The 241,394-nt window shown below is 33.1% G+C and overlaps 1 pseudogene across 3 annotated transcripts; it reads left to right on the forward strand.

Annotated features, from left to right (window-relative positions):
* The first annotated feature begins 1,229 nt into the window (after positions 1–1,229).
* LOC118197438 (toll-like receptor Tollo pseudogene) lies at positions 1,230–157,650 on the forward strand (annotated as a pseudogene). Of its 3 annotated transcripts, XR_015038406.1 has the most exons (4): positions 1,230–1,549; positions 46,935–47,032; positions 112,134–112,260; positions 142,378–157,650. The product of XR_015038406.1 is annotated as a toll-like receptor Tollo pseudogene, transcript variant X1 (transcript). The 3 variants fall into 3 exon arrangements; XR_015038407.1 differs by lacking the exon at positions 46,935–47,032; XR_015038408.1 differs by lacking the exons at positions 112,134–112,260; positions 142,378–157,650 and adding an exon at positions 60,850–61,130.
* The last annotated feature ends 83,744 nt before the right edge of the window (positions 157,651–241,394 follow it).

Consider the following 241,394-nt stretch of genomic DNA (forward strand, 5'->3'; position numbering starts at 1 on the left):
TTGATCACATTCGTGCCTTTTCTACGTCTTCATACCAATGAATTTCAGACGCCTAAAATAAGTGCAGCAGTGGAGAGCAAGCAGCTGAGTTCAGAGCGATTCAGTTTTGATTAAGCTCTATTTTAACTGGCAATTTTTAAGTTTCTAAAATTATTATTGGTTGAGGTCTTTTGCACGTATCTGCGTCATGAATGTTACGCAAGAATCGCATAACATCCATTAATTTTGAAATGGCACAGTTTAAGAGCGCATTACGGTCGCTTCCTTTCGGAAGCAGTAATTTATATTCATTGCTTATTTAATTATAAGTTATTGATTACTGTTGCTTTAGAGCAGCGTTTCTTAAAGTGTGGGTTGCGACCCCCAAGAGGGTCGCGGGACCTGCAGCAGGGGGTCGCCAAAAATGTAGCAGTTTTGATATTTCTTTAACTTATTATAATAATTTTACACTTACCAAATATTTTTACACAATGTATTTGAAAATAGATAAAGATAAGACAATACAAACTAAAAAACGAAAACGTTTCGACGCACTCTTTTTATAATATAAACGTTTATTTTCTTTGCTTTGCACGCGACGTCTGTTACTTATTTAAAATTTTTACATCGTTCTATGTCTTAAATTTAGAAATTAAAGTTAATGACCTAAAACTGCAATGGTATATATATTACAGTACAAGTTAAAAAACTGACAGTTTCACACACGCGTGTGTCGGACTTGCGCAATGCTTATGGGGTCCCACAACATTTTCGTAAATATTATGGGGTCCTGGGGGTCGCGAAAAAATCTCAGGGGAGTCGCGAATGAAAGAAGTTTAAGAAACCCTGCTTTAAAGCATAATTAATCTATTTGGAGTTTCTGAAAGAAATTTTTAAAGCTTTAAACTGAAATTTTAGTTTTAATTTACATCCATTATACTACATATATATTTAAATTTAAAAAATATATATTTTGATAATCTCGCCTCTAAGTCAGAAGAATGCGCAAAACAGCTTGCACGTATAGCAATTGCACATAGGCGTTGTTTGTCTGATTCATAGCCTTTCTCTATATAGTAATAGTTTCCGGTTACGTGTATTGCCAGTGCTTATTAGCGCTTAATGTCTCAATCACGCGCAGCATGGGCGCATGCGCGGTATGGCTGTTTTCGCGAGTTGGGTTTTAAATCAACTCTCTCACCATAACGATTTACGGCGATGCCGCTAGATGGCGAACAGCTGCCATTCACAACCGCGCTTTTTCTGTCCTCCTTTTCAGACAACCGTTGATATGCGAGAGTGACCTCGTAGAACAGTCTTCGTCGGAGGTCCAAAGGTGATTGAGTCGGCCGTGAGGCTGTTTTGTTTTCTTACTCAGTTGACGTAAGTGTGTTATTCGCGGATCTCGAGCGCGCAATTTAAGAAAAAGTTTGGTTGAATCTTGGCAATTTATGCATAATATTGGCATCGAATGTTCATGAAGTTTGTTAAGCACATGACTGAATTCATATTTAAATTATGTGGTTCTAATATCGAATTTCGCTGAATTTGCAGGCACCGATTTTAGAGGGTAAGTTCGTTTTTAGTAGTTTTAATTTTTTAATTTTTTTAGTTAATGCTGCAAAAAATAGTGAACTCGGGGGGGGGGAGTGGCTGTGTTTTTCTTGGAAAACTTTCGAAGGAAAGTTACTCCAAACTTCCTAAAAGATTTTATTTTCTTTCTACTCTGCCTTATTACTCCCGTCTCAATTTATGCCAAGTTATCGGTTTTTCTTGAACTCCATAATTTCCTTATTTATTTGTTTTTAACTATTACTTCATTTATGGGTTTCTACACTCATTGTTAACCGAAGTCCTACTCACTTCTTTTCAGACATAAATCGGTATTTCAACAGCCCTTATTCCAATGGGCTTCTCTTCTTCAATGACTTTCTGCAAATATGAATAATTTAATAGGTAAAATAGTGTACTGCATTGAAGTTTGGTAATCATGAAATAATGAAAATTGTAACAGAAAAAGTAGTGGCTTTGATGATGTTTTATAAAAATGCCCCTTTAAAAAAAAAAAAAAAAAGGGAAAGAAAGAAAGAAACAACAAAACAAAATAAAAAGTAAAGCAACATTAGAAAATTTCATACTTAACAAGAATTCGGTAATTCGGTTCAAATACGATGGTCAATGCTGTGAATAAAATGAAGTGCAATGTTTATTCCATAAACATACCCTTTAAATTCAGCAGTTTTGGGTGCTGTTCAGAAGCTCACAGTATAAATATAAAAGAAATATATTTTCCTGAAAAAATCCGATAAAAACTTATCTTAAAAAAATGAGTGATGATTATTGTGAAAAACTGAATGATTAAAAAATATTTTATATCATCTTTTGTTGTTAATTTACTTTCTGTTTCTTTTATAAAATTTAATTTTAAAAATGTATAATTATTGTTTTCTCTAGTTAATTAAGTCCATTATTGATATTTATATTTTTCATTTCATTAGTATTTTTTAAATTATTATTCCAGATCGCCTTGCTACAAGGCTCAGGCAGTTTCCAAAGTTTCTACAAACCTAAAAACTTCTATTTAATTACTTATTTATATGGATCATTGCTAAGGAATATCTATATATATCTATATCAATGATTTTGTTTTGTGCGTGGTCCAGTTTGTCTTACTTGTGCTGAAATACACACACAGTGCTTTAATTTCAGCAAAAGCGCATCCTCGTGCCATCTTCTGTATTTCGGTTTTCAACAGTTCTGCCGAGCGGCACATGCCAGCGTATTTCTTCGTTTTACATTTCACTCTTGTAATGTCAGACGGTATATAAACTTTTGAAAAACGTGTTCTGTGTGTAATGGAGAGTTCTTTTAATAGCGAAAGCAATCATTTTATTAATGAAAACTATGACTAAACATGTATAGATGAACAATAAAATATCACTATGAAAATTTAAGCATTAAAAAAGTTGGTAGGCCAAGCATACAGTTCGTGGATAAGAAGTTATATTAAATTTTGTTCCCAAACTGAGATCAATTCCAATCTTTACCAGGGGAGAAAAAAAAACTTTTAAAGATAAAAAGAAATTTTATTTAAAAATATTTAAATGGAAAATAAATATTTCACTGTAAACCACATTTTTTTAAAATAAATAAAATTATACTTAAAAAAAATTTTTTTTTAAGAAATAAAAGGCTGCATAAACTCAATTTCTAAGAGAAATAAAGGGATACGAAGTATATATACTTTTCGTTATATCGTATTATGTTATACTTCTCGCTATATACTTCTTATATCGTATATATGTTCTACTCCGTTATGTCGTATTTTGTTATTAGTTTTTTTTTTTTTCCTTTCTTTTGCTTTTCATTGCTTTTAGTTTAAAATTGCATTTTGAAAATTATTATATTTGCTTTAATTTATCACACATTTTATTATTATTGTTTTTAAATCGATGTTTTGGAGTATCTTTATTAGGGCTTGTGATGTTTGGTTTAAAAATTAAGGTTTTCAAACGTAGCATATGTAATTTGGTTTCTCTTAGTTTCATTGCGTACTAGTGCAAAACAGAAAAATCTGTAGTTAAAAGAGCGAGTATAAAATGCTTAAATATGAAAAAAGCAGCTGAATCAGTAAAATGGTAAAGCATTTTGTGGCAGATAATTTTGCAAAGGCAAGTTGTGATATATTTGTAGTTATACCACTTATACTGTCGTGTATTTTTAAGAGTTACCTTCTCATTTACAACGGGGAGTGCGAAAATAAGTTGCTTATTTATAGTTTGGCTCCTGATAATTTTGGAAGTATAATGATAATATATTAATTTAATATAGAAATCAAATAAACAAAATATGATTGAAAGATTTTTGCTGTTAATTTTTTAGGAGCCACATTAATCTTTTAACGTTGGCTCCAATTAAAAGACACTGTTTTCTCTCCTTCCCTTTTAAAAGGTATGGTGTTTACGTGCTGCTCATAGCTGGTATAATTTAATTTTAGCATTAATAGAAATGTGAGTTTATTTGCTGATGAGTAAACGAGTCCACGAATTTTATCAAAATAAACTCACATTATGAGTCGGTGCATGTGCATTTATTGAGTATTTTTGTCAGGAAGTATTCAGCAGATTGATTCATTTGAGAAATTAAGAGAATTTATTGGTATTCGGTGTAAAAACTTATTAAGCTGAAGAGTATGACCTAAAGCAAGGTCAAGGTTAATTTATCATTGGACAACGCGGGGTTTAGAGGCGAGGATGTGCTGCGTTGCCGAAAATTCACATTAACATCACACATCGAAGAATTTAGGTATTATTAGCTTGTTTTTGACAGGATCCCTTATCAATGCTATAGGGCTGGAAGACTGAGCGACTAGGAAGGACGCCAAATAAGTTGCAAAAAATTAAAAATCAATTAAAACCATATTTCAAAAAAAAAGAACTTTACTAATACTATTAAAAATAGCTTAAAATGTTAATTCTTGGTACTGCATTTAATTCTGACCGAGTTATGGCCGATTATCTGGTTTCTATTTAGTCATCTTTCTAATCATCTTCTCAATCAATCTGACGAATATAAATTGACATGCGACTCAACGTGGTATCAGTTTAAAGAACAACAACATTATTTAAATTTGAAGTAATTGATTTTTGTGGTTACCTTCCTTATTGTTGTTACTAATCTCATTTGTCTGACCTAATCAGAATAACCCACGAATTTTATCATGGCAAGGGGTACAAGACTGCGTATGTAGTTGACAAGAGCCTTGGGCACCATATAGGTGACAGCAGGATTTGAGGAAGAGCACCCTGAAGGGGGGGACGTTCGAGGGTATCCGACCTCTCTTCCCCTGCCAGCAAACCACATGGGAGTACTTTCGGCTCGCCCTATATTTCGCGTGCCCCGGTGCCGCAAAGCTACTATACATTTAAAACATCCATGCCTTCCCTGGGCCCTTTAGTACGTAAACAGAGTCACTAACCACTATCCCACTGGGCGGTACCTTTCTTTTTTTATATGATGTATGTCTGCAATGAAATAAATTTTAACTTGTAAATTTTATTATACAATTTCATTAAATCTAAGGGGTAAGTTAAGCAATTTTGTGTTACAAATAATCCAGTTTAATTAACGGCAGCAAAATTAATGAGATCAATTTACTCTGAAACAATGCAATAGCTAAGTTTGAGAGTACTATATACACGCTTTCCAAACATGATAATTTACATTTGGAACTTACGTAGAAATTGGTTCATACTTATAGTTACGTATTTTTCAGTGATTCTCCTCCTTGACCGAAACTTTAACTCTTTACTAACATAATATTATGATTTAAAATACTGTAAAGGCCCTTATTTTCGCGATTTTCGCGAACCCGTTGTAATCGCGAAAATGTGAGCCTCGCGAAATACATTTTTTTTCCGCCTCAAATAATAATAAAAAATCAGAAATTTTTCACTTACTAAAAATTTAATCATTTATTGCACAGTTACAAGCTTTTTCTTGACAACTTTCTTTCGTATAACTATTTTTGAATACTATACAACTATATTTCTCGAATAGAAAACAATAAAATTAATAGAAGGCAGCTCATTCACTTAGAATACTATTTATACCAGCTTCTTTGAAGGCATTCAAAATTATCTCGTGTTTGGCTTCAATACCGTTAAATACGCGCACAAGCCTAGAAGAGTGAATCGGTTTTAGTCGTGATGCTTGTGTCGAATGGAAAGATAGTGACAGCGTGCTTTTACTCTGCATCAGATAAAAGAATGTCTGGAACAACAAAAGGAAAATATGAAGAATCAAGATGGTAGAATGGGATAAATTCGCAAGTCCACAGATTCTTTTTCCTCTAGCAATTGAAGCTCATTAGAATACCACTCAATAAACTCATTCTTGAGCAAACGCTTGAACTCGCCATTTAGACGAGAACCGGGGGGGGGGGTACGAACTTTTCGGACAAAGGGAAGTTTCTTAAAATGCTTTATGCAAAAGATGTACTTTTGGAAATTTTCAACTTTCTCAACTTTACTTAGGTACTTTTGAAATTTTTCTACTTTCGGTTCTGTTCATATAAAATTAGCGAAATTTTCAGCTCGCGAAATCACCGATATATTCATTTTTGCGAAAATAACGGCCTTTACAGTAGTTAAATTCGGTGACTGTAAAAATGTATAGATATACTAGATTATTTGCATTATTGATATGGGCTTGCATTTACCTTTTTCCTTCAGATGTAGAAATGTCTAGGCACAGCTGTGGTGTTATGTACTATATTCTTAGTACATAACACCACAGCTGCAAGAAAGAAATTATAATTCAAATTTCACGAAGAAAACGAAATAATTGTTAGTACATAACAAGTAAGCTTCAAGAAAGAAATTATAATTCAAATTTCACGAAGAAAACGAAATAATTGCTCACATTTACAATATTGTAAAGTGTTTATCAATACTAAAGTTAATTACTTGGTATGAAGGTTGTCCCTTTCAGTACGGAAATCATTGTTGTCTTAGATCGTAGATAATACATCAGTGGTTTTCAAACTTTGCAGAGGTTGTACGCCTTTACCATAACTAAAAATTTAATGTACTTCTAGGATAAAATTTTCTGAAAGATTGTACCTCCTACAAAATACAAGTACCTGCCATTTAACTGAGACAGTTGTTTTTAATATATTAAAAATGCATATCTATGATTAAAGTATTTAAAATAGAACAAATGCATAACTTTTTTTTTAATCTTCTAAGTGTCCAGGATCATTTTCATCTGATTAGTATTCAAGATTGTATTTGCTCACTGCTCGAAGATTTCTTCTGATATGAGTTCATCTTTGTGATCAATATTCATCATCTTTGCCTTTAGCACCAATTCACAACCATCATCTCTAAAAGTTGCCTTTTAGCTTCTGGTTCAAGGTCTGCGTTTTCCAAAGGCCATGTTTGCTTACACCATTTTCACCATTTTCACTGATTGCACGACTTCAGCAATAGTCTGAAAAGAAAGGCAAGCTTTAGCATTACTGTTGAATAAGCTTGTATGGTAACAAAAGAAGGAACTTTCTTGCTTGTATGGTAACAAAAGAAGGAACTTCTAAAATTCCTCGGTATATTTGCTCATGCTGTCATTTTTCTAGTTTACTTTTTGGCAGCCGCTCGAGTACTTACTGAAAGCTAAGGGGTTATATCTGCGGTATGTGTACCACAGTTTGAAACCTGAATGTTATGTAAATTTCAAGCGAAAAATTGTTAAGACTATACTTCAAAACGAATAACTTTTGCAAGAAATCTGGGTGCATTTTAAAGTGACAAATGAATAAAATAGATTTAATATATTGCGATGAACTGCATCAAACATACCAATCTGCCCACCTCAAAAATCAGATTTTTTTAAGAAAACAGGAGAATTATTTCAGTGACAAAGTAATTTTTAAGCAGTAAAATGTACATTATAGAATTTAACAAAAAAAAAAAAAAAAAAACTGTGGAAGCTTTCTGTTTAATATCTCCAAGCTTTAAATGCAATTAGGGCAAAAGTACTGATACATTAAAAATATTTATTATTTGATGCTCTTTATATAAAAATAATAGTTTAATCCGTTTTCATACAATTGTTAACTGCAGTAACATATTTTACTTTTTTGTAGAGGAAGAACACTTTCATTTTTCTTATAGCAGATGTTACGTAGGCATATTTTTGCTAATGAAAGTTTTTGCAGTGTGTTGTCCTTTACATTGGATCTGAAATTAGTCCTTACTTTAATAACTATTCTGAAAATTCTCTTACACTGTGCATTGCTCTGAGGAATTGGCAAGATGGATAACGTTATTTTAAAGAGTTCCCTATAGAATTTCATTAGCACCTTTCAGTTTTTCGATTAGACCCTTTTGAGTATCAATTAGTGTTGCTTCTGTAACTTAATAATCGTAAACTGTAAAATTATGATTGCATTTTTTCTGTTGCAACATCAATATCTTCGTCTGTGAAAGCTAAGCGAAGTAAAACTGAAAATCTATTGAGCAGTTTCTTGAGTAGAAACATCTGCAACTTTAGCTCGTAAAATAAGTTCCTTGCTAAACTGAAATTTCTACAATATATAATCACACTCTATAACTTCTAACAGGTAAATCAAATTTATTTGTATCTTCATCCGAAAGCTGTTTCACTACATTGTTCGCTGCAGCCACCGTTCACAATGAATATTTAAATATTTTAATTAACAATGAGCACATTAAAATTAATCTTTAAATCTCCTCTAATTGCCTCTTATTGCTTTTACATAACTGCCAAATTTTTTCTTTTTTATGGGTCAACATCTACGCAACCAGTTTATTACATTTAGGTATAATAAACTAGAAATGTTGATTCATGATATGGATAGATGCTGAAGCATACGTAAAGATCCATAATGAAGAACAAACTTGGTAGCCGAGGCAGGTTTAAATATTCACTTTTTTAATTGGCATTTGAAGCAATAAATTACCTGGCCCACTAATCGTGCCTGTTCCAGAACGTAATGTTTACATTTTTTATATCTTTTTGGTAAGAAGTGCAGCGTATATATATATTTTGTATATATATTTTGTAAGTAATTGCTCCTTTTTAAATCGAAATTCTACAACAGGTAAAAATTTTCGGTGTAAAAAATATAAAATAGCACGAGAAATATTTCTTTCCTTGATTATTCATTCTTTGAAAATTCGTTCACCCATTGTCTGCTTCTGTGGAAAAAAAAAAAAAAAAAGTCTAACAAGCTAGCACGTGTTTTTGACTGCGCATGCTAGTTCTTTTCACAGTGTGTGTGTGATCCGGTGGCAACAGCAGGAAAAGAAGTGTCTGTGTATACGTATGAAGTTGAAGTGTCTAGCTGTCAAGATCTGTAGTCATTTGATGCTTCATGTTTTGACGCAATTCGATTTACTATACCGAGTTTTAAGTTATGAAAGACGTTTGGTAAGAGGATAAACAGATATGAAAATTTCTTTTGAAGACTTGTTTCATTACTTTGGCTAGAAATTCGATGTATTTCCTGCAATGAAATAATTTGTATTTTGCAAAGCAGTCAGTATAGTTTGCTTGGTCTGTATAGAACAGTTTTGATAATGCCCAAGTTTTTTTGTTGAAGCGTTTCGTCCGGAAATGTTACTGAAAACTTTGCGTAGTATGTAAATTTCAAGCGAAAAATTAAAAACGAAATACATCCCGATTTTTATTTAGCACAAAATCAATTCTGTACACATAAAAAATTATGAATTATTATGTAATGATCTTTCCAGATTAAAAAATTAGCTACAGATAAAAAGTGTGTTTTATGAACATAGGAGCAGAAATATAAATAAAGCATTTTATTTAAGAAATAATAACAACAAGACTGAAAAATAATAATAAAAAAATCTAATCTATTGGTGATTAGTCGAATAACTTAATATAACTATGCTTAGCAACATATAGTAGTTTAACAATAATTGCGGAAAAGTTCGTCTCTCAAATGTTTTGCGGATATGAGCAGTTTTGTTTAAGCTCGAAAGCTTTCTAAATTAAATTGCAGAATGGGCAAAGGGCGAACTTAGCTTTAACTTTGATTTAGTTCACCTGGCAGTGGGCTGGTAACACTGTGCCTCGTGTAAGTGGCGTTTTGGCCTGGAAGCATCGTAACTGAAAAATTCCTTGACCCTTGAACCGTTTAGCAGGTGCTGGGTTCGAGTACCGGTTAGGGGCGGATGTTTATGGCAATTCGAATTACTCTTGAAGCAGTAAGGTCCCGTCTTTATTAACCCCCAAGGGGAAGGAATTGCAGATTAGCCTCAAACCCAAAGAAAACTTATCTCAGTTTAAATGTGTAAATCGACAGTCGACTGTTCAAAAATAATTTAACATTTTACGTGTTGGAAACGCTAAAATTTAAGGGAAGAAAAATCCCTAATCTGATATTATGCTATGTTGCTAAATATTTCTGAAACTTTATTAGTTGTTATTTTTGGTAGGGAACTATGATATAGGTATTCTTTCCGCCTTTCCTTAGAATTAAGAACAGTTGAAAAACACAGTTCTGTTTTATAGCTATACATGTATGTAATTATTCCTATTAGCTTCTCTTACAAATAATTTATTTTTGAATATATATTTTTGAATTTATTTAGGATTAATTATTTTTTAATTTTAATTAGGATTTTAATTAGGATTACTTTTTTAAAAGGCCAATATTCATTACCTTTTGAGTAGAAAATGTACTCGAGTATTCATATATATTTGTCAAGAATTATAAGAGAAATTATTTCTATGATGTTGATCCGTAATAGTATGTAATACAAATGATACAATATAATTATGTAAAAAAAAAATCATGAAATAAAAATGTGTTATGATATTTTCAATGAAAATTGTGTGCTGATCATTTCATTCCATTATAAACCGTATTAGATTATTATATGTAACTTAATGGATGTTTGCAATTTTAAATTATTTGAAATAGAAAATGTGCTTTTGACGATAATTTCAGTTTTTCGGTGCTAAAATGAATTTCGTTTTAATTAAATGTTTACTTAGCTCTTTAGTTTCTAGACTTCGTTTCTATTCCTAAACATCGATGAAAATTTAAGATAGATTTTTTAACTCATTTCGTGCGAAAAAAAATTTCAAATTATTCTTCCAAATTCAAGAGGAGATGAGGTATTATTCTTTTTTCCCGCACTTCATTTAAGTTGCAAAGATCATCAAACGGGCAATTAATTCAATAAATATAAAAACATAGTAATTTCTGAAGGGAGAAATAAAGAAACGTGACGGATCGGTGTCAAGGTAGTCACTTTCTGTGACGTTCAAAACCTGGCTAGTTTCTTCAATATTCCCCTAAAAGAAGGAAAGCTGTGGTTAGTACTGAGCCCACCCACATCGCCTTCCAAACCCTCGTGTGGAAGAGGACCGTATGGGGAAGGGAGATTTGGCGTTTGGATAGAAATCTTGGAGCGAAGCCAGGGGGGGTGAAAGGTCAGGAAAAAAAAAAAAAAAAAGCGATCAGATGCCTGAAAATGGGCCTCGGGCTTCAATGTTACGAAGCTGAGAATTTCGTGTTTAGTATTTTGCATCATTGTTCTTTTGCTCTGTTCTTGGATGTGTAGTTTTAATTTATTAAAATATAGGTAGCAAAGATAAAGATTATGTAACGAAGGGAAGATTATTATTTAGATTATGTATGTAAGCAGCGAAGAATAAAGATTATGTATTTAATGAATCCAATCATTCACTGCCTAAATGAATCCAAATTATTCAACGAGATTCATAAAGTTATGCTCGAGGTTCCAAGTATAAAGTTACATTTAAATATTAAAGGAAAAAAAGACTCATTTATGGCCCAAAAATTGACCAACATTAAGAGTACAGTGATCTGTGATCAGCATTATAATTAATAACGTACCTGGGCGAAAAAGAGAGACAGTGTCCAGCCTGCAGAAAAGTATCAGGTTCTGTAAGATTTTGAATCACAAATGCTATAGTTCAACGAAATGTTTTTCAAAATGTCAATTTTTATGCTCAAAGAGACTTGTTAGGAATTAATATTATTGGAATCGTTTATAATGTTATTGTTATAGCCCTTCTTGTTTTAACACACGCATCACATTAGTCTCTTGAGAAAGTGTCTGACTTAGATAGTAGAAATGGTAGGACATCGGGCTGTTTTCCCGGGTATGATATTCACTGTGTGATTGATAAAGATAAAAGATAAAAGTTTCCGACTTATTTTAACTCTGATTGATAAAGATAAAAGTTTCCGACGTATTTTAACTCTGTCCTATTCTACCCAAATGAAGATATATTGGTAGGAAAACATTAGTGGACTCATATTTTTTAATTTTAAATAGAGGCTACTAATTTATTATTTTTATTTCCCCCTTTACTTTCCTACTACTTTTTGTTACTTAGCTCTTTACTCTCTAATTGCTTTATTTTCTGTTTTCTGATTTCTTCATCTTTTGTCTCATTTCTAGCGTCTGCAATTTCATCCCTAGTATATACCAGAGATCGTCAAACTTAATGCCAGTAAGAGCAGCTAACAGCTTTTCCAAGAGCCGCAACTAGCTATTTATATGGCTGTAAAATTAGTGAAACAGTTTTTGAATATATATATATATATATATATATATATATAAAATTTTTTTAGTACATATGGTTATGAATGAACATAGTAAAGAATTCTCGTTACATTTGCCTTTCATTCTTGAAGGTAATTTTTTACGATAAACATATTTTAAACTGCTCAATGATATAGTGAATTCTTTTTAATGTAATTTCTTACAGTTTCCGTTTTAGTTAGTAATTTTAATCGTTTCCATTTAAATGTGAATAAGCTGAAAAAAGGGGAGAAAACGTGCAGGGTATATAATCAAAGAATGGGTATGGAAGGAAGCATTCCAGCAAAGAATAACGCAATTAACTTGAAAAAAAAAAAAAAAAAAAAAAAAAGAGGGGGGAGGAAGAATTAGCATTTTGGGCTCAAAGGGCGTTAGCCCAAAAGGGCTATTAATTACGTTTTGGAATTTTGCTTTGATTTACGATAAATGTTGGTTCACATTTCAAACTGTTGCCACCAAATATTACAACCCTGCATTATATTGAAAGAAATTAAATAATGAGGAATCTGCATAAATATATGCATGTTTCTCGCATTGTGATAAAACAACAGTACCTAGAGCCATCACATTTTGAAAAACGTACGTTTCCACCTGAATATGGGCATCTGGAAGTCCAAATTTGTATTTTGTTTTATTATCGATTTCATATTTTGTAAAACTTTAACGAATTTTCGGTGAACAAACTCAACGATTTCAAAGCGAGCAATGGCAACACTGTAAGAGGGGGGGGTGAATTATGTCCAACGCGCGAGACTGTGTTTCCGAAATTCTAAAGATATGCTCATTTTAAAATTATTTTGCGATAATTTTTTAAATTATTTTCGCTGCTGAACTTAATTTTATAGTTTAAGTGCGAAGAACATGATATTTAATAAAAAAAAGGTAACGCACAAAACGTTAAAAAAACGCCCGTTTGGGCTTAATGTAAAATCTGAAAGCTTTCTGAGTTATTTATATATATTTTTTTTTTCTCTTAACCCATATGTCACAGGGAAAAAATAAAGCAAATCATATGTCTAGCACCAGCTGGCGAAGAAACTGCAATTCGACATGCGAAAATTATTGCATAAAAACTAGTTGCTTAATTTTACACACACAACTAACGCTAGGACCAGTATGCGGAAGTCAAATTTAGATTTAAATGATTTAATTAATTTATTGGATGCGAGCTGGATCATGACTTATGAGATGCGTTTCGTTTTTAAAAAAGCAAATTACAGGTACATTCGTATTGCCGTTTTGTAAGATATGAGTAATTATCAGCGCAACAGATTGCTAGTGTATCTGTCATCTATCCGGCCGATAGATGTTTCTAACATCGTCGCTGTAAAAAGTCACGGTAACGGATTTGCCTATATATAATATATAAATGCCTATATATATATATATATATGCCTATATATATATATATGCCTATATATAATATATAAAATATATAATACAACTTCAGAATAGCAAGAAAATTGCTATTCTGAAGTTGTATTATATATTTTTTCTTTGATATTTTTCATCATTGAGATTAAATGCATGATAGTATTAAATGAGAGCAACGTGGCTTGAATGCGGTTTAGTCAAGTAACGTGTTTAAGATTAATCGTGTGTAATGGCATACTCACTGGTACCGCAGTTACATTTTACATGAGGAGTATCTAAAACCTAATATTTCACGTACAAGCATACTTAAATTTATTCCAAGTTAATTATTAAATATATTCCCAGCTAATAATTAAATTTATTGTGAGTTAATCGCCATGCTCCCTTCATTGCAATTAATTCAATAGTTCAATAGTTTTTAAATTCAGTATTTTTTTGGAGAATACTTAAGACTAATTAGTTTACTTTTCCCCGTTATTTGTTTACGTGTTTTGAAACATAATTTGCTCTTGTGGGAAATAGATAGAATTATAGTAATCTTTAAACAGGCAATTGCGAAAAGCAAATTGTTGCCAAAAAAAGGGGGGATTTTCTCCCCCCCCAAAAAAAAACAACTTCCTTTTTTACCAAACGTCCAAAGTCTATCATTGTTCCAAATTCTGAAAAAAGTACATCAAAGTTCCGTGATATTTATGCAGAAAAGTTCGAAAAGAACTTCAATTTGCATACCAGCCAATTCTTATCAAGTGGTGCATTTATATGAAACTTAAAATTTTTTTATATAAATCTCTCTAACTTTGAAATATGCAGTTTTTTTTATTAAAAATATTGCGCGGCACAAAATTTGTGCGCACCGCTATGTCAGTGCTTTCATTTCTGTGGTGTTCAGAATGGCAACGAGAGGGGGGGGTGAAGTAAGCTTTGAAATGCAAGCGAAGTGATGACAATCCGCTTCATAACCGAAATATAGCAGAATGTTGTCTTCCCATGGATCTGCACGCTTGTGCCAAGCGCATGTACGGGGAATGGAAAATCATTGCAGAACATTACGTACGTTCTCAGGTTCTAAAGCTTTACAAACTCCGAGTTGACATCTCGTTTTCGTGAACATAAATATGTTGATAGAGAATTCTGACTATCAGTTTTAGTGAGTGAGTATCTGATTTATCATTGCTTCTGTACCCATAGTTCTTTTTTTCCCCCAAATGTTTTTACCAATGTATGCAACCTCCCTGATTTAGAGATGAGTGAAACGAAATAGCTTCCTAATATTTTAAGAGAATCGGAAAGATTGTGTATGTCACACAAACACGCAGTTTATGTTTTGCGTATGCGATTCAGAGTTTAATCAAATGAAATCTGAATGTTGCACGAAATGTTGCTCGGAATCTACAACCAATTTTGCGCTTTAATGCAATACTGAACCTGAGACTAATGTTGGTCTTGCTGCTTTGTAGAGTATGAAGACATGAACCATTGCCGAAATTTTTTCCGTTACATCTGCCGCATTTTTTAAAAAAATCTTTTTACCTAGCAGAAACGATCGTTTAGCAATCTGCCAAGTGATAAAAGGCATATCGCAATAAACCTGTTATCGTCTGCCAGGTCGTTAAACGATCGTTTTTTGTTTCATTGTTTTTGAAACTGTCCTGACTGCATTTTCTGTGATTTCGTAATTCAATTTCTACAGTACTTCCGCATCATCCGCTGCAGCATTTTTTATAATTTGTTTTCATCATTTGATTTGATGTGATTTTTGTGAGTCTGTGTTGTTCTAGTTGCCGACTTTGCATGATTTTCCGTTATGAAACTACAATATTATTAGCATGGGCTAATTTACCATTTTCCGCTTACTTTTTAACTTTTTCTGTTATTTAATTTTATTGTATTTATGTTTTACATGTCTAATGATTTGCTTTTCATGTGTATTAATTTTTGAAAACGTCTTTAACCTTTTGGAGCAGCAGCTCTTGGTAACTTTTAGGCGAGCTTTCTACAATTTTTATTTTTTAGTTACATACATATATATTTAGTTTCTGAGTCGCTGTAGTTTGTATTAATTTTGACAAATGTACAAATTGTAAGGTCTAGTATTTTCGGATTAAAGTGTGTTTTTAATTTTTTAGCTCGAAGGGCGTTAGTCCAGAAGGGCTATTAATTTCGTTTTGGCATCTTGTGTCGAAAACTTTAAAAGTCTGAATAACTTTCAGATAGTTGCCACCAAATATTATCGCTTAGTATTATATTTGTAGGATTCTCCACTGTGTAATTCTAATTTACAGTTAAAAGTGAAGAATCTTAAGAACTAGTAAGCGAATAATCGCTTGAGTTCGTGAAAAAATAAATAAACTTGGAAAGGGTAAAAGACTCTTTATTATTCAACTAAGATTTAACAGAACTCCGTCTTGGAGTTGTACAATAAAGCCGACCAAGTGTGACAGAGACTAAAAATCAAACTTAACTAACCTTAACTAAAGAGATATAGCCGAAGCTATCAAAATTCTAACAGAATTGCCCCCTTAACGCTAATTGACTGCGGAGCTATCAAAGGCCTAAAGTCAGCACCACCTGGACTCAGTGAGTTACCTCTGTGAGTTAGTTCTAGGGGGTGTTGCTAAAGTACGGCCGAGCGTAATAATAGCTTACGAGAGAGTAGCCTAAAAAGGCGGACGCGTGCTGCCAGAATATCTGGTATCTCTCTCCCTAAGACAGTAAAACTTCGCGGTTAAATACCGCTGTTCTTCATTAGCATTCAGACGTGATTCTAAACTACGTTCTGGCCGGAAGTGGTAAGTTGAAATTAAGAATTGATAGGAAAGAAAGTTTAACTCAAAATTTAACTGTTAATAAAATTAACATAATCTTTACATATTTAAAAAATTAAATAATGAAGAATATTCATAAATGTATGTATGTTTCTCGCATTGTGATAAAACAACGGTACCTAGAACCATCAAATTTTGAATAACATACGTTTCCACCCGAAAATGGGCATCTGGAAATCCAAATTTGTAATTTGTTTTATTATTTATTTTATATTTTGTAAAGCATTTATGAATTTTTGATAAAGAAACTCAACGATTTCAAAGCGAGCAATGACAACACTGTACAAAAGAAAAAAAACATTTTTATCTCAAGAGCGGCGCGCGAGTCTGTGTATCGGAAAAGATGTACTCTTTTAAAATTATCTTGCGATATTGCTGTTGAATTGAAATTTATGCTTTAAGTTCGAAGAACATAATATTTAATAAGTAAAGGTAACAAACACACAAAACGTTAAAAAAAAACCGCCGTTTTGAACGTAATATAAAATCTGAAAGCTTAATTTTTTTTTTTTTTTTTTTTTTTTTTTTTTGGTGGTACTACGTGTATTAGGTACTTTTCATATCGTTAGTTGTACACGTGTCATATTTTTCTAAAAGAGTCAGTTTCTAAGAGATTCAGTTTATATTTTTCTAAACAATTCATTCATTTTCAGTTTCCAGCATGTTATTCGAGACATATGAGGTAAGTATTATGGTTCCCCCCTTTTTTTTCATTCGATTGCTTTATATTTTTGGCGAGCCAAGTTATCAAAAGTGTATATATATAAAAGTCTAGAATGATAAAATGTTTTAACTTTAAATTAAAACTAACATAAATGTTAAAGAGCAATAAATTACCATCTTTGCAGCCGATTTCAAAATATATTGATTCAAGAGTAATAATACGGAAACGATAAATATTGATATTTTCCAGTGCACTTACACAGTCATACATTATAGTTGGATCTCACTATAACTGAGATGGCGGGCCCTTAGGAAGACTGCAAAAAATACTGACTGAAGAATACATGCCTACACACTAAAATCTGAGTGCAGAGTTAATGTTAACTCTGCAGATGAGCAGATTATGAGCAGATGTGTATGAGATAGATCAGCTGATTCACAAAACTTTTTCTGTTCAGTGGAATTTCTTGGAGATGTTTTAACGCTATAACATTTTATTTGATTTTGTTGTCTTTCTTGAACTTTCTCGAAAGCTATTTTTTCAATGTTATTCATATCTCTTTGTCGGCTTTTTTATATTTTATATTTTTGTTTTTGTTGTTTACATTGTTTTTCTAGGTTGAATGATTTAGCAAAAAGATATAACTGTTAGATGTCATATGCTAATAATTAATATATTTCAACTCCCTTATCTATTTGGTAGCTTACTGTTTGTATAATCTCGAACCGACCGCTATCGCTTTCATCATCGTACCTCATAGATGATAAAGCACAGAAAAATGCTAAGTGTGAATAATATTAACAGGGCTATTACAAATCCAGTGGTAATTAAAAATCTGAGAAATGCTTTCCCCCTGTTTTTCGAGAGATTAAGGAATAGAGATATCTCTTTCATACTCACTTTACTTGTTTCTGGCCGAAGATGAAAATTTTAATCTTGATGTCATGTTTTTTTAAATAACTTATTCTGGAAAATCTTGCTGATCATCTGTAATCATTTATTCAATGCGAAATGTAGATCAACAATTAAACATACATCAACCTGCACGTGGAAAACTTTTAGAAACTGTGATAGAGCAGGTGAAGGATGTAAATGACTATACGGCATATTCAGCATAGCATAAACTAGGTTGCATTGAATTGGTAATTTGCAGAGAATATTTAGGTTTCAAGTGTAAAATTGGCTTGCATTTATTAGAACAACTCATTCTAAAGACGAAAATGATGGGGAAAAGCTGTAAAAAATTTTGCTTATCAGCTATCTAAAATTTTACGTAAACAAATTTGCTAGTTTTCCTTTGGAGTTAGATGCCTGATAATTTTTAATGCATGTTATCAGATATGGATTTAGATGCATGTTATCAGATATGGATTTACATGAATGTTATCTGATATAGCGCAAGATATGTATGAGCAGGAAATCCAGAAATCCATTTTCGAAGTATATGCTGCACTCAGCACATTGACCTTGAACTCAAACAAAGGCAAATACATATCGCTCTTAAATAACTACGTGACAAATACTGAGTCTTTTACGACAGAGTTCATTGTAAACATAATAGAAAGACCGAAATATTCGTTTTGATGGCGCATTTTAATATTTAGGATTTTCAGACCAATCATTTTCGCTTCATTCGGTGGAAATTGTCCATTGTCTTTGTTGTGTTCCTTTCCTTTATGAAAAATGCCGTTGCGACGCATGAATATGTATTTTAGGAATCTGATAATGTATAACCTGTACATTTAAGGCCTTTCATTCTCTGTCATTGAAAATCTAATATAAAAAAGTATGCATGTGTCTTAGGGTTGAAAGGGAAAATTCCATCCCAGAAAAAGGAAAAGATAGTAAAAAATTATTATTTGGGATGCTAGAAAACAAGACTGCTGATTGTTGATGCTTTAGCGTCTCCAATAATTGTTATTCAGTGTATTTTTTACTTTAAGACTAAACAACTGATATGGTATTTTACTTCATGAAATTTGATTTATACAGTATGCAGTATTCCTGTAAATAGTGTAAACGTTAACATTTTTGTTGCTCTTACGTCCCTTTTCTGTTTATTTTAAAATTGTCTTCGATTTCAGCGCAAAATACAAACCAGTCAGCTTCAAATCGGTTGATTGTTCTTGTATGTATAAATATGTTTATTTGCATCCGCTTATCAACATAGTGTAGAGATTAACATTCGTTGTAGAAGATAAAAAAATGTTACTACTATTATCTTTTTAAATGACTTTTCTTTGATGCCTAAATTAATAATTATTTTGTGGAAGATCTAACAAGTTGGAAGAAAGGCGGTAATATTGTTGTTGAATTTTGCGATTTATAAATAATCATCAAGAGGGTCCCATTCAAGGTGTCTGCTTTCAATGAATGCTAATATAAATGGAAAAAATATTGATTTATAAGTCTACATCCAAGCCTATACACTTTTAATAATCAGAAACTTACTGTTTAAAAAACATTACAAAGCGTCTGTAGAGGCGATTAGGCATTTTATTTCGGAGCGGGAGACGAAAAAATAACGCAGTGCAATCAGAATCCCGCAGGATCCAAACCTGGGACCTTTCGCTCACCAGCCGGATGCATTTTCCTATTAAACTACGAAGCAACACAGCGAAGAAGGAGAAAATACCTTACTAATCTATCCCTGAAGCTGTGATACCTATTTTGAAAATATCTAGGTAGCTTCATGGAATATTACACAAAACTCCTTTTAGGGGCGAATAGAAAACGTGAAATAGGGAATCTTTTGTTGCCGTGTAAAAATTTACAAGAAGCAAAAGTGCATGAAATACTGATATGTAAAAATAGTAATGAGTAAGTAGTAATATGCACAGGGAGAGTAATTAAGAAACGTCTTAATTTTGTAATATAATTTAAATGTAAACTTCGAATCTATACTTTTCTGTATTTAGATTCGCAGGCGAAAGCTCAGTAGAGTATTAGAGAGGAGAGGAAAAGGTAGTTTTTGCTCTCACCTGTTAATATATGCTACCTAGGAGCAATCCAGAAACATATATAAAGGATGGTTTATCTGCGTAAGGGAAGTGATGCCTTCATGGACGACTTTCTGAGGGGAACTGGCTCATACACGTTACACATGGGGAAAACCACGGAAACGCCCATGCAAGCCTCCCGTTTACCTGGAACTCTCAGAGTTCAGCGACTTAACCTCTCGGCCGCTCTTGGGGCATGTATAATGGCATCAAACTTTGCAGAACTGTTTGCCAAAAAAATTGCAGTTGTAGAAATCTTCATTGAAAAAAATTAAAAATAAAAAAGCTAAAACCCGTGTATTTATATTACGTAATATTTATTAATTTGTGTGTGCACAGCATTTTATTTACAGTTTTTTAACAATAACTAGGCATTATAGAGAGTAATATATTTTCTTATCAGGGATGATATATTTAAGAATTTAATGTACCAAATGTGTTGTCAATTGACTTATCGTGTACCCTTTACATTATCTATTTTTCATCCAACACAGACTTTTCTGTTCTTAATTTTGCATTTATCAGTGACCATTTGTGGCAGACTATCTTATGCATTTGGGAAAAACTAATGATACATGTGTGTTACATATATTATGTAATTCTTCCTTCCTTCTCCAGATGTAAGTTTTTAGTGCGCTAGTCATCGATAGCTTTTATTTAAGAATTTAGAATTCACTGAAATGATTTAATAAGTATTTCTAAAATGCGAAGAGAGAAAATTACATGTTTATTGTTCTCCCAGCACAGAAAAGCAATGTCCTTTTATGCGCATGTACATAACAAAATTGTTCTCCCAGCACAGAAAAGCAATGTCCTTTTATGCGCATGTACATAACAAAATTGTTCTCCCAGCACAGAAAAGCAATGTCCTTTTATGCGCATGTACATAACAAAATTGTTCTCCCAGCACAGAAAAGCAATGTCCTTTTATGCGCATGTACATAACAAAATTGTTCTCCCAGCACAGAAAAGCAATGTCCTTTTATGCGCATGTACATAACAAAATTGTAGAGTCATTAAGTTTACCGAAGCAAGGAACAGGGAAAATCAGCAGTGCCTTCGCCGGGATTTCAACTCCATACCTCCCGATGATAGCCGAACATACTTCCAATTACAACACGAAGACGAAGAAACATCCCTTACAAAGTTTACTTCCTTTTCCAACATTTTAAAACGAGAAGTAAGCACGAGTTCTACTTATTAAGATTCAATAATAGTAACGCTGTAACTGATAAATTAAGCGTAATAAAGTATTACTTGTATTATCATAGATTTACTGTATTTTTTCTTTGAATAATGCGTATGAAAATAAGGATTCTGATGTTTTAATTTAATCCGCAAAGAACAATAGGGGAATAACAAGTACTATATCTATATTATAAATTATCATAAAGAGTTCCATTGTATGACAGAACAATAAAAATCATTAACACTGAATAAGAAATGGGACATCGGTTTGAATGGCGCATGCGCATTTGGCCCCCTTTTTTGCACCATAATGTAATTTCTTCTCGATTGGCACAGATGAACAGTTATTTTAATTACAAATTTAGCCGACAGTGTAGTTCAACATAGGATGTTATTTATGCTTTTTCGTTTCAGTAGTTTAGTTCGAGAGGGCATTTCAGTAGTTTAGTTAGAACTCACATTCTGACCGAACTGGTCAAAATGTGAATTCATATATGCAAACAGTGCGAATATCCTCTTTGGCATTGGTGACGACGGAAATTCAGTCACGTCACCGCAATGCAAAATGCAGCTGAACAAAGATATTTCCGTGACTCTGGTTTTTAAACACAGCGACAATACTATAATATAGAGAGAAGAAAGAGATTTTGTTCCGATTAAAAAATTCTGTGGGCCTGCTTAATGCAAATGGGATATTTTATGGCAGTCAGCTTTGCTATGTCATGGATGCTTAAATAGTAATGCATTGTGGACGGAAATAACTCCTTTCTGTTAATAATGTTTTGTAAGGCTTATTCAGATTCAGACTCTCGCGTTTTAATCTCGTTAGTGTAGTTTTTGTCCAGTAAGTGACATTGTGTATAAATGATTATTTTTCGCAGCTTTACCAAATGCACTTAGACTAATGTTGAAAAAAGGTGCGAAAATTGTCAACGTAAAGGTTTGTGTTTTGTATCTCGAAAAAATACTTGATGTAAGAGACACATTTTAAAACCTATCCAACTGAGACTTGCGTGGATGATCTTGGTGATTTAAATGCCTAGAGGTGTGATAAGCTATCTGTTAAGTTGGGCAAGCAATGATGTGGGCTGGCTATTGTAAAACAGAAATTATACTTTTTTATGACTGTATTCTACCACTTAATAATATTCACTATTGCTTCCAGTATAAAATGGTTTCATTGCTCAACAAATTCGGCTAAATTCTTACAATATAGAAACTGAACTTGGAGGAACCATGAAAGTTAAAATAAAAATTTTCTCTTATTGTCATTCAGAAAGTGTTACTTCTTAATCTTTTAATATAATTGATGTACATAATAGAGTTGTAGAAAGTTAAAAAATAACGCTAAAATATAAATTTGCTTAGTGACGCGTAATTCCAATTTTAATGGCTACAAATTTGATATCGAATTTACTGTAAAACGAGACAAAGTCTTAGGGTACGAGCAAAAGATGTTAGAGAAAACATATAGCATTGAGCTGGAAATAGTAAAACAGTGCCATTTCCTGATCATTTAAATATCTATTGAGAACTAAGCACGTAGTCTATTGAAGTTAATTCTCCAAAGGCAGCAAGTGGCCTTGGAATTATTTTTCAGCTTTTGAGCATCGTCGCCATCCAAAGTGCAGAAATAAATTACCTCATATTTTAAAAAAGAAACCTGCAAATAAGCAGAAATGGGCTCAACTGGGGCCTATGCATCGTTGAATAATTAATCATGCCCTATCTTGCGTTGAATTTGCTGTTTACTGTGTAACGGTACATAGGACGAATGCCTCTTAATTCTCAACAGCCTACCATTTCATCTTTTCCCATTTCGTACTCTTTCAATCGTACCTATTCTTTTGCCTCCGTATCAGTGATTTGTACTGACGATGTTCACTTTCTCCATCCTGTTTCATTCTGTCATTGCTTGAGACAGGAAATTTTCCAAGGAAATTTTTAAAGAATTTATTTACTTGAAAGGTAGGTGAAAACAATGAAAATTACTTTGCATAATTCAGCTATTTTTAATCCTTAAGTTGAAGTACTACTATAATAGAAATACTTTTATTATCTAAATAAACACAGTTTTTGATACATGGTTAACAAGAAATGTAAATTGAACTAGATGGGCTTTGTTGCATTAAACTAACTTAATTAACAATTTCGAAGTATAATTATATGTCACCGTTTCCTAATCTTTATTTTCACAACGGCTGGTCGTAGACATGTACTCCCAGTTGCAAAAATGTTTTAAATGACGCCGATTCATGTTTTGGCGTTCTTAAATTTAAAGAAATCAGTTTCGTGAAGATTACGAATTTAGCAAATAGATTAATGCTATTTGCTATGCGAAAAATATTTTTTGGTTTTCTCTGAAGACTAAATTTTAATTCGTTTTGCGATTCAATTGCAATGGAAAGTTCAATTACCCCTACCATATCTTAGGCATTCAATGACATCCGTTATATGAACAGACATTTCCAAAGAAATCATAATTTTCTTGAAGCTTAAAGATTAACAGAAACGAAGGTAGGTAACTCTGACCCAACCTTTTAGAAAATATTTGCATATGGCTCTCGAAACAACATGTAATTTCTGTTTTTATTACAGAAACTTTCAAAGAAAGATCTTTTTACTCTCTTTTCAAATCCTGTTATCAAATTTTCTTATATGCAATCTTTTTCTTTTTAATATATAATTTGAACCCCGACGAATAGGCTGCATAAGCGTTTCCGTGTTTTTCCCCATGTATAACGCGAATGTGAATCACTTTTTTCTTAGAAAAAGTCCTTCACGATAGTATCCCTCCCTTTTTTCATATAATCGTGATATGTTTTACCATTTTCAGTTTAATAAACAAAGAAGCTTTCTTTACTTTTTTGCAGGATTTCATTTCAGATGGTACAAAGCCTTTTGAAAAGTAATTTAAATGGCGGAATTATATTTAAAATAAAACTATAAGCTTTTTAGTTAGTCATTTCAGTGCTAATTGCTACTGCTAAATTAGAATTAGATTGCATTATTTTTTTACATTAGCTTTTCCCAAACCTTTTAGTTTCGCGACCAAATGTAAATAGCTATTCTTAAGCGGGGGAGGGAATTCCAAAAGAAAATAATAAAACAAACAAATTTTAATAAACAAATTATTTGATGAATAACAACTAACTAACAATTCTAAATGAATTTGTAATTACAGACAGATATATATCATTAATTATACAATAAGAAACAGAGAACTTAAATTTTTCGCGATCCACAACAGTTTTCATTCAACCCGTACTTTGAGAACTACTCATTTATAGTTAGAGCAGTTTGTCTAGAGCGGTCTCCTTAGCTTCATTTCACTTTCGATTAAAAACGCTTCTGGTAATATTGTTAAACTAATTACTGTTGAACTAATTATTCTCCCAAAGTGCATAGTACGCTTAGTTGAACTAATTATTCTCCCAAAGTGCATAGTACGCTTAGTTGAACTAATTATTCTCCCAAAGTGCATAGTACGCTTAGTTAAATATGGCAAAACACCAAGTGTTTTATTCTTTCGCGGTAGATATATTATTGAAAGAAGAATTTAAAATCTTACTTACTATACGCATATTTTTAATAAACTTTACGCGAAGGGTCAAGCTTTTAGTCGAAATTCAAATATAATACGAAATTACGAAAGTTTAATATCTTTATTCCAAGGATAAGTGGCAGATTTCTGTAAGTTCTGACGGCTGATGTAAAAAGAATAACGTAATGTATACGTAATAGAGCTGTTAATAATAATACTCAGTTCCTGCAATAATTAATTGAGAAACTACATTTAGCCGCTCATCTACTTGGCTTGTCAGTGGCTGAGTGGCTGAGACCATGATACACTGGTATTTTTATCCTGAGTTTGAGATCTCGCACCAGGAAGAATTGACTTCACGTTTCCCAAATAACAAGAATGCAAAGCAATTCCTTTCAGGACGTTCGTCAAGTCCGCGTCACTCCTTAGCTCTCTGCGATATTAAGAATCTGTCGTTAGTTTCTTAATACACAACTATTATTACCTATTTTTATCATGCATCAAGTCATGTCTAACAACGCTTAAGTAGATTTCATTCAATAGATTGCCGAAATAGTTAACATTGTAGAGTACCTCACTTTGGCATTCTAAGTTAATATTGAAAGTGAGGCATCTAAGAACTGATAAGCGAATAATCGCTTGCGTTCGGTGACAAGAAACAACAAGATAGAAGGGTAACTAACCCTTTATTATTTCAATAAGATTTAACAAAACTCCGCCTGGGAGTGTACAAGCAAAGCCCGCACTTGGACTTGAACTTAAAAGACTAAGAATTAAACTAAAACTAAGATTAACTAAACAAGTATAGCCGAAGCTATCAAGGTTCAATTTGAGTTGGCCCCTTAACTTATTTTACTACGAAGCTTAGCAAGGGCCTGAGTACAGCCGAGCGTAATAACAGCTTTGAGAGAGAGAGAGTGGCCAAAAAGGCAGACACGCGTAAATCAGAAACTCTGATTCTCTCTAACTCAGTAAGTAAGTTCGTGGTTTAAATACCGCTCCTTCTCATTAAATATGCAGCAAATTCCAAAACTACGTTCTGGCCGGAAGTAGTAAGTTAAAGTTAATTTGACAGGAAAGGAACTTAAAATTTAACTGTTAATAAAATTAACATAATCCTTACAACATGATTCTGTTTTAATACATAAAATCCTATTTAATTGTTGTGCTCAAGAAAAGGATTTTACCATATTTTATTTTGAAAAGATATTACACGCGAAGAAAATCGTAGACATGTTGATTCATACTTTTATAGTACATAATTTTCGTAATTTTATTTCTAGCTCTAAGTTTCGTTTGTGCTTTTGAATAGTATTAACAAACGGTTTAACGCAGTATTTAGGCTGTGTGTCAACTAAGAAGTTATATGCCTAAATTGAAATTGATTTGAAAAAATTTACGCCTAGAAATTAACACATTAATTTTTTTTTCTTTAGTTGAATTAGTCAAAATTTTACTTAGACATGTATCATAAACTTTTAAAATAGCATAAATCTGCATATAAATTTCTGTCTTTGCGATGCGAATTATTTCTTTCCAAAAAGTGCCTTTCGTATAAACGCTAATAAAATGACAGAGTTTCGTGTCTCTCTCCTGTTTCGTAACACCTCGTAGAACCCCTATAGTTTTCCATATCGTTATGCCTTATTTTGTCAGCTTTTGCTAAATTAATTAAGTTTTAGAAACTAATAAAATCTTCTGTTGGTGAATTTAAAAAATTTTTCTTTTTCCAGAAGGTATCATTTTTCAAAAAAGCTTGTTATTGGTTTTTTACTTTTATTCTTATCCATTGCACTGCTGGAAATGTTTCTCCAGTTGCTGCTGATGAGTTGGAAAGGATTGGGTTATCTGAATAGGGCAAAGCACACGAGGGCTATTCACCCAAAGAGAGGGATGCCTTCGTGGAGAACTTTCTGAAAAAAACTACATCATATGACGTTAGACACCGGAAAAAACCACGAAAATCAGCTATGAAACCAGCCCGTTCGCTTGCGTTCAAATCCAAGACGAACTACTGGCATTCGGCAGATTTTAACCGCTGGGCCATTGGTGGGAAAATGGAGACAGAGGCGCAACGCAACTTTAACTAATGCTTGTAAATTATGAAAGATTTGCTTTCCTACAGCATTTTTATATCAAAAATATTAATTCTAAAAAACATGAAATTTTCCTTTTTGTTAGCTCGTCTACACTTCTCAACAGATGCCTGTCTCTTCAAAGTATTCACAGCTATTTTCTTCATAGGAAAATTCAAAGCAAGTAACATTGTAAATAAAAACAGACTGATTTGCACATTTCAAAGATTCAGAATCGTTAGTAACATCAAGGAACCTTGAAATTTATTTATTTGAAAACTTGATTAAGATCTCAAGATAAATACGTATAAGTATTTCAACTTAAAGTATCTCATGCTTCTTTCTACAACTTTGCTCTTATCATTTCAGGAGGCTACCCCTCTCGTCTCGAAATATACATTTTCTGTGTCTAACTAAACATTATCGGCTGTACTTATCTTTTTAGTTGGTATTATTTGTAACATATTAAGATTTCATAAACATATTCCATAAACATTTTCATTTTATTTCCTATGGATGAAAAAAATATAAGATGAAGTCTCTATTCACTGCCTTAGTAACCTAAACTTAGATTTGCTAGTAGGATGAAAATCAATTACAGAAAGTGTGTTTTAATTCAGAAATTTTGTAGAGAAAACGTATTTGGCTTCTTAAATACCATCTTCTCCTTCTCTGAAGGTGAGGTGTAAATTCCTGCGCTCGAATCTCATGTTATTTTTATTGCTGTTACTAGGAATGGAAAAAATACTAGATTCGATGGTAAAGAACAACAATATATATATATATATATAAAATGTACTAAATGTACTAAATCTAGTTGGAAAGTACAATCAGTGGACACACATTAATATGTAAAATGGCCTTATTTTCTTCAGTGATATTGTAAATATTTTGGCCTATCTCTGAGAAATTGAGAATAGTGTAATATAAAATTCCGAATGAACGGGAGATGTTACTGACAGTTCAAAATAGTAACAAACAAGTCTATCCCTTTAGCAGTACTTCTATTTCATAGGATATACGTATACATTATGTTTGTATTGTTTGCTGGAGTATATTTAAGTTTAGCAAAGAACGTAATAAACCTCAGTATATAATTCAGCTGAAATATGGCACCGTTATATGTTTGTAAACTGTCGTATTAGTTTTTTATAATTCACAATAATGAGTTGCATAGTTTAGAGAGCCCACCAGCGGCCGAGCGGTAAAGTCGCTGAACATTGATAGTTCGGCTTTGAGGTTCGAATCCCGTGATCCGCATACTGGGCGTTTTCATGGTTTTTCCTCATGTGTAACATGAATACGAACCAGTTTCCCCTAGAAAGTCATCCACGAAGGCATCTCTTCCTTTAGGCAGATAGCCCTAGAGTGCTTTGCCATAATCAAATATACCAACACCATAGTTTCGAGAGTATTTACCTTTTCTTTTGCTGAAATGAGATAGTAGCTCTTAACAACTAAACGATTTTGGCCTTCGTAAATGCATAACATATAATTTTCTGTTAGAAGTCCAGTTACAATTCCAGCTCATATTATGTTCAAAGAAGATGTTACACACGCACTGTTGCAGTGAAATTAACGGCCTCAACTAATCTGGTTGCTATTATAAGCTTTCGCGATTAAGGTCTGCTTTTTTCTTTTGCTTAAACAAATGTACGCATCTTTCTGTAGTGGAACAATCATAAAATTTGGACTAATTTGTTATTAATCTGTTTTATATAAAGGTTACCTAGAAGCTTAATATGAATGTGCATTTCATTTGGAGAAAGTAAGTCATTGTGAAAGATTGCTGTGAGAACTATTTATTTATTTATATATTGTATACATCCATATATTTACAAGATACGCTGAAAGTTCATAAACCAAGACGCAGACTTCTGCAGTAACGACAAATTTATAGCTGGCAAAGATACCGCTTCTGATAAGATTAGGTGACTGCGAAGACGAACGAGGAATGATTTTATAATGGCATGACCTCTGTAATGAATGAATTTACTGCATCTTGTTATCCGCGGTGATTTAATGCAAGTATGGAATGAGCAGTCTTTGGTAGTAATTCATTCTGAAGAGGGGAATTTGAGATGTTTGCTAATTTTCTTGATAATATGGTGTGACTGTATAAGAAGTATAAGACCGGAAGAGAACATTTATAAAAAGGTTTCTTTTTCTTACGCTAAACTGTCACAGTCACAAACCTGAAAAGACACAAACCTGAAACAAGTAGCATATTGTAATCTCTTTTTTCATCAAGAAAATCTGTTGTTTATAGTTTTTGCCTCATACAAAAAATAATGTATTTACTATTAAAAGGGCACAGTATTCATGGATTTTGTATTATTGAGACAGTGAAAAATTTCTAGTGTGAAGCAATACCAGAAATTCAATGCGAGATCAGGAGTAAGTCCGCCTTCAAAAAAAAGCATTAGAATCCGTTGAATAATGGATACTCTACTGATACTTTAGCGTAACTCGATCTGATCTTTCCGATTCATTTCCTGATTAAAGGAAAAATCAGGCAATATATGTGTAAAGTGTTTAAGCGATATTTTGCGTTTTATAATGAAATGATTTGCTGATAAAATGTTTTTGAATAACAGTGCTATATTAGCTGATATTCTTGTTTACGGATCTTTAGAAAACGGATTTAAATGCTTGGACAATTTATTTCCTTTCATATTTATTTCTATAGATATTTCCTTTTTTCCTCAGGAAGATGCAAACTACTCTAGAAATGACAGATTTTAATTTGCGATATTAAAATCATACGTTGAATTCTTCATGCTATAAATATTATATGGAAAAGGAATAATAATAGCAATTTAACTAATTTTAAAGCTCTGGAATAAGATTTTTTTTCCGACAGTACCATTTTTAATTTAACCACTGAACCTCTACAATCTTAAAATGCATCATTTAAAGTGTTCTTGTATTTTGAATAATAGGATCGTGATACAAATTTTTATCATAATATTATTATATTGTTCAGTTTCCCAACGCTGGAGTAAATCGAAACTTTTAATTAATGCATCACGTTCAGTTTAATAATATGTAGTAACAGCAGTAACTTTAAAATAAGTGGCAGACAACTCATGCGTTAGTCTTCATTCAATTCTAATTATCAGTTAATACTTAGTTATAAGTAAACAAATAAATAAATAATAAAAGAATTTAACAGACGCTTCACACGTTGTTCATAATATCACTCCTTCATGTTTGATTTCAGCGCATTCTAAAATTTTGATAGAGAGGACATTTTTCAAACATTAAGCAGAGGATTAAATTACGCCTGCAATTTTTTTATGAAGTTCAACATCCACGTGCTAGGCGCTCATGATAAGAGAGTCTAACACTAACTGAATTCACTATCAGACCACATGGAAGAATAAATAAGCTACAGATGATTTCCAAACGTCTAACAGTGGAGCTGCAAAATAAATGCTTTACTTCGAGAAATTTTTAATTTTCGATATAAAAAAATAGCATGAAAAAAGAAGCAGTGCTTGTAGATTGAGGGGAAAAGAAATAATTTTATCAATTTGAATGAAAGGAGATCCTTTCACATTTTGGGATGTTAAGTCTTCTTACGAACTTCTCAGTAATGATAAGCTTCTTAACGGTAGTTGTAAGGATATTAATTTCAATCTAGAACAGGCTTTCCACATTTAGAGTAACAGACATTCTATTATTTCTGTAAAGGTTATGAATGTCAAATTAAGAGGCTAACCATTTCTGAAGTAGTGATAGCTGATTTGCTTGTCGTAAGAAAGCTTTAAATGTAAATAGCTGATAATGGTAGATAGCTGATTTGCTTAAAAATGAAAAACGCGCGACAACGTGAAATATTTTCGGCATGTGGTGTAAAAACGCGCATTTTTTCTTGTCAAATGCTCGAAATGTTTTTTTTTTTTTTTTTTGGTATAACTTTCTTCCTTTGAAATTTAGACGAATTACAATTTTAATTCCCTTTGCTGTTATAAATATGATTTTAACAATAAGACAGTTCTTCCCCTTCAGAAAATGGTAACTTAGCATTATATTCTAGTTAAATTTACATTTGCTGACTAGATCGTTACTTGAACTGTGAAGCGACTATTCGCTAAATTCAATGAAAAGGCAGGCAAAGGTTAAAAAAGCCCTTTGATTCAACTCAAGAAAGGATTTATAGTTGGTACTTCTGGTGCTTACAAGACTCAGCCAACACTTCTGGCTATAAATAGAAATATGAAATTAAAACTAAGCCTAAGTTAAATAATCAGCGAAAGCTGCACAGAGATAATTAACGCGAGCTGGCTTACCAGCGACGTAGGCAAATCGGCAATTAATATGCACGGCCGTAAAATAGCAAGCTCAAATATCAGCGAAACAACGTGGCGGTAAGGTAGAACACGCCACGCTCTGTATGAAGCAACTCAGACACCAACTTAAATAATATCTTTCTACCCTACTTTGCATAAAATGCGCAACTGAGATGTCATTCTGGTAGGAAATGGAAATGAGAGAAAATCGAAGAGGTAAAATAACTGAACAAATCTGGTTAGTTTAAAACTAAACAAGTCCTCACAGCGTGAGATATTTTATAATTTTTTTAAAACTTTTATGTTCATCTCCACGTTATTATTATTTTTAATATGCGTAAATTTGCATGTGAAATGGGGGGAGTTTAAAATCAGTGAAGATTACAAAATGTTCACCTTTTCACTGACGATAATACATAAGGATAGCTCTTAATTAGCTATGGGATAATTATTTAGTAAAACCGTTACGACTATACACGCAGGTGCTTTTCTGCTTCTCGCTTTTAGTATTATTATTGCTGTTCTAAAGCGTAAAATTTGCTACCATTCTGAGGCGTAATGTTTGAATACTGGAAGGAGAAAAAAATTCCTAAAGATCGCATTCTATCAGGTTTGCATTATCCATTCATCAACTTCAAACCCGAACAATGGTTAATCTCGCTAGCGTCGATCACGCAGTTGATCCTAAATGACAGATTTGCTTTTGTCTTTCCCAACTCTGATAAGTATACTACAAGAAGTGTTGCCTCAGGAAGCTGAAGCGTAAGGTTTCTGGAAATGTAACTGTAATAAATACACATTTTAAATCATTTTATAAGAATGTTGTAATTTTTAGTTTCAATCATTTGTATCGTCCATCATGTTTGATCTTATATATCTTATATACATATCGCATATCTCCCTAAAAATGAAAAGTTCGCTTAAAATTAGGGTTTTCATTTTTGCTCTTCCTTCTGAAATCTTTGTGGCCTAAATGATCTTCTTTTTATAAAGAAAGGCACAGAAAAATAAGAGAGTTATGTTTGCACTGAAAAATAAACTTCCTGTTTCATAGTTTGCAAAGTAAAAAATATCCACATTTTCATCAGCCACCCACCTTTAAAATACTTGCCTTGTCGAAGTGATCATAATCTTTTCCTACTATAGTTCAGGCTTGTGAGGTGGGGGGAATATCTCGATTGCTGTGGGAACAGACTGCGATTTCTTCGGAAGATTTAGTGTTTTAGAATAGGGGTTTGTGTTAGAATCCCTTGTGCCGTTTTTTACTCTGCAAGTGGTATTTTTCCTTTTTCTTTTTCCCCTTGTATTGTAACTTCGCGTTTTTGCACTTACTGACAAGATTGGACTTTTTTTATTGTTCAGCGCAGTTTGCAGGGCGCTGAAAAGATAAGTCAGTTTATCTATGTCTTTCTTTTTTTCCCTTGTGCCTTTGCGAAAAGAACAGATCTGCTTTGTTTGATGAGGGCAGGCTACGTCCTATTTTTGTTTTCTCTTTCTAACAAGTTCAGCAGCGTGGTTTTTTGCTTTAAAAAATATCGAGCTAGTGATTTAGAATTACTTGATTTTATCTGTTTATTTAAAACAATCCCCATCGTATACTGCAGGTATACTAAAATAAGTGTGAATTTAGAATTTTTGCTTTCATTTCGCGTAGTGCATTGTATGATCCTTCTTAACATGAATACTGTTTAACTCTAATTCATCACTTACTTAATAGCCAAAGTAATTAAATAATAAATAATTTATTAATTTTGAATTATTCTGAATTTATAATTCCGAATAAAGGCATTTATACTCTGCCATGAAGCCGAGTGAAAATGTTCCAGTTTTCTTCGGATGAGGCTTTTATGAACTGAAAATATGCAAAATAATGGAAATATAAGTGAAAATTGAATGTTATTTTCTTTTGTTTAATGTAGTGGTCTTCAAACTTTGTCGACTCACCGGAACCCTCAGTAAAGTATATCTTAAAAAAATATTAAAAATAGATCAGCATGTTATAGGTACTTTATGTAAAGATAATTAAAGAAAAGTATTGTATTTTTGATTGAAAATTTTAACATAAAATTAGTGCAGTTTGCTCATTAATGGCATTAGCTCGTTTTCCAGGTGCCACTAACTTTTGTATTATACTATTTAGAGACTGGGGTGCGCTTGTATTTTTTTACGTAAACTATTCAAGTCTAGCTGTATGTTATCTGCAGTCGCATTTCATATTCTCCATTTAATTCGTTTCTATATACGTATATTTTTTTTACCACATACGTTGAGAAAGATTTTTCACTTAAATACGTTATTTCGAAGGGCATTAAAATGTTTATATCTGTGTGGGGAAATATTCTTTTATAGCTGTCTTCAATTGAAAGAGGTAAGGTACTCCTTTGTATAATTTTAAACACTGTCGTCTAAATTCAATTCATTTTTCATTAGAAAAGTGTTTAGTTTTGCATCGTGATGAACATATGATGTTATGATAACCACATATTAGGTTTTAAAACTAATTTATAATTGAATGTATGAATGTATCTTTATATTTTTTTTAGCTAGCAAACATTAATCAACTAGTGTGGAGCGCTTTATAACCTTCTTTTCTAATTTTTAATTTTTATTCGCGATGCGGCTACCAAAAAATAAATAAATAAATAAATAAATAAAATAAAATAAATAAATAAATAAATAAATAAAATCGTAGTTATATGAACCGACGTCGTCTGAAAACTGGCCCATTACGCTACGTTCATGGAGAGATTACAATTACGTTCCCAGTTTGTGTATAGTATGCTCCTAAAGCCGAGACTGTCAGAATACAAATCTCAGCCAGTGCAGTAAAAATCCTTTCCCCCCCCCCAGAGATAAATTCTTCTGAAGTAAGATTTCTAGGGTCCCATCGAGCTGGCACTTTATTCATGGACAGTTACTGATAGATGATGTGTCGCACACTTTCAGCTAAGATCTGCTATCGTTCATACACTGCTTGCTTTCACAGTCAATCGACGACCGTTCATGATAATATCGAGAGCAGAGTTGACGATTTCGTGTGTTGTCTTTGGACGTCATTCTCATGGCTCATAATACTTTTTCTTCCACACTCAAATTCCACTCATGGCCAAAATACTTTTTATTCTACATTCGGGAAATCTGTAACTCACCGTTTAATACTTGCAAATGATGAGGCTTCTTTTTCTAAAGTCTGCAGCATATCCTGGGGAATTTCTGTTACAGTGACACCTTTCCGAGAGGTACCGAATCAAAGTTCTGGCAATCAATCTCTTCCTACATTTCATTCATTTTCAACCCGATGAGGGGATAGGGAAGACAATAAAACATGCCAACTTCCTAAAATTTCACACATTGTGTCACAAAATTCCACTCTAACGTCCTACAAATTTAAACAATTTTGCGCTGCTTTTTCCTTGTGTAGCTCAAAACTTTTCGCTCTTCCTCCTTCCTACGTACATATATATGTGTATATATATATGATATGATATATTATATGATACGCATATATATGATATGAAATATGTGTATCTATCTATCTACCTATCTATATATATATATATTATAATTTAAAGTTAAGTTGTAAGAACAAACGAAAAAAGACCAATTTTGGTCAAAATTTTGCTCATTGTGCTGCAAAATTAAGGAAATTAGAAGATAAATTTTAGTACGCACGCCAAAAAGTTATCAAAAACTGTGGCTCCGTGAAAACTTCAACATAAGCATATTTAGTTGCTATGAAATGTGTGAAAGAGGAGAAAAATACAATATTTGAATATTTACAAGTAAAATTAATAAAAAGTAAGCTATATGCTAAACGAAACGTTGGTCGTATACATAAATTTCCAATTGCAAAAATGCTTTAAATGACAAAAATAGGCTGTCATATTTTGGCATTTTTAAATTTAAAAATATCAGATTTGTAAAAACTGCGGAATCTATCTTTCTATACGTTCCTGCGGTCCCTATACTTCTATTTAGGAAAGGTGATTTTACTCGTTATAAAAAATAACACTATAATATAGTTTCTCATTCTTTCCAACATGCCTTCATGGTGTATTCGGTAGGTATTCGAGAGGTTCAGGATCGCGTTCCGGCGAGGGCATTGCAAATTTTTCTCTTCTGCTTTGCGGGAAAAAAAAAAAAAAAAAAAAAACTAATGACTCTACAACGAGGCTTACTTTTAACGTCCCTTGGCAACAAATGATCATTGTTTAGTTTTCTAACTTCTCAAGATTTACTTTATTCGAACAGCATTTCGATTTGAGTACCATCATCACCCCTAACGCAGATAGCCCTCTCGTGCTTTGCTGCTAACTGATTAATCAACTATCATAGCAGTTAGAGAAGAAAACAACCAACATAGTGTGTTGAATCTCTGGAACTAAATAATTTCAAAACTTCATATTAAGATTTTCTGCTGTAAGCCAACGTTCCATATAAAATATTAACATTATCATTTTGGTTTTATATTTTTGCTAATTCATGTGATATAGTTCTTTCTTATAAGCAAAATTTTCATTCATGGAGGCAAAAATTTCTGATTTTTCAAAGAGAATACACTCCATTTATTATCTGCGTTATTTCATATCCTGAGTTACTTTGTTGAATCTGTAAGGCTTTTACGAAGGCATACGATGGGGGGGGGGATTTTTGCTTACTAATATGTTCAGTGATATCTGCTTGTACATCATTAATTAGCCTTCTCATTTGATTAGCTTAATAAACAGTGGATCCATTTTGTCAGGTAAATGATTAATATGCTTAACCGCTAAGTATTGATTGCAAAACTGAAAATGCTGAAAAAGAAGTTTGAAAACTTAGTTAATATAAAAGAAGTCAAAATCGCTGACTGTCATTCCAAAAGGTTAAGAGAACAGTTACTCTTGCGCCAAGCGATGAAATCCTCAATGAATTATGCTACGCTGAATGAGTAAATTTCTCTAGACAAACGGACAATGCTCTTGCGGCACGATGCCAACTTGGATAGACGGCGGAAAGAGACACCTGTTTTGGAAAGAAAATGACAGCGAACGTTACGAAGTGTAATCAGCGCTTTAGTAAAAATGTACGTTTTCTAGAATACTGTGACTCTCCCGCCGCTGGTTAACCGTTATTGTTTTAACCTGGTTACTGTTTTAAGAATAAAACAATAGCAGTGAAACTGGATTAAAAAGTGCTTAATTCCGTCCTTGAGAAAATGTGTACTAGATCGTAATTTAATAGTCTCCAGCAGAATATATGTGAGCTATCATTTCACAGGAAAAGAGATTAATAACAAGGTTGTGCGGCTAATTAATGAAACTGGACGACTTTTTAAAGGGCAAGTTTTCTAATTTAGGGCAGGGTACGAATCTTATTATCTCAGTTTCTGATATCTGTTGTTCGTTAAGAAGGAGCTCAGTTTAGAAGACATTTTGCTTCCGGGCTTCTTTTATTGTAACATAGTAAATAGTTAATCCGACGGGGATAAATATGGACAATGGGCTTACAGTTTCAGTTGCTTTCATTTTCCCACGAAACTAGTTTCTTGAAAAAGATCGTTTCAGGCTTAATTCTCGGTGTCCTTTCAGCAACGGGTTTTTCTTTCAGATAACAATTGATAGGTTGTAAAAACGCGGGTTTTTTTTATTTTCCCTAGGTAAACGTATACAACCTAGAATTGTTCGAGCTGTCCACTTCCTTTGTCACTTGACGAGAACTTTTTCTTTTTACTTTTCTTTACTTTCCTTTTCTTTGCCTTTCTTCTTTCTTTTCGCTCTCTTAAATCTGGATTCCTGCTATTTTCTTTATAAAGAGGAGAGAAGGACTAGTTCAAGAGGTAACTTTTTGCTAAACATAGATAATTACGAGATATATTTTTAACTGTTAGTTAGAATTTGTTATTTGTATATTAATTATCACACTAGCATTTTATAATTTAAAAAAAAAAAAATTCTCTTGTCCCTGTAGAATACGCACATAATTCTGCGAAATAACCAAATATAGAAACTTCAGATTATCAGAAATATTATTAGTACATAACAAAATTTAAAGAAATTTAAAAAAAACTTTTGAAATTAAAAATGGAATTTAAAGTAGCTGTCTTTGAACTGTCTACCATATTACATATGGCTTGCATTAGGGATGAATTTATTCAAATTGTATCGCAGTTTATCCGAGCTGAAAAGTAATCTCGACTAGGAACAGATTACTACCAAAATTCGGAAAGAACAGAAGCCCGGCACAGAAAGTTTGAGATTTTAGACCCTCTCTTTAAAAATAATCGCGTGTATCTCTCATAAAAGCAAGATTACAGGCTGTGAGATTTCGAAATGCATTAGCATTAACACCCCTTAACGTAAGATAAAATAACCGGTTTTTCTCTGTTAAATCTATTTGTATATAAACTGTGTATTATTATAACATAGTATAGAATAGTGTATAAACTAGAGAGAACAGTGTTATACATTATTTTCTTACACTATGCTAACATTATTATCTCTATTCTAACACTATTCACTCTCTCTTTAATAATAACACTAAAAAAAGTACTTGAGATAATTACTACTACTATTTAATGATATAAATATTTAAAAATAATAATTATGCAATTTGAATAAAACCTTGTATATGTTAAATATAATATTTCAGTTAAAACTAATTTCATGATATATACCGAATTCGCGCTGTGCTCTGTCGCTTATATAGCCACTTCTGAACATAGACTGATTTTTCAAAAGAAAGTAAACCAACAGCTGTTTAGAAGAGTCGGAACGGAAGTAGATATGTTTTTCGCTGTGTCTCAGCTTCTCATCATGACGTCTTTGCTGGAATAAAAGCTGCTGAAATCTTGCTAGACATTGGCTGTTTGAAAGTGTTTTTGATTTGCTTTTGAGAGGATTATCTGACGAAATAATGGGAATTTCTTTTCCTTCCCCCCAAGCTTTTATAAAATCAGTGTCTATTTTTTTTCAGTCATATTGTTTTTCCTTGCTGGAATTAGACAAGCTGACAGGGAAGAAAGCAATTTTTTTCTTCTTGTTTTTCTTCTTGTCAGTTTCAAGCGAGGAACATGAGGAACACAGAGCATAATATGGCTGATTTAAACAATTAATGTATGCCGTTTTTATGTTTACAGAGACACCTCATGTAGTATTTCTTTTTACAAAAGAAATTTATGAAAATAAATTCAAAACAAAAGAAATTTTTACAAAAGAAATTTATGAAAATAACCTGTCCTAAAATTTGTATGTAGTCTGCCAGTGTGGTTTCTTCTTTTACGTCTGTGATTTCTTCGTTAAATGTGTACACTCCTCTTGAAAGTTTTGGATAAGTATTTGAATTAGTTATTAGTACCCTACGTTAGGAATGATTTTTGTGTGTCATCTGAAATTTTGGAAAGAAAATCCTGCACTTTAAAATGAACGTGAAAATATTCATTTCTGTATTTTTATCCTCCTTACCTAATCGTTTCTGTTTTATGAAAAACCCATGAAAATGCAAATGACGTGAACTGAAGTTGCAGCTTGGGAAAAAGGATTCGTCTGTAAATAAAATTTATCTTAAATAACAATTTAAAAAATTTAAAAAGCAATGTTTGAGCAAAGCATGTTATCGGTTTTATATAAATTAAATACGTAGATCAGTGTTTCTCACTGCATTTATATCTTTTCCAAATCTCTGCTTACTAAACTGATTTAGAAAAGTGTAAATTACAAACAGTTAGAATTACAAAACGCTATTAATTTATGTTTATTGATCTAAAATATGAGTAGTCTATAAAATGTAAGATTTATGCATTAATTACTATGTTGTTTTGTGTAAAACCTCTTGTTCTTGAAGTACAAGAAAGAGAACTAAAGGTAACATTTCATTAATCTGTTTATTACACAGATTTATTATCTGTCTATAACAATTTATTGCATTTATTTTATTAATCTGTTTATGCTTAACACTGGAATTGTACCAGTTATCTAGAGCCAGATTTTCTTTTTTTATAGAAACAGGTGTTTGTTAGTCGTTGACTGTCTAGTGTTAAATGTTTTGTAATTTAGGAGCAAATAATTAACAAATATTTGTATAAACAAAAAGTAGTATACTAATCTGATAACTTACAGGATGATCTTGCACAAAATGTATATGATATCTGATAGTTATGATGAGTTCAAACTCAATTTTGAAATATTTGCTGCAGATTTTAATAAAGCATAGAGACAAAAAAGAGCTATGCTTTGAAGGAAGCAAACAACTAAATTGAGCGGAAATAGACCCAGCTTTTCTTCTGAGCATAGAGAAAGGCTGAGGGGTATCTGAATACTAAAAACACTACAGAGCTACTACCAAAGGTAAGAGAAGCCTTCATGGGGAACTTTCTGAAGAAAACGGTCTCGTATTTACGTTATAGATGAGATAAATCACGAAAACGAACCACGTAACCAGTCTGGGATTGAACGTGAGTCTAACTCCTTAAATTCAGCGTTCTTAACCACTCGGCTACCAATGGGGCTATAAGAAACGGCAAGATTTTCTGAAAAATGTTTAGAAAAAGAAGAAACCTCCGAGTGATGTGACCACATAGTATTTTTTGATAATCGGAAGCATCTCGTTTAAGAAATATTTTATCAGTTTTGTTTTTCGGCGTATGAACAAATGTTAAATGAAAATTGATTTTCAGTTTTGTTACGCTTTTGCAAAGAATATTCTGCATACAACTTGTATGTTTAAACTTTTGTGCTGGTAACGCGGAATTCTAAAATGAATTATATTGCTATCAAGATCAAATTTTGCACAGAAATTGACATAGTAATCGGGAACAAATATTTATATAGGTTGATATCGTACAAAAAATGTACCATACAGCTGTCTTGGTACAGATTTACGATAGAGCGTAATATAGGTTGATAGGTTTCTATTGCTTATAACCGTCAGTTAATTTTTGTGGACGAGAACTAGTATCCATATAGAGCAAATCCGATGTTTGGTTTTTATGGAAAGTGAGGATATTAACCGGATGGATTGGCCAGCCATATCTCCAAATCTAAACCCTAAAGGACACATTTGGGACGCTCTGCAATATTCCTTTTCCCTCCCAGAATCCTTCAGGACCAGAAAACAGCCTCGCAACAAAAGTGGGTTCGACTTCTATAGGCATTCATAAGCTACATTTTTTCCAGCATAAAGTCGAGAGTTTGACAACTGTTGTGTCTTCTTTTTCTTGTTCGATCTTGCAACTTCTGTTTGAGGAGCTTTACGCACGATCATGCGTGTGTACTATCATTCATGTATAACATATATTTTTGGATTATAGCAACCTATACCGGTATTCCTACTAAATTTCACTAAATTCCGTCCTTCTAGAATTAAGCAACCAAATTTGATAATTCTAATGATTTACACTAGTGTAGTATCGTTTTATTATTACTCTAGGTGCTGTTTATATTATCAAGTAAATCATTTTACTTTTACTTTTGCTATTATGCAATTATATGGTGTTTCATATGGAATGGGACAAAAAGAATAGCATAGTACAAATTATGTAATTGATTTATTAAGCCGAAGCAGATTAACTCCGAAACTACAATTATTCAAGTCTTATCTGGCAACAGCGAAAAATCTTCTGGTTATGAAATTGTTGCTAGAGGCACTGTTACTCAAAATGGACTCATCCATGCAGAAGAGAGCGTACTGTGTTTTGAAACACCATCATCGTTTTTAGTCGTTCAAAGACATCTTTCGCTCGAAATTTGGTTAATGAACCACCGACAGGCATCGAACGGTGGATGAAGTAGCTTCAGGACATGGGCTGCTTTTATAAGAAAACCAGCCCAGGACGTACAGCAGCCAAACCTGAAGTGTTTGCAAAATTTCATGAATTGTTTTTATGAAGTCCCACAAAATCAACGCATCGTGCGAGTTCTGAACTTAAAGTGCCTAGTGTAACGGTGTAGCGTGTGTTACGGAAACGTCTACAATTCCCGCTATACACCTTTCAGATGTTGCAGGCGTTAAAACTTCCGACAAACCGCTGGGTAAAGTTCTCTGTGTGAGAATTTGCAAGATAAGGAGGTAGATGGTTTCACGAACAGACTTGTGTTTACGAATGAAGCTACGTTACACGTTTCTGGCAAAGTTAATCGCCATAATTTATTATTTGAGGGTATGGGAAATACACATGGTGTAATGGAACATGAGCGTGACTCTCCAAAAGTGAACATTTTCTATGCTTATTTCCAACAGTTATGTTTTTGGTGCTTTTTTCTTCGTGGAAAAATCAATTAACGGATGCATTTACCAAGATTTGTTATTAAAACGGTTATTCCATCAGTTGGAGGAAGCGGTTCCTGAATTTATGTTGCTGCAAGACGGTGTTCCAGCCCATTGGCATCAAACGTACGCCAGTGTCTGGACGATAGTCTATCCCGTCGCTGGATTGACCGTGCTGGATCAAACGATATGCCATTACTTTGTTGATCATCGAGATTCCCCAATCTGACCCCTTCTGTTTTTTTTCCTATGTGATTTTGTTAAAGACAAAATATTCGTGCCTCCATTTCCACAGGACACTTACAGCGACTGAAGCAGCGGGTAATTGTTCGAATCATTAACTAAGAATTTTCTATCACGGGTGTGGCAGGAACTGGAATACCCTATAGATAATTGCTGTGTCACCGTAGGGGCACACATAGAACATCTGTAAAAACTTTGATAACGAAAGTTTCACTGTAAATTTGATTTATCCAAATAAAATAATTACAGCGTTCACAAGTATGTTTTCTTTTTGTTCCATTTAATATGAAACATCCTATAGTATATGTGTTATTTATGTAGTATAATTTTCAGTAACTTAGGAACGATGCACATCAGAAAAATTCACTGTTACAAATTACTACTTTCATAAGACACTAAGGGAAACAACTAAACTAAGCTGGTGGTAGATATATACATCCGATTATAAAAATGTTTTAAATGATGATAATATTCTTCCTTGGGCGTTTTTAAATTTAAAGTAATTAATTTTGTAAATTTACGAAATCTAACTTTTTATACGTTCATCTAGTTATACTTAGATTTAGGATAATATTTTGTACTCATAATAAAAAATAAAACACAAAACGTTTCATCCTCGAACGAGAAATATTGATTGAAATATTCAATTATTAAAGTTCGTCTTTAATTCAAATATTAAAGACGAACATCATATTGAGGGATCGTAAACAAATTGTTGAGCGAAATCTTTTCATTTGAACGCAATTAAAATTAAACATCGTTTACAAAAAATGTTTCTGATGTTAAGAAATTATGCGACGAGAGTTTTTACGCAGATTATTTTGAAAAATATTGATTAATATAATCTTTTTTTCTAAAACAAATGTTCGTACCCTACGTTTAAGATACAAAACGACGAACATTTTCACAGGTCTTTTCACAGAATATTATAGAATTTGTATTCTAGAAAACACTGGTAAGGTTCAGTGTTGGCACGTAGACAACTTGTAATATTGTTTTGCACTAATTAAAAGTTAAACATATTTGCCTTTTAATGAACTTTTTGCACGATTACTAGATTATGATTTTAAAGTTATAAAACTTCCTGAAAGTATTAATAAAATGTTTTCTGTCTTTCAAAATCTATAAATTACTCGTGTAAATATTCCTTCGGCATATCAAATATGGCAAAATTATAAATTAAAGACACTACTGAATCACAAAATGATATCATTGAATGGTATTTAAAGGCATAAAATCAACTTGGAATTTTTCGAATTTATTTATTAACTGACTCATCAGCGCAAACTGGAAACGTCTTCGGAAATGGCAGATTTTGAAATTAAATATCTCTTGTCAGATTTTATCATATGTGATTCAAACTTTTTCTGTTTAATTTTTTATAACGAGTACAAAATTTTAACCGGAGGAACGTACGAAAAATTAGATTTCGCAATACTTACAAAATTGATGTCTTTAAATAAACTCCAAAACAAGAATCTTTGCATCATTTAAAACATTTTTGTAACCGGAAGTATATGTCTACAACCAATAAAATAAATGCTTGATAATAAAATAATGCCGCTTATTATATATATATATAGAGAGAGAGAGAGAGAGAGCTATTTTTTTTTTAAACGGCTTTAATTTTTTCCCCCGTTCTTGAAAGCGTATTACATAGATTTTGAAAGCATGCCAAAAAATCGCTGCGAAAAAACAATGAAATTGCTTTCAATATTGTTTTTTTATAGCTAGACAGCGGATATTGTTTTCTGAATTCTTATTAAAAATTTGAACGAAAGTATGTGAAGAATTTTCTAAAGTTCCGGAATTCTTTCCTTTCATAGTGATAAAATGGAGCGACTTACTAGTTATACATTCAACATGCATGTGTTGGTTTTCACTGCCATAGATTAGAATTTCTGTATGACAGCAGGTGTGGTAGCGAAACAATATGGGACTAATTTGTCACCCTAAATAATCAGTAAAACATGTAATTGAGTAGTATGTACTGAATGAGTAACGAAGCGAAGCATTGTATTCTGCGCTGCTGGAAGACCAGAGAGATCACTCTTATATCTTCTCGCAATTTTCCGGGTGAGCAGGAAAATAAATACCCTTAGAGCAAAGGTTGCAAGGGATTGTGAAACAATCATATGGAATGTCATATTTTTTATTTCTGGCATCTTTTTGCAATATCCAATTTATTTTCACAATATATTTGAAGTATTTCCTTTTGTATCTTAAATGACAGATACGAACATTTTCCCTTTACGGCGATTTCATTTATTAAGCTTTTTTTTTACGCTTTTCTTCAAGTTGTGTTGATATATTCAACAGTTTTTTTATTGCAAGACTTTATTTCACCTTTCCTGTTTCTTGCGATATTAGTTTCGATGTAGATCACATACATAAATTTTTTAAATTGGTTTGCTTCAAAATGCTATTATTTGCAATGATTTATTGTTTGATTCCTTATATAAATTTGACGCAAAACAATATTGAGCTAAGAATTATGTAAAATATGGAATGCTGATAATTTTTAACTCAGATTCTTAAATAAATTTAAATAGTTAGATTTTAGATTTGGTTTTTTTAATAATGCAAAGCTACCCAGGACAATCTGTTTACGGAAAGAGCCTTCCTGGAAATTGGCTCATATTCACATTATTTTTTTAATGGCCGGGCGCTTTATTTAATAGCGACTATAAAGGCCGGGAGTGGTGGCCATTTCATTACGGAAGCAGCTTTGCCTTCTATGAAGGGACGGACAGTTACAACTATGCCTTCCCCGGGATTCGAACCCGGGTCCATCGCTACCGAAGTCAGGGTCATTAACCGCTATACAGGCCGGGCGGCATATTCACATTATACATGGACAAAAATACGAAAGAACCCATACGGCTAGCCCGTTCGCCAGGTTTGAGAGCTGGTTCAAACTTTTCAGTGGAAACTTAGCTGCTGCGGGAAAAAAAAAAAAAAAAAAAAAAAAAAAAAATTGCAGTTATTACTTAAGAACCTTAGTTATTAATCATATTTCAAGTTAATTTCTGTTTTAATAAAAACGTCAATAACAAAATTTATTCAATATAATGTTTAATACGTTGCTTCTTGATGTGTTCCAAAGTTAATACAGTTAACAACCGTAGTTCCTTTTTTAAAATGAATTTTTAACTTTTCATAGCTAATTAGGCGCCCCTTCTAATGCCTCGGCTGAGACAAGTAGTGTCTCATTTGCCTCATTTTTACCTTGCTCTGAGCTCTTCTTTGATTGGTTATCATTGTGTTGGTGGGTCAGAGAAAATTTTTCACTGTTGCAGGCTTTGGATGTTTCGCCGTTTTCTTTTGGAACACACCGAAACACAGAAGAGAATGACTTCCACCGACGTGAAACTAGGGTTACGGATGGCCAAGCCTTCAGTCCATTTTGGACTGCCTTATGTTTTCGGAGGAAAAGGATACCAGATATAACAGCATATTAATTGTTCTGGCACAGGAACCGAAATTCGAGATGGCAGAGGTTTCAAAGAAAATGCTTCGATATAGCTATGGTGAAATTCACAACTGAATTAATGCTGATAATGAAAGAACTATTTTCCCACCGACATACCCAGGAATTCGAGATAAAGAGATTTGACGTAATGAGATTCGACTGTCCCGTAAAATGCTTATTCTGTAATTTACATCGTTTAAATAATACCGGACAAAAATGACAAGTTTTTCGCCGTCATTTCCTTAGCTGTTTTATTTGGAAACCGGCTTCAATAGCAAATAGTCCGAGGATTTTCTTCAGTTAATTTTTAATGTGATGTTCAGGACTATTAGGCATCGAAATAATCATAAAAAACAAATCATAATCTATTTGAATTCTTTTATAAATCACCTCTGACTTAAAAACAAATATTTTAATTTTTAGATGAAGAATATGAATTAAGATACCCTGAAATAATACATACCCGCAATTAATGTTTCTCGATTCAGTATTCAAGTGCAATCTGTTAATGCATTAACAAAATACAATAAAACAAAATCTGCCGATGTAAAAAGATAATTCGCCGATGTAAACAGAAATGTTTAGCCTTATGATGTTCTTAAGGATCACATTCTGAATAATTCGAAAGGTTTATTAAGTAGGTGAATAAACAATAAATTATCTTCATGTAACCAAGAGAACTGCGAAAAGACTGCATTTTTTTTGTATACGATAGTGTTTTCCTGTTTAAAACAACGAAATTATATATATTCTCAGTTACGATTGTAGACTGTCAGTTAAATAGTTTACAGACACGCTTGGCTAGCTATTTTTTTTCTTTTTACATACGTCTTGAAAGCATCGAAAATATTATTTTCCACTAGGTGTTGGGAGGAGGGGAGACTTTGTATTACAAACGAAAGTTATCTCTGCATTGTTTCTAAACTGTTTTCTAAGTCGAATATGATACTTAGTATGAAACATCAAATAGCATTATTTAACGTTTAATAGTTTAAATACATGGTCAATCTGAAAAAAGTGAGGAAAACTTGACGAGGTGATAGAACGCGGCTACACGAGTAATATTCGTCATAAAATATATGGTCGGAACGCAAGCGGTGAGAAGCTAAAAGGGAATTTTTCACTGTAGCATTTAAAGAATTAACACAAGAGTGATAGGAGATACTTCAAAAAAACATTTTATTAACAGGAATCTAATTGATGTACAGGCTCAAAGAAATTGCTCAGAAGACATTCTGCCACTGTAATGTAGGCTTCACACCTGCGGAACAGGGACTGACGCACATTTGCGAAGACACCAGGCATTTCCCGAGTATCGCCGACAACAACGACGATCTTGGTGAATATGAATAGGTCCATATTTATTTCAACTCGGCAATCGTAGATTAGACTTTTTGTATGGCCCCACACGAAAAAGGTCCAAATAGGAGGAATACGGTGGTCTGCCTATGGGACCACCTCGACCAATCTATCGCCCTGGAAATTTCGTAGTTCGTATAACCAGCCATCCTCTCGGCAATCCACGGTAGAAAATGTGAGCACCGATTCTTTTTATTTATACCATTTGCAATTCGACCTAGAAGCTCGTCTTTTGCTTTTCCGTCCAGACTTTCTATGACGAATATTGCTTGTATAGCTAGGTTTTATCATCCCGTAAAGTTTTGCTCACCTGTTTCAGATTCATCCTGTATATTCCAGGTTAATCTCATGGAATCCAAGTAGCTTGGTATTCAAGTAACTCTTATCCTTTAATTGCAAAAGAATTCGAGCGATTAAAAGTGCAGGTAGTCAAGTACTTGCTGTTATATTTTCTCCGCACATGTTTCTGGAATCATATAAATGTATCAGATTATGCAGCACGAATAATGATTTGGCATACTAAACATCATTTTAATTCTTCTTTTAGGCTTCAGATCAAGGAAGTGCCGGATGATTCTTTCCTTTGCGCCATATTGTCGATTTGTGAGTTGCATTCCAAAAAGCCTGTCTAACTCACATGTATCAGTAAGTTACCTTTAACGAAATCTTTTTCTTTGTATTCATCTTGTTTTGATTAAATGCCCTATGCTGTTTTGAGTTACCTTTTGTTTATTATTTTTTGATAAAGCGTTCAGTCATGGGTTCGAAAACTAAACATTATAAAACAGATGTACTCTGTACTCAAAGACTGAATTCCGTAAGTCGATGAAAAATAGAATATTCGCAAAAAGTTGTGCGATCTTTGCTGTACTTGGTCACGTAACCAGTAAAGTAGTACTGAATCAGCATATCACGTGAAAATTAGTTTTTAGGTACATTAGTTTAAGTAATCGGAAGGAAAACATGGTACTACTCTGCTATAAAGACCGGGTCCAGAAATGTACGAGTATGTATGCATGGCTGGATGGATGTGTTCATATATGTAATGTACATATGTACATACATCTGTTTGTGTGTGCAAATACATACGTACACATGTGCATACATATATACACTTCTGAAGCTGGTTCTGATAACAGAAGAGTACCGGAAACATAAGGACAAGTCGTGTTTAGTTGTGAATAAAAAAATTCCTATAGTCATTTTGCTGCAGGAAAATTGAGATACCTAAATAATATAAATTTTTAAACACCATTTAATATTATTTAAGCAAATTTGCTTACTGTAAGCGTCGATAACTCCAGTGTAATATATTCAAGGAAAACATTTTTAAGGGAATAACACGTTCAGGATAAAAGGTGTAATATATTTTTTTTTAACAAAAATAGAAGTTTTTAGCCCAAAGGAGCATTAGCCCAAAAGGGCTATTAGTCTGGAATCAGCATTTTGCATCGGTTCACTGTAAAGGGCGTATGATTTTTTTTTAAATTGTTGCCACTATATATTATCGCCCTGTATTATATTTAAAAAACATAAATAATGAAGAGTCTGCATGAATGTATGTTTCTCGCATTGTGGAAAAACGGTACCTAGAGCGATCAGATTTTGAGTAACGTAATCCTCCACCCGAACACGGGCACCTGGACGACCGAATTTTGAATTTCGAATTTGTTTTATTATCTCTTTCTTATTTTGTAAAACTGTAGACGAATTTTTGATTAACAAATTCAACTATTTCAAAGCGAGCAATAGCAACACTGTATGGGAAAAAAAAATTATCTCCAGCATGCGAGATTGTCTGTCAGGAATTTTAAAGATATTCTGTTAAGTATTTTGTGATATTGCTGGAGAATTGACTTTTATATGGTTTTAGTGCGAAGAACATAATATTTAATAAATAAAAGTAACACACAAAACGTTATAAAACACTCCTTTGGGTCTAATATAAAATTTGAAAGTTTCAGATATTTTTGTTAGCTTTTTATGTTTTATCGCAGGTTTATTTGTTTCTGATTGCGTTATTTATCAGGACAGTGTTCAAAGTATAGCAACACGGCATCACTCATATTGAATACATGATGGTTTATCACAATTTAAAAGTTTTGGGCCAAAATTTTCGTTAAAATTCCGAAGAAAACTTATCATTAAGTTTCAGAAAACTGTCCTGTATATCGTCAAGGAAACTAGATGGGTCTGCATGTTCTTGTATTCGCTTTTGTGTTTCAAAATCATGCAATAAAAATAAAAAATTTAAACGTGCAAAATTATTATTTATACAGTATGGCGGATGGGATGCAAATATAATTGCTTTTATGATGTAAATATAATTTATCAATTACTAATTAATTTGTAATTAATAGATTATATTAACAGCATATTTCTTTCTTCCTAACTTATTACAATAATCTACAAATTAAAAAAAAAATGCTCCTTTTTTTTCAAGATTTTTGCATTTTTTCCGTTATTCCCTAAAAAACTATTTCTCGTTCAGAAGAAAATAACATGAAATGAATTATTTAATAAGATCGTTAAAAAACAACGTTGCTATCAGAAAGCTTCCGAACTGCGTTTGATGCGTCTTGCGTTGTGCTTACTATCGAGGAACTCGAAAATTTTAAATTTAGCCCCGATATTCTTGCTTATTTAGGCAGATTGTAGCTCTCATGTAGTTTCCTTAAATAAAATACTTAAATAACTTGAATAAGGTAACTACAGATTTTCTCTTTTATGATCCGATTTAGTTGTGCAGTGTTTTCGCAAAATTGGAGGGACATGCGCTTTTCTTTTCGGATATATATCGTTTTGAACATTTGTTTCCGATGAAAATTTTCCTGATGCGATTAGATAGTTTTCCGATTTAATTGTGGATAACTGACGATGCAGTGGAATAATTTCAATTTCAATGTGCCCCCCCCCGTTTACGGTTTTATGCACTACGGGACTCGCAAATTATGATTTGAATTTCTTACACAAATGTCTTAATTTAGAAAATGTTCTCTAGCTAAATACCCAAAACAATTTGGCGACCAATCAGTAGCTCTCAATCGACATTTTGACGAAATGTTCTAGTCGTTTCTTTAACTCATTCGAATTCATCGTGTAGGGAGGAGATTTAATTTTATTGTTTATATATGAAGCATTACGAAATAATTATAGAATAATGATTAAAAAAAAGAAAGGGGATTTGATTGGACATTCAGTTTAGAACTCTCACAGCATTTTGTATTTTTCATTTCATTGTGTCCGAATTGGATTTACAACTGAATTTTAATAAAGATATACTTTTAATCCGAGTATTTAGTTACTGCAGAACACAAGGGTATGTCTTATTGTGGAAAGGATTGGATGTGGAAAGGATTGGATGTATTGATAGTAAAGCAGACGAAGGTTATAGGCCTGACCGGATGTCCTTTTTGAAGACTTTCTAAGAGAAATTGATTTATATTTACATTGCATATGGGCTAAGCTCCATTCATGAGAACTGAATCAGGGTCGAACTTCTAGCGTTCAGCGATCATTCACCACTGGTAGGAACTCGATTAATAATGTAACATTACACACTTATCAAATTTCAACTTTTTTCGCAATGAATATCTAATATACCTCATTCGGGAAACACGATTCTATACTTATACTAATTATAGTGTAACTGTTTGATATTATAAAAGTGAAAAGTAACATCTTATTTTCAATATGCCATGGTTAAAATTCCAGTTTTTATTTATACATTATAATTATTTTTGTTATTTTCTGGAGTGAACCGAGGGCCGCATAAAAATGAGTCAAGGGCCACGACATGACTACTTTACATTGACATGTCTGCTTTATACCATATTTGAAGAGGGGCTTCAGAAAGTTTTAAATGTAAGATAAGTGTACAAGATAAGTGTCTAAAGTTACTTTCTGAGTTTTTTGCATAGTTCCAAAGCGGTCCGTTAAGTGTTGGATTCCAATCAAAAGAAGAAGAAAAAATCTGCTTTGGCATAAACTTCAAACCATTCCTGAACAACATCTTTCAAATCAGAATAGCAACCATGTGTGCTGAAGCGTTGTCGAGCAAATTGACTGAGTTAGCCTCGATATTTTGTCTTTATCACTTGTCTGAACCAAGACAACAGGTTACACCATAAACACCTGTTATCATGGTATTATATGGCGTATGATTATTAAGCGGCGGTTTATCTTCATTCCCCAAAATGTTGCCCGGAATCTTCCCGACATATAGCTACTCAGATTCTGAATTATGAAGAAAGGCAGAGAGATCCACAGAGTTTACATAGCATGCTTTCGTTTCGTTTCTGAATTACAGTAGTAAAGTCGTGTTTATCTCTTGCCACTACCCATAAATAAAAATTCATCCTAATTGAGAACACGAAAGCCCGTGTTTCATCATTTCTCGCGTCAATATTTATTTGGCGCAGACCTTCGTCATTTCCCAGCTTTTCAAGAAACATTTGTTTCATTGATTAGAGACTTATGTCGGATGTCTTATTTTCATAGCAAGCTGAGAAATTAATCCATTCCGTGGGCTCGTTTAGGAACATTTTCGGGTGATGCATTTCCTTCTCTAAACATGGCAATCTATGTTTTGACAGAGGCGTCGGGGAATTATATCTCACTAAAGAATTTAGAAAAAGAAAACGTTTTGTAATTAAAATTTCTGACAACAGTTATTATCATCGCCTGCAACTTTTAAATCTATTCTGTTGCAAAATATCGCATATAAACAAGCTGTTACTTGAAGACTATGTTTTTGTGTTGAGAAATACTCCTGTTCCATAATTCAAAAACGTTGTGAAATGCGTGGTATCAAATTTTCTAAGTGCAAAATAAGCAGCATTATTAATCGGAAGGGGAAAAACCGTCAATCATTACTTCTACATGGGTAGAAGACACCCATCGAATATCCGAAAAGGGTACGTACTGTTTCTGAGGTTAAATCGCTGTTAACAATGGAAAATCCACCGAGGCGGGAATCAGGTGCAAAGACTTTAAATACATCTGCATCGACAATAAATAAAATAATAAACAAATATTTACAACTTATAATGTTAACCAGCGTTTTGTCGAACCATATGGCTCAGCGGAAAACAATTTGCAGAGCCCATTAGGAAAATTATTTAGCATGAAATAAATGGAAATACGTTGTGCTTTTGATGAAGCATAGGTTTATCTAAGAAAAAAATTTACAAACCTGCTTTCGTTAATGCAAAGAAAGTTTCGGTAAGGGTTTATGATTGTTGCAGCGTTTTCGTACAATGGAAAATTAAAAATAAGAGAAATATAAAAACAAAATGTTAAAATCAACTCAACATACTACGAAGAGAAAGTTTTAAGCTCGATATTAACAGGTAAAATTTCATTTCTGTACCCCACTTTCTTTCAGAGTGAAACTTCATCAAGGCAAAGCAACAAGTCATACTTACAGAAGTACCACTGCATTCCCTGATAAAAAGGAAGGGTGATACAGGTATTGCTCAATGCACATTTTCAAAATATTCCTGCGAAGTCCCCTGATACCCCTATTTTGCCTTTGGTCCAGGAACAAAGGCTATCAAATCGTAGATTTAAAAAAAAATACTCTTTACACTTTAAACATTAATCAAACAGCCCCGAAGTCGTCCTAAAAATGTTTAAACACTGGAATTGTATAGAAGTAATCAATAAGCAATAACTAATGTATGTAAAGTGTAAAAACTTAAAAAGAAAATAATACAAATTTGGAGGGAAAGAAATTTTGTTTCTATAAAAAAAAACACCAACACAAATTCCTGTTCATAAATGGACAAATCTATGGATGCCAAATTGATATTTCAAAGAAGTACGAAATCGCTTTCATAAACTGAGATTGTGGTGATTGCTGAAGAATTTGAAATAATTTATGAACACTTTTATAAGAGCCAGTTTAGTGAATTTTCAGATTTGTCTGTTAAATCTAAAATGAATTGCTGGCACATAAGTAATTTTTCATTTAATTGGCTAACTTCCTTGAAATGTAGAATTTCCAAGCACCTGCTTTATGAATTGAAAAATTAGTATTATATTCTAAATCAGGCAGACCGTATTGTACTTCAAAAAGCATAATACATTTCCAGCTGTAATCATATTTTACGGTCGTGTTATTAAAATCTGTTTGGTAGAATTATGTATATGTCTGCGGTTTATCCTTTTATATAAAATAAATGAAAAGTTCAGAATGCATCTGTGTATTCTTCCGGAGAGTCAACTATCAGCTTCTCTATGTCTAAAAAAAAAAAAAAAAAAAAAAAAAAAAAAAAGTTCTCCTGGCTAACCCGATTGTTAGGGGGGAGGAACTTTACAGCAATCTGATTCAGTGGCGTAGCTAGGGTGGGGCAAGAGGGGGACATCTGTCCCCGGGCGCAGCATCCAAGGGGCGCCAAATTGATGATACGAATTTTTAAAATTTTTTAATGAAATATTTTCCATTTTTTGGCGCACAGAAAGGGGCGCAAATTCTTCAGTTGTCCCCGGGCGCTGAAAACTAGCTACGCCCCTGATCTGATTTTATTGCATTTCAAAAATAATTTCCTCTTATTTCGCACATGCAGTTCTTTTCATAAAAGGAAACTGAACTGTAGCATGAATGATAATAATAGAGGAAAGTTTTGTAAAGATGGTGTAAAATTCGCATTTCCCCATGCGGTGCTTTTGCAATTTACGTAGTTAGCACACCCAGCTAGCAAATTGGAAGATCCGGGATTCGAATCTCGGTGACTTCTCAAGTTTTTCTCCACGCCCGAACTAAAAATTTTCGCGTTTCCTGCATCTGAGAAAGCTAATCATTACTACATTCGCCCTACATTGGCCGGAACTAAACTGTGGTGAATGATAACTCGGTATCACCTGATTTTGGTCTCATGTCTACCAGAGCCGTAGCTAAGGTTTTCAGCGCCCGGGAAAAAGTGAAGATTTTCGCCTCTTTCTTTGTGCCAGGAATGGAAAACATTTCATTAAAAAAATTTGTAACATCAGTTTGGCGCCCCCTAGATGCTGCCCCCGGGGATAGATGTACCCCTTTGCCCCATCCTAGCTACGCCACTGATGTCTACCAACCAATACCAATACTGAGTTATTACAGGTTTATCGCGCGAAGCGCAATGTTACCAGTTCTGTTGAACTACAGCCGTAAATTGGCGCGTGATTATATAGCATATCTTGACAGTTGAATTCCGAAAAGATGGAAGCGTTGTTGAAGTGTGTTCTCAAGTCTTTCCCCAATCTCTTTCTAAGTAGGGAAATGATCGCGTTTTCCCTTGCGTGCTAAGGTGGAGTAAGTGGTTTTCTAGTACAGTTAGCAAAGTGGAATATCCTTTTATTCGAATCTGGGTAAAGGTATAATTGATTTTTCACACTTCCTAAGTTAGAAAAGCCACTCGAATTAAATTTCCATTTGAACTAAAATGTATTCGACGATAGCTCGTCATCGCCTGGATTTGGTCGACTTTGTCTCAAGGATTGACTGGATTTGGTCGACTTTGTAACTTTAAGAGCTCCAACCGCTCTTAAAGTTAAGATGATATAAGCAATTAATGCATTCCTTCATATGTGATCTCTTGATGTAAGTGTGTGTTCTCTTAGTAATATACTGTTCGTATATGTTCCCTTGGAGGGGAAAAAAAAAAAAAAAAAAAAAAAAAAAAACTGCTAGCACGTCAAGCTAGAAAGTGGAAGATTCGGGGTTTGAACCCTGACGATGGCGTAGTTGATCACGTTTTCTGCTGCAAAAGCCTTAATTGTCTTAACAAGATGATTAGTTTTGTTTCAAAACACTTCTCCCTCTTTCTCTTAATTCGCGGGTCATTCATTTGGTAGGCTTTCCTTCTCTTCTCGCTGTTGAAGTTTAAAATATGTTAAGCGAGAAATAATATGCAAATAACATAATAATCGCTATTTATTTAAATTGGGTAATTGATATTTTCTTCGACTGGAAAATTTTATATCAAACATAAGAAGTAAATAATTGAATAATTATAATTCCTTATCCCGATACAAAGCAGTTATCGCTTTGTTTGACATTCACTGTTAGTTTTAGCTAACCTTATAACTGAAGCTACAGATCTGCATTTATGCAAATCAAAATAAACGCAGTCATTTACTATGTCGAGAAGATTTTTTATTCTAGGAAACTCACAAGTTCAGATATTTTCAAAAACTTATTCGGGGAGGGGGGGATCTGCTACCTCATTTTTACAAAAGCTTAAAAAAATCACTTCCTCATTTTGTTGTGAAATTCTTTAAATAACGAGAACTGATATTACGATGCTTTTAGAGCTTAAACTGTAGGTTACTTGGTCGGTAGTCTTTCCCTACCGTCCACGACTTCGTTTAATTACATAAATACTTAAAGCGTGTTTATTTGCATTAGCTGACTTTTCATCGCTGTTTAGTAAATAAATAGTTAATTCTAAATATGCTATGTTTTCGCTTAAACTGACTTTAGACTAGTGCTACTTAAATTTAAAGAGAAAAAAAATCCTGTATATATTTACTGTTTTTTATTAATTTCGACAACTGCATAGAACTTTGTTTTTCCATCGTAGATGTACACTTTATAAATGAAGTTTAAAATAAAAATTAAATTAAATTATGTACACTGTATTTTCCTTGTTTTCCTCATCACCAACGACAGAATTCATAAGACCCCTGAACACCGGTTGTTTGACCTGGGTTTGAATCCCAGCGTACGCGTTACCTGCACGGATGTTTTCGTGATTTTCTCCAATTGTAACATGAATGTGAGTTAGTTTTCTTTAAAAAGTTCTCCACGTTTTGGCTATTAGTATTTTAGAAGTTTCATTAAACTTGATCAAATTCGTCATGGACTGAATGGTCTGTTTCTAGGAATTTTATTACTAGGAATGTTTTACGCATATTATACGTTTTAAAATGTAGTAGAAATTATTATAATACATAGTTTTATAACATTGTGTGCAATATGTATAGTTATATAATATCGTAAGCATTTTTGTAATCCGTATACCGACATAAAGGAAGTACCGTAATTACTCGAGTATCCCCTTTTCACCCCTCCCGAAAAATGTTTTTTTAGGCTATGATTTAAAAATTAGTGGCCCAAATTTTTATCCTTCTTGACACCTGCATAGGGTCAACTGTCCCCTCAGTTTCCACACTGTGCCACCCTCTTTTGTGAGGCGAACAGAACCGGCTTCTGTATCATCAGACCAGATTTAAATCATAGGCAAAGGATATATATTTGCAGTTGTCTGTTCACCTATACAGCGGGTGTAATATTTGTCGCCTTCTGTGGTAAACCTCAGGCAACGCTGAAGAGACGGCCTAAATGACCGATGGCGGCCTAAATGGCGATAAATTGCCATTTCCGATGAATACTTAACGAGCTTGTGTCCGTCCATTGGATTAAGATAAACCATAGTTAACGCAACCGTTTCGCGAAAAGAGAAACTGCCCCATGAAGTTTGCTAGCTAGAAAATCGCTGGTTGTTATATTCTATTTTGTGATGGGTCAATTCATATTTTGCTGTGCCTCATGCTCGGACTTCAGAATTTTCAACTGCGTAAGCTTGCCGTCACTTTATAAAGAATCGACTTGTGGAGTCATTAGTTCATAGCGATGCTGAAACGTGGAAAATGTGCATTGCCCTCGTTGGGATTCGAACTCCGGACCTTCCGAATACGCATCGAGTGTGCTTCCAGTTACACCACGAATGCATGCGGAAAGGAGGGAGAAAATACCGTATACACTTCCTTTCTCAAGATTATGAGCTTATTGTTCTTAAATGAATCATTTGCCAAACAATACATGAACTTTGTCTATTAAATACGTATCATTTTCTGAATTTTTTCTTAGTAGTTTTGTATTGCTGAAAGTAATAAACGTAATAAAATTATCAATTTATTAGCTTGTAGAGACATTAGGTATTTTTTGGAAGCAGGAGAGATGAAAAATGAGAAATGCCTTTGCTGGGACTCGAACCACGGACCTCTCGAATACGCGTCAAGCGTGCTGACCACTACATCACGAAGGCATGCTAAAAAGGCTGGAGAAATACCTTATAAGCTGAACGTAATAAACTTATCATGGCTTGTATGTGTAATACTGAAGCATATATATTCCTAAATGTATTCATTTGTCTTTTCATATTTTTACGTATCCATCGAAGTTTTAGTCTGTAAGTCACATACAAACAGCTTTTTTGTAACTTTTATTTTAAAATGGCGTTTGTGAAGCTTCATCTACATCATTTAAGGAAACCGCATCAAAGCTAAGTTTCCTTTTGTAGAATCTTCATTTAAAAGTTTTTAATTGTTGATTTGCTTTGACAGCGATTAATCTTATGACTATAAATAGAAAAATGCCACTCTCACTGTTTCTTTCCGAAGGACGAAGAGAGCGCAATATCTTCAAAGTGGTGCAATACACTTTTATCACTTTTAATATCAGACGATTGATTTCTACCATGATGGTTTAAAACAACTATCTAGTCTATGTTTATATTAACATAAATAAATTCATTAAAAATTATTGCCGTAAAGAAAGATAAGTCAAGTGTTTCAGGGTGACTCATTTTCAGTTCAAATTGTGTGATAAATATAAGCAAACACAAAACAAGAAATCGCATATGTATCTTTTGATTTACATTGCTTCAAAAATAATTCCTTGCTTTTTGGGTAACGGAATCATATTACTAGAATATTCTGTTATTTATCGTTGATAATATCCAAAATATTACAGTGCCTTTATTTTCGCAACTGTTGACCGTAAACATATATTTCCAGTTACAAAAATATTATAAATGGCGCAAAGATTAATGTTTCGTGTTTTTTAATTTAAAAAGATTAATTTTATATCAAATAAGAAATCTAACTCTTTATACGTTTCCGCAGTCCTTATGTTCATATTTAGGAAAAATGCTATGCTTATTGTAAAAACACAATATTACCATACAATATGTCCCGTACGACAAAAACCTGACTAAAGTACTTAGTTTTAAAGAATGGCCATCATATTCCGGAGCCGTACTAAAATTGAAAAGCGAAATGATTGCATCTTAACTAAAAATAAAATGTCAGTGCATAAAAAAGATTTCTGGTGTTAACTGAGGAAATGTTGAGCATTTCTGTACATATTATCGTGAAAAGTATTGATCAATATAATTTCTCTTAAACAAGAGATCTTATTTCTTTTAAACAAGAGAATTTTACAGGCTTCGGTCTTGTTACATTACCAACTCGTAACCTTATTTGCATATATTAAATATAAAAATTAAAAGTACTTCTAACTTAAGTGAATTTTTTGTACGATATTTAGATTAGAATAAACTTAATAAGTCAAAACTTATAAGTTATTTGTGTAAAAATTCCTTTTTCATACCAATTGTAATAAGATAAATTAAAGATAATTACACGCTAGTAAATCACAAAAGGATATCATTGAACTACATTTAAGGGAGGGATAAACCTCGAATTATTCTAATTTATTTAACTGACCCCTTAGGGCAAGGTGACGCCAAAATTTACAGATTTTGAAATTAAATATGTGGTTTAATTTTTGTCGTTCGAGAGTCAAACTTTTTGCGTTACATTTTTCGCAATAACATTTTTCTAACCATAAGTAGAGGGACCGACGGAACGTATAAAAAGTTAGATTCCGTATTTTCTACAAATTAGTTTTTTAACTTAAAAGTACGAAAACCTGAATCTATGTCTTATTAAAAATATTTCCGTAAATGAAAGTGTATGTCTACGAGCAATGGTTCAGAAAATAAAAACCAGGTAAGGGCTCTTATGATCACGGATGTACAGTAATAAAATTGGTACTTGTATTATTTTAGAGGTGTATATTGTATATATATGTATGTGTGTAAGATAAAAATATGTTAATCGAAATTATAATTTAAACTAACGGTAAAACTTCAATTCTTCCTCCCTCTCTGTTCTAAAAATCGTAATAACTTCTCTATGGATTGCGTCATTTCTAGAGTATTCGATTTTGCATTGCCTGCGTAGCGTTGATGACGTAATAATTGGGAACTGAAACTTTTTAATTCAAACCAAAACTTTTCTCTTCGTGTGCTTCCATAAAGGGTACCTATGCACTTCAGCTTCGCACTCTACACTGCTAGGATGTAATTGTGCTGTCTTGCTTGCTATCGCAATAATATCAAATATGTAAATGCTCTGTGAATAGGCACGACTAGAGTGCCAAATGGTTGTGACCACAAATGTCAATTGCAAATAAAAATGGAATTAAAACTGCCTCGACTGTCAAGTTTTTTAGATATTACGAAGTCAACGTATTAGCATACTACGCAATCAGAATTCCTCTTCTTGAATATGGATCTACGATCTACATAGCTATTACGCATCAACAGTGTTCCGTCTTTTCCTTTTTTTTATTACATATATACATACCAGTAAAATTATATATTATGTTAGTTCTAAGGCTTCAAAAATGTATAATATTAGCGGAAAAGAATTGCTAGAAATAAAATCATGACCAAAGGGGAAGAAAAAATGAGATAAGGAGTTACAATTAATAGGATAAGGAGTATAAATTAATGAGATAAGGAATTAATAGGGAAAGCGAGACAAGGAATTCACCTGATTCGTCTCCGTTTCGCTCACGTGACCTAGATGAAAACACAGTACCAGAAGTAGGGAACGGACATCCTCAGCTGGTACCAAAGCAGCAGGAAAATTGGCCAAAAGCTATTTCTTTCATATTAACACCCAAATCATAAAATGAATCAGTGGGAACTATAAGCCTTTGTTTTTGATCCGTTGATTGGCTTGGTTCATTAAGACTGCGGCAAAACACAACTAGGACTACCTGCCTAAGGGTTGGGATACCTTCGCGGAGAACTTTCTAAGGGGAACTGGTTCGTATACACGTTACACATGGGGGGGTTATACACGCTCGTATACAAGTTACCCATGGAATCGCCCACGCAGGCAGCCCGTTCGCCTGGAATCGAGCCTAGGTCGGAAGTACCAGTGTTCAGCAACTTTACCGCTTGGCAGCTGGTGGGCCTTTAATCCGTTGATCAATATTTTTTGAAGAAACATTTCGGAACGTAAAATATTTTCTTTTTATTGTTACTTACGTATAGTTTTGATGTTATTAAAAAAGCTACTAATGTTCACTATTCGTTAACGCAAATTCAAATCAAAGCTCCATTTTATAAGATGTATTTATATCCTTGACTAAATTTTTGGTAGTCTTTTACTAAATAAAATTCTTTGCGCGTGAAATATTAGAGTTTTTGTGCTTATAGCGCATAAAGGTCTTTCTGTATGTTTTATCTAAGAACTTTTAACCTTTTTAGCGAGGCATGTCTGATTAACTGAAACCTTTCTCCTTAAAAGGTAACTAACAGAATTGTGCAGACTACGCTATACTGACTTTTAAATAGTTACGGTATTAATGTTAAATTAATTAAAAAATAATTACGGTATTGTGACAAATAGCATATGTGGAATAAATCGAATAGAAAATGTCAAATTAGATAACAGTTAGAATCACTATTACTTAATTGCACCATGATGCATTTATAAAAAATCCTTCCGAAAACTTAGGGTAGCAGGAAGAAATGTACTCGTGGTTCATTATATTCTGTTTTTATTATTTGCGGGTTAACAGTTCGTTCTGACTTAGGGAAGGAATAACTGCATCAGATTTTTCAGATAGACGAGTTTTGGAATGTGCGGCTAAATGCATCTAAAGGAAAAATAAGTACCGACCTTTCGCATTCTGTTTTGTCTGCCTTCGGCTATAAATCAGTCTTTCATCGCATCGACTAACAACATTTTCCTCTATCTTAGCTTGATGAAAGCGTGCCAAACTCTCCAAATAGAAGCGCGTAGGCCTAGCTATTTCAAAGCAAAAATTTTTCTCACTAAACTAAATTTCATCTTTACAAGCTACTACCGCATTTCGTATAAACAAGAATATAAAAGTTGTAAATTGGCTTTGCAAGTGATAAAAATCAGAATAGCATATGACCCTGTAAAGGAAATTAATAATTTGAGGCTACGTTGACATTGTTCATTTCATCACATACTGGACCTGTTATATTAATTCTTTGTTTAAAAATAGTAATTTAATTTATTCTCGAATGCTAGAATGAAGCTTTAATTTTATTATAAACAGTTATTATAAACTTTTGTTATATTATAAACAGGAAGGCATCGTCATGCATATCATCATGCATAAGGTCTGTACTTGAATAATAATAAAAAAAAATTCTTTTTTTTTTTTTTTAAACATTAATTGAAAGTGAAGAAAAAGGACAGCATAACTCGTTAAAAGGACCTGGGATACAATCTCACATTCCAAATGAACCGAATAATAAATATGGTATTGCTTAAAAAAAGCAGTGCTTTTACAAACATTGCTTAGATAATAAAAAGAAATATCTTGCACGATTTTGATTATAAAGTCTTCTATTTCTTTTTGACAGGCTCTTCACTCCCTTAAAACAGTGCTAATCATGGAACCTATATTTCTCGTACTTACCCTGGAGTAGTAATATACATGTAGTGAGTCAGAGAATGTACAAGAAAGCAGTGGAATGGAAACTAATTTTTAAAAGGCTGTATCATAAATGTAAAATCATTACCGTGTTTACGCAATGCTGTTTTATCCCCGTAAAATAAGTTATATTCTATATGAATATCAAACAAGATTATAAGCCTCGAACAAAAGTTTTAAAGCCAAGTGAAAACTGAGCTTTACATTTTGAAGCAGTGATTTATTGATGAATAAATTTCTTGAAAATTAACTTTCCTTTAATCATTGTTATAGTGTACAAATTCTTTTTGCGTGTATTAATTATTATCTTTTTTAGTGAACAGAAAATATTTTCTTCGATTTTATTATTATATAAGGATATCAGATATTTATATTGTTGTACAGTGTGATGATGTAAGATTTAATTTTGACGTCTTATTGTTTATAATAAAGTATTCAGAAATTCCTTTGTTATACCCCTTAAAAAAATTTTAGCTCGTCAGATACACGTATGTAATATGTTAATGATACAACTGTTAATCTTTCTAACGTTCAGTTGCAGCCAGAGCACACGACAGCTGGCTTTGAATTTTACTTCTTTTTTTCTGACAGAAAATGTAATTTTTCTGTAAGTCGTTTCAAATGTAAGTGAAAAACTCCTGATTTCTGCAATATCAAGAAACCGTATTCTGCAGTTTTTATTTTAAAAGTTGATAAATTTGAATTTAATTTATGAATTTTAAAATATATTTTATCCTAAAATATTCAGTCAAAAATTTATACTCTAGTCATATTAAATAAAATGATATTCAGATATACAGGGTGGGCAAATAAAAGTGTTCCAGAGAATAGAGTTATTCTGTTTTCTGGGCTACTTTTATTTGCCCCACTCTATATTTTAATTTCCTCCGTGCTATGTTACAGGATTTACTATTACTGTATTTTCTTTTTTTACTTCATTGATCTTAATTATTTTAATATTTATTTTAACTTTCATAATTTTTAAAATAAATTTAGATGTGAACTACACTAGTCCTTTCGTATTTTTTTATTTACAAAAATTAAGCTTTGAATCTTCCGAAATGTTAATGAAATCATTTAAGTACAAAATTTGTATTTTCCTGTAAGAATAATGATTTCTAAAAATAAAATTTTATTAAAAAATTACTATTTGTTGAAAAAAGCTCTGTAATATAGTACGGATGCGAAAAGTATGTAAAGTACCACCTATAAGTCTCGTCACTTAACGTTCACCTGATATGAAATGAAAATTATCAGGCATAATGTTTTTTCAGTTTCAAGATACGACTGTGTTATGACATTACTATGCACTTATCAACATCAAGGAAAAAAGTGTGACTAAAAAACGGAAAACATGATAATCCTCATTAGTGTTAGAGGATCCATACCTAGTAAGTTGCTGGGACTTGAGTTTCACTATGTAAAACTTCTCTAATTGAATCGGTTGTTGCAGGTGCATACTTTAAGCTCCTGTTTCAAAACATAATTTTTGGGTGTTAAAAAGCTTTTTCTTGTAAACACCGATTCTTATAATACTACTCTAAAACAAGTGATCAGAAAACGTCAAGAGAAGTAATTAAATCATCTTCCAGATTTTTTGATTAAATTCAGACCTCATCATCAATTTGAATAATTTTTTACAATTTGGTAATGACTTTAAATGCGAGAAGTCAGTAAAGAAATGGCAGTTTCCGAGTGCTGAAATTTTATGATTTTTTAGCAAAGTTAATAATGGGAAATTGCTGAAAATGCCAAAACTAATAACATCTTGGCTATTATAAAGCTAATAATATTTCATAAACCTTTCTTTAATGAGTCTGTTCTCTTGTTCATTTCTTTCCAACTATTACATCAAAAGTTCTGTTCGTTTTTGTGTTTGAGAATGGGTCATATGCGAAACGATGACTGTGATATATCTTTATATTACAAAATTATGGTATATGTATTGTGATATATCACTATATTACAAGCATACAAAAATATTATTATTACTGTATTACAAAACTATACAGGTAACATGAAATGTTTGGTAGTTAAGCTTGGCTGTTCACTAAAATAAATCGATTTGAAATTGAGCACTAAAAACGAGCAGAGAAAGGCTTGAAATTTGTCTTAAAGAAAATAGGGGAATGTCAGAGTTATTCTTGATGGCGGAATTTAAATGCAAAAGAACAGACTTAAAGGAAAAAATTTCACGTCAAAGATTTAAATGCAAAATATTTCTTTAAATTGCAAGATTTAAATACAAAATAATGCAATTTTTTACTTTGAGGGGTAATTTTAAAACGCGTAGTTTACCTTTTTAAAATTCAGCGATTGATTGTAAGATTTTCAGTACGTTACCTAATGTTCTTGAAAACTATATTTGCGCTGAGTTATAAATATGAAATTTGATACAGAAATGAGATTATTTATGGAATTAAATGAAATGGGAGATGAGGTACCTTATTATAAGAAAACCTTTCAAAAATCAGTTATAACGTTCAGTAATATTTGTAAAAGGAGAACATAAGCCCCTAAATAGCTTAAACGAAAATTAAATTAATGTTATTGCTTAGATGGTAGAGTCTGATTACCTTTGACGCAATAAAGCAAAGCGCCCAAGAAATCCTTGAGCTATTTGTGAGGCAGTTACTACTCATATTATATATCTCCTGTAAAGAACTACGTAAGTTCTAAGCAATTCATAACACAAAGAGACTTCTGGGATGGAAGTAGACAGTACTTAACGCTTCTTGGTCTCACATACATACTATGTCGTTTTTATTTGTATAGAAAGAGCTTCATTCGGAACATAATCCATCTTTAAACCAAGAGTTTTCTTTGTAGCAGTATTTTATGTGCTATCAGACGAATGACGGCATATCTCCTATTCTCCCAGAATGCGAACTCGTCGTTAGACAGTATAAGGACTTATTGTAGAATTCATTCATATCATAGATCATTCACAGTTTGGAAGATATCAGCACGTGGTTCTTATTGAAAGAGAATACAGCTATTTTTTTAACTGAGGCACGTTTTTGAAATGGGGAGAATTATTAATTGAACCTTTCTCGAAAATACCTGAACCTTTATGAAAATAATTAAATTTCTTTGAAATGATGACGTAAAGTGATAGTTTAGTAATGAAAGACCAACTGGAGGTCCCCCTTTTTTCCGTCTGATTATTTTCCCCATAAAATAGTGCGTAGATAAAAACCTTGCGGGCTGGTAGTTTCATCAGGACTTCGAAATGAAACGAAATAGCAAGTGTGTGTTTCGTGAACACGACGACAACTAAACTGGTTTTTAGTCTCTGTAGATAGATAGAAATAATTTATTAATGCTGAAAGCGCTCTACGAAGGCACTTATTTTTATGTATTTTACTGGTAATAGCTTCTCCCCTTTAATTATTATATCTTTTTGTGATGCTGAGCATATATAACAACTCTTGAACTATTTTTTTAAACATTCACCTTGATTCCTAATAAATCTTGTATATAAGTGAGATTCGATTAAAAGTTTTAATTAGTAAACATTTCCTAATAAAAATTTATATTAAAAATACATCTATAGAAATAAGACAAATAAAGGCATTGAAAAATTTTCTAGATTTTTGATGTTTTGTGTTGTTTTCTAAAAAAGCTATCGTAAACATTAAGGAAATTTTAAAACGAAAATGAAAATTGATTCGAGCCGAGCATTGCATATATAACTTAATAATACAAACTCGTTTGCAAAATGCATCTCTATTTGTTTTACAAAATACAAATGCATCTGTATTTGTTTTACAAATTTTTCTACTATTCATTTTTATTTAACTACGATTTCAAACTCACGAGTTTATTCAATTTAGGCACTGACCCAACTCCGTTACTCTGCTGTTAGCTGAACTGAGAAATTACATATATTATAGTGGGCTTTTTTAAATATGCATTTTTTTTCTTCTTTCGAGGATTTCCAGCAAATTTCCCTGAAAAAATGTTTTTATTCCTGGCAGAAGAAGTTTAGAAACGTATAAATTTAGAATTTTTCAGTGTTTATGTTTGCATAATTAAAAATGGGACATTTTATAACCAACGAAAAGAATAGAAAATTATATTTCAATATTTGCTGTTAAGCGAAACTATTGAAGAAATAATGCAAAATTAAGCGATTTTTTTAAAAGAGAAAATTTCATAAAAATCAATTTCATAAAATTTCAAAATTTACGTTCAAAATAAATTATTATGCATTTTCTATGATAATTCTTTATACGAATCAAAATGTCAATACTTTTATTATTAGCAGTAGTTCTCAGTTTTGTTATGAATACTATGATCACAGAAAATTCTCTTTTTGCTTGAACGGATACATCAGAAAGGGTTTTCCGGAACAGAAGCTTTTTATTCGTCTCTGTCTCAAATAACTAAAAGCTATTTTCCTAAATGTATACTTGTGCAATCTATTACGCGCATAATGTTGGGAGTTCTTTCTTCTTTTATGTCTCAGATAACTAAAAGTTATTATTTCAAAACTTATCTAAGTAATAGCTCTGGGAGAAAAGATTGTCAACATGTTATCTTTGATTAAATCGCCATTTCTAATTTGTCTTTTAACTTCGTCGGACTCATTGGCTACACGACTGTTCATTACTATCATTTACTGTTTGCAATGAGCAGGCAGAGAGTATTGTTTCTGCATCATCGAAAGTCAGATCAATATTTTCGCAGAAAATTCAATCAGCTCTTCATTATTTTAGTAATAGTAGGGGTCTAGAAGTCAAATCAGAATGAACATAATTGTCACCTTTATATTAAAGTAAATCTGCCAAATTCGGGTTTTATCTCAACTTCACGCAAACTCATATCTGTGGGGCGTCATATCAGTAGGGCTAGCAAATGGTTTCTTATTACCAAGTTAAAAAAAAATCCAGGAATTGTTCGGGAATTGAAACAAATATTGTGCATTAAAAACAATAAAAAAATTTCTTTTCCCGGGTAAACGGGGTCGCGGAAATACCTGTATAGCACGAATGTGCAGGTATGTACAATGCTTTTCTTGGGAGGGGTGCCAGGCAGTTTAAGCGTCTGATGAGCTGGCATCGATTCCACCATAATAAACGCAAATTATCTTCAATTTCCAACCTCAGTTTCCTTTTCAACTACACAGATATAACAACGAAGGCATTTGGAAAGCTTGAAGTTTCATTAACTTCGAAAAGTCTTTTTTTTTTTTTTTTTTTCTTCCATTCGTATACTTTGTTTTTGCAAAACCTTTTTGAAGCTTTTCGTTTAACTGAGTTTCTAATCGAGACCGGATTTCATCTCGTTTCTGTGTAAAGCATTGCAGGATTTGAATTCTGAATGCTGTAATTTCCTTGTTTATTTAATGAAACGGAGAAGACTGGAAGTATTCATTTAAACACCGTTAGAGGCAAGGTTGTAGAATCATTAAGTATTTTTGATACGGGAGACCTTAAAAATTTATCAATGTCCTCACCGGGACTCGAACCTGGACCTCTCGAATACGAGCCAAATGTGCTACCGTTTCACCACGAAGGCGTGCAGAAAGGAGGTAGAAAATATTTTATATGCTTCCCCTTTTAAAGGTCGTCTGGAGACTAGGGAACCCAGTCGCCAAACCCTGGTGGTGAAGACTCATCATCAACCACCTTTTTTAGTTTGGGCGCCACTGTAGAGTCAGTCAGTAAGATACGGGAGACGTTAAAAATGAGTAATGCCCTCATCCAAACTCGAACCTGGACCTCTCGAGTACGCGCTGAGTATGCTACCGTTACATTACAGAGGCATGCAGAAAGAAGGAAAGTACCTTATAAGGCTTTACACGACACTCATCTTCTCAAATTTTCAGTCCGTGTATTTTATATTAGATTGGAAAAAAATTGTTTCTTGAGAAGTTGCAAAAGAAGTATTTTCGTCAAACTGATGAAAAATCTCATTATTTGATGAAGAAATTTAACGATCAGTAAAATTTTAGTTGATTATTTATTCGATTATCCTGTTATTACGTCCGCCCCTTCTTGTACCCCATGCAAAAGATATATCTTCTTTATTGCTGGTATTGTCGTCATGATTTCAAGTGAATTTTGTCATTTGATGTAGTGTGTTACAAATCTTCTTACCTTAATAAGGCTATAGATAATAAAGTTTTGCAGAATTGAGAAATTTTGACATATTTATTACAACTCTAATTTTTATTTCAGTCTTGCTGAAAATTTAGAATAAGCCTTGTGGTATGCAGAAGGTATGGTATAGGTTGTATGAAGAAGGTGGTAAGGTAGCCTTGTGGTATGTTTAAGAAAGGAATAAACAGAAAGTGAAAATTTTGATATTTTAAATCTCTTACAAGAACTGTTCTAAGTTTTTAATTAATTAGAATTTCACTAATAATGCGAATTATGTTTTAGCAGATATGTAACAGATCTGTAAATGATTAATGATTAAGCAGAACACGCAAGTATTGCGAATTTCGAACTATATGAAAGAAAATAATGTCTAAATTGGGACGAGAAGCTTTGTCCTGACACTCAGCTTTAAAAACTTTCCAATTTATTCCCCAAGAGTTACAAATTATTTTCGCGGTAGAATATTGGGAGAATTGTTATAAAATTATTCCAACAATAGTTACACTACAAAAAAAAGCTAATAATAATAAAGAAAACAAAGGAAATTGAAAAATAAATAAATTTATAAATTTTTTCTAGAGCCTGTTTTTATTATTTAAACAGATTCATTGTTTTAAACTCTGTAGCTTTTAATACTTCGACTACTTTTAATTCAATATGAAATACTTTAAATGCTCTGTAACTTAATTTATTTGTGAATTTATTTGTAATTAAATAATTTTTATTACTTTTAAGTCATAGAAATTAAAGTTATTAAAGTAATATGAAAAAGGTTTATTTTTAATTTTATCAATGCGATTTGCCATGTGAAAATATGCAAAAACTTATGTTTATTGGATGATCATGCGGGAAGTAACTGTAATGTTTTCGCAACGTATTTAACAACGTTCCATTCTTGATGAACGTGCAGTGAGCCTATGCTTCTGGCACTCTGTATCTATCAAATATAGCGAAAACTTAAAATAATGATGACTCTCTGCCAATTGTCACATGTGTCGCCTATACTTAATCCTTTCAACTCTTCTTATATGAAAATTTAAGGACACGTTTCAGAAAGTTTTACTTCGACATTGATTATGTTTCTGAAAAAGTAATTCTGATTTTCCCCTTCTTAACAGTTGGTGTAGCGGCCTGTTAAGTTATTTGAATATAATTTCAGCTTTAAAACTAGTTTGAAGCATCTTAAATATCAGTACTTTATGAGTGGTATCATCTGAGAACTTAACATGTGTTCTGCAAAAATCTACTCATAATCTCCTAAACAGTCTTTATAACGTGTCATTTACTTTCCTTAAACGAAAAGTGAAACTTAGAGATCTTTAACTTTACCGTGCTTATGTGTTTGTGTACTGTTTGTAACTTTTTATTTCAGAATAAGTTCAGAGAAATAAACAACTTGTTCCACAAAGATTGCATGATTAAATACATTTTAAATAGTTGGCCATAGATGATAAGAAACTAATAAATTGAAGTAGGCTTTCAGATTATAATAATTCTGGTTGCCTTTTAGTAAAAATATTCGGCAATTAAGTTTTATATATGCCCTCTTAAAAAATCAATGAACCCCTTAAAAAATCAATGGAAAAATGTTTTCCATTGATTTTTTTTTTTTTTTTTTTACACTTTTTTCGGGACCAATTTTGCATTCTACTCACGAGATTGTTTTCAAAAAGAATCTTTAGACAACTTACTAATGGAACTGTCTTCGTAAAATCCATACATAAAAATTACTTTTCTTCTGTTTTTACTGAAAGTTATCATGTAATCAAAATTATCACAGTAATAATTCCTGTGATTTTATGTGAATGATTTATTTCGTAAATCGGTAGCATTTGTCTACGATCAAACTTTCAATAAATATTTAGCCGTGCATTTCTTAAACTGTTTGTATAACTGTTAGATTTAAATTTTAAGTTTCAGGTAGCATTAAATCTTTAGATTAGAAAGAGTTGTATTATGTTTTGTCAGCCATATGCAGCTTAAGTCCTGTATTAACTGAAAAAATTAAAAACTCATTATTTGGATTTTGCGGCAAATTCGACTTAACATTTTGCAACAACTATTTTGGCGGCAGAAGTGTCAGCTCTTTTTGTAAGTGCTACATTAAGTTGTATAACTCCTTACTAGAATGAATTATAAAGTCTTTCCGCCAAAAGTTCAAGATGACGCATTTTTTAATTAGGTTTGACGAGCACATGCTTTTTTTGTGAAATGCTTAAGATGACATCTGCTTCCTTAATCAAATTATGTAGGTTTCTTAAAATTTTATGAGCATACAAGAATTACTTTAGTACAAAATTGCGTAATCACTAAAGCGTATATGCAACTGCATAGAATTTTTGACGATACAAGTTTTTAAAATGTTTTGTTGATTAATCTTATATTAAAAGAAATGTGTACGGTATAGAGTTCCTCATATTTATACTGTTAAATTAAGTGTCGAGGTACTTAGTGAACTGCTAAGCGAATAATCGCTTAAGTCCAAGAACAGAAACGTAAACTCAGGAGGGGTTAATTACCCTTTATCTCACTCAAAATAAGATTAATAGTCAGCCCCTTTCTCAGAACGTGCAGCAGAGCCTCCACTCGGGCTTAAACTCAAAATGTAAGAAATACGAACTAACTAATGACTCACTAAAGATATTTAGCCGAAGTTAACACAATTCTAAATTAGTTGGCCGGTAATATTAAATTAGCCAGTGAACTATCAAAATGCATGCAATAGGCCGAGCGTAGTAACAGCTTAAGGAGCACAAAGGCAAACGTGCGCTACTCAGGAATCCCAATTCTCCCTGTCGAAGTCAGTTGAATTTTACTTAAATGCTATTCTCCTTCTCATTTGCAATTTAACGCTACACTAAAAACTCATTCTGGTAGGGAGTTGTAAGCTGAAGCTATGAAAGGACAGAAAGGTTGTATGTATCTTAAGTTTCACTAACGTTTATTTTATATTAAAACTTTACCATCTTTTCTTATTTTCCACTTCCGGCCAGAATTAAATGCTTTAAGTTGTTTATGCATATTGTACTTGCTAATGCCCAAGTATTTAAGTTGTGGTTTTTTGCCAAGTGTTAGAGAGAGAGGGGAAGGGAGCCACCTTGCTTGCTTCCAAAAAAAAAAAAAAAAAAATCCTAATGTCTCTACAGTGGCGCCCGAACTAAAAGGGTTGTGGATGATGACTCTCCACACCCAGGATTTGGCGATTGGGTCCCCTAAAAACCCCAGTCGCCCTTTAAAAGGGGGAGTATGTAAGGTATTTCTCCCGCCTTCCTAACGTGCCTTCGTGGTGTAAGTGGTCAGCACACTGAGCCGGTATTTCAGAGGTCCGTGGTTCGATTCCCGGCGCAGGCGTTGCTAATTTTTTATCTTTCCTGCTTTCAAAAGTATACCTAATTTCTCTACAAGGTGAACTGAATTAAAATAACTGTTATAAAATTAAAATATGCCTTACACGGTGTTTAGTTATCAAGCTAAGTTGTGTAAAAGCTTTTATTTAGTTTAGCCGAATGTTTACCATTGCAACTGTAGCTTCTCTCGCTACTGTAGTCCTGTAGCTTCTCTCGGGGAATGTTCTGCATTTTAATTACTTTTCAGGCTTAAGAATATGCTTACTAATTCGAATGACTGCAATTGCTTTTTCCTAGTTTCGCTGTTTAAAAATGACTGCAGGGTAGCAAATTAACTTACAATTATTTTTTAATTTTCTCTATTGTAAAGCAAATCTCCTTTATTTTTTAACACCTATTTTGATAGATTATTTTCCATTGTAGTAACTGATCCATCAAATATTCTTGTGTGAGTATAGACTTCTGCGTAACTTGTTTAGGAAAGCACTTTTTGTTAGCCTAAGTTTCCGACGTTTAAGATGATTTTCTAGAAACCAATCTGCCTTTTCATCTTATACTGACGTTTCAACGCCTCAAGCAAGGCCTTCGAATTCATTTCTTCCGTTTAGAAAGATGGGGATATCTTCACTTCCACATATTGTCTGCGCAGTGTTGCGAGATTTTCACTAATTGTAATATCAATCGAAACAAACATACCTCGTTCAAATCGTGTTTCATCATTAACGAAAGCATGCATTGCTTTATACGTAAGTTGTTCCCACATTTGAACAAAAAGTGTTCGTACAAAGCGTACGTAAGTGAGCTTGAGCAAATGTAATTTTTTCTTGCAGTTGCACAAAGATTAATTCTTCAAGGAGTAAGCAGGCATTGCATAATTTATTTTCACAAAGAAATATGCTAGTTAGTTATTCTTGCACTTCGTAAATTAAACTGAATGAAAAGTATGTAAATAATGTATTATTTATTCTTGGATTTTTACTAAGGGGTGGGAGCTTATTTATGTGTTGGAAGAACCAGTTTTATTTTCTTAAAACCGAAGACAATTTATAATTATTGTTTAAAATGTCTGCATATCTGCATGTCATAGGTTTTGCGATGAGAAGTATTATAATTATTCCCCAAACATTAACTAAGTCAAGTTCAATGCACAGTGACCAGATTCAAGACTCGCTTAAATATTTTAGCCCATGTGCTGAACAAAACCTGACTGATAGTTTTAAAATATGTCTTTAGAATTTTTGGTCAGAGTCAGAGAACTCTTCCTAAGAATCCTTTAGTAAACTTTAAAAAATCTATAAATAACTGCTTGCTGTATCTCCGAAAGTTGATAATAAACTCCTAAAATTTTTGGAAGTGTTCCAGACACTGAACATTCAACACTATCCCACATTTTAGCGGCATATGTATTAGCAGCTACTTGAAGTAACGCAAATAACAGTGCTATGATTGTGCTGTCATTTGTTGGAATTCAGTTAAAGCGCTCTGTGTCTTTCATTTTTATCTGTACCCTCTCATCTAACAAATAACATCCTCCTTTAACTGCTGCTTAATGCTTACCGAAAATCACGAACTGCTTCTTGTAAATTAATCATTTTAAGTAACTGAGAGCCAATAATTAAACTAATCTACCATCCGTTTATAAAGCTATTAACTTCTAAATAGGTTTGTTCAGTTTACGGCCCACGAGAAAGCAATCTGGCCCGCCAAATAGCATTCTCGAAATTTAATTTAAAAAGTGATTTGTAAACAAGTAGATTATAATGATGATATGCAGTGTGATATTTTTATCCAAGATAATAACGCCTTTAATATTTTTACTGATATACTGTGGTAGTTACAGTCGAGCATGACTCTAAGCTACAATACGTATTATTTTTTCCCTTGCTTTTCTTTATTTTGTAGAGCTTTCCATAGTTACTTAACCCATTATTCAAATTTTTGTTATATTTCTTGAACTCCTCAATTCCCCCTTGCATTTCCTCGCCAGCATGTAAATTTAAAGTTAAGTGAAGTGAGTATTTAAACATTTGAATCTTGGAGTTTATTCAGAGCGTCTTTTCGCTAGCCAGCGCACGTTTCGTTTCTGATATTGCTGTTACGCTAATACGCCCCTTAGCCATTTCGAATAATTGTCACGCTTGTTAGGTTTGTTGAGCCAACCTAAGCTAGCCGTAACTGAACGCAGTAATCCAGCACTATTCTATTTAGACTTGAATTATGGTATAACGTTTAAGTTCCACCGCACGTTGTCGGTGTTATTGTAAAGCACGAAGTACGTGCCTTTTTATTCGTAGTTGGAAATAATAAAGGGTTATTTTCACCCTTCTTCTGTACTGGTATTACTTCACGCCTGCGCGAGAATTCGCCAGGTTCATTTGTAGGATCTAAATTAGTTTATGTGGAAAAGAAGAAATAAAGCTTATAATTTTGCTTAATAAAAGACGTTAAAATGCATTTTATTTTTTATGATTCAATTGACAAAATAAGTAAAATTTTCTAACCACCCCCAAAATTCGAAAAATGATTATAGACACGTTTCTGATGTCAAAAATTGAAATATCAGTCCTTATATTATCACTGTCGCGTCGAGCACACACACACACATATGTATGGTGAAACATTTACATTATTAAATTAACATCTCTTAGCAAATCTATAATGTCCATTTATACAGTTCACTTTTAGAAACAGTGCTTTAAATAATATTTGTTGTCAATTGTCTGTATGTTTAATTTAATACCATAAAGTAGTGGTCGCAAACTGGCGGTTCGCATACATCCCTCGAATCAATTTTGTGCGGCGCGCGAATAAATTTCTAATATGTATTTGTTGCAAATATGATGTTTGAGAGATTTCAAAATTTTATTTATTTGAAGTCCGACTTTATAGTTTTATTATCATTTTAAACAACATGGATAACGCACCATAGAATCTATAAATTGAACTAATTGATTTACGGTGTAATATAAATCATGTTCAAAGACCTGAAGATACAGATTTGATTAGCTTTTATTTGTATTTATCAAAAAATAAATAAGCTCAGTTACGAATTTTTTGCACTAAGAAAATTCGCTTTGTTCGGACATACATTTATATGTGAACGACGTTTTTTCACAGTTGAAAATTAATAAGAAAAGAAACCGATTGACAGATGAGCATCTTCAATCCGTGATGAAGATAATTTCTATTGATTTCTCTCCAGAGCCACAAATTTTATCAGAATCAAAATATCATGAAATGTGAACCGAACTGTGATGTATTTGTATTTATGCATCGAAGAAAAATTCAGTGAATAAGGAGAAAGAGGCTAGGTTTTTCATTATTTAATCTCAAATTTTGTCCCACTTAGAAAATTTTCTCCGAAACTTCAAAAAAATTTTTAATTTGTTTATTTTTAGTTTTCATTAAATTAAGGTATTTCTTAATTAAAACTAAAAGTAAACAAATTATTACCTTAAAATGAAGCTATTTAATTAACTTAAACTAATAATATATGCAGGGGGGATTCTAAATTGCTTTTACAAATTAAGAGGGGCGATGGTACTTATCCAGATGAGCAATAATAAAAGCAAGGAAAAATGAAAAATACAAAGTAAAACCATTAATGAAGATTTTTTGCGAATGCCAGTGTTGATCTATAGTGAGATTTTACGTATTTATCTGTGGAAGAGTCTTTTCGCAGAGGTAGGGCTACTATTGCTGTCCATGAGCATATGATCTTAATTGCGCTTATGAATAAAATAAAAGGCGTTTGTAATATAGTGTTAAATTCATTTCTTGATCAGGAAGTCCTCAACGAAGGTCTCCTTTCTTGTTTCCAGAGAGCCTTTGTGTGCTTACGTTATTCCACTTACCTAATCTAACTTTTCTTGATGCTTTTCAACAGCGTCATTATGTCGTAGATAAATTGTTTTCAATTGAGGATTAATCAGCACCACTGTTTTACAAAATTAAATAGATTTTTTAAATCTCTCTCTTGCAAATCTCTGTTTGTTTTACAGTTTTAATTTATAAATATATTGGGTAAGTCGAACAAAATATACGGAAAACCATCAGGGTAAAAAGCGGTAATTTTCGTATTCAGCTCAAGTATCACCGATAAAAACGTATCATATCCCATCAGGATAAAATTACAAACATTTCCATATTTTATTTTTATTAAACCTTTTGTCCATCAACAAAGAGCATGAAGCGACTTTTCAGTCAAGAGAAATGAAATTAACTTTAGTTTAGATGACTTTCAGGCGATCATTTGGGAATTCATAGAAATTCGTTAGCTATGAACATTTCCATTATTAAAGACTTCAAGCAAATGCAGTTTGTTATTTGAGAAAGATACTCGTAGAAAAATGCATGTCGTATCGTGATGTAGATTAAAAGTTCTCAGCGTATGGGCACCAGTTTGATTAATCAATGTCTGCAAAGTGACATCACTGACATTTTCACGCCAGACGTAGCATTGCAACTTGTCTTTTTATCCATTGATCGTTTATTATACCAACGTTCCATCTGCCACTATTATGAAGTAGAAACTCTTAGAAAAGCGAGTATCAATTACTGAATTTTCAATTCTCCTTAGAAACTCCATAATGCTTTGCATTACCCTCTATCAATTTATTCTTTATACGATGACCTCATGATGGCAGACAAAAGCACCTGGCTTTAATTAAGGCTATGCGCATGACCTTTGCTTAAAAGCATTTATCTTTAACCCTTGCTTAAATAGCGTTTAAGACTTAGTTACCTTTAACATTGCTGAGTGTGATAATAGCTGACCTCAATTTCTCAAAATGCTTCACGAGCTCATGGAGAAATCATTATGAGCAACAGAAGAATACTAACCTCCTTTCTAAAATGCCTTATATTCGAAAGAGCTATTAGAGTAATACATCAGGAGGAAATGTAATTCTTTTCGAAGTTGAGCCTAACAATTTATCTAGGTGAGTTCACTTACTAATATTTGCTTGGAAATACGGCTCTGTTTTGAATTATGCTGTAATAAATACCTATTTCAATATATATTATAATTTTTAATGCCTATTGCGTTGTAAATATAAGTGACTAATTAAAATGCATGTTTAAATTTAGTCGACCATGCGCGCAAAAAGCTAAATTTTGTATATACAAATATCTATACATATCAATAGATGCAGAAAATAGTTTTGATGCTCAAATATTAAAGAATATTCATTAGCTCTAGAATATTAAACATGCTGTGAAATTTATTGATTATAACAGTGTATGAAAACTTGTCCTACGGTTGTACGTTCTTAAATATTCTTTTTAACTATTGCGCCATTCGGCTTCTGAATAGAAATAATAGCATAATGATTTTTAATAACTTAATGAGTTGCAGTAAATGGAAGTGCAACATCTCATTTGGACGATCAGCTTTTCCGACTCTGCTCATTTGCCAACGGACTGCTCATTTGCCAATTGAATCTGCTCATTTACAGAAAACTGAGCAGTGTTTGACCCACGAGCTAAGTGCAAACGTTTTAAATAATCCACTGAAATCACACTGAAAGACTGAAATCACACTGAAAGGTTTAAACAAAGCAATTCTAGAGCAAAAGATGGCAAACATCTTTTGAAAAGAAGTAGATATTTGATACAATTAGGCTTCCTGAGCTAAGAAGTAGAATTATTATAGATGTAGATTATTATTTTCAAGAAAAGATTTTCCGCACAGGCGTTTTATTGACGGAATTCGAAATGTAATTACATTGAGTGCAGTTATTTATAACGCTGATGTACTTATAAGAAGAGTAAAATATTTTACTTGATTCTGAAATTTTTTGTTTATGATCAAACCAGGTTGCGAATGCTTATCTGTTATTGCTGATCTATAGTGAGAATGTATGTATTTCATTTGTGGAAGAACCCTTGTATTTGACGTGCACTCTGGCCTTAAAACCACATCGTATTTTGTAAATTTGTAAATACTTTTTATTCGTTTTATTGTAGTTTTATATGTATGAAATATGACATTAACTTCCGCATACATTCGCAAGTGACGGATAGTGTGTTGTTTACGTTTTATACTGTCCAAATGTGCATTTCACCAGATTAAGTAAAAGCCGCAATTCCACGATCTTTGGCCTTTGATAATCGGATTCCTAACCTATCAAATAAGCAGGAGAGGCTTGTAAGTACTTTTTTTATTAATTTATTTGCTGTTAAAATATACCGCATGATTAGAGCAGTCAAGTCTCATTTTAGCAACATATAGATTTTCTGTGTACATTTTTGTAATGTTATTTAATTCTGTACATTTTTTTTCTATCAGAGACGTATATTCTCTAAATTCTGTGTTACAGATTTATTGCAAGCAATTTAGCAATTCCACGCATTTAAAAATTTCTAGATTTCATGTGTACATTGATCGATTTTTAAACAGTTTCACCTGCACACTGATATATATCTATATATTATATTTATAAAGAATTACAAGAACTTTAAAAAATAAGGAACTTCAAAATATTTATCATAAATACATATTTATCATTTATGTATTCTCTATTAAATTACCAATTCCAATTTAATTAATTACAAATTCTTATTTTTGCTTTCCGCAATAGTACACATTTATTATAGCCGGACAGCGCTATACGACTACTCGGTAACAGTAAACCCAAATAGTGTTACGCATCAACAACACCCTTTGCCAACTATTGAGGAAATAATTTCGTGTTTGAGCGGGGGAAAGCATTTTTCAAAATTGATTTTAATCATGCTTATTTACAAATGAAAGTAACTCCTCCTTAGACATTCGGTACAACCTGGCTCCAATCATCTACCAAGAACTTGTGGCATCCATGCCAAGGCGAGTTGCAGGTGTTTTGCAGGCCAAATGTTGCGCAACGCGTTGTTGAGTAGGTGGTCATAATGTTTTGGCTCTTCAGTGCATGCATATTTTTAATTTATAGATTTATATTCCCCCAAACTAATTTTCCTGAAGTTAATTCCCTTCACAATGACTAGAACCTTCGAATAAACGCAGGTTCGTTCGAGCGCGGCAGGGACTCTTAACAGTATTGTGAAGTTCGACTCGAGCAGTGCGTATCGCTGTATACCGTCGTTTAGATACCAGCCAGCGATCAGATACTCCAAATCTTGTTTCGTTACTTTGGTCAGGAGTCTGCCCTCTGAAGCACTGCCAAAAAAAAAAAAAAAAAAAGTAATACAAAATTGGAAGAAAAAGCAGAATATTAACACAGCGAAACACGTGAAAAGGCATTCCTCGTTTAAATCCATGTGCTTATACTGTCACAGCAACTACAAGTGTTGGAATGTCGTGAAAAGTTTGATTCTTTTAAGAAATTTCAGCTTTAGATACAAAGTAAATATTTAAGTTAACTCACATAACTGCGTGGCCTGAAATCTTTACTTAGTGGTTGGTTTTCTAAGTAATGACAGAAATTTATGGGTAATTATTAATGGTATTAATACCCTTTTCATAATTTACAAGCGAAATATTTGTTTGAGAGAAGATATTAACCAATATTTCCCAGATTAAGTGCTAAATTCCCTTTTTTGAAAATATTTTTTTTTAATTTTGCGTTTGGAATTTGATATTTCCAATATAATTGCTTTTCAAATGAAGAAAATGAGACAGAAAGCAAAACGAGACATTTGAAATGAGTAGGTTGGTGTATTCCTTGCTTTGAATATATTCCGAAAGGCGGGAAAAAGGCGCTGCAAGAAATAAGGAAAATTCATAATATGCGTTGCAGTTGGAATTTGAAACGAAGATCTCTTGCTTTGCTCTTCTTTTATCCGCTGCGATTACTTTACATGAGGATGGTAATTAGACATATCGACCTTGATGAGATAACCTGAGTGATGTTAGTATGTGTACTTACGTAATCTGACCGGGTATGCACTCACAAACTATGACTCACTTAATATGAGTTTTGTAATAAAAAAGTTGTTGTTTCAACGGGTGGAAGATAAATGAATTGCCTCCAGGAAAAAGTTTTCAAGCATATGTTGCATAAGTATGTGTCTAAGCGAAAGCAGGCAAGGGTAAATTTAAGTATCTATTGAGCCAAATTATGATCCTCTCACCAAGTTAATGGTCCAAACTACAGATAATACATTTAAAATAACACTGATTAAAAATCGGTAATATAATCAATGAGTTCTCAATAAAGTAATAATTCATAAAATTTCGAAATTAATAAAAATGAAAAACAATAACAATATAGAAAGTATTATTAGTAAAACAATAATTGATTGTAAATATTATTATTCAAAATATTTTCGTCACACAGCTTTCTTGTAATCAAATTTCACTGAGAAAACTGGTTTTGTAAATTTGCATAGATAAACGCGATTCAATACTGGGAGTAGTGATGTTGTAACGTAATTCAAACATTTTAAGCTTTTCTTCAGCTATATGCCTTTGTGACGTTTTTGCTTCATTCTTGAAAACAGCGGTTTTAATGCGTATATACTCGTGAAAAAGTATAACGGGGGTTCTTGGCAGTGGTGCGTTAATTTGGATTTTTCTTCAACCAAATAAATTTTGTAAAAATTTACCAAGGCTATATCATTCAATTTCCAACCGAGTATCAAATTCTTCCTGAATAAATTCCATCTGTAGCTTTTCCGGAGCTTACCCATTATTATCCACGACATCGTGTGAACAAATATAACGAATTGGTTTTGATATAATTTATGATTTTATTCCTGGGAATCGATTGTGGGCCACATCCGACCCACAGGATAACGGTTGACTACGCGTGGCTTAAAGTAAAATAATGGCTGTGTTTTGTTCGGTGGCATGTCCTGATTCTCAACCCGGATCGACTTTCAACCCTTAGGAACTTTTCGTGAATCCTAAGAGTGATGGCATCCAAAAAGTGACGTTGATGATAACCGCAAATTCCAATCCATCAGTTACCGCAGAATTCTTCGATTAGGTAAGGTTTTAACCCAGAGTACGGGTAGATTGCGTGCACGATTGGAAAGTGACATGAAGCAAAGAGCATGCTTATATGTGTGCGAGGGTTTGGGGTGGGAAGATCGTTCTTGGAAGGGCGTGGTCCCAGGAACGAACACTTCTCTCTACCCCCCACCCAAACACGCAACCATTCACACAGTCGAAAACTGGCAAACTTGCACGCATACTTTTTCAAATCTACTTTAAGATGCTTTCTTAAAGTACGTTCTATTAGAGGGAGTCGGACGAAAGAGTAAATTTCCTTTCTAGCGAAATTTGCACACAATCCTTATTTTGTTAAATGAATAATACATATATTTCTTTTATGTTTTAGCTAAATTTGATTTCGTATCTGAAAATGCATACCGTGTCAACTATTGAGATAATTGCCATAATTTTACCCAAGTTTGAACTCCATTTCGAGAATTAATTATCTAAATGCATGTTTCTTGTGGTTTTATGCTCCCCCCTATTTTTTCAGAATATGGGTATTTGCCAAATGAATCTTTTGAAAGCACATATTCCGAATAACAAGAGTTGAATGTAAAAGTTTATATATCATTTCACTGCATTTATCTATACACATTTTATTTAAGATAAAAATATGAGAAATTTTTGTCAAGATATTCAGCTGTAGTATTTCATATTTTTAGAACCAAATTTTAGTTTTGAGATACATAAAGTAATTAGGGAGCTAAATTTTTACATATTTTAATTAGTATATAATTATCGATATTTTAATTATTATCAGTTAATTTTCATTATGCTTATTTGGGATTTGTATTTCATTAACGATAAGTGCTTGTAGAGTCATTTAGAATTTTTCGATGTCAGGAAACTGAAGAAATCCTCTTTGCGTTCGCCGGGATTAGAACTCCAGACCTCCCAAATACGCGTCGAGCGTACTTTCAGTTACACCACGAAAGCATGCAGAAAGGAGGGAGAAAATGCCTTATATGCTTTTAAATAAAAATTTATCATTTTTTGGAGTTTTTTTGGTTGCATCTGTTGCATCTTCTATAAAGGCCTTTATAGAAGATATTTTAGCGAAAACTGATTCGTAATCGCATTAAACATGAGAGAAAAACAACAAAAGTGCCGATGCAGTCAGTCTGATCACCGGGATATAAACTGGAGTCGAACTACCAGCGTTCAGCGGTCTTATTCACTCGGCCATAGAAAAAGAATTAAAGGCTGATTTTGTAAGTGTACACGTCTAGTCGACTTCGTGAACGAAGTTAAGTTTTCATGGGCACCTGGGAGACCTTTATCCCAGTCTAACAGGTAATCAGTTTCCGAATATTATCTATCGTGAAGAGAATGGGTACAAAATTCAACAATAAATAAAATATATGATTTAGGAAGTACAATTTTAAGTTTGCTTTTGGCATTAAAACCTGTCAGTATGATACTACCAAACTCTCTCTCTCCTAGAAGTTGGTAGTAGGGAGAGAGGGGTGAGAGACCTTCTGAACCGTCCTTCCGCGGTGCTGTCGATCAAAATTGGAGGCGGGACTGGGCAAAGTCATAATGTCACCTGTATAGTGCTCAAGGTTTATGCAAACGATTGGCGCAGTCTTGCTGTCCTTGCCACGATGAATTTCGTGGGCTTGTTCTGATGGTACTGTTAGACACGTGAGATAAGTCACAACACAACAGTGCAGCACAATGGTTATCAGACTATATAACCACGATTTGTGATTTATGGAAAATTAACAGAAACTGTTCTTGGTAAGTCATACATATGACTTGAAAGTTCTAGTTTAATTAATAAGCGCCTAGAACTGTGCTACAGATTACTAGAAGTGGCTCTTGAGGTCTGCAGTTTTCCTTTTTGGAGTAAAACTCCAAATTATTGATGATTATTATCCAATTTAAGACAAATTACCCAATTTAAATTTTAACCATATATACTTTCTGTTTCCGTATAATTTATGTTACCCACGGGCACTACTGCTGAATCTTAAGAACTAGCCGAAATGTTCTATGAAACTTCTGTCGTCAAATGTGAGGGAAAACTTTATGCGTCAGCTCTGATTTTTTATTCCTTTGGTTGAATGCTATCGTTTGCTCATGTGCGAAGGACATTCATATTTTTAGATTTAAGTTCCTTTTATTATATCCCTCTGTGCATTCGTAGAAACGCCGTCTGCTTTAATAAAAAAAAGAAAAGAAAAAAAAAAAATCGAAGTTTGGTTTTTAATTCTTTTAATGATAAATAGCCGGTGCCAGTTTCAAGATGAGGTTCCTAATTCTTTTCATTCTGCATTTTTCAATTTATCTACTTTCAGTATCGATTTTATAAAAAATATTTTACTTTTTCGTTTTCATATTTAATGCACTTTATCAAAACTGGTCTATCTAATTTAATGCAGTGTATTTTTCAACAAACAACGAAAACGAGTAAGGGAGAAAGCCATCTCGTACATTCTTGATGGAGGATTTTGATAGTAATTTACGAAATATGTATACCAATTGATTATTTTTTTTTTGGTTCCCTCCACTCTCGGGGTTAGGGACATCATCGTTTTCAATGAAGCGGCACCACCCGCGGCTCTTTCTACATCTAAACGAATCACGAAGTTTAGCGAGTAGACGGGGACCCAGGTTCTTTAATATACTAAGGTTAGGCCAGGAACGGAAAAAGCGTGCCATTGGTTGCTGGTAGTGACGTCACCCGGGAGACAAGACGCATCGGCCGACGCGTCTGCTACATGATTTTGGTAATGGAAAAAATGTAAACTAAAGCAAAATAATCATTTTATATGTGGTAGATATACCGGAAATACGGGGTATATACTTTCCGATTAAGTATTTTGTTAAAGAAAATGTTTATTTTATGCACAGAATTCGTACGAATGCTGAAAATAATTGTAAACATTAAATTCTTTTCGTAAAGGAAAGCATTAGAAAATGAAAAACGATATTTAAGTTAATTAAGGGAAATAAATATTGTAAAACAAGGTATTTTTCAATATTTTTTCGTAGTATTGTTTGCACTAAATAAATCTTGTTGAACAGAACACATGATGGCATAACTGCTAAGACCATGGTAAAAACATAATCAAAAAGTATTATTCTATTTATTTTCATTGCTCATGCACTTTCCATGAGAAATATATGATCGTGATTTTCAGTTTAAATTACATATCTCAAGCAAAAATATATATAAAAAGATTTGACTTAACAAATTCATATTTAAATACCATAAAATTCTACAAATTTCTTAATATCCGTCATTATACTTTTAAATAGTATACTTATCACATTCTTTTTAAAGTGAAAAGTCACTTCATACTGATTCACTTCAGATTATTGCAGAAGTGCGTATATTTTCAGTATAATCTAAAAGTACTCTTATAATCCCTTACACTCCCAAGATTTCTATATAACATTTATCCTGACGTGATTATTTGCTATAGTAAATAATCTTCGATATTGGCATCCTATTCTTCCTTTCATACATTAAAAATGGAACAATTAAAATACATTTTCTTACACATATACTCACAATAATAATAATAATAAACTTGCCTTACATCTTAGTTTCGGTCCACCAGCGGCCGAGCGGTAAAGTCGCTGAACACTGGGTAGTTCGGTTCGAATCCCGCGAACGGGCTGGCTGCATGGGTGTTTTCGTGGTTTTCCTCATGCGTAACATGTATACGAGCCAGTTTCCCTGAGAAAGTCCTCCACGAAGGCATCACACCTATTACGCAGATAGCCCTAGTGTGCTTTGCTATAATTAAATACACCACCACATCTTAATTTCAATTCAGTCTGTACACAAATTAAATATTTTTAATCACTAATGTATTTTTATTAGCTTGTTTCTTAAAATACTTTTGTTATACTCGAAATATGTGTTCAATATTGAATTATTTTTCTTTCTCTTATAATTAAAAACAAGTTATATGGAATCAAAATTAAAACATATGCAGCAGTTAAATAACACTGAACAGAATATCTTACTTTCTCTTTCGCTATTTGTATTCTAGCATTATACACAGATTTGTTTTCCTTCAGGTTCAAGCATGTGTAAGTTATATCAATTAAATTACATCACACATACCTGTATGCATCAGTTAAATAACACTGAAGGAAATATGTCACTCACTCATTCGATGTTTGCAGCATAGTGTGGTCGAGAAATTGTCCTTTCCTCACGGTGAGGCATGTATCAGTTTACTTAGTTCGCAAAGCTTAACCCAGACGCTGCTTCAATACATAGAGTTACGTTTGGGATGTAAAGAAAGTAACCAAAACATGTGAATGAAGTTGGATACGCAAATTTATTAACTAATCATTTAGGTACTCAGTATTGGTAAACATGACACTGAGTTTAAATATCTCACTACGATGTAAGTCTCATACACAAAATGAAGATTATGATAAAAAATGATTTAAAATGAGAAATTTTTCAATTTAAATGTAAAATAGCAGTAAAATGAAAAATAAATGTAAAATTACATCACAGTTATGTATGAAAACTACATAAATTCATTAAAAAAATAGTTATTTTATCTGATTGTAAAAAGTGTTTTCCGCCAAAAAACGTATTAACGTGTATAATTCTGACACAACGCTATAGCACAATTTGCCACTTCCGCTTAGGTATAATAGCAAATTAACAACACAAATCAAATCAAACTGTTGATGCAACGAAAGTAAACAAATGCCAAGAACTAACGCTGTCACCCACATGACGTCATGCGTATGTGGCATAACTTTCTCCCTGCACTGCGCATCGCTCTTGGGCCCCCCTCTGGACGGGGACACTCGACGTCGCCGTTGGTGGTTACGAAGTTGACACGTGCTTCTGACGGGGGAACAAAGGAACAAAAATGAGTTATCTGAAAATGTACTCAGACATTCTTCCTCATTTGGTTGCCATAAGTATTAGTGTAAATTACAGACATGACCACAGGAAAATTCCTGAGGGTAACCTTCACGAATTTTTATGAATTTCGACTTAATTTATGCTTCACATTTTTTATTATTATTTTAAATTACTGCAAAATTAATTAGTTTACCAGTTAGTCCATTTCTTCTTGTAAATATAAGCACGCATCAATTTAAATTTTCCGAAGAATAAGCAGATTTTCAACAGAGAAACGTTTCTGAATTATATCCAGATGATTGAGATTTCTTGAAACAGTTCAAAATAAAAATTAAAAGAAAGGGCCAAGTAAAATAATTAAATTGAAATTTAAATAATTAAAGTGCTCTAAAAGTGCAAAAATGTTGGAATAAAAAACAATTTTCGAAAGTATTTTTAATTTAATTAATCATCAAGATATAATCTGCTCCGACGTGACCCTAAAATGAATAACTGAAAAATGAACATTATAAGAAGAATTTTCGAGTAAAAAACTAGAAAAAGCCTTGGATAAATAAAAGCATTAGGCTAAATAAATTTCAAACCAAAGAATAAGCGGAACTCCTAAACAAATGAATTGATCAAACGTAAAATATTTCAAGTCAAATTTGTTTAAAGATATTAATTCAATAAAAAGAAATTTACTAAATATGCAGGAAAGTTTCCAAACTGAGAAAAAACGTAAAAACCATATAAAAATGGAAGGCTTATAGAAAGTTATGACATAGTGTTGTTGCCCTTTTTTCGAAGTCAGGAACAAAAACCCCACAGTGCTCTCTTAAGGGATTCGAATACCGGATCTCCGGAGTGAAATGCTTTATAATGAGAAGAGGGATAAATAAAATATGAATTAAAAGGGTAATATGCCTGAAGTTGGAAAATTTAAATTAAAACCGAATCAGTTATTCAAATAAATTAAATTAATTTGAAAGGAAAATTAAAATTAGATTAAAACCAAATGAAGTGTCATATTCACATGATGATCTTGGTAACTGCTGAGAATGCTGGGAAAAAGTTGTTGTATGTGGTAGCGCGATGAAAAGGAAATAATAAATAATAGCCAGAACTGAGGTATAAAGAGATTAGAAACTTAGTGTAAATTTGAATAGAAATAAATTTCGCTTTATCAAATTAAATCCTAATAAATTAATAAATTAATAAAATTAAGTATTTTAAAATAACTGTTTAAAAATTAGCGGAAAAATCAAAATATTCTTAATTTATAAAATAATTAATTTTAACAAAAGTAAATTTTGAGTGAGAAATTTAAAAAAAAATTACGTTTTTGCATGTAAAAAGGAGTAATATGTGGGCAACAGGGAGTAGAGAAAGTTGTAAAAAGTGAAAAAAGGTGGATTAAAATTTGTTCCCACGTTGCCCATAATACCATTCCAAAAATGTAATTGGAAATACCATTATCAACCAGCTTCTAAGAATTAAAAATATTTGCATTACGTTTGAAGACATTAATCAGGAAATTCAGTATCTAAAAATTACACTTATTAATATCAAATACCACTTAATTTTATTAATTTACCTCTCCAAAAATTACACATTAGGTCCTTTTAATTTTACGTTTTTGTTATTTGTGATAGGTTTCACTTAAGCCAAATTTGAAGGTATTTACTGGATGCATAACAATTGTAAATATCCTTGTACAATTTTGTAGAAGGATATTTACAATTGTTACGCATCCAGTAAATACCAAGTACAAAGTATGCGACTTTTGTTTTAGCTTATAAATCTGTGAATAGTCTGTGTATCTTTGTTCGTAGCAAAGAGCCATTTATTTCCATTTTAGTCTTGTTCCCTTTGCCAAATAAGTAACGGCTTTTTACTGCTAACTCACTTTCCCCCCTTTTTACAACATTTTCTACCCTTATTACCCACATATTTTTTCTTTTTATATGCAAAAAATTATTAAAAAATTTTTAATTTCTCACACTCAATTTATTTCTACTAATTTAAATAATTTAAAAGTTTAAAGAAAATTGATTTTTCCACTAATTTTTACATAGTTAATTAATTTTTTTAGGGTTTAATTTAATAAAAAGAAATTTATTCCTGTTTAATGTTACACTAAGTTTCCAGCCTCTTCAGTTTTTTTATGTTTATTTCCATTTTATGACACTATCACATACAACTCAAGTCGACATTTTTCTATACAGCATTCTTAGCAGTTATCAAGATCACTATGCGGACATTACACTTCATTTAGGTTTTAATTTCATTTTAATTTTCCTTTCAGATTGATTAATTTATTTGAATGAATTGATTCGATTTTAATAAAAATTTTCTTAATTTTACGCATATTGTGTTTTTTAATTTGTATTTATTTATTCCTTTTTCCATTTTAGGCTAAAAGCTTTCCATATTTATATGTTTTTTCCCTCAGTTTGGAAACTTTTCTGCATTTATTTAAAAAAAATTATGTTTTATCATGTTACTTTTGGTTTACAAAGTTATTTAGCAGTTCTGCTGATTCTTTGGTTCGAAATTTATTTAGCACATTGCTTTTATTTACCCAACTACCAATTTTCTGGCTTCTTAGTGGAGAATTCTTTTTAGAATGTTCATTTTTCAATTACTTATTTTAGGGTCACGTCGGAGCAGATTATATCTTGATGATTAAATAAAATAAAAACATTTTTTAAAAATGAAAAGTTTTTAAATATTTACTTTTTGTGCACCTTTAGCTGATTATTTTAATTTAAATTTGATAATCTCAATTGGCACTTTTTTTGAGGAATTTTCAACAGTTTTATATCAGTTTTATTATGCTTTATTAATTTTATTTAATTGCTTTTGTTTCAGTTTTAAATTGTTTTTATTTTAATTTCAGCTATACAAAGCGTAAAAAATACCTTAACAGCCTAATGTTGGCCGAGATAATTTTGAAAAGCAGAAATTTTTGTTAAAAAATGCTGTTATTTGTATAGAAGTAATAAAACGTGTTATGCAATTAATATTTTTTAATTAAATCAATATGATGCAAGCAATAAGTAAGAAGAAAGATTTTATCTTTTACCCTAGTTTAGACGTTCCTTTAATTAAAGGGAGCAAATAGTTACCAAATCGCGAAATATAACTACTTCAGTTGAGTTGTATATTGCAGCTTATTTTTAAAATAAAATGCCATGGGGGATGTGCATTTGCTGTCTGAATACCGATTTAAATTCTGGTGATCAAAAAGCGATTTATATATCGTTCTTATTTAAAATATGGGTTTTTTCTTTTATTTAATGCTTATTTTATACTTCTGCAACTGTATCTAATCGTTGAACTTACTTCCTATTCAAGAGACGTGCTAATATACTTTGTTATAGACATCTTCTATTACGTACATAATTACGTGTAATATTATTACGTACATAATTGCTTTTATTACGTGTAATAATTTTTTTGACTTCTAAAATTACCTTGTGCTCCTGTTACATTCAGGCTTTATCATTCACGAAATGAGATTGCTCTCAATAGGTAGGTCAAATTGTTGTGGCCACAGAAAAAGTAAGAACTTTGTTTTGCTGATCGACATACGCAACTAATATGGCTTCTGTAGCGGCTGCAGAATCCCTTTATTACGAGCACTTAACGGGTGGGTGGGAAAAAGTCAAATTTAAAATACGTTATGTAACTCCTTTTTCTCCCTTTATTTATCAGTGGGAGATCTTTTAGCTCGTCGTAGGGGTGCCATTTCAGTTCGTGTAAAATAAAAAGTATATCCATACATACTTCTTAATCAGTACATTAACCTTTCTTATTTTAAAAACATTTATTGCTATTTTTCGAATTCTGTAAGGCTATTTTTTCTATGAGCAATTTAAAATAATGTACTTAGCTTCAGAGCAATTTAAATGGCTTCGCTTTTATGGTGGTGGTTTGCAATTGATTTCGTTGATCTCTAGACTTTTTTATATATATTTTTTTTTATCATGAGATATTGCTGGTAAATTCTGTATCTCCCCCACTGAAAAAAATATTTTTTGATGTATTTATTGGTTAATTTACTTTTTTCTTTCAATCATTTTTGTATTTTATTTGTCCTCGTTTCGTATAAATAGTTATGCTCCAACATTTTATGTTTACACTCAATATCACTCTTTTATTTCATATTAATAAGTGCTGAAGCGTTGTCACAGTTTAAGTTTTGTGTTCGTTAAAAGTTCAGCAGCTGTTTAAGGTAGCACTTCCTCCTTAGTTTGTTATAATATGCTGGGCATGAGTACTGACTAGACCCACAAAGCCCGGTTTTAGTGGCCCCCAAATCGTTGTATACTTCTTCATTACTCTATTTTTCTCTAATAAATGCCAGGAATGGGCACGTTGAGGTCTGAAAAAGTACTGTTCATGAAGACTCAGAATGGCTTAATCGCAGACTGTTCATATGGGGGGGGGTGTAAATTGCATATAGATAATAAATAAGGATAATTTATGAATAATAATAATAATTTACGATAACAAAATCCTCAGTTAAATTTCACATTGGCAATAATACTTAATTTTTTATTGATTTCTGTAATATTAATTAAGTCCATATAAAGTTTTGGAATACTTTATAGTTATTTTGCTGTAAAATAATTCCATGGAATTATTGCAGCATTGTTACAGAGGAAATTAAATCTTTCATTACGTCATAATTTCCGATTATATTACAATTAAAATCTCCGGTCTCTTCCCCCCGGCCTCCTAGAGATATTAAAAGTCCTGGTTTTTAATTGTAAGAATTTCAATAACGTAACAGAAAACTTATATATATGTGTAAGAAAAATAAATATGTAAAAGATTAAATTAGCAGAGAAAATTAATTCCCTTCTGCATTCTAAAAATAGTAACCTCTATTTGCACTGCGTCATTTCGAGAAAAATCTATGTCATATGACTCTTACATAATTCTGATGATGTAAATGAAACTAAAACTCCAGCAGCCAATAATAATTTTACAGCAATAATTACTATCCAATCAAAATGCAGTGAGAGCCAAAACTAACTCAGTCTGAATTAAGATTTCACTCTGAACACAACACACTTGCTTTCAACACTTTGGCCTAGCTGAACTGCTGTGTATCTGCTGCTTCTTTCTTGCTACAAATTTGTCAAAAATGTAAGCTTTTTGGAACAGGCACATTAATGTGCCGACACGTGTGTAGCCGCAACATGTTGCTGAAAACAAAACTGAAGATTCAATCTGCCTTCGCCTTTAATTTTTCTAGTCATTAGGGATCAACACTTCTACGTCATCAAAATTCCTGTTCCTGAATACATTACATATATATTTCATTATAGCATTAACTAGAAATACGGCAGTAAATAATATTTTCAATATGAGACTTAATATTTTAACAAAGATTACAAACATTCCATGGAAACATTATTAGTTTTCAGTCTTTGTGTAACGATCCGTCTGAAAGATCACTTCGAAGACTTCAAAAATAGGAGTTTTTGATTTCTTTGTAATTTTCGTACAAAACTTTTGCATGGAAGTTGTAAAATAGATTTACAAAAGAAAATTCCTATATTAAAATTCTGGCATCTATATTAAAAAGATATGCTTATTTTTATACAAATTTATGAATATATAGTATTTCACTTTTTCATATCACAGGAAACGCTTCAGAATTTTTCCGTATTCAGAATGAGTCTTTTTATTTCTCCAGTGATGAAAGAGTTGCAGTTTTTTTCAGCCCTAAAAAAGTAAGATGATTTTAGATGAGGAGTTAAAAACGTCTGTTTTATTTTAAAGCTATTCTCGCAATAAAAATGCATGAAATAACAAAATTTAATAAATTTTAAGATGAAGGTGGCGAGAAGTTTTCAGTTCTCTGTTACGTCTGTTAGTTAATAGAAACTCTGTTTATCTAATGATGTGATTGTTCCTTTTAATGCCTAGTTCGTAATTGCATTTTCCGTGTCTTGAAACTGCGTCCAGAGAGAAAAACAATTGGAGAAATCTTATTCATCTTGCCCCATCATCTTGAAAGTAATCCTCTTCAAATCGTTAACTTTTTATATAGTCCAAATAGTTTATATAGTATTTTTGAACAGATAGAGGTTCTGCTCAAGTTTTGCATTAAAATCCGTAATTAACTTTTCTTACATTAAATCTGAAATTAAAGTTTTCATTCTATTTAGGGTATCTTTCTTTGTAATGTGCGATTAATTTATATATATATATATATTTGTGTGGGCCATATATTTTCCGTTAATTTTTATGTTTATTAAATAAAATGACTTGTGAAATATACCATTATTGAGTTTTTTTTTTTTTTTTTTTTTTTTTTTTCTGTACTAATGTAAAGTTAAAAATAGGAAATATAGTATTCATATTAATACCCTTTAAAAGTACTGTATATTTGCGAGGTCCGAATCGTTCTTTGTGATAAATGGTAGAAATATTTCGCCGTAAGCTTACATGGCATTTTTTTGCCTACCTAAAAATGTTTATTTGCTGTTAAGATCTTTGGATACAAACTTCGCTATTATAGATTACGAATTGTTTCTTGAAATTTTCCTGTAATCTATATTCCATAATTAATACATTTATAAATGCATTAATTGCAATTTTCCTGGCATCTTTAGCATTTGTTTTACGGAATTTTGCATTACTTTGGCATGAGATTTGAATATTTTACTTTGTACCAGATAGTGAATAAATCTGAGATTCATTTTCAAAAGCATTTTTTAGAGTTAGTGAATAGGAAAACCAACCATCAGGCATAATTCAACCAATGATTGGTTTTTATTTTAAAGAAGAACCGTGTTTTTTATTTTATTTTTATTTTTATTTTTTTAAGGAAACCTAATTAAGGAGAAAAATGTAAGGTGTATGTCGTATACATTTATAACGGTTGAGAAATTTCAAATTAAGATGATATATGTTATTAAAGTCGCGCAGTATGTTGCTATATTAATTAAATAATCAAGAGCGAAAAGTTAAATCAAAATTAAATAATGAAAGGTGGGATGCTAACCAAAAGAAATACAAAAACAGAAACGTAACCAATTTAAAATACAAAAACAAGTAAAAAATTATACAGTAAAAAAAATATAAAATTGTTGAAAAGGCCTTGGTCTTTCATATATATATATAAAGTACAGAAAAATAATATCCATTGAGAAAAGTCAAGACTAGTGTACTAAAAACATATAAACTAAGAGCAGTGTGATAGACACATGAAAAGCAATGTGCTAAACAAATATTAATTAAATTTTAAACAAATGAAAAAACAGAACTGCTAAGCAACAATATACATCAAAGGCAGCTGTTTTAAAACGAAAGTTGTATGCCTGAAATGTAATATATTCGATTAACAAATCGATTCAAATTTCAAATAAATTAATTTAAAAAATAAAGTTTGAAGGAAGAAAATCCATTTCGTAAGAAACCATGTGGTTTAATACGAGTGAGAAACTATATAGAAATGGCTCAAAGAAAGAGTCGAGTTGAGCTGCAGCTGTGATGCTGGAAAAAAGGAAAAATAAAATGGAGTGTAAGAATTGAGATGATTTGCAATAAAATAAAAGTTTTAAATGTATTGTAAAAATGAAAATCAAATTGATATTAATTTAGTAAATTTAATTAATTAAAAAGTATTGAAAATTGAAAAAAATAGAGAGAAATTTTCTTTTCAAGTTTTTGGGGTCACATCGAAGCAGGTTATACGTTAATAGTTGTTAAATTAAAATTATTTTAATTTAATGATTTGAAGTTTTAAAACATTTGAATTATTTTAATTTTAATTAAATTTTCTTCATTAGCATTTTCTGTAATTTTTTAAATGTATACAGTTTTAAAATGAAATTTCTTCAGTTGCGCCTTGAAAAGGACCAAGGCATTTTCGAGAATTTTTTAGGACTTTATATTTATTATTTCATAATATAAAGTTTAACAGTTTAGTAGTTAATGTTTTGTTTTGTGTACATCTTTTTGGGCAGCAATCCAGCTTTCATTATTTAATTTTGATCTCTTGATTATATATAAATAAGGATTATGTGTAATGTGTTCAAGAACCAAAAATAAATCTGGCAGAATAATTTTTAATGAGTTTCCTGAACTATATCGACTCTTGACTTAGTACGATCATAATTTGTATTCATTGTAAACGTTTAATATAGATTATTTGTATCTAATTTACTTGATAATTTACAATAGTACTGAATCAATAAAAAAAACTATAGTTAGGATTATAATCAGCTGTTAATGTTATTAATAACTGTATTAGTGTACTGAGTTTTAACTAAATAATTTTACATGTAGATGTCTAGCTATAACTATCAAGGAATCTTACAAATTTAGTTTAAATTTTGTACCAAGTTTGCTTGTTTATTTTGTTACCAATTATCTAATTTATTGAAATATATAAATTAAGAAATAGTAGTTTATTCGAATCACTACAGAAAACATGTTTAATGACAGAAAATAAATTCTGCTTTTCCGAGATTATTAGAAATTTCAAACTGTGTCCTTCGACCGTAGTAATAAACTTTATGAGATTTCTGTAGAAAATATTTTCATTTCAATATAGACTATTCATCAAAATTTTGTATTCGAATACGAAAATATGAAAGAAAAGTGAAATTTACACACTGTTGGTGGTTTCTAGGTCTCTTCTGTTGAGGGTTTATTATTATAAAATGTAACTTTGGTTTATGACAGTGCTGAAAACATCCCCATACGTAGCTTAGGCTATAGATATAAATTTACTGAATACTAACAAATTAATGCGTACTTAATGTAACTTCCTTTCTAATTTGTAATAACTATTAAGAATGACAGTTCTTAACTGTTAACAAAAAACGACTGGCATGTTTAAATTTTAAAATAAGAAGTGAGAGGCCAGAAATGGTACTAAAACTTTAAAAAAGTTGATGCCCTGAAAGTAAAATATAATCTCAGAAGTTAAAGCAACTTTTCATAAAATTCTTTCTTATTTTGGATTTCAGAGAAGTATATCTTACATGTCTGTGCAATTAAATTAAAGAAAAGGAACGTAAATCACTGTAAATAAAGAATTAGAAAATAATTTCAGTACCTCTGACCCTTTATAAATTTCTTCGAACACTGGCAGTGATAAATTCGACGGAAATAAAATCTCAGTACACTAAAATTTATTTTACTAAAATAAATATACTGGTAATAGATACTGGCCCAGTGGTAGACATTATGATATTAAACAAATAAAGACAGAGCTGTAGGCTTTGCAAGTCACAACAGTTTTAAAATTTAAATATATTTCCATCGTTGTAACCCGCCTTTTCTGGGCTATCTGGCGAGGAAGGGATAATAATGCATCATTACCTGAGCAGGTAGCTGCTGAATCATTTGCCTTAACTAGTGTAACATAACCTCTTTCAAGAATATGTAATAGGGGGACCGGAAAGTAATGTCGCTTTCTTACATTAAATTCAAACGAATACATTTTTAACAAGTTTTTATTTTTAATCAATAATATAATCACCCTCGTTATCAACAACCTTTTGCCATCTAATGCGCAGATTTTCAATCCCGGACCGATAAAAATCAATTGGTTTTTGAGTAAAATATCTTGAGAGAACATTTTGGACATCATCCAAATTTTCAAGTTTTTTACCACTAAGAAAATGTTGTAGGGATCCCAATAAATGGAAATCCAATGCTGCAATATCGGCCGAGTATGATGGGTGAGTATGGTAGTACCTCCCAATCCAATTCATTAATTTTTTCCAGTGTTCGTCTTGCACAGTGCGGTCTTGCATTGTCGTGTTGCAGAATGACGCCTTTTCTGTTGCCATTTCATATTTTTCGATTAAAGATTGGTTCACTCCATCCAATTGTTCACAATAAAGGTCTGCATTAACAGTTTGTCCAGGTTTCAGCAATTCAAAATGAACAATTCCGCGAATACTCCATCAAACACCCAGAAGCGACTTTTCGGGTTGTAAACCCTTTGTAACCCCTATTAAAACTGCCTTTTGAGTTTTGGATTATCATATAGGACTTATTTTTTTGTCTCCTCTAATCAAACGATCAAAAAACGGTTCTGTAGGGTGCCGTTGAAGCAATACGTTGCATGTGATGGATAAGTTGGCTTTGTTCTTTTCGGACAGATTATGGAGGACTCAAACACCTGCTTTGCTTATTTTTCCATTCTGCTTTAAATGTTCTTGGATGGTCGACCAAGGTTGGTTAAGAGTGTTTGACATGGATTTGCTTCCACTTCTGCCCTTAGCATGTTGTTGTCGACATGCGCAGAAACGACATTACTTTCCGGTCCCCCTATTATTTCCGATTGCTTGTGCAGTTGATGTCGGTATAGTTAACTTATGCTTCTAGGTAAATCTTTGGACTGTGGAGCAAATTTATTTAAATGCTCTAAAATTAAAATTTTTCTGGCTTTTTTTCTATTCACAGCTGTTATCTTATCAACATTTGATTTAATTACATTCGATTACATTTTCATTTCTTACAGTCTAAAGTTTATCACATTTATAACGTAATTTAATAAAGCATTCTTACGTGTTTTCAAAGTGCAAACGAACTTATAGTCACTTGTGTCAAATCTGTAGATCACGAGCTTAGGGCAGATTAATAAGCAATTAATCATAGATAATACAAATTCGTTCCAAACTCAGTAAACTTTAAAAATTTTTATAGTGCAGTTAGTTTTCATTATACTTTGTTATGCTTGGCTTTCTTCTAAATTGAAATAATGAATTCTTCGTAACAGGTCTACATAATGCTGAGCTCTGATGGTAATGTATTAAAGGGAAGCCCATATACTCAAGATTTCTCATACTCAAGATACATTGGATATTTGGGAATCCAGCATCCAAGATGCTTACAGTCCTAAGATGCAAAGTTTTGTTTCCAGCATGCAAAATGAAATAAAAATTATGAATGTTACAAAATATTACAAAAATATAAACTATTCAAAAATTCTCATAGTTAAGAATAATTTCTTCCTCCGCCTTATCGATATCAGTGTTACTTGGAAGTTTAAAAAACTGGTGGAAACTAATTCAGTACCCTTAGTTTTTAAACACTCACTTCAGAAATTCTCCTTATAATTTTTTTATATATTTAGCAGCATAAAATTTGCATTCGTATCTAATGACTAGACTTAATGGGAAATAAAACGTGTTTCACGTGAGATTATATTGTTTTGATGAACGAATTTTAAAGACGGATATAAAGATCTTACCAAAAGTATCCGCTCTTTTTAGCCCAAAGGGCGTTAGCCCAGAAAGGCTATTAATTTCATTTAGGCATTTTGCGTTGATTCACTATTAACATCGGTTCACTTTTGAAATTGTTGCCACCAAATATTATCGTCCTGTGTTATATTTAAAGAAATTAAATAATGAATAATCGTCATAAATGTATGTATACTTCTCGCATTGTCATAAAACAACGGTACCTAGAGCCATCAACTTTTGAATAACGTTATCTTGAACCGAATATGGGCATCTGAAAGCCCTAAATTGGAATTTGAAATTTGTTTTGTTATCGACTTAATATTCTGTAACATTTTGACGAAATTTTATTGATTTATTAATATTTTTATATTATAAAAGTGATGCGGGCAGAAAAGTGAGAGTCGAGACTACTAGCACCTTTAGTGCTAAAAATAATATTTACAGCAGTAAAAAATAATATTCACGGCAGTAAATTAACCCGACACACCCGCAAATAAATAAATATAGAGTAACCTTTGCTATAATCTGTTACTTTAGAATAGGAATTTCAAGGCCTTTTTTATTTTTTTTTCCTTCATTTTAATAACGACGCTGCTTAGAGAGACGAAAACTTTTATTATTTTTTCCTGACAGTGCTCTTTGTTAGATGCTCTTCTTTTGTGTTCACACAGTTGATTCATCTTTAAAGCAGTGTGCGAATCGGGGAAGGGTATAATTTCTCGAAGAGTTCGGGAAGAGCTATTCCTGCACTTGGTTACATTTTTCCGTATGTAGCCATCCAGATAAACATCACCGCAAGAAATGAGCTAAGAACAGACTATCAACCTAAAAACCAATATCCTTCTAACTGGCCCACGAGCGGTAAGTCGCTGAACCCTGGTCCGGAGTTCTAATTCCGGCGAACGGGCTGGCTGCATGGGCGATTCGTGGTTTTCACTACGTGCAACGTGTACACTGGTTATCATAAATTAAGGAAAAATCACAAAAATAGTGATAACTCCCTCAAAACTAAGCCAAACCGTGTAAAATTTGAATATGTTGCCAAGTAAGAGTAGCTGATTAAAACTGCGATATGCAAATTAGTGGCCCTGCTTTCGGAATACGTCATCTGCGAGGTGCATAAAAGTCCATGTTTGAGAGCATGCCCACATATTTCACTGTGACAGTGACATCAGACATCTGAGATAGCCAATTCCTAACAATGACCGCCAGGCATCATTTGCCTGCAGAACTGCGATGGAGAGCCATTGGGAGACTAGAGGCAGGATAAAGTCAAACAGAAAAGGCCAGATGGCTAAATGTGTGTCCTTCTGTGGTTCATAGACTTTGGAGGCAATTTTAAACCACAGATTCGGCATCTAGGACGTTCAGCCAAGGACGGCCAACTGCTACGACGAGCATCGATGACCGATATTTGACATTATATGCATGCAGGAATAGAACCCTTACCTTCTTAGATCCTCCCTTGCTGCAACCACCGGAAGGTTTGTGTCAATGTCTACTGTGCGTAGAAGGCTTCACGAAGGTGGTCTGTATGCGAGGCGACCAGCCATTTGTGTGCCGCTCAAGCCACGCCATAGGAGGGACCGTTTTCAGTGGGCACGACAACATGTCCACTGGATGCCTGATCAACGGAGAGCGGTTCTCTTTACGGACGAGTCCAGGTTTAGCCTAGAAAGCGATAGTAGGCGTTATTTGATATGGAGAGAACCTAGAACCCGTTATCATCCGTCAAACATCTATGAAAGAGATGCATACGGAAGGGGCAGTGTCTGTGTTTGAAGTGGCATCTCTTTGGGTGGACGCACAGACCTGCATGTCTTTCGAAGGGTAACCGTGAATGCTCAGATTTATAGAGATGACATCCTTGATGTTTATGTGCACCCATATGCCGGGGCAATAGGTAATGCTTTCCTGTTACAGGACGACAACGCAAGACCACACAGGGCTCGCATCGTAGATGATTATCTTCAACAAGAAAACAATTATGCGCATGGAGTGGCCAGCTCGATCCCCGAACTTGAATCCTGTTGAGCACGTTTGGGATGCTTTAGGGAGACGTCTAGCTGCTGTCAATCCGCCCCCTCAGACCCTTGTCGCGCTTGCAACAGCTTTGCAAGAGCAATGGCTCTCGCTTCCTATGGGACTGATAGACCGTATAATTGAAAGCATCACACATCGCTGTATGTGCTGTATTGCTTCTAGAGGCGATCATATTCCATATTGAAGGTACTTTTCCTATAGCAAACTGACACCTTCGATTTGTTCATTTTATACGCGTGCTAATTTCTATACTACCATATTTGTCTGGTAATTTCTTTTTATGTTATTTGATACCTTACTATGTGTTGTATATTGTGGGTAAGTTTCATTAAATTCTACGTGTAACTTTTTAAGTAATCGTGATTTTTGTGATTTTTCCTTAATTTATGATAACCAGTGTATTTGAGTCGGTTTTCCTTAGAAAGCCCTCCTCAAGGGCACCCCTACCCTTAGAAAAATAACCCTCGAATGTTTTGCCATAATTAAGTAAACAAAAGTATACCTTTCTTAATTGTTGAAAGGATGCGAAGGAGTAAAAATTTCATTTTAAATAACTGAAATTGTATCGTTATTTTGGGATAAAAATAACATCCTATAAGTAAAGCCACTTCTTTACCCTGCCAAAAGGCAAAAGAATGCAACATTAAGTAGCTAAAAATGTTAATGCGGGAGAAAAGAAAAAGTTCAACTATAAAATTAAAATTGTAGTTGTATGAGAAATTTTTATCAGAAAAAATTGCTTTAATGAAAATGAGGCCTAAGTAAAATGAGGAGGAACAAATACTGGGAGAAGTATATAATTGATAGAGATTAAAGGAAATAAGTTAACTTTAAATTTGAAAAATTTATTAGTCTACTTAAATATTCAAATTCATAGCAACTCTGATACGCTAATCCTGCTGATATTAAAATAATTAAAATTTTTTTTTAAGATGAAATCCTAAGAAATATCTTCAGATTATCTTAGTTCAGTAAACAGAGCAAAATAAATATATTTCCTTACTTCGGAACACACACACACACACAAAAAAAAAAAAAAAACTAGTAAGTTACAAAGAATATTAAAATGACGAGCAAGAGCCTTGCTTTTTAAAGATGGGACTGAATGAAAGGTCGAATTCATTAAGTAATCTATGATTTTGTGTTTCAGATAAATGGAGACGTGCATATATATGTTTTACATGTCAGTTTTTTTATTCGTGAAATTTAATGCACATACCCACCTAAATCTAAAATTTACCTTCAGATGATCAAAATAAAATGGAGAAGAAGTCATCTGTACTCTATGTAATCAGTGTAATTTCGAAACGAAAGGACGCATTTCCTGGCTCGTAAATTAGAATGAAACCTCACGAATCACAAGCACTATGCGTGATTTTGGTTTATTTAATTACGGTAAAGCACGCGAAGGCTATCTGCCTAAGAGAAGAGATGCCTTCGCCTTAGTGAAAACCATGAAAACGCCCATGCAGCCATCCCGTTCGGCGGGATTCGAACCCCGAACCGAACTACCAGTGTTTAGTGGCTTCACCGCTTGGCCAAGCACTATGGAAATTGCTTTTACTACAGGAAATAATTTTGTGAATCATACATTTATTTATGACAATCTTAATATTTATGGCAGTTGAATATTTGCGTAGCAATAGCATTAGTATCATTTAATGATACTACAAGAGCAATGAAAATTTAGGTATGAGTCAAAAAACTTTTCATTCTGAGAAATACCAATTAAAGTTAATTGAAATTAAAGTTAAACTACATCGTTCAAAATTAATGGCAGTTTTGATCCGTAAAAAATCTATAATATAATTTTATAATTATTATAGAAACGGGTTTCCTCAGAGACAATTAGTAGCATTTTATTGTATCATGGCGGGGGGGGGGAGTTATGTGCGCTTGCTTGTTATTGGCGATCTACTGAAGAACTTTTATTCTTTATATATCTAAGTTCAATGCACGTTGTATTCAGAAAAATAATAAAGTTGTACACAAAGATAATACATTCAGGTGTGTGTTTTGAGTTAATCGTTTAAGATAAATGAAAAAGCCTTTATGTTTCCCTACCGATAATGAATGTATTTCAGTGTTTGTAAAAATATTCATCTTACTGTTCGACTCGAAGAAGAAACTGTTTTTGTTATTTGGGGTTTTATAAACTAGCAGATAAAAGCTATCATGTAAATATCAAAGTAAAGTTTAATTTTTTACATACAGTATTTACAAAACTTCATAAACCATGACCTGTAGTGCGAGTCAAGTAGTATGGCTTTCTTGAAGTATAATATGACTGCAAAATGTTGTAATAAAATTTTTCTTGACTTTTCTAAATAAATTTAATTTGAAAACAGGAACTTTCGTCAATGTAAATATTATATAATATATCTTTACTCATTTACTAAAGAGTCGAAGTCAGAGTGATGGCCATTACTTTAACTTTATCATCAATATTGCATTAAATGGGTGGAGATGATTTTTTTAATGGTTGAATTAACACTAAAAGTACCATACTAATCGCAGTAAAACTTTTAGATTTTCAATGTAATGTTAATTACATTTTCACATGCGCCCGAATTGTACTTAGTGATGAATCTAGTAATGAATGGTAATGGAGCAAGCTGGGTGATCTTTTGAGAATTTCCTGTGCCTTCATTCTTTCTTCATGGACGTAATTCATCGTCATGATCGTAATTCATATTTCCTTTTGGCATTTGTTCAGTTCAAAAATTATTGAAAAATGGAGGTAACGGAAATTTCTCTTTCAAAATTAATTAAAATTTAAAATAATTTTTCGATAAAATATTTTAGCTAATTCATAACTGTATAATTCATAACTTTGAGGTCATTAGATATATAACTTAACTGTTAGTTTGTTTTAATTAAAACAAAGCCGCAAGGGCTACCTCGTAAGGGACACAGATTATGTAAACTACTTTTATAAGAAGAAAATAACGAGTATGATGACCTTTTACATACTAATGTGAGATGACTCAGCAGGGGGAAAATACTTGAAAGATTTGTAATCTTTTGCCACAAATAAAATGGCTTCTTTCATCAAGGGATGAATATTACGAGAAATAGACTTAGGATTTTTAACCTATGTGTCGGATAAGTTAAACGAATAAAGTTGCAAGGGGGGAAAAATCAGCGTATTACAGATATGATTAGTGCAGTAAATGCATTTAAAACTAAACTAGCGTTACTGAAATCATATTTAATTATACATTCGTTAACGCATTTTCCGAATGTGAAACGTATTATTGAAAGTTTGGTTAACAAAACATTTAATGTTGTATCATATATAAAAATTATGGAAAATCTTCAAGAAGAATTTTATTGTAATCTGTTCTAATGTTTTTTGTTTATTCGTTTAATATGTCTTATAATGCATCTGCTGCGAGCGGCAAATATTTTGAGCTTGGTAATACGAATCAATAAGAATTAGGTATAATAAAGCTGCAAAAAGATATTGTTTTAAAAGCACATCATAATGGTAACACTAACATGTTTTAGAATTAAGTTCATAAGGATACATACGAGTATTATGTTTTAAGTACATGTGCACTAATAATCTGTTTATATCTTATAACTACGTATAATTGCAGCTGTCTGTTTTAAAATGCGATGTATTTAAAAGCAAAAAGCTCACAGATTCTCTTTTAGATAACAGCTCAAAAGAACATGTAATTCTAATAATACTCTGTCGTATACGACTCGAAGAAAAAATAAACAGATATGCATTTGACACCATAACAGCTTGAACGTTATTTAAGAACGATATATAGCTAGTCCTACAGTCTCGAACGGGAAAGGTGCGTATTAGGCATTATCGTGGTTTGGGGAAGAATATAGTTGAACTTGCACCACGGATCAACATACGTTCAGGGGCGTAGCTAGAGGGGGGAAAGGGGGGCATCTGTCCCCGGGCGCAGAATCCAAGGGGCGCCAAACTGATGTTACGACATTTTAGAATTAAATGTTTTCCATCCTTGGCAAACAGAAGGGGGTGCAAAATCTTCAGTTGTCCCTGGGCGCTGAAAACCCTAGCTACGACTCTGCATACGTTTACTGTCAGAAGTCAGAATATTCTGAAATAGTGGCGCGAAATCTTTGATAATTATGTGAAGGTCATACGCTACCATCGTAGATGATACCTTTCTGTTCTGAAAAGCTGATACTCACCCTGATAAAGCAGCTGTAATCAATCGGATACTTGCGGATCAACGTTATTCGGGGGATGGAGTGTCCAACGTAATCCCTAAGTCTCAGTCCTGTCGAAAGATAGTTCCTGTAACCCTTCTCAGCAGACATTCTCGGCAGTCTTATTGGCAGCCGAGAGAGGAACTGTTATATTTGCATTCAGGATATTTCCCACCTAACGGTGTATAGCTTCAGTTATATTTACAAAAATTCATTTGCCTTGTTTTCCATCAAATGTGTTTTTTCAAAACAATAATCTTCAATTTTATTAAATGTGCAAAATGTACAAGCAAAGCGGGATATTCTTTTGTCTGCTCTAAACCAAATATCATGTCTTTCTTACAAACTGTGTATGTTCCCCCCTCTTAATTTTTGGAGATACATATGTTTTAAATCTGCGTTTGTTATTCTCATGATGGCATGTCTATCCATCACTAAATATGTATCGCTTTTGGTTAAAATACAAAATAGAGGACTAATGTGCAGTTGTTTTAGTTCTTTCTTCATAAAAACTGATCCTATCGATTTAGTAAATCTTCATTTACACACATTTGTGTGCACCAATTAAAAAAGTTACATTTTCCCGAGTCTCTTCCTTGCAGCTCTGATATCAGGCATCACTTGGTCATATTTTATTTTGTCTTGATTTTACCTTTGACGAGGTTTATTTTCGAAACCTGTTCTCTTTTTCGACATTTAGAAATTCCGCTACCACACTGGGATTTGAAATCAAACCTAGAAATTCTGAGCAAGATGATTACAAAATAATCACCTTTGGGAACTTTGAATTATTGTGTGCTTTGCTGTCGCAACTGCTAATTTTTCAACGAATGATATGGTAGCTAATAACAGTAATGAGATTAAAACTGATTAATATCTCTATGTTGTGCTGACGTATTTTGAGGGGACAAATGAGATGAAAATTGAGAACCTAAAAATTATTAGATTGCATGGAAAAACCTGTCGTACAAAATTATTAAATATCAATTAATCACAAGTGTTATTTAAGATCATAATGTAAACTGTCATTCATTATATTATATAGGACTGCAGAATGGGAGAGGAGAAGAGTGGTTCATGGTTCACATGTTTTATGTTACGAGTAGGAATTATTTCGATATAACTACTAATCGTCGAGTGTTACATTAGATGTAATAATACTGGGATTTTTGTTTTTAAAGATAAGAAGGGAATTTTAAAAAGTTTATTGCTTAGGTCAAGACAAGATGGTTATATTATGTTTTCGTTGTTTTCTTCGTATGCGATATTATACAAGATTTGCATCATTAGAAGTTGCTGTATTGGCTTCTAACTCCCATGCTTATAACTTCCATTTAACTGCTTTAGCGAAACTAACTTTGCACTTTCGCAGCTAAATTACATAGAAAATTTTGCTGGAATTTAGAATAATATGAAAGCAGACATAGTCAACTGCTGCAAAGCCGTCATTGAATTTGAAACGAGTTTCTCTAGAGAGCGTCGTTCATTAGCTGTCGAAAACGCACCGCCCGTATTTACTTAAAGCTGTGCCCGGAAGCCTTAAATGCTAATATGCTAGAAAACTGCACGTGAAAATTACTCAGTATTGACGACCGAAAAGGGGAGCAGTTTAAAGGGCCATCTTCCGGACGCATAATGCTAAGAGAAAATGTTTGAATTTGACAGTTTATAACTTCAGCTGCATAAATCAATGCAGAATTAATGGTTTAATAGAAGGTTTTAAAAATTATATATGATTTTTTCGGGGGGGGGGATTTTTCTAAAACAAATTGCATTCATCCTTTTTAGTAGTAAGTGAATAAATGAATGAATTTTGACGTAAAAGTTTTTATGCGAAACAAATAAAGTTATATTTGTATTAGAGATTAAATTTCTCTAACTTTTATTTTGAAAAATGTAAACATAGACAACGTTAACAGGTTTAGAAAATGAAACTTTCTTTAAATATTTTATTCTGATGGGAAATATGATCTAGTTTCAATTTCTCTTCTTTTTATATCTTTTTTGAAGGATTAAATTATTTTAATAATAGAAACTAAAATTAATGGCCTTAACTTCCACAGAAAAATATTTGCTCTTCGTACATTTTCTAACTCTTAAAACTAACGTTTTATAAAATTTCAGTGTTCTTAGGCGAAACAATTCCATAAAATATCTCATAATCTGGTTTTTACTCATCCTTCCAATTTTTTAACATGAATTTACATGGCTTTCCATTTCTTTCTTAATAATGCAGTTGAACTTTTAGTTTTCTTATCAGGTCATATGTACATATAAGCACACATAAAAAATGTACATAAAAAAGTATGTACAAGTTAATGAAATAGAAATAGTTGCGGAATTTCTTGACCTGTTCTTTTTTGTTTTATCTTTTTATTAATGATCTAACTTGTTACCATTTGCTCAGAAAATCATGTGTATTTCTCATTTTATTGATAGAACACCCTCTTCGACAACATTTTATAAATAGGCAATGATAATCAACATGTAAAATCAGTATTTTCCGCTCTTTATGGAATTAAACGCGAATAGTTTGAAAAAAGCATTGTTAAAGATATGAGTATTTTTCGTAGTTATATATTTATAAACATAGTTGTATTCAAATATTTTAATTTTTATTTTCTAAAAATAGTTTTATTCTGTATGATTACTTTTAATAGAATGAATTTAGTGAAGCAGAAAAGGAACTTTCCTAGCATTTCATACGTTACGTTCATTACCTTCTAAAATTTAGTGTACTGTAATTTATTACGTTTTTGTAATTTTATCCAGTTGTAATATCTTTATATTTAACTTTTCATACTGGTATTGAAAAGTCAGTTTTAGACCTTTTAATAATTTAACTAAGATAGCTTAAAAATTTGGGTACAACATTAGTTTAATGATTGCATAGAAAGAAATAACTTTCTTTCGTTACACCGCATCAGTTAATGCAACTTAGAATTTCTTATTATCGCGTCTATCCCAAACAGTTATAGTCGCTGTGAATAATATGGTATAAACTTTTAAGCTTCTGTTTTATGTACCTTTGCTATTGGTTAAAATGTGTTATTTTCCTTGTACTGACGCATATATACATTACTCCCATTTACTTCGACATTATGTTAACCATAACATTTCTCGCTTCACTTTTCAGTTGAGAAAACATTCCACCCATTGAAGTCTTGTCTAAATAAACCTCTTTACCTCAAATTCTGCTTTGTGCCAGCAAATAAGCTTCTTATTGCGGTTCTCCCTTGAAATTTGTTCTTGGAGAAAATCACGTCCATTAAAGTTTCCCTTAACACGCAATTCGCACATTTAAGCAAAATTCAAATTTTTCACGTGTGGACCTTTCCGGTTGAGTCAACCCTCTCCCTCTTTCCCGCTTTACCTTTATAATTCGTAATAAAGGCAGCGCTTACTACTAACTCGAAAGCTGTAAAAAAACAATCTAATAGCTTTGAGAGAGAAGAATTTTCTATCTCAATTGCTTAACGAAAACCGGGTAGTTGTAGTTTTCTTTCTTTTATCCTGCCAGTTTGATTATTTAGTCTCACAGTTTGGCTGAGCATTCGTAATGCTAGATTTTTAAACTTCCAAAAGATCTATTTTAAGTGCTTTGAAGAAACGACGAGTTATTAAATTTCTTATGGTAGTTATGATCAAGATAGTAATTTAATAGCAACGCGAATAATTTGCATGATTGTTATCCATGAATTTGGTCCTCACCCCGCCCCCCTTTTTGTTCATTTATTACAATTTTTCGTTAATGTCCAGTCAAACGAATTTCAAACTTTTTTTCAGTTATTTTTGAATTTTTCAGTATTATTTTTATATTCACATAAGTTTAATACTACGTTTCATTAAAACGTATCAAAAAATATTGCGCAAAATAAACTTATTCCAAAGTCCACACTGAGCTGTGAATACTGAATTACTCCGATATTTTTTTATTAGGTTTAACGCCTAGAAGGAAAAAATTAGGTATTAATCAAACGTTAAAGTGATACAATGTCGCCCTCTGCTGTCTCTTAATACCAGTAAGGTAATGAACGATATCGTTCCTAATTTCAAAAACATGGCACTTAATTATGAAAAATGGAAATCATGATTTTGTGTAATGGCGCTCAATTGCATTGGTATACTTTGACTGGTTTATAAATCGTCGGTAACAAGTCGTGAATTTGCATCTTTTCCTGTTAGCATTTACATGTAATCACTCTGTCTGCCGATTTTTAATGTTTTATATTATGCTAAAAAAATCGTGAATACTGTATTGGCTCGAATATAAGCCGCTTTTACATATAAGCCTCACCCTAAAATTTGAAGAAGCGGGGAAAAACAAATGATCTCCTAATATAAGCCGAAGAACAAAGAAAAGAAAATACTGGTAATCAATTTACCGACAGATTCAAGGAAATATAATTACCGGTAGGTAGATACGTACCAGTATTTAATTTTATCATAAGTACTGAAATATATAATACAGTATAATTATTAAAAAATCTAGGTTACAACTGCGTGCTATACTTTGGTAGCTTTTTGTTAATAGTCTATTCACTAATGTTTCTATTAACTTTTTGTAACTCTTGACAACGTTGTTGTTAGATAGCATTACCAGTACCCTGTTAATATTATATCCACTTCTGTTTCTGTTAACTTTTTGTAATTTTCGACAATGCAATTGTTGGATAGCATCACCGGTACCTTATCTTACGGCACCTAGCTTTCTGTTATGCTTACTGTTTCTGTTAACGTTCTGTAACATTCGGCAATGCTGTTGTTGGATGCTATAACTGAACTTTCGTTTATTTCAGAACGAGAAATCAGCACATTTTTAACTGCATACGATATAACGAAATGTAATCATTTTTTGTAAGGTCGCGAATATAAGCCGCATCCTTATTTTTCACAACTGAAATTCGGATAAAATGTGCTGCTTATATTCGGGCCAATACGGTATATGAAAAATTAATGTACAAAACTCCTTTCTCTCTTATGAAGCTTATTTAGTTACTGCTTCAAATCTAGTAAATCCCTTCTTTTTAAATGCTAGTAGAAATTTAAGCTGCGAATTTATTTGCGACGTTCTTTGTATATATCCCAGCCTCGAAATTTCACTTTTTCACTCTTTGATCACCTTGGAAATTTTACCATCTCGGTTCTACTTCAATATTGCTTCCCTAGCCATTTAATGTTTATAAGAATTGTTTTCCTAACTGACGCCTTTTTTTTATCTGCTAAGCGAACAAAGGTAAATTTAAATATCTGCCAAGTTAAGGGAGCAATTGTATTGTCTTTCTTTATGTATGCAGTATACGTTACGGAATGCACAACTGTTGCGACTGGGATGCATAACTCAAAACTTTGGGGATCCTGCAACCGGTTGTAACTGCGTTGTAGAAAGCGGAGAACATAGGAGGCTTTAAGTGTGTATGGGGATGCAGGAATATTTTCTAAGAGAAACTGGTTCATATTTATATTAGACGCGATAGGTCTACAAAAATTCCCAAGCCTCAAACTCATTCGTCTGTGAATCGAACTGGGCTGAAACCGTTAATTACAGTTTTTATTTTCTTCATTTGCTATCAGTGTTCGGAGTTTTTGCTCCTTCCTGTATCCAGATCATGCTGCCAGCTTTTATAAAACAATAATAATAATAATAATTGACAGGTTTGTTTTCAACTTGAATTTAATGCATTAGCTTTGATCTTCTAACAAATTTAAAAAAGAAAAAAGAAAGGATGAGAGAAGTAAACAAAAAGTAAATACTTAACTAGTAATTAGGGTTTACGTTGCTCGGACATTTATGGATATGCTTTCATGTCCTAGTAAAAGTAATTATTTTAATTTACTCGGATGATCGACATAACGAAGATAAGATTATAAAGATACGCAAAAATAAGATTATTGTAATAATATTTCTCGTGGCAAGAGGAGTTTCACTAAATAAGAATTTGCAAATAATCGGTATACCAAAATTAATTCTTCTCTCTACCCGTCTCATTACCATCTCGGTGCAAACTGCGAAGTTTAAGAGGGCCTTTGGGCGTAATTTGTGTATCGATTATGCTTCAGTGCCCTGTTGAAGAGAAGAAAATAGAGCAACACTTTACTCGGAATAAAACTGAGCTTCCCTGAAGGCAAGAGAAAGCTGGATCTAAAAAAATTGGGAACAATACTGTAGTAACATTGGTTTATTGAATTTGTCTTGGCATACAAAATAAAAGTTCTGAAAATTCAAATCATTTCTCATCTTGGTCGTTATTTTTTCCTTTCAGTGGAATTTGTATCTTTTCAATACATTACATATTCATCTCAGTATAAAAATTTGTGACTGAACTTAGCAAGCGTTTCTTAATTAGAGAAGAGAAACACGCCAAAGTAAAACATAAAAATTAGGGGGAAAAAAAAAAAAAACCTCTCCGCCAATCACAAGGTTGTTGTTTAGTCTAATTTTTATGCATTGCGTACTAATTTTGTAATCAAACAAAACATCGTTATAAACATCGTTATCATGGCTTAGAAATCTTCCAAGTGGTATAACTAAGGAATTTGGAAAAATAAATTCGTTATCTATCTATCCAAAGCAGTGGGTGAACTGATTTAAAGAAAGACTTCTTTCTTTCCCACGCATATTTCAATTTTTACTCAAAACGGGGTATATCGACAAACATGCAATATTTTATTGATGTTTAATAATGGACTTATTAACTAAACTGAATAGATGTTAGTTTAGCTATTTCAGTTTCATTATTATTTATGATTTGCTTCATTCGACAAGGAATTATAGCATTCACCTGTACGTATACTCTTGTGTTGTCAGCGGTTATAGTTCATCCAGCTAGTAAATGAAAGATCGGTGATTCAAATTCTGACTACAGCTCCGTTGATTTTTCATGTTTCCCGGCTCCGACTACCTTAATATCGACAATGAATCTCTACAGTGGCGTCGAATGTAAAAATGTGATTGATGATATTTTGTCATTACTTGGATTTCGTCGAGCGAGTCTCGTATTATTTTCCCAGTCGTCCAAGTGGAAGGAATATAAGTAATTATCGCATCTCCCCTTGCGTGTTGTTGTAGTGTAAGTGGTTAACACAGTGAGCTAGCTATGGAAGAACCGTGGTTCGAAATCCCAGCGAGAGTACAGTTCATTTTTTTAAAACTTTTCTCCTTCCGTAAACCGTACTAGTTTCTGCAGCTTTGCCTGTATTTACAGCAGTTCTTAAGATTCTTAATCTGTTGACACTCACTTTGTCTCGCAGACAGTCATTTTGACTGCACTTATGCTATCATTACACTGGTGAATATTTTTATTAAGTTTATTTGTGGACCGTGCACATTTATTTTAAAAAATCGAGTACTCTTTACAGAAATGTAGTATTGTAGAAATTCCCATATTTCCTACATTTTTAAACACATATTATTAATGATTTTGAAGGTTAAATTTCGTGCTATAGAACTGTAATAACTGGAGATTCACTACACATTCAAAATATACACTTTATGTACTCGTATCACTTCGTAAAACGCTAACCCACCTGGTAGCTCATTAATCATGCTTTTGAAAAACGCAGTATCTGAAATTCATTAATATTTCAGCTATGGAGCTTGCAGAAGTGTTCCATTTACTTCACCACTAGTTATTAACAACAAAATGTTCCCCATTTTTATCTGCATTATCAAATTTCTGTGCAAGCTGGAAAAAGCGCATGTAATAAGCCCCCTTTAAATACTTTTTTTTTTTTTTTTTTTTTTTTTTTTTTGTGAATGTTAAACTTAATAAATATCTCCTGGTAAGTCTCCAAATGGCATTCAATGCACTATTTACTCATTTTACTGATTTTATATTGTACTTGATATCATGTTTTAACATTTTGACGGAAGAATTTCGGTATAAAAGAGATTATGTTATGCCCTCTTTTAAATCTGTTTGTGTACATTTATTCTATAATTATTATCGTTATAGTTTATTTTGTATTAAGATAATGCTATACCTATCAAAAATGACAGTAGTTTTATACCATAATTTTCCAATCTTTTTTTGGCTCACTGCCCTCTTTTTGATGACTTTTTTTAGCATCTCCTCCTACCTTTGAGAAAATGAAATATGTTCTTTGAATTTGATCTGTCGGCGCTGTCTTAATGCGTTGAAATAGTCTTAATTATTTTTTGCATTCTAATGAATTACTAATTAAAATTTTTCATATAATACAGAAACAGAATAATTCACGGTTAAAACTTAATGCGCTTATAGTGATCAGCGAGGGAAAAAAGCATGCTCAGATTCTTGTCAAAGCATGCACAGTGCCATATATTGAAGAAACCATGCTACTCGCGTGTATTAGATTATGATTTGAGAATTTTTGCACGACCGCAAGTCGACCGCTTTAATTCGCATTTTGTATGCTCCCTTGGATTTGAAAAAGCGCGCCTGCGTACAGCTTGGACTAATACTACAAAAGGTGTATTCACATACATGTATGCAACTATGCGTAATTTGCTTTCAAAGAAGATTTCCATACACCACCATTATGTTACGGTTGGTTCCTAAATTATAAATGTTACTAAAAAAGTTTGTGCATAAAATGGTGACTAACAGCTATGATTAATGAATTGAAAGTCTGCCGCCAAAAAACTCTAACCATTCGCATTGTTTATATTTCCTGCCGTGGTTTATTAGTGTCAAATATATGTGTATATAATCTTCATCCCGCACTAAAAAGAGATTATTAACGCCTTTTTTTAAAAAAAATGAGTATCTAAAATCCAAAATTAAAAAAAAAAAAAAAAAAAAAAAAATTAAGAGAGTAAATCCTTTATTCGATTTGATAACTTAAACTTAAATTTTATATTCTTCATAATCCAGCATTTTAGGAAAATTTGTAGAATTTCACTTTCAAAGTTAATGTTATATCTAAGACAAAGATGCGGTGCTGCCCAGTGGTCAATTTGACCGCCGCGACAGTTCTAGTATTAAATGTTTGTTCAAAAAGCATTTAGCAACCAAATTTTTCAAGCGTTCTCACATTGCTTGCTTGTTTTTCAACACGCCACTATCTCCCCCCCCTTCCCTGACTATTTAGGACTATCAGCATGTTATAGAGCTCTTTAGCACCAACGTTGAAAATTTGTATGCTTAATATGATATTACAATATCATTAGCATTTCTCGCTGCCGTCGTAGTTTTCTCATCGTTTGTTAAGTATGCTTAAGTAATGTTAAATGAATTTTTTATTGTATACGTAGTATACGGCACTGAATACATAGATATATAATCTGCCATGATACGTATCAGTGTGAAAATTGCTCAAAGATTGCTGGTATCGACCTTGCTTCTCACAAGTCAACTTTAAACTGGTCAAGTAATTGTTATCAAGCCACGAAGAGTAGGGCTTAAAACTAATTGATGTCCATATGCCAGCATATCCTTTTTGTGCTGTACGTGTACGGTCTGACATTCTTAGAAACAGTCATTTTAGGTATGTTGCCAACAAAATACCAAAAAATAAAGTTATGACAGTTTCTAGCATTTGCCGTTGATTTGTGTGCTGAGACGGTTGCATTATATGTTGAATGAGGTTCAACTCCACCCTCTGATTAAGCCATATGCTTTATATTTTTGGCTAGTTTTATCGTTTCTACAACCAATTACCAATTTAAACTATTCGCTTCATTAAAACATTAATCGTATTAATTTTTTTAACTTGGAAAGCTCTGTAAATAAATTGTAATAATATATGAAAACAATTCTAACAAATTTTTTTAAGTATTTTTATGAACTTGGAAACTAACAGAATACAGCAGCGGTTTTCAACCTTTTGACTAATGCGTATCATCTAAACAAAAACTGAAAACCTTTAGTACTACCACTACAAAGTACTACTATCACCGCCACTCTTGAACAAAGCTTTCAGATCGCATAAATTTACGAGTGTTAGATAAAAACTCAATCAGGATGTTGGGGTTTTAATTTTTGAATTTAATAGTTAAAAATACTTTGTTTCTTTCCATGCCACCTATTTTTCTCTTGCGTACCTCCAACCACTGGTTGAGAACCTCTGGAATACAGCAAGTAGTGCCGATTTTAAGAAAGTTTAATCAACACACACACACAAAATCATGTAAAAGACAGCTATCTGTTGTAATAATTTCGAAAGCGTACTAAGTTTGCTTGTTGTACCATATTGTAAGATTATGAAAAATAAAAATAAATGCATCTTCTCGGCATAATTTTCCGTTTAGTTTCTTATAGCTGGAATTTAGTAAATACAAGAGGCTTAATTGCTTAGGGCTATGTGCACAGATAGTGTAATAGATGCATATGTAATAACATTAAAAGTTTTGCGAAAGGCGCATGTTTCGTAGGCGTAAATCAGTTGAACACCCCCCCTTCCCTGTGTCATTCCGTGCTTCTTTCCTCATCCCGCAACTTATCTGTTTTTTTTTCCAGTATCATAAGACTTAAAACTGAAAGATATTGTTTCATACTTCAGCCTGTAATGATGTAATAACATCATTATTGTATTCTTACAGATTTGGAGCATCCTGGGCAGGGAAAAATAAATGAATAAAACTTCTGGAAAACAGTTGTACTCCTAGTGATCATCCCAGTGAAATAATTGAGAAACAGGAGTATAGTAGGAAACATGTAAATTACATGGTAAGTTAAATTCAACTTTAATGGTTTGTTATTATGCATGTTATAAATAAGAAATTGTACTTAAATTATAATGAAAAAATGTTAAATTTTTTCCTGGAAAACTCTTCACACCAACCAGCACCAGTAATTTTTATAAAATCCAAAACCGATTCTAATGAATTGAATAATAAGAATTTCTCTATATTTCTACCTTCAGCTATTTAGGATCAAAATGTGTTCTTTTAACACTTTCAGCAATTTTATAGTAAAAATTGAAGTTTTAGGTACGTTTTAAGAAGTATTTTTTCTACCTAACGTGGAAAAGATTTGCTTCCTCTTTATGAGTGGGCATAGCATTCCATAAAGGGTAGTCATATAATACTTGACTACTTGTTTCATACGAGAGAAGAAATATAGTGATTGAAAATTTGAAATTTTTCTTTACATAATGTGATTTAATTGTCCCCCCCCCCTCGAGCCAAATAGCCAGGTATTTTCAACTTAATGTATTTGTTGGGAAAAGCGGAACGCATGTGCCATTCAGCTGTCATGTCACCTAGAACGTTGCCTAAAATGCATTAGAGAGGCCGACAGATATTACATCCGTGAGAAGGGGGAGAGAAGAACTCACATAACAACCAAGTCTTACTCAGGATTGGAGGTTCGAATCCCTGGCTGCATGGGTGTTTTCGTGGTTTTCCCCATGTGTAACGTGTATACGAGCCAGTTTCCCTTAGAAAGTCCTCCACGAAGGCATCCCACTATATATATATATATATATATATATATAAATCAAATACTCAAAGACTGGAACGAAAAAGAAAATGTCGTATAAAATTGTTTGAAAGTTAATCCTATTTTCTCCGAGTTACAATATAAACTGGAAAAACGCAAATTAAAGAAAATTACAAAATGGTAATAAAAAATGTACACTTCAAAGTGGAAAATATATAAAAAAACGGGAAATTTGTACATATTAAAACCAAAACAATAAAAAATATTTTTTATTCTAATCTCCTTAGTTTAGCACTTCAAACAGAACTTGTCAAGGAAAAAGTGTTTAAGCCTTAAACGAAGTTGATTAAAGACTGACGAAAAGCATGTTTCGTTCCACTAACTTCCCTGAGACTTTAAACCACTTTAAATTAATCTAACGCTCTTTTCAAAGCGAATTTATTTTAAAAGTCTCATAAAATTTATATATATTTCGACTTTTGGAAAAGGCACGATCGTCTAACAATGGTGAAAGCGGTTCATGGAGCACAATAAAGGTTGAGAGCCATTGCACTAAACCGTTCAGTGCGACTTTATGAGTTTAATGCTTATGATTCAGCTCTGTAAAATATAAATTTTACTCTAGAGGTGCATCCTGTAAACTGGTATAGTGCAAACTAATCACAGTTTCAAAATACTGGTAATATGTAAATTAATTTAAAATATTAGTAATAAGTAATTTAATAATATCTATGATTAAGGTTAGGTTAGTTCGATATGGCAAAGCACTCGAGGACACTCTGCCTAAGGGAAGGAACGCCATCGCGGATGGCTTTCTGAGCAAATCTGTCTCTATTTCACGTTGCAGATGGGGGAAATCACGAAAAACTCGCATTCAAGCTAGCCCGTTCGCCTGGTTTCGAACCCAGATCAAACGAAATACCCTCATTTGCGGTCAGGTCATAAATTTACAATCCCTTTTTTCAGAGGGAGAGCTGACAAGGAGCGGACAACTCGCTAGGGATCTTGAGAAAATGCGAGGGTTGTTTAAACATCTAACTTCTCTACTTTCAGTTTTATACACAGGAAAATACAAATTGAATTCTTCGAATGAATGCAATTTTGTACAATGAAAATGTATTACTTAACGATAAACTGTAAGATAAATAACATCTTTTTTTAAAGCCATAGGTGTAGAAAGACAGATATTTGTTACACGAATGAATTTGTAGTAAATATTGAGTTTTTCATTTCGAATGCTATGTTCCATGTATGCGAAGTAGCTGAGTATGTGAGATAATAGTCATAACCGAATGGCTTTCAACCTTTTCACGGCTAAGGACTGTTTCTCAATTACATTGTGGTCGCTGCTTTTTGGTTAATTTTCTAATGGCATATAAACAATAATTGTTTTTATTTGAGACTTATGAATAAAATAACGCAAACTAGACTGCAGAAAATTCCTAAGAATGAAGTTAAATAATACTGAAAAATACATTATTGATGCACTTTTGGGTTTTATATGTAGTAGTATTAACTACTACTATAATCCTTAAACGGAATCCTTAAATTATATATATCTATGTATAGGTATATATAAATGGAACCAAATATAGAATAAGGTATAAAATATTTTTATTATACAATGTTCATTACCATACGTATATTTACGTAATATCAATATAAATAGTTAGTTAGGTTTCGTACATATATAATTTATTTTTATATTCTGTATTTTTTGTATTAGATTCAGTATTGTATACGTATCTGAAGTTTAATTTGTTCTCTTTTTGGGTTACGACTTTAAGTGAGAAAGAATTGTTAGGGCCTTCATAGGGATTACATTATATACAATCAGTTAGGATCCGACTTTTCCTTTCTTTTAATCATTATATATATTGAAATACTACTTAATGAGTATACATAAAATGTAGCAGTTTTTAAGCTACTTATTTATATATCTATTGTTTGGTCTTGTTTGTTTGATTATAGCAAAGCATTCGACGGTTATTTGCCTAAGGGTAAGGGTGCCTCGTGGAGAACTTTCTAAGCAAAACTGACTCTTATGCACGTTACACGTGGGGAAAACCTCGAAAACGCCAATACAGCCATCCCCGTCGATTCGGATTCGAACCCCGGATCGACCTGCCAGAGTTCAACGACTTTACAGCTCAGCCGCTAGTGAGCCACACACATCCACACATATACATTAAATAGTATTTACATGTCGTTTATAAAGCATAATTGAGTGCAATTTAATCATAAAGAGTTAGAAAATATTCTACGGAATTACTCCACTTCGTAGACTTTTTGTTAAGCTTCACCATATTTCTTAAAGAGAATCTCAAAGCTAGTTCCATTTCCAAGCTGTTTATGTACCTTATTTTTCATGCTTTGAATTATATTTAGAAAATTATTTCGCTTGGTTATAGCTGAAAATGCAGTTTTTTTATTGAAGAATTTAAGGGTAAGAAGAGAATTATGCCTTTTTCTAATTAATTATTCTTGAAGCATTTAAATTTAAAAAAAAAAAAGCGCACATTAATACGAATCACTGAACTAAAGTGGTCGATACAGGACAGATTAATTAGCTACTAAATTTTGATTTTCGTTGAGTAAAAAGGAATTCATCTGCATTCTATAAGAAAGCAGATATTCAAAAAATGTTTTTTGCCTATTCTCCCAGTCATAATATTTTTCTTAAATATTCAGCTAATTCATATTGAAATATTCCAATCCATTACAATAAGTAATAAATCGATACAGTAAATAAATAATTAAAATCAATTAAATGGAATTTTAATTGATTTTAATTGCCATTTTCCCTCTGATAAACCCCTCTTTAGAGTTCAATAGCAGTCGATCAGCTTTTGTTGGGGGTTCATTTTTCTTTATGGTGTGCTTACGTTATATATGTATGTATTATGCATTGCTCATACTTGTCAATTGCAGCTTTTAATATCTTTTGGAAAAAAATTAATATGAGAATCCAGAAAATGATTCTTAGCGACGCTAAAACTATTATTACTAGGCATTCTCATGTCACAGTGTTTAAAAACAAATCCCATTGTTTAAAGGTAGATTCTATGCTCATATTTTAGTCTAAAATTAAAAGCTGCGAGTCAAAATTAAGGGGGTTGCTCTTAGAAAGCCTCAATTAGAAGTAGTTATAGGAAATGTTAATCAATACTTATAATCTTAAAGTATGTAAATATGAGCCCATTTTCCTTAGAAAATTCTCCATGAAATCATGCCTAGCCAACCCTCATATGTTTTGCCATATTCAACACAAAATCATTCTTAAGATGATTAATTAATTAATTTTATGTTAGATGATACGAAGCTTTTCAAAAACTAGGATGCTTTCCGTAAACAATTAGTATTAATAAGCGCTGTTCAACTGGAATAGGGTTGGATTATTTGTTTATAGCAGTGCTTTTCAGCCGACTTACATGTACCTGTTTGTATTGCTCAGAGGGGGTGAAAGGAAATTCCTGAACGAAAACAATGTAATAATGAAATGTTAATAAACAAATAAATATAACTTTTCGTATCTTATGTAATTTGTCTCCATTTTGATACCATGTGCATCATTTATTTCTGATATACTGATACTGAATGAGACCTAAAAACACTTTTTTTTAAATATATCACCCCTTATGATCCTTGACACAGCCGTTTACTTTCCCCTTCCGTAATTAACGTCAGTCTCCTGCTCTCGACCGCATTTGCCAAGCCACCGATCAAACTACCAGTATTCACTGCCATTGGTGAAGCAATACATTTTATGTAAAATGCGCGATTAATGTTGCACTGCTATGGAAACGGGGATTACATATGAAAGATGTATACCATTGGCAAAAACTAAGAAATGGACACCTTTGGTATAATTTAACAAATTTAAAATTTCTCCTGTAATTTAAAAAGTATATCCTGATTTAATGTTACAAAGAAACTATTTCGCCCTTGAAACACTTTACAGATTCTGTATGCAGCACTTTTCTTCTCTTCATTAGCATTGTTTTGTTGTGGAGTGCTGGTTGGTCGTAGCTGCATGCGAATAGAATGAATCTTTAGTGTTAACATTTTTGTGTTTCTTAGGTAATTTAATATCGAAAAGAAAAAGTACATAACATGTGACATTGAAAAGTACCATGTAACTGAATTAGCAAGTACTATCTCGCAATACGATATAAAAATGTGATCGCTATTCCTTCCTCTTTGCCCTTTCCAAGTCATTATTTATGCCGCTAAATCTGACAATTCATAATCTCCCCCCCCCCTCTCCTTGAAAGCATTGCTCTGATTGATCAAGGTTTTTATATATTTCTTTTCGAGCGTTTGCATAAAGTTATCTGTTTTCAAAATGAGGAAAAATGCAGTTAACGCACATCCAAAAATATCTAACGTATTATAAAGGCATAGTTTTAAATTTTCTTCATGGGTTCCGTTTAAATTTTGTTAACAGTATGGCAGAAAAGCACATAATTATAAATTTAACAGCCACTTTTTCCCTGGTTAAGGAATATGTTGCGTATGAGTCTTTATTTAAATGTCTGAAAGGAAATATTTATTCATAGTGATATATCATTTAGCAGTAGTGCTTAGCTGTAACGGAACATTCTTTGAAAAGTTTAAAAAAAATGGTGACTGAATTTATTTTTTAACACGCTTGCGATAAATGGCAACGAATAAATCTTCGTGAATAGCTCGTCGAGTCTCGTCTCTAGGGGGAAAAAAATTGTAAGTAAATCTGTCAATGCGTTTGGCTGGAATAACGTACAAATATACGACAAGTTCTTTTTTAACTTTGAAAATGGCGTCTATTCATGATGAGCAGTTTGCAGCCTTGAAGTTTTGCATTCTTTTTCAGAAATCAGCTGCAACATACATTATGGTGAAGATGTTTTGCCATAATCAACAGCAATTTGTCATCTCAAACAAGCTAACGGAGGCCGTCCGTGTTTTGTTTGCAAAGCAAAGTGATTTGCGTTCTGTTCCCGAGTGAACGACATTTTGATAGGTAGAAAATGATATTAAAGTACAAAGTTATTGTTGAAAAAAAGAAAAAAATCTGAAAGCTTTGCCCAAAGGAGCGTTTTCTTATCGTTTTCTGTGTTATCTTTATTTATTAAATACCATGTTCTAAGCACTTAAACCATAACATTTAATTCAACAACAATATTACAAAATAATTTAAAAAGAGCATATGTTTAGAATATCTGATACACAGTCTCGCACCCTAGAGATATTTTTTTCCCGTACAATGTTACCATTGCTCGCTTTGAAATCATTGAGTTTGTTAATTAAAAATGCGTTAAAGTTTTACAAAATATAAAGCAGATAATGAAACAAATTTCAAATTTCGGCTTCCAGATGCTCATATTCGAGGGGAGAATTACGTTATTCAAAATCTGATGTCTCTACGTACCGTTGTTTTTTCATAGTGCGCGAAACATACATACATTAATGCAGATTCTTCACTATTTAATTTCTTTAAATATAATGCAGGGTTGTAATATTTGGTAGCAACAATTTGGAAAGTGAAACGCCGTTTATAGTGAACCAACGCAAAATGCCAAAACGAAATTAATAGCCCTTCTGGGCTAATGCCGTTTGGGTTAAAAATGCTGATAAAACGCCTTTATTCAGTTCTAAAGCAATAATGTCCACATTCCTTGTTCATTCTTAAATAATTACAGATTATAATAAATAACATAAGTGACCATCTATAGGAAGTAAACAAGCATTTACTAGGTTTTAAAAAAACCTGTTTTACTGAGTGACTTTCACCATTTCTTCGTTTTGGAAAGTAAGGAGCTGACGCTTATAGACTTTGACTTCTTTGGTAGCATAAACTACTATCAAACCCTAGCAGACTTGGAGTGAATTAACTGAAGTTAACCACAAAGACTTGAAAAGCTTAAAATAACCTTTTTATTAAATCCAAACTTGAACATAAAAGGTACGTCTCATGCTCACAATATCAGCACCACTTGTGGCGATGCAATTTAAAGTAACGGTCAAATTTTAAAATTTAAACTAAGCGTAGTAGTCAAAGAATACACAGATGAGTTTAAATTCTAAGCTGGCTCTGAACTTCTTTCCGACTTTTGAATGACGGCAGCTATAACGGAAAGCCGTATAATTTCAATCTTATCAGAACTGGCGAAACCAAGTAACGTGGCCACGAGAGGAAACACGCTGTGCCTAAAATCCGAAAACCTCAAACTGATTTACATTTCTGCTGAGGAAACATAAAAGGACAAGTTATAGTAAAGGTCTGAATTTTAATAACTTGTTAATTAAAACAAGAATAACCTTATAGACTTTAAGCTTAGAAAAAACGTGTATTTGGCGAAATTTCATTCAAATCAATAGACACCAGAGAATATATCTTGCAAGAACTCAGAAAAGGAGTTCAATCGACGTTGCAAAGGCTTTCACATCTGTTTCATTGTTTCTCAGATTTAACTCAAGTTTGTCTTTTTCCTATCCATCGAAGTTGTTCCTTACAGTTTTCTATTGCTCGACTTTCTTTCAAACATTGAATCTCATCAGGCCTGTAATCAAGTCCGATTCCAGCAGTTTTGGTACTCTAGGCGATTATTATATTGATAGTTGGCAGCCCATATAAATTAAAAGTATTAATAATTCAAGGCAAAATATATTTAGACAGATTCAAAAATTTTCGGCCAGTTAATACTTCTGAAAGAAACAGGGAACGTTCGTATAGTTTATTTTTCAATAGAATCTCCTTGTATCTCGATATCTTTTACGCATCGTTTAATGAGCTACTCTATGCCCTGAAAAAGTATCTAAAAGTTTATCTTCAAAATGTGCCATAACTGTTCTTTTCTCGCCATCATTATCTGTAAATCTTTTTCCACGAAGGTGACATTTTAATTTGTAGAATAAATAATAGTGATTTGGATCTAAATCTGGGCTGTAAGGGGCAATTTCTTTAAACCCACACTGTTGCTTCTGAATTGCATTGACATATTGCTGTTTTTAAACTCCCGAAAGAAGTCGGGGATCCATCTTGTTAGAGACTTTGTTCGTGTGAAGATGTTCATTTAAAATGCGCAAAGTAGTTGTGTAAACTAGAATCCAATCTTGCTACTGCCTCATTGATTTTAAATTTCCTCTCACTCAATATTTCGTCCTGCATACAAAGGAAATATTCAATTAATTCGTGTTAGTAGGTTCATTCATAAATTCAAACATTTCTAAAAATGGTCTCTGTACATTATCGCATTTCTCTGTGTGTTCTATCGTGGTGTAAGTGATTGACACGTCTAACTAGGCAGTTGGAAGACCCGTGGCTCAAATCAGCTGATTTCTGACGCTTTCCGGCTCAAGGAGCTTGAAGATTCTCTCTGCTGACACTAAGACTTAAATGTGGCGGTTGGTAACACTTCACCAGCTGGATTTTGTCAGTTGAGTCTCATAGGTCTCTCCAGTCACTTTTTATATGAAGAAGACTATAGAAAATCATCATATTTGCCCATTGTGTGCTCTTATTCTGTAGGTAGTTTGGTCATCTATATCGCAAACTGAAAGATCCTTAGTTTGAATCCCGACGAGATAACACTTGATTTCTCTTATTTCCCCGACTCCGATAAAGTAAAGAATGAAAGAAAAGAAAACATAATGGTCTCTGCAACTTCGAAAAGTATTATATAAAAATGCATTAAGAATCTACATACAGAAGCTGTACAGTTTTGATTAACTTAAAATTTATAATCAGTTAATGCTTTCTCGAATAAATATTCTTATATTTTAAAATATCTATTTCATTTAGTAAAAATCATTATTCTTTATAGAATTTATATTTATAGATGGTATCAGATGCATTTCTGTTGTCAAACTGTATGGTGAAATTTCACGAATGAGAAAACAATTTCTATGTAATAAGCGCAGTGATTCCCACATTTTTTTATTATGTGCGATTTTATATTTCTAACTTTATATTTTCACATTCATGAATAATTGATAGGAAATAAAGGAATTAAGCAAAAAAAGGGAAAAAAAGCAAAATTATTAGCAAAAAAGGAATTAAATCATTTATATCAACCGAATTTAATTGTTATTAACAACTTTTAGTAAGTCCTTGTTCGCTGGCAAATTTCCAGAAGTTTTAGATGGTCGTTGTTTTAGCAAGCTAAAAAGACATAATTCTTTCATTGTTATAGTATTTGCCGCAATTAGTTGTTCCTTGAAAGCAAGTTTTTCTTCGTGTTACCCAGGCATATGGTTTTCCTCCAGTTGAAGAAAACAACTTCACTCGTAGCATTCATTCATCTACTTCCGGAAACTGCATAGACACTACACAAAAACAGTTTAAGCGAATTTCTTAATCTCCGCGCAAGAGAAGAGGTTTGTTATCAGCCTCGGAACAGAGATGTTCTCTATCTGAAAGGACTCTTTAACCGCCCCAGCAATCTCCTCTTCTCTCAAAAGAAGGCTTCTTCGTGTCAGTTTGCGCCTAGGGATAGCTTTAAGATTGGCGGAATAAAACAGTTGCGTTATCCGTGCACGATTACTAGGCAGTTTGTCTTAGAATAGCGTCTTACAATAGCGACTTAAATATTGTATTTTTCCTTGCTACACTGAGAACAGTTGTCTTAGAAAGCTGTTTAATTATTTTAAAAGCAAATTCGTGAAACGGTAGGCAATATTTAAAGCATAAGCATTCGGTGCTACAAAACGAAAAATTTTATATGGAGCATTAAAAAAAATTGCATGTCAATTAAAAAAATTCTCCATTGATATTCTTTAAGAAAACAGCTAGAGGATATGCTAAAGACCTTTGCTTTCAAAGATTCTTATAAAATTCGAGTTACCTTCTTGATATCGATGAAATACCAAAATTCACGATCAGATGTTATATCGAAATATTTTTATAATTTTGAAAATTTGTAAAAACGTGCCTGACAACGTTTACATTTTGTCTATCATATCCATTATATGTATTTCACAATTAGAGATCTATATTCGGATTTCTTATACGTAAATACTAACGGAAGCAGTAATATACAAATTAATAGCATAGCGTATGATTTTCTGTAATATGCTATACAAATTAATAGTATAGCCGTATGAAAAAATCGAATGCGCTTATTCGATTTTCTATCATATTAGATCTTTCTCGAGTAATCGAGTTACAGTGCTTGATATATGAAAATTCAAACTGACTTTATTCACTGGTAATAAAAATATGCTCAGCGTCTATTTTGTTTTAATCTACACATAGAGGCTAACGAAATATTTTAGGTGAGTCTTTTAATGCTTTATAATTTTTTACTTTTTCAAAAAACAAATTAGCAGTATTTCTCAACACGAACACCATTTGCATAATACGAGAAGATTAGACTACGTTACCTTCACCATGATTTTTTATACATGCAGTGTCATTTTCTGAGGGATTTACTTCATTTTTTCAGTAATTATTTTTATGACCTCGCAGAGCAATAACTGTTCGGCATCCACTTCATAAACTGAACTTTTTAATCCATAGGGAAATTTAACTTCTCTTCAACAGCGTGTAAAATGTCACACTTTTAATGGGAAAATCCATCCAGAATGGGATGCATTTTGAGGAGATTCTGCATTAGAAAGCGTTTAACTTTTCTGTATAAGGTGTGCTTAGTTAATGTTAACTTGTGGCTGAATAAAACGATGTTTGGTTATCACACTGGCAGATATACTCATTAAAAACCTTCAGAATATGAGCAACCGCAGTTTATGGAATTAAGTCTTGCCCATTTTGGCTGTGATTAATGCATTGAATTCTTGACCTTTGGATGAGAGACAGACAAGCGTAGTCAGTAGAAGTAAATTTGTAAACACTTTTCCTTTTCGGTAAGATAATTTTATGGAAATCTCACGAATTCAGCCTCTCTACTTAATCTGATTTATCGTTCAGATAATGGCATTTAATTGTTTTTAAAGATTTCTGTTCTTAAGCACATGTTTTATTTGATAGCTGAATGACCCAATTTCGACATGATATTTTTCGGTGCTGCTGTAATCACTGGTTTTGTTAGTTTGTTTCTCTGGTCTTTCTTGCCGGAAATCCCGTCACTTTTGTTTTTAACCTGAGTTTCAAATTCTCAGTTAGACAGATGTGGCTCAAAAGTATTACTTTTTTGCCTTTTTTAAAAAGGATTTTGGCGAAGCTTACTCAGAATTAAAAATGCTTGAACTTGATTAAGATATGTTTCACCAGTTTTTTTTAAAATTTATTTATTTTTAATAGCTTAAGTTCGATTTAAAAGCTTGAATTGATAGATACTATCATTTCAGACTACTAATTTTTCCTCCTGTGTCATAAATTAGAAAAGGTTTCAAAGTTAGAATAAAAGACAAAATCAGAAGTGATCATCCTTAACATGTTTATTGCTCTGTACTTCAAAATACTGCTATATTTATTTCCTTCCTGCTTTAGTGTCAACGTTTTCATGAAACTACAGTCGAACTTGATTATAAAAAGCACCAGGAAGCCTGTAAAATTTTCCTTTTTTAACTGTTACTGATTGTGTCAGTAGTAAGTTTATTAGATATCCGTTTTCAAAAAAGACTTACTGGGGGGGGGGAGAGAATATTACAAAGAACATATTACATTTTGAAGCCTATATGTTATTCTCAATAATATGTCTGTACTTAACTATCACATGGTTATTAGGTTCTCTGAAAGAATTTGGCGGTGGGGAGTTTATTTCCCTTCGTACTTAAAACTAAAACACAAATTAATAATGAGTGCTCGTTTAATTGGCCTTTTCTTAAAGAATCTAAACTAACTGATGTTTATAATAAAAACTTCATTAAAATAGTGCTCAAATTTTTCTGTAAAGCACTCAGTGTATTAAAAATAGCCTTATTTACAGTTCCTCGGAGAAGAAAAAATGATAAAAAGTTACTTTTATCTTTACGTACTGGAGAAAATGAATAATTCTACGGTAAAAATAAGCAGTGTGTATTTTTTATGTGTATTTAATTACCAAGACCTGGGCCATCGTCTTACCAGGCACTAATATGATGATTAAAAAAAGTGGACATTTTCAAGGAAATACATGTAAATTAAATTATTTGGATGTAAATTAAAATCACTATTATTATTTGTTAATTGAAAACATCATTTTTTTGAAGCCGAGTTCGTTTGCACTAATTCGTTGTTACGTCATTCATTTATTTTATGAATATGCTTTGTTTATTTTTAAATAGATAAACAAACAAAAAACTGAACTAAGGCGTAAGAGGAAAATATTCCAGAATATTTTTCTCTTTTCCCGCGGCTCTAATTAGCAACTCCGGGCACAAAGTTCTTTCAGTTGCTCGTTGATTTTATGACAGGAGAAAAAAGATCACGAGGAACTACAGATTCATTTAGGGTCATCTCAAATTTGAGTTTCTAGACCCAGACCTTGTGAATTTTTATAGTAATCAGGCCCTTCCCTTCCTTTCTCCCTTTTGAAAAGAATCCTATGTAAGGGTTGTGATTTATTAATATTTAATGTCATTATATTCATGAAATCAGAGTATAATAGGGTGAAAAGAACTCCCCAATATAAGCAAAACGTCCCCAATGCAATTGCGTCATTACATCTGAATTCGATTTCCCCTCCGTCGGTGCTGATGTGTGAGCAAGGGGAGCCTAAGTAGTAATCGGTGAAGCCCAGGCTCCCAGTTTCTTCTCTCCAGTACACCATTAAACCCTTGTGCTAAGTGCATATGAGTGTTAACTAAAAGCAGGAAAGATTTTATATTATTCTATATAGGGCAGTATTATGAAACTGAATGCGGAGCCTGTTTTCTGCAAAAATAGGTTCGACTGCAAAAATAGGTCGTTTTTCAGGGGCTCTTTCTGCGATAGATTTTGGTAACAGCGTAACCAAAGATTATTGTAATTTTTAATAGTATTACTCTATATTTAATGAATTTCTTTGCGGGGTTACTTTTGATTTGCTAATGCTACTTTAACCCTGACAGACGTGAATCGAGTTATCGTTAGCCTGAGAGAACGACAAAGTCTTTGGAAGGTTATACAAACAACCTTTTTCTTTAAGCAGATCTCTGAACATAATAACACGACTTTGTGCTACAATAATCACAGCTTGTGGAAATGCAAATTAAAATAGAATAGTCAATAAATTTAAATAGTTGCGCTATAGTTTAAGACTACACAATAAAATGTCTACGGTGAGCGACTGCAAATACTTATGACTGCTAGAGCTGACAAAAGCTAAGTATGTAGTGCGCAAGGCCAGACACACACTCTCTCTCAAGATACAAAAATCGTAGCTTAAATATTCAAACAACTAATTTGCATTCTGGTGAGGAATATGGAAAGGAGAAATTATAGTAAAGATCAAAATCATAATAAATCGTTAATTAAAATAAGATACTCTACATGTTTACTATTATATTATGAATCGAAGAATATTAGTTTCCCATTTTTTGTGACCGATATTTTTAAAATATAGTAATGCAATATCTACCAGTAAGTATTTGAACACCCATGCAAATGCCGATATCTGCGGTTCTGATGTACGTTACGCCTACTGTTGTTAAATATCGTGCAGGAAACAACATTGGCATTAGTCGCAGGCAATATTCCACGAAATGCAAAGTTATCGGATTTTGAGAAAGGTGTAATCGTCGAATATCACAGAAATGGCCGATCCAAAAATAATTATAAGTATTTATATATTAATTTCTTAAAATATACTTCTAGCCAAGCTAAATAAATTGAAAAAGTAGAAGCGTTTTTGTTCAACAGAAATACAAATAACAGCTTTTTAAAAGTTTTAATGGCATGCAAACACTGTTTGCGATAGGCACAGAGTGGGACATCTCATCACCAAATGTGAATATCACGCTTTCAAGGGAGGTACTATGTAGGAGGAAATTGCCTTTCTTCCTTATCTGTGGTACTTGAGATAAAACTATCAGTCCCATCCTGACGAGATATGACCATTGCTAGTGGGGACCATTGCTAGTCCAGATGGGAGGAAAGAGTCCTGCCTTTTCGCGTAGGGATCAGAGCTACTAAGACACAATATTCCGGTGTAATATCTGTGTAAAAGTGTGCGTACCAGAGAAAGCATTTTGTTGAAATTTTTAATTAACGGAGTGATGACTGTGCTGGTATTCCCTAAAAATGCAATACATGATTAAACGTCTAATATATGTATAAATTTATACTTAGAGATTTTATACGCTACTAAGTTATGTGAAAGCTGCGAGGCCAATCTAGTTTCATTTGCTCTTCTAGTTAACAGTTGTGGCGAAATTCTCACTGGGCTAACACACTGTACTTTTCTATAGTTAATTCGTTTGCTGTAAATAAATGAATTATGCTAAGTAATTCCAATAAATTTCATCCGTCTTATTTAAATAAGCAAGTTAGATGAAAAATATTAAATTAAAAAATTTCCAGTAGGAAACGTAGTGTTTCCTGTCTTAGGTAGTGACATTTTTTTTTTCAGAGGGTCAGAGAATGCAATGGGAGAAAAAATATCGGAAATTGTCAATAGGAATAGCTGATTAGGAGAAGTGATGAGACAGAGGATAAAACGGCATGGTTCTGAACAGAAGACGAAATGGGAAAAAATGAATTAATACTTAAAGCGAACAATGTCACATTGCCTTATCGTATCTCAAAATTTTTCTTCCAAGACCAGGAGTAACGATATGTTCTGATACTAATAGCCCCTCGCTCAAATTATGCCAAATTAGATCCGCCTTCACACTGCCTTAGTTTGCCTGTGGTTTATTAGTTTATTTTTAATGGTTTTATTTAATCTGTGTTTTCCCTATGGTGTCCAAAAAATTGGACCCTATGTGCCTATGGTGTCCAGTACACATTAAGGAAGGAAAGAATTAATTATAAAGAATTATTAAGGAAGGAAAAGGTGAACAGGGAGAAATCTCTGCCCCAGGTTAAGAATGCAGTGAGGTAAGGAAAGCGTCTCTTTGACTTTCCCAGTTGGCCTTTACCCAGGCTATAGCATCGTTTTAATGTAAATATCTCAAATGAATATTACTCAGTTTCTTAATCGAATTCGCTGACTCATAATTTGCTTTACCTTTGATTCTTTCCTCCCCAAGTCATTGACATCATGATGAAACGAAACTTCAAGATTAGAAAATTAAAGAATTGAAACACAACTAATGGTCTTTCATACTTTCTACGTCTGAATTGTTCCATCTAACTTCTTTGCTTAAAATATTTAATGGCAAATAAAATAATTTTATATCGTAATTTTATGGATTAAATTGGATTTTTTAGATTATGGCAAAGCACCCGAGGATATCTGCCTAAGAAGAGAGATGCCTTCATAGTGAATATTTTAAGGGAAACTGGCTAGTATTCACTTTACACGCGGAGTAAACCATGCAGCCATTTCGATTCCCAGGATTTGAACGCGGGTCGAACTAGCAATGTTTAGTTGTTTTATCTGTCGGTCGCTGGATGGGCTTTGATTACCTGTAAAGAACTGTGCAGTTAAAAAAATGTGGCAGTCTTGACAGTCAAATTTATTACTTTAATTTTTTCGTTCTCAAAATTCAGTCTAATTATTTAATATTGTTCAGTTAAATGATACCATTTTTTAAGCAGCCCATCGTGCGCTTTGCCATACTTAGTTAAACAAATAGGCAAATAAGCATTCTTACATGGTTGGATTATAAATAATATTTATAGCAAGAAAACATACTGTCCATTATAGACGTTGGTTACTACTAAGGGCAAAAGCGATGGTCACAGGATTATGGAGATACCTAATAGGTAGGCCGTCTTTGCCTCCAATGATGGGACGGACTGCTACAACCATGCCTTCTCCGGGATTCGAGCCCGAGCCCTTAGGTATCACAGTCGGCTTCCCTAACCACTATATCTCCTGGGCGGCGCGTACATTAAATGTAAAGAAGGGAAATAAATAAATAAAATTTTAAAATGATCTGTTTGTCAAAAATTCAGTTAGAGACTCATATAATCGGCATTCATCCAGTTGTTTAGAGAGTTAAATATTACGAAACATCTTCGTGATTAAAATGTTCTGCCTTTAAAGTCAAACACATTTTAAGTAAAAACCAATTGTAAAGAATGTAAAGCAGTTGAAGTTGCATTCTTCGTATGTTGTCGGCTTGTGTCGTTAATCTAAAGACTAAAAATGTAATGCTTTCGTAAACATATACGGATTTTAAAAGAGGTCCTTTACTATTTTTAAGGTCCTCTGTTACAGAACACAATATGCTAGGGAAACTTTTATTATTATTATTATTTATTTTCACACCTGCATGCCATTACTAAGGCTCTCTTTTGTAATTACAAATGTAAATCTTAGGGATTTTATATCGAAAAGACATGTTATTTTTTTTACAGAAAAAATACAGAACCGTCACCGTCATTCACCATCATTCACTGTAGATCATCCGTAGAATTATTTTAGATGCTTATTGTACAGTCTGATATCTACAAGTCCTGTGATTAGTAAGACTTGGTATTAGAGAATGCCTAATAATAAATCAGACTAGTAATGACTTGGTACTAGATATTAAAATTACATATTTGTGTATATATACAAAGCTGTCTTTGATTGTATAGTTGTATATATGCAAAGCATCCAAGTAAGAAATTCGCGCTGCTCATTCGCTTTTTTCCCACATACGGAGGGGTCATTGTTATTCACTAGTATCGAATGGCTATCGTGAAGTTCAGCTACCTTTCTTGAAATTTTCTAAAGCGCCTTTTTTTAAACCGCTTTTGACCATTAACTTCTACATGCGTCGTATACCTCTGTAAGAATCGTTAGCTTTGTAGAATTATCCCTCAAGCGCACTTTTTCCCCTCCATTAACAAAACCGCTCCCCAGTATGAGTCTTCTTTTTTTTTTTTTTTTTTTTTTCCTTCGTATAAATGACCAGCCCATATGCTGAAGCGTATTCCAACTACTGAATTGGTCTTACTCCCCTAATAGCTTCCAGCGTATTTTTTTAAGGTCCTTATTCTTCACTGATAAAGTAATTACTTCCAACAGTTTATAACGGAAAGACTCAAGTTCTGAGACGAGAGCGGGGAAGGAAACTTATTATCTTCTTGAGTAAAGTGCTTTTTATTTAGTTATGCTTGAAGTTCGAATTTCCTAAATTTTGTACTCCAAGATTTTTAATAGCTTCTTGCGATATTCTTTCTTCTGATGTACATTTTTTCCGTCTAAGTATTTCGATCCCCCCCCCCTCTGTAAGTCTGTCAGAATTTAGTTCAGATACATCGAAATCGCAGTTTTTCAGTGGATCGAAAAACTTAATGAAGTAGCAGAAATGAAAAGTAAACAGATGGAAACTTGTTTTTTTAATTACTTCTTTTTTGTTTGCTTTCTGAGTATTAAGTTATAGCATACTTTTATTCCACTTAACGATCCGATTCTAACTCTAAATTCATGAGCTTGCAACTATTTTTTACTTGGCTATGAGGAGTATCACAGATTATATGTAAAATGTCTGCCCTGCCCACAGAACCACTGCTAATTAGTAACAAGTTTCAACAATTAAATTAAAATTAACATTTATTCTTTCTTATGGTTTTGTCTTAAGCCAAAAATAATCACTTGACGGGTATTTGCATAATTTTCTCCAATGTGTAACATGAATACGAGCCAATTTCTCGTAGAAAGTCCTCTACGAAGGCCTCAAACCCTGGACCTCTCGAATACGCGTCGAGTATGCTTTCAATTACATCACGAAGGCATACGGAAATGAAGGAGAAAATACCTTACATATCTCTCCTTTTAAAGGGCGACTGGGGATCGGGGAACCCAGTGACATATTATTGTTCACCACCTTTTAGTTCGGGCACAACTCGTAGAGTCATTAGGTTATTTTTGAAGCTGGAGATGTGAAATAACGAGCAATGCCCCCGTCGGGACTCGAACCTTGGACCTCTCGAATACGCGCTGAGTGTGCTACCGTTGCACCACGAAGGCATGCTGGAAGGAGGGAGAAAATACCTTATATCTTTAGAACAGGCAGACTTTGTGGACTTTATTATATTTAGCCAGATAAAATATAATGAATCACTTGAATATAAATCTTTTTATACTAGCGTTTTATCTGTGATGTCAATGCATTAAAGTACGGAGATGGATATGTATGTTAATTTATTATTTCTTGTGAAATTTACTGTATATTCGATTCATGTATATCACAATCAAAGGATAGCCTCTTTGTTGATATTTTAATTTCATACTGAATTTTTCAAAAGTAAGTTTTTTTATTGGAAACTTTACCAACTTTTATTTACTACGGTGGTAGTGTACCAAATTACTAATAGTGGTTTAAAAATCGTTTCATTAAAATATCCATAGACTGGATGAATATCAGATTTTACTTATGTCATAAAGAACTGACAAGTTTTCTGACTCCCAAACGTTTATCACATGGCATTTGTCCAGATGATATTTTGTAAGGTATTTTATGTTAATTAACCGAACTTTATGATTTAGATCTTTACTATAACTTGTCCTTTCCAACAGCTCTCACCAGAGTGCAAATTACTTAATATTCTTATTTTTATTTTTTTGAATGTCGCATTCGGTAGCGACGCTTGCAGCTTTATTTTTCTCTCGCCCAGCTCTGCCAGTTAATATTCCGGCATTAGCTGTTTGTTAACCGAAGTTAAAACAAACCATTAAAGCTTTGAGCCAGCTTAGTTGGACCCAAATTTGTTTAGTCTCTGATTACAATCTTTTCCAGATTGTAAATTCAATTAATTTTATGTTATTTTAAAATTTGCCGGTGGTGTTGTTTCGACTAAGCACAAGTAGTGCCTTCTTTTTATATTCAAGCTTAAATAAATAAATAAATAAATAAGGTTTATTTAAATCCGTCATAAGATTTTTTCGTATGTTGTAAGACCCAGCGATAACTCACTTCATAGTCAAACAGGATTTGAAGAGCTTTTGAGATACATAGTTAGGGATTTTATAAATTGACTTATTACAATAGAACATTATAAATGCAATAGCTGTTTGAACACTGCCGTAAGTACGGAACCGAGCGATTAAATAGAGGAACGAAGGATGCCTTTGTAGGGAAACTTTCTTAGAAAAATTAGCCTGTTTTTACGAAACATGGGGAAAAATATGAAAACGTCCATACAGCCAGCCCGTTCGCTGGGATTAGAGAGCGGGTAGGACTATTCAGCGGTCTTATCCACATATGCCATTGGTGGGCCTTTTTCTTCTGTCATAACTAGTTATTTTTACCCTGTACGCAAAATAATTCTATTCCTTTTGAATTGTCCTGTAGATACATTTACATCTCATAGGCTGAGGAATTTAAAATAGCTTAAATTTTCTAACATTAATAAAAGCTCTATGTCAATATTTTTAAATGGGAGTTAAATTATTCGAATAAGAAAACTGTATGTGATTTTTTAAAGTAAGATTGATTAATTTTTTATTGCAATTTAACAGCGTAACAAATTCCCGAATTCATCATGTTTGACTAGGATGGATTTTTGAAAGTAATGATGAAGGTAACAAAATGCTGCTTTAGTCTTCATATTACGCACTGCTTAAATTATTTAATGATCTCTCTGTGTAAATGAATTCAAATAAAATATCTTGTAAAAGTCAGCATTCTTGTGAATGGACAGAATTTCAAAACAGCGCTGACGAAACTACCTATTCTCCTTTTTAATGAAGCAAAAATGTCGCTGAATAAAAATTAATGAGAACATTTTGAGACTCTTTCATACAAATGTCTGTTTTCTGCGATGAATACAGAACATCTGAAATTTCTGATTAAAATGATGAGGTGGAAGTTGAGAAGGCTCAGTGATTCACTATTGTGAAAGAGATATTTATTATCTAACTTGTCAATAATGCCAAAAGACAAAGGCACGTGGACGGTAAACGATATTTTTCAGAGCCATGCTTAATATGGTGAAGGAAAATTGAGAAATTAATAACTCTAAATTTATCACTTGTTTGACACTAAAGAAAAATGTTATGTTACGTTGATTGAATACAGTTCTGCTTCTTAAACGCATGTTTATTTCATAGCTTTCAATTGAGATATGAATAATACATGGTGAATCTAATAGCGAATAGTGATGCAAATATCAACCAGTATTCTACCCATATGCGATTCTAAATATTCTTTTTCAATTTATCCAAACTGCGGAATTCGAAGGCTTTGCAAATTATTTGTGCGAAACAAATGTCCAGGGTGAAATAAAAAGTATATAAGCAGTAATCGAATTGAAAATAGAATTTAGAATTAGAAATTACTAGTATTTAGCAATCCTGATTAATATTACTATACTGAGCAAGAAAAACTATAAATTTGCTTTGAAATTTTTTCCTTCTCCCCAGTCATTTATATTTTCACGTCTTTCAAATAACTTTCCCCAATAACGGAAAAAAAAAAAAAAAAATACTTAGGTTTAAACTAGCAGACAAACCAGGCATACTAAAAGTGACTCGATATGCTTATTCGTGAAGCATAAATTTTTAAATTTTGGACATCTTCATTAAATTTTAATTTGCCATTTTAATTGCTTCATGTATTTAATAATCATTATTTTACATAAGGAAATTAAAAATATAAAATTTGGACTGTGTTCTACGTGCACCCTGTTAAGTGAATATCTGTTCAACCTAGCCAAACTCTGACTAAATCGTGAATGACTACACCTTGAATTTGCTAACTGATGTCACTTTAAATAAGTCTACTTAACCCTTATAGGGCCTTAACGGTGTAATTTCATACCCTATTAGACCGATAAGCGAGTTATGGCTTCGTCTATTTAAATACTGTCCTATGAAAGTTCGAAATAAACCTTTGCATTAACCCTAGATTAAGCTCGTGGGTGACAGGTGTCCCCCCAGTGATATTTTGTCGCAAGTTTCACCACTGTATGTTGGTTTTCCAAGTTGCACCTTTCGGTAGCTGAGCGCTGATTATTGGGGTTTGTTGTGGACATCTCAAAGATATTTGAGATGCTTGGAATCAATTGTAGTGGTCATGAAAAAAAAAGTCCGTTATATTCAGGATGTACAATCAAAAATATAACCTGTAATTAACATTTTGTCAAATAAATGAAAGAATCTTCATTTAAAAAGGATTTTCCTTATTCTAAATACATTTTAATATGTAGGTGACATTTGTCAGCCACCCGCTTAATTGTGCAGCTTGCGTTGCACAATTAACGCTTAACTGTTTAATTAACGTACGCGCCTAAGATAAAGTAAAACATTTTATGAGAACAGTTTCAGCACTGTGGGTGGAAAGTCCGTGTGTTTATGGTCAGATAATTGTACATGGCGACTGTAGAACGAGCATTTAAAATAATAAACTTTGTATTATATTTTAATCGCATTATACTATTAATTAGTTTGAAGCAAAATAATCTGTACTTCTTGTTATAGCGGGCTCCAAGATTAAATCGCCAGTCAACAGAGACATCTAATACCTGGCTACGTTCTTATACCTTGCAACTTGATCGTATATTAGTACCGGCTGCGTGTTCTTACATTTCGCCACATAATCGTATGTTATCACTGTGTTGCATTTTTTGCTCTCGATGCGTGTTCTTACTTACATTATAAATTTTTGATGAGGTTTCCGAATTCGCATTGTTTGTTTAAAAACATATTTATTGCTTTTTTGGGGGGAATATGACGTTAACCATCTTTAATTTACCCTATAATGAGGTGGAGGCCATATTTTATCTTTTCAAGAGGTCTTTTACATGACAAGCGAGTGTGAAGGGCCTCCGTGTTGGATATTGGTTCAGCGGTTCCAGAATATAGTTCATCTTTGCTATTAGATTTATGTATTCTTGGGCAGAGGAGTTGAGGTTCATGAAATAGTGCAACAAGCAGCTTAATACGTGTGAAAGCGCTGCAGTTGACTGGAACAATTACATGGGATAAAATAATAACAATAATGATAATGATTCTTAAAAATGTTCTTAGGAAATGACATGGGATTTTTATTATTAGTAGTACTTTTTTTTACATTTCCGCTTCCCGAGAGTAGCGAAATTTTAGCTGAGATATTGGCGCAAATTTAAAATTGCCAAATGTGGTAGGGGCCGCTGTAGCAAAGAACTAATAGAAAAAGTCACATTTTTATACGGCAAATTCTCAAAAATGTGCTTGGTAAGAACATTCCTTTGACCAAATGAAGACGATTTCTGTTTTACCCAACATTCAGTTGTTAATCGACAAAAGAACAAGTTTGTTTTACTCTTTCTCTTAAATTTCTTCTCAGATTACTCCAATAACATTAGTTGCAGACATGGGAAAATAAAGTGATTCAAGAAATTCGTTCTTTAAAAGTCTCCATCAATAATGCACGTCAATGGCTGAAACTTTCTTTTTCCAATTAAGTCGAGCTTAATGCATATTTTATCGCCTAAAATTTTCACTTTACGGGATGACATTTTTTTTTCCAAATTCCTACCACCCACGATGTTTAAATCGTTCATACAAAATTCTCTGCCTTATTTTAAGAAACTATATAACTAGTAGTACTTCCCTGCGACAAATATTTAAAGAAATGAAACTTATAACGACGTTTCTCGAACCGTACTGCATGTCTGGAACAGCTTATCGTGAAAAACCTATGGAATTTTTACGTACCGTATTTGAAACCGTATGCGACAAAGCAAATCTGCATATGCCCCCCCCCTCAACCGGGATAGTTGTTAACGACGCTGACAGCTGTACCGAAGGTCCCGGGTTCTAATCCCGGAGAAGGATGCAAATACATAGTGTCCGTGCAGCATTTGGAGACATTCTAAATATGCGCGAGCCGAAAGTCCTCTCGGGAGATTGGAAGAAGGGAATGAGAATTGAGAGACCCTCGGACCCGTCCCCCCCGGTTACTTTTCATCAAAATTTGCGGGCGGAATTGAGCAAAGTATCACCTTTGTGGTGCCCAGGGCTCTTGCCAACAACAGGCGTGATACTGACCCTTTGCCACGGTGAATTTCGTGGGCTTGCTCTGATTTCAGAGACCTGATCTGATGCTACTGTCGATCAGGTGGGATAAGTACAACAAATGCGTGCTATTCAAATATGTTGCAGTTGTATATACTGTTTTATGATATATTTTAGAAGGTACATAAATTAATTGTTTAAATAAATCCGACGTGATTGTTCTTTATTTGGTTTTGACTTGAAATTCGGAAACAAAAACTGTACATTTTTTTACTATAATAATAAGGAACTTAATTCTAAAATTTTTACATACACGCAGCTTTTTTAACAAGCAAATAGTCAAACTCAGATTTTATGCCTGAGAATAACATATCAAATACGTGGTACAAAAATTTGGAAAATTATTATCAAATTTTTAATAAAATAGAAAATTAGACATGAATTAAGCAGGCGCTGTGATTTTCGCAAAAGCCGCTTATCTAGGAGATTTATCAACTGTTTGTTCAACTGCATTTGACACCTTTAATCTCGAAGCATTGACAGAACGTTGAAAGCCGTGAAGCTTATACACCAGCGTATTTTCTAAAAACAAAAAAAAACAAAAAAAAAATAAATAAATAAATAAATAAATAAATAAAAAATAAAAAATAAATAAATAAAAAAAACCACTACGAATTCCTCTCCAAGAATGACAGTTGATGTCTTAACTGAAAGCCTGTTGTGGTTTCCTCTAAGAAGAAAAAAACTGATGGAGAACATCCTGAAATATTTTCTAAGCTGTTCATACGCCACTAAAATCCCGATTTTCAGGCGTGATTACAGAAAAAAAAGTAATTTTACGTTATACACTAAAATCTTCGTACTTGGTGGTAAGGTGGGTTGTTCCAAGGCCAACCAATGGAACGGAAATGATTAAAATCTCGCCAAGCAAAAGATTAAAGTAATGGGTTTAGTAAGGGAATCGTGTGACGTCAGACATAATAACTCAATTAACTCGACCTTCGTTTTTCGCATAGAATACCAAGACGACCAGGTAGGTCGGACGCCTTGAGTGTCCGAGAGGAAAAAAAATTCTTTCTTTTACCCCCATGATTATGCTTTGTGTCGATGCGGTCCTTGGATTTCGGATCTCACTTCAGTCATTCTTTATCCTTATTCTTGCAAATGAATTAAAAAGAACTGACAGTGAAATTGTTGAAAAAGCAGGAACATTGGGTTTAAATTTGCTGTTACTGTTCACACCTTTTTCCGTAGAAAATGACTCATTTAATTGCATGGAAGGTTTCTTGCTGATATTATGCTGAAAAATATTGCATCCAAGCTTCTAGAAGTTTTCATTTTCATATCTCTTCACAGAAATTTAATGACGCAAGAGAGGAATTATTTTACTTATTTCCGTTAAAGTTTAAAACCATAAAATAATCAATACACTTCACCTTCTGATTACCTTGTTATTACCTTTGTCACCTTCTGATTACCTTTGTTAAGACATCAAAACTTTCCATTGTAAAAATAATTTATTTACATACCTGTATGCCGGATTTGAATTTTGTACAACTGTGCTCGGGTTGAAAAATATTTCGTTACGAAATTTTAATTAGTATTTATAAACTCTTAATTTTAATTTAGGTACTCATAATTAGCTGCATATAATTATTAGTATTGTAATTAAAGAATTATAAGTTATAATAACTAGTAACTGCTGTTTTTCGAATGTAACTCTACGTGTAGTGCATTCTCGTTATAACGCAAGTTCTGGCTCAAGATAACCCGCGTTAAAAGGAGTTATAATGTAATAAAGATTTCCTAAAAATTTTGTAATGTAATGTTCACGTCAAATGAAAAAATTATACATTCAGATATTTAATTATAAATTTCAGAAACTATTTCTGTATATCATCTACAAATTATGCAGGTAAAAAACAGTAAACAAAATAAAAAAATACGAATTCGACGTATACTACACAGAAAGTAAATACGTATGTCGTATGAACGGATAGATAAGAAAATCAAAAGCACAACTTATGTTTATGTCTTATGAAGTTATGTTTTGTTTATATTTTCTACCAAATAAGCTTTTGATTGCTAACTGCCTGGAAAAGAATCCACAATCACTATCTCAATTTATTTACGGCTTCTAACATGCGTTAGTTTGAAAGTTAAAAAGGGGGGAAAACTTTGTTATCTCCCTCCCCACCTCAAGCACGTTAAACTAAAATTTCTTTGATGGTAATTTGTTTTGTTGCTAAGCGTGTTGTTCTTGGATCATTATTTGCAGGGTTTTGCACCCTCGTAATATCCGAAACCATTTATATCGAGTCCTGTTATAATCAGCGAATATTGTATTTTTGCTGATATTTTATATAATTGTTTGTATTGTAACTTAACCACAGACGTAACTTTTGATGTATGTAAACACATAAAAAAATATCTTTTTATATTAGTACACCTTAGGGTAATTTCAGGATGAATAGAAGTCAAAATTTTTATTTTAAATGTTTTTTTTTTTTTTTAATACAGTCTGAAAATGAAAAGATGAATTTTCTTTTAATAATTAAGGCAAAATGTGTTTTTTAAAAATTTTTTTATTATTCAGGTTTTTTTTTATATATTTGAAATAAAAACATGTATATCTTTTCCCAAAGAAAAAGTATAATTATACGATCATAACTTATTCTTTTATGTGTGTTGTCTATAAATATGTCTGAACTTTCGTGTGGAGGGAGAGTGTAATTGTCTTAATCTTTTGCCATTACGAAGTATCTTTCTTAAAATTTCTACTTTCATTCTTTAAGCTGTTCAAATGAAGATGTTAAAAGTTTCGGTCGACTTCCATTGAAAATGGAAGCAGAGCAGCAAGGATCTAAAGAGCTGTTTATGCAAAAGATGATTTTTCTTTTAGCATATCATATCCTTATTGTAGTAAAAATGATCGCTGAGGAAGCTAATTAAGCTTTTAATTGTCTTTGAAAGTTGAATTCTGTAATGAGTTTCCAGTGGAAAGTAAAATACAGTGTTTATTAGAAGCAGTAGTTAGTAATTGAAGTACCATCAAAGCAGCTGTTGGGGAAATGTGTTATAGAAAGTAAATGCTCCGGAATCTGAGATTAAAAATTCTAATTTAAATGTAATAAATCGAATATGGTAATGCCATTTATCTTGCAAAGGTCAAAATTCGACAAACAAATTAATTTTGTCTGACAAAATACGAACGCGAAATAAAAATTCTGCATGTTTTCCATCATATTAATTATTTTAGCTTACCCTCAACAACCGGTTATGAATAATTATATGCTTTGGGATCTGTCGATCCTAAGATCAAAAGTCAAGAGCTGATTATTTCTTATGTATTTTAAATATTTCATTTGCTTGCTCATGTACTAAAAAACATTACAAAGATTCAGCTTTTTTTTTTGTTTGTTTGTTTGTTTGTTTATTTTCTTATATTTTGTTTTCTTAATTTTCTGACTTATCTTTGATCTCCTTATTTTATATTTAATTACGTAGTACTCTCATTTACACGTATGCATTTATCCATTCTTTGATAAAAATAATAAAATTGTCCAACTGGCAAATTTTGAGAAAAAGCTACTTTAGTTTTAGGAAGCTTTTGAATCATACTTGCAAAATTCTGTAGCAGTTAATTCTTTTTTTGCTTTTGCAAAGGTACACAGTTAATTCTTATTTTAATGAGTTTTAACGAATAAAAATTTATCATTCATATAACACAGAAATAATGTGATAAAAAATGTTTATAACCACGATTGCATTTTTAGTATTTATATGACTGCTGTATTATAAAAGAACTATTGAAAATTTTCAGACAGATCCCTAAACGGTTTTTTAATGTGAACGTGAAAAAATATTTAATGTGACTCTTTAATTCTGGTAGAATGTCTGTTTATGGTAAAAATGCTTTGCAAATTTTCGAAGTGAATTTAGTAAAGTACTTAATAAAGAAAAAGGAAATAAAAGAAAACTTCTGCAGAAATGGTCCGGGCTTGGTATGTTTTAAGAATTAGAACTTTTATTATTCAAAGTCATTTCAAATTTTCTTAAGATGGCTTGATTTTCAGTTGGTTTTTGTACTCTTTGTCAATTTTTTTGTAGCTAAATAAATAAATTCGAATAAATCATAACTTTTTCCATGCAAGAGGATGGAGATCTGGCTGCAAACCCATTCTCAGTGCCCACCAGAGGCAGAGCGGTAAAAGCCGTTGGACACTGGTAGTTCGGTCCGGGGTTCTAGTCCCGGCGAACGGGCTTGCTGCATGGGCGTTTTCGTGGTTTTTCCCATGTGCAACGTGGATATGAGCCTGTTTTCCTTAAAAAGACCTCCACGGGGCATCCCTCCCTTTCCGTGTAGTGCCTAAGGGCGGAACACGTAATAAGCAAAAAATAAATAAAAAAAAAAAAAAAAAAGAACATCCCCAGAAGGAAATGTAACACATTTTCTTTTAAGAAAAATCATCCATCTTCAATAGAAAAGAATTCTTTGCAACTGACAATATCAAAAAATGCATTGCAAAGAATTACGAAAACTGTTGAACTATTTCCTTAGAAGATAAAAGATACCAATTACTCAAGGAAAGTGGTATCGATAGGTGATTCAATTTTTTAATTCAATAGGTGATGCGAGTTTTTGAAAATTTAATTTGAATGATGAGTTAGGATGATTTCTTTCAAACAGAACAAATACATACAATTCATTCGTCGAATTTCCAGGCTTAATCACCCTTTTCTCTAAAACCCTTGAGGTTATCAAAAAATGGTTTTGAAAAGTTGTCCGCCTTTTAAAGTTGCGCAGGACTAAATATAACAATTTCTTGAAATTGCTGTCTTCGTATTTCCAAATGCTGCCATTTTATATGGAGAGGGGCGACTTAATGTTGAATACTGTACCCTATCATAAATAACTTTTCTAAAGTAAAGGCATAAAAAAAATGTTTTGAATAAAAATTATAGATTTGATAAGTTCCATCGTTTTTTAGCTCATTGAATTAGGCTGCGTAGTTTTCGAGAATTAGCCCCAAATGCATGGTTTGAGTACCCCTTTTAACTCTTTTGTTGCCATCTTTAATAAAATAGCTTTCTTCTTTTTTTTTTAAATTTTATATATATATATATCTATAACTGACGGCGGGGCAGCTGATCCACTAGAGCAGTAAGCATATTGGCCAGATGGTCCCGTTGACGGAACTAAATTTGCTTCAAAAAGCTTCAAAAATTCCTGCATTGCTGGCTCTTCAGGACTATTTTGGGTGAAGGGGCAAGCAAACTGATTGTGTTTTCAAAGGTCTGGAATGGGGTGGGTGAATATGGCGAGTGCTGGATTAGTAAATAGTTCAAAGATAGAAGAAGAATGCAATGTGGGTGAAGTGAACAAATTCAGATTGCCAAAAAACATTCGCCATTTTTGTGCTCATTCCAGTATCTGATGTTTCCCTTCATTGCTTGAAAAATTGTTTGTGTTTTTCCCCATTTTATAAGATTATAAAAATTTACAATTTTTAGAATTGTAAATTCCATTGTGTCAATTTACTTGACAATGAAAGTAATAACACAGTTTAAAGATCAATGGCTTTAATGGGTCAGATTCCTTAATGGACCATCTTCAAGCCATCGTCTACAGTGGAAAATTTTGAATGTGAATATCGTAGCTAATAATTTTTTATTATTTTTAATATTAAACTGAAATTATGATTTACAGTTAAGTTGCCACCGTATGCTCCGCAAGAACTGAAGCTTCAAAAACAAATTGTATATAATTATAATATAATTACGGTTTTTTTTTTTTTTTTTTCCCCATAAGACAGAGATTTGTTTTTTATATAACTGATTTATTTTCTCCCAACAAATCGAATTGGTCTTTGTTTTTTTTACAATACTTAATTCAAATACATAACTAATTTTTTTTTAGAATTGTTAGGTTAATTAATTCATCTTTAATGATTAAGCGAATATTTTCTGTTTAAGATTGTCAGCTGATGACTTCGATGATCCTGGTGTTATTCTTTACATTTTTTCATGGTTGTAAACGTTTTTTTAACCTTTAATAAAAATCAATATGTCTTGACCATCGGACTGTATATTCAGAATATGAAACACGATCAGCAAGAGCGCTATAAAGTTTATTTCATTTACGTAAGTATTACATTGTATACTAAATATTTTTAAATACATTTATTCTCAGTGGGGCCCTCCTGCAATTCAAAAATTGGTATTCTCTGAGACCAGTCAGTTCGCACTCCCCAGCGCACAATCCATTACTGTGATGTCATCCTAGTTATTGAGGCAGACTTGCAAGCGGTCTTCTCAAATAAAAACATTTTAGCTTATAGAGGAGTTTGTAAGTGGCAAGGCTGTCACTTCGTTTCTCATTTCTCTTTTCTAGAGCAAAAGGGGGGAATGAGCGAACTCCTCCTGTGATAATCTTCCTCATCCTGATGTATTGAAGTTTCTAAACGAAGCATAGCGTAGTGGAAGAAATCGATTATTCAACTTCTGAACGATTGTAAATTCCATTGTGATTAATAAAACCTCAAACTGTAGCTTGTTTATTCAGAGTTTACTAACATTCGCTCTTCATAGAGTAATGAATTGGAATTGTACTTAGCATATTTATCCTGTCGAAATCTTTAGAATAAATATTAAGGTTTCGTAAAATAAATAAAGCTGAAATTCCTACAGAAAGACACATTTTCTTAGAAATTCATTGTTTCCGCCATTTTCTTTTAATTTTAAATATCATAGTAATCATTCATCAGTAAAATATATATCCCCTGTCTGGCGAAAAGTTAAAAAAAAAAATTAAATAGGTGGATAGATAGCCTAGATCTAGTCCCTGAGAGGGTACAGTAGTTAATGTGTATTTTTATTTTATATACTTGTGTTACCTGAATACTAAAGTATATATTTACGATAAATAAACATTGACTGGTATTCTAAACATCAATAAAGAATATCTGTAAATATTACCTTAAAATAAGATAATTGTAATAAATTACTAAAACTCTAAAGTATTGTAATTTCTGGGTTGTTGAAATGGCCATTTTGTGCATTTCCGAAATTTTTGAATATATTAGAGATATCTAGAATTTGTAGTTACTTTTTTATTAATGTCTGAGTAAATATGATTTCGCCTTATCGTTTATTGATTTTTGTGGTAGGCATTCCAGAGAAAATTGCTATATTTAAAATTATGTAGTACCGTTTCTTAAAATTTCTGATTATAAAAATGCAAGCTTGTTTGAACAGGAATATTTTTATTGAAATGTTTTCTACTCGGCTGTGCTTTTAAAATTTTCCTAATTCGAATTTATAAGCTTTAAATAAATGGTGTACAGTATTTCTATAAAAAGATGTATAAGAATAAATAATGTGCTGTACTTTTCTTGAAAAGCAAATTTAAAATGTTATGATTTTACTTATTATTTGTTAATTTATTTATTTGTATCTTCCTATATAGGTTATCCAAGTTTTGTAAAATCTCTGAAGGTAAAAAGAAACACTTGTGTTATGAAAACCTGAAGGCAGAGAAAGTGGAAAAAGAGCATATATTAGTGATTCCTGGAGTGTCTATCTTTGAAAAAACGATCTTGAATAGCAACTGATTGCTAAATGTTTTCCTAGAAAATCAGATTATTGAAGTGATTTTTTTAGAATATTATAGCATAACAAAAAGTGGAAGCAAGAAAGAATTGCTAGCACACAGCAAAAAATGCAACTGAACAAGAATTATTTGGCTGAATTAGAGCAGTCAATAACTGATGATGTTGAAATCATTGTTCATCCCGGCTTCGGCATATTGTCTAGCACTACATAAAGTATTGCATTAAGTTTCCTTCGACTAGCGTGTGTCAGCATAATATGGAGATAACTCCTATCTCTGTCCTGCATATTTGTGGACTGTACTTCAGAGCTCAAAGATTAATTGAACTGTATATACTGACGTATATTTTTTTCGTTCACTGCATTGCAACATCTGCTACGGAGTACACAGCACCAGAAGACTGCGAATGGATACCTGCAAGTGGAAGTGACGTATCGTTATCTTGCCACCTACAGACAATTGTGGGTTCTGGTGTTTTGGCCACAAATTTCAGTCTTATACAAACCGAACATACAACATCTCTCACTATAGTATGTGATTCATTATTCTTCGAAAGCACTTTAGCGCCTTTCTCATTATCTCATTTACATGATCTCAGGTCATTGAGTATAAAACAGTGCAAAATGAGAGAATTGCCAAAAGATGCGTTTGCAGGCTTAAGCGAATTAAAGAACTTGTCTGTTCGTACAATGAACAACGACTGGGGAGAATTTTCTCTTTCTGTTAGTCCTGACAGTTTTTTAAATCTACATCAGCTAGAAGTGCTTGATCTTGGATACAATAAAATTGAATCTATTACCGAAGAGACGATCTGTCATTTAAATTCTCTAAAAATTCTCAACCTTACACACAATGATTTAACTTCCATCATACCTGATTCAAACGGTACCAATAAGCTTCAAGAATTCTGTGCTGGTGATCTTTCGGAATTAGAAGCTTCTCACAATAAGATAGAGTTAATTACTAGGCTGGACCTTCAGAAATTCAAGAACCTTCGTATTCTAAGATTAGCTCATAACAATATCATACACGTGGATGGCGATATATTCACAAATTATGAAAAGATTCAAATCATAGATTTTTCTCATAACGAATTACTGAATATTCCATCAATGCTATTTCAGGATTCTCCAGATATTCGAGCACTGTATTTACAGAATAATTCCATAACTAGTTTAGCTCCTGGATTATTCAACGGTTTACAACAGCTTGTAGTTTTGAATCTGACTTCAAACAAAATTTCCAGTGAATCCTTGGAACCTAATACATTTGTTGATCTCATTCGTTTAGTAGTACTTGATATAAGCCACAATAAGCTGCGATACATAAACAGTACTTTATTTCAGTCACAGTATTCTCTACAAATACTTTTTCTTTCTTATAATGAAATTTATATGATTGCAGACAATTCTTTCTCATCATTATTTAACCTGCATACTCTGGATCTGAGTCACAATAGTTTGAAATACTTAGATATGTTTACTTTAAATGGTTTGTATGTGATTAGTAATCTCCGACTGTCATTTAATAGCATTTATAGTATACATCCAGATGCTTTCAAAAACTGTAGTAGTTTGCAGGATCTCACGCTTCAGGGTAATAATTTAAGTTATGTTCCAACAGCTTTACGATCGCTGCAGTTCCTGAAGACTCTTGACATCAGTAATAATAGTATGTACGGCTTGAATAATTCATCTTTTCAAGAACTGAAACAACTTCGGCAGCTCAACCTTGCTCTGAATCAAATTGGTAACTTGACTAGAGGCATTTTCAAACACGTGCCTGTTCTGAAAATTTTAGATATGTCTAAGAATCAAATTCAAAGGCTAGAACACGGAATTTTCGATGATATGGAAGGTCTAAACGAAATTAATTTAAGTGAAAACCGACTTGCGGATATCAATGGATTATTTATGAATTTAAAGAGTCTTATTTCTGTAAATGTTTCTAAAAACAAAATTATTTGGTTCGATTATGCTGTAATACCTGTAGAATTAGAGCACTTAGATCTTCATGAGAATGAAATTAAAACCTTAAGTAATTACTACGAATTAGAAGCAACGCTTCAGCTTCTCTCATTAGACGCCTCTTTTAACTTAATTTCCAGCGTCAAAAGTGAGTCATTCCCTAACAGTATAGAAACATTAAAAATCAATAACAACCGTATAAGCACTATACATCCATTTACCTTCGCAGCTAAAGATAATCTTAGCTTTGTTAATATGGCGAATAACAACATTGAAAGTCTTGACATAAATACTCTACGTTTAAATTCTCGAGCAATGAAAATGCCGTTACCCAAGTTTGTCATTTCGGGTAATCCTTTCTTTTGTGATTGTAACATGGAATGGCTACAACATATGAATAAATTAGATGGAATGACACAGTATCCTCATATACTTGATATGGAAAAAGTTATGTGCAAACTGCCGTTTATTCGCCATGGTACATTTCTACCATTATCTAAAACAAAACCATCGGATTTTCTATGTAAATACCGAAGTCATTGTTTTGCCTTATGCCACTGCTGTGAATTTGATGCCTGTGACTGCGAAATGGTTTGCCCTGAAAATTGCACTTGTTACTCTGATCAGACCTGGAATACAAATATTGTTGACTGCAGCTCACAGAACTTCACTTCAATGCCATCAGTTATTCCCATGGATGTTACCGATCTGTTTCTTGATAGCAATAATATATTTCAGCTGACTAGTCATACATTTATAGGAAGAAAAAATATGAGGGTTATATATTTAAATAATAGTAATATCCACGTTATTAACAATCGAACATTTAACGGATTGTTAGCATTACAAATTCTTCATTTAGAAAACAACGAATTGACCGCATTGTATGGCTATGAATTTGAAACCTTAGTTCATTTAGAAGAACTATATCTTTCAGATAACAAAATAAGACATATAGCAAATACTACTTTTCAGAACTTAAAATCACTATCAAAACTGAAGTTAGATCATAACCTCATATCTGAATTTCAGGTTTGGAATTTAAAATTGAATGTAAAATTGAAAAGTGTTTATTTGGGTCATAATCCTTGGACTTGTAATTGCGATTATTTAGAGATATATCACGACTGGCTTCGCAGAGCTTCATCTGTGGTACAAGATATGGACTCAATTCAGTGCCATCATAATCAGTCTGTTGGACCTTATCTAATTGAATTCAATATGTCCTCCTGTTCTAACTACAGCTCGATAACTTATTTCCAAGCAGTTTTCCAAACTGATTACATGCCTCTCATTATAATCATACCCATTCTTCTGCTGGTGCTACTTCTGTCATTAACACTCGTTTGTGTGTATCGCAAAGAACTGAGATTATGGCTGTATACTAAATATGGCATTCGACTGTTTGAGAGAAACAGATTTCCGCCAGAAGCAGAAAAACTGTTTGATGCTTTTGTATCTTATAGTAAGAAAGATGAGAATTTCGTTGCCCAGTGTTTGGTTCCAGAACTGGAATGTGGTGCTCCATCGTACCGATTGTGTTTGCGATATAGAGACCTCCCTATGTCGGGGAACGTCGCAGAAGCTATTACTGAAGCTATAGAATGCAGCCACAGAACTATAATTGTATTATCAGAGCCGTTTCTAAAAAGTGAATGGTGTCGTTTTGAACTAAAAAGTGCCTATCGTGAGTCCCAATATAACCGCAAGCACAAGTTAGCCGTTGTTGTTATGGACAAAATGTCTTTCAAATTAATAGACTCAGACGCAAAAATATGCTTTCGCAGTGCGCCTATGATACGCTGGGGAGATAAGAGGTTTTGGGAAAAACTCAGGTATGCTATCCCTAGTGCACAAGATCGACATACATTAACTCCAAAAATGAAATTCCTGCGGCACAGTGTTCCCAGTTCAAATAATATTAAATTAGTGTGATGAATGATTTCGAAGATGTTCGTATACAATAAATTGATTTCTTTTTATGCATAAGCTGATCGGCATTGAAAGCGCTGCATTATGCACAAGGAATGGATGTAGTCAGTGAAAAGTCAACGAGAGAGATAATCAGGTAAAGCATAAATAACTGGCTTGAAAATTCCGCGAAAAATCCTTTTAATATGTAGTGAAACAGCTTTTTCGCATTAATGTAGGTTTTATCACCATAATAACTTGTGAAGAGCTGAAAGTTATCTTACTGACTGCAAATGTAATTTGCTTCTGGCGAAAGAGGCAAATTACTACAACCTTCCTTGAAAATGAGTCACTGAAAAATGTTTTGCAAGTTACTTGCTATCAATCCTTATGTATTAGAAGACTGAAAGATGTGAATACCTAGAACTTCAAAGAATAGTCCGAATGGCTTCAGATGTACTATACAAATAACTAAATTGAAATTGAAAATGGTATACCGATGGAAGGTGGTAGTAACAACTTTCACCGTTATTTTAACTGCCTTCTAGAATGTCTTGCCATCTCTCTTGTTATGCGTACTAAATGTGATCATTGTCATAGATTATGGCATTTCAAAGGAGGACTAACTATTAGGCCAACTGACAGTGCTCGAGCACCAAAGCTGCATGTGTTTAATCCGGCATCTTTTCGAAGATGAATATGCTGCCATTATTATATTTTGTAGAATATTTGTAGCTTCAGTAAACAAAATGTAATGCTATTTCTAATCGTTTGGGTTCAGCCATTAGTCTAGTCCTGCCCCTAATGCATGTTGAAGATTCCGTGTGTCAGTTACTAAGTGTCGAGTGATCAGTACTATAGTCGTTATGAAACCAGATGCTAGGAAAGATGTAAGCCGAAAGAGACGTGTTTCTGATAATGTCATCTTTCTTCAGTGGTTGTGAATCATATTGCCTTCTGTGATTTTGAATTTTATTTCCCTTTCATAGTTTTTAGATTGTTGATACGTTTGACGACGTTATCGGTGAGCCATTCTCGGAAACTTTTGTTGGCGATTTCATTATGAAGATTTTAATTTCCCAGTACACATTTTGCCAATTTATTTCATATTGAAATTTTTAGTGCATTTTTGTGGAAACTCAAACATTGAATCCAAAATTTATCCTGCGTCCACATTCTAATTTTGAAGCAAAGCTGTCCCTTCTTTTAAGTGGGGCAATATCAGCGTCAAAGTTTGTATATATATGTAGTTTTCTTTTGTTCCTGTACATTCAGTCTGTCATTCGGCTGTGTCATCTCTCGTCTAAAATTCTTCGATAATAACATTCGGATAAGTAACATGAAATAAAAAATATGCTTCCAGTGTTATCTTATCTAATCAACATGTCAGAAGCCAATGGTAGCGTGGAATTCTGATTTCATTTAAATAGGGGCAGCCTACATATTTTGTTTTACATCATTATACATTACTAGCATCTTTTTTCAGAAAACAAGATACATAAATAACAGCATAATTGTTTTCGACCTTTAATAAATTTTGAATTAACAGTTCTCAATCGATAGCTAAAAAATTGTAACTCTAAATATCGATTACCTCTTTTTTGCTTAATATAGCTTTAATTTTTCAACGAGTCAAGCTAATTCCTTTTAAATGTTTGTTTCATACCTGAAATTCTATGTCAAGCTCTTTTTTTTAAGCAAACTCTTAAAACAAAATACGTCAGGTGTAGCTGTGAAAAAAACATTTTTCTTGTGCTAATGATGTATTCATAAAAAATGCGTGTAAACCAGTATTTTTTTTTTAATTAGAAGAAAATGTTTTCAACAAACTGCTGATTTATATTTTATATGTTTTCATCGATTTAGATGCGTGTTGATTAGTTTGGGATATATTGGAGGTTTATTTTACTTCTCTTTTGTGCACTGAAATGTTAGTTTGAGGAAAAAAGTTGATTTTTAACAATATAATGAACAGTTTTTATTATATTTCATATGCCTGCCATGCATTGTTCTTGATATTTCAAATGTAAAAACATTATGATGGATCTTGTACGTGTATTTAGTCATTGTCGTTTTTCTTCTACGAGACACTTTTTCTATGTGAAAAGAAAGAAATGTTTTGCATCATAAATTATTATGTAAATCTGCCAAAAATACTTCTTAAAAAAGTTTTTAATATTGTATTAATTATTCAGCTACCATCATTACTTTTGACTAACAGCATGTTTTCCTATAGTGTATTTTCTAATGTCTTTTTTGTAATTACTGTACAGAGCATTCCTTCAATGAAATAATTCAGTTTCATTTTTATATGCTGACTCTCTGAGAGACTTGTATTTTAAAAGACTGGAAATACTATTTTATTTCGAATTTCATACCTAAGTATACAGTAAAGTGATCTTTTATCTAGGTGTATTCAGAAATATAGTGTTTAAAATTACATATTTGTTGTCTTTTTATGTATTTAAAAAAACTGTAAATATATTGAAAGGTAATTTTTGCGGATTTAAGATTCAGATCTGGAATATTTATTCTGACAGTCTAGGCTAGATTGTAAAATATTGTGTGGATGCACTTAAGCAGATTGTACATTTTGTATATATGAAGAAAGCAGTTAATTGAAATCCTTATTAAAAATATGCTTTTTAATTAAATTTCTGCGTGTCTATAACGGTGAAATTCCATTTATTCATAGCAAATGTCGGCGGAAATATTCGTGAAAAGGCTAACTTCCCGGAAATATAAATTATTATCCGTGAATGAATATGCAAGGGCAGATGTTAAAAAAGTGTAAAATAATTATGAAATCAGTCACGCTTGCGTGAATCTCATATTACGTTTTTATACTAAGTATTCTTGTAGAAATTTGCCAATCATGAACATATTGGTATACCTTGTCAAATTAATTGTTGTTGTTGTTGTGACGTATGTCACTGTAAGTAACATCAGAACAAGCCCATGACATTCATCGTGGCAAAGAGTGCAAGATTGTTCATGTTGTTGGCAATAGCCTTGAGCAGCATTCAGGAGACAGTACGACTTTGCTCAGTTCCGTCCCCAATTTTGATGGAGAGCACTTCGGGGGGGAACGTGTCTAAGGGTCTTCCACCTCTCTTCCCCTACCCCTAACCTTTCGAGAGGACTTTCGGCTCGCCGCATATTTAGAGTGCCCCCATGCCATACAGACACTATGCCTAGACACACAGACACTATACACACATTTACGGGCATCTATGCCTTCTCCCAAATTCGAACCCGGACCTTTTGTATAGCAATCAGCGTCGTTAACCACTATCCCGACTGGGCAGCAAATTAATTCTTAGGTGATACTAACAAACGATTAAACAAAATCCCTGCCTTTCCGAGATTTCAGTATTCTTACTTCTCTTGTGTACTGACATATTTAGGAGCATTATCATCTCTTACATGAATAAGTCACATATTACATGAATAATCTTTTTTTACTAAAATTTTGATAGTTCTCGTCTTTATCACGTCATTGCCACGAATTAATTTCTGATAAGTCGTACATTCTGTACATCTTCCGTAAGCAACAGTTTCATTTCCATCATTCACTAACATCTGTTTTGCTGTAATTTTACTAGCTTCCTATGGTCGGAAGTGTTAACGTTCAATAGCTGTGAGCGTACCGGTGTAACAACTGCTGTAAACGATTCGGATTCTCATAAATTTTTGTTTCTTTTTATCATATCTTATAGTACGGCCCTTTTTCTTTTCCAAAAAGGTTACTTCAAATTAGTTGATGCCTTTTTCCACTTGAGCAGCAGTCAAAAATTCAAAAAACATTTGTTTGTGATTTGCTGATTCTATGTTGTTAAGTGCAACCAAAATACAATCATTAAGAATTTGGATAAATGGTGCTTCACTGTGTCACATTTCTGTGTATAGTAAAATTAGTTGTTTTAATAACATAAATAGTTTAGTTGGCTATCTCGATCTGCAATCAGTTTTAGTACAGGATGTCTAATATCAGATTAAGCATTTTGGTACCTTTATAATACATAAATCGAGGAATGAAAGTTGTTTTAATGCTAAGTTATATTTCATGGCATGTATTTAAGCAGTAACTGATAATAGTTAAAATTTTCATCATATAATAAATTCACATCTTTGTCACTGATAAAAGTATTTTGAAATGCATGTGAAGTGAACCAGATCCTTCTCAGAATATGAAAGGTTTATGAGTTTTTGTTTTATGCTATATCTTCGCATGATTATTTTATTTTTAATTACAGGATTTTAAATTTCTGTATGCATCAGGCATTCTGAATGCAGTCGATCCCGGTTATTTTGAACACAGTGGGACAATAATATTCACACCCGACTAAATGGTTACCTAAATTACGGAAAGCTTGTTTTCAAATTTGATGAAGAAAAATCTTTGCAGCAATGATCAGTTAAAAAACACTTTCCCGAATCTTTGTGATCACGCAATTTATATAATTTATTTACCTTTATGCATCATAATTTTTAGGCACTAAAATTGTCAAATGCTGGAATGGGGCATTTCTCCTGCTTAATGAGAGCCCAAAGAAGCGAAGGAAATAATGACCATTTTAATGAACTGGGAATTTTTTGAAAGCGATTTCTCCCAAATAAACAACTGCTTGAGGCTTTATTAACTGGATTCGATTCTGTAAATAGTATTAATTCCTTTTCTTCTCTTATACATAAACTGTCTAGTTTATATGTATTATATTTTGATAGCTACGTACCCAATTAATACATAATTTATGCTAATCAGAAACGCTTATTAATCAAAAACCCTATTCATTTATACGTATAGTTAAGTGGAAAATACATTTTATACTGTTTCTTTAATCTTTAGTGCGGATTAATGAACACAATCACACAGGCATTCTGTGTTAAGGAACTTCATCAATTCGAACGCTTATGTATGATTGCCTGTGTTCGTTCTATATGATGGAATAGACGGAGACAGATGAGGATAACTGTAAACAAATTATAGAAGAGATGACTTTCCAAGTCCATTTAAGTAAAATAATTCAGAAATTTAAGCCATGATATTTACAAATGCATAGAAATTAAGAAGCAGCAAATTCCAAACTGACCAAGAAATCCATAATAATAATAATAATAATGCGCGTGATTTATTTCCGTGTGATGGGACTAAAGTGGGGTTCACCATATGATTTCGGATTATTAACTGACAGCAAAAGCATCATTTCGATAGGAGGGTGACAGAAGCGAAGGAAAGAAAAGTGACTATCAATTGTGAAGGTTTTTTAATGGGATAGAAAATTTACATCCATGCCTTCTCCGCCATTCGAACTGCAGGCCCTTCGGTATCACAGTCGGCTCCCTTAACCCGTATAACATCTGAGCGAATGCAATTGTGAAGATTAAAAAGTCTTTTGCAATATTATCTGATGTTTATCGCAAGTACTGGAGAATTATCTTATATATCATACGTAAAACATCACGGCTATATTGAGGATAGGCCTTCAAAACATTCTTACCCATTATCTTAATGAATCATCTTACCTTGCATTGGAAATATCAGCTATACTGAGATCAGATTTTTTAAAAGAGATATTACCTGTTATCTTAATGAACTTCCTTCCCAATTAATTTTAGCATAATTGCGAACTCCGCAGGTTATGCACACAATTTATTGCTTAAATTTATTAATTATGTCTTGCAATTTATTAATTATGCCTAAGCTGCTTCATATGTGGAATAACTCTGTCTCACACACACATATACTTAAAAATATATATTCACACACATGCACATTCAGCGGCCAAAATATTACAGATGCATATTTTTAACATGGACCAGTCTATGAGTGACTTATAGTGATGTAATAGCCAGGTGTTGCTTATGTAAGGCACTATCAGTTTGAGAAGAAATAGTTATCTCTTTGATTAGAGGGAGAATGGAAAAAACGAAAGATGAAGTGATCGTGGGTGCATTACGATTTTTTTCCAACGTCTCCGAAACGCATAATATTCTAGGCTTTTCTTGTGTATTTAAGAGTGGTAGCTGAACAAAAAGAATTCAGGCAGGAAGGACAATTGTGGTCTGAAAATGCTAGTGTTCGAAAGCAGTAAGAGGTGGCTGTCACGAAACAGCGCCCCAACAGTAAGGCGACAACGTGGCGAATTGTACCTCAACGCATTTCAGGTGCATAATAAAGCATATTAGAATGCACAACTCGATACACTTTGTAACGGAAGAGTTTTTACAGCAGGAGACCTTCAGGGATGCCTATGCTGTCACTGATGAACAGAAAATCACAGTTAGTGGGGACCAAGGAACATTAAAATTGAACACCTGATAGCGGGGAAACAGTAGTTTCACCTCATGAATCTCGTTTCTTGCTTCATCATGCAAATGACACGATTAGAATATGGTCCTAACTGATGAATTTACGCACGTCTGTTGCCTAATAACAACTCTTCAGTGATGACCGTCGAATTATGGTTTACAAAATATTTTCTTGGATTTTAGTGACTCCTTTAATGCGTCTAGAAAGAACTCTCAACACTACAACTTATCTCAATATCATTTCCGATAACATACGCTCGTTTATGGCTCCCTGATGCATAAGATCGTATTCAACAAGACAAAGCGACCTGTCACCATGCGCAAGTGATCTCTTAATTGGTCTGATGAACGTAATTCCAAGCTCAGATTGCTTCCACAGCCAGCTTAGTCTTGTGATATCAATCCTTAGCATTTGTGAGACGAATTATGGAAATCACATCAAAGCGTGAAAACGCCAGTATCCAATATGAATGAAATTAGAGCTGCAATTATGTCAGCGTGGACTAATGTTCCTTAGGAACGTATCAACGCCTTGTTCAATTCATACCCAGGAAAATATCAGCTGTGATCAACGTTTTATTAGAGAGTGTCTCTAATGTTTTAGATTCATTCTGTATACCCACGTGAGGTGTTTCAAAAAGAATTGCACGACTAAATATCTTTTTTGAACAATTGACCACAGACACATTATTCTGATTTAAGAAATGAATTAAATAAAATAGGTTTCTGAAGCAATTTTGGGTATGCTGATATATTTTAGTAAAATACGAAATTAAAAGTGATTTCTTACGAAGAAAGTTTCAATTAATGAGTTGTTCTGTATAATAAAAAATTTTCAGAACAAAAAAAAAAAAAAAAAAAAAAAAAAAAAAAAAAAAAACTGTAAATCTGACGATAAAAAAAAGTTATTCAGAATTACACGTTTGGAACTACACGAAATTGTTTATACGCAAAGAATAGAAAGGCGAGGTCGCTGCTTTAGTGGCCACTAAAGCACTAAACTAACTAATTAAGTGAAACTAAATTTCATTAAATGCAAAATTTCGAATCATACTACTCATAAATGGTAACTTGACATCAGTGCTTCTGCATTAACAAAGAACGTTTAATTAATAGTCCGTTTTTTAATTCGCAGCAAAAAAAAAAAAAAAAAAAGACTTTAATGGAATTTTTTTATGTTAAAAAATTGGACTTTTGGAGAAAAGTTAACATTAATTTCTCTTTAATATAGTATATGCTTCCGATAGAAAACATTATTTTCAACCTATCGAAAATTTCGTACTATTGAAATGCGAGGTTTTACTCTATGTGTATCACTAGAAACACTCATTAAAGCTATGCTATCGCAATATTTGGCTTCGTACTGCAAACTTTTTAAAACAAAGGTGATGTGATAACGCTCTTGCTAAATTATACCGTTACATGATCTACGAGGCTCTAGTCTTCCGTGTGCTCACATCATTTTGAATCGCGTCATAATTCGCATCTTGCTCTTTTAGCAAATATAAACCCTTGCGCTACGTCATTGGTATCTCGGTTCTTGACTGTCCTTTTCGTTGTATATATCTCAGAAAGCATGTTTTGGGCGTTTAGTTGCTTTATGAAATCGTTGCATTTACCGTTAGACCGTTAGTAAAGCTTATTTAAAAATTAGACGGTTTTTCTCATCTATTGGATTACTTTGAACTAGTACTTTTTTTCCTAAAATAAAAAGTACCATAGGCCTGATGGTGGAGGTCAGGAACTTTAATCCCCCCCCCCAAAATGAAGTACGTAAAGCAGTGATTTTTAACCATTGTGCCACGAGATTCTTAACGTGTGTCGTCAGATTTCACGAATGCATAAAATAAAAATTACTTTGTATGTACTCAGTGAAAAAATTTTCTATACTTTAACGTCACGTGACACCTCTCCGAATACCCATGCACAAGCGACATCAGACAAGTAGTTCGATCGGTTCAAGCATCCTAGCAAAGACTGGCTGGACTGGCCTTCTCATGTAAATACGATTTTTTTTTGATTGGGTTCGAATCCATTAGTGATAAACGACACGTCGTAACTTTGAAAGAAGAGGAAAAACTCATTTCGGCGTGTAATGACCGAGATTTAATTTCAAAACATTCAGACGGATCAATTAATTCGTTTTGGGTTAATTTTAGATACGATTTTCCGACAATATCACAAAAGACTTTAAGCATGCTATTACAATTTTGTATTTCTTATTTGTGCGAATTCGGATTTTCGGCTTTGAACAACATAAAAACGAATAGGAAATCCGATTTTTTTTAATCTGGCTTACGAAATGAGATTAATATTACCACTTTTACGCCCAAATATTAATCAAGTTATCCAAAAAACACCGATCTCAAATTTCAAATTAAATATAATTTGTAATTTATCATTAAATAAACATTTTGTTTACTTTATAATTCAATTTTATTTTATATTTCATTGAAAATTATTAAAGTATGCTGTTTTCACAAAACATATTGTAGATACATCAATCAGTTAACCAAGTAAAATTATTTTAGTTTTATTTTTTCAAGTGTACCGTCAAATTACATCGTCAATTAACCAAGTAAATTTTTTTAAAAATTTTAATTTAATTCTATGTTTTTAGGTGTACCGCAAAATTTTTAAATTACGAAAAGTTTACTTTGACGGAAAAAGAGGCTGAGAATCATTGATGTAATACATTAATATAAATGAATTAAAATGCATACAGAATTTTTTTAAAAAAATTAGCGAATGCTGAAGGAAAAGTAGGTATTTATTTAAATCATCAAGTTTTTCAATGAAACTACAATGGACCATTTTTAGCCGAATAATTTATTATAAAAATTATTATCATTACAGAGTGTAAATTAGATGATAAAGTTACTGACTTCAATAAATATATTATGGAGTCAAAACCTGAGTGAATGATAGTCTAGAGTTCAAGGAAAATTATCGTTCAATTTAGAATGCTTGCTTCTTAGTTCAGCATTAAGAAGGATAATGTTTAAAAATTCTGAGATTTTTGTTTGTATTTCGCTTATTTTGTTTGTATTTTATACAGCTTCCCAACAAAAATATTACTTTTTGAAAAATGTTTTTAGCGCGGCTTTCGTTATTTTTATATTTCAAAACAGTATTTTCCCTTTGGCTCATCCAGAGCAGCCAGTGAATTTAAAACAGATTAATCCACATCGAACTTCATCCTGTATTTTTTAACATATTATAAAGCCTCATAGCTGACTTCCGTATCTATTTCGCTCTCAGAACTGGATGATTCTGCATCCATTTTCTTTACACCATAAGTTTTTTCAGTGATTTCAGACTCACAGATTTAATTTGGAAATCGCAGTTGCGTAATATATTACTAGAATTTCTTTCCATCTCTATATATACCACACCTGTCAAGCTGCGTATCGTTTTAGAAAATATTAAATTTTATGAAACGTTATTAAGAAATCAGTCGCTTAATCGGAGATAATTTGATAGTGTTTTTTATATGTTTCAGGCTAGACCAATGAAAGTATGCGTTAAATCAAGCATGTCGAGCTTATGCTGTATATAGAATTCCTTCTGCTTGTAGTTTTAACACACTATTTTACCCGACTTTCTTGATTAAGTTTGAACTCAGTCGATGTTACTTTATTCAATGCTCTGTTTGGAGACTATTGTTGTATAAAACATCACCGGAGCCATTATTTTTCCTGTTGTAATAAGCTTTTGTGCTTCACGTTATCGAGTTATTTATCAAGTTATCAACAATTCTAGAACTTTATTTAATGTGACATTAAATTATTCACACACGAGTGTGCGAAGCAGCGGAATTCACCTAGAAAGTGCTTCAGTTCTCTCTGGCATGTACTAAGGCTTTTGTTTGAAACGAAAAAGTACCAAATCTAGATTTTGGTGTCGTTCGTTTGGAATTAAGCCCTGATCTGAAAACCGTAACCACCCCCATAGACCATGTCATATTATGTTTCTTTTGATTCCTAGCTGCCAGATTTAATCGACAATAATTCGAAATATAGAGGTTCATGCATTATATGTAATCGACATCGAGCTTTATATATATATAGTTTGTTAAGTGTAACGTATTATTCTTTATAATCATATTTTGTAATAAATACATGTTTTGTTAAATATTATGTATTGTTTCTTATAATCATAATTTTTAATAAATTCTAGTCCCTTCTCAAGCTTAAGCAGTTTGTTAATCACAGTTTGTCTGTGACTGTGTGTAATTCCATAGCAAAAAGATGATATTACTAGTATGAAGCCATAGTTTGATGTTCTTGAAAAAATATCCTTTAATAATCCTAATATTTTCCTACGCTGGTTTTCGACTTTGTTACTTTTTAATTTCTATTTCACATATTAATTAAAAAATCACATTTAAATCTAGAATCCAGTATTCTGATAAGAAAACTATAAGAGAATTAAAGGAAACAATTCTTCCGTTAACTATTTATTTAAATGTTGGTAACATTAATTCTGTAACATTCCTCCGCAGTGTATCAAAAATGTTATGTAATTTTATAAAATAGTACTTAGTGGAAGTGCCAGAAACTAAATCATGTAAATTCATTTGCATTTTATTATATTGGTTTGTAAATTCATAATATAGTACTTAGTGGAAGCGATTACTGTATTGTCTCATTTTTCTCATAATCCGATTTTCTCTCTGTGTCCGGGACTGCTAACTTCAAATCTGCTGTCTACTTTCAATTTGGAAGGATTATTCTGGTAGTCTGACAAGTTATGTCTGCATTGTAATACACTGCTGTGATTTACCAGAATCCTATCCAAGCGAATGTAACATCGGTGCTAGTTCCGAATATTGTCCTTAAAACACAAGCCATTTTGGAATATTACTGTATCTGTGATAATGTTTGAAATGCATTTTCTTACTCTGTCAGTTGTAATAAAGTAGCATGTGTAAGATAAATATGTGTCTTTATTTCAATATGAATAATTTCCACATAAAATCGCAGCTATTTACACAAACATTATAAAAAGCGCCCCGGATATGAATAAGACAAATCTGATTTTTTTTTTTTTTTTTTTTTTTTAAGTTAACAATATACGTTCTTTTTCGATGTTCATTCTAAATAGACCGATGCGTGAAATATTTTGCTATTAGTGAATGGCTGTCCAATAGCAAAAACGTGTTAGTATTGACCCTAAGTCGTGCTTACTCACTGAAAACTCATTATCCAATTTTTAAACTCCTAACATTACCTCCCATACCTATGTATACAGGTTGGCGAGAGGTAGAATGTTTGAAACATCTTTGTGGCAGCGGCAGGTCGCCAACTGGTGTATTAAATTCTCGTAAACTTTGATTAATAAGAATTATGCATATCATTTCTATGGTGTAATGAATACTTACGTGAATTATAGGAGCTTTTCAGAACAGTGTCCATTTGCAAGCGGTCATTTTTCGCATTTTTTCATGAAATTAGCATTCGCACGCAAAAGTCGTTTTTCCGAAATGTTTTGAATTTTTGTTCGAATGTTGTCTTTGAGTTCAATAATAGTCTGGGGATTGTTTTGATAGACTCTATTATTTAGGGTTCTCCACAGAAAATCCTCACACACACACACAGATCTGGGGAATCTAGGGGCCATAAACGTTTACAAATGATTCTATCGTTAAATATCTCTCTTTTAGCGTGCAAAAAATTATTGGCAATATAGGGTGTGGCAGAATCTTGTTGAAAGTATGTCATCAATAGTCTGAGGATTGCTTTGATAGACTATTATTTAGGGTTCTCCACAGAAAATCGTCACACACACACAGATCTGGGGAATCTAGGGGCCATAAACGTTTACAAATGATTCTATCGTTAAATATCTCTCTTTTAGCGTGCAAAAAATTATTGGCAATATAGGGTGTGGCAGAATCTTGTTGAAAGTATGCATATTGTCTCTCACTATCGGATAATTGTTCAAAAAGTAGTTTGAGTATTTCCGTGCGATATCTCTCTGAATTTACAGTGTCCTGAAAAAATATGGGCCCTATTATTCGCCTTGCAGTTACAGCACACCACACCCCCAACATTTTGGTCATGCTAGGGAATCTCATGAATTAGTCGGTGAATATAAATTAAACCAAGCCTCGTCCGAAAAAATTATATTAAATGAGGATGAACAGTATCATTAGCAATATTCTGCAGAACTCATGTGGAAAAATTCACCCGCCTTACGTCGTCTCGGGTCTTAGTTCTTGGACTACGCACACCCTTTGGAGTTTCAAATGTAATAAGTCAGTAGGCCGAGGCTTTTGAAACACCTGTTTCCTGTGAGACACGGCGTAGAGATTTCGTTGGAGTACGCTGTAATGAGTCTCCAATTCAACAATTTTCTAATCCTTTAAAACTCTTTTTTTTTTTTTTCCTGTAAGGGTTCTGTCATTGAATAACCCGGTTTCTCTTAATTTAACAACAAGATTTCTGACAGTATTCATATGAGGAACCGGAATACCAGGGAATTTTCTATGAATTGTCTACACATTGTTGTCCACAATCTGTTTTTACGTGACGTACGCAAAAATTTTTTGTTCAAGTGTAAACTTTTGGCGTTGCATTGCACACACAATAATAAGCACTTTACGACCACGTCTGACCTCATTTCGAGCTAATGTCAAACTAATCCCCATACGATACTTCAAGTCAAACTAATCCCCATACGACTTGAAGGGAAATCGGAGACAATGACAGACAGCCTCGACTGAGGCTGCTCTGACAGCCTGCGCGTTGGATTGGCACAGAAAAGTTTCCGAAAGCGCTGTATATAAAAAGACACGATGTCTCAGAGAGAGTTTCAAATGATAGGTAAAAGAAATTTAATTTTAAGAAAAATTTGTTGATTTAATTGAATACAACAAAACACCTGATGACTGCTTTGCGTACGAAGATGAAGGACTTTCTAAGGGAAATTGGCTTGTATTTATTTTACGCGCGGGGAAGACCACGAAAACAGCCATTTTAGGGTTGGAACTACCTGTGCTCAGCGATCGTATCCACTTGACCACTAGTGGGTATCTTATGGAGAGAAATGAAATTTGAAGGTCTTTCCGCATTACTGCATAAATATCAGAGCTGTCATAATCATAAATCATTAAGTGTCATAGCAGTGTTCCTGCTAAAACTGAGTTTTATGTAGCCAGTCAGGATAGGATAACCATTCACGTAGTTCGAGTCCAGATTTTGGGAAAATTCATCGCAATTCCGGCAATACTTAAACTAACTATACCGCTTAGGAGACACAGGGAAAATATTTTTCTCGCAGTTGGATGTACTTTCACCACCTTTCTTCTAGAACAGTGGTTCCTAACCCGTGGACGAGATACTTAATTAGGAGTGCGGAAGAAAAAAGATTAGTAGCAATGGCGGAAGAGAACAAAGTGTTGAAATAAAGGGTGATTAAAAAAAAATATTCAGAACGTTTAAGTTGAATATAAGAAAAATTTATTACGAGGAATTTCGGTGTGGCCGTTATTGATGAAAATGTATACAAAAGTAATGCAATTACCTGTAACTAATCTCGTCTACACCGATCATATTGCTCAATTCCTTGCACCAGTAGCTAATCCCTTCCCCCACTTTAACATTGTGTTAAAAACTCGATTTGTAAGGATCGAATATGAATTTTTGTCATAAATTAGTATGGCTTTAATCAATGCAGTCTATTACTTTTAGGACATTAGAATAATATTATGGAAAGATATACTGTGAGAAGTGTGTGGCGGAGGGGTCATACGTTCTGAAAGAAGGATAAGAGATACTCTATATTTAATAAGACTTATTAAAGGTTACTCGAAAGAAAAAGGCTGGGAATCGCTGCTCTAGACAACTTATTGGAGCAGCTTGAGCTTGCCATCCATACTGTTTGTATATATTTTGAATTCATCTTTAAATTAAATTTCAACCTCAAAAGGACTACTATTACTAATGAAATTCGTCAAATGTGTGTTATATTAGATTATAGTATTTCTTACAGCACAGTAGTCTCTGGCTTATAAACTATACTTATAAATAGTCTCTGCATATAAACTATGAAATGCCTTTCAAAGAGGGTGGTTGTAATGGCTAATTCTCTAAATAAGTATCCGAAGACATTTCTCCTAAAACAGATATCTCTCACTTGCTATACATATTTATCACATGCTTAAAAAACAATTTATCTTTCATTTCTACATGCTAAATTTCTCTTTTGGAGAATTCTTTTCTCTGCAAAATAATAATAAAAATTCAGCAGTTTCTTCACCTTGTTAATTTTTAATAACTCAGTACATAATATAAAACGTCTATAGGGAAAATACCTTGTTTTCTAATATTTTATCTTCATTATTATTTATATGTTTATTGAACACTCACAGCATATTTAATAATAAATTATTCTTCATGAGATTTGGCAACCACGTTTATATGTTTCTGTTTTAGGAGATGCAATCAACAATTATTGTAAATTTTAATGCTGTTTAGTTACATAAATACTGTTCTAACTGTTTAATTTAAGCTAGGAAACCAAAAACGTGGGGCATGTTATTCTTTTATGGAATTTGCAATTATCCCTTCCTAAGCAAAAGTCATATATAGCATGTTTCTACAGTAAAAACACTTTTTATCTGTATCATGAACCAGGTAAAATGTTGTATTGCTTTGAAAATTTTACCAGTTTTTATTGGTTATTTTTCATTAATATTAAATCATTAAAATGCATGGTTTATTAAAGTTTGAAACTTAAATATCAGAATAAGCATGAAAAAAAAAAAAACAGGTTTCACTGCGGTAATGCATCCATTAACTAATATCTTCTAAACATTTAAAGTTGCTTTTTACATTAATAGCAGCCATGGATGGTTTTACAGTTTTATTATTTCATGAATCAGTAAAGTGGTTTTGAAAAGAGCTACATGTAAGTTTTTTTCATCTGTTATTATTATGACATTATTACATGGTACTTCTTCCAACCTTGAACTTTAAATTTTTTATCAAGAAATATATATGAATCTACTCGTCAAGAAAGACATAAACATAATTATTAAGAAGATTAAAAATTTTGTTGCAGCTAAATCTAGGAGAATAAAAATGTGATGAATGATATTATACTAGGGGAAATATTCTAAAATGTTTTGCTATTTTCTTGTGATAAGTGAGAAAATTACTTTTTAGATTGTAAGGATTATGTTAAATTTATTAACAGTTAAGTTTTCAGTTAAATTTCTTTCCTATCGATTCTTAACTTCAACTTACCACTTCCGGCCAGATCTTAGTTTTAGAATCACGTCTGGATACATAATGAGGAAAAGCGGTATTTAACCGCGAAGGTCTTCGGTCTTAGGGAGACAGACTCCAGATATTCTGTGCAGCACGCGTCCGTCTTTTTAGGCTACTCTCTCGTAAGCTATTATTACGTCCGGCGTACTTTAGGCCCTTGATAGCTCCGCAGTCTATTAACGTTAAGGGGCCAACTCTGTTAGAATTTTGATTATTTCGGCTATATCTCTTTAGTTAAGATTAGTTTAGTTTAATTCTTAGTTTCTTAAGTTCAAGCCCAAGTGTCGGCTTTATTGTACACTCCAAACGAAGTTTTGTAAAACTTTAGTTTGAATAATAAAGGGGAATTTTACCCTTCTATCTTGCTGTTTTCTGTCACACGAACTCAAGGGATTATTCGCTTATGAGTTCTTAAGATTCTTCACTTCCAACAGTAACTTAGAATTACACCGTGAGGAATCCTTTATTTCTATATACACATAGGTAAATTTTGTATTTAATACGATAGGGAAGTATTATTCTACCATCAAAGAAGACATTCAGCGGTTAAAAACAACGTTAATAACCTTGTACTTCCATTTCATCCTTCTGTCAGTTAAAAAATTGCATGGATTCTCCAGAAGTTCAATTTTTAAGTCATTTTCTCGCCTATCAATAAAACCCATGGTTCGATTCTTAAAGATTTCATTTCTGATTTTAATTCTTGGGGAATTTATAGCATATATTGTCAGTGTTGTTTGAGATTTGTCGGCCAAACTAAAAGAGCATCAAGGAACACGAATGTTATGCCAAATAAGGCGAAATTAACAAGCGACTATAATTAGCTATGGAAAAATTATCTCTTTTCAATTATATAAATACTGCGGGAATAGTCTGAAATTATCGATTTTCATTATGTTTTAATTTTTGCTTTTACATTGGATTTTTTTAATATATTGTCCTTAGATTACTACACAGTATAATAAACATTACTTAATCGTGATCAAGATTGATTAAAATTTTGTTAAAATTAGTAAATGAAACGAAACATGTTCGAAATTTTATAAGTTCCCCTCCTTCTAAAATTTCGAAATGTAAAACTGCAACATAATTTGCTGCTTAAAAACAATGCTCCTTGTACATTGCAATCAGTTAAAACAATCATCGGGAACAGTTGCTAGAAATAAAAATACCTGAATTATACCCAACAAAAAAATCAAATGAGAATATTACTACTTATCAAAATCTTCAGAATTAGCAACTAATTGACAACGGTTCAATAGGTAGGAGAAAGTGGATTAATGGGACGCATCATTGTTTTTCATAATAGGCAGGGAGTTAAAAAAAATTCCAACAGATTTCACAGTAGTTAACTATATCAAGAGATTTGGATATATCTAATCAATTCTCTTTTCACAATAGTTTGCTTAGATGAAAGCAAACTAAAATGAAAAGTAAAATCGGGTAATAAAGTATAATAAAGTGAAAGTAAAATCAGGTAATGATAAGAAGTTCAAAGTCAATGACAAAAGTAAAAGAAATCAGCTCCCGTGTTGCAAAAACACTTGGAGCGTCTGAAAATTTAAAAAAATTGGAAGGAGGAATACGTTATGTTAAAAAGTAAGTCAAAACATGGCGAGGGATAAAAAGAATCAGAATACTACGCGGTTTTTCCACTTAAGCTCCTCATTGCCCCATACGGAAGGAAAATTGTGAACAAATGATCCTTCTCTGTTTCTTCTAATTCTATTGTTATTTTCTGTAATAAAGAAATGCAAAATCATATAAAATTGCCTTGACTTTATTAAAATGTTTATGCTAACTGTATTTATAACTAATGTGGATGAGCTGCTTTTTTGTTGCTTCTCAACAGCATAACAACATTCTCAACAGAATACCTTCCTCTTATTCTTTTCTCTTTTTTCACTGAAACACTGGGCAATTATTTTGAATAATATACTTAGTTTAATAATGAAGCAGTGGTCTGATACCCGATTGGACCCACATAAAAAAAGAAGAGCGACATTTATGTAGACTCAATTAATTAGAAAGTTTACTTTTTTTAATAATTTAGCACGATACTCATAGAAAAATATCTGTCAGCAAGCAGCCTAAAAAAAATTCTGGGCATTTAATTTATAGAATCCATTGCAAGACTAAAAACACTTTTATTAGTACAACAGATCTGAATCAAATTATAAAAATTGGCTTGATGTTGGAAGAAGTGGAGATGTAGACGTAGAATAATATTTTAAATGAAGAACAAAGTGAAGTTGGCGAAATAAAAAAGTGATGATACAGATGGAAAGCGATAATTTTAATTCGAAGAAGATAAAAGATACGACCGTTTCAGTAAGTGTCATAACGAATTATCACAAACCCCCACAGGCACATTTTGAACACTTTTTAGAATTTTTGAATGACGCTTGGACATCGTTAACTGAACGTTTTGAAAAATTAAAATTGCTCAGAATTTTATAAAACATATTTACGAAAATATTGTAATGATATTGGAAGAGATATACGCTAACGTAAAGTTTAAGCCGAAAAGAGAACCTCGGTTTGAAGTACAATGTGGGGGGGGGAAGAAAAACTTTTATCGATTTCGATTACGATTCCGATCATAAATAGGTCCCTCTTCTTCACGAACTAAAAGAATTTTGTAAAATATTAGTAGCACTATTGTAGGTACCTCAGAAATTTAACATTTCCGTTATTGGAATATGAAGAAGTTCTTACTTTTTTAATATAATTTTGGGCATTTAGTTTGCGAATTGATGTGATAGTTATGAAAATTAAGGTTTTAAACAATAATAAAATAAATCTGGATTTAAAAAAATTATCTTTATAATTATATTTTTATTTAATGAATTTAGTGTCATAAATTTGTTGCTCAGTTTGAAGTTTATAAAAAGTTGAACCATTTGTTTTTATGTTTTCTTAATCTTATAACATGTAACCTAACTACATATATGAATGAAATTACTTAGAAGGATTTAATTCCAGCACTTGAAGATGTCGTCCAGTATACCTCTAGAAGTACGTTAGTTATATAGTTTACACAATTATTATACATTATTGAATTATTAAAGGAATGAAAACAATTCTAAATCATCAGAAAGCAGTAACTGAGTAAGAGGAAATTCCAAGTTGCCGTATGATATTAATTCATTCGTTGTACTAGTAATTTGATAGCATTATTAAAAACAACTGATATGATGAATAATATTGAGCAGTTATGCTTCTATTCTTAAACATATGTCCCCGTTATTTTTTATCTTTAATGTGGGGGCAACAATTCATGCACTGAAGACCGTATCATGCAGCAAGATCTGCTTTTGTTCAACAGAGATCAATGAGAAGGGAACGGGGAGAACTCATTTTGTTACCCCTCTTTTTATATTTGATAAATCAATTGTTTGCAGGCTTCGTTGCTCTGCGTGCCGCCAGCGTAGTCAGTGTGATTAGGACACTTATTGTCATGTGAAATTGACCCTGTGGTCATAGGTGACCACCTTCGCAGCCAAGTTGATGAAGTATGATCCTGCAGAAGATATTTCTCGCATACAGAGTTTATTCAATTGGTATCCATATTAAATGGCTGGTAAGCATTCCACAGCATGGGAAGAATATGGATTTTTTTAATCCCCGAAGGCTGAAGCAGATAGGGATATCAAGAATTTTTGAACTCCTTTTGTGGAACTTTATTTTTCATCGACCCGTTAAAACAGTTCTTGTTTGATTTAAGCCATTTCAGACACTGAAGATTACGAAATTATTTCCTCGAGATTCCAAGGTTTCTTCTCTGTGAAAAGTTAGTGTGACACATTTTTTCTTCTTTTATTCATTTTAGAGCACTAATATTCCAGAACATTATCTGTCATGTTTTCCTTCTATCAAAAGAATGATTGATTAAATCGCAGTATTTCCTTTAGGAGAGAAAGAAAACTGAATGATAGCTGAGTATTTTGCCATACTTTACAGTTAATTTACTGCTGAAGCTTGACACATTATTTGTACCTTTGGCTCCAGTATGAAGGAGTTGCTAAAAGACTTATAAGGTATTTTTTCTCTCCTACCAGCATGCCTTCGGGACGTCACGGTAGCACACTCGGCGCGTATTCGAGAGGTCCAGGTTCGAGTCCCGACGAGGGCATTGCTCATTATTTCACATCTCCTGTTTCAAAAATAACCTAATGACTCTCTACAAATGACGCCCGAAATAAAAAGAGGTGGGCGATAATCCCTCACTAGCAGGATTTGGCGACTAGAATCCTCTCATCACCAGTCACCCTTTAAAAGAGGGCGTATATAATGCAATTCTCCCTCCTTCCAGCATGCCTTCGTAGCGTAACGGCAGCACACTCAGGGCGAATTCGAGAGGTCCAGGTTCGAGTTCCAGCGAGGGTACTGCACACTTTTCACTTCTCTTGCTTCAAAATAACCTTATGACTCTACAGACTTAAAGTACTAAAAGGCGGAGAAAACTGGAACTGATTTAATTATTATTCATAAAAGTTTCCTGTATTTGCTGTTGTCTATGTTTCTAAAAAATAGTACATAAATGGAAAGGTTTAATAGTTTATTCTTTATTGAAGAAAGATCTGCAACTAAAGAATTAAAATATATGGATGCTGAGTACACTTACATATGTGTACGAGTCATGAGTACAGAAATTCAGATGGCATGTCCGTTTAATTTTTTGAATGTTAATGCTCTTTCTAATATGTACGTTCATAAAAGACATACATTTATGATTTTTATCGATAGTTCCCCAACATATTTCTCTCGATACTGCGTTCGATAATATTGTTTGCTGATAGGAATGTTTTGTATCGGAAAGAAAAGTATAGAGAGTATGATACCTTGATATTCGCAATCTGCAAGATGAAAAATTTACCTTTCTTTACTATTAAGACAAAATCGCTAAGCAGATTCTGTGCTTTATAAAGTGGTTCCATTTTGTTGAGGACTGAAATGTTTTCATTTGTATTTGCAGTTCACGACAAGTCTAATCACTAATCTAAGGATACTGGATTGTGTGGAGGGTAGTACTAGAGATTCTGTGCCATGATGAGCGCTGAAAGCCATTAAATCTGCATGATGAACGGCGACTCTGAAAGGTTTATAGGAAGAATATAACATTAAAAATTCGGATCGTTAACCAAAAAACCATTAGTGTGAGGAAGAATAAAGTCTGGCTGCATCAATAAAAACCGAAACTAATTGTTTAAATTAGAATATAGTTCATGTAGACCTCTTTCCTTCGAGACGGATAGGAGAACCCCGCTCAACATGAATTCCATGTAAGCAATAATCAAATGCCGCATCTGAGTGAAATGATATTATTTTCCTGCTTTACTCACATGGTTAATCAGTTAACGAGTAATAAGAATGAGTTTCCATTAGAAATCCTCGACGAAGGCATTTCTGTCATTAAACAGATAACCCTCGTGTGCTTTGTCGTATTCAGTTTAATAAACATACAAACGGATTAACAAACTGATTTTGTTTTCTTCAAGTGGAAATGGTCGGAAATTTATATTTCCTATTTGCCGCGGCGCTAAGAAATAAAGTTGAAGCTAAAAATGAAGCTAAGCAAAGTGCTTCATGTCTTCGACATTTTGGTTCTTGGGTAGTTTGAATTCCTGTTCGCTGCTTCGAAGGCTTTGGTTCCTGCGGGATACGTTTCTATCATCAGGTACTACAAAACCGGCTTGACACGGCTGTTTAAACAGACTACTTAATAAGATGATGGGGAGCCGACGTTGTGATTATTGTTGCCTGAGTTTTTGTGAGTGAAAACAAGAATTCCGATAGAGTTCAAGAATTTTGAATTCATGTATTCGACGCCAGCAAGACAGCTCTTATTAACACATAACCAACCAAGATACCAAGAACTCTTGGGTTATGGTTTTGTCTAAAGTTATAAACACCCACTTTTTATTTCTCTTATCTGACGGAATATTCCCCCCCCCCCCGTCAAACTTCAAGGATAAAATTATTTTGAAACTTATTGTTAAAATAGTTAAATACAGTATAACTGTGGTATGCTGAAGAAATTCTGTCCACGCATCGGGGGGGGGGGACAACCATGACTTATACTCATGATTTTTCAATAAAATGTTACATCATAGTTTGAACCATAGTTTAGCTTTAGAGGTTTATATACGTTATTAAGATTTGTAAACCTCGCATTAAACCTTAATAAATGGTAAAACTGCTCTTTTTTACTGTAGATAACTTCAGTGAAAATGACAAACAAGGCGTTAAGAAATGCGCTATCTCTACGCATTAGCACGGAAAAGAATTCTATCCTGAGTTAAGATTCGCTTAAGAGAGACATTAAAGGCAAAAAATTAGACAGTCCTCACATGTGCTGCTGTGCTATATGTGTTAGTACCTTCCGCTAGCATTTGAAAAATACAAGTTCTTGATAACAGCACTACTGATATGTTAAGACCTTCTCCTCCAAAAAGTTTAATCAGTTTACAGTATCTTTTAAAAAATGTGTAATGTAATCATTATATAGTTTATTTGCCTTATCTCTACGTATCTAATATACATTTTTGAAGCAGGAGGTTATTACTGTAAATGCTAGGACGCAAAATTGAACGATTAGGTACGCAACATTTTGCCCTTTTTTGTTCCGACCCCTTTTGCATAATCCGTACCCTTTTGCATATGTCCACATATATCCATTTTAGTCGTTCAAGAAAGTATTTCTCAAACGAATGTTTCCCATTTGGTAAGGAAGAAATACATGCATCCCATATGCCCTTCTGATGATTAATCAGTTGGCAAAGTGGGAGATCCGGATTACGTTCCTCACGATAGAACAGATTCCAGACTTCCTTCTTTGAGAAGCTTAATGAAGTTCATAGTAAAGCCCGAACTATAAACACGTTGGGTGCCAACGCGTAGCTATCTGGATTAGTCTCACTGGGTACACCATCTCCTCCTAGCCGAAACCGCTACACAAACCCCTGGTTGTGATGCAGTGTTGAAATGAACTTCAAACTCAAGTTCTAACAATAACATGAATTTTAATAAGATAAAAACATTAATAGTTGCGATTCTTGACAGTATGGGACTTGGATACATTTAGTCCCATAATTTCACCTTCTATATTTCCCTGTGTTTACTTGTGCTGAACTCCCAGGGGGGAAGATTCTTTCACTTTCCACCTCGTAACCCTGATGAAAAGACTTCTTTTACCTCTTTGTCCACTGGAGTGACCTTTGAGGCTGCAACCGGAATGATTAACAAAGGCAAAGGATTTCACCACTGATATGAAAATTATTGCATTCTGAAATCGCTCATCCTAGACAAAGAACCTTTATGCCACCTTATCATAGAACCGACAAAAACGTATTCATAAATATGCATGTAATTTTATTAAACAACATTGCATGACAATGAAATGTATTAATAAATAATACTGTAGGACAATGAATTTTGTGTAGTTCATATAATCTGATGACGTAAATTAAATTCTCGAAAAAACTTTAGTTTGTGTTTTTCACCTGAAGTTTTAGTGCCATGCTGTAATTATTACAGCAATGATAAAATAAAGTTATTGCTAGTCGGCAGGACATACACTTTGAAGAAGTTAAAAACTTTGCTGAACAATGAATTGAAATAAATTACCGAGTCATAATTTGATTCATAGCAGCTTTTTCAATTTAAATCTAAGAATAGTATAATGAAGATCTATATATAAGGAATCCTTTACAATTTTTCTTAAAACAGCTGTATTTTTTTTCCCATATCTCACTTTGAAGTAAGTAACACGTACCAGTCTAAAGAATCACTGAAAAAGAATTCACCTATAAATTCCACTGATAATTTCTCTTTATATTTTCCTTTTTATATTTTTTGATATATAGTGAGGAGGCGAGGGAGGGAAAACATTTGTTTCATGAGGGGTTGTAAGACGGTAGGTTATGAAACAGAAATTACTACACGCGGTTGTTGCTCATCTGTTGGGAGCTCTTAGCTGTGACGCCGTTTCAGTTCATCATTCACCTCGCAGAGTTTCTGTTATATGAGTACTACGGCATAGAGGGAGGGTATGGAGAGGCATTTTTCCAGTGTATGTGCTTTAACTTTCTTTCATTTGTAGACCAGTTTTTCTGGAGAAGGGGGATGGGAGAAATGGATTTGATATTGTTTCCTCTAAGAAATTTTGTTTTCAGTATCGAATTTTGCGATTACAGTGGAAGTGGGTTGCAATCTCAAAGTGGGAAGTAATCGAAACTAAAAATTTATTATTTTATTTCGATTTTATTTATTTATGTCTGGAAGAACACATTTTTCTCTAAGGTTTATTTGGAGAAGTGGCTTTGTGAAGAGTGAAGGAAAATAGACTTGTTTTATGAAAAAAAAAAAAAAAAGAAAGAAAGAAATAAGGAAAGTAGTGATGATAATAAAGAAATGGTTTGTTAGAATGCCTATCGCGCTTAGAACGAGAGACCTGCAACTCTGTTTAGTTGTATCACAGAAAATTTCAATAAAATAGATAAAAATTTTGTATTGTTAATGATATTGCAAAATTACTCTTCGTATATTTTCGTCGTTTAATATTTTTAAGAAAAATAAATTGTCAGTAAAATTATAATAGTCAAAATATGAAGGCAAAATAACTAAAATAAATGGAGGTTATATACTGCCAACTTGATCAAAGACAAAGCTATATACATGATATACATTCAATAATATTTGTAGAGTGCATTGATCTTGTATTCCTGAGCAATTCATTTCTGAGGTTACACAAAACGGCAGATAATACGGAAAGAAATACTGTATGATTCAGAAGTCAAACAACAAAAATCAGCGTTATATTTTCAAAATTTTCACATGACTAGTTTCGATGGTTTTACCGAACCACCATCCTCAGCTGCAAAACCGTAATAGGTTTTGCGGTTTTGCAGCTGAGGATGGTGGTTCGGTAAAACTAGTCCTGTGAAAATTTTGAAAATATAACGCTGATTTTTGTTGTTTGACTTCTGAATTAGTATTTATTCGGCGTGTTATTGCGTCTTAAATACTGTATGATCGAGACAAGTGATTATAGGTGTAATTTCCTTAAATATTGGTTCGAAACAATTGCATCCAATTGCAATTTAGACTGTCATAAAACAAAGATTGATAAAGAACACTTTATGAACTTTTTTTTTTTTTTTTTTTTTTTTTATGGAGCTAATCACTTGGCTCATGAATAGCTCATACATGAGTGAACCTACGCGTTGAATTAAGACAGAAGAGCAAATACTTTAATATAAGATTTCACCTAATGATTGTAGCTACAATTACTAGCAGTTTTCTCGACCGGAATCAACAAAGATGCTGGTTCAATTAACACAAAGAATTTTAGTTTGCTAACTTTAAATGGTTGCTTTCAGCCCCTTCATACATTATTTAGATTAGAATATTACAACAAATTCAGATTAGAATATTACAAGACTGTTTCTACATGTGATCTGACTGGAAAAAATTGGCTAATTAATTGATTAAGTAATTATGAAAAAGCAATCAAGAGCTATTTTTACGGAAAGACGCCGTTTGAAAGGCTTATTAAGGAATATCGGCTCATATTACGATCTAAAGAAAGATATATGAATTCCGAAATTAGCTTTTTTACCAATGTTGCATTAAGTAATTTATTAATAAAGCAATATATAAGAAAATATAGGCATCGAAATGGACGCACCAGGGAACGCAAAAGATGTTACATTTATCAGTATCCGAATCGGAATCTGACGATATAGTTCTATTTATAATTATCTTTTTGAAAAAAGTGCCAGCTGTTCCTCATAGCTACTCTTCGAATTTTTTTTTTTTTAACTCGTAACAGGGTTCTTCTTCACTGTTATGTGATTCACTTGAATATAACACTTCCAATTTACTTTTTCACATTTCAAAAAACTAGGATTACAATTTTAACACGAAACAAAATGTTTAGCATTCGTCACTACAGATAAAGTGTTTAGAAAAGAAGAAATAGTTTTCGAATCTTCCACGCTTTCATATATACTTCGTTCTTGTGGACAGACTTTTAACTGAATGAATGTCCGGAAATATTTTGTTCTAGACGTTTTTAAACTTTTACAATGAAAAACAGTTGGTGCATGGTATAGCAAGACTCGTGGCCTGATAGAGATTTTCTTACAAACTAGCGTGGCAGTCAATCTGTTAATGGATTCAGTTATTTTTACCTCACACAAATCACTAATCATAAACATACAATAACTAAAGCATCTAATAATCCAGGGTAGAACCAGAACTTGTTCCGCCTGCTGAAGGCCATATTGCTAATCTCTTTCTCTTGAGAGTAGTATTCTGCGGTATTGCCATATTCTTGCCATTAGGCTTATCATGACGACTTTAGGTCAGAGCCAACTTGCGCATTTCTCTATCTGTGTAGCTGTTGGGCTAACTTACGTTTACTTTATTGAATCAAATTCATTGCTTTTGAATCAAGCTATAAATCTTGGCTATTTTGTTAACATGGGTGGTGCCTCCTGTTGTTTGAGTAACTTTGTTTGAGTCCTGTTGTAACTTTTGTTTGAGTTACATGAAAAAGTCCTTTAGACTCTTTCTCAGTCTCTGTGGTGCTTTACAAATACAGTAATAATTCACTAAGGTCTTAGATGTTTCGTACATTTGATGCTACCAACACAGACGAGACTTTATAGGGCTTGAATTCCAACTTTTTCAGAAAGCGCCCAACCGAAAATCGTATATTAAGCGACAGGTTCATTTTTTGAATAATATATATGACCACCTCTTAGACAGAGAAATACTAATCAGTTCCTAAATCAAATCAATTTCATTGGGGGGGGGAGAGAATAATTTGGATCCGATAATGTAGTAGATTTGATATAGCATTAAATTATATCAAATCTATTGACGACTTATTCCGGTAATACCAAAGTCAACCTATGCAAAATTATTTAACGACTTGTTCCTGTAATATCAAAATCAACCTACTCAAAATATATGCGTTAACATCAATTATTTCACTATTTAACCTTGATCCAGCTTTTAAATTAATCGAGCCACGAGTCTTGGTGGCTGGCACCCCACCAGTTCCGCAAAGAATTAAACTGATGGTTTCTTCGTTATAATCCTAATCTTTGAACAATTCGTTCAGATATGAACGACGATTCACTCCCCGAATTCAATAACAATTTATTTTCGATAGTTTCGCCGCGCTAGGAAAATGCAAGTGCGAAAGCCGTTAAGTTGAATCTCTGAATTGTAATTTTGAACTATATTACTCACCACATAAACCTCACTCTCGTGCGATTCATTCAAAATCCTGTGCGAAGCCCTTTGGTTTTCAGTGAGCGCTTTTAAAAGCTACACTTATAAGCTTAAGATCTTCATGCAATAAACTATTATGCGTTTATGAATCACACAAGTTTCACTTTATCTAAGAGTTACAGTTTGTGAAGAGATGCGAATTTGAACATCTGTTATGGTTTAGAGCTGTTACTGTTAATATAAATGACTCTCTGACTCTTTTATTTATAATAATTTCGAGAGAAGAGCACTATATATTTAAAAATTCAAAAAAAGGATTCCAATGTAGGAAAATCTTCTATTGTTTTCAGCGGCCATAATTTTCGAGCTTTCGAATCTACCTTTTGAAGCAGCAGACATATTAACCATGGATCCCTAGAGGTTTCTTTGTCATCACCATGAGCTTTTAAGCCACTAATAAGTGTCAGCTTATCAGATCTGAAGTATCTGCTAATTGCCATAAATTAACATCATCATTGTCATTATAAGGGCACAGTCCCGATCGTCCTATCCGGCACAAGCTGGCCGTATGATCAAAAAATAGGACTGGCCAGAATTAACATTATCTACCTGTGAGATATATTTTTGATCCAAAAATATTTTTTTTAAAGATTTTATGATACATTTTCATCTATAAATAATTTTAGTAACGATTGTACGATTCATTTCATTTTGTCATCCCTAGCGAGCAATTTCGCTCATGCTTTTTAGTAAGAATAATTTGACAACGGAATATGTTTAATTATACAAGACAACCATCAGCAGATGATCCAATCAAATACTGAAATTTCTGAATATTCCATAAAGCTGTGTTATGCACTGTTGCAAAAAAAAAAAAAAAAAAAAAAATCCTTAAAATTTATCCAGTCGCTAAAGTTACCCTCAAAGACAGGAATATTCATCTTCGGTAACTTAAAGTTACTAATATTGGAACTTTCTGGATTGGCACATTAGCCATATTCAATGAATCTAAAAAGTTTCGATATTGAAGTTTCAAACCAAAATAATTCGATTCAAATTTTTCCAATTTCTGTCTGCTCCTCTGATAACTGGGAGTCAAATTTAACAAAATTTGAATAAATCATTTGCAAATTGCTTCATTTTTAGATAAATCGGAAGTAACACTATTTTGAAGCCTTGTAAAAGCCACTTTTGGCAGTTTGATTACAGTATCTCGATGCATAATACGTAAACGAAATATCCAAGTTCAAACTGAAAATAACTATGAAAAATTGGTTTCAAGTTTCTTTATATACATATATATAAATTTCACAAATCAAAGTTACATGAAAAATCGAAATTAAAAATGCACTTATCTGTCTTTTAACTGCTTACGAATTCCGTTGTCTCGCGGGTACCTCCAAATGTTTAATAGCCGTTAATCAAATGTCACCGAAATAAGAGTGCGAAGTTTCGTTCTGCTAATAACTTTGACGGATTCAACTACTTTATACAAACCGTAAACATACAGCAGTTTAAGTATACACAATAAAAGCATCTAATAATATAATTCGATAGCATAGTAGTTCGGTTAAAAATAAGTATTAAAACAGTTATAGGTCAGCTACTTTCTAGGGACCGAGTTCCATGGCGACGACAACGCTAAATCGAGTTCCCAATGCAGGGCAAAGAAAAAATGTAAATTAATTACTAGAGGCCACCTAGCGTGATGGTTAAACAAACACAAGAATTTTTTTAAAGGCATGTGAAGCGACGATATTATTACAGTAGAATGCACTTTTGTATAACATTTGAAAAATATTAACACAAAGAAAAGTACTACCAAATCTGAGAGAAGCTAATTTCAGTCAGTCGAAATGTAATTTATTTCGCTGGGAAATTAGCTGTCTTGGTCATAAGCTGTGTCTCTGTCGAATGTGTATGCACAGATCCTGAAAAATAAAAGCTACTCTTGACTTGTCTCACCTCCCCCGGACGTTCACTGATTAAGAAGTTTTATCTGCATCTTGTTATCAAAGATTTTTTTAAGTTTTTTCTAAGATAGTAAGGTGTTTACATCGCCTAACAGAAGCAAAACAAAAGTTTTCATGGAGTAGTTACTATGAAAGTGTCTTTAAATCTTTGAAAGATACTTTAACTTGCGCTTCTGTGTTAGCTTATACCCCACTTAAATATGACTTCGATACAGATGCCAGCAATGAATAAATTGGAGCTATTCTTTCTTATTGCCAGGGGCACGTCGTTGCCTATTTCAGTAAAAGCCTCCCAAAACCTGAAAGAAAATCCTATGTGAAAACAAAAGAGCTGAAAGGCATTCTAAAGGCAACAGAACATTTCCATCACTATCTGTACTGCAAGAAATTCATGTTGCGCACTACCAATGCCTCATTAAACTGGCTACTAAGTCAAAAAATTCGGAGAGTTAAGGGGCTAGATTTGATTCAAAGGCTGCAGAAAATCGACATGGAAATTCCACATCGCAAAGGAATTTCGCATGGGAATGCTGACTCACTTTTAAGAATATCTTGTGCAGAAAAGTGCAAACACTGCTTGAAAGCCAAGGAAATACTATATGTGTTTGAAATCCTAGTGATCACACAAATTAATGAAAACAATGATGGACACAGCAACGAAAAACCAAGGAAGATCCAAATGGGAAGATCCTGACGTGAGGTCATTTTAATGGAATAGATGGAAAGTAGGAGTGAAAACTTCAGAATGGTCCGTTTTAGTCTGACGCGAAAAGGATTGAGTTTTATGAGATGCCCTTCACCTGCGAGATGGATTTCTTTACCACAAATAGAAAGCTGATGACAAAATGCCTTTTAGACAGATGCTCTTCTTACGAAGATCTCGAATCTCTAGTGTTCTGCGAAGGTTTCAGTGTAGCTCTACTGGAGGTTACTTTGGCTTAGCAGAAACACTCTATAAAGTTCGCGAACGTTTATTCTAGGACAAGTTTAAAGCAGATGTAGAAAAGTGGTATCAAACTTCAGGATCGCTTTAAATGCCGATGACGAGAAAGGTGGAAGAACATATGAAAACCATGATGGAAATGGTCGGTTCTAGCCGAGATGAAGCAGCAGCGAATTCTACTGAAATGAAGAACTCAGTTCCAGTAAATGCAGCTGAAATGAAGAACTCCATCGAATCAAATGCCGTTGAGGAAAGAAGTTACTGAAATGAAGGAGAGTACCATTTCCGCCTTCGAAAGATTTGCTATTAATCAACTGAGTTTAGCGGTTAAGAGAAAGTTAACTGAATTGTGTTTTAGAGTTTACTTTGTGAATGATTTTGAGATCTTATACTATTTTTCATGCTCTAAGGCAGAGTTTCTTAAACTTTTTTCGGTCGCGACCCCTATTTATCATTGAGATTTTTTCGCGATCCCCAGAATCCCATAATATTTTCAAAAATTTTGTGGAACCCCTTAAGTATTGCGCAAATCCGACACACGCGTGAGTGAAACTGTCAGTTTTTTCACTTGTACTGTAATATACTATTGCATTTTTAGGTCATTAACTTTAATTTCTAATTTTAACACAATGTGAAAATTTTTAATAAGCAACAGACGAAATGACAGCGTCACGTGCAAAGCAGGGGAAATTAACGTTTATATTATAAAAAGAATGCGCAGAAACGTTTTCGTTTTTATCTTTCTCTGCATTGTCTTATCTTTATCTATTTTCAGATACATTATTGTGTAAAATTATTTGGTAATTGTAAAATTATTATAATAAGTTAAAGAAATATCAAAACTGCTTAAACTTTTGGCGACCCCCCTGCTGCAGGTCCCGCGACCCCTTTGGGGTTTGCGACCCACAGTTTAAGAAACCCTGCTTTAAGGAATCCTTAATATCCACGTTCTATTTATAGGTATTTTAGTTTTGGTGAGTGACATTATTATTTATAATAAACTGACAATTTCTTCCCATTGATCCGGAGTGATTATTTAAAGAGACAACCACAAACATATAGCCCGCGACAATTTATAGATTAATTGAAAACCAAGTTAATTCATTTAAAGATATTCTTTATTACTTATCCGCCCCTATACGAATAAATGTTATTAGAGTTGACATATATGGAAGAGGAAAAACAAAATCTGGGAGCAAAAGCTAGTGATTGACTGTTGACAAGGCATATACATTAAATCATTTCAGTATTATGTGCGTTGAGTAATCAGATATTTCTGATATATTTCTAAGAAACTTGTATTGCACATTAGTCATACGGGAGGAATCATAAGAATTTGAATGGAAAAATGGTGTGAAGCTGGTTGTTGCGAAGTATGCAATATGCGTAAGATGCAAGCTTTATGATGCTCAGAGATCTAGGAAAAAGAAAAGAATAATCACTGATTACAATTGAAGAATAAGGAAAACTATGCAAACCATGATGACATGTTGAGGTTTTATTACAGACACTGTTTACGATAATGATCAAAATAGAATTCTGGTTCTAGAAGTGAGAGTTGCTGGATTATTGATATAAAAATTGAGGCAGCAAAGACATCTAGCAGAATTAGAAATAAGAATTAAAGATATATTAATATTTATGAGATCTTTTAAAGCTAGGATTTTCCATATTTGGGCACTTAACATCAGGAAATCAGAGTAATTTCGCTTTATTTAGACTTTGACAGTTTATTTGCGAAATAAAAAACATTAACTCATCAAGTTTTAATTATAGCTTAATTTCATTTATAAGTGTATTTAAGCAGCACCAATTTTCAAATATTTCTGCATTATTACACATCAAAACTACAGTATAATACTGTTACCCGAATTATTGCTTTTTAATTTTGTTGCTAAATTTTCCTTGCAAAGAGCAATCAATAATATAATAAAATCATATATACGCACATGGAATGGCGAGTTAAAAATTAATATGAAAGCATGGTACTTTCGGTCATAGCAATGATTCCTTTGTTTCAAAGATTTAACCTTGGGGGGGCACTTTTATTTAGTGCTTTGATTGTTAATTCGAAATCTCCCCACCAAAATCATTCTGGCGTCGTAGCTGTAAGACACACCGTTTCAAGTGAAATCACGTGAGCACGTGACAATACATCAGAGACAGTCCCTCCCCCCACCCCGTCATCAGCAAGAACGGTGAGTCATCACCTGAGTACGCATATCACACCCTTCCGAAAATTCCCTTTCAGCTGAATGTGTTCGATAAAATAGAGGTTTCCTTCCAGATTTATACTTAATCGATTTCTACACTGGCTTCTCTCAATCACGCCAGAATATAAGCATATTGAAATTATATAATTGCACCCTCAGCGCCTTCAAGGAGGGAAAAAAAGTAGAAAAGGAAACAACAAATTATAAACATAATTAATAAATTAAATTTAGAAGAAATAGTTGATTTGAATTACTACTTATTACGCAAATAAATGAAGAACATGGTTTATAATTCTTTCATAGAAGCTCAGTTTTAATTTTAAGAAATTAACACCTAAGCCGTATTTTTGTCTCGTAAACCCCGCAGAAAATATGGTACTCAAAACTTCTTATTTTCCTTTCATCTTCTTCACCACTAGTGGAGTTTCTAGAATCAAAATCTTCAAGTTAATACTGAACAAAATACGTGGAGGCATGTTTCGTCCCTTTGTTTCGCAGATGGAAATTTCGATAAAATTGTAATGTAAAAAAAAAGACTTTTTGCTCCTTTAATGCTACTAGAGTCATTAAATAAATTTTAATTGAATGCAAAGCAAAGAAAGAAGATTGTCTTTCAGGAAAAGGAAACAGTTACTGCTATTAAAAAAAAAAATTATACATCTTTTGGGTTGTTAGCAAGGAAATTCTTTTCGTGTTGGATTCAGCAGAACTCATTTTTACGTTAAATGTGAGAACAATATGCTGTTAAAAACTGTGAAACGAGTTCATTTTGCTTAAAACTGGAATCTGCAAAAGAACTAAGCGGAGTTATAACACACAACACAAATATATGCGATTACTAATCATCTCTACCGAGGGAAGAAATAAATGCTTAATAGTATATTTCTGTACCAGATGTAAATTCGATAATCCCAACGAAAGCTGTTTAATGAGGAGTAAAAATACTCATAAAACATCCTCAGAATTTACAAAGCATACTATCAGTTTTATCCATTAAAAAAACAAGGGTTTCAAATAAGAAAACTTTTGGCTGGTATTTTCTCTTTTATTTAATTAACTCGATGTTATATGATTAGATAATTTTTTATCTCGAATCTTTAGTAACAAAATTATAAATGAAAATGTTTTTTAAATGTCTGAAAAACCTGTTCCTGAAGTTTATTTAATCTTATCTGAACCCTTTAAGAGAGTTCTTAAGAATTTATATGGATTTGCTATATTTATTCATTACGGATACAAGAACTATTTGTACAAAGGACTCTTTCTGAAGGACTTTCTAGGAAGAAATTGCTGAATTTCGTGTTATACACTGCTGGCCACCGTAAATGCAACACCCTGAAGGAAGCATGCAAATAACATGAAAGTTACAACATGCATTAGCGGAGGTGAGATATGCAAATGCACATTTGAATGAATTTCAGCACAGACGCACATCACGCACGCCTGTGGCGCCACTTCAAAAGCGCTCTTGAAGGCTTGGAGTTTTCGACGATTTCAAGTTCGGCAATTGTGTTTTTCTTGTAATTTTTTTCAAAAAAAAAAAAAAAAAAAAAAAAAAAAAAACGATCAATTATGCCTCTGAGTAAACAGCGATCATCGTTTGATCAAGTATCCGAGTTCGGCAGAGAAAGGATAGTGGCCTACCGAGAGTGTGGATTATCTTTCAGGGAAATCGGTAGTCGTATTGGACGAAATCAAACAACTGTAATGCGGATATCTGACCGCTGGATGCAGGAGAGCACGACGGATCGCTCAGTCACATCATGAACCATACCACAGCACATTCAGTCTGTAACTCATCATCCATTAGACGTCGTTTATAGCAGAGTGGTCTGTCCGAAGACGTCCATTCCATCGTCTACCTTTGACACAGAACCACAGACATCTCCGCCGCCAATGGTGCGATGAAAGAAGGGTGTGAACGCAGAATGAAATGAAATTGTCTTTACTGACGAGTCCCGCTTCGGTCTGCAACACCACGATGGTCGGATTCGAGTCTGGAGACCCCGTGGAGAGAGCATGCTAAACAGCTGCGTTATGCACCGCCACTCTGGTCCTGCACCGGGTATTATGGTATGGGGCGGTATTGGATATCGCTCTCGCACTCCTCTAATACGCATTGCCGGTACTTTAAACGGCCAGCGCTACATCTCCGAGGTGTTGGAGCCAGTTGGTCTTCCTTACCTTCAGGGCTTACCCACAGCCATATTTCAACAGGATAATGCGCGACCACACGTGGCACGCATTGTCCAAGGGTTCTTCGTCAATCGCCAGATTGAATTGCTTCCCTGGCCGGCTCGCTCTCCGGATCGAGGCGTGTGGCAGCGGTGATCTCCAACAATGGTGGCTACTCTGGCTACTGATTCTGGAAGGAACCACACTTCACAGAAGTCTATAAATTTAATCATTTGATACTTGGTCAACATGTTATCTACTAAATAAATTTTGTTGTGATATCTCTTGTCTTTCTTAGTGTTGCAATTTGGGTGGCCAGCTGTGTATTTAAGGGAAAAAATACAGCTAACCTTTTCAGTCATAAGTAGTAGAACCTAGATCGCACTACCAGTGTTCTGTGCTTTTAATCTCAGCACATTTATCTGGCTTCGAATAGCGGCAAAACGACTCCGTAAATTGAGACAAAGTTTCTATTACGATTCTACAGATTTTTATTCACTTCCGATTGGAACACTTCTATCTGATTTATGTAAACTCTTAATGATACATCCCATTTTATTAGATATCAGCTTTCTCTTAATTGTGTTGCTATATATGTCGATAATGCAATGGCATTGGCATTATTTGACGTAGGGCTGCATTAACCACTTCTTGAACTTTTGTCGGCGATTTCAATCTCCGGATTCCTTGTTGGCCTTCAAAGTTGGTTTAAGTTTTCAATTCAATATTAAAAGGTTGTTCTCCCGATTTTCTAAAATTTTACTGTAAAAAAGTGGGAGATCATATTTTTCTAAAATAAAATTTTAAAAAAAAACAACAATTTTACTAAGTTTTAGACCGGAATTATATACTAAGATCTATTCAATCTTCTATCTTTTAATAGCTTGATAAGCGTGCTGTTGGAATTGAAGAAATATGGATTGGATCACAAGTTGTAATACTTTCTAATGTAAACTAAAAGGCAACCAATTCCTTACAATATTTTTTGATCTAAAGAGGACTTACAAAAACGCTAAGTGGTAAAGAATTTTGCAACGTCTTTTCAGTTTGGGATTAAGAGGGGTAGTTATTCTTTCTGTACATACAACTAAATTGACTGATTATGCATTTCAGGGGTTATTTAGAAATGTCTAATTAAAATTATGCATTGCTCAGACTAAAAATTGATTTAAATTTCTATTTCTGACATAAAAATTAATCATATTGTATAACAGTAACGATGAAATTGTGTCCACATGAAAGCCAGTTTAAGATGCGTTGACGCCATAGGTCATAAAACGTATTTCATTCAGCCACAATTAAGGCGTGCACCGTGGAATAAAAAATGTGGATTATTCCGAGACATTATAAGGCAACATTTACGTCAGATTAGTTTTTGTAAATAGTTTCTAAGTTAGAATAACACCTAAGGAAAAACAATGCACACATAAAATTCTGCAAACTTGTGATCTTAAATGCAATTTTGCATTAAAATCTAAAGGACTTCAACAGTGACTGAGTATTTCAGTTTTCTGAATACTTGTATTTCGAGTAGGGTTCGATTTTAAGAGAATGGGCTGCTTGCATATTTAATTTTCTTGTTTTTCAAGTGTAACTTGAAAACAAACCAATTTTTCTCTTAGAAAGTCTTCTATGAAGACATTCCTCTTTTAGGTAGATGACCCTCGTGCGCTTTGGCATACTCATATAACCTACCGTTAGAATATTTATGCTCTTAAAATGTAATCTAGCTTAATGAAAACAAATAAATACAAACTGCGACTGTCTTCCCATCAATGAATATTTCTTTGAATGTCAGTGTCCCTGATTAAACCCTTAAAAAGCAATTTAACTTTCAGTTTGCATGCAAGAGGAAAACATTAAAATGCTAATGCCTTCCTTGTACTTTGAACTAAGGAAAAAAAAGCATGGGTATTATTACATGAGAGAAAACCAACACGAAAGTTTTTGAAGATTACTACGTTGAATTCTTTATAGTACGCGGGAATTGGTCTACAAGTCTCTGTTAAAAAAAACATTTTACAGAAAGATCAAACATATGGGGGATTTTCTACGGAACTGTTTCACAGTGTATTTCGCAGTGGGGGTTTCTACGGAAGTGTTTCGTATTTTCCCCTTTGCTTATTAGGATGAGAAAATCATTTGGAAAAGAAGGGGTTAGGTCTACAGTCGCAAATGACATGTTGCCAATCGAAAATTTGAAAAATGTTGATCAAAACCAGATTTTGTAGAAGCTTTAAAAAAACTAGTAAGAGAAACACTTCAAAAAGGCGACGGAATGAATGGCCACGGAAGGTTTAAAACATCAAACGCTTCATTTCGAAGAGAAATGCCGTGATACTATTTTTGACTTGTAATGGCTCTTCCGTTAAAAAGTGTCTAGCATGCTCAAAATCCGAGTTGTATTTATTTTATTTTATTTCATTGCCTCCAACGCAAACAGTTACCGAGAGAGCTTAATTTTATCCGCTTGACATCGTATTGGAAGAAGTCCTATAGAATTCAATATTTCCAGAAGTCGAAAAGAATATCTCAATTTATAGGAGACTTAATTATATGCCAAAATTAGAATTTGAAAAATACAATTAAAGATTAAAAAGTTATTGCAAATTTATTATGCCTGATAATAATATAGAACCTTCCAGTCTCTTTCCACATTCCACGCTTTTTCAAGTGGACTTCAAGTTCAAACGAAAGATTCGTTTCTTCCAGCAATAATACCTATCTCTTCACAGCCATGACAGAAAAAGATGCTTTTACATAAAACTTTCATCAGAAATATATGTTAAAAACTCAGGAGGCCGTATGAGTATTTTTGATATTGCTGGCTCTCAATCTGATTGCATCTGGATACATTTCATCAGGAAAGACCTCTGCCGAATATGGTGAATATGGAAATTTAACGCATAAGCAGTAAACCTCAATTTTTCTCCTTTGGACATGGTGAATGAAAAATTTTCCTGCAATAAGTTTCCGGTTTCCGAGAATAGTAAGATTCAGCCACGGTGTCTTCGCAAGGCACTCGAGAAGCATAGAAAAACCAACTGCCAAGTGTCCCATAAAAGGGGGCACTCCAAAAATTATAGTCCATTCAAACAAGAAATATGAATTCTGTCCAGGACAATGTTTTCATGCGTCAAACGTTTAGTTGCATTTTGGATGCATTCCTAATATACTCCCCATAGAGCGTATTTAGGGACCTCACAGTAGGTATTAGTATCTCCAGATAGTGGAAGACGGGGGATAAATACCTACTCCCCCCTGTTAGACTACAGGTATCCCCGTCTTCTGTCACCTGTCACCTGTGGATGCATGCGTTTACAATGACGCATTTAACGGATACTATAAGAAAACGGAGTCTACTTTTGAATGTAAGCATAACAATATTAAGTTAATAGGAATTTATGTGGATGATTCCTATCTATTCATCATTATAACAGAAATTATTTAATACGAACCTACAGAGTTTACTTATGAATGCAGAAGATAGAGGTCTTTTACCTTTTAATACCAGAATTTTCAAAGTAATAATCTTTATAAGATTTTGATTCATTACATGATATGCGAGATCGTGCTCATTTAAATCATCTCCACTTAAAATAATAAACAAACTTGGTTCTTTCCAGAAAAGAATTTCGTTATTGGTCTATGCTAATTTAAAATATTTAATAGAAATAAAGGAAACTCGGAATGCACTTATGATTTTGGAAAATGATGAATTCAACAGAGTTTCGCAACTCTTTGTGATCACATTTTTCTGAGATTTCAAGCTGGTATTCTCCTTTTCCGATAAAATATATGTGATACGCTAAGCTTCCTTCAGTTGTTTTGGTCAGTACTGGCAAACATGATAAAGACTTAACTCATAGACTTAGCCGACTACATTCAAGACAAGCAAGTTTTCAAATCTTTTGACTCTTATTGTTCACCTTCCAATCTATAGGGAGATGTAACAGAATTTATCAAGAAATATCATCATACTTATTGAACAAGATTTTTTTTCAAAGTATAGCTTTCAATGTATATAGACAGTATTGCATTTAATTTATTATAAAATTATTTAAAGTCACTGCACCTAATTAGTTGTTTTGGAGTTAGCTGAAAAGAAAAATGATTTTCGAGCAATTCATTAATTTTGATTTGTGAAAAACAGAGCGTTTGAAAAATTAAATTGTTTTAATTTGAAAAAAGACATATTTAAGCGTTTTGTGTATTTCTCGCTGTTGTATCACGCGTATTTTGAGACAAATAAAATGAAATATATCATTTATTTGTTTAAGCATTAAATGTAATTTATTTATAGTTTGATTTCATCATCTTATTTTTTTTTTTTTTTTTTTTTTATTTATTTTTTTTTTATACGGGGAAAGATCACTTTGCATTAGATGCGTGCTTTTAATAAAATTCTGAGAACGCGTTACAGTGTACCATAAAGATCAATTGCTCGGACGGAAGGCGCAACCGACAAATTTATTTGCTATCTCTTTCTGTTTTATTGATTTTTTTATTCAAATTTTATTGCTTTATCATTCTATAGATTCTTCTACAATGCATGAGCTGTTACTGTTCACTCATTCTTATTGAAATCTTGTTATTTCAGTAAGGAAAACAGTAAGGAGAAACTGTTTTTGTTAAGAACTGATAAAGTGTTCGATGGTATAATCCAAGTGCCCCACAGAGGGTTGAAAATGATCAATCTGCGCAAAAAATTTAACGACCTCATTTTCCTCTCCCCTTAGACATTACAATATTGCATTACATTCTTGTACATTCGGACCCTCACCGGTATATGTCGACAATCACAGATATACTCTGGTGTAGGTCGAAAAGAGAGGAGTATATGTACGTGCTGTCATTGCAAAAGGAAGTGTTTCACAAATAAATGCAGTTGTAAAAGCAAGGACCTCTCGTGCAATTCAAAGTTTCCTAATAGTTTAAGTTGTTGTAGTAAATAAGATTTGAATCACACAATTTAGTAAGTTTTTAACTTCTATTATTTTCCTTTCTCATTTTGAATATACTGTGTGTTTTAAGTTCTTGTGTTCTTAAATTCTCGTTTTAAGTCTCAAGTGCTTTTTTCGAGACTGAATTACGGAGAAGAAAATATAATATTCTTATTATATGTTCAACATTCACCATTAGCACATGGTGAATGTCGACATTTACCGGTGTAAGTCAGAAATATTTCGGACATGCACCAAGCGACGATGTGAATGCTGACATTCACCGGTGAAAGTCGACATTCTCCAGATTTCGGTGTTTCACCATAACTTATATATATATATATATATATATATATATATATATATATGATGTGGGCTTAAAAAATGGATAAACAGGAAATAAAAAATTCCAGGAAATGAATATAGAGGGGTTATAAATTTTTTATTAATTAAGAAAATGCTACAGATGCTGATAATTATCAGTTGCAATTAATTAAATTTGGTTCAAAATACAATTCAAATATGAGTTATTTGATTCTTTTTCAAATATGAGATGATTTTTTAGCTTCTGAGGCATCTTTTAAATCGAAAATCTGAGTCAATTTAGAATTAATGCTCTGTTCGGTTCATTTCAAACTAAAGCACCTTTTCCTTTAGTAGCGAAATACGTTAAATATTGGTCCTGATTTCCATGTAAAATTTTTATGAAGATTTCTGAAAGGAAATTAAAAAAAGGATTTTTTTTAATATTATTTAAAACTTGTAACTGAGTCATTATAAAATATAAGGAAATAATTCTTTTAATACTTATCAGATATTTTTTTACCCTTAATTTCTACAATACATATTCTAAAACTCTTCTTTACTACTTCTTTAAGTACGCATCTCATAGAATTTGCTTTACAATACATTTTAACAGATTGCTTTCCAGTACGAACAATTCTTGCTTAAATAGTTTTATAAACGTATTTGTCAACAGAATTTTAGTTTGTGTTTACAAATAAATGTTAAGGTTATTATATATTTAGACAATATTTATAATGATTATAAATTTAGATATATTTAATAACTAAATTTCTTCACAGTAACTTTCACAGGAGTTTATGAATGGATAAATCCTTAATTTCCAAATACATTTATAAATAATTTAATAAATATTTATGTATTTTGTTAAAAGCAGATACATGCTTTTTGCGAGCATATGCATAAATACCCATACATATTTCATATTTTTCATTTTCAGCGGGTGCAAATCTTTGTTCATTTACTATATTTTTCGAGTGAAGTAATTTAGAATAATTTAGCATATACCAGAAATTTTTACATAAGATGTGTGTATAAGTATAATTTGAAGGAAAATTACATACATTATTTTTAATACCCACTCAAAGGTCAGTTTTTCTTCTGAATTTCTCCACGATGGCATTTCTCCCTTTAGGCAGAAAGCCCTTGCATGCCTTACGCTATTTACTAAAAACTTAACATGACCTATATGCCTAATTACAATATTTTAACATGCATAATTTTATATTTACATTTAGGCATCAAGTTTCAAATTTTTGACTTAAAACACGTTTTAGGATACATTCATTATCAAATTCAAATTTTCTAGTAAATATATTTTGGCAGAGCACTCAATAACTCTTTTAGCGATTTTACCCAGTTCAATAGTTCTCTGATAATATAATAAATAATAACTATCCATTTCACATTTAAATATTAACCTCACTGTCATCAGATCACAATCTTGAATGCCTTACTCTGCATAATATTGCTTCATTTTTTTTAAAACAGTTAAAACAACTAATTGATCTGAATTCCCAAATACTGAAATTTTCATACTGCGAAGTAATCCAGAAGGTAACAATATGCAACGTATATTGATATTACCGATTAATAACATTTATGATGCATTTTTCATGTCTTGAAACTCTTTCAAAAATAGTAGAGCATTACAGAAGTAAATGTTTTGAATAACAAAGATTTTTCATTCATTATTTTGTATTATATTTAGTCATCAATGAAACATGTTGCTAAATAAAATTTTTAAAAAGGAAGACAGAACTTTATTTTTTTCATTTTTTAGTTAACCCAAAGTGATTATTTTTCAGTTATATAAAAATAAAATTATAATATGTGGATGACAAAACATATATTTTATTTAAAACATTTTGGTGTTTGGAACATAAAATAAAAGTAGCTAATACTCTCCCGAGGGTATCAAAAGACGTGGATAATTTTAAAGGTATCGCAAAATCGCTATTGCAAGTTATCGAAAAATAACCAAGATGTGATTTTTGCGTAAATGTCTCTAAACTATACAAATTGCTATTATCCATCACACAATTAATGTTTCTTTTATGCAGAAGTGTCCCGTTTTTCGATTTGAATGGAACTGTCGTGTGTGGAAATACTATCAAAACGCTGTCAAAGAAGCTCTGGATGTAAACAAAAACACACCCCATCTGGAGATTAAAGCCTGGGAGCACTGCTTCAAACATAGTGCGGGGTTGGCTCCTGCTTTTATTTTTATCTCTAAAATGGTATTAAGCATGGAGGTAAGAAAGGACTTCCTACCTCCATGGTATTAAGACGGGGAAATGGAAAATTTGGCTATTGTCCGTTAGTCTCGTAAAGTTGGCCCGTTGATAATGAAATTTCGCGCACTTAGTGCACTACCGCGTTCAATCCTATCTATACCTACAAATATTCTTTAGTTTGCTGCGGACGTTTTCTATCTTTCTTTAATTCGTTGAAAATGTGAAATTTAAAAAAATACTGCTACCTTTCCTCATTTCTCTAGAGTTTACTTTAAATAACATAGATGATCTAATGTCTCGTTTTGTTTCCTGTAAACATATGCTCACAGGGAAAAAAGATAAGAATTTGCAAGAAATCATTAATGACGCCATTTCATCCCCTTTCGGTAGTTATTGATTGATTGATTTCTAACCTGAAACGGAAATAACTTTGAGCTTATGAACTGGAATATTCCTTCGTGATAAACTTTATATTAACAACCCTCGTTAAGTCATTCATCTTTGAGACTTCTATCAGTTAACAAGCCTTTTCCAATTCTTATTAGTTTCGCAAGCTTTCAGCTAATGCTTCATTGATACACATGGTAAAAAGAAACAACCTTTTTTTTTAATCAATAAAGAACATGATGCCTGTTGCTCATTTTTCCCCTCCTCGGAGATGAAAAAATCATTCCTTCCTCGCCAAGTATTTTGTGGGCCTGACAAGAAATCTTTCCGGAAAATTTAAATAAGAAAATTTTCGTTGATACATTTTTATTCATTCACAAGTATTTAATTGCTTTGTTCTAAAGAAAGTGGCGGAGAAATGCGATCTATACAAAGGAAAGTATACATTTCCATTCAGAATGCTCCGTCAGAAGGACGTGGGATATGTTTAAAACGCTTGGAAAAAAGGTCAAACAAAAGTGGCTAACTGCGAAAGTGTCGGAACTATCTCGTCAGATCAGTTTGAGAAAGTGTTTTGCAATTTATCATCAAAGAAGTGTTCCAAAACGTTGGCTAGTTTGTTTCTTTTAAAATAATTAAGAAATTAGTTGGCAAAAAAAGGTGCCTATTAAAAAAAAGATGTCTTTCTTTTGGTTCAAAAAAGTGACGCTATATTATACGCCCTGATTCCAGCTACAGTAGCAGTCTTATCATCCTTTATTCATGAAATATAGTAACAAATTTGCTTCAGTAGCACTGGATCAAGTGCAGTAATTTTACTGAATATTTCAGTGATTTAGGCTCACAGATTAAATATGTCTTAGGAAAACTGACAACGAAATAGAAGTCAGGCTTTTACAAAAATATATTATATTTCCCAATATCAGTTCAGTTAAAACTTTCAGAAGAAAATGTCACAGACAAACCTCTGAAAATTACCTTGATATGCAAAATGAAATTATGCAAGCAGTCCCTATTCAATGTAAAAGAACTGCTCAGAAAATAATGGATTTTTTAAAACAACGAAAATTGAAAGACACCGAGGCAAAATGTTTCCGGCACATTCTTGCCGTCGTTGAGCTTATCTTAGAGCTCAGTGAATATTCAAGCACACATGAAAAGCGTTTGCACATCAATATTTTTCAGGTTTAAAGTAAGCAAAGTTATAATATTAAAAGCAAGCAAGCAGCAGTATTTTTCAGGTTTAAAGCAAGGTTTCTCACATGCAGTGTAATAGAATCTACTCCTGAAAAGCTCTTTCAACGACTTGATGACATTGTGTTAAACAGGATTCCTGGCTATACTCTTAAACGTTATTTAGCTCAGGCGAATTATCGCTGTCGCTGCTGAATGCCTGTTTTCCCATACGGTAATAATCCAGAAATACATCTCCAATTTAAAAATATATTCCAAAACTTATAGAAAAGGTATAAAATAAAAATGCAAACTTATTTGTTCAATACTACTTGTAAGAAGAAATTAAAAGTAAACAGAAAAGCAATATAAAGAAGATTAATTATTCGAATCTCAGGCTCTCAAATGCTGTTATCAGAGTAAATTACATTTAAACTAAATGCTAAACTGCTAGTAATATTCACTCATCAAATTGGCTCTAACTGTAACTTAATAACTCAATTCAACAGGCGAAGGGACTTCAAAATTACATCAAATATAGAAATGTGTCCTAGATGAAACATACAATGTGTCATCTTTTCACAAGAACATATAATGTTCAGCAACAAAAGGAAACATATAATGTTTCACACGCGCTTTATACTTAAATTAATTTACAATATGGTGAAGGCCGATGAAAAAAAAAATAATAAAAAGACAGAAAAAAATGTGTGAATAATTAGTTATTTAAAAATAAAAATTCACAAAGTCGTTCATAAAGCCAAAAGTTGATTACTTTCGGCCTCTCTTTTCTTTATAAGCCTCCTAAAAGGCATATTTAAGAAATGAAACACTTTGTGGCTTGGATGTTACAAGAATTTTCTAACAGCAAATCAAGCAAGATTACTCAAATTACCAATATATATATATACATAATATATACTGGCACAACAGTCTTTCTTTTTATGATGGAATGCCAGGATAGAACTGTGTTCCTTAAATGATCCAAGGATACTACATTAGGAACACTCTGATTGGTATTTTTCGATTTCGCTCAATAACAATGATATCTACTTTGAAGCCGTAGTCCAACTGTATTTCAGTTTCAGACTACAGCATTTTCATAACGAAACTTTCTCGATTCTAAGATCTGAAACAGTCATGAAAGGAGTGCAGATATATTTCTCCAACCTTCTCTTTGAATGCATAAACGAATGGAATCCGTCAAAGCCAAATTTTGTGTTTTGTGTATGTAGAAAGAATAGTTCGAAAAGCACCTGAACAGGAACAAAGGACGGTTGCCAGATGTACACCTGCATATTTTGAGATGCGCGTTCCAAGTCCACGTTTGCAAGGTGAGTAATAGCTTCGGCCTAGTATTTTAAGTTCCGAAGACAAGCATCGTTGAGCTGAAATAATAGCGTTTTAAATAGATCATAAGCACCTCGATATTTAATAGAAAATAAACTTTCCAAATAACTATTTCCTTATTCAAAACTAATACTGTTATAAAAATGTAGCCAAAATGTTACTTGCCGATATCTCATTAAGACTAGCTGTATGATTATGACCTGATTCTCTGGCTGAAGAAGAAATCTACAAGCGCAAAAAAACAATAAATAAAATTGAACTGCTATTGGAGAGCGAGGGAATTTTGAGAAGTATTAAAGGAAACTCTTGGCAAATTTTTAAAAGTTAATTCAGGTACTGAACTCATTAAAAATATGCTTTTAAGCATATTTCATCATATTCATCAGCAAGTTTATAAGGTAGTTCTCCCGCTTTCCTAGCGTGCCTTCGTGGTGTAGTGGTTCTGCACGCTGGGCCGGTATTCCAGAGGTCCGTGTTCGATTCCCGGCGAAGGCGGTTGATAATTTTTCATCTCTTCGGCTTCCAAAAATCCTAATGTCTCTACAGTGGCGCCCGAACTAAAAGGGTGTTGGATGAGGTTTCTCCACACCCAGGATTTGGCAATTGGGTCCCCTGAAAACCTAGGTTGCCCTTTAAAAAGGGGAGTATATAAGGTACTATTTTTATCTCCAAAGGGCGAGTGTATTACCATTCGGCGGTATGTAAGTTATCAGTCTTACAGTTTTAATCAATAAACACCACTATTTAAAAGCAGTGTGCTATCACTGCCCGAAATAAAATATTTTTACCTTACACACGCCGACATGTTGCCATTCTGTAAAGCGTAAGCTAGTATTTCATCTTCATATTTAATCTGTCTGTTATTAACTATCAAACCAAGCAGTTTAAAAGCAATCAATGCAGCTGATAAGAATATATTTTCTTCTCTTTATTGTGGTAAATAAAAATACATTAAAATCGTAAGTTGTTTAATAAGAAATATTAAATACTTTTATGAGATAGCATTAGCTTGGACTCATTAAAATCATTGCGTATTTGTTATGATATTTATTTTCCACTTATCCTACTTTCCTAACGTGCTTCCTGGTGTAGTGGTTCTGCACGCTGTGCCGGTATTCCAGTGGTCCGTGGTTCGATTCCCGGCGAAGGCGGTTGCTAATTTTGCATCTTCCTTGCTTCCAAAAATGTCTAATGTCTTTACAAATTGTAAAATAAAATCGAAACACCTCAACATGCATTTGGGAATGTTTTTCTTGCAAACGTGTGCCCACCAGCGTCCGAACGGTAAAATAGTTTAAATACTGGTAATTTGGACACAAATCCCAGAGAATGGGCTACCTGTATGGGACTTTTCGTGGTTTTCCCTATGTATGCAAGCTAATTTCCCTTTAAAAATCCTTTGCGAAGGCAGCCTTTCCCTTAGGCAGAGAGCTCTAGCGTGCTTTACACGCTAGAGCTCTCTGCTTACAATAACCCAATAATAATAATAATAAATAACAAATAAATAAAATAAAATAAAACTAACCGAACCTTACAAATCTATCAGAACTAAGAACAAAAATCTTATATCATCATCAGATTCTCACACAGGAAAATCTGGATCTTCAAACAAAATCTAATAGATTAAATGCAATAAGTTTGAATAAAAAGATAGTAAAGGGCTTTTAATAAAAAATTAAATTAAATTAAACATGATAGAAAATAAATAGAAGTAAATTATATACCTACTAAGCTAAAAGATGATCAAGATTTCTTTAAAGAGATATTTGTATAAATAAAAGGGAAGTTACAAAGACTGATGTTAAGACAACAGCATACAAAGAAATCCATTGGCTCCAAAGTGAATAATACGATCATATCATCATATCGTATACAGAGTGATCATAAAAACACTTCCCCGATATATTGAGGTCCTAGCGGCCTACACCTTAACCAATCGAAATGAAATTTCAGATATTGTTATTTGAAGATATGCGCTCGAGATTTTGGTGCTTTAAAGCAATACAGCTTTCACGGTTACGGTGAGAGTGAAAAATTTCGAAATTTTCAAACGGCAGCACCCATGTTTTTCCTGTGCAAATTGATCAGCGCATTGATAGACCATAAATGGTGTTGGAACGATACACTTATGACCGAAACTACCGGCGTAAAACATTTGCAGAGAACTAAGAAATGATCAAGATGACAAATCTTCCCAAAGATATCCCTCTCAGCATCGCCATTAAAATATACATGATCGTATAGCTAGATCATGTATCCTGGATCAGAAAAAAGTGAGACCATTGCTTCGGCTTTCCTTGACTCTACAGAAAAGGAATCAGCGCCTACAATGTTACATTTAACGAAGCAAATGCACGCATTAATAATCTGTTGTCGCCTGGAAATTCGTCTGGAAAAGACGAATACTTCTTTCATTTGCGGCATCATGATGGTCGTATCCGTGTGTGGAGGCACTGAGGGGAACCAATATTGGAAGCTTGCATTCTTCTTCATCATATCGGCCCAGCAGTTGGACTGTTGCAGTGGGGTGCTATTGGGTACACATTCCGTTCACCTCTAGTTCCCGATATCTGGTACTTTGAGCGGCCACCGTTTTATTACTGAAGTTTTAACGCCCATGGTTGTGCCATATCTTCAGGGCCTCTGTCGCACCAGCTTCTGTCAAGGCAACGCTAAACTGCAAGTTGTCTTACGTCTCTTTAATACATAGGACGTTCAGTTACTTTTTCGGCTGGCTTTTTCTCAAAATCCCTCACCAACTGCAAACGATTGCTTAATGGTTGCTGAAAGGTTGGCGCTGAGGCTTTCCTAGCCAATACGATGAATACATAGAATCAAAGGTGCATAGATTGTAGTATCAACAAGTGCTATCCAAAGTCAGTTCGACTCCATTCGCAGCTACATAACAGCTGCCATTGTTGCAAGTGGCGAGTGCGCGGGATGCTGATCTATGTATATTGTGTACCTGAAAATGATCTTAAATTTTATCATTTAATTTTTCTGTTATAGAATATTTTGTAAAATAAACATGCTTCTGTTAACTACTTTTTTAATAGCGTTGAGGTTTTAATGGCCAGCTGTGTAATATGCATCGATTACACAGTAATAAACGGAGCAATCTTTCTTAAAATAAAATTGGAAAAAATATGCTGAATAATAAGCAATCACTACAGAATCAGCACAAGGGTGAGGCGAATGAGGCAGTTGCGTTAGATAAAGATCTATAAAGGGCCCCTAATTAGCTACGAAAACTTAGAAATTCACTCTAAAAAAGAAATCATGATTGTTAACATTTAGCTCTGAAACATATCAAGAAGCACAGTTTTAGAATTAATTAAATTAAAACTTTGCGTTCTTGATATCGCTTTCATTGTGGTTGCTATATGGCCGCTGCTCTAATCTCCATTTACCATGTTTCAGTCATCTTCTCTGGCCTTTCAGTTTACATTTGATTCAATATCGTCATTGAATTAATGATTTTATTTTATAACCTTACTACAATCATGTTTCTTTAACAGATATTTTATTGCATAATCTCCGTAAATTCCAAGAAAGGGTTTAAAACATTTTTGCATTATAATGATCTAGCTGAATGAAGAAAACTAATGACATTTTTTTCTCAAGCGTGCTGCGATTTCTCATTACTATATGGAGTCTATCCTAGTATTAAAATTAAAATTTATTGTTGAATGTAACGTATTAACATTGATTTATATTTATGGAAATAAACTATATAGACTAAAGTCGTCTAGGAAACGCCATCAGTCGTTTTCTACTCCTTTTATCACAGTTTCCGTTGGAAGAAATCTAGTTAATGCTCTTGTTTCAGCTTCGTTGTAACAACTATCCAAAGTCCACGAACTGAAATTAGACAGTGCGGCGTTTACCTAAATTTTTTTCAGAAGACGTAGTGAGAAAAATTATATTGGAATGGAATCAGGAAATTAAACAAGGTTGTCTGAAAATCAAGTATACCTTTTTATTAAAGTCTGCATTGAACGAGATATACTGTCCGGGTTTTTGGTCCTGCCTATACCTGGATTTAATTTCCCTTTGAACTGTGCAATCGGTTACATTTACGGTTATTCCAGGAATGACTGTAGTTTATTATTATATGAATTAAGTGAATCGGCTGACTGAAATATAAAGAGATATGGTAAGACATTTTTTTTTCTAAGTAGTTCTGTTGTTTCTAATGAAAAATAAAATGCTTTAGAATCAAAAGAAGCAAAAAAAAATAAAAAAAGTTTAAAATTTTGAATCTTGGGGGAGGGACAAGAGGGAGAAGTGGGAGGAATCAGGGAAAACCGTTCCGTCTAAGGCAACTGATGTTAGAGTATTAGACACCAATACCCAGATCCCAATTTGCAAAAATACCGATTTTTGCCAGTACCAATAATACGAAAAAAATCCCCACTACTGATAGTAAAACACATAAACGCTGGTTTGAAAACAAATTGCTATATTGCTACAATCAAAAAATGGGCCGGCTGCATAGTTTTCCTTGTGTTGTAACGAAAGCAGGAAACAGTTGTCCTTAGAAGATTCTTCTAGTAGGTTCCTTCCCTATTGCAGGTAACCCTGACTTTGCCTTCGCCAATTATATATATAAAAAAAAGAAAGAAATTTACTTAATTATTAACAGTTTAAAATTACTGAATATTTAAAGTGAAACAGAAAATCAACATCACATTATGAATCGTTGCATCGGCTGAAAACAATAGCATCTTGAAGAAAATTATTTTTAGTCCAAAGGGGCTTTTACCCTGAAGGACTATTGTTTTCGTTTTGCGATTTTGCGTTGAATCACTATAAATGTCAGTTTCACTTTTCAAACTGTTGCCACCAATTTTTAAGAGTCCTGCATTATACTTCAAGAAATTAAATAATGAAAAATCTGCATAAATGTATATATATTTCTCGCATTGTGATAAAACAACGGTACATTAGAGCCATCGAATTTTGAATGACGTAGTCCTCCTACTAATATGGGCATGTGGAAGACAAAATTTGAAATTTATAACTTGTTTTATTATCGATTTCATATTTTGTAAAACTTTAACGAGTTTTTGATTAACAAACTCAAGGATTTCGAAGCGAGCAATGGCAACACTCTAGGGGAGCGGGAACCTTTTTATCAATTGTGTATCGGGAATTCTAAAGATAGGTAGGTGAGAGAAAATATTTTTGAAAAGTGTGAAAATTTAGCTTTAAAGACAATATCAATAAAATTTGCACATAAAAATTTCATAAACCAGAATGTCAAGAATCAGCTGATAATTTTTTGAAATGAAAGAAAGAACAGATATTTTAATCTCGCAAGTAAAACGGAGATGGGAAAAATTAAACAAAATATCTGATGTAAACACACTAAGCCAAATTATCAAGTCTGAAATTATCAGTTTTTAGTCTTTAAAACGTGTGTGTATTTAATTATGGCAAAGCACACTAGGGCTATCTGCCTAAGGGGAGAGATGCCTTCGTGGAGGACTTTCTAAGGGAAACTGGCTCGTATACACGGTACACATGGGAAAAACCACGAAAACACCTATGCAGCCAGCCCGTCCGCGGGATTCGAACCTCGGACCGAACTACCAGTGTTCAGCGACTTTACCGCTCGGCCGCTGGTGGGCCTAAACAAAATATCTTACAGCTTTCAATTTCTAACTGAAAACAAATAATGCCACGGGATTTTGGCAATTTAAGTTAATTGTGCCTTAAATATCCAAATTATGAAACTCTGCATATAATTCATTAAAAATGTCCAGTTTTGAAAACATTTTATCGCAATAATTCTGGATGCCAAAACAGCTAGATTTATATATTATTTTAAATAAATTAAAATTGTTTCTAAGAAAGAAGAAATGAGGCACTTTTTTCCCTTGCGTGCAGAACGAAAGGGGAAGTGAAAAGTTTAAAATGACCTGAGAAGTTCGTCAATTAAATTATTCTTGGAGTAAAGTGAAAACATAAATGAAGACTACATTATCGAAATAATTCCTAAATTACTCACTAAATTTTACAATATTTGGTTTTCATGCATAATTTGAATCTTAGAATCCAAATGTGTGTGGGAGGGGGGAAGAAACATCAACATGTCATTTATAGACAAATCCGATTTTGTGTATGATATGAATGTAAAATATGTATGTTAGAACAAAGCTATATATAAATCTGATATATAACCTACGTCGCCCTTTCGAGGCGTGAAAAACGCTTCTGACATATTGTCAATCGGCTGAATAGGAGCGGTACATATAGAACTGTCCTTCTCCCCTTTTTTGAGTCAGTGTACGTTTTCAAGAAATTCCAGAGAAGGCATGGTGTTTTTAAATATAGAGCGGCTTTGCGGCATGGCGGCACTTAAACTACTCTAAGCTGAAAATCCTCTCAAGTAGTTGGTGGAAGACGAAGCGAAGGGGAAGATATCGGATCCATCTCCCTGAGATGTTCTTTTTAAAAACTGGAACTGAGTTTGGAAAATCCGTACTGTCGACATTTAAGGTGGCGAAGACCTAAGCCAGCGAAGGCGCAGTCCTTACATCTCGTGGATTTGATTTGATATTGCTGCTAGTGATATCAAATCAAATCCACGAGAGTAAGTAAGATAAGTCATAAAAACAATATTTTAGGGAACTCAAGAGGCTCAAAAAAGTGTAAAATATTTCTGCATATTAATTCCAACTGCGTTTCATATTTGTTGAAGAGTTGTAGTGTTCTATTATCTTTACTAATATTTATTTTAATTTGTTAGCTTTTTCTGTCTTTTCTTATTCCCCTCGTGTTTCCTCGCCAGTATGTAAATCAGGTTGAACGAGAGTGTACATAAAGTGAAAGTTTTTGATTCGTGGTTTCGCTGTTGTGAGTAATTCTAACACCTGTTAACTTTGAATCTCGGCTTCGCATTCTTGCCGCAGAAATTACTATCCTCTCCGTGTAGGTTTCCAGTCAACCTGCTAGCTTACAGAGTCGTAGCTAGGGTTTTCAGCGCCCAGGGACAACTGAAGATTTCGCGCCCCCTACTGCTTGCATGGAGGTACCTTTCCTACCTCCATGACTGCTTGCCAAGGATGGAAAACATTTAATTCTAAAATGTCGTAAAATCAGTTTGGCGCCCCTTGGATTCTGCGCCCGGGAACAGATGCCCCCTTGCCCCCCTCTAACTACGCCCATGCTAGCTTAAGTTGATTTGTGTAGTCTTGCGCTACTAATTACTTTTGAATTTAGTTGTTACATTACCTGTTTAGTTCCTCACCACAAGTGGTCGGTGACTTTATAAGCACTTAAGTCCATGGCTGTCTATAAATAATTGTATTCAATAAAAGGGTATTTTACACCCTTCCTCTGCGGTATTCATTTTCGAGTCTTTGCGAAAATTCGCAACTTACACTTTTAAGTAGATCTAGTTACGTTGTGTGGTAGTAAAGAAGCCTAGATCCCACACAGTATTAAATAATCCGAAGTATTTTAATGATTCATCTTTCGAAAATATTTCCGAATGTAATTGTAAATAAGAGGAGGAAAGTTTTAACTTCCGAATGAAAATATTTTGACAGAAAGTAAATATCTGATAACAGATTATTCAATGAAATATTGCATTTACAAATGTTTGAATTAACAAAAAAATTAAGCAATTGCAGAAGCATAAAACTGAGAGAAATTGAGCAATAATTTTTTCACAATCGGAAAAGTAATGTTTCTTTTCAAATCTCTGATATTTTAGTAACTGAACCTTGCTTACTGGAAGCACTTGCAACGCAGCATATATTTCGATAAATAAATAAGTTGCAATCTCTCATAGCGACCACGTCTAAAAGTGGAAAGTATGTCTGATAAAACATTTTATTTTCTTCCTCTAACTGATATGTATATTCTGTAAAACCAATGACTACCTTTACAATAAACAGAAATCGCCGTTATATACTTAATTATTTTGGTACTTAACGTTCAAAGATATATTAATTTATTCGCATTTCTAAAAATTTCATGATTTCAAAAAATTCTTTTCCTTTTTAACAGATTTAGATTCCATACAGTAACAGGTTCCGTACGTAATGCAAATACATTCAGCATTGACCGCCAAAAGGTTGTAATAAACTGAAGTCAGAACTTGTTTATCTTGAAGTCAGAACTTGTTTATCTTGAATACAGCTTAAACGTTCGATTATGCTAGACATCCTGGGGTAATGTACAGGCTCATGCGTCAGAGTTTTTCTGCACATTTCATTAAACTTATTAACAACCACTTTTCTCATGTAAGAATTAACAAGGTCATTCCAAGTCCTGCGGCTTTCTATTTCAAATATCCCGCAAAGCTCATTAATCTACTCCTCGCAGTTTGAGGTAAAAAAATGCGTTGCCGCTGCGGGAGTTGGCGGGGAAAGATGTGCAAATTTCTAACATCTTGTCGACTGACATAGTATTTCGACATTCCTACAATATGCAAAAGGATCTGTAAAACTCAAACCTTGAAAATCTACAAAATAATTTCAGGTACTGATGATCAGCTAGGGCAGTAGAACTGTTCAAATTTCAACTCTTTAATGTCACGTTTAAGCGAACTTCACTCATATATCCCTCACTCATTGCCAATTTTATTGATGCTAGAAATCCTATCACGCAAGCTGGAGATTTTTAGATAGTTTGATTGAATACGGCGAAACACACGAGAGTTATCTGGCTAAGAGAATTGGTTCGTATTTGTGTTATGTATACAGAAAACGTCGTACATGCACGAAATATAAGAATAACGTCACTTTTTATTTGCATTCGAGCAAAACACTTGGAAAGCTAAGAATTCGCTTGCTTGGTAATTGATGTCACTCACACTGTGTTATGCAAGTGATCAAGAAAGCTTCCAGTTTAATCAAGTATTGCATTGCGTACTTAGAAAACTAAATATATTTCTACGTTAAATTCAGCAAGTATTTTTTGAGAAGTCTGTACAGTGTCAGGTTTCTAATTCTTTTGAAGATAGCATATGATGAAAGGTCATTTTGAAGTCTCTGACAGTAATAGTAAGAAAAAATAGCATACCCATAAATTATTAGGTTTCCCATAAGTTTTTGTTTAAATTCTGAGTTTTTAATCACTTCTTTCTCTAAATCTTACCATACAATGTCAGAATCGGATTAAGAGATGGGCTACAAAGGCCACAAAGGGCTACATCATGTTCCCGCCAAAAATCTTTTTATAACTGGTGACTGGGTAATATTAGTTTCTGTAATTTAGTGACATGGTCCGCAAAAAACTACCCCGTCTTAATTTACCTTTCGGAATACATGGGACAGTAGTAACTTAAAATATTAACTTGTTAAGAAAATTTTAAGATACTTAAATTTGAAAAATAGATTTTAAAAACGCATTCATATTATGCATGTATGTGCGTGTATTTTTGTAAAGAATGTGCATTAAATCTGTCTCGAAACAACTGTAAATTCCCTTTACACTTTATTCAGACTCACAGCAAAATGTTGGTATGTTTAAAACTTTTTAAGGGATTTTCTTCTTTGCCGATGGAATTTTTTTTAAAAAAAAATTTAAGCATAACCTGATTTTCATATGCGTAAATGAAATACGTGCCTCAAACCCATGTAAAATACGATACGCACCTTTTTTTTTTCTAATTTCGAAGGTTTAAAAATGCAACATTAGAAGTAGGAATAAGAAGTTAAGCTTCAAAGTTTAGTTTCTTTATACCTTTCTTTAAAAGCCTGATACTGGATGTTTGAAATTATTGAAAAATACAAAATAAAAAAGGGTTGCTCTTTTTTCATTTAAAACTCTACATTATTAAACTATGATATATAATAACCGCGATGATGTGGTCTTTTAAACAGTTTCAAAATTAAGATAGCCAGGTCATACCACAGACTAAATCATCAAAAGATATGAATTTGCCATATTTTAATTTAAAAATTTGTAATTTAATAGATAATATGTAAACGAAAAATTACCTTCTAGAAAATGTGAAATAAAATTTAGATATTAAATACGTACTATTGTGGAAATCAAAATCTAGAATTTGTAATTAATTAAACTGGAATTGGTAAGACCTACGTGCTTTTTTTTTTTTTTTTTTTTTTTTTTTTTTTTTTTTTTTGGGAAATGGGTAAGTTTATATTTTTTTTATACCTTTTGAGATGGCTACGATAGCTTTATGATTCAGTTCAAATAATCTGAAGGCGTTACAGTAGGAAGGCACACATTCGTATGCTTCAACCGCCAACCACTTAAAATTAAAAATCTAATAGCGTATTTTATATTTTGACTTAATGTTATATAGAATGTTAAGTCGGTCAAAAATGTTATTCAACTAATAGCTTTGCGTCGTAATAAATTTAATCCCTGTGCTGATGAGATCGTTTCTAAATTATTTGTTATTAAAAATTTATTTTTGTAATATATTTATTTCTTAAATAATTGTTTTCATAATTATTTTCATAATAAAAATTTCCATGCGTTGAAATTTAAGTATTTATTTGCCTAGCATAGTCTGCGCCTGCTAGTGTAGCTAATATATTAATATTCATTTTTTTAAATTTCAAAATATAATTTTTCCTGCCTAAATTTTATTGACACGTACTGTTGCCTTTTGTGCACATTACATATATTTGATAGTTTTCATTTTCAGATAAATTAATCTGAACTGTGTAACTGGATTTCGGTAAACTCTGTTTACTGTGCCACACATATATACAAGAGCTAATTAAATTAGGTAATTTTGAACTTAAAAAGCCTAACTTTAAAGCTGCTGTGTATACATATATATATATTAATAATTAATTTCAATAGGAATATCTTCTAGAAAATATTGATGTAATGGAAAATTAAAATTCTTTAAACAGACTTTAAAAAAAAAGAGAAACTATTAAATTTTATAAAAAAGTAATATGTAACTGAAAGGAAAATTTTTTAGAAAAGCTTTAATAAATTTTTTGAAGAATTTTTGTAAAAAATTTAAAGTGAATATGCAAATTTTAATGCTTCAAACTGGCTGTTTAAAGGGGTAATTATTTAAAACAATAAAACCTGAACAATTAAGGAGTACTGAATTCGCATTTCATTCCACTTGACCTTTTGAGTAAATTTATTATAAAAACAAAAGAATAAAAGAATAAAAACAACAAAAAGATTATATGTATGTGATGATTTATTTCGTTGTAGGTAATTTAATATTAGAACAACTTAAGAAATGTACCAATTCGCTTTTTAATCATGGCCGAGAAGACGGTTGCGTACATTACTGGAAAATACGGTATAGCAGATAACAGGTGGAATTTTGGAAGAAACACGTCCAGCTTGGTAATTAAAACTCATTTTTTTATGACGGATTTATTACCACATATACTCTTAATTGGTATAAAACCTCGTGACTAGTAGCGGTGCTAAATGAGCCCCTCAATTTTAGATACGCAACTACATCTTACATAAGGGAGAATCAAGGAAACCTCCTTGGGGAGAATAGCTAGCAGAGGCTAAGCGATACGTTGCCACCAGGAAGGGCGAAGTGGTGAAAGAGATATTATAGTTAGCTGTGGTTCTATTTATAAGCTTAGAAAGTCTTTGTTTTAATTCTGAATAGCGATTGGACAAAATATTTCGCATCGCGGTTACTGCAGGGTCCGGAGTGACACAAAATAATGCAAAACGTATCCTTGAAGAGGGGATGTGTTTAATTAAAAATTATGAATTTAAAGGTCTGTTGCCAAGTTCCTCAGCACTTCTAACTCTTCTTCGTGCACCAATCTTGACCTACCCCCAGAAGAAGTAGTCAATGCAAGTGAGGTCTGGCGATCTTACTGGCCAATGCATCGGATCACTGCTGCCGATCCCATGATGAGGATACGTTTCGAACGCAATTTCGAACGCCTTCTTTGATGACAATCATCTGCTTTCGTTCCCCTCTCTCTTCTTCTTCTTCTTTTTTTTTTTTTTTTCCTTTCCTTTCTCCTGCAGATTTAGTAGAGATCAACATTGCGTATGTACTGTATATATTATGAAACATGTATGAATTATGGACAATGAAAATTATTATGAACTATGTAAGCATTGTTATGAAACATTATCAATGTATTATGAACTATGTAAGCATGTATGAATTATATCTATTATGAACTATGTAAGCATGTGTATGTTCGAATTATGTAAGCATGTGTTATGAAACAGTATCTATGTATTACGAACTACTTGTATGTAAGCATGTACTATGAACTATGTAACTATGTAAGCATATATTATGAACTATGTAAGCATGTATGATGTATCATGTATTATGAAACAGGATCAATGTGTGCCCTTATGGGGTTCATGAGGTGTTGCCCCGGATAGTTGCGGAGTCTGGACTAGACCCGAATAGTCAAAGTAAGCCGCACGGGTGTTCAGACTCTGCTCTCAACTGTCAACTGTTTTCGTTCTTATTTCTTGGTTTCCGCTACACTAACCATAATAAACATATATTCTCACCCTGTTCGTGTCTTTCCTTTCTTGTATTTTGTGCCGTCACTACCGTGCCAGAAAAGCGTTTCCGACCATGCATTGCTACGTACTTTTCCCTCGTCTAGGTGTACTCTATCTCTCCTCAAAATTTGTGACCGATTTGCTGAAATATTCATATTTTTTAACTGTATATTTAATAGAGGTTGGTTATAATTAAAGTTCCACTTTCAAATGGTCATAAAAGGAAAACTACTGGACCATATGTTATCAGACTTGGTAATCGTGTAAAGGAAGTCATGGGGATTTATTTCTCGCGAAAATCAAAAGTTCAAAAACTCACCACCAGGGCAAAATGGCGCCGTATTCAATAGTGTTAAATGAAATAAGGGTTGGAATCCAACTTAACATTTTGTTACACGGGTTTAACATGTTATATACCCTTAAGAAACATTGACCTAAACAAAATTACCATTTAAAGGCGATAAAAGTCGATTGCGCCATCCGTGTAACTGAGAAATTCGTCCGTGAAAAAAAAAAAAAAAAAAAAAATTAGCGATTAGAAAATGTGAGATCGCAAGCCATTCGCAAAAGTGTGCACATTCCGGAAATATATTTCTTAAATATCCATGTAACTGAGAAATTCGTTCGTGAAAACCACAAATTAGCGATTAGAAAATGTAAGATCGCAAGCCATTCGCAAAAGTGTGCACATTCCGGAAATATATTTCTTACAAATAGCTAATTAATGATTTTAAGCCTGAATTCGTCACTAAGACATGAAGATATCGCTTGAAAACTTTTTTAATCGTTTCTAAAACGAAACTGTTTGTGGGGTGAGGCAAAACCGCAATGGTTTGTAACTGTCTTTCGGCAAAAAGAAGTAAATAGTTTATGCAAATAATCTAAACAATTTGGAATAATTGAAAGATGCGATACATCGACATGTACCATTCCTCCGGATATGCTAAGAGCTGCTGTTGAGAATGCAGTAATACGATTTAACTTGCTTTCGAAAATGGTGGACGCCTCATTGAACATGCTTTGTAACACGTTTCAGGAACGATTAAATACATTTTAAATCGATGTCTTCACGTCTTATTTTGTTCAACAATATTGCATACAACGCCATCCCCCCTCCCCGGTGGTGAGTTTTAATTTTTTTTTTTTTTCCACGGAAAATAAACTCCCATGTCCTCCTTTACAAAATTGCCACATTTGATAACATTTGGTCCAGTAGTTTTCCTTTTATGACCATTTCAAAGTGGAACTTTAATTATAACCACCTTCTGTATATACACCACATATAAAAAATTTCTGTTCATCATAGTTAAATTTTTCTTCTATCCGATAATACGTTAGACTGATAATACAATACAATGAAATAAGGAAAGGGAAACGCCCATGGTTAAGACCGTTGAATACTAGTGGTTTAACCTGGGTTCGAATCTCAGTTAACGGGCTTGCTGAATGGGCGTTTTCGTGGTTTTCCATGTGTAACTGAATTATGAAACATTTTTTTATAGAAAGCCCTCGTGTGCTTTCCCATTTTTAAGTAACCAAGTGAATGAGAATTAGAAAGACCGAACATAACTGAATTTAGCTGATAAACTATGAAAGGATGTGGCTAGCTTACGATGCTTCGGGCACGAAAGTATTCTGTATCGGCGTTGGTAAATTTTGCATTTCAAGTGAAGGCTACATTTGGGTGTGAAAAATAAAGAGTATTTTGCTCCTAATTTAATACTTTTATTAATTTTTTTGTTATTAAAAATCCGTGATAACAAATTTCTGATATTCGTGTACAGATACAAATAATTCTGCAGATTTGTTTGAAAAGATTGTTAGTTTGTTTGAAGAAAAATTTCCTCTTTATAAATTCACTTTTAATGTAATAAAATACTGTCTATTTTTTTAAGCATTTTGGCGATATGAAATAACCGCTGAATATCGGAAATTGCTATTTTCTTGATTTAATTGAAGTACAGTCAAAAACAAGGGGACAGTAAAAAATAAGAATCTTACTTCCGAAACTTTCAGACCCTGCAATTACCCCCGCGAAAAGAGGCATAAATCGTCTCCCCTGCAGTTCTCTTTCGTCCAATAGCGACAGCTGGTACTAGCGTATGTCATGCAGGGGCTTACATAGGGAACGGAACTGTGGGGTTTGGAAAAATCTCAAAGAACGCCTTTGTCGAATTTGAGGGGGTGGGAGGGCAAATCTTTCCATCTAGAAAGCCAGATAGAAATCTAAGTTTGGCTAATGATGGATGTGAAAGTATAAGCTTAGTGGCCCACAGATGTTCTAACAGACTTCGGAGCATTTTTCAGCTTTTTGTAACTGTGTACTAATTGAGGATGTCTTGTAACTGCACATGTATGTCGGTTTGAAAATCATTAATAAACAATACAAACGCGTTGCAATAAACACAAAGATGCATCGCGTAGTGAAAAGTTCTTCCATGACAAAGGGTGAAATTTTCCGCTCCCTGTAGCGCACAAAATTCTGGCTTACTTTCTGTTCCGCTTGGTTGTTTAGTTCTTCGCTTGTTAAAGAAATTAAATAAATGTGCACAAACATACAAAGGTATTATTATTGTTATTATTATTATTAGTCCAAAGGGGCTTTGTCCCTGAGGGACTATTGTTTTCGTTTTTCGGTTTTGCGTCGAATCACCCTGAATGTCCGTTTCACTTTTCAAACTGTTGCCACCAAATATTATCGCCCTATATTATAGTTGAAGAAATTAAATAATGAAGAATCTGCTCAAATGTATGCATGTTTTCTCGCATTGTGATAAAACAACGGTACCTAGAGCCATCATGTTTTGAATGACGTAATCCTACTGCGAATATGGGCATCTGGAAGCCCAAATTTGGAATTTCTTTTATAATCTATTACATATTTTGTAAAACTTTAATGGATTTTTGATTAACGAGCTCAAGGATTTCAAAGCGAGCAATGGCAACGTTGTACAGAAAAAAACATTTTTATCTCCAACGCGTGAGACTGTGCATCGAAAATTCTAAAGATATGCTAAATTTAAAATTATTTTGTGATATTGCTCTTGAACTGAATTTTATGGTTTAAGTGCGAAGAACATGATATTTAATAAATAAAGATAACACACAAAATGTTTAAAAAAATGCCCCTTTGGATGTAATTTAAAATCTGAAACCTTTCAGATTCTTTAAAAAATAAAATTAATGCAAAATCTGATTATAAATTTACCTTTATAAATTCCATGCTACTTCTTATAAGTGTATATCTTCAGTGAGAACACATCGCTTAAGCAAGTTGCAAGTAACTATAACATCTCATAATGAAGTTAAAATGGAAGCCTAGATATCATTAATATGAAACATAATGATTTTTACTATTATTATCATTAAGAATGATTCAATCGCCAATTGCGTTGTGATTTCTTAAATATGAATAAAAACTGTAGGTAAAATCGAAAAGTTCATGGAAACACGATATTAAAGTAAAATCTAATTTATGTTAGTTCGACTTATGTTCAAATCACGGCAAACGAACTGGCTGCATGAAATTTTCGTAGAGTTTCCCCATGGGCAACGCGAATACGAGCCAGTTTTCCATAAAAAATCCTCCAAGAAGGCCTTCCTCTTCATAGGTGATAGACTTTTCTTTGTTTATTTAATTTTAATTTTTTAATTCTTGTGTGTGATTATTTTGGATTCTAAAGACATTCGCTCATGCTCTACCCATAAAAATGATTCTTTTTCTTTGATTGCAATTTTTTTCCGAATTATTTCTTTTTGGTGCAAATGCTATATGCAAACTGTGCTGTAAATATGAATTTCTTCTTTTGTGGACAGCTATACCTTGCATTAGATAAAAAAGCAGCATTTGATTAAAAATTTCATGGTGATGAAAAATTTTAGCCTTAAAAAATAAATGAAAATCCTCAGCTAAAATACTTTTTCAAATAAAAAATAATAATTTTTGTGATATATCCTATGATAAAATTTAAAAAAGATTAAAAGATTATTAAAATTACAAAGTATAAAAGTTCTTCATTAAACTACAAAGAAGGCTAAACTAGAATTTTCGTTCATTTGTGAGTCGCATAGAAAACTTTTTTACTGCAGTTTTCACTTAACGGATTTGGTTCTTTTGTTATAAAATTATGCAAACTGGTAAAGCAGTTCATTAGTACATTTTCCTACCATTTGCATTACTTTGTACATTTTTTCACCCGTCTGAATATTGCATCAGCAGGACCCACTTCTGTTGTTTTTAGAGGAAATAACTCCTTCATAAGAAAGAAAGGGGGGAAAAAAGAGAGAGAGAGAAAGAGAGAGATATTTTTTCAGCAACCAAGAAATGATAATTTTTAGTACTAATTTTATTTTGAGAGTTCATTTTCTCAGTTGACTTGACTACCTTTAAGATAGTTGGAACTCTCTATCTAGAGAGTTGTTAGCATCCTTCCAGGAAATGCATCATTTGACTGGAAGTCACAAACATTTCTTCCTTTTCATCAACTTTCTGCTGTTTACTTCTCAATGCTTCCGTAATCCTGAGTTTGTGCCTGGAATGAAACAATTTCAGTGGGTTTCTGTTTAAATTTCCTGGTGAGATACTTTTTCAAACTGACCGAAATTAATCCTTATTTACCTCAAAACCATAGGTTAAGGTAAATAAGTTTAATTTTCGTTAAATAAGGGTTAATTCCATTCCATCCAAAAGAAGGAAACTCTCCGTTCTTTCTTTCATTTGCTATTATATAATACAATATTCGCTTATTTACGAGTCTAATTTTCATAAGCTGACCATAAAATGCTCGCAAACCTTAAATTCTCAAAGTTGACCAGCTATCTGAAACCAAGAAGCTGTTGTAACGGCAAAAAAAGTGACACTTCCTATCTAAGGGATACTATTCAATCTAGTAATTTCTTTTTACACCTCCAAAAATTAAAAAGCGGTAAAAATTTTAACATTTCGTATCCTTTAGCTTTCATACTACAAGCTTAAATTGTTTAGTTGGTTATGGCGAGACAATAGAGGGCAATCTGCGAAAGACGATTTCTGATTATTATGACAAGGAACTCGAGAGCTACCTTTCTAAAGAAAATGATAGCTTCATGGAGGGCCTTTTTAAGGCAACTTGCTCGTATTGGCGACATATAACAGAAACTATGTAATCGTCAAAGGAGTCAAGCCCGTTTACTGAGATTTGAACATTCCGGTCGAACTAGGGGTCTTATTCCTCAGCCAGTGGTGGCTTACCTGAGGGAAGGCAGGCCTTCGTGGAAAACTTTCTCAGAAAAACTGGCTCGTGTTCACATTACACTGGGGAAAACGATGAAAGCATCCTTGCAACTAGCCAGCTCGCCGTGATTCGCAGGCGTTCAGCGGTCTTATCTACTCTGCCACTGGTGTGCTAGCCAGTTCAAGAGAAATTCTTCTGTCAGAAGAAAATTTGCTTGGCTAATTAGAACTCTTCCCAGTTTAATTACCTGTCGATGCAAAATTTTCTCTTTAATGAAAACAACCGAACTGGTTTTCGCCCTCAATTGCCCAGTAAATAAAGTCCCTAAACGTTGATTTTTTTTTTTTTTTTTTTTTTTTTTTTTTTTTTTTTTTGAGTTCTGTTGGAGGGATCGGTTGAATGAATATTTTTATGACTTTCCTTTTTCTAAAGTGAATACGAGCCATTTTCTCTTAGAAGGTCCTCCTTTAAGGCATTCCTTTCGTTAGGCAGCGAGCCGTCGCTCGCTTTGCCTTATCAAGCAGCTTAAAAATTTTGTCGGCTTTCAGAATTTGGGAATATGTGTGTGAAAAAAGCATTGATAAGCAAAAATAACAAAAAGTACTAGCATTGTTAAGTAAACACCATCCGATTTCCGCTTCCCAGTTAAAATAAACTGATAAAAGGCCTAGACCAAGCTAACTATGTACCCAATGAAGTCGAAACTCAATGAACAATCAGATTTCCAGTCGTAACACTCCGATCGATAGTCACCAGTTGGCCTTCTACAGCAACTTTCAGTAATATATAGACTACAGACTTTCAAAGCACTGAACGTTTGTGAAGCTAGGAAAACCTTGAGAAAGCTTTTTTTTTTTTTTTTTTTAAATTAGGCAGACAACATGTAAGCTGATTTCAATACTTATCTAGGAATTACTGAAAAGGTTTGACATAGAAAATATATATATATATATATATATATATATATAAAAAATAAAAAAAAAAACGATTGTTCTTCATATAAGAGCTAAAAGATGAATAAATGGTATTTTTTATTATTATTATTAATTTGTCTGCTTCCCTGAAAGCGGATGTAAAATAAAATGGGTACATTCGAAAAAATGCCTTTCTGGCAAGAAAATCCTAATAATGCAGGAAATATGACTTTTCCTCCAATGCGAACTAATCATTTAATAAAATTTCTACATCCTGAGTATTTTCGGCGCTACATAACATTATTCTTGAATAGAATTTTTTGACAATAAATATCAGAAGCTAATTTACGCAATACAATGATCAGAACCTCACTAACATTGTTATATGACTGGATAACTAATTCCTATAACAACCTTTTAAATGCAACATTTCGAGGAATCTTTGTTTGCTTTCTTGAATATTACGTAGTTAGATTATTTAGCTAGGCATTATGATTCTTCTTATGTTCCAGATTATAGACAATATAATGAAATAAAAATAAATATAATTCCTATTAAATTGTGTATATGTACCCAAAAAGTTAAGAAATTCATATGTGAAGTCAACTCGAGGGCTATCTGCCTAAGGGGAGGATGCTTTCGTGGAGGGCTTTCTAAGGAAAACTGGCTCGTATACACGTTACACATGGGGAAAACCACGAAAACGCCCATGCAGCCAGCCCGTTCGCGGGATTCGAACCTCGGACCGAACTACCAGTGTTCAGCGACTTTACCGCTCGGCCGCTGGTGGGTGTAATTAAGGAGTAAATTGCTCTTTTTTGAACTTGTAAACCTTGTATTTATTGTTTACACTTGCGTATTTTTTCTTGTAAATCTTAGGAGACATATTTATCGTGGTATTTGCATTCAGTAAATTTTTTTGAATTAGAATATGTGTAGGGTAATTCTTAACATGGATATGGATATGCTAATTTTTGGAAGAACTATTAATAAAAAATTTTTAAATTTACATATGCATGGGAAGGACGAACCTTGTTGTCTGACCAACTGAGAGAAAGGTGAGATAAGCTTGTATCACTGGTTTTCAGTTGTTCATATTTCTAAAATTTAAAACTCAGAATTAACTAAAATTTATAATGTATATTGGAAGTAATTTTCAAATTGTTTTTGCTTTAACTGCTAGCTCTTGCTAGACGTACAGTAAATTACCTTTACCACATTTACTTCGGTATATTTTAGGTTTAATTATTCAAATTTAATACTTTAAAATTTAACTAACTTCTGTATTGACTTTTATTGGAGTTGGTGCATAAATTGCATAGTCAATCAGGTTTAACTTTTGACTTCACAATTTAATTTCTTAACTTTTTGGCTACATACGCACAATTTAATACGAGTTATATTTATTTTAAATTTCATTATGTTATTTATATATATATATAAAACTAGTATTTATTGTATCACTTAGATTTAACCATAATTTAAACTTCTTTGGGGGGCTCTCTAGTTTTCTATACACACTTTAACTTACTTGTTATATATTCTGCTTATAAAGAACCATTTATTTTCCATAACCTTAGTTATTTTAATTAATTTCATACAGAACCTCGTATGAAATGTTGTGATTTCTTTCATATGTTTAGCGATATCTTCCTTACACAGTCCAATATACTCGTATTTTTTTAACTAAGCAATTTAAGTCTATAACTGTTAATTACTTTTCTTACTTTAATCATTTTCCTCCTTAGTTCATATTTCATATTTCTAGTTTAAATTACATATTTACTGTTTTTATTTGTCATAGTCTCTCAATTCATAATTTTAATATTTTATTCCATTTTAGATACTAATACAATTTTTTTGACAATTTGAATTATTTTAATTTATTGCGTATTTTGACATTTCCTTACAATTTTTCATATACTTGTTATATTCTACGAACATAACTGATCATCTCTATGATTTGATTTGACTTGGTTTTTACTCAAATTTCCTTTCACAACTTTAGAGTTTAATATCATTTATATCTAAACCAGCCATATGTAACAACATATCTAAATAAACTATTTAAAAGTAATGAATGAATAAAATTTAAAATACTAATATTATAGTATACATTCTAAACGTAAGTTATGTTATCAGAAGCAACTTATTACATGACTTGAGAATAAAACTGGTAGTTACAATAATGTTAACATTATTTCTGCCTCAAAACTAGCGTTTTCATGTTGTTCTGAAATAATAGCATTACATATAAAGAAAAATTGGAAATTTTTTAAATCTTCGACTGAGGCCATGCACAGGTTTCTTCCAACTGTAACCAAACACATCACGTTGAGATTTTGTGCTTAACTGCACCATGCCTAAAAGCACTGATATGGTCCCATAATATCCTCATCCTTATTTAGATACAACTTTTACAACAGGAAATTATTTCATACAACTGTGGAATTTATCCTATTCCCTACACAGTCGGCAACATTCTCTGGTCTCACCTGTGGCCGAGTGGTAAAGACAGCTGAATAGTACGAACTGGTTGCGTGGTTGTTTTTCCCCATGTGTAACGCCAATACGAGCCAGTTTTCCTTCACGAAAGTATCCCTACCCTTAGGCAGCTCGCCCGGGGGTCTACGCGGAGAACCCTGTGAAGCTACTGGCTAGGATCTGTACCTAAGAAGGCTCGGCCTGATATGGGGGGGGGGGCTTTTAGTTGGGACCAGTCCGTGTAGTGTCAAATAGATGGAGCAACAAAAGACAAATATTATTATTACCCTTAGGCAGACGAGTCTCGTGAGCGTTGCTACATCCAAATAACTTAATCGAGCAATTCCCCATTACGCATTTACACGAGAATGGCTTTATCCATCGGTCATACCACTGTCCCATATCGAGAACATTCGCCAGAATTACACCATAGGGGTAAACCTATTTCATTTCCAAAAAGGGAAGAGACATACACAAGGCAACCAAAACTTAATGGGAATCGTATGAATGTGTGCGATGTGCTTAGTGGAAAAATCTTCGGCATAACCATCGCACTGTTGAAGTGGCATTTTTATTTTTTAAAAATATTTGTTTTAGTGAAAGATTGTTTGCCAGAAAAGAAACTGAATATATTTTTCATGTAGAGACATCAGGATTTTTTGGAAGCAAGAGAGATGAAAAACTAGCAACCGCCTTCGCCGGGAATCGAGCCACGGACCTCTGGAATACCAGTCCAGCGTACAGAACCACTACACCACGAAGGCACGCTAGAAAGGCGGGAAAAATACCTTATATTCATATACAACTAGTTTACTTCTGATTAAATAATTCAATTCTAATCACGTTTGTTTCATAAAAACGAAAAAAAAAAAAAAGACGAGAAGCATTAGCAAATCTTTCTTATCTTTATCAAATCAGCAAATCTTAACAGAATAAAAACACTCCTTTAAATTTCGTGTAAGCCCACCAGCGGCCGAGTAGTAAAGTCGCTGAACTGGTAGTTCGTTTCGGGGTTCGAATCCCGAAGAAACGGGCTGGCTGCATGGGCGTTTTCGTGGTTTCTCCTAAAATGTGAAACGTATATACGAGTAAGTTTCCCTTAGAAAGTCCTCCATCTCCTTAGGCAGATAGCCCTAGTGTGCTTTGCCATAATGAACTAAATCAAAAATCAAACCTAAATTTCGACATTCGCCATACATAGCCTTTCCGAAAAGCACTATAATTGCCTCATAAAAGCAAAATATTTTATCTCTGGTTTTCAGAACGGCGGGTAATTCGCAATGGGTTTCCAAAAAGCGTTGTTCCCAGATAAAAATGTTTCTGATTCAGACTACTGCAAGTACTTACGAATCGGGAAAACAATGAAGATAAGGGGGAGAGAGCGGCTAGGGTCCGAGAAAAGACTGAATCTAAACTATTGCATTTAGATGCTCCTTTTCCTCTAAGACCTACCCTTACCACCACCCCTCGAGCAATTTGTCATGTCGCCAAGCGGCATTTTGACGAATAGTGACTACAAGTTACTCTTTTAATCCTCGTCCTTCCCCTCCTCCTATTTTATGCGTGCGCAACGGTATTCGCGGGAGGATGAACGACAGTAAGCCGAATGAAAAAATTCCAGAAACGATTTTTTGGCGCCTCCCTGGTATGTTCGCTGATGTACTTCGCGACACTTCGGCTGAGAGGGAGAACTTCAGGGTAGTGGGTCAAATTACGACACCGTTGCTCTTCTCCCCCCTCAAAAAGATGAACGAGGAGGGGAGAACGATTTCCTATGACTCAAATAGATGAAAAGTATGAGGTGAGACAGGGTTTTTGTTCCTTGGTTTTTTTCCCTCTTACTGCCTGCTTTCAGTACTGGGCAATGAATTGGAAGCACGCAATTACCATCATATCCCCAGTTCTCCAATATACATTGGAAATTAATGAATGTGATTCGAGTGCGGTATGAATGCATACTCTTGGCATAATCCGTGCAGTGACATCTTTAAAACGGTGTGAACTTTTTTAGAACTTGAACAATTTTTAATGTGACATGAACCTAAATATCATTTCATAAAGCATCTAGGATAAATTTGAATGACATACGAGTGTCAAATGAGCAGCATAATCCCGTTACTTAGAACAGCGTATAATTTAATATGTTCTGTAATTTAAACTCAGATTTTAATCAGTTCGAAAAACTCCGTATTTATGAAATCGTGACTTCAAATGAAGATTTGGTGAAATTTGTTTTATCTGAAATATTTCCCAATATTACCCCAATTCATAAATATGTGAAGCATTTGGAAAAGAGTGCACTATTTAATAACTCTGGCACGGTTGATCGTGCTCTTGTAATGCTAGTCTAAAAAAATTGAATCAGATAAGGTAAACTTTCAGACTACTGCGATTTTTGTCTCGTGGCATATTTTAGTAAAAATACAGGTGTTAACACATTTTTAGACTGATTTCTGGGTCGTTTAATTAATGTTTAAAATGTAAATCCTTATCATTAAAGTGTTCGACGTGGTGGCCATTTTTCTGAACTAAATGTCTGTGATTTCTATGATATAAGAATGTGTATTCTAATGATGTATATAATGTATATTCTGTGATGTATGTAAATGGGATTTCTATGATATTAGAAGAGCTTTCAGCACGTCAAAGAATTTTCAGAGGTATTGCTTACCATTCTTCTTTGATGACTTTCCAACGTTCCACCGTGCTTTTAGACAGAGCTCTTTTCAGCAGTCAAACTCACGACAAAGGAAATGAAAGAGTATAAGAAATAATCGCATTTCTCTATGCGTATTCTTGTGTTGTAAATGGTTATCATGTCCAACTAGCAGATGAAAGATCCGTGCTTTTGAATTCTGGTGAGAGCATAGTTAACTTTCTCACATTTCTAATGTCTCCAAGAGGCGCCCGAACTAAAATATGGCAGGCGATAGTTCATCACTACTTGAATTCAGTTGACTGGGTCTCGTACCTCTCCCCAGTCACCCTTTAACTTCTTTTAAATTTCTTTCTTCGTTGTTTTCTAACATTTCTCTTTCGAAAATCCTAATGTTTTTGCATGAAAGGTTTAACAGAAAATATGTTGAAAAGGTATATATGCAATGCCTGTTACAGTTTTCATTTTGTCAAGGAATGAAGCAGCAGGTTTCAAAATAAGGCTATTGGCTTTGTGTTGGAGTAGTTTTACTTTTTAAATGTCTTTGGGATAAAGCAATGGAATTTCTTAAATATCATATGAAAAATATTTTCCAAGCAATATGATGAGCTGATTTTATTATTCCCCCCTCCATTTTCCATATTTTTAATACTCCATTATAGAAAGTAATTTCAACAAACTTAAAGTTTTCGGTAATAAATAGATCGTTTCTTGCTGCAGTCATTTAGTTAAGCCCCTGCTTAGTCAAAAATCACAACATTGTTACTCGCGTGCGGTTTCTTGATAGATTGAATCCACACAGAACCGATGATAGCTTGATAAAATTTATTTTATCCAAAGAAACACTTCAACGGTTCTGGAACTTTTCACAGAAATACTCGTACAGCTCTTCACAGTATCACAAAGTGTAATCGCTGTAGTTACACTTCAAACTACTAAGAACGTTAAGCACCACGCAGTGCCAAGTTCTTCTAAAGATTGAAGCTAAGACGGATATCTCAGTACACCGAATTCATCTTTGAACTAACAACTAACAACTGAGAAACTGATGATGTCTTCGGTCTTGTATAGTTTTATCCCGGCCAACGAGAAATCTCTGAGGGCCGGATATGGTTACAGCTAATATAGGAATAAATATAAAGTTATTCAATTACAATATCCATTACAGTTACAAGGACCGGATCAAAATGTCGCCAAATGATCGCCAAGCTTTGTGACCTTTAGCGATTTCTCTCCAAATCTGGCGACAAAAATTAGTCGTCAAAACAGCTGCTAGCTTGGCGATATCTCGTCGAAGTAACGAGATAGCCATTTACTCAATGTTGAATAGCCTTGCCCCTGTATTCTTATTTATCCGGCGGAGCATCTTTGATCTCAAGTTGCATTATACATTATTATCATTCATGTTACATTATACGGAAAAATATAGCAAAGTCACTCAAATTATCTATGTACCAAATTCGTTACAATATATTTCCATTTATCACCTACTAAATGGCGTTCGTATATGGACCTGCAATATTTTCTTCATTAAACCGCATTTTGCGGCAGAAACTGCTGATCATTCTGTTTTTCATCTATTGAAATCGTAAATCCTTACTTATTATTTTGCTTTTTCTTACTATAGATATATTTAAATACTTTGCAATTGATTTCTCGGTCGGCGGATTTTCTGTTGTTGCCAAAGATTTAAATTTAGAAATATTAGATATAGTACGCACTTTTTCCCGGCATTTGATTGGAATCTCCTTGCCATATAACTTAACGATTAACAAGATTTTCACTTCCTGATTAATAAAGCTGTTTATTTTGCACTCAGAAATTTTAATATCAAGCGTTTCTTTCACAGCGTTTTTGAACTGAGGAATAAGAATATTTCTCTCGGAAAAGAGCTAAAACAGATGCTTTGATCCATCGCTCTGCGATGTTTGAAAGAAAAATAAATTTCAAAATAATAGATTGTATTTCTCATTTCCAATTATACACTTTTCCCAGAAATTTTCATTTCTCAATACTTTCTCATTTTTTAAACAATCTTTTGGCAAAATTTTTATAAAATATGTATTAATATGCTTTGTATCGCAAACATAAATTTTTATACTGTTTCGTAGACAAAATGTGGATGAGAAAGTGTTTTCCGTAACCAGATTAGTAGGGCAGAAGAACAACAATTCATTCTCATACAATCAAAACTTACTATCAATAGATACTATCGGATCTACTGATAGTAAGTTTTAGTAAGTTTTAGTAAGTAAGATACTATCAGTTAGAATATTTCAAAACTGTTGGTAGAAAAACAGCTAAGCACCTGTTTTCGAATACATATTTCTAGAAGATACCTTTTATGCTAAAAAATATTAATTTAAAAACCCTGGTTTCGCATTATATTCGCAGAAATGCTAAAATTCAAAACTTTAAATTGAGCTAGATTTAATTTTCGACGACTTCGTAACTGCCCATTTTGGTTTCTTATTTTTCGATTAAAACTCGTTCAGTAGTTTAACGACTTTCACCCGAAATACAAATGGCATATTTTTCGGAACGAATTTACATACCACATACGGTTTTTTTTTAAGGACTTCAGTTAGGTAACGATAATTTACTAACTGGATCTTTCTTTCTTAGAGAGCCCACATAAAATCTTAAATTTCATGTATTTTTACAAGTTTCGCCACATGACCAAAATTGTTATAGTCCCAAAACCTACCCCTTTTTATATATATATATATATATTTAACTGGAGCTATGAATAACTTATTAGCCATTCAAGAGATTTAGTCGTGTATTCTTTTGGAAGCAGTGCATTCTCTTCCTGTATGAAATTTCTCTAAGCTTATCTAAGGTCATGAATTCGATATAATGGCAAATGACTGTTACAGTGTACTGCTTTTTTGTACTACTCGTCTTTAGATAAAATAAAATGAGAAGTAAATACAATTATCTTGTATAATTAATTAAAGATTGAACTTTGAATCCAGCTTTTCATTCAGCTGTCCCATATTCAGCTTCTCATACTCTCTGTATCTGAGAAATAAAACAAAGCGCAAACCGTACCTGTTCGTTCTCGAAATCGATAGAGTCTTAATTAAAATCTACACCAAACCACAATGTTGTTGCTCTGTCTAATTTTATGTAAAACAAAGCGTATATCATCCAGAAGAAATACTTATATGACATGGATTAAAAAAAAAGTTTCTGTACTTCAGGTTGTTAAAAACAGAATATATTCTACAGCCATAACAACAAAAGAATATATGCATATCTCCCAAAACTAAGAATTGATCACCTCGGATTAGAATATGTGTTTTAATGTAGCTTTCTGCCTATTAAATAAATCAGTATTGAATCTTATTCTTCAGAGACAGGATAAATAAGAACTGAAATTCCCTGCGAGCAGAGTCGTAGCTAGGGTTTTTAGCGCCCAGGGACAACTGAAGATTTCGCGCCCCCTTCTACTTGACAAGGATGGAAAACATTTAATTCTAAAATGTCGTAACATCAGTTTGGCGCCCCTTGGATTCTGCGCCCGGGGACAGATGCCCCCCTTTGCCTCCCTCTAGCTAAGCCCCTGCCTGCGAGAGCTTATCGAGGAAAACATTTCAGTGGCTGTTTTATGTTTAGGAAAAGTGCTGCGAAAATGAGGCGAAAAAGAATTAATAAGCTTAAAGTATACACTCCTGTAAGTGTAAACATGTAATCATATTCTAGTCTCGCATTGGCTGACGAATGCAAGTTATTTCCAAAACATGCTACACATTTTGGTGGATTATTTAAATTATAGTATGGCTTACATAAGGCCGACGTTATATTGTATTTAAATTAAAGACAGAAATATTAGCTTTGAAAAGCCTCAAAATAAAAAAGTAAAACCGCGAAAGAAAAATTTTAGAGTCATTAGTATTTTTTGAAGCAGGAGACCTGAAAAAATGAGTAGTGCCCTCTTCGGGACTCGAATCTGAACCTCTCGAATGCGCGTCGAGTGTGTTACCGTTGCACCACTATGCCATTCAGAAAAGAGGGAGAAAATGCCTTATATACCCCCTTTTAAAGGCCAACTAGGGATCAGGGGACCCAATCGCCAAATCCCGGTGGTGAAGAATCATTATCCACCACCTTTAATTTCGGGCGCCATTGTAGAGTCATTAAGTTATTTTGAAGAAGGAGACGTGAAAAATGCACAATGCCCTCGCCAGGACTCGAACCTGGACCTCTCGAATACTCGCCGAGTGTGCTAACTATGAAGGCATGCATGAAGGAGGGAGAAAATGCCTTATAAATGTAGCTACATGAGATGAAATAGAAAATAAAATTGTTAAAAAATTCGATTCGGAATGGAGTAAAATTTAAGAACATGCGCAGTTCTAAAAAACTATCGCTTTCTAGTATACGAAAACATTCGACTACACAATCTAAGTTAATACAATAAAACCGCAGTTCACAAACTTATTTCATTCCTGAAGGTTGTTTGTCGACCGAAATTATTTTCCCCACAGGAATTGATATAAAATGTATTAATTCATTCCTGGGCCGCAGAAGATTGTTTAGCTAAACTTTATAACAGTATTTTATGCACAAGTTCGCAACCCCAAACCAATGGAAATCATTAAATACAACACAAAAAAATAATCATGATACACTCATGTGCAAAACTTACACAATTATTTCATTTTTAAACACACAAAACCATGAAAAGGAAAAACCTGTTGAAAAGGGCTTTCTGAGATTAGTACAGTGAAAAGCCAACTCAGTAAGAGCATATCCAAATATCAGCACCATGACGTCAGTGTCACCATGACACTGGGTCTCCGTTTCACCAAAATTTGTTACCTGCATTTTAAAAGTTTCAAAAGCGAGACATGACGCTAATGCTTGCTCCTGCTTTGTTAAGATGATGTCTAAACTTGAAAGATTTGCATCTTACCCCATTTTGCCCAAATTTTGACGATCAGAGGTATCAGAATTAATTTTTCCTTCTCCTGCAGACATTTATTTCTTCCACAGTCGCCTTTCGTTTTGTTAACCTCAAATTTACCGGCTGTCTAGTAACTTACCTATTTCTTCATTGTTAACTTTCTAGCCCATGCTTTGCCTAGAGACATAGTATCTTATATAATAAAGAGTCCTAAGTGTCAAAGAACTCAAAGTTTCTGCCTTCAACCTCATCTGTCCATAATTTCCACCAGGCCGAATTCATGATCCTGTAAATCACTTCCTATGTGGCTTCGTTAATGAGAGTTAAACAATGAAAAATACTGAAGTGATTTTTTCCAAATGTCCTTGAATGTTAATTGCGTAACTTAGGTTACATCAAAACAGTTTTGAAAACTACATGTTGCTGACTTTAGTGTTAGCAATTCAAGATACTGATCGCCATCCGAGACGTTTCTTATTAAAATAATTTGTTCATGAACCGAATTGCTCGTGAAGTGGGGCGTTCGTGATCCGAGGTTTCATTGTATATGAAGATCTATGTGCAAGCAGTAACCCAAGTGTAAGCAGTAATTTATGAGTAATAATATGTAATGTAATGCATATATTTAAGTGTATTAATGTGTAAGGTAATGGGTATATGTAATTATGTATCATATTAATACGTAAGCAGTATTGTCTGTACAAGCAGCAAATTATGTGTAAGCAGGAATATGTGTGAGCAGTAACTTACGTGCAAGCAGTAATTAATGAGTATTTTTGTATCATACTAATGTGTAAGCAGTAATTAATGAGTATTTACGTATCACACTAATGTGTAAGCAGTAACTTATGTGTAAGGAGTAATTTATGAGTATTTATGTGTCATACTAATGTGTAAGCAGTATTTCATATGTAAACAGTAACTTATGCGTAAGCAGGAACTTATGCATCATCAGTAGGCAGCAATTCCTGTGTACGTAGTAATTTACGTACAGTGCAACTGAATATGTATGTAATCTTATACATGTAATTTATGCATAAGCTGTAACAAGGTGCAAGCGTAGGCAGTAATGTATCATATTAATGTGTAAGCAGTACTTGTATTATATTAATGTGTTATCATGTATCATATTAATGTGTAATGTAATGAGTATATGTAATTATGTATCATTTAAAGTGTAAGTAGCATTCTATGTGCAAGCATTAATTCAAGTGTAAGTAGTAATTTATGTGTAAACAGTAATTTAGGAGTAATAATGTGTAATATAATGCATATATTTATGTGTATATGTAAGCATATTAATGTGTAAGGTAATGTGTATATGTAATCATGTATCATATTAATATGTAAGTAGTATCTTCTGTGCAAGCAGTAATTAATGAGTATCTATTTAACTTAATGTGCAAGCAGTATTTCATATGCAAGCAGTAACTTAAGTAGTGTAAGGAGTAATTTATGAATATTTATGTATCATACTAGTCTGTAAACAGTAACTTATGTGTAAGCAGGAACTTATGTATCATCAGTAGGCCGCAATTCATGAGTACGTAGTAATTTATGTACAATGCAACAGAATATGTATGTAATGCAATGGTATAACGCAACTATGCACAATGCAGCTATGTAATATAATCCCTGACTGAAACAGCATGCTGTTTCATACTCCGCACTGAATAACCAAATACGTGTAAACTGTGATCCGAATGTTGCCATATGTACAATGCTATATGTAATAATGTATCATATTAATGTGTAACCAGAATTTTAAGTGTAAGCAGTAACTTATATAAGTAATAATTTATGTGTCATCAGCAGGCAGTAACTTATGTGTAAAGTAGCAGTTATGTATAGTGCAACAGTATATGTGTGTAACGCAACGGTGCATTGCAACTATGTAGTATATTCTTTAACTGAAACAGCTTTTTGTTTCATACTCCGCACTGAATAACCCAATATGAGTGAACTGCGATCTGAATGTTGCCATATGTACAATGTATTATGCAATTGTGTATCATATTAATGTGTAAGCAGTATTTTTCAGTATTTGTATCATAATAATGTGTAATTATGTATCAAATTAACGTGTAATGTAGCATGTATATGTAACTGAGCATCATATTAATGTAGTCATATTAATGTAAGCAGTATTTCATGTGTAAGCAGTAATTTATGTGTAAGCAGTAATTCAGGTACAAGCACAAGCAGTAACTTATGTGTATGCGATAATTTACGAAAAAGCAGAATTTATATGTTATCAGTAGGCAGTAATTTATGAGTAAGTAGTAATTTATGTTGAAGTATCGATAAATTCCCGGTGCGTCCTTATGGGGCCACAGGGAGTTATTGCGTCTGGATAGGGGAGGGTGTGGGACATATGCCTGTTTACCTCTGTTAGACGCCAGGCGTCCCCGTCCTCCGTCACCTGTCACCTGTATATGAAGATCACCATTGGTCAGTAATGAGGGATGGATGATGTGAACCTTGTGACTTTGTTTATTTTTGGTGGATACTGGCAGTCCACTGTGCTTGAGTTCATTTACTGTGCGAGTGTAATATTTTAAAAATCCCTTTGGAGTAGCCGGAGTGGATGGCGCCTCCTCGGATCGCATCTGGAGGTTGAGGTATTTATTAACCGTGTTAAGGCTGCCTCGAACATGCCAAGTCTGGGATTCCTCTGGTGATCTGTAAATGAAGATCCTGTAATTTGGCATTTAACAAAATAATTTCAAGTTCATGGCCAGCTTCAACCTCATGCCTAGAATTTGCAGAAGACCTCGCATTAACAATTTCCGGAAAATCCTGGAAACAGTTAGAAGACAATACAAATAAGCTTTAAATATATTCAACGATCTCTGCCTTAAACAAAAACTCTTTCAATGCTTCATCAAGGATCACAATGCATTTCCATCTATCTCCTGCTAAACAGTTTCACACAGGATTCTACAAATTGTTTTGCATTGAGCCACATGCCTCGACGAAAGCTGGTAAGCGTTATGATTTTTAGAATTTTTAAGTTGTAAATTTTGGTTTATTATTTTATTGTTGCTACAGATGTATTTAAAGACTTTACAATTGATTTCTGCGTCGGCGGATTTTCTCTTATTACCAATGGTTTAACTTTAGAAACAAAAGAAACAGTATGTGTACAAAAACAATAAAAACAGTGTATTTCGGGTATTCATTTGGAATATTCTTTCAATGTAGAAGCAATGATTGATAGTTTCTTCCTTTCAGATTTATAATGTTGCTTATTCTGCATTTAGAAATTTTAATACTATAGGAATATGTCTCTTCGGAAAGCGCGAAAGATAGCCTTCAATCCACAGCTTGTTTACACGCGGCATTTTGAAAGAAGAATTAAATCAGCAGACGATATTTCTCATTTCAAATAATAAGCTGTTGCCAGATACTTCTATTTTAAAGCATTCTTTATCGAAATCGATCTAAAAATGTCTAAACACCTTCTGTATGTCTATGTGATTGTTTTACTGTACTGAGCTGAACATTTGTATCTTTTATAGAGAAGTAAACTATCATCCAGTTTCTTTTTTTTTTTTTTTTGTTTGTTTGTTTGTTTGTTTCAAGCTAAAAAAAATTTTTGACCTTTCTCGTAAAGCACAGGAAAAATTTAATCAAGCGAAAGGGAGTTATTAAAATCCCAGCTGTGTTTATTACGTCGTGGTCAGCAGTATACAAGAGAAAAATCACAGATCTGCTATTTTCTTCCATTTTCTTTAGGATGGATTTTTGAGAGATAACGACGATCTGCAGTTTCATGCTGACAAATTATAATTACATTATAAGTTAATTAAGTTTAGCATCCAGATATATTTATACACTCAAAATTCAAAAGTTTCCCTCGAAACGTATTTTCTGTCCTTAACTCTACATTTATTTCAGTTTCGATGAATTTAGCCAGGTTTCTCACACGTTTCAAGAAAACATTTCTCTTTTCTAATACTATTCCGTTTGCTTATGTTTTGCTCTTGGATTTCTTGCTTGATGTAACCGATTCTCCTGTTTGTCATAGTCATTTGTCAAGAAGTCCACTCTTATCTGCTAAAACAAAATTCTGAAGTTCCATATCGTGCTGTGTGGTTTAGGAGTTGTAAAAAGGGTAATTTCAGCAGTGTTGGTACTTAGGTTAATGAAAATTAAAGGCTAAAAAAGAAATCCATTCGATAAAGGAAGATACTTAAAATAAAAACTTGTTTCCTACTTATAATTACTGAAATTAAAATGGAACATTTTATTTTAAAAAACAGCAAGTTTCTTCTTTGTTCCGAATGCAATATACTTTTTTCCACTCTTGCTTATGCAGTGAAAGTAATTTTATGTGAAAAATAGTTTCTTTGAGAAATATTTTGTTAAGATCATCGCCGAAGACTTTTGAGCATCTTCGCTTAGAGCTAAATTATTTAATAGTGTATTATAAAATAGGCAAACTATTTGCAACTGAAAGGTGACGTATGTTGAAAGTAACTTATGTAACTATGTGTATTTTATATCGATCAAACTCACGACCGCAGAAAACAGTTATGTCCACGGTAAAAAATAAAATAGTGAGAAACGAAGAGCAGAAGCAGAAGAGTCGTAAAAAATCAATGTTATTTGGAGATTTTTTGGATTTCCCGAAATACATAAGCAGCCACTTTATCTGTTTAAGACGGATTTATGTGAGGAGTATTCTTGTACATTTATATCCCTCTTACTACTCCTACGCTTTTCCTCCAGAAGCATTTCCAAGCTTTAGATTGGTGTGTTTATTTTCCATTTCCCTCTTGTTATGATTGGATACGCTAGATATGTTTATATTAATGAATTCTCAGCTACTGTGTGGTTGAAGAGGGGGGCTACCCTGAAGGGATTGGAGAAGGAATGTTTGCAAAAATCGATAATCGGTGATTACACTACAATCCAAAGTTCTATCTTATCTCTTGCGACTCTATACACCATACCCACCGTCAATAACTGCTTTCCGCCGAGAAGGAATGGATGGCGTGATATTTTTCTTTCAATGTTGATATTCAATTTCCAACGGTGATGCGTTTATCGGTGCTTTTCAGAAGCTGAAATTTTGCTCTGTGCCAAGTCAATTCACTCGAAATAAGTTGCAGTGCTTTTTAAGAGAAACACTGAGTTAAGAAACTAAATGAAACAATAATTGGGAATGAGCAAAGCTACCTATGTTAAAGGTCACCTAAAGAGAAATTTGTAGAGTAGAGAGAGAAAAATTGCATATAGAAAAAGACTGAAACAAAAGCAAAAATAATGGAATATTCTTCTATACTTGCCAAAAAATTTAGTTTTCCTATGCAGTAAATCCTTGCAGAACGCGGAAATTACATTATTAACACATTGCGTTTAAGGCACAATTGCGTCCCGGAATGTTAACCTTGTATATTAAAAACGGGTTAAGTATAGTTCAGAATAAGAAAGTATGCATAATTTAGACAAACTTAAACATTATAGAACTAATAGGAAAAAACGAAACAAATGTTAATTGAAAGGATTTCTATTACTGAGAATAATTTTACTACTCTTACTCCATCGGTGGTACTTGATGTCTTGTTGAATTCAAATAAACACTTGTTTTAATTTTCTTTAATACTGTATGAATTAAAATTTATTTACATAAACACATCAATCCTCGTTTAACTCTCTTTTACCACACCTATTCGTGGCCACACCATTCCACTCTCTCAAAGAAATGAATCTTATTATTAATTATATACGGTAGACGCACGCCCTCTAGAAGTTTTCCCACAGTTACTGTTTAATAAGTAAGATACATATTATAATTACTTTTTTGAAGTAGCTGGTGATTTTTGCTCAAAACAAAACTCATTAAATGTTTCGCGGTAAGAAGTGGGAAGTTTTTCAATACCTTTCATAAAGTATCTTCTTTCTTCATATGAGTCAATCTCCATTACAAATTCAAACATTGCCTGTGCTTTCACTTAACTTCTGGCACGTTAAAGGCTCATCTTCACTGTCGTTGGTTTCACGGTTTTGCTGGTGTTATAATATCATGCACTTCTTCACTTGTCATTTCACCATCGTCATTCTTAATTAAGTCTTTGATTTCGTCTTTTTCAGTATTTAAAAATCTTTCGCCACCTATTGCTTTCGCAAATTGTACGATTTCTTTGAGCTCATTTTCAATAGATGGAAATCCTTTAACCAGTTAACTGAGGCTCTCTCGTTTAAGAGTACGCACCGTATTGTATCGCCAGAATCGAGCCATGACGAGTATATTCCTCAATCACAGAGTAAGTTGCGCTGGTAAGATATAGGATGAAAAAAGCTGGGTTTATTTTATAAAATTGAAACTTTTATTACTAATATTTACTTATTTGGTTAACATAAGCATATATTACATACATTTTAAACTAAAAAAAAGCAATAAATTAAATTAAATATTATACATATAAAAGTAAGAGTTTAAATTCCTGCTGTGGAGTGATATTCAGAGAAACAGGGTACTATACACAATGGGACTTTGCAAATCAAACACCAGTAACGCGATTCCTTCCTGATCTTAAGTTTGTAGCAATGCGAACACCTTCGCGTACGGTTGTTTTTTTCGATGTTCCGGGTATATAATCCGGAACATGATTCCCGCCTAATTGGCTTATATTAGGTCTAAAGGCCGAGTTTATGTCTATTTATTTCTTTCAATTGAATACGTCGCAAAAGTGTCTTAAATAATTTGAGCAAAAAGTTGATACGCGATAATGTTTCATTATTTTTTTTTATATAATATGAATGCATTCAGACACATAATGTCTAAGAAATGGAGAAATATCTTTTTGTAGTACTTTTTGTGCCCATTTCTCCATTTTTTGCACGCTATGATACGCTATGATAATTCCTTCGCTCATATCCACTCCACCCATTTTTTATTATAATCAATCACTAGCTCCGGTTTCTTTGTTATTATTTTTCTTTTCTCTGTTTCTATTACATTGCTTTTATACGCGCGTTGCTTACACTGTTTTATACGCATGACGAGTATACTCGTCAATACACAAAATCGTGCCGCTTCTCCATGACGAGTATACTCGTCAATCACAGTTAACTGGTTAAAATTGTTGACAGCATCTAGCCAGAGCTGATGCCAGCAAGCATTCGTTGTTGTTGATTTCAATTGCTCTCGGGTAAGTTTAATCATTCCTATGCAGTGTCTTATGCTGAATTGTTTCCAAAATACATACCATTAGTGTGACGTGCTTTCCTTCGTCTAGCGCTTTATTTTCAGAGATGTATAAACATGCCTGACATGATAGGCTTTGAATTTTTTATGATTCCTTGATCCACTGTTTCGATTAAGGAAGTGGCGTGCGGAGGAAGGAATAAAACCTCTACGTATGGATGCAAAGTTGTGAAGGCTTTCCTCCGTGTCCTGTAGCATTATCGAAAATGAGGAGAATACGAAAACTAAGGTTTTTCTTTTCTACGCTTGGCTTCTTTAATAAATGAATGAATCTTCAAAACAGTCATTAAAGATGACTATGGCAAAGCATCTAATACTCTGCTGTGAACCGCGTATAATTGAAATTCTCGCTCTGGACAAATTAAATGGATACTATTAAGAAAAAAGGTATACGCAAAATCGCGTTAGACAAGGGTTATTGGATAAAATTTTTAAGTAATTATTCAAGTTCATAATTTACAAACAACTGAAAATCTTTCAAACGATTATGCTGCTTTTCTATTCATTTAAACACATACTTTCTAACTAACAAAATAATTCTTTAACTATAGATTGAAGGTGTTATGGTATTTTATACTACCTTCCTGTGCTTGATGTATTATTACAAAGAAATTTCTTCACTAGATAAATAAATCATTTGTGTGGATATATGAAAAATGACAAACAGCAAAGCAATTCGGAAATAAAATGCATTGCTTACATGAAAATGTATGGAAAATGAATTCACTACTTGCATAACATCATTGCTCGAAGTATTAAAAGATTTATGCGATTTTAAAATTATGCAAGAACAGCAGAACTGATAGAAAACAACGTATGAATTCATCGTAATTAGGCTGTTTGCAGTTCACGATGAAGTGTTAAAGTATTAATGCCGTAGACAAAATATCAAAGAAATATTCGCATTAGCAATCAAGTTGAGGTGAACACGGTCGCATAGTAATGATGCTACTCTCGCTTTCCTTTAGAGTTTAAGCACGAAACCAGTATTTCTCAAATTTCTCACCCCTCACAACTTAAAACAACATTGAACGTTTATGAAATATATATATATGAATCTTCTCGTCTTTAAATACATAACACTGTTCTAAAGTTTTAAAAGAATTTAGGATACTTCTTTGTTATAGCGCCCCCCCCCCGAGATTGAATCGCCAATCAACCGAGATATCTCGTCAAAATCTGGTTGCGCGTTTTTATACCTCGCCACGTAAATCGTATATTAGCACCGTATGGCATTTTTGCTCTCGCCGCGTGTTCTTGTGTTATTATTAATTTTCGATGAGGTTTTCGAATTCGCATTGTTTATTTAAAAATATATTTATTGCTTTTTTTTTGTGTGTGTGACTATGACGTTAAGAATCTTTAATTTACCAAGTAATAATGTGGATGCCATATCATTTTTTCAAGAAAGCGGTCTTTTACCTGATAACGAGTGTATGAAAATGGCCACGACATGAAACTTTACGTTAACAACGAAACCATTTGGACGTGCAATGTTAAAAATTTCAAAAGAATAAGGGCCTCCGTGTCGGAAATTGGTTCAGCGGTTCCAGAATGTCCTTCGTCACTATAATTAGATTTATGTATTGTTGGGCAGAGGAGTTGCCGTCTATGAAATGGTGCAACAAACAGGTTAATATGTGTGAAAGTGCTGCAATTCACTGGAACAATCACTCGCGATAAAATAATAATAAAGCTAAAGATTCTTAAAAGCATTCTTAGGAAAGGACATATGAGTATTATTGTTATTATTATATATTGCGTTGTTTATTTTTACTTTGCGAAATTATAAATGAGATCTTGACGCAAATCTAAAACTGCCAAATATGGTTGGAGACAGCTATAACAGAGAGGTAACGAATTTAGCTGCTAATATTCTAGAGATCAGCAGTTAAAAAAGTAATGAAATTTGGTGAGATTAAAAGCGGAAGATTTCTATTTTGGCTGTCAATACACATAACTTAAAATGAAAGTTTAAATTGACCGATAGAATTTTAATTTTTGAAACTTTAGCCAGAATAGAAGAAATTCTGGAAATCACCTCACTGCGGAAAGGTATTTCTCATCACTGTAATCATTTTAGCGCGACGTAAACAATACAAACTTCATATATAATATACTAAATACGTTGAGTATTTAGTATACACTGACAAGTATAGCTCAGACGAGTTGCAGTTAGAAAGTAATGAAAAGAATAATTTATTTCACATAAACTGTATTGAATTACAAGTTTCTCAAGTGCAAATAACTACAGTTTGTTTGTGTAAATATGAAACACACATTCAACAGGATTTTCGAACTCACTCGGGTGTATTCACACGGTGAAACATGCTTATCTACGTAGTATGCATATTTATATAAGAAATAAAGAATTAAAAGTCTAATTCAATGTTTCCTTAATTTTTAAACTTTGATAGTCAACTGGACTGACAGTTAAAGTATTTGCAGCTTACAGAAGTATTCACAAAAAATGTAACAGTAGCTTTTTAAGTAAATATATCTAAGATAACGTAAGCTTAAATAGCGTGTAGTATGCCGTGAAGGTGTGGTGTAAATATTTTTTAAACTAGGAATCCAGTAGCTGGTGTTGTTTTGATCCACAGAATAATACTATTTTTTAGACCCTTGAAAACAAAGAACATGGGCTCTTGTAAAGTTATATTTGCTTCTTTTGCAAAACTGCCCACCAGCGGCTTAGTGGTAAAGTCGCTGAACATTGGTAGTTCGGTCCGAGGTTCGAATCTCGCAAACGGGTTGGCTGCATGGGCGTTTTCGTGGTTTTCCCTATGTGTATTTTCCCCATGTATACGAGCCAGTTTCCCTTAGGCAGGTAGCCTCGAGGCTTTGCCATATTCACATAAACTCCAATTCTGCACAAAAAAAGTTGATACCTACGGCCCAGTTTTCAAAATCGCCACAGATAAGATCTTCAGGCCCACAGTTCTACCAGAAGAAATATTCCCAATGGCTGAGTCACTAATAGATACAATAAAATTCATTCTTTCTTCCCTTTTCAAGAATGATCCACCAGCACAGCAATCAAAACTGACAGCCAAATTTAATAGCTATGATTCACATAGGCAATCTACTGAACCTCCTCCAACTAAATATGAACTGACAAAAATAATAAAATATCTTAAATCCAAAAAGGCCCCCAGGGCTCGGTAGCATAGAAAATGCTAAATGCTATCATCCAAATGCTTTTTAAAATTGCTTTTTAAAATTCATATTATTCACAAATACTTGTTGGAGAGACTCCGACACTTCCCTTTATATACAAAAAAGAGCAGAAGTGGTACTATTTCATAAGAAAGGCAAAGATCCTGTCCAAGCATCTTCCTATCGTCCCATTTGTCTTCTCCCAGCTATTGGGAAACTCCCGGAACGCACGATCCTAAGCAGATTACAATACTTCTTATTCCGTAATAATGTTCTGGAACCCTCACAATTTGGTTTTCTTAGAGGCAAATCAACAAAACAGGCAATTTCAAGTCTTCTTTATTCCAATAGAGAAAAGAATTCACTCTCTAAGCTTAGATATTCAAGGAGCCTTTGACTCTCTGTGGTGGCCAGACATCCTTCATGCCTTGGTCAATATGGAGTGTCCAGGTGATCTTGTAGACCTCATAAGAAGTTATCTCGAAGACCGCTCCATTCAAGTTACTTTAAACTCTGGAACTGTTACACAAGAATTGCATCGAGGTACCCTCAGGGCTCATGTTTAGGTCCTGTTTTATGGACAGTGGTCGCAAATTCATTACTCCAAGAGTTCAAAAATACACATAATTGTTCTATTATAGCATATGCAGGTGACTTTATTCTTATTGTAAATGTTAAATCAAAACTAGAATCAACAACACAACATTGCCTTGATAAGTTCAGCAACTGGGCTAGAGATCACAAAATTACTATTTCAGTCTCTAAGACTCAAGCTATGACAATAGGAGCTGTAGCCCCTCTTAAACGAAAGCCCACAATTAAATTGTATAGCACCTCTATTAAGACAGTTCAACAAGTATCTAGATCTCACAGTTGACTCGAAACTTTCTTGGCTGCCGCACCTGAAAAATATTAAGAATCGAATTGGAATTTTGAATAATAACATAATGCGGACAACGGCTAAGAAACGTGGTGTCTCTTCTTCCTTACTAAAAATTTGGTATCAGACAGTCATAGAAAGAATAATTTTGTGCTGTGCTGGTATCTGAGCAAACTAAACATGAACTTTAATTCTTTAACTAAACATGAACGCCGTCAACTTCTCTCCATAAAAGAATGCTCTTTCTACAAATTTGTAGGGGGTACCGCACAACTTCGACAGCAGCCCAGGACTGGTATTCATCCTCTCGACCTAACTGCGGAGCAAGAAGCAATACATCCCTGTTTATTACGACTGAACAAACATATCATTCTATTAAAAGTTCAGTTTTCAGCTTCGGACTAGGAGGCAAAAAATTCGCATTACTTTTGCCACCCCTCATATAAAGACCTCGATTCTTATATTTGCTTTAGATCGCCTCAGTTGCCAATTCGCGGGATCGCCATTTACACAGATGGTTCGCGTACTGAAGCAGGCCCAGACTGTGGTCTGCGTGTCATTCTAAATGATATTGTGAAACGCACTTGGAAAAGAAAATTAAGTAATCATAACTCAATATTTCAAGCTGAATTGACGGCAATAAAGAAAGCTATTAAGCTCTCCTATAGATTCGATACACAAGCCCATATATGCAGTGACGCTCTATCTAGTTTGGAGGCAATTGGTGGTATAAATTCCAGAAATCTGCTAGTCATAGAAATTCAAAAATTATTCATCAGCATTAGGTCAGAATTTCGTCCACGGTTATACTGGGTACCAGCACATACGGACATAGTTGGCAATGAGCCTGCTGACGAACTTGCCGGAACATCCCTTGCCAAGTTCTTTTCTTAAAAGAATTACTTACAAGCACTTAATAAATCACTGGCAATCCAGATGGAATATTGCAACAACGGGAAAACGGACTTTTCGTTTTTGTCCCCATGTCTCTACTATGCTTTTATTTTTCTCTGTATTGACATCCTTTCTCACAGGCCATGGATCTTTCATAACATGTCTTCATCGATTTGGTATAACAGAGCTGGATACTTGTAAATGTGACCAGTAAGGAACTCCGGATCATTATGCCTTTTCCTATTGTCTTACGAAACCTTTTCACTTGACTAAGCCATCTGATCAATACTGGGAACATTGGACTTAACACCTATTAAAAACTAAGGGAGCTTTTGTTTTGTTTACTATATTAAGTATTAGTAAAATTTAATCAGCAAATTTGTTTTAGTTATATTAAGTACCAATTTATAACTCTAAGTTATATGTAGCATATGAATGCAAGTTGTCTTTGTTTTTGAAATACTACTACTACATGTACTCTCTGATTTTGTTAAAAAAAAAATGTACAGCCCTACCCTTGTGGTGGCGACTGCTGGATTGTATTTGATCTTCCACTAAGCAGGCACTATTCTGTTTGGTATACACCTTAGGTCAGAAGGTATACACCTCAGTGGTGATATATAAATAAATAAATCACATAAACCAAACCAATCTTTTGCAAAACTGCTCTGATCAGAGTTTAATTTGTGCCAGAACCCGCTCCGGTATTTCTCCATTTTTTAAAATAATTCTCAGTTCTAGCCGAAGCACATCGGAACCTTATATGAGAAGAGCTCATGCATTTCCTTTTATGGCCATAATTTCAGCAGAAAATTATTCTTTTGATCAAGTCACATTGTATATTAGCAATAAATAGGACTTGAAAATCGATACTAACGTCTTCCTTAGGAAAACATACCCACTGATGCAAGTTGAAAAGAACGAAAGCCCCGATTCAAATAACGAAATCTTGTTCGTTAGGAAGCACAATATAAATCTCTGAGAGCTTGTTTGCGAATGGGTAAGCTTAAAGAGCCAGAAGATCTTTCGAACTAATTTAACCAAATACGGAAATGAAAATGGTCACTTAAATAGATTGCTGTCAACTAATTGATCAACATTCGAATTCGAGGGCAATGTCTTCCGTCACATATTCTGCTTGACAGCTATAATTACACTGGCATGGAATCATGGTTAATGTTTTCATACTCATAATTTTTCATAAAAATTTTCTTGCATATTCTGAAACTGTTTCAATCATTCTGTCTACTTTCACTTGTGATGCCTTTTTTCAATGGAATATTGGATAAAATACTGTTTCTGCAACTTTTTGAAATAGAACAATCTACAGAAAAAAATTTAAAAGAAACAGAAGACCTTTTTAAAGAAAATACACTCACTTCCAAAAGTTAAGCACGGAGAGGAAAATGCTAATTTCCGGAAGCCAATCAGAATTGAAGAGGATGCAATTCGCTGCAGAGGTAGATGGAAATATTCAAATATGTTAGGTAACAGCCAATCGCGCTTTCATGTCAAGAAATATGCAAAAAAGGCAATCTTATAAGAAGCTAGCTTTATGAAGGGTTGCATAATTTGATTGTAAGTGCTAATAGAAGGTGTTTAAAACTTTCGTACAATTTGTTTTCAAGACATACGTGTTTCTATGACTTCCAGAAGACGAATGGAAGATTCTAAGCGCTGGCATGCTATGGGGCGCATTGAAGCAAGACAGTCGATCACAGGTGTTGCTCTTTTTCGTCGGCGTTTATCATTCTGTAATTTCACGTTTATGGAAACTATTCCAAACCACACAGACAGTTGTCCGAAGGCCCGTAGCCGGTCGCCCAAAGGCCCAAGCGGAATTGCAGAGCGATCAACACACGTGTGACATCTATGGTTACAGCGTCCATTGGTAAGGCGATATCTGCAGCCACTGTACGCCGAAGATTACATATGAGTGGACCGTATGCCCAGGTACCTCGAGTTTGTGTTCCTCTAACCATTCAATCAAGAGGGGCACGATTACAGTGGTGCCAGGAACATGTCAATTGGAATGTGTCTGACTGGGGCAAAGATTTGCTCTGGAGCCAGATGACAAGCGTATAAGGATATGGCGTGAACAACGAACCAGTCCCAAAACATCACGCATTTAGAGGCGAAAGCATTATGGTGTGGGCAGGGATTTCATTAGGATACCACACCGACCTGCACATCTTTTAAACTGGGTTCTTTGACGGCTGTCCGGTATCGAGAAGATTATACGCTGCAGCAGTTGGCCCTACTTTTGTTTTAATAGACGACAACGCACGTCCCCATAGAGCTGACATCGTCGATGACTACCTGGAGAGTGAAGGGATTGCGTGTATGACGTGGCCAGCATATTCGCCCGACCTTAATCCCATTGAAAGTCTTTGGGACGCTGTCGGCCGTGCTGTATCTTCACGTTTTCCACCTCCAGCCACTCTTCAAGAAGAATAGCGATTGCTTAATTCTGCGGTGGTTGACCACCTAATTGAAAGCATGGTCAAGGTGTAAACTTTGTATACAGATGGGGGGGGGATCACATACCCTATTAATGTCCTTTTTTTTTTCATTTTGTGCTGTTTATTTTCACTTTATACATAATTCTGTTTACTTCTCCAGTATGTCATTATCTGATAACTTACAAAAATTTAATATTGTTTTCATTTCTGTATATAATTATTGATTTTATGCATATGCTACTTTCCTGCCGAATTTTGTGTCAATCTAGGCAGTATTTGTTGATTTTTTTGCATTTTACATCTTCGTGCTTAACTTTTGGAAGTGAGTGTACTTCGTAGTCAAGTTATGCATCGGGAAAAACTTCCCCGCAGCTAGCCGTTCGTTGTTATTTGAATCCCCTTCGAACTAGCTGTGGTTAACGGTTTTATGGCTCGGCCGTTGTTTTTTTTGTATTTCTGAAACTGAGAATTCGATTCATTCACTAAGAACAACCAAGCTAAAATTAATTTGATAATTTTGACTGCATTTAATTTGCATTATACGGCAGACATGTATAATTATCTCATGAAGTACGTACTGTCTGTATCGCGCCACACTATGAGATTTTTTCGACACTAAACGACTTTCCAGTTTCTTACATGGAGGTAGGAAGTAAGAGAAAAGGCTCTAACCGGTCTTCCCCATACTCTGCTTTGAAACATTAGCGATCCCTTCGTGAAGACCAAAACATTCAGTGACTTACCAATAAGATCAATGGGTTTTGACATGATTCGATGTAGACATTTTGTAATTACGTCATTAATATACATATTTTTTTTTCTTTTCTACAGTATTTCAGAGTCCTAAGTATGTGAAAAGAATACATTTTTAAACAACATTTCATTCTGAAGGAATTAAATGGTATACTTTTCACAGGTCTTCGTTAATTACATCAAAAAAAATTTTCAGGTAATTCGATTTTATTCGGTTAAGGATTACAAAAATTGAGATCAAAGTTTACTGTATTATTAATATTAAAATTACGCATTATTTCTTTTCTATTTACAGAGCTTCTTAAAATACTTCCTCAAATATGCCATGACTTTTTAAGTTCTGAGGCATCTTTTAAATCGAAAATCTGAGTCAATTAATAATTAATACTCTATTTAGTCCATTTCAAATTAGAGCACCTTTTATTTTAATAATGAAATACGTTAAATATTGGTGCTGATTTCCATGTACTTAACTTTCTCTGAATATTTCTGAAAGGGAATTAAAAAAAGGATTTTTAAAAAATTATTATTTAAAACTTATAACTGAGTTATTATAAAATGCAAGAGAATAATTCTTTTAATACTCAGATTTTTTTTTTTTTTTTAATCCTTAATTTTAACTATACATATCCCAACGCACTTCTTTACTACTTCCTTAAAGTACGCATCTCATAGAATTTGTTTTGCAATACATTTTAACAGATTGCTTTCCAGTATGAACAATTTTTGCTTAAATAGTTTTTATAAACGTATTTGTCAACATAATTTCAATTTATATTTACAATTAAATGTTAAGGTTATTATATATTTAAATAATATTTATATTCATTATACATTTAGATATATTTAATAACTAGATTTCTTCACAGTAACTTTCGCAGGAGTTTATGAATGTATATGGTATTTCTCCCGCGTTCCTAGCGTGCCTTCGTGGTGTAGTGGTTCTGCACACTGGGCCGGTATCCAGAGGCACGAAGTTCGATTCCCGGCAAAGGCGTTTGCTCATTTTTCATCTCTCTGGCTTCGAAAAAAAAAAAAAATCTCAATGTCTCTACAAATGAATAAATCTTTCATTTCCAAATACATTTATAAATAATTTAATAAACATTTATGTATTTTATTAAGGGCAGACATATGCTTTTTGCATATGCATAAATACCCATACATATTTCATTTTTGGAGTGTTTAAAATCTTTGTGCATTCACTATATTTTTCGAGTATAGTAACTTACAATAATTTAGCATATACCAGAAATTCTTACATAAGAAATACTATGTATAAATATAATTTGAATGAAAATTACATGTATTACTTTTAATACCACTCAAAGGTCAGTTTTTCTTCGAAATTCCTCCATGATGGCATTTCTCCCTTTAGGTAGATAGCCCTTGCATGCCTTAATCTATTTAATAAAAACTTAACCTGACCTATGTGCCTAATTACAAATATTTTAACATACATAATTTTATATTTACATTTAGCCATCAAGTTTCAAACTTTTGACTTAAAACACGTTTTAGGTTACATTCATTATCAAAATTCAAATCTTCTAGTAAATATATTTTGGCTTGAAACACCTCTTTTAGCGATTTTATCCAGTTTAATAATTCTCTGACAATATAATAAGTAATAACTATCCATTTCACATTTAAACATTAAACCTCATTGTCATCAGACTGCAATTCATCACATAATGAATGTTTCTTTTATGCGGAAATGTCCCGATTTTGGATTTGCATGGAACTGTCATGTGTCGAAATACTATCAAAGGAAGCTTCTGGGTGTTTTTTTATCTGGAGACCAAAGCCTGGGAGCAGTGGTTCACTCGTAGTGCGGGGTTGGCCCCTCCTTTCATTCTTACCTCCATGGTTTCTTATATTCCGACCTAAGTTTTCAGACTAAATTTTCTCCAATTCTGTTTATCCTTCAATTTTAAATTTACTGTGTACTGACAAAATCAATTATAAAATTTTGTTTAAAATATGTAACATATTCATCACGTAACTTGTAGTGAAACATACGAGGTTTTCTTTAACAAATTTCGTGCTCTACTTCAGTTTCCTGAGCTAAAATTGACGACTGATTGAGTGTGTGTGTGAGATTACGGCAAAGCCTCGAGGGCTACCTGCCTTCGTGGAGGACTTTCTAAGGGAAACTGGCTCGTATACACGTTACACATGGGGAAAACCATGAAAACGCCCATGCAGCCAGCCTGTTTGCGGGATTCGAACCTCGGACCGAACTACCAGTGTTCAGCGACTTTACCGCTCAGACGCTGGTGGGCAACGACTGATTGAGAAATATGCTACAGCTTTCATCATGTCTTTTTGAAATTAAGTATGTTTTTTAATTTCTTAATGCTTCGACACATTATGCTAAATCTATGTTGGACTCCTGCCACATTTTTGAAATGTTTATTCTTTCCAACAAATCATGCTGAATTATTACAGAACATATATAAATTTATATGAACAATTTTTTTCCACTAAAGATTTAGCTTTTAGGTACATGATCTTTTGCTTCTTAAGAAAGTTGACTCAGCGCAATGCGTGTATTTTTGAGATCTGTTTGCAATGCATCGATTCGACATTCCCAGCGAATATCGCTTAACAGCTTTAAAGAAAAGTTTGTAATTGTTTTCTTTAAAATATCCCATCTGTATGTTAAAGTCGAAAAAAACTGTTAATTCTTGTATAATATCAAAAAAGTTTGCAGTGGCTCCATTTGATTTAGCAGCATCGTTTACTACAGAATTCTAAGAATGTGCCACGCAGGATACAAAAAAATGCTCTTGGATTAACATCTAAATAAAACTCTTTTTTTGCAGACCTATATTTTTTCCACGCATGTTGGCGCCATTATCGTATCTTTGGTCCCGAATATTTTGAAATGCAAATTTACACTAGAAAGTACATCGTCTAATAAAAATTTGAACAAACCTTCTCCTGTAGTATCCTTACGGGTCTATCTATAGAATATTAATAGCTAACTTTTCTACAATTATGTATTTCTAGATGAGTATATTTCATATATGTTTTTTCAAAAAAATGTGTTCAAGGTTGGACTATAATTCTTATAAGAATTAATCACCTGATGCATACATTTTAAACACACTTCAGCGTAAAACAATGAATAGACTATAACAGAAGGTGTGGCCAAACGTCATGGTAAATAGGAGCCATACATTGGAGTTTTGGATAGTTCAAGAGCCGCAACTAAATTTTCCAAAAGCTGCAAATTACTACGACTGTAATCATGAATAATACACGAATTACGAATAATTATATAATAAATACATATTACCTTATTTCTCCTGATTACATTTTATAAAATATGTTCCTGCAACATACAAATTTACTGTTGTAAAATGCAAGAGAACATCTCATTTTTAGAAAGAAAAGTGAATCATTTTCATCTGCCTCCTTTTTTATAATTGTTGTTTTAGCAGATATAAACTGAATTCTAAAGAAAACATAATGGCCTTTACATTACAATAATGTAAAAATCTTTTCATTTGAATGAAAAATAAACAACTAATTCCAAAAAAACAGATACAGCAATTTTCAACTCATTACTCATCCATATAGAAAGAATAAAATAAGTGACACATGACAGCACACGTTGCAGTGAAAGCTGTTCCAGAAAGGAAAATCTATTTTAAAATAAGCTCTCAACTTTTTAGGTTTTTGCATTAAGAGATAATTTAGTTTTTTCACATATAATTATTGGATTGTAAATAATTGAATTAATTGATTAGACGAAAACTGGACTAGCAGTTACATTTTATTTTTTCTATGAACGGGACGTCTGCATCCTGAGATTCCATGAAACTTCAAAAATATTTTAAATTCCAAAACTGTACTATTAGTTTTCTTTTTTCCATCATTCAAATCTAAACATTGATACTCAGCAAAAGGTAGCAGAATTTTCAAGTACCGTATTTGATGGCATATAAGACGCACTTTTTTTCCTAAATTTGGTCTCAAAAATGTTACCTGCGTCTTATACATGAAGGACACAGGTTAACTTTCAATACTGAATGCTATTTTTTGCCCGGATAAAGGTCTAGACACACATAACATTTTCTACATCTGTATGTGTGTGGCCTTTTAAATAATAGTGCGTCTTATATGGCGTCAAATACGGTAATCATCCCACTGCGCTTTCTCGAAACTAACTTTCATCTTGATAGATGTGAACATAGATAACCTACTTCTCATAAGCCCTACATGTTTCAGGCAACTAATGCCATGATATATCATTGCTGCGTCCCACTCGACTCCAGGTATCTACTAATTCTTCAGACATGGTTATTGAATTTTGAACTAACTGAAATCTGAACTTTTTGCCCAAATGTGTTTGTCAAACTGTCATTTCAAGAGTTTAATTACTTATTCCATTTACTAAATTTAATTTGTATATTTTTAATAAAAACGTGTATTTTATTAAAAACTACATTCTTAAATTTGTTTTTTTCCTCACACTAGATTTCATATTTTGACCTTTACTTTAAAAACTTTTAATAAGAAATAAATTATTTTTTATCTTTCTTGATCATCTTATTCCTATTTGAAGGATTCGATAATCATTCAAGATTCAGATTCAATAAAATAAATAATCTACCTTTAGTTTTTCCAAAGGGACTTTAAAAAATACATATAATCGTACAGTGATATTTGAGATACATCATCAATATATTGTAATGTGTGTATAAGATATAGGGAGGTAAAAGCAAATGAAAATAAGTCATTTAAAAAATAATGCACCACTGCAAAGTGGGTGGTGCAACTGGAATAAAATTTGTGGCTCTATTATCGATTTTAAAACAAAAATTCCAGTTTTAACAATAAAAGCAAAGTTTTGCAAGTGTGTAAAAAAAATTGGAATAAATAAGATGATCCGATATGCAAAGAAAGATTCTCTCTCGCATTCCTGCCAAAATTTCTTAAGATCACTACCTATGGAAAGTTCGTGATGTATTATGGAAAATTTAATATGAAGTACTGTACATGGTTGTGTTGTTGGTCAAATGGTGATGTAACTAATATCCAGGAACCTACTTCGTTTCAAAGCATATTCAGAAAATATCTTCTACTGCTACTATAAATAATATATGGCCCCAAGAACATTTATTAAGTATGGACTGCAAAAAACGAAAAGTCTTTGGAGCACTTAATGACAGCTCAATGAATGTTACATATTAATTGAAAAATGAAGAATTTGAAAATTTCTACATAATTTATGTAATTTTCCCCCATTTAGTTTTATGTAAAATTAAGTTAGACCATATCTTTTGGTATAAGCTTATTTGATGTTGGACCAGCCAAGTTTCAATTTGAAGCCACCGTTAGACCCATATCACACACAAATTTGTTTCCTACGAACAACTGTTTCAGACAATTTTTCTGGCTGGTTAACTATTGAAAGAAAGACGCGTGATTTTTTCCTACCTTTCGAAATAAATTGCAAGTTGCATATAAATAACTTGCAACCTATCAGCTTGTTTGTATTGAAGAACCAGTTTTCCTTTTACCAGTTCATCCCAAAGCGATCTCTGGTGATAAGCTGTTGTGACAAAGCAGTAAAATTGTTCTAAACAGTTGTTCTTCCGAAAAAAATGGATGTGTGAGAGCAGTTTGACAGACCTTTGTCAGTTTCGATAGATGTGCTTCACATTACATATACGAGGTCCTATTAAAACCTTGTAGTTCTTAACAACTAGGCTGGTGGTATACATTTGCATTATCTGCAGCTGAAAATTTTGGACAAAAGTAAGTGTCTGAGTTTACTTGAATACGAGTATACTGGATTGGTTCCTGTAGGGAATCAAAAGATCCTATTTTAAAACGTAAAGTCTACATGAAAATCCCAATGGTTATTATTTCGCAGTGCATTATCTGAATTCTGTCATGATCAATCCAAAGCAGTGGAACATAGTTCTGTTAGGGCTGTTGTTTTCGTAAACTATATTTTGAGAGCTACTTCATAAAAAAGATTGTACATCTTTGGTTGGAAAGAAATTCTTCAAGCAACATGTAAAGAAATATAAGCTACAAAAATTTCACCAGTATCAGTATACTGCATTTTGAGAAAAGCTTCGTAAGAGAGAAAAGTTTGTACCCGATGGATATTTCACTTCTTGATGCTTTATTGAAACAAGAGTTGATATGAAAGGTGAAGTACACTTGTTTCGAAAACTGCTATTGACAAAACTTTGAACCAAATTTGAAATTGCTGTCAATCCAGTGGGGAAATCCTTCTTTCTTGCAACTCCAAAAAACTTGATGTGAACAAACATAATTGTACTATATGATCATTGCTTAGGATTACCAAATAATCATCATGAAAGTGTCATTATGTGGAAAAGTATTGACTACAGTGTGTTTTTAAGAATCCTGTGCAGAAAAATATATGACCTGATTTGCCGAGGGATGGACAATTCATTTTGAATGTCAGGGCAC

Source organism: Stegodyphus dumicola, chromosome X1, assembly GCF_044657685.1.
Source record: "Stegodyphus dumicola isolate Sdum_Otavi_A_Nest chromosome X1, ASM4465768v1".
Taxonomy (NCBI): Eukaryota; Metazoa; Arthropoda; class Arachnida; order Araneae; family Eresidae; genus Stegodyphus; species Stegodyphus dumicola.